Source organism: Ursus americanus, chromosome X, assembly GCF_024610735.1.
Source record: "Ursus americanus isolate L20-20 chromosome X, mUrsAme1.1.p, whole genome shotgun sequence".
NCBI lineage: Eukaryota > Metazoa > Chordata > Mammalia > Carnivora > Ursidae > Ursus > Ursus americanus.
Window position 1 is genome coordinate 84,223,663 of NC_142164.1, and position 288,358 is coordinate 84,512,020.

General features: G+C 42.7%; 1 long non-coding RNA gene and 2 pseudogenes across 2 annotated transcripts; 2 read left to right on the plus strand and 1 right to left on the minus strand.

Moving 5' to 3' along the window:
* Positions 1-50,688: 50,688 nt before the first annotated feature.
* LOC148106971 (uncharacterized) lies at positions 50,689-52,142 on the plus strand (annotated as a pseudogene).
* Positions 52,143-52,335: 193 nt separating this feature from the next.
* On the plus strand, positions 52,336-217,425 carry LOC123802283 (uncharacterized). Of its 2 annotated transcripts, none has more exons than XR_015723491.1 (6): positions 52,336-52,395; positions 53,264-53,365; positions 75,742-75,822; positions 98,071-98,205; positions 128,357-128,523; positions 217,181-217,425. It is a non-coding gene; the product is annotated as an uncharacterized LOC123802283 (long non-coding RNA). The 2 variants fall into 2 exon arrangements; XR_015723490.1 differs by lacking the exon at positions 217,181-217,425 and adding an exon at positions 152,009-154,380.
* Positions 217,426-251,777: 34,352 nt separating this feature from the next.
* On the minus strand, positions 251,778-252,319 carry LOC123802281 (nucleoplasmin-3 pseudogene; annotated as a pseudogene).
* Positions 252,320-288,358: the final 36,039 nt, after the last annotated feature.

Consider the following 288,358-nt stretch of genomic DNA (forward strand, 5'->3'; position numbering starts at 1 on the left):
CTTCTATGAGCTTTTGGTTGTGAGGCTGTCTTCACTCTCCTGTCCCTTTTCCTTCCTGCACCTTTTTGGGGCGCCAACGGCTTCCTTCATGAAGCTGTCTGTGTACCGCGGGTGTCATTTCCTGGCCTTTGAAGCCACCCTCCTCAAAATTGCCCAAGTGCAGCCTCGGCCCCGAGAGTGACGCATCCGTATGTTTTGTGTCCCAGGCCCTCTCTTGGCTGCACCCAAGTCCCCGCCCCGGGTCCACGGGAGCCACGGGTCTTACTGGGGTGAAGGGGCACCGGGCGCAGGGGGGACCAAGTCTCAGATCTGGAGGTCAGGGCCTACATTTGCAAGGCCTTTATGCCTTTATCTGCTCCTCTCTGTGGCACCAAGGAAAGTAATTAGCCTTTTTCCCAAACGGAAACCTTGCTAAAGCTTGGAAGCTGTGAGACATCGTCATGGTCTCACTTCACGTTTCTTGTAAAAAAAATTTTAAAAAGTAAAATATATCTCTCTATGTATTTGAATGTAATTTTGACGAGAACGTTTCCATAATCATTTTCAACCGAGTGATAGAAAGTTCTCTCTCTTCCCCAAGTGCTGAAAAGTGGGCCAACGTAATGCGCTACAGTTTCATAGGGAGCCTTATTCAAATTAACGTAATCCTACTTGTTTCTCACAAAGAGAGATGTTTTCTTTCCTTTGTTTGCATAGATGAATGTTTAAACTTTGCATCCGCGTGTAGTGACATCACAGGCTCCACTTTATTTGCCAAGTAAACAAATGGGCATGTGAAGGCCTCATGCACAGAAGACATAAATATTTCGTAATCATTATCACTGTCTCGTGTTATTTGTCTGGCTCCCAGTACAAAAACCATCATTTTAAAAGCCCTCGGAAATGTCTCTGAAGGGGCTCGGATTTCAGCACAAGTGTGAGCCTGGGGGGCTGGGAGAGGGGAATGGAGGTCTGAGCAGTAGGATTGCCAGAAAGGAGACCTGGCATCCATCCCGCTTTGCCAGAAGTCCACTGTAGCACCTTGTAAAAGTCACTTAACCTCTCGGGCTCTCTTTCCCGCCCTTCTCATTTTATTTTATTTTATTTTTTAAGATTTTATTTTTAAGTAATCTCCACACCCAACGTGGGGCTCGAACTTCCAACCCCAGAATCAAGAGTCACACATGCCCCAACCCAGGTGGCCAGGCACCCAGCCCCCTTCTTGCGCTCTCTCTCTTTTTTTTAAGGTAATGTCAACAGGCCAATGAACCCCTTTGGCTCAAGCCTTCTGTGGTGTAGAAAGAGTTGGTCCCTTCTTGCCCCATTACAGGACTTGGTCAGCTGTGAGGACGCAGCTTTAACACAGCTTCGGCTCTGGGCATGGGTGGTGTCCATGGAGGTCTGGGATTGCCCCTGGCTCTGGAAGGCCATGACCATGCATCACCTTCCAAGTCCCTTCTCCAGCAACCCACCTGTGATTCAGGAAGATTCTTTGCCCTGCAACAGGCTTTCCTGCTGACTTCCCTTCAGCGGCAAGAGCGAGGCTTTAATTTCACAATGCGATGAGGTTACATTCTCTTCTCCAAGCAGTGGTTCTCCACCTTGGCTTCACGTTTGCCTCACGCCGGGGCGGGGGGGGGGGGGGCTTGAAAAAAAAAATCACACAATCTAGGTCCCACCCCTGGGGGGATTCTGATACTGGCCTAGGCTATGGCCAAGGCATTGGGATTTTCTAAAAAGCCCCCCAGCTGGTTCCAAAGGCAGCCAGATTCCAGAACCAGTGCCGAGGGGATATAGCCTCAGTGATTCAAAAGGCTGGCCTCAGATCCTTCGGGAAGATGGATATTAAAACAAAGGAGAAAGGAAGAAAGGAATCTCCTGGGGAGAAGACCAAAGGGGAAGCTGAGGGCTGCGGGAGGAAGGATTAGGCAGGTACTGAAGGCGATCTCCACTGTCCTTCTAAAGCAGGTGCTGAACAAACACTGGGCTTCTGGCTCTCCGAGAGCCCAGGGGACATGAAAACTAATTCTGTGCAGAGATGTGTCTGTTTCCCATCTGGCTCTCTGCTAGCGCTCCCTCAACACAGCCTGGTGTGGGGACCGCTAAGGGGGCAGGCTTTTCCCGTGTGCCACACTGAGCTTGGCACATATGCTCAAGGATGCAGCCTGGCTGCTCGAGACAGGAGCTGGGCCCCCTGCAGACCCCCCCCCCCCACCCCGACTCGGTAACCGGTGGACTCGGGCATCACAAACAGATGATTGCGTTTCCCAAGCCCGCGCTTTCGTTGCCTTTCCTTGCGAACAGGCTCCCAGGCAGTTTAAGAGAATCGATCCTGTGCAGGCATTTCTTTGGTTGAGGTATCACACTAAAAGCCGTGGCCTGAGAACAAAAGTGACCGTATTAGAAGCTGGCAGGCCCATAAACCGCAGGGCGCTCAGAGAGATACCTTATTTTATATAGCACTTTAGAGCTTACCAAGCGCTCCGACATCCTCGGTCCTTTAGGTTTGCTTCAGCGCAATCCCCGCGAGGCACGTAAAGCATGAACCATCATGTCCTTTTGCACCTAAGAACACAAAGAAGCTCAGAGTGGCTTAGCCACTGGTCCGAGGTGGCAGAGCCCCTTGGTGGTTCTGGACCTATTTGTTCTTGAGTTATTCTCCCTGTCCTTCCTCTTGCTGGACAGACCCCTTCTGGCACCAATCTCGATGGTTGACTTCGGTTCCTCAGAGCCTACTTTGCAGCCCCCCACTCCCTCTCTCCCTCTATGTGTGTGTGTGTGTGTGTGTGTGTTTGTGTGTGTGTGTGAGTGAGTGTGTGTTTTCCCCTTGCTGCTCATCTCTGAGTTGCCAAGTGCCTTGTTTGGCCCTCAGCAATTCCTTTACCTGAGTACCCAGCTCCCTGCATTCAAGTGCTCTGTGTTGAACACTCAAGAGGGTTCTGTTTACCGGCTAGACTCGGTATCAGGCAGGTCCTGGCAGGAAACAGATGGTGCACTCAACAGGGGAAGCGAGAAGCATCGAGAAGAGGCTGTTTACACCGACGTGGGCAGGGGAGAGGGAGCTGACAGGGCATGGCGGGGAGCTGCTCGGGACTCACCTTCCCTGGGCTAGCAAGGGCAAGGGGAGGAGGGCGCATTCCCAGAACCAGGCAAGAGCTACAGCCTTGGAGAAAGGCCCCCTGACATGAGCTGTGGCTGTTGGGGTGGGAACGCGGTGGCTGCCAAAATCACATCCTAATGGGTGGGGGGAGGGAGGGAAATAAATACACCTTTCTCTCCTCCCGCCCTCCTGTCTCCTGCTGCTGTCTCCCACTAACCAAACCTGACCGAAAGCCAGGGGGCAAGGGTGATGAGGTCCGCAGAGGTCAGTTCCCAGGGTCACAGCCAGGGCAAAGGAGAGAGGGAAGGGAGTGGATGCGAGTGTGTGTGTGTGCGTCTGTGCATGCGTGTGTGTGTGTGTGTGTGTGTGTGTGTGTGTGTGTGTGTGTTGGGAAAAGAGGAAGCAAATGGAGAGCACTCAGTTTGACTCTGACTCATGCAGCCAGTAAAATGTTGAGTCAGCACTAGCACACTGATGTTCTAATTTCAGGTCCCGAGTTTGTTCTAGGGTTGATTAGACCCAGGAGAAAGATGACACAGAAATCTTACCTTTCTTTCTTTCTTTTTTTTTAAAGATTTCATTTATTTATTTGACAGAGATAGAGACAGCCAGCGAGAGAGGGAACACAAGCAGGGGAGTGGGAGAGGAAGAAGCAGGCTCATAGTGGAGGAGCCTGATGTGGGGCTCGATCCCGGAATGCCAGGATCACGCCCTGCGCCGAAGGCAGACGCTTAACGACTGCGCTACCCAGGCGCCCCTTACCTTTGTTTCTGATTATTTTTATCGCATAGCAAGTGTTGGATATTGAGGTAATTCCAGCTTTTACCTGTTACTTTGGGACGCTCAAGCCCTCTCTGGGCATGGTGCCTTCAGAAAGAATATTTATCTGATAGATCTCCTAAGAATAATCTCATTCTGATCGAAGAGATTTTAGCTAATTCTGACTTTTCTCATCTTGACCCCAAGATGTGTGTGTGTGTGTCTGTGTGTGTGTGTTGCTTTCATTGGTTTTCAATAAGCACATAGTTTTATAATTTAAAAAATTGCACTATTTTCAGGCTTTATAAAAAAATGATTTTCAGGACAGCTGTACCTCCAACCCCCAGCCTCATTTCTCCATTATTAATAGTATTCCCGAGTTTCTACGAATAGAGAACTTCCTTGTTTTACAGACAAGGAACGCTGAGCCCCTAAGGGAAGCAGCTCGTCCCAAGTGTCTCTGCCAGCTGGGGGACAGAGCTGGGGCTGGACCCAGCTCTCCTGCGTCCCCTCCAGCACCGCTGTGCTGCTCTCTCTCGGAAGACTGGTTTTGCCTCTGCAAAAGCAATATTCACTGCCTTCTTCCCTGAAAGCTTTTGTTAGTCTCATAGCTCTTTAAGTGGAGGAAGCAAAGAGAAGACAATGGAGGGGTGGGAAGATGAACCCAGTCTGGCTGGGAGGGAGGCACAGGCGGGGTGGGGGATGGGGGGGTGGGACGGGACACATAGGGATAGAGGGGACATCGCCGGGAGAAGGACTGGCTGGAAGGAGATGAGGGCTCAGAGACCAACATAGGTAGAAACAAACACAGACAACAGTGACCCTCCATTGTTGTTCCCTAGGAAAATGCATCCTAATACGGTTTTACTAAAACTAACATCCGAGGAACCGTGATGCGGTGGGGTTTTACCATGGTCAGAGGGCTTTACTGGTTTCTGTACACTGTGAGGTTGCCCTCCTCCCACTCGGCAGGATAGATCTTTTATAGACGCGTGCTTTGTCTTGGGAGGAGTGCACAGCTGAAACGGATTGCTTAATGTTCTAGACTAGAGTGGATCTGGTAATGTCTGAGGAAATTCCAGAGACTGGGCCTTATCACTTCATTTGGGCCCACTGGAGTACTTAGCGCTTATGCGTGTGTGTCTGAGAACTCCCTCCACCTCTGAGTGGTACGTAGCTGTGCGGCTGGGGCAGGCTGTCTCTGTAAGTGGTGGAAAGTTCTGGAGCCACTGGGACAAACAAAGTATGGAGAAATGTCGGATGGATGTCATGAGAGAAAGATAGGAAGCCCTATTGGCTGGTAAAGCTCTGCTCACAGCCCACAGCACTGGTCACTCGGTATTTAAAACCATGACACGCCCCAAAATATTCCAGCAGCTATGAGCTGAAGCACAGAAAAATTGCCAAGTAGGCAAACGTATTTGATACACAATTCTTTTTCTTTCCCTCTTGTCTTCCTCCACCTACCCTGAGTGTCCCCCCCACCTCCCACTGGCCTGTCTCCCTGAAGCTTCCAGAAGCCTCAGAGGCAGCATTATACTTGGACCCTCCAGCTTCAGATGACTCTTTCCTTGGCCCATCGAGAACTCTCGCATTCCTTGGAGCACCTGGCTGGCTCAGTCAGTACAGCATGCAACTCTTGATCTCAAGGTCCTCATTTTGAGCCCGACATTGGGGACAGAGATTACTTTAAAAAAAAACCAAACTCTCCCATTCCTTGAGGGCCCCACATTGACAGAAATGGACTTTAAAATTCCACCCTGAGATTTTTGTTTCTAACCTTCTTACCACTTAGAAAATCAAGGTGATTCTCTAATTTATACTAAAGTGTGAATGGCTTCTGTGTTGGCTCTTCTGAGGATACTTGTAGCTTTAAAAGTGGACTCTAAAAATGAAGCCAAGAGGGCGCCTGGGTAGCGCAGTCATTAAGCATCTGCCTTTGGCTCAGGGCGTGATCCCGGCATTCCGGGATCGAGTCCCACATCAGGCTCCTCCGCTGGGAGCCTGCTTCTTCCTCTCCCACTCCCCCTGCTGTGTTCCCTCTCTCGCTGGCTGTCTCTCTGTCACATAAATAAATAAATAAATAAAATATTTAAAAAATAATAATAATAATAAAAAAAATGAAGCCAAGAGATGGCTTTTGGGTGATAGAGAAATAGCCGGCTTTGGAATTATAAAGTCTACCCCTTAAATCTGCTACCCTCATTGGTGACATTAAGCAAGTGACTTACACTCTCTCCCTTGCTAACCCTTGATCTCCTCATCTGTAAAAATGTAGCTAATTATCTTCATCATAAGATTGTTGTGAGGATTAAGGAAAACGATGTGTGTAAAAGCAATATATGCAAGTATAAGGTATGATATAACTCAAGCATTTAATCAATAATGGTACAATTCCAGTCACTATGATAGGTTGTGGCCTCCCTGTTGCCACTCCCTTTATACTATAACATGTTCTAGACAGAAACCAGTCTTACTAAGATGACATTCTGGGGGTGGAGGGGGCTGTTTATTGGATTTTTCCAAGCCTGAGCACCAAAATCATGAGTACAATAGTAGAAGGAGATCAACCCAGTCCAGGTAAGTGTCACAACTTCTTGAGGGTTTATCTAGCTCCTAACTTTGTGAATTCAACTAAAGAGTTAGTTGAGAAAGACGTATCTGAGTCTATACAAGAATTCATTAGAGATAGGCTGGTAGATACGGTGTCTGCAGGTAAGGATCAGGAAAATGCTGGCAAAACCAAACCAAATCAGGTCACAAATTACCCAGTTGGTACTTGATTCCTATTTAGATTTCTTTTCTTTTTTTTTAAAGATTTTATTTATTTATGTGACAGAGAGACAGCCAGAAGAAAGGGAACACAGCAGGGGAGTGGGAGAGGAAGAAGCAGGCTCCCAGCGGAGGAGCCCGATGTGGGACTCGATCCCGGAACACCGGAATCACACCCTGAGCCAAAGGCAGATGCTTAACGACTGCGCTACCCAGGCGCCCCTAGATTTCTTAATTAGATCTACGTCAATTGTAACAATCAAGAGCAAGACCGCTATCGAAGGAAAGTCGAGGGATACCTCCATTCTCACCTCCTGCATCCAACAGAAAAGTTCTTTGCTGTTCACTGGCCCAGAGGGCCCCAGCCAAATATACATATTGGGAGTTTCCCAGGGACACATCTAACCATTCCCCAGACAGCGACCCTTCCAGCTCAATCACTGCATACTCCGCACCAGCTCAGAACCAGTGGCTGATGTCAGGCACCTACTCTATTGGCTGGACTTCAGTTTTCCCCACCCCTTTGAGTTCGTCCTTACGCAGCCCAAACCAGGATGGGCAGCCTTACAAACGAGCATTTTTCAGTTTGCGAGCCTCTATATGTAGAGTCTGACAAATCACCAATTTAGAGGCTGCCTTAAGTTGAAATAAAAGTTGAATTACATGAAATGGGTCTATCTTAAAAAAGCAAAATTGGTACTGCCCAACAGAACTTTCTGTAATGATTGAAATGTTCTAGATCTGTGATGGCCATCGTGGTAGCCCCTAGCCACGTGTGGTTATCCAGCGCCGGAAATGTGGCCAGGGCAACTAAGGAACCAAATTTTTGTTTATTTTATTTTGTTAATTTAAATTTATATAGCCACATGTGGCTAGTGGCTACCATCTTGGTCCTTGTAGATTCTAGAACATAGGGTAGCCTCACTTATTTACCTCTATTATGGCTTTCTTTTCTGGTTACATCTTTGTGCTATCTTCTCCAAGGGCTTCTTCACATGTCCCTAACAAGGTAAAATGATTACGACTGCTGACATGAAACTTGAAATTAGCATAAAAAAATGTAACCCGTTCTGTGTATCACCGGTCAAGAGTTTCATCCTGGGGATTCAACAGAGTTGCATTCAAGGAGATTTATGATTGAACTAACACTAGGATAGCACTTAGTCTGTGCCAGGCACTAAATACGAACCCATTTAATATTCATAAGAATCCTATTAGGTAGGGACGCCTGGGTGGCTCAGTCATTAAGCGTCTGCCTTCAGCTCAGGTCACGATCCCAGTGTTCTGGGATCGAGCCCCGCATCAGGCTCCCTGCTCAGCGGGAAGCCTGCTTCTCCCTCTCCCACTCTGCCTGCTTGTGTTCCCTCTCTCGCTGTATCTCTCTCTGTCAAATAAATAAAATCTTTAAAAAAAAAAAGAATCCATGGGGCGCCTGGGTGGCTCAATCATTAAGTGTCTGCCTTCGGTTCAGGGTGTGATCCCAGAGTCCCGGGATCGAGCCCCACATCCGGCTCCTCCACTGGGAGCCTGTGTCTTCCTGTTCCACGCCCCCTGCCTATGTTCCCTCTCTTGCTGGCTGTCTCTTTCTCTGTCAAATAAATAAATAAAATCTTAAAAAGAAAAAGAATCCTATTACGTAGATACTCTTATCAGTCCCATTTAACAGATGAGGAAACTGAGGTGGAAAGAGGTCAATAATGGTTTTAAGATTTATTTATTTTAGAGAGAGAGAGAGCACACACGCACACGAGTGCGGCAGAGGGAGAAATCCTCAAGCAGATTCCTGACTAAGTGTGGAGCCCCACCCTGGGGGTTCGATCCCACAACCCATCAGATCATGTGAAGAGGTCAATAACTTGCTCTGCATGTCCTAGTTAGGAAGAGGCAAAATGAAGAGTCAAACCCAGGGAGTCCGGCTTCAGAGTCCATCTAGTCTTGGCTTCCAAGCTTCTAGCTGTTCTAGATCAGCCTGGTTCTCCTCAAAATTCATCACCCTCTGGGGGTGCCGAGCAGGCTCAGTGGGTGGAGCACACTACTCTGGGTCTCAGGGTTGCGAGTTCAGGCCCCACGCTGGGGGCAGAGGGTACTTAAAAAAAATCATTACGCTCTGAACTCCTACAGCACTTACCTTCCGTACAGGTCACCCAGCAGGGAACAGAAGCTCTTGGCTATACCCTATTTGGTGTCGGGAGTCAGAACCCAGGTGAGGGGGCAGCACTCCTCATCGAGATGAAGGTACCACAGGGGTACAGAATCCCTAGCAACGGGTGAGTAGGGAGAGGAGGGAAGTCTGAAATTGCTTATCCCCTCCCCCATCCACGCAGCCGTATATTGTCTTGCCAAGAAGAAGAAAATACCTTAAAATATACCTGACTTACTCTCTCTCGGCGGCACACTTCAGCATTCTGCACTGAATCTCAAGCCCGCAGGATGGCATTTCCTCTAAATTCTGCTCTGCTGGTCCCCATTTCTTTTCTGTTTTTACCCTGTGTTCTTGGAATCTGTTCCAATAACCCGTACCTATTAAACTCAAGCCATGAAAATCCTGGGGCACCCCCGACTTAAGCTGCTCTCAAATCAAACGAGAACAATAATCACAGCTAAGCCTCTGGAATCTGGGGGCCTGTCAGGAGCCAATTTCTCCAAGCATAAAAGGGACAACAGCGGTTTTGATGTGGAAGCTTTACCCCGACCCGAACAGGTCCTGTATGGAATGAGCCCCAGAATTATTGCTGGCTTCGATGGAAACAGCAGATCGGGTATGCCAATGCTCGTCTTCATGGAATCGTTCAACTTAGCTGAGGAGATGTACAAAAGAATGCAGTGGTCGCTGGGTTCTGAAATGAAAACCAGTCTCAACCAACGAGCCTTGATTATTCAGTAACGTGCACCAGAAAATTGACCATTTCCTTCCCTCTAACGTCAATCATACTGCATTCCAAGGACCATGCTGATTTACCAGGAGACGCTCAACTTTCTTTATGTGTCCAGGGAAAATGGACAGGAAAGAATGTAAAGAAATAGAGCCGACAGGGAAACAACTGTCAGGAGGAGAAAATTGGCCATCTCTAATGCCAGCCTAGAAACAAGTATTTAGCATCCCAAAATATGCCTATAGCCGTGGCTTTAAAAGAGCTCGTAGTGGAAAGGATGCAGACAGACATATCTTACTACAGCTGAAATTTAGAGGATGGTCAAGCCATATCAATAAAAAGCAAAAGTCGGAGCAGTGATTGTCTGGTTGAACTACACCTTGCATTTGACAAATTTGAATTATTTGTCGTGCTCTTTCAGCAAGATAACACCCCCCACCCCCCCAGTAACTGGGGTGCTGAAACTAAGGTGGGAGAGAACAGCAGTGAGTAGAAGCTCACTATTGGCTAATGCTTCCAGGATGAGTCTGTGCGAAATATTAACCATAGCCTGGCGCAGAAAAAGGCAAATGGGACTTTAACAGATTGGAAGCGTTAGTGATGGATGAAGGGACGAACGGTACCCAATTATGCCTGGTCTTATCCATTTCTGTTTTCACTGATTGTGACAAATATATACGGCAGGATTTGGTAGAAGGCAGTTCATTTGTTTAGATTATTAAATATGCAATATTTAATGGGGACTGTTTTATTTTCACAAGGTCCCCGTAGAAATTAAAATTCACTCAGTTCGTGAACAATTTGGAATTGTATTTTGTTTTGGCAATAACGTAATGACAACATCACAGGGGAGAAAAGGAGCTATTTCATCATTGCCTTTGGTTTTGAATGTAAGCGTTTAAAAAGTGTACTAAGCACACAAAGAAAGCTCTAGTAATCATGAACTGTGATTTAGTGAACTACTGGGTGGTGTGGGTTTTTTTTTTTATTGCAAATTGTCAAATGGTACATTAGCAATATATCCATTGCAATTATGCTGAAAAAGACACCTTGACTTAAAGTGAAGTGTTATTTCCTTTCCTCCAGAAATTTATTTGAGTATGAAGAGAACACACTGTTACATACCCCAGGTTTGTATTCAGGCCTGTGAGTTGCCTGCTGAACGTACACTTACCCAGTATTTTGTGCTGTGCTTTTCTCCAATACTTACGAATCCTTATACGCCTCCTATTAGATAATATTTGTCTGATAATTATTGATTTGCAAATAATTTAATCTCATGAAATCATTCATTTTTAAATTATAAAGAGCACTCATGTAATACCAGCGAATTAAAAACCTGATATTTTAGATTTATATGCCATATACATCTCTCTGCCTACTGGATGGCTCCACTTGGATTCTGGGTACCTTGAACTCAAGAGTGTCCAAAATCTGAACTCTTTATATTCATCCAGAACTTGTTTCTCCTTCTCTGTTCTCTAGCTCACTTAATGCCACTGTTCATCCCTCAGTTGCCTGAGCCAAACACCGGGCACAAGCTTAGATTCCTCTCTGTCCCCTCATGGCCTCATCCAGTTCATCACCAGGTCTGACCAGGTCTACCTCCTCGCTCTCACTCAGCTGTGTCCTCTTTCCTCCATATCCACTGCCACTTTCTTATTTCAAGCCAGCCCCATCTCATCCCTGTGCCTCTGACGATGTTCCCACATGGCCCTCGTGTACGTATGTCCCAATGTCTCATCATGGTGCCCTCATTCATGACCTCATCCCCTTCTCCTCTCCAATCATTTTTCTCACTCCCCATCTGTCTGACGTCCTGGGCTGGTCCTCCCCACTTCTTATCCTCCTTTACCCCAAATTCCTCTTTCAAGGTTCTCCGGGAAGCCATCCCTCTCTCCCCCAACACCGCAGGCTGGCTGCCCCTCCTTTGTCCACGGACGGCACCTGTTAACGCCTCGCTATAATTGGTGATTTACTTGCCTGATGCACAATGCCTTGAGGGGGAAAGAATGAGTCTTTTTCAAGTTTGTGTTTCCAGGGTCCAACACCTCTTCTCATTGTAAGTGTGCAATAAATATTCGCTTAATGAACGAATGAAATCCAGGATACCCCACATGTAATGCTCCCTGTTTGGAGGAGTGAGAACTTGCTTGAAAGTGAAGGCAAGGTGAATAGGGCCAATGATGCTGAGTGCACGTTGGGAGATCGTTCTCCAGAGGTCTTTGGGTTTCCGCACATCTTACAAGCAGAGACACTGACTGCCTTTGCTCCAGACTAATGGTTTTCAAATGTTTGTACAGCAAACAGCCTTAGAGTTAGATAGAGATAGTGTGGAGCAAAGGGCAGCTTTGTTTACTGTCCCATAATAACATCAAGAGTGTCTCCCTCTAGAGTGAGGTCAGTCATGCTTACTGACCGTTATAAAAGCTTCAAGTTCCCTAAGCTCAGGGTCCCTTTCCAATAATGTAACCCACACATGTGTAGGGTCCCTTGGTCCTCTTGGTGCTTCCCTGTGAGAACAGAGACTTAGGAAACCAGCACAAATGCTGGTGGTATTCTGGCTACAACTGTTGCTATGAGGAAGAAACTGTCCTTTGTCTCTGACCTGGGAATCTTATGTCCTTGGCCAGCATCCATGAAACTGTGCTAGGCTAACTTGGAGCCTACAGGTAGAGTAAAATCTCAAACCGTTCTCAGCTCCCGGTGTTAACTTGGGAGAACACAATCTACGGACACATTTATAGCCGGGGATACAAAATTCCCTGGCGAAGGTAGGATCCACAATATGTGTCATGGGAGTGGTGGTGATGTTATACTGGGAGCATGCTTTTGCCTGATGACGTGAGAAAAATAGGTTGCCCGATTAACTTCGCAGACCGCCTTCCTCCGAGTTTAGGCACGTAACATAACTGGGTGATGTGGGCTGAGCTGGAGCCATCTACGTGGCTCCTGCCCATTGTTGCCCCAACGGAATGAGAACACTTTCTAGTGTTCACTTCTGTCAAGTGAATGAAGCCTTAGATATGGATTTTTATCAGAAATATTCTCGGGGCACCTGGGTGGCACAGCGGTTAAGCATCTGCCTTCAGCTCAGGGTGTGATCCCGGCGTTCTGGGATCGAGCCCCACATCAGGCTCTTCCGCTATGAGCCTGCTTCTTCCTCTCCCACTCCCCCAGCTTGTGTTCCTTCTCTCGCTGGCTGTCTCTATCTCTGTCGAATAAATAAATAAAATCTTAAAAAAAAAAAAAAAGAAATATTCTCATTAAGGGGCGCCTGGGTGGCTCAGATGGTTAAATATCTACTTTTGGCTCAGGTCATGATCTCCAGGTCCCTGGATCAAGCCCCACGTTGGGCTCTCAGCTCAGCTGGGAGTCTGCTTCTCCCTCTCCCTCTGCCTTTTCCCCTGCTTGTGCTCTCTCTCTCTCTCAAATAAATAAATAAATAAATAAATCTTTAAAAAATACTCTCGTTAATAATGTTGAGAACCAATGTATGTTTTTAATAACACATTTTACATTAAACTAAATGAAAGCCCGCTGCCATGAGCCACCTCTGCATTAGAACAAATGGAGGGGAGCCTGGCTGGCCCAGTTGGTAGAACATGTGACTCTTGATCTCAGGGTTCTAAGTTCCAGCCCCACGTTGGGTGTAGAGATGACTTTAAAAAAATCAAATCTTAAAAGGAGGAACGAATGGAAAATAGCCAAGTTCTTGTGAGCCGTTTGCCCACAATGCCAAAAGGAAATCGAGACTTACATACAGCTGCCAATTACATCAAGGTGGATCGAGGCCCCCATCCCAAATCCCTATCTCCAAGATCAGGGTATCTACCCTCTTCTTTCCTCTTCCACATGTGGTCTCTTGTTGCCTACATCCTTTCTGTTCAGCTTTCTCTAATTACAGGTTGCATGCGTGTTTATGTAAACGTAATTTCAACCAAGTCGATTTGTGGTGTTTAAAAAAAATCGTAAGACAGGATCCTAAATGATAATAATATCTAACGTTTGTTGAGCACTTAGCTGTGTATCAAGTTCCATCGCAAGCAATTTGCATACATTATCTCATTTAATTCTCCTAGCAGTCTTTTCAGAGTATTGTCCCTATTTCACACTGGAGGAAAAAAGATAGTTGGGAAGATGGTTGCCAGGGGATGGGGGGAGGGGAGAGTGGAGAGCGGCGTCATAGATAGAGACTTTCATTTTTGAAAGATGAAAGGAGTTCTGGAGATTGGCTGCGCAACAGTGGAACACACTTAGCCCTACTGAACTGTACACTTAAAATGGATAAGAAGGTACCTTTTATGTTCTATGTCTTTCAGAACAATTTTTAAACAAACAAATATGAAAAATAAAGAAGACTGGAAGAAGGCAAGTCAACACGGAGGCATGGTTATGCTCGAGGAGTACCATTAGAACAGTAGTCACATTCTGAGAGTGCACTTTTCTCTACTTACAAATTTCCAACAATCAATGTAAAAAAAGTAATTGGGAGTGGGGCGAAAAGGTGAATACCATATGAGATACCCCCAAAGGGCACACCGATGTATCCATTTCTGGAATCATCTTTCCTGTTCTCCAGCTTCTGCTGTGCCCTCCATACCACTCCGTTCACAACCAGTCACCTGGGTGGGTTCATTGTCTTCCTAATGACTGCTAGTCGCCAATATCCCAGAAGAAATAAAGTTGTGATTATTTCAAGCAATATATAAACCCAACTAACAACCCACCTTCTGGAGGCTCCTCATGGCCAGGAACTAAGGGCCACTGTTTGGGCTTCTCTGTCCCTTCTTTCCTCAGAGCCCCATAACTCTGCCCCCACAAGGCATCGAATCATACTCTTTGGCCAATTCACAAATATTTATTGAGCAATGACTACACTCAAAACAGGAAATACCGTGTTTCCTTAGCCAAGCTCACATCTTTCGTGGGGTGTCGTCCCTGCTTCTTTGGGTTCCCAGTCAAGCCAAGGGGGAAGAACCCAAGCCATGGCTGTGAGAAGACCACAGATTGCCCCATGGGCTATGTGGGAAATATTGGATTGGAGAGAAAAAGACATTCCAGTGACTTTGTAGACCAGATTTGGCTCGTATTGGCCAAATTTTCCTTTGTTTGGCAAGCATTGGCCAACTCGAGCTGCAGCTAGGGATTTCAACTTCCAATGTGCATGTACACGTAAGGATCATTATGTAATAAGAATACATAAAATACATATTTTGTTCAGACTTGGTAAAGAGAGACTTCATTAAAGAGGATTGTCGCAAGGTGGAGGAGACTATTCCAATAGGGACAATGCTCCTGACCATAAGACCTGCGAGTGTCTCCCATAAAATATAGTTTAATACTCAGTTTATTAACATCACATGCCATGCAGAACTACCTAAAAATATTTCACCATTGGGGCGCCTGGCTGGCTCAGTCAGAAGAGCATGCGACTCTTGATCTCGGGGTTGTGAGTTTGAGCCCCACGTTGGGTGTAGAAACTACTTTAAAAAACTTTAAAAACTATTTTATTGTTAATCCTTGCAACATAACTAAGTTTGTTTAATTGCACAATTGGAAGGTTTGAAGTCTCTGAAGGTAAGGAAACGTGTTCAAGTCTCCCCTTTATTCAACAGTGGGTCAAGGGATGGAATTTAAGCTCCTTCTCTACTAACATTTAGAATGCACCAAATAGAAAAACAGGGGCTTTAGGGGTAGCTGGATCTGGTGGCATGTAGCAGTGCTATAATCTGTTGTTCTAGATCCCTGATACTCGGCTATCATTTGTCAGCAATTTTATTTTTCTAAAAGAGATTCAAATGTTAATATTCCGTCCTACTATCAGAATACGAATACTTGCCTTCACATAATTTTTAGTTGGCCAATATACCGTCATAATACTGATGGGCTTGTCAAAACAGCAGGACATATTCCACTGCAACAGATTATAGGTAGTTCTTGTTTTGCAAACCAGGCAAAGCAATCTTCTCCAACGGGAAAAATTACAAGTGTTCTGTGACCTTTAAAAATTGTCAAAAACACTAAAATTTCTCTTACTGTTGGCTAGAAATGTATAAGAAAATGAAAAACATAGTAAAACTGATATTTAGTGCACTGCAATTGAAAGCATTAGGCACATTGAAGATTAAAGGGTTTTTCTTTCTTTCCGCTTTTTTTTAAAAGATTTTACTTTTGAGCCACCGCTTCACCCAAGGTGGGACTCAAACTCACGACCCCGAGATCAAGAGTCACATGCCCTACCGACTGAGCCAGCCAAGCCCCCCTAAAGGGTTTTCCTTTGTTTAGAAAAAAAAAAACTTATCAAGAGTATTTTGAGCAGCTCTTGCCTCTTTCTCATCGTATAACTGGATAGAGAGCAAACTTTTTCTATGCATTGGCAAATTAATAGCCATACTCCTTTCTTTCTTTTTTTTTTTTAAAGATTTTATTTATTTATTTGACAGAGATAGAGACAGCCAGCGAGAGAGGGAACACAAGCAGGGGGAGTGGGAGAGGAAGAAGCAGGCTCATAGCGGAGGAGCCTGGTGTGGGGCTCGATCCCATAACGCCGGGATCACGCCCTGAGCCGAAGGCAGACGCTTAACCGCTGTGCCACCCAGGCGCCCCCATACTCCTTTCTAAGTATGAATCAGCATTAACATTTTGTCCTTTGCACTTTTTTTTTTTTTTGAGAGGGAAATAGAGAGATAGCACACAGTTGTGTGTGAGGTGGGAAGGGGCAGAGACAGAGAATCCCGAGCAGGCTCCAGGCTGAGTGTGGAGCCCGAGGCGGGGCTCAGGCTCAAGACCGTGAGATCACGACCTGAACCGAAATCAAGAGTCAATGCTCAACCAACCGAACCACCCAGTTGCTCTTGTCCTTTGTACTTTTAATGTAAAACATCTCTGAGAGTTCCTTTAATGTGAAATTTTTGCCAGTGTCACCTCCTCTGGTACATCACGCTTTTCATCACAACCACTTTCCTCATTTGTACGTTAGATTGGTTCCCCTTCACTGAGTTCTTCTGACTGCATATCTAGAATTTCTAGAGGACAAAAGTATGGTCAACATTCTCACAGTCCGTTATTTCTTCTACAACTCCATTTATGTTCCATTCCAATTTATCTTCCAGTATTACTGCTTTTTGTTTTTTTGTGGCACTTTCATCTTCGTTGGCCAACTTCCTCTTTTGATTACCCATTTTTGTAAGATGTCACATGGATTCATCACTGGATACCAAGGAGGCCACGCAAGCACATGCGCTGTTGTCCTTGTTGGAACCGAATAACAGGGAGGCAGTGACCAACTAGAGACAGGGTTTGAAAGACCTGATGTGATTGGTCACTGATTGGGCTAGGCACCTGTTAGTTATGGAGCGATTTGTGGACAAAAGAGCAAGAAGCAAAGTTTGTGCTTTCTGCGATCACATTGTTGGGGAACTAGTGTTATTAACTAACTGTGGTATCTGAAATATTTGGATATCACAACCAGGCAAAGCAAGAACTGCCTATATAACAAAAACTTGGGATCCTGTAGGCTCTCTCCCCCAACTCTGAGCAAATGAGTGCTTCCTTAAGGTTAGTGTCAGGTAGCTTGGCAATTACGGGATGGCCCAAGAAGTCCCTAGAACTCTTACACAAGTGAGGGAAGATGGCTTGGGGTTATGACCAAGGCTCTTAGATACCTGGGACTGAACACTTCTAAAGAAGAGGAAAATGTCAGGCTCAAAGCCTGCTCTTGAAAGCATCGCAGTGGAATTCTGAGGGCCCACATTAGGCAATCCGGTGGCACCTGTGACCTGCAGAAGACCCATGAGAAAACAAGTAGGTCTCAGCCGCTGTGTCAAATTTACATCTTTTCTTGGGGCACCTGGGTGGCTCAGTCAGTGAAGCGTCTGCCTTCGGCTCAGGTCATGATCTCAGGGTCCTGGGATCGAGCCCCACATCGGGCTCCAGGCTCAGCAAGGAGGCTGCGTCTCCCTCTCCCTCTTCCTCTGCCCCTCCCCCCATTCCTGCCCCCACACGCGCACGCGCTCTCTTTCTCTCAAATAAATACACAAAATCTTTTTAAAAATTTAAATCTTTTCTTGAAAGAGCCTCCGAGTGTTACATTCACTGACCGAGGGGGCTTCCTGAGCAGCTGCCCAGCAAGGATATTGCTGAGAAAGGAACTCCACACTGGCAGGCAATAGAAGGATCTGGGACAACTCCAAGAACAGAGCTGCAGAGAGATGCTGCTGAGACAAAGGGTGGAAAAATCGTACAGGACGGCCTGTTTTGGGTTTCTTTGGCTACTCTTTACCAACTTCCGTATTTTATAAACCTCACACAGAAAAACTTACTCTTTCATTCAACCAAGAGTCACTGAGTGTCAACTCCGGCCTGCACTATGCCCTGACATAAGCTGGTGAAAGTGGCAGACCGCTCAAGAAGGTGGCCGTCATGTGGCTAATGACGCAGCTGGTCATTTAGTTATAATCAAGATATTGAAATAAGTGCCACAAAAGAGATTCACATGGTGGCGTGACAGTGTGTAAGGGGGACGGGGTATTTGGGAAAGGCGATCTTGAGAGAGTGACATTTGAGCTGAACTTTGAATGAAATGCCAGTTGGGTTGTCCAAAGCCCTGGCATGTCCCCCATATTTGGAAGCTTTACGACATTTACATAGAAAATGATTATTTCCCCTCTTCCTTTTCCAGACTAAGAGCAAATATCTCTAAATTTTATGGATTTTTATTATTTTTATGAAGCACAAGTTTTTAAGCCACCTTGGTCTGCCCTGGACCACAGTTAGGGTGTCACCCAGCTCTTCTCTCTGTGCAAAGACTTACCTTGATCTACGTGCCTTGGCCCACTCTCTGACGCTCCGCCTGTCCTCCCCATTTTCCCACCTTTGACCTAGCCCCACCCCATAGATTTGACATATACTATTGACAACCTGCCTACAGACTGGGCTGCTCTGAGCAGCTCCGATTCTCTATGCAGGCGTCCATCCCTCGTACCTTATCATTGCATCCACTGGCATATGGTTGTCCCTTGACTGACCACGGCCTCCCTCATAAGACCCAGACAATTTTGTTAAATGCATACAATAAGAACTCCAAGACACTTTACCCTAGTTCCACTAAAAACGTAAGGTCTACAAAGGCAGAGCCAATGTCTCCCTTGAACGAAGCAGTATTCCTGGCACAGTCATCAAGAATTCATCTAGAAAGACCCCCAGCTCCCCACCCCCTTGGCAGAGGCCATGGACATAGCTCTGAGACGTGTACTCAACAGTCTTTCAGAGTTCTCCAGTGGGGCTGAACCCCGGCTGTCCATCGTGATAACGTACTTGATACTACACTACTACATTCCCTTCCCTCCCCTTCCCTTCCCTTCCCTCCCCTTCCCTTCCCTTCCCTTCCCTTCCCTCCCCTCCCCTTCCCTTCCCTTCCCTCCCCTTCCCTTCCCTTCCCTCCCCTTCCCTTCCCTTCCCTTCCCTCCCCTCCCCTCCCCTTCCCTTCCCTTCCCTTCCCTTCCCTTCCCTTCCCTTCCCTTCCCTTCCTTATCTCGCTTCCACACTCTTTTGCCAGTGTTTCCTGGCGTCATCTCCCGGATAAACTACTTGCACTCAAATCCTCATCCCAGGCTCTACTTCAAGGAGAACACAAACTCAGTCGGCTGCCTATAAGGGGGCACCATCTTCCTGGCAACATGCTGAGTCTTTGACATGCTGTATCTCAATTCATCTTCAGACGTCTTTAAGAGGTATTTATTGCATTTTCCCACGTCTTACAGAAAATATATTGAGGCCCTGAGAGGTAAGTAACTGGGCCGAGATCATGTAGCAAGTTCATGGTGAAGCCAGGATTCCAAATTAGACCGTCTGACTCTAAAACTGCACCCTTAGCCACAACCTAAAGTTTTGTGTTTTAGAAACAGCCATCAGGGGGCTACATTACCTTAAACTGAGCTCACCAAGTACCACCAACGAAGGGCATGTAGGGGCATGAATGCTCTCAAAATGATTTGCACTCATTCTGCTTCCTTCTAAGGCCAGTCCCACTTTCGGACAATCTGGGTTCGGGCAGAACTTCAAGATACAGATCACATCCTCAACTGCTTGTGTGTAAAACATTATTAGAGGGCACCTGGGTGGCTCAGTCGGTTAAGCGTCTGCCTTCGGCTCCGGTCATGATCCCGGAGTCCTAGGACCAAGTCCCGCATCGGGCTCCCTGCTCAGCAGGGAGTCTGCTTCTCCCTCTGCCCCTTCCCCCACTCATGTTCTCTCTCTTTCTCTCACTTTCTCTCTCTCAAATAAATAAATAAAATCATTTAAAAAAATAAATAAAATGTTATTAAGATGTATTTATTACCTTAACGGGGAAGGGCTAGGTTTCATCCCAATCTTCACAGAAATCCAAATGGAGTCCAAGTGAGTCAAGCTCGACTGCATTTTGAAATTCATAAAAGTTGACACATACAAAAGCTAAAATATGAGTGTAAATCATATTCCATATTTAAAGATGAGGTCAACGAAAGGTGGTGGCAAGAAAAAGGAAAATTTTTTCTCTGAAAGGCAGAAAATAAAGAACGAGCAGCGGGAGCTAAAAAATCCGGAAGACAGCTGAAAAAGTTCTGAATCGTACTCCCAGGGTTTTAGGTGTTGGGATGAGTTTTCTTCATGTGAAACAAAAGGCAAATCAGTTAATGAGGCTGAGGTGAAGTGTTATGAGTCTGCAGAGAAAGCAGGCTGACAGCTTGATTGGCATATTGAAGGAGAAGAGGAGAATGAATGGAAAATTTATCAGACAAAATTTACAGATGCCTTTTTAACCTCAGAAACGAACAAGAATGTAGATGGGGGAAAATGCTTCCATCCTTAAAAATAAATGGCTAAGAAATATGGGCCTTGATTTGTCCAATGGATATAAAATCTGATCGATGTATCTAGAGGTGAGAATGAGACACAAATCCTAGGGATAGAATACCTGTGAAGTACGACTGTGAGTCTAATGCCCCCTGAGGTATCCAGCAAGGCCCAGGTACTCGGAGGACCAACCTGCCTGGTCCCAACAGAAACAAAAAGAACCGGGCCCAAGGATCATATGGGCAGGAGTAGCGGTATTGGAGGGTTTTGTCTTCCCTCCATCTCTTGCTTTCCGTTTAAGGCCCTGATCTTTTGACTAGGTTAGCTCCCAACCACATACATTCTTTCTTTGTCCCATGGCTTGTGGCTTTTTCTCTGAAGTGCTTAGTTAGACAGTGTATCTGGTGAACTTTTCCACTCGGCCTCTTGACCATTTCTGTGGCTTCTGCCAAGCAGAGAGCCTCACAATCCTCACAATCCTCAGTTCTAGATTTGTTCCCGAGGGTTGGACTCCAAACACAAAGAGTACCAAATAGCCGAGAGGATGTTTAGGGGTACGTGGGGGACCAGGGGGCCTTCCAACTTCCAAGGCAGAGCAGTGACTTGAAAGTCATGGAACCCATTGGTTTGGGCCCAGCCTGCTTTGTGGTTACCGCTGTGATTGGGGCCAGACCAGGTCAACGTCCCTTATGATTATCCTTTATGGGCTGTGCACTGCGAGACAGTTTCTTAACTTCCGGTGGGTCACACGCCTGTTCTTTGCAGTATCTCAAGGCGCCGTTGAACCCAGATTGCTCCAAAGTAAGTGTATTAGACAGGGTTCTCCAGAAAAACAGAATCAATAGAAGATCTATGTCTATATGTCTGTATATTTCTATTTCTATATATAAAGATATCTATAGGTCTATATCTCTCTCTATAGATATCTGTCTATATCTCCATATCTCTTTCTCTATTGAAAAATATAACTCTTTGGATATCTATATCTTATATATATCTTTCTATAGAGAATGATAGAAATACATAAATATCTGAAGAGAGAGACTTATGGGGCGCCTGGGTGGCTCAGTTGGTTGAGCGTCTGCCTTCAGCTGAGGTCGTGATCCCAGGATCGAGTCCCGAGTCTCCCTCTGCCTGCCGCTCTCCCTGCTTGTGCTCTCTCTCTCGTAAATAAATAAATAAATAAATAAATAAATAAATAAATAAAATCTTTAAAGAGAGACATTTATTATCAGGAATCACTCACATGATCATAAAAACTGAGAAGTCCGAAGATCTGCAGTTAGTAAGCTAGAGACCCAGGAGAGCTGGTGGTAGAAGTTCCACCCTGAGGGGAAGAGAGGGCTGACGTCCCAGCTCATGGGTTAGGCAGGTAGGGTTTCCTCTCACTGGGCATTTTTGTTCAATTCAGGTCTTCAACTGATTGGATGAGGTCCACTCACGTTAGGGAGGGCAATCTTCTCTACTCAGTCTACAGACTCAGATGTTAACCTCATCCAGAGACACACCAAGAACAATACTTGATCAAATGTCTGGGCACCCCATGGCCCAGTCAAGCTGCCATTAAGTTAAGCATATCAGTAAGATTATCCCCAGAGTGAGCCATATCCACTTTCTAGGAGATATTCTGGGAGGGCTCTCCAGCCCCACCCACCAACCAGAATGTCCCACAAATTCCACAGTTCAGGAATAAAGGAGAATAATGAGATGCTATTTTGTATATATGTATGTAGGTATTGACAGTGATGTTGCAATTTCTAGAAGACTAATGAAAAGCCTTTATTTCTGCTCCTGTGCCTTCTGTTCCCTGGAAAGCCTTGTGACTTTAGGGCAGAACCCATGACTTTATTTAGACGCCTCAGAAGAGTGGGGAAAAGAACAGGCTTAGAAAAAGATGAGAGTCGTCTAATATAGTACAGCTCACTCTTGCGTGTTCAATATTACAAGTTTTTAATAAAAAAGTTTCCCCACAAATTGGGTCTGATTTCCTGATATACCACCAGTTGGTCCTCTTTTTCCCCTAGCTTCCACCTCCTCTCCTTCAACTTGCAGCTGTTGCTGGAAAATGACCACTGTCGTTCACCAGGAAGTTCCCTTCTGTCAATGCTTAAACGACACATTGGGTGGAATCTTCCATTTATGCCGAGACAGGATCCAGATGCCTTATGCCTTATTTCACACCTCCTTTACACAAACACAAGGCCAAACTGATAGCCACAAACATGATGGGTTTTGGTCATTAAAATTCCTGAATTCCTTTGGGTTCCATTTGGAAACAGATTTCATTACGGTTTTAATAATCGTTCCTGGTTGTTACTTTGGTTTTGTGTCCTCGTTTGTCTGTTTTGTTTTATCTCATGGCCAAGCTGTGAGAAGTTCTGTAGAGATGGGGTGTGCATATGTCCCAATTTGCCTGGGACAGTCTCAGTTTATGACGATTGCCTTGACTTAATTTGTTAATGACCCCTTTTTTCATTCTCAAAAGCATCCCAGTACAGATGATAAATCATGTGTTCACCCTATAAATAGGGACCATTTGGAACAGATTAATGTTAATTTAGTCTCATGGGTAAATGGTAAACGTTTCCACCGTGCTCCTCTGTGCTTTTCTGAGACCAGATTCAAACTCCAGCATAGATGTTTCTGGGCGCCAAGGAAACATCTGAAAAGCAGGTCCTTTTTGGAGTAGTCTCCGCCATGCCACTTCAAGGACTACTGGAAATTTCTATATTTTTTATCTTAAATATTCCAATCTCAGGGACTTTCAAATTTTGCTCCAAAGATCTATTCCTGGAACCCAAAGTTTTTGTGTTTCTTTTTTACATTATTTTAATGTAAACTCAAGACATCTATCCTTCAAACTTTATTTTTCAGCTTTTTATTTTATTTTATTTCATTTTTAGCAATTTTATTTATTTAATTGAGTGAGAGAGAGAGCGAGGGAGCGAGCGAGAGAGAGAACAAGCAGGAGGAGGGGCAGAGGGAGAGGGAGGAGCAGACTCCCTGCTGAGCAGAAAGCCTGACATGGAGCTCAATCCCAGAACCCCAAGATCATGACCTGAGCTGAAGGTAGACGCTTCACCAACTGAGCCACCCAGGCACCCCCAAACTTAATTTTTTTTTAAAGATTTTATTTATTTATTTGACAGAGAGAGACAGCCAGCGAGAGAGGGAACACAGCAGGGGAGTGGGAGAGGAAGAAGCAGGCTCCCAGCTTAGCAGGGAGCCCGATGTGGGACTCAATCCCGGACGCCGGGATCACACCCTGAGCTGAAGGCAGACACTCAACGACTGCGCCACCCAGGAGCCCCCCAAACTTAATTTTTTAAATTAAAATACTTGAGTTTGAAAATAAAAGTTTATCTTTCCTTGAAAATCTGAAGGCTTTGATCCCTGTGAAGACCCTGCATTTACCTATGTGTTTTTCACTCTAGAGAGCTGATTTCTTTGCTTAGTAGGTCTGTGTCAGTAAGATTGTCCGGTGTCCATTAGGGCCCGAGTTGCTGTGCAAGACTGTTCACGTAACTCAGCCTATTTGACGGCACCTAAATGTGAAACAGAGCAATCCGCATCCTTCTGATGCGCTTCTGGAGTCATTGTTCAGTTCGTTGTTATGGGACCTTTGCCTGAGTATAACCCTGTGTTTGAGTCAACGGTCATGGGGTGGAATAGGAAAGAATAAGGGCTGTGTGTCCCAGCTGGGTGGAGGCTGGACCTGCTGGGGACACCCGGTTGACGGAAGGGGGACATTTCTTGATGCCCCGAGTCTCAGGAAAGGCTGAGGGATGAGCCTTCTTGTCCTTCTTTTCTTTCTTCCCCTCCTCCCTTCCAGTTCTCTGACTTGCATTTCTTTTCTTTTGCTCCCAACCCCTCGTCCTCTCTTCTCCTTCTCCTCCCCTTGCTTCTTCTTCCTCCTACCGTTCCTTTCTCCTCTTTCTCTTGCTCCTCCTCCTTTTTTGCACTTCACGCTTTGTCCCCTTTCCTCACTCTGCCTTTGGCCCTGTCCTTGGGTCCGTCTTGCAATGGATCTGAAAACCTCCCACTTTTCTTATCCCTTAGACTCTGACAAAAGCTAGGAGCCCTCTCCCTGGGATAGAGCACAGACGCGCAAATTGAGCATACAACTTCCTGGAGTTGAGGATGCCTGAAGCTTTCCACATTAAGAGCTTCTGGGATAAGTGCACTTGTGGTCCACTTCTTATCACAAAGCAAGTGATAAAATGGTTTCAAGGAATCACCTCAGGGAGACAGAAACAACTTCAATGAAGGAAGTTGGCAAGTAGGTAATCAGGTAACATGTCCTGTCTATGGGGGGAAAACCCTGCTTTGCCTATTTCGTATCTTTCCCCAAATCTTCTATTTTTGGATTTTTTTTCTCATTTTCTATCTACTGCCCAGGAGAACCTGATGACAATCAGCATGGATGTCAAAAGGTGACACCAAGTCATACAGCAGGCAGTGAGCTTCGGAGAGCGTCTGAGACCCAGAACAATTTCAGATGTCCACACACTCCTACAGTCAGTTGTTAGCCAATGCTGAAAATAGGGACACAACATCATCTACCCAATGACATCTGTTCGCTGCATCTGCAGCTGTGATTGGTGGTAACTGGGGGTGGCACCTTCCCTATATACAGAGCCCTAAAGCAGTATATGCTTGGAAGATGTGGGATTACAGTGAATTGAACTGGTCAATAATGTAATAGCCTCAAGCAATTCTTTTTATAAATGAGTACTCTGAACACTGAAGAATAATTTTAAGCTATTGGGAGTTATTTTTATTTTAAACACACACACATACACACACACACACACACTTCATTTAGTCCCTGCTCATTCTAAAATATATTTTAAAATTTCTTCCCCACGGTACTGTCCTGTCTATGGGGAAAAAGAACCCGCTTTGCCTATTTCTTACCTTTCCCCAAATCTCCTATTTTTGGATTTTTTTTTTAAGATTTTATTTATTTATTCGACAGAGATAGAGACAGCCAGCGAGAGAGGGAACACAAGCAGGGGGAGTGGGAGAGGAAGAAGCAGGCTCATAGCGGAGGAGCCTGATGTGGGGCTCGATCCCAGAACGCCGGGATCACGCCCTGAGCCGAAGGCAGACGCTTAACCGCTGTGCCACCCAGGCGCCCCTGGATTTTTTTTTCTCATTTTCTACCTACTGCCCAGGAGAACCAGATGACAATTTTATATTCAAAGGAATTTGCATGATATAAATGCACTCTTAAATAAGCATAATAGAAATGTATTGCTCTATTGTAAATGACTAATATAATCTCATTTCCATCTGGGAATTCTTTAAAGCATGGTTAAATTTTTAGTAATGGTAAGTTAATGACATATTAAAAATGAAACAGGAACCATTTATCTGAAATATCAACAATATTATTATTATATATTTTAAAAGGTCATCATTTATTTGAAACATAATTATAGAATGACTCTAAACCACACAGAGACTTACTTTTAAAAGTATACATTACATTTTCCCACTGATACTTAGCTGTGTTTTAAACAGTGGTGGTTGGATTTTTAAAGAGAGGAAGCACTATATCATTATCGTGTGTTTGTCCTTTGAACAAATTTGGCCCATAGGGCACTGACCTTTTAAAATCAAAGCCAACGGTGCCACATCAATGAATCGATAGTGTTAGGTCTGCTCTTTTCTTTTGCCCTAGATTCAGGTTGTAGGGGTTATGTGAACTTAAGATAAAAAGGAATATGATGAAAATAACTTGGCTAGCTGGAAAAAAAAAAAAGCCACTGGGGCAATGGGGAAGAGTCAAGTGTACCAGTTAAATGGAATTTGTTTTGGGGTAAAGATCTCTCGAGATTATCACGATACATTGAACACGGGGTGTGCTGGCAGTTAATTCCTGATTATTTAAGAAAATGAGGTGCACGAATGATCCAAAAAAGGATAATATTTTAAGACTTCTGTTTCACTGAACATGCACTTCTTGCTGTGTTTTTCTTAAACAACTATTAAAATCATTTAACGTTGCCCAAAGGGCTCAGGTCAGTCTGGTGGTAAGGGATATAGGCTTCTTGAAGTACGCCGTGATGGGGAAGACCCACATCAAATGAAATATTTACGACAGAAGTATTTACCCATAGAAAGTAGAAGTGATAATAATTAATTGGTATTTACATAGCACTATACAGTTTATAAATTTTGCATATGTGTCCCCAACTTGGAGAGGTAGGAAAAGCATACATAATTATTGCCCCTCACTTACAGATGGATGGATGGATAGATGGGTGGATGGATGGATGGATGGATGGAGACAGAGAGAGAAAGAGAAGGAGAGAATGGATCAATAACAGGATTTTATTTTTATTATTTTTTAAGATGTTATTTATTTATTTATTTGACAGAGAGAGAGACAGCCAGTGAGAAAGGGACCACAAGCAGGGGGAGTGGGACAGGAAGAAGCAGGCTCTCAGCAGAGGAGCCTGATGTGGGGCTCGATCCCAGAACGCTGGGATCACGCCCTGAGCCGAAGGCAGACGCTTAACGACTGAGCCACCCAGGCGCCCCCAGGATTTTATTTTTAATGGACCATGTCGACACTTAAATTTCAGTTTAACTGCCACAGACACGTTTCTTAATTTTGCTGCGATAGGTGTAATACATTATTTTCTCTTTTTAAAAAAGATTTTATCTATTTATTTATTTATTTATTTGAGCGAGAGAGAGAGAGAGAGAGAGAGAGAAAGAGAGAGCATGAGCAGGGGTAAGGAAGAGGGAGAAACAGGCTCCCCACTCAGCAGGGAGCCCGACGCAGGGTTCGATCCCAGGACCCAGAGATCATGACCTGAGCTGCAGGCAGTCGCTTGAAGGCTTGAGCCACCCAGGCGTCCCAATTTTTATAGTTTTGAAAGCCTCTAATTCAGTCATTTTGAACTTGAATGCACTAAAATTTCACCAGGGGAACTTGTTGAAAGTGAGATGCCTGGGGGGACGCCTGGCTGACTCAGTCAGTGGAGCAAGTGGCTCTTGATCTCAGGGTCGTGGGTTCGAGGCCCACACTGGGTGTAGAGATGACTTAAAAATAAAACCTGTTTTAAAAAATGAGATGCCTGGGCGCCACACCCAGATATTCCAATTCAATTTCTCAAGTAGGGCCAGTGAATTTGAATTTTTGACAACCCCCCAACCCCAAGAATTCAAATAAATGAGATCCAGAGACTCAAGTAGCCCTCGACATGTCTTCCAACAAAATACATCTTACGCATCTCCACCTACCCTTTCTTCGGAAGCTGATTCATAGAACAAACTGAGAGTCCAAATGCTTGGAATTCTCATAAGGTGGGTTGATCCTTGTGACTCACTCTCTGTTTACAACGAACATTCTGTTTTCTTAAAGCACCTTGGTTCTAGAGATGAACATATTGTACCCTGTGTTCTGGTGTGGGTCTGCCCATCTTTCTCACTTGACAGTGAGCTACTGAAGGCAAAGGCTTCACTGGTAACAGTCTCCCCCCTGCCCTGCGTTACACATAAGAGGTTTGTGACAAACGCTCATTTGATTGACTTAAGTGGACAGGATTTTAAAAATTAGAAATGCGGGGCGCCTGGGTGGCTTAGTCGTTGAGCGTCTGCCTTCGGCTCAGGGCGTGATCCCGGAGTTCTGGGATTGAGCCCCATGTCGGGCTCTTCTGCTGGGAGCCTGCGTCTTCCTCTCCCACTCCCCCTGTTTGTGTTCCCTCTCTCGCTGGCTATGTCTTTCTTTCTCAAATAAATAAATAAAATCTTTAAAAAATAAATAAAAATAAATAAAAATAAAAATTAGAAATGCGTATGCTTTCCTCTTCCAAGAACTGCTCAGAATTGCCTTAAGATAATTCTCTCCTGGGGTGCCTGGGTGGCACAGTGGTTGGGCGTCTGCCTTCGGCTCAGGGCGTGATCCCGGCGTTATGGGATCGAGCCCCACATCAGGCTCCTCCGCTGTGAGCCTGCTTCTTCCTCTCCCTCTCCCCCTGCTTGTGTTCCCTCTCTCGCTGGCTGTCTCTATCTCTGTCGAATAAATAAATAAAATCTTAAAAAAAAAAAGATAATTCTCTCCTGGGTAACAGTAAGCAGAAAGCCCTAGAAAGGGTTCTTCCCACCCTCCAAAGAGGTGCGCGGAAAATATTGTTTTAAAGGGCTGTTCCCCGTGGTTCGGGCCTCCCTTGGGTCCACCTCGACCACAAACTCGTGTAGAACAGACCATTTACTTACCCATATTTTCCTAAAGTATTTTCTTATATAACATTTGGAACCAAGTAGAAAAATTTCCCTGAAATGTCGAACCCATTGTAAAGCTTTGGAGTGAGGTTTCTATGCAGGTCTTGCTCGATGAGTTACAAGTGTCGAACACACATAAATGCACGCACACACATGCACACGCACAGGAACACACGCACATGCGACATCTGCAAGAATGTCCGTATGCATCATTCCATTGCGCTACTCAAAAATATAAACGAAAATGAGTTAAATAAAAACACACGACAGCGAACGTGTCCGCTGGGAGTCCTTCCGTGTGTTTTACATTCTCACAGCTCAACATCAGGTCAGACCCTTAACTTGATTTTAATGTATTTAAGCAATAACCATCAAGGCACAGGGTACTTTCTGGGAATTAATGAGAAGCAAGAAGGGTTGATGGCCCAAAGTCAAACCAAGGACCATTAACCCCAGCTGGCTATTAATTCCCCAGGAAATGCCTGGCACTGAAGTTGGTATTACTATTTATAAGCCCTTTCTATATGAAGAAAAGAAATACATATATCCCCCCTGCCGGGCCTTCATTTCGCAGAGTGCTGTGGGAAAGCAGGGAGCTGAATCACACTGTTGCTGCGGCATCAGGCCTTTCCTGCTAAATTAAAAGTAATTATCAAAATGAAGGCTTTGGTCTCTAGCCAAAGACGTACGTAAGAGCCCCCACACTACCCTCCTCTTCCTTGTCCCCACCACTGGTAAATTCAAGGGAAGTAGTAATGCCAGCACCTTCCCGGGACATTTTTTAATGAGGTCTCACACACAAGCAGTAAAGTGCATGAATCGCAAGCGTACAGCTTGATATAATTTTTAGATATGTACTCACTCGCACTATGGCCCAGATCAAGGTGCGGAACGTTTCCAGAAGCCCTAAAGCCTTCCCCGTTCTTTCACCCAGGCAGCACCCCAACAAAGGTAATCATAATTCTGCCCTCAGGCCCATAGGGTCGTTTTGCCTTTTCCTAAATGTCCTATAAATGGAATCATACAGGGTGTATTCTCTTTGTGTCTTCTTTTTCCTCACTCAACATTATGTCTGTGTAGTCATGTGTCGTGCTTTTTTATTGCTGCTCCAGCATCCCTTTTTTTTTTTAAGATCTATTTATTTCTTAGAGAGAGAGGGAGCATGGGAGGGGGAGGGGCAGAGGGCACGAGACTCTCAAGCCGACTCCCCACTGAGCGAGGAGCCCGACGCGGGACTCGATCTCATGACCCCGAGATCATGACCTGAGCTGAAATCAAGAGCTGGTTGCCTAACTGACCGAGCCGCCCGGGCACCCCTCCAGCATAACTTTTCAAGTTTTATAAAAACAAAAACAGAAAACTTTTTTTTTTCTTTTTCTGACCTGTAAGAAGGTTTTATGCCTCAAAGCTGGAATGTCTAGATTCGGTTTGCCCTGAGAAGGTAAGGCATATTTACGGGTCCTGGCACACTAACGGCCAGCAGCACGGTGCTAGTTTAAGACATAAGAAATCCTGCCTGTCGCAAGGCAGCTGCTTTAGAAGGCTGTTCCGAGAGCAGGGTAATCAGAATTGGGTATAAACAGACGTTCGTAAAAATGGGGTTGGGGGATCTTCCCTAACCTCCTGCCCCTGCCCCATTAGGAAGGGAATTATTATTAAGCTCCTACTATGCACTGGGTGTTTTAGCATTTTTGTCCTCACAACGCCTCTTGAATGTAAGTATTGTCTTCTCCAGTTTACAGATGGGGAAACTGAGGAATGCTGGCTGATTTGCCCAAGGTTGTAATAGCAAGTGGCAGGGTTAGGACTTTGCATCTGGCTGACTCAGAAATTCAAGCCCTGTCATCATATCCCACAGCCCGGGAAGAAGGGCAGACCAGAGGAAATCAGTGACTGGGGCCAAGAAAAGGACCGAAGCAGGATTCGCACTCTGATTCCAGCATGCAGCCCTGTGTTTGTGGGGCACACCTGAGCCATTAGCCCCTGGATTATTTAAGTGACTTTTCAGTGGAACTTGGCTTCAGTCTGCGTTCGTCTGTGAGGGGTATGTCTTAAGCGTCCTCTCAATATTCTTGTGATGTGGACACCTAACATTTATTGAGAACCAACTATGTGCCAGGCACCGTTCTAATGCTTTAGATGTATTATCTCACTTAATCCTCATAAACAGCCTATGAGGAGGTAGTATGGATACCCCCATTTTACAGATGAGGAAATTGATGCACAGAGGGGTCAAGTAGCTTGCCTGAGGTCATACAGCTGGAAGGGAGGGATCTGACTCTGATTTGAACCTGAGGATTCAAATCCCAGGAGGTTGGGATTCACGATCTTCTTGTAAATACCATGCCATGCTGCCTGGAGCTGGGCTAGTGTGTCCTTCTGTAAGCAAATTTGCTCTTGCCTTGTATTTTGACCCAACCATCTAATTCACATACAAATTCCTAAAGGACAGAATGTGTCTTATCTTTCATATTATTATTATTATTATTATTATTATTATTATTGAGGGGGGAAGGGAGGGAGGGAGAGGGAGACAGAGAATCTTAAGCAGACTCCACGCCCAGTGTAGAGCCCAACGCAGGGCTCCATCTCATGACCCTGAGATCACGACCTGAGCCGAAATCGAGAGTCGGGCACTTAACCGATGGAGCCACCCAGGCGCCCCCTCCCGTATAATTATTTTTAAACGTCAAATTGTGTATTTAGTGGGTGCTGAGTAGTTGTCAGCTATAATATATTCATTGAGTCCTCCAATAGGTTTTCATTTGGGGGCGGTGGAGCACATGACAAATACTAGAACAGCAATCCTACTTCCCTACTGCAAACTTAGGAGATGTTCTCTGAGCAAAGATTTAGTTTTTAAATTTTTGAATATAAAAAGCATATGGTATACTGATTAAATGACATGCATCTGCTATTATTCTGGTTATCTATTGCTGTGCAACCAATCACCCAAACTTAGTAGCAGAAAGCAACAGCTCTTCTACGATGCTCTCAAATTCTGCAGGTCCAGAATTCAGGCAGGGGACAGCAAGCATGGCTTATTTCTCTTCCCCAATGTCTGAGGCCTCAGCTGTGAAGGTTCAGATGGCTGTGGGGGGCTTGAATGGCTAAGCACCGGAATCAGGTAGAGGCTTCTTTACTCCTTTGTCCGGCAGTTGGTCTGGGATGATTTGAAGGCTGAAACCAATAACTGGAGCACATATACGTGGTCCCTCCGGGTGACCTGGGCTTCCTCACAGCCTGGTATCTCAAAATAATCTGATGTTTCACATGGTGGCTCAGCGTTCCAAGAAACAATGTTCTAGAAGCTTGCACCACCTTTTCTGATCTAGCCTCAGAAGTCACAAAGTACCACTTTTACGGACTCTATTGGTTAAAGCAGTCACAAGCTTGGCAAGATTCAAAGAGGGGATGGGGGATGTAGATCCCCACCTGTCGATGGACGTATCAAAGAATTTGCAGCCATGGTCCACTATCACCACCTTTGTGCATTCACTAATGATTTCTATTGAATTGCCTAAAATCTGCACTGTCCCAAGAGAGCCAAGACCTTGTTGGCCAATGATGGAGCTTGAAACTGGTGATTTGGGACTGTGAACTGTAATACTCCGGTGCCCAACTAACTTTATTCTGTACCCATGGGACATCTTGGATCTCCAGGAAATTCTTCAAATTAAGCACTCCCATGAATGTGGGTGAGTTGCCTTTGCCTTTTCCACCAGAGGACGTTTCAGCTGACAGCTTCTTCTATCTTGTTTCCTCGCCCCTTCCCAGGCAGTGCTATAACTTTGGAGATTTTCCACCTACTTTCCTTTTTTTTTTTAAAGATTTTATTTATTTATTTGACAGAGAGAGACAGCCAGCGAGAGAGCGAACACAAGCAGGGGGAGTAGGAGAGGAAGAAGCAGGCTCTCAGCAGAGGAGCCTGATGTGGGGCTCGATCCCAGAACCCTGGGATCACGCCCTGAGCCGAAGGCAGATGCTTAAGGACTCCCCTCCACCTACTTTCCTGTCAGAGCTGAAGGGGAGCATTTCCTGTTTCCTGTGTGAGAAATCAGTAAGCCTTACCTTGAAAAATTCTTCCTGGCTTAGGAAGCTGGGATCTAGCTGACAAGACAACTGTGGGGCAGAATAATCGATACCTAAGGTCACAACCTAGGTTGATAACCTTTCGGCGAATGTGGCTCCAGCAATCCAGTAAACAGTTGCACAGAGTATTTGCCTTTGTTATCTGGCAGATTCGTCATTTTGTAACCATCAGTCTTTCTGTATGTTCAGTTGTTCTAACCTAGAATCAAGTGGTCCAGAATATCACAGGGCACTTGGGGTCCGTATGTTGGTTCAATGTTTGCATTCTATAGATGAGAACACTGAGGCCAGGGAAGTTGCCGGGGAACCTTCTCCAAGGTCAAATGGCTAGAAAGGAATGGAGCATGGAACAGAACCCAGGTCCTCTTGTCTTCTTACTGCCAGTCCAGACTCTTTCCACTTGCATCCTCACTACCCATTCTTAGACCCGTGCAGTGCCCTTCAGACTTCCTTAAAAGATCCCTACCCACAGAGGCATCTGGGAGCAGAGGAGCCAAGAGACCTCTCTCTTTTTGCTTTTCCCATTCTCTTTTCCTTCACCAGATTGAGGGTAGGACTTTGGTAGGAAGATTAAATGGATTATAAGGGGGGCGCCTGGGTGGCTCAGTCGTTAAGCGTCTGCCTTTGGCTCAGGGCGTGATCCTGGAGTTCTGGGATCGTGCCCCACATCAGGCTCCTCTGCTGGGAGCCTGCTTCTTCCTCTCCCACTCCCCCTGCCTGTGTTCCCTCTCTTGCTGGCTGTCTCTCTCTCTCTGTCAAATGAATAAATAAAATCTTTTAAAAAATATATTATAAGAACTGGAAGGGCTTTTGGCCTTGGGTGGTATTTTTCTGGGGTTTTAACAGAGGATATGGGATCTTTTTGCACGGAGGCACATATAGGACTGGGGATTACCTTCTGTTTAGGAGATGTCTTCACTTCCAAAGGACTGAGGATACCAGGACAAGGTTCAGCGGATAGGAAGTATTTGCAGGAGACCCAAAGGTAAAAGGTAGAGATATAGCAACTTCACATACTCCAAAATTTTCCAAGGCAGTCTTGATTTTTATTTTTTATTTATTTAATTTTTTCAAGATTTTATTTATTTATTTGAGCGAGAGAGAGAGACAGACAGAAATAGCGACAGAGAGGGGCGCCTGGGTGGCACAGTCATTAAGCGTCTGCCTTCGGCTCAGGGCGTGATCCCAGCATTCTGGGATCGAGCCCCACATCAGGCTCCTCCACTATGAGCCTGCTTCTTCCTCTCCCACTCCCCCTGCTTGTGTTCCCTCTCTCGCTGGCTGTCTCTATCTCTGTCGAATAAATAAATAAAATCTTAAAAAAAAAAAAGAAATAGCAACAGAGAGCATGAGTGGGGAAGACTGGGAGAAGCAGGCTTCCCCGCTGAGCAGGGAACCCAATGTAGGGCTCGATCTCAGGACCCTGGGATCATGACCCGAGCTGAAGGCAGATGCTAACCGACTGAGCCACCCAGGCGCCTCTTGATTTTTGTTTTTGGCTAATTGTTTAGCCATGTGTTAGATGGAGGGTTTTCTAAGCAAACTAAGAATAGAAAAAAATCTTTTTCAATGTGATTAAGAAAATATAGGGGCACCTGGCTGGCTCAGTCAGTAAAGCATACAACTCTTGACCTTGGGGTTGTGAGTTTGAGTCCCATGTTGGGTGTAGAGATCACTTAAAAATGAAATCTAAAAAAAAAAAAAAAGAAAAGAAAATCTATGAAATATCTACAGCTAAGGTCATGCTGAATGATCCTCCTAAGTTGGGCAAGAAGGGAAGGATATCTGCTCTCATCACTTTGATTCAACACTGTTTAAGGATTCCTAGCCAGTGAAATAAGGCAAGAAAAAGAAATAAAAGGCATAAAAATTGGAAAGGAAAAATAAGACCCATTATTTCCAGGTGAGATGAGTGTCCCCATAGGAAACAAGAAGGTATCTACAAAACAAACCCAGCAGAATAAGTGGGTATAGCAAGATTGTATGGTACAAAGTCACTATACAAAAAGAAATCTTACTACTTTATATTTACAATAGGTAATTAGAAATAAAATTTGAAAACAATATTACTACAATAGCCTTGGGTACCATTGTATATTTAGCAATAAATCTAAGTCTGTGATTTAGATTTGGACAATTTTGACATGATTTTGACAATTTCACTAACAGAAGAGCTGCTCCAGCCCAGTGATTTCTTATGCACTCTGTGCTTCCAGTCGCACTTGGCTGTCTACTAAATGCCTTCAATTAACCAAAAATTTGCATCTTTTTTGTGCAAAGTAGGATGAAATTTGTTCAGTAAGAACATATTTTATTTTGTTGAACATTTTAAAACTACATTTTGTCATTTAAAATCATTATTTTTAAATTGTGGCAACTGGGGAAAGAGAATTTATTAAATCCTCACACAACCGAAACATGGGCACTGTCAAACTTTCATGGCTTCTACTAATTTGGATGGCTAAGTTACTCAAGTGAAGCTGAAGAATAGATTAGTGGTATTAAAATGAATTTTATATGTCCAGATAAGTATGGAATAAGGAAATAATATATTAGGGGGTTGAGCTGAAAGTAGGGACGCTGGGGCACTTGGCTGGCTCAGTCAGTAGTACGTGCAACTCTTGATCTTGGGGTTGTAGGTTCAAGACCCACACTGGGCACAGAGTTTCTTAAAAACAGAATCTTAAGCGGCACCTGGGTTCCTCAGTCCCTTACGTGTCTGCCTTCAGCTCAGGTCATGATCCTAGGTCCTGGGATCCAGCCCCAGGGCTGACTCCTTGCTCAGTGCGGAATCTGCTTCTCCCTCTCCCTCTGCCTGCCATTCCCCCTGCTTGTGCTCTCTCTCTCTGTAAAGTAAATAAATAAAACATAAAAAAATAAAATCTTTTAAAAAAGGACGCTATAGTAAATTAGAAATGAGACACTGTTTTCCTGGAAGATGATATTAAGATCTGCTACTCAAAACCTTGGACAAGCATGAGGTACTATGAAGTGTATTTTTCCCAAGTCCAGAAAAAATAAATTTTATAGAGATCTGCCTACAGTGAAAATTGTATCACTAAATAAAAGTGGCAGTCTCCTAATTTTTGCGTAGATAGAACAAAGAGCCAAGTCCAGTTTAGGACCATCTGGGATGATAGTTTCAGAAAAATCTAGAAAGACTTAATCAGACCTTCCTTTTAGTCTTGAATTCAGAAGTCCTCTCCTCTCCCTTCTCCCCGACCCAGGATTTACAGGAACAAAAGGAATTTAGGATGAAATATGTCGATGTGAGATAGGAAAGGGAGGACTTTTCCACTCTCAGAAGCTACCAGTATAAAAAGCACACAACACCTATAGGTTTGACCTGATTATAAAAATGTGTTCTGGGGCACCTGGCTGGCTCAGTCGGTAGAACATGGGACTCTTGATCTCCGGGTTGTGAGTTCGAGCCCCATGTTGGGTGTAGAGATTACTTAAAAATAAAATCTAAAAAAAAAAAAAAGTGTTCTAACCGAGATGTCCTTTGAAAGACATTCTGAACTTTCAGTGGAAATGGATATTAAAAATCTGTCTAAATCATTGACAGTTGTATTGTGGTCATGTAAGAGAATGTCCTTCTTTTTGGAAATATGCTCTGAAAAATTGAGGAACAAAGGGACCTGATGTCATCAACTTGTTCTTAAATGGTTCAGGAAAAAATACACACACAGACATGCACAGACAATGACAATAATGCAAACGGTGCCGAACGTAAATCATTAGTGAATCTGGGTGAATACCATCTGAGAGATTCTCGGGTGTGATATGATGTCAAAATAAAAATTTTCCAAAAAAACGTCTAAATCGTATACTTTTCATCGTCACTGATGAAAACTACCTCTAAAAATCATGTTTTCATGGTGCCCAACCTGAACTGGAACTCTGTGGGTGGGGTTCCAAGTGAATGTTTGAATGTAGAGCCGCCATCGAATACGCCCTCACAAAGAACCCATTAATACTCCCCGAAGCTCCCAGCAAAGTTCATCTCTTTAATTAAGCAAAGCTGAACAAACATTTTATCAGAAATAATTTTGGAGTTGCCTGTTGATATGACCAAGTGTCCCCAGGAAAAAAAAAAAGTTTGCTTCCCTGAGCCAGACAGGAATTGGACGAGTGGGGGGAGAAGAGCATTCTTGTTTAAATAAGACCTGTTAGAGGATGAATATTTAATTTGATAAATATTTGAAAGGTGATAAAGTAGAAGAAGGAGGTCTAAGAAGGGTCACAGTAAAGACTGGAAGGTGAGAACATATGGGCATAGAAGGAATTACAGAAATCAGTTCCAGACTGGAGAGTAGACTGTTTTTCTCCCTTTGATACAGCAAATAACGGAAGTGGCGTTCAGAATAATTCTTGTTACATAAAAATGGCAAAACACAGGGTGAAAAAGGGAATCTGTCCAAACCTGGTGAGAAAATGAGCCCAAAGACTGGTACAATGCCTTTTAAAGGAAAAAAAAAAAAAAAAAAGCAGGGGGAAATTGCCCATAATTTGTTTGAATTGGAATCTTACATAAAGCGGCTTAATTTCTTTCTTTGATGAAATGTGTTTGTGCTTTCTGGCATTTTCTTTAAGAGATGTGAATATTTATCGAATTACAGTTTCACAGAGTGAAAAAGAACGTAAGAACAGTCATGTTTCTCACTGGGAACTGCATGGCTTTCTGCGACCTGGCCTCAAATGTGGTCAAAGCAGTCCCAAAGGGAACCGGGATTCCAGGGTAGGGGGACATAGGCTTTACCTCTCCAAGGGAGGTCTGTCAAAGAATTAATGACCATTTTTTTACAATGGCCACACTGTCTGCTTGACGCTTGTGCCACAGTGCTTCTTCTAGCCCGTTCAGATTTCTACAAAGGCAAGTTCACTGCCATTTCCCACGGACGTTCCTCCATCAGCCTTGGTATTAGAGTCTATGGTAGTGGTTTAAAACAATACAGACTTACTTGATTGCAATTCTGGAAGTCAGACGTGCAAAATGGGTCTTACAGAGCTAAAATCAAGGCATGCGTCATCAGAGCTGCTTTCCTTCTGGAGTCGTCCAGGGGTGAATACATTTGCTTGTGTTTTCCAGTTTCTACTGGTCGCGGCTATTCCTCCATTTACGACCCCTTCCTCTATCTTCAAAATCAGCAGCATTTCCTCTTCAAACCTCTCTCCCCACCCCCCTCCCTGACCTTGGCTTCCGTCCTTCTGTCCTCACAGCTCCTAATTCGGACCCTCCTCCCTCTCTCTTATGAGAACCTTTGTGATTACAGTGAGCCCACCCAGATAATCCGGGATAATCTCCCCACCTCAGGATCCTTAATTTATTTGCATCTACAAAGTACCTTTTGCCTTGTAAAGTAATACATTCAAAGGTTCTGGGGATTAGAAGGTGGACACCTTTAGGGGGTCATTATTTTGCCAGCCAGAGCCAGGTTGCAGGAAGCAAATGGTGGATGCTTGCCTTTAGAATCCCGTGGTTACTTTGTACTGCTTTGTAAAATGAGGATTTTCTGATTTGTTGGCCAATGTAAAACTCTTTTGGGAGGGGGGGCAAAGTAAAACTCTTAAAGAAACCAGATGCGGTAACGGTTTCTTTTACCTTCTGAAATGGTTATGAAAAGTTGGATGTTATCATCCATCCCATGACTATCAGTTTAACAACCAGCTTAATCTTGTCTTTACAGTAGCGTGGTACAACTTCTAATTGTCAGGCTTTTGTGAAAGATTCCCGATCTGATTTTGTAATTCTTCACTGCAAAATTCTACGACAATTCTTTATAGACTTTAGCCCACGGCTAGTAACAGAGTAAATTTACAAATAATGTGTGCCAAATGAATTGACTCTCTGCATTGCTGATAAAAATATAGGGTATGAATTCTCTATCAGGTGGTGCCTTCAAATTGGAAATAATAACCCATAAAATGTTTTCTTGAGAGAATGGTTTCTTTCCGAGCCCAATCATTTGCTTAGTGAAGCTGCTGGATGATGTTTGTTATGCTCACAAGTATTAAAATAAAAGAAATTTCTAGACAACTGGAGCAAGCTGACATTGACGTCCTTCTGAAGTAAGACTTTTTATACTCATGTATCACAAAGGATGAAACTCACCACATACAAAGGGGCTTTTCCCAATGTGTTTACTAAAGGAAAAGAGATGTAAATATCTCGGCTAATTAGTTACAGCAGAGTTCTGATGTTTACCTTCAATTTCTTCTCACTATAAGCCTTGGCCAGGTCTGGCTAGAGTAAACGCCCCTATTTTGATTTTGTCTGTATCTTCATCTTCTCTCCACTAATTGGCCAGGGTGGCCAATTGTCCTCCCAACCCATGCTGACCCACTTTGCAGCACTCACTGTTTTATATTAGGACTGATACGTGGATTGCAGGGAAGTTTTCTGTTACTTTACTTTAATTTTTTAAAAGATTTTTTATTTATTCATTTGAGAGAGTGTGAGAGATAGAGAGAGAGAGAGAGAGAGCTCACGAGCAGGGGGGAGGGTCAGAAGGAGAAGCAGACTCCCCACTGAGCAGGCAGCCTGATGGGGGGAGCTCCATCCCAGGACCCCAGGACCATGACCGGAGCCAAAAGCAGACACTTAACCAACTGAGCCACCCAGGCGACCCTTAATTTAATTTTAATTATTTATTTATTTATTTGACAGAGATAGAGACAACCAGCGAGAGAGGGAACACAAGCAGGGGGAGTGGGAGAGGAAGAAGCAGACTCATAGCGGAGGAGCCTGATGTGGGGCTCGATCCCAGAACGCCGGGATCACGCCCTGAGCCGAAGACAGATGCTTAATGACTGAGCCACCCAGGTGCCCCAGTTTAATTTTTAATTAAGTTTTTAATTTTAATTCCAGTATAGTTAACATACAGTGTTCTATTAGCTTCAGGTGTACAATCAAGTGGTCCCACAGTTTTATATATGACTCAGGGCTCATCAGGACAAGTGCACTCCTGAATCCCCATCACCTACTTCACCCACCTCCCCATCGCTCTCCCCTCTGGTGGCCATCAGTTTGTTCTCTATAGTCAAGAGTCTGTTTCTTGGTTTTGTTTTCTATCTGCCAGTACTCAGAGTTAAGGATTCACATCACAATGTCTACATCACTGATGATTCCATAGCCATTTCCACTTGCTAATGGAGACATACACGCAAAAATGGAAACTTAAGAAGGATGGCTCCAAGTTACTTTTCTTTTTGGAAAAGGTATGCCCATTCCTTGGCTGTGCAGAAGGGTTTCACACATCAGCCTCAGGTTTAGCAGAAACAAATAAGTTTCAGGCTGAGTTATTTCTGGTAAATGAACCTCTCAAGGCTAGGAATCCTTATAACATGTGCACATATCCCACGTCAAAGTCATCATCTTATGTTGCTCTATGAGTGGCTATAAAAGTTACGTTTCTTTGAACACCGAATTTTCAACGAGTCAGGCAATGGCTATGCCCAGTGGGGTTCCCCTGAGCTGATGTTTCTCATTGGAAACTTCAGGAGATGCAGAAATGGGAGTCTTTAACAGAAAGCCAAGAACCTGCAAGAAAGCTAAAGTCTAAGAAGCTAGAAGAATCCAAAGGGTGTCCCGAAGGTCAGAGCTAGAAGCAGGTCTAAGTACAGAGCTAGGAACCTAAGAAACGGAGAGATAGACAGAAATAGAAATTGGTGGAAAAGGGGCACCTGGGTGGCTCAGTCAGTTGAGGGGCCGGTTCTTGATTTCAGCTCAGGTTGTGATCTCAGGGTCCTGGGATCATGCCCTGAGTCAGGCTCCCCCTTCAGCAGGGCGTCTGCTTAAGATTCTCTCTCCCTCCCCCTTTCCCCCAGCCTCTCCTCCTGCTCGCACACTCTCTCTTTCTCTCTCTCAAATAAATAATCTTTAAAAAATTTTTTTGAAAGGAGAAATGGATGAAAAATAGTAAATGGAGAGTGTTCTGGAGCAAACACTTAGAACGGGAGCTACTAAGGATAATAATAGCTTCCCACCCTTACTAGCTTCAAGGTGCTTCACCTTCCCTTGCTGGTTCTCATTTCCCTGCCTTCATCTTTGTAGATATTCCCTTTATTACAATCGGATGTGCTTTCTGTTTCCTGTCCCTGAAACCCAAACGAGGTAAGAGTCAGTGAAATGGATACTTACTATAGGTGGCAAAAATTCTAAACATTTCTGAATGGTGTTGCTATCTGTTACGTAAGCATGTAATCTTTTTTTTTTTTTTTTAGATTTTATTTATTTGACAGAGAGAGAGCACAAGCAGAGGGAGAGGCAGGCAGAGGGAGAGGGAGAAGCAGGCTCCCCATTGAGCAGGGAGCCTCGATGCAGGACTTAATCCCAGGACCCCTGGGATCATGACCTAAGCCAAAGGCAGACGCTTAACTGACTGAGCCCCCCAGGAGCCCCTGTAAGCATGTATACTGTGCTATCACTCACCATTCTGTGTAACCTGTGATTCAGGAGAAAAATGCTTTGTTCCTGCCTTTTAGTGGCTTCTGGTCTGCCGAGATGACAAGACTGACACACAGCAGTAGAGTACCACGAAGGAACTGCTTTAGTGCTGCTAAATATAATGGGCCGATGGAAGATTTACCCAAGATCCCTTGGCCTTTGCGGTAAAATTCTCTGTTGGCAACACAAAGAAGGAGTCACTGCTGGATCGATGATCTATTATCTTCCCTTGACTTTGTAAAGACAGAGACCTCCTTCTCTCCTTGGCAGACGTCTAAGCAAAGACTCACCCCGCTTGTTGGTGTTCGTTATATCATTTATATATAAAACCTTCCTGAATCAAGTCTATCCTGGGCCAGCTTCCCCAGAGCAGAGACTGAGAGGAAGATTCAGGTAGAAGCTATATTTATAAAGGAAGTGCTTACAGGAGAAACCAGTAAGCGATTAGGGCAAGCAAGACAGGGAAGGGGGTAAAAAGCCAAGAGGATGAGTTCAGGCGATGTCCCAGCAGGAGCTTGGAAGTGTCAATTGCGCCTCAGAGTTTTGGTGCCCTTGTGACAAGGGAAGGGGGACCTTTCATAGTCCTGCACCAGTTAGTTATGGCTTATGGGCTGCCTGGGGTAGGAGGGTGAGGTGGGAGGAACATTAACCTGCCCGGATGCCAACAGGTCCAGCAAAGTGGGTCCAGTAGCCCAAGGGGGCAGGTCACTGAAGACGGTTGCAGGTGGGAACAGTTGGGAGCAAAGCAGAACACACAGAAGCTTGGTGACTAACATAATATAATAAAAAATCATTAAAAAAAAAAAAAAGAACACACAGAAGCTAGGGGATGGGTCCATAGAACCCACAAAGGAGGGACTAGGGGATCTGACCAGAGTGCCAGCATCATCGGCTACACTGCCTTTCCAAAGCCACATCTGCGGCTGGTTAACAGCGCGGTTAAGCAAACTCAGAGGGAAAAACAAACAAACGCGACTTTGCTCATAGGTCCTGGAGACTCTGGAAGAGATTATGGGTGACATCTGGTATCTGAGGTGACCAACAGCATCCCAGGATGCTGGGTTTTTCAGTGCTACAACCCAGACAGTCCGATGTAACCTAGGATGGTGGGTCACCCTGTCTCTATCTGAAATGCCACTCCACGAAGACATCTCGGGTGGTGTTACGGAATATCTAACCCCGGCAGAGCCAGCCGGGAGTGTAGGAAGGTTGCAAACCTCCCCCCATGTAGTTTCCAGAGCTGCATTTATTTTATATATTTATTTATTTTTAAAGCATTTGTTTACTTATTTGAGAGAGTGAGCAAGAGAGAGAACACGAGGAGGGGGAGCGGCAGAGGCAGAGGGAGAAGCAGACTCCGCACTCCGCTGAGCGGGGAACCTGATGCGTGACTCGATCCCACGACCCCGGGATCATGACCTGAGCAGCAGGCAGACGCTTAACCGGCAGAGCCACCCAGGTTCCCTCCAGAGCTGCGTTTAGAGAGCCGGAGTCTGGAAATCTGGAAAGAAACTGAGTCTCAACAAGGGTCTGGGGCCTGCAGCAGAGGAAGGGGGAGGGCTTCAACTTTGGACTGTCTTTCAAGTACACCAATGGCTTTTCTGACCCAGGGCAGTAGAGAGCGCCCTTCCCAACATGCACGTTTGAGGAAGACCCTCGTGCCCCAGGATAGGAGAGGGTGCAATTCTCCAGAGAGCATCATAGGAGGGGGGCTAGCTCAGGATCAGAAACTCTCCAGGGGCCTTTCCTGGGAGGTTTCTCCCGGTGAAAATTCCCACAATAGTGCTTTCATGCTCCCTATTCTCCAGGGAGAAGGGCGGGGGGGGGGGGGATGTTTGACACGCGTTTGAATTTTGTGTGTGTCACTGTTGAGTTCTATTGATGTGATAATAAATTTCCATTTAGCAACATTCTTGTTTAGCTTCGGTTCAAATCTAATGTGAATGATGATGAGTAATAACACTTCAAATTATATCAATTTTCTATATGAGAAAATATGCCATTTTCGTGACATTTTTGTTTTTTAAAAAGGGGAATCAAAAGGTGATTCATGACTCCAGCTTTTAACTTATGTATGAGTCGAAAAATTTTCTAAAGAATGTTGTCATGATGATTTCATCCCGGATAAGCTGAAAATGTTTGAGTGGGGGTTTTGAGTTATTGAATTAGAGATCAGTTTGTATGCCGGTGTCAATTGTAATGGTAAGAATCTTTTGGCTTTAATGCTTCCCTCCCGGAGCTAGAATGAGGTTTCATCATCCTAAGGGCATATGAAAACTATTCAGGGAGCTTTAAAATGCCCCAGTGCCTACACCCCGCTCGAGAATGAAATCTGAATTTTGGGAGTGGAGTCCGGGCGGGTGGGCTTCATGGGCCCACGATGTGTGGCGGTTCCACGGGGCCCTACACGGACCGACGAGGGCCCTCCCTGCCTTGGGTTTAACGCTCTGCCGCCGCCTTGAAAGTCTAAGTAATTTCTGAACGAGGGGCCCTGCAAATGATGCAGCAGGCCCTGGGTCCGGGCATTAGCATCTTTTTAAAAGCTTCCCAGGCGGTTTTCAGTGTAGGAAGCACTGAATAAAGTGCACTAATAAAGAAGCCTTGGATCAGCTTGCCAGTAAACAGTGGACTCTCTGCTGATGAAAGAACCCGGAGCCAAAGCCTCTCAAAAAAGACTGGCGGTTGCCCCGCCCCCGGGTTGCGGAGCTGGGCCCTTCGCGAGCCTCCTGACCCCGCCCACCTGCCCTGTCTCAATGGAGACTTGCTAGGGGCTAAGCGGTGTGAGCCCTGGGGGAAGAGGCTACCCCATCTCCTGCATCCAGCCCGAGAACCTAGGGTTAGACAAACACGGATGGGCACTGCCTTTGAAATAAACAGGCTGAGAGGATTGGGTTTACTTTGTGCCCTCTGCCAAGGTGAAGTGCAGAGAGCAACCCGTAGGTTTCCCTCTGAGCCAGGTACCCCGAGAGGGCTTGAGACCGTATGAGAGACTTTGCGAGCCTTCTCCTGCTCGATATCTCGGATCCCTCGGCACCAGAAGGAGTGACCTGACCCTTGGCAGGACAGAGACTAGAGAGAAAAGAAGGGAGAAAATCCCATAGTCCTGAGTGCCTTTCCTTATTGTCCTCGCCCTCCGGAGGGGGACCTAACCTGCATCTTGCGTTCTTGGAGTCAGAGGCTCCCTTCACCATCTCTGTGGTTGCCACACTTGGACTTCTGCACGGAAAGCGAGGAAAGACCAAATTATGCAAAAGAACGGTCTTGGATGGACGATGGACGAGTCCTACCGTTCAGAAATTGTCAGGTAGATCAAGGTCAATACATTCAGAAATACAAATTCTGCTGATGAAGACCAGGGACACAAAGCGCTCATCGTGAATGTTCTTGCTTCCTTTGTACACTGTCTCATTCTTATCAAGTCTTTGCTACAACAAAATAAATTTAGACCCCCAAAAAAGTGAACTGGCTTATCCTATTGAATAGGTGAGCACGTTGAACATTCTTCAGTCCTATTCCGGAAATATATGAAGTTTTAACATATATTTATCGAGCACCTACCATGACAGTGTTGCAGATGCCTGGGCCGCAGCACTCTTAACACAATAGACAAAAAAAATCCCAGCCCTAGGGAGGAAATGTGCTATTCTAGTGCGGAGAGGTGGACAATAAAAAAAAATGAGTAAAATATAAAAAGATGTTGCCTACAGAGAAATAGAAAGCAGGAAAGGGAGCTGCTGGAGGTTGGAGGTGGGAGGTCCGTGGGGGTTGGGGACTCAGGGAATATTTACATGATCCCTTTGGCCTTGGGCAGTGGGAAAGTTTTGTCCTCACTCCTGGCTGGGGTTGGCTATCTTTACCCTGCTACCCACCCCCCTCCCCAACCCCAGAAGGTTTAGTGCCCTGGGGTGGCATCTCCAGACCCCTAATCAGCCACCTTAATTAGACCATCGAGAAGGTCTAGCAGTGGATGGAGTTCACGTGCCTTGCGAAGAAGAGCGACCCTTTACTGCGAACATCATAACAAAATTACCATGAGTGAGCCACTAACATTTTGGTTGTCAACTTTTCTTCGGGGGCCCAGCTTCGAATTAGAAAAAAAAAAAATCGTTTATAAAATTGGTTTGCTTTCTACTGTAACGTTTTGATTCGATCTGTGGGCTACCCTTGAGCTCCGCCCTCACATTTTCAGGAGGGAATCCATCCAGTGAGGTCTCAAACAGCTCCTGACTGCGCCACATGTTTTCAAAAGTTTTTAGAGTCCAGGTATTAAGATGCGACAACAGACACACAGGGAGAATTATTCCAGTTTTCCTTTCTTCAGAGAATCGACGCTCTCCTTTTTATTTCTCCTGGCACTTCTGGCTAAAGAACCGCTCTATTCCTGTTCAAGTTGGTGCAGACTTCTCTCAAAAGTATTTGGTTCTCTCTCTCTTTTTTTTTTTTTAAAGATTTATTTATTAATTTAATTGACAGAGAGAGACAGCCAGCGAGAGAGGGAACACAAGCAGGGGGAGTGGGAGAGGAAGAAGCAGGCTTCCAGCGGAGGAGCCCGATGTGGGACTCGATCCCGGAACGTCAGGATCACACCCTGAGCCGAAGGCAGATGCCTAACGACTGCGCCACCCAGGCGTCCCGTATTTGGTTCTCTTTTACCGATCCTATGCGAAGTGGGATCGCGACTGTGGGTTCATACGGGGGTCTGTCCCCGGCCTATGTTGCAAAATGAGTTTCTCACTAGAGGGACAGTTCCAGCATTTCCATTAAGGAAGGACACAGGGGCCGCTTCTAATTGGAATTTGCAGGTGGGGGTAGGCATAGGGAGTCCTGCTGGGGTCTGCTCGAGGTTGCATTTGCATTGCAAATGCATTATTTTTCTTCAGTTTAGGTATTTTAGGGGAAATGGCTGGAGAGGGGGTGAGAGCTGGTGGAGGAAGATGGAGAGGCTGAAAGCCTCCTGCCCTGCCTCCACACTACCCTTTAGGGCCACAAATGCTTCCCGGACTGGGAGGAGCATAGAGAATAAAGCGCCTAGCTGACCTGTCACTTCTGTGTTCCAGTCCCGTGTCACGATCAGAGTCAGGTCTAGGACTTCTATATAGAGCTCTGAGATTAAGTTTGCCTTGGGCTCTCCTTTGCTTCCTCTTCGCTTCCACCTTCCCTGAGCTCCTGCTAATCCCTACTTCTCACTTCAGCTTGGCAAATATTTATGGAGGGTACACTCTATGAGCTCAGCATTCTACTAGGCAATGGCGGGAGGGGGGATATACTGATGAACTGATAAACATACAAGTTGGGAACCGACATGAGTTCAGGCTGGGAAGTCTTCCAGACTCATTTACATTTTAATTTGGGCTTACTGAAGACCAAACGCTGTAACACAAAGGGAGGGAGCTATTATAACCCAACAACTGGAGGTAGGATTGAATCAGTGGGGCATGTGGGGTGTTGGGGGTGCGATGTGCGCAGAGGACCCCATCGTCCTGCACATTTTTAAGTCATGCCGCCAAGGTATCACGTAATCTCCAAAGAAGAGAAAGATCTCCACCATTCTTTGAACACATTAAGATTCTGTGACTCTGTGATTCTCGGTTGTAGCCAAGTCCCATCTTGGGGGAGCCATGAGATTAGGTAAATGCCCAAGATTCCTTCCAGTTTCTGGATGATTCCACCCTCCTGTTGTCCTTCATGTGCAGAGATGACTCTGCCTATCATTATTAAACATTCTACAATTAAACATTTATTCTGTGCTGGATATGAGAGATTATGGGCCAGCATCACCAGGAGCTGATGACTTCCTGGTATATTGGTTTCCTGGGGCTGCAGTAACAAAATACCACACAATGGGTGGCCGAAACAACGGAAATTTATTTCACAGTCCTGGGGGCTCGAAGTCCAAAATCAGGGCCTTGGCAGGGCCTCTAAGGAAGGATCCTTTCTCGTCTCTTTCCCTTTTAGGCAGTCCCAGGTGTTGCTTGGCTTGTGACAGCCTAACTCCGTCCGATCTCTGCCCTCATCTCCACGTGGCTGACTTCCCTCTATGTGTCTTTTCTCTTCCAGCAAAAACACCAGTCATGTTAGATGAAGGGCCCACTCTACTTCAGTAGGACTTCATCTCAACTTACATCTTAAATACATCTGTAAAGACCCTATTTTCAAATAAGGTCACATTCACAGGTATCATGGGTTAGGACTTCAACATACCTTTTCGGGGGACACAAGTCCACTCCCGACATCTAGTGACCAACAGTGTTTGTCTACGTCGAGGAATAAGGTTTTGATCGGCAGCCATGAAAGAGACCAAAACAAAATGGTCCACGGGGGAGGAAACCATGGTCTGACTAACCTGACGTGCCTATCAGTGGCGAGGTCACACACGGATTCACCGGAACTATCACACTGGCTTAACCCTTCCTTCCTCCCTTCCTCCCTTCCCTCCCTCCTTCTTCCCTTTCTTCCTTTTATCATGGAATGCTATGGTTAGATATTTGGTGCAGGGGAAATGTATGGGAAGATCTGGATCAGAAAAAAGGTATTCTTGGGGGCACCGGGTTGGCTGGTCAGAAGAGCATGGGGCTCTGGATCTCGGGGGCATGACTTGGTGCGCCATGTTGGGTGTAGACATGACTTGAAATAAATTAATGAAATTTCAAAAAAAGGTACTTTCCTGTAAGGTAAATATTGAAGTACTCCTTAGTTTATCCCATACCCAAAAACTGTAAGAGAGCTTACCAAGAGTTTCATAACTGAAGGATCTATTTAAGTATTCGGATTTATATTTAGCTTTGAATTATACATACACACACCCACCCCCACACACACATTTTAAGTAACTTAGCTTAGAGCGTCAACATTTCAATCTGAGCGTGATATGGGCACTACTGTCTCTATCATTGTCTTGCGTGATAACTGGTGACAGAGTTTCCTAGCACCAGGAGACCAATTAAAGCCTGCCATTCTATAAATTCGAATCAATGATGCTGTTCCCGAACCCCAATCAACCGAAGGGAAGAAACTCAGTTCCTGCTTTGCTTAGAGCCAGAAGAGGAGACTCTGGCAAAAGAGCTTTCCTAGCATCTCCCCTTCCCCCAGGAATGATCTTCAAGCCTCAGTTATCACAGAAAAGAAAGGAGAGAAGACTGCAGGATTATGTGTGGGTTCACTGTGAGTTATGACACAGCCCAAAGAGTAAATGAACAAAAAATTGTTAAAATAATTACCAGGAGAACACTGCTCAAGAGGGTTAAGCTGTTGGGTTACAGAACTCTGTGCCAGGGATGAGGATCAGAATGGGACATGCCGATAGGATTAAGTTGTTACAACCAACTCGTGTTTTGTTTCAAGCTCACCGTTTCGAATTTGGACTGGTCATCGGAACTCCCTCTCCATGGGTCTACATGGGACGTTCAGATCTGTCCTTATCAGGGTCATAGACATTTCGAAAAAAAAATAACTTTTGAAAACAAATGGGGGGGGGGTGACACAGGATCCCGTGGAGACAGCAGGACAGCAGGAGTGTCTGGTTGCACTTTCTTATTTAGAGATTAGTGAAAAATGCTCAGTAGCACGGGAACTAAAAGGGAAACGTGAAATGTAATGGTATTTGGTCAGTGGAGCAAGGGATTTGTAGTGGTGAAAGAAAATACAGATGAAATTATTTGGATTGTGCTTTTTATATATCTCTTAGCATAATTCAGGCTTAGAAAGGATCTCGATTGTGATTTTGTTGGCTTAGTTTTGACCTGAACAAAACGGATTTGCCAGTTCTGTTTCTTCTTTTTATTCAAATGGGACACACCCTCCTGGTTTTGAGAAACCTGATTGTTATCTCTTAGTCAGAACCGTGCTTGACGAAGTAACTCTGTCCAATTTTGGATGGTTAATCATGCTGGATTTTTACCAAAGACCTCAAGGGAGACTTAACTTGAAGGACAAAGATGGTTGTCCAGTGAGCTATGGATTAGAATCTGATTCTTTGGTGGAAGCTCAATGAAAATAGTGTAGGCAAAGGTAGATTCAATAAGGCAGACGCAAAGAAATAAAATATGCTTCTGGGGAATGAGCAAGGCAGAGCAAACACGCTGGAGCTCATTAAAGAAGCAGCCGATGAGCCGTTCATAACCAATATCTGATATATAATTTAAGACCCAAAGGTCACGTAGTATCAGCTCTATTGCAACACACATGCACCAAGAGTCTGGCTGGCGATTGTTCTTGAGCTAGCCTTAGCTGTTTTTATTTCACACAAAGTGTTTCTCCAGAGGCACCAAAAAAAAAAAAAAAAAAAAAAGATGTAAGAGTAAAATCGGATTTATTGGAGGCATTTACTTGGATTAATTAGGTAATAAAAGCATTTTCAAATTGCTAATTTACTAAGCAATGTCACCGGAATGCTGAATTACTTTACTTTTATTATGATGATCAAAAGAGATAAATGCAGGCCCAGCCACAAAACCAAAGCAGGGAGAAGAGAGGCAGCAGTCATTCTTTGCATAATTACTGGTATTTGTTATCCTTGCCTTGAAAAGGGGATCATCAGTTTTTCTAAAGACTGTTTTCTTTGCTTCAGAGCCTCTTCTCCAGAATACTGTTTAACATCTACGTTGTCCTCATTTACCCAGCAACAAATGCGCTGCGAATATGCTTTTCATTAGTCAATTTAATTTTGGTTCAAAATGTTAATTAAAAAGTGTACATTTCATTCTTATAGGGATGAAACTTAAAAAAACTCTTGGTTCTCAAGTGTTAGGTTTAAATTACTAGAAGCGGAGTTGAAAAACAGGGTTAATCAGTGTGAAATTTAGTATCATGAGCCTGGCGTTGATTTTGATAATCGATTATAACTCATTTTCCTATCCCTTCAGGAAAACAAAGGCTCAAAAATCATGGTATCTACAGCTTTATTTATATTTAGGGAGACAATTTTGAAGAAAACAAATGTAAGAGGAAACAGAAAGGAACTTTGCCTCAAAGAGAAAAACACTAAAGTAAAAGCTGCTAAACCAGATATCCCATCCCTAGAAAATGAATGAGAATTTTATTATTTCTTCCTTTTAAGAAAATCCATCCTTTGCCAAATCTAAGAATGTTGCCAACCCCGGAGAAAAAGCATCCATTTTTCTCCATAACCACATTTAATAATTTCCATGAAATTGACATTTTAGAATAATGGCAAAAAGCCAAATTAAAAATTATGGATTCCTAATCCCTAAATTTTGAGCTCATTTTCTTAAGAAATACCTAAAATACACTTTAAAACGAACCCAATTAATATAATTACAGAGGGCTTAAATAACACATACAAACTGGATCTGTTTCTGTAAAACACAGCTGTTCTGTTATTTATATTTTGCTATTACTTAAAATTAGAAATGTGGCCATATATATTAAGAAACTTTTTAAAAAGAGTGAATCTGTTGCCTTCTGCATCATTAAATTTTTTAAAAGCCCCTACAACCAATTAGCTCGGAAATCTTATATTCATTCCTCCTCTGAATATTGCTGTGGTCGTAACAAGGAAAGCAGCACATCCAGGTATTTAATGTACCAGAAACAAGGCACAGGCAGCAACTTGTATCCCCCTGGCAGTTGACATGCTAATTTCTTTGCCTTCTCTCTTTTGCGCACTCCACCCCGCTTCACCAACCCCCTTCCCCCCAAGAAACGAGGCACCCTTTGGGCCGAGGAAGGTGCCTTGCGGGGACCGGAGACGCCGGAAGAGCGAGGGCAGAGCGCGCGGTGCCCACACCCTTGACCGCGGGGTGAGCGCGGGTGGCCCCCGGCGGCGCGGGAGAGGGGAGCGGGTCAGGAGCGCGGGGTCTAGGCGGAACCCCTCCACCCCCCCTCCGCCCGGGTCTGGAGAGCTGCGACACGAGGCCCGGGGCCCCAGCCCCCGGCTGGGGCCGGGCGGGGATGGGCGGGCGGGGGGCGGAGCGCGGCGCTGCGCGGGGCGGCGGGGAAAGGGGCGGGGAGGACAGCTCAGGCTCTGGCGGGCAGAGGGACGGTGGCAGAACCTGCGGGCTAGGTGGGAGGCTCACCCTCAGGGAGGAGAGGAAGCGAGGACCGCACGGCTGGACAGCGAGGAGACGTTTGGAGTCCGGGGCTCAGGCCGCCTACACCTCCTCCTGCAGCGGACACGGCGCAGCGGGCGGCGCACCGGCCGCATCGGCTACCCTGCGCGCAGGTGGGCACCCTCGAGCGCGGCGCTCTGTCCCCTCCAGGGCCGCCGCGGGCCAGACGCTCTGACGTCCAGGCCACCAAGCTCGGGGACGAGGACCGGGCAGGTCCGGGGGCAGCGGGAAGGTGCACGGCCCCTTGGTGTGCCCGCTTGTGCGCGCGCTCTGTGCTAGGTGGGGGAAGAGGTGCGGAGAAGCTGCCTCCCTGGGGATTCTCCCCCGCGGGTCTCACAGACCCCAGCCCCATCCCCCTCCTTGAGAGCCGAGCCCCGGAGTGGCTTTGGAGGACTGAGACCTCCCCCCCCCCCCCATCTCGGCGGTGCGTGCAGGTCGCCCCTCTCTTCCTAATCTACGCCCGGCAACCATCCGGAGGCACGCTGCCCTGGGCCCTCGGGACTATAGAAACCTGGGGAAATGAGAGAGTAGTGGCAGGACCAGCCGGGGCGTGTGCGGGGAAGGCAGGAGTTGCTGGAGTATTGTCTGCCGGGCGGGTGCCTGAGCCCGCGCGCTCGCTCGCGCTTTCAGGGCCGGAGCGGGGTGGGGGAGTGGGATGGGATTTGCCGAACTTATCTCCGAAGGCAGACGGTGCACATGCACTTGGCGCCTTGTGCTCGTTTGGACGAGGGTTTAAGGGAGGCACGCGGGAGCGGGATTGGTCGCTGGCGGGCCCCCAAAGAGCCGCTTGGGATGGCCCAGCGCGTTTGGGGTCGGGAAGAGAGGGAGTGTGAGTGTGTGTGAATGTCCGTCCTAGGGAGAAGGAGGAGAGTGGCACGGGGAGACTTGATTTTCTTGGATTGGCTGCAATTCCTTAAACCAAGCCAGGCTTTCGGGGCGTTAAAGTAAATTGCGGGTAAGTGGGGACGGATCTCTGGAAGGGCTAAAAAAAAAAAAAAAAAAAAAAAAAAAAAAAGAAAAGCCCGCAGGGTTTGCGGGTTCGGCGGGCACACTGGCTGGGTGGTTCCTGGCGCTACCTCGCCTAGCGGGTGGGGGTGGGGGTGGGGCTGGGGGAGGGATTGGGGGTGGGGAGTAGGGGTGGTGCTTGCGTCTTTGGCTTAAGGTGCTGGAGCTGGGGCACTTGTTCTCGGTGGACTGTGGGACTCAGGAGGTGAAGAGCTGCGCGGCGCGGTGTGTTATTCTCAATTAACTCTAGAATCTTTATCTGTTTCTCTCTCTCTCTCTTTCACGCACACACACGCACTGGTTTGGTCTGTGATTCTCAGTTAACTCTAGAATCTGTGTCTGCCTCTGCCTCTCTTCACACATACGCGCACACACAGAGCCCTCATCTCATGGCTGCTTTGACTAACTGATAGTTATTTGTGGATTTTTATTTATTGCTTGTTCTCCTCATAGATTTTGATTCATCTGACTTTTTTTTAAGGAAAAAAAAAAGACCTACCTGTATCAAAATCGGTGGGGTATCGGAAAGGCCTTTCAGCACTCTGCATTCGCGTTCAAAACGGGAGTAGGGCGTTATGATGAAAATAACCCCACCTAACTGCCGTTTAGCATGGAAAAAGGACTAGTTCGTTTTAGAATTGATCTTGTTATTCTAAGGAGACATTTTAGGGCCGTGTGAGAAAGTACCCTTTGCCTGGATCTCTCCCTCGTTTTTTCCTTCTTTGTGGTAATTTGCGGAATTCTTAATTGCCCCATTAACAGAGTGGTTAAGTGGCCTTCTGCTGTGAAATGGCAGATCTTGAAATGGGTGTAAGTTGGCCTGTGGATGAGTTCGGTGACTATCTCTTTAATGCCCTGATCAGAGCGGTGTTGATCTGAGACTGACTTCATGCATGTTTCGATTTCTAAGCAATTTATCAAGCCATTGGCGGAGAGGGACGCCTTAGAAATTTTCCGGGGAGGAGAAGGAAGACTTTTATCTCTTGGAGCAATTATTTTCCTACTTTTCCCCCAATCGTCCCTGTTAGTTGCCTAGAAAAGATGCGTGGTTGATAAATAATACGTAAGGCTTATTTCTCTTTTATGTCCACAGGTGGCAGTGTGGAAGCCGAATCGGGAGCTTCCCGAAGTGGCTTCTGAAAAATGAGAGTGAATATACATGAGTGAGCTAGTACAGCAATCAGAAAAACCACAGGTATGTAGAACAATTAATAACACCTAGCCGGCTTTATAATTATTGCATTCCGATATCTTGACATTTCTATAGACTTTTTATGAAGCGAAACCTATTTTGAGGTATTCTCCAAGGAGAAAACGGCTTATTCTATTCTAGACAATGTATTTAAATAAAATCCTGCGTGTCGTTGTATCGCCTTACTTTTTTACTCTCCTAAAAGAAGCGTTGTCTGTTGTGACCGTGTGGCTTTGCATTTAACCAGTTGTTGCTTGATACTTGCTTTGAAAAACACTTCCCGAAACTGTATAAAGCTGCCAATTTGGGGGAATAATTTCATTTGGGACACTTTTAACAAGTCACCCTGTTGAGCCGACATAATCCCATCTGCTTTTCACAAAGACGACATCTCACTCTTGCCTTGGCATACCACGTATCAGAATACTGACGCATTAAGCTGCTTCTTTTAAACTAGCCTTTTTTTTTTAACCATCTCATCCGTTTTCTTCTCCTACCAAGCTGAGCATATATGACGTACTTTCATAATTCACCCATTTCACTAAATTAACGGCAGGTTTCATGTGGGGTCAAAGACAGTCAAATTGAGAACGTTTTTTCATTTTGACGCAGTTTGAAAAGAATTTGCCTTTGAGGATCATTCAGATACAGAGTTTTGCATATTAAGGCCCTTTTCCAACAGCTGGGTAGCACAGTGTTAGAAGAAGGTGGGGTTCATGTCTGTGGATTTTTTATCTTAGAACGGTGGGCCATGGCTCATGGTGTTCTCCCAAGAAAGCTCAAGTTATTACTATTTTGGCTGTGTATGGGCCAGGCATCAAAATGGCTGTTAAAGAGAATGGAGCCTTCTCTTTCCTCGGGGTGTATGCATTCATCATAATGCTGGAATGTGGTGATATCTTGTTATTTTTGACATTCTGCCTTTACAACTGAAGAGGGATTTAATTAGCGCCTGCCAATGAGGGTGTAAGACGAAGTCACATGCTGTTCCCAAAGCTTAAAAAGGCCAAATGGGACACTTACCCATAGAAAGCAAACTGGGAGCTCTGACTCGGAAAGTAGAGGCCACACTAAGCGCGGAGAGGTTCTTAACTGTAAAGACCCCACGGATGTGGAGTGGCTTCGGGAAGGCTCGACGACATTTAGGAGCACGTAAGTTTGTACTGCGTGGAACTTAGATTCCTTATCTGACTCTGGCGTTTGGGAAGTAACTAATTATCTCTCGAACACTTCGAATAGGAATAAGATCTAATGTAGGGCAGAAAGGAAGAGAGCAACAAGTTGGGATTCCGTTCCGTTCTTGAATCCTACCGAACTCATTGTAGAGACCTGAGGTGCTGTAGAGATATTTTATTTTATGAGGTATGGCATACATACGATAAAGCATAAAATGCGTTATTCCAACGGGTCCTGCTCAGTGATTTTTGACACGTGCACACCCAGGTGAACCCCACCCAGGTCAAGCTAGAGAGCACTTCTACCACCCCCCGATTTTCTCCTTTTTCCCCTTCTGGTCAGTTTTTATCCCACTTCAAAGGGATAAAATTAGCCATAGTATGATTTTTTTTTTCACATTGTGATTTTTAAAAACTCCATCCACTAGTTCTGTCTACTGTTAAGCTCCAAATAAATAGTATGCTCAGAAGGGATTCTTGCGTATGTCTTTCACATTAACACAGTGTCTAGGAGATTCACCCGTGGTATCGTGGGTAGTAGTAATTCATTCTAGTTTTTTGTTGATTTCAGTTCCAGTATGGACATACATTTGTTTATCCATTCTGTTGGAGTTTGGGGTTTTCGGTGTGTGGCTAATGTGAATAAAGCAGCTATGAATATTCTTTTTTTTTATTTTTAAAGATTTTATTTATTTGAGAGAGAGAACATGGGGGTTGGGGGGAGAGGAGCAGAGGGGGAGGGATAGGGTGGGGGAAGGAATCAAGCAGAATAGGAGGCTGAAGAAGAGGAAGACCACGACAACGAGGATGACGGCAAAGAAGAGGACGATGCGGGGCTCGATCTCATGACCCTGAGATCACGACCTGAGCCGAAACCCAGGAGTCGGAGGCTTAACTGTCTGAGCCACGCAGGTGACCCTGAACATTCTTCCTATGAACATTCTTGCTTATGTTTGGTGCACGTGTCCACTCATTTCTCTTGAGCACATACCTAGGAACGGAGTTGCAGGGTCATAGAGGAGGCTTGCTTTTATTAATTAATTGATTAATTAAAGATTTTATTTATTTATGTGAGAGAGAGAGCGCGCAAGCAGGGGGAGTGACAGGCAGAGGGAGAGGGGGAAGCAGGCTCCCTGCTGAGCAAGGAGCCAGAAGCAAGGAGCCGGAAGCCGAAGCGGGGCTTGATCCCAGGACCCTGACCCTTCGACTCAGAAGGCTCAGCTTGACCGACAGCCACCCAGGCACCCCGAGGTGGCTTCTACTAGTGCCAAGTCGTCTTCTGAAGTGATTGTGCCAATTTAAATTCCACAGTGGTGTAAGAAGTTCCAGTGGTTCCCGTATTTGCTCTAACACTTGGTTTTGGGGGTCTTTTTAACTTCTGGTTTTGGTGGGGGGCAAACAGGTATCTCCCTGTGGGTTTTAAAATTAAAAAAAAATGTATTTGTGGTAAAATACACAGAACGTGAAATTTACCGTGGTAACCACGTTTGCAGACGCAGCACATGGCGTTAAGCACATCACCATGTTGGGTAACAACCGTCAGCAGCATGCCATCTCCAATCGGTTTTCATCTTGCAGAACTGAAACCGTGCCCACGAAGCAATAAATCCCTAGTCTCCCCCCCACGCCCCCCCCCCACCAGCACCATTCTATTTTCCATCTCTGGATTTGACCACTTTCAGTACCTTATATGGGTAGACTCATAGAATATTTGCTCTTCTGTCACCAGCTTATTGTACTTTGCATAATATCCTCAAAATGCACTCATGTTATATTATGTCGCAGAATTTTTTCAGGCTAAATGATACTACACGGTCTGCATACACCAAATTTCGTTTACCCATTTGTCCGTGGGCACTTAGTTGCTGCCACCTTTTGCCTATTGTGAATAGTGCTGCTCTGAACAGGGGTGTACGGATATTTTGAGACCCTGCTTTCAGTTTTCTGGGGGCACATACGCAGAAGTGGGACTGCTGGATCCTATGGTAATTCTGTTTCAATTTTTAAAGAAACAACCGTACTGTTTTCCATAGTTACTACAGCATGTTACATTCATTTTTTTTTTTTTTAAGATTTTATTGATTTGACAGAGACAGACACAGCCGGAGAGGGAACACAAACAGGGGGAGTGGGAGAGGAAGAAGCAGGCTCCCAGCAGAGGAGCCCGATGTGGGGCTCGATCCCAGAACCCTGGGATCATGCCCTGAGCCAAAGGCAGACGCTTAAGGACTGGGCTATCCAGGCTCCCCACCATGTTATATTCTCAGAAGTGTTGGGGGGGGTTGCAGTTTTTCCACATCCTTGCCAACACTTATTCTGTTCTTTCCTTTTTTTTAAACAGGTGGCGGGTGCATGAGTGAGTGCGGGGCGTGGGGGGGGGGAGGGGAAGGGGAAGGGGCAGAGGGGGTGAGAGAGAACCCCAGGCAGGCTGCACACCCAACCCAGCAGGGAGCCAGACTCCGGGCTCCATCCCAGGACCCGGAGGTCACAACCTGGGCTGAAATCGAGTCAAACACTCAACGAACTGTTCTGTTTTTTCTTTTTTTTCTCTTTTCTTTTCTGTCCCCCGGCCCCTTTTGATAGTAGGCATCCTAATGGGTGGTCCTTATGGTTTTAATTTTTTCTAGCGACTAATGTTAAATGCCATTTCATACACCTACTGGCATTTCCATATCTCTTTGTGAAATTTTTGTTAAAATGTTTTGCCCGATTTTGAATTGGAATTTTTAAATTTTATCTGTTTGAGTTCTTTTCTGTATAGGAGTCCTTTGTCAGATACACGTATTATTACAAATATTTTCTCCCTGTGTGTGGCTTGCCTTTTCACCGTCTTCATGCAGTCTTTTGATCATTTTTAATGAAGTCCAGTGATGGATTTTTCTTTTATGGCTCTTGCTTTTTGTGTTCTGTTCACAAAGCTTTTGCCTACTTTGGGGTTATTTTTTAAAACCTCTTTTAGTTATTGAAAATATGTAAAGGCAATCTGTTTGGAAAATGCAGTGTATTGGTTATAAGCTCATTTCAAATAAGTGGAGTGAATGAAAGTTGGGAATGTTCTTCGCTGCCAGGGGCCGGAGAAGGTGTTTGAAAACGTGTTTTTCAATAAGCTACATGGATACAGGTGCTATTACTCTCAAATGACCCCTGTGTGGTCTCCCCCAACACTGATGATATCCTCAGGGCCCCTCTGGAGTGGGAAAAACCCTAGGGAAAAGCCTGGTGATGACTTGGCTAGAGGAAAGAATGTGGCAAAATGGACGAGGATCTACTTTTCCGTAATGCGTAATGCGTAATGCGAACTCACTGAATGATCCTTCCGCTCTTCCATTCCCAAGGAGGGTTGCCACTGGTCGCTGCTGCTCCTTTCCTTTGCCTCTGAAATACCAGTGCCCCTCAGGATTCTGCCATTCATTAGCCTTTACTCTTCTCCACCTATGTTTTTCCCCCTCGGTGCCCTGCGTTCATGTTCACTCTTGGGTCTTGAGTCATCTCTCTCCCTCTGCCCTGCGTTCAGAAGACTCCTCAGGTCTTTATCTCCTGCTCTCACCACCTGTCCTTCAACAGAAGGTCTAGATCCGTATCCTTACCTGCGTCCTGGACATCGCCCACTGGATATCCCACAGGTGCCTTTACAAAACACACGTGTTGTTCCTCTGCAGTCTGCTCTTCTGTTTTCCTGTCTTAATTAGTGTATGGACCATTAATTCAGGATCCCAGAGTAGAAATCTTGGCAGTGTCTCATCTCCATCCTTCTACGCGGCCCCAGTCCCTTTCAGAGGCTATATATTTAGTTTGGTTCAGGTCCCCATTGGGATTTGTAGTAATAGCCTCCCAACCGATCTCCCTGGGTCTTCTCCTTGCCTCTAATCCCCCACTTGTCATCAGCTCACCTTTCCTAAAACACAGATTTAATCGTGTCATTTCCTCCCTAAAAGTGATCTGTAACTCTACAGCCTGCAAGAGGCATTTAGATTCCTTCGCGTGATTTGCAGGGTGACACCCTTCATTATTTGCCTTCAACCTGCTTTTCCTGTTCCGTCATCTGCCATGTCCTCCCCACACTCCATCTGTCCTAAACTATTTGCCATTCCTAGAACATTCCTTGAGTTCTTTCCTGCATCTGTGCCTTTGCACATGGCTGTTGCCTCTACTTCTGATGTCCATTCCTATCTACTGGTGACTTCCTGTTTTTTCTCTAAAAACCAGCTCCAACGTGACCCCTTCCTTGAGTGAGCCTTCCTGTCCTCTAAGTAGATCTTGTTATTCACCCTTCTGTTAGTGTCGTTCGAGGAGATGCCTAAATGTGGGCACGGTTGCATATTAATCTTTGTGCCCCCAGTAATGGTTGAGAGCACTCCGTCGCACATAAGGCATTTGCTGCATGGGCACTGAGTGAAGCCATTCCTTACTGTAGCAGTTAGCTTTTTGCTGCTTAACAACACCACAGTATCATTTTAGTCAGTGATTTATTTTTATTTTTATTAGTTAGTTATTAGAGAGGAGGAACAGGGGGGAGGGATAGAGGGAGAGGGAGAAGCGACTCCCGGCTGAGCAGGACCCCGGGATCCTGACCTGAGCGGAAGGCGGAGGCCACCCAGGCGCCCCCAGTCAGTGCTTTAAAACAACCAGCATTTGGATTAGCTCTTGGTTCTGTGAATTGGCAATTCGGACAGCACTCACCCGGGCAGTTCTTTGGATCTGGGCAGGTTTTCTGCTGGATGGGTTTGGGAGGGCTGTCTCTTAGAGGGTGTTCTCCGCTCTTCTCCATATATATGTATGTATTTTTAAAAAATAATTTATTTATTCGACAGGGAGAGACAGCCAGCGAGAGAGGGAACACAAGCAGGGGGAGTGGGAGAGGAAGAAGCAGGCTCCCAGCGGAGAAGCCTGATGTGGGGCTCGATCCCAGAACGCTGGGATCACGCCCTGAGCCGAAGGCAGACGCTTAATGACTGCGCCACCCAGGCGCCCCTCCACATATATTTTTAAAAATTTTTCTTTTTTAAAGTAATCTCTATGCCCATCGTGGGGCTCAGACTCACAACTCTGAGATCCAAAAGTTGCGTATTCTACCGACTGAGCCAGCCACGTGCCCCAACATGGTTTTTTGTTTTTTGTTTTTTGTTTTTTGTTTTAACAACTCTTTAACCAGGCTTGCCCGGGGTTCTTCATACTGTGGGTGGCAGGGTCCTAAGAGTGCGTGGGGGCGGGGCACGCAAAGCCTCTTGAGGCCTCCGCTCGCAAGGGCCATAAAGTTACTTCCTCTGAATTCTGTTAGCCAAAACAAGTCACAAAGCCAGCCCTGATCGAGGAGATGGCGAAATAGATACGACCTTTGCCTGGGAGCAGGGATATGAGATTAGACCAGGCGTGGTTTAGAGGGCTGATTCTACTTGGGTCACTAGTAGGGAGGACACTTTTGACCCCAGGTGTATCGAATTGCATCTAAGATGAGTCCGGCTAAGATGGTCCCATGTTTCCTAGCAACCTCCTTTGACTCTCCCACTGAGTCCTCTGTCCTTATCCTTTCATCCAAAGCATATTTAAGATAGCTCCGGTTTCTTTTCAGCCTTGATGAGATACCATTGATGCTGTAGGATGAGGAAGTTGCTCTAACATGCTGGAGAACGGAGAAACCTCCCTCTCCTCCTCATTCTGGAAACTGCCGTGGATACCCTTGGGCACTGGGGACCTTCTCATTGTGACGCACACTTTAGCATTGGCTATTGATTTGTCCCTAGCATCCAATTTAAAAGGCATTTTGGGGAAGGAGAATGTCAGGAAATGAAGAGAGATCTGATTGATGGGGGTGGTTCATCTATGTTCCCTCTCGCCGTGGCTGAAAACTGACGATCTTGTACTGAGAAACAGGAGTTTACCTAATCTTAACGTGTATGTGCTTTTCTAGCTGTTAAACTGTTCAGAGTGGAAACCTGAATTTAAATGTTTCTGATGTATTACGTCTTCAAGGGTTCTTTTTAAGGACTAGTGTACATAAGAGGAAGTATGGTTACAATAGACGTGCAGGAGCTTGGTGAAATATACATGAAGTGTACACTGGTAAATATTCTTAGAGAAACATACATGAAGTGACCCTGACTTCCAGAGGGTAGTAGAGTAACCTTGGGTCAGTTTGAGTTTCTCCAGAACTTTGTTTTAGTACAAATTGGTATGCTTTGGTAGAGCTGTTAGAAGTAAAGAGCACAGATCTAAATTTTTCCTCCTTCAAGCCCATTCCTGTTGATCCCAGAAATACGAGTGGACTGTGAAGTGACCAAAGTGCATAAAATAGGAGGTACTTGAAGGGCCTTAAGACCCCTTATGACCTCTTAATGACCTTTCGCATGCCTGCCTCCTGCCTTGTGCCATTCCTAGATTGGCCGCTCACACAGGTAGAGGCGTGAATTATCTGCAACCCGAGTAATCCTGTCAAAATAACAGATGTATTACTATTTATAGGTGAAAATGGAACTTTCACTTACGTTAAAAAATATCTTCTTAACGTTTTTTACTAATGGCATGCTTTTCCTTTTATTTTGTAGAGAACGAAAGACGTAGTTCCTATCTCTCATTGTACTCTATTTATAGGTCAGTTTCTTACTGAATCTCTGTATTGTCTTTGCTGTTTGTTTAAAATAACATAAATTCAAATGGCCGTGGTTCAATATTTTTAGAAGACCGTGACTAGTTTGAGTTAGACAAATCAATATTTTTAAGTATTCACAATTGAGCAAATAAATCAAGGCATTTTAACAGATTGAAATGGGATACTCATTGAGATATCATTGGCAGGTGTTCACGTCTTGTTTTTCCAAGAGCTGGTTTGCTAGCCTAGACAATAGTGTAAAATGTTTTATATACTATATTCCTGACATGTTCCATAATGTGAATTCTCCTTCCTAAGTTATACCTACTGACGTATAAATACATAGCCTATGCGTACTACAGAGCAAGGGAGAGAGACGGAGGGAGAGAGAGAACACACGTCCTCTTGCGTAAAGTTAAAATACTAGCAAAAGCTGTACGAAAATCATGAGTAAGCATAGAGCTGATTCATTGAAACAGCCACATAGAACAGTGGCTTGAGTTTCGTCAGGGATTATTAGGAAGTATTTACATTGAAGAAGGTTATGTTAGGGAAATGACTACCAAATTCAAGGTGATAGTTTTAGAAGGAGACTCCGATGCCCCACTGAAAGGTCTTATGGGCGCCCTGTCGGCTTTTAAGTGGGGATTTAAAAACACACCCGAATCGGGGCGCCTGGGTAGCTCAGTCGTTAAAAGCGTCTGCCTTCGGCTCAGGGCGTGATCCCGGTGTACCGGGATCGAGTCCCACATCGGGCTCCTCCGCTGTGAGCCTGCTTCTCCCTCTCCCACTCCCCCTGCTGTGTTCCCTCTCTCTCGCTGGCTGTCTCTCTGTCACATAAATAAATAAAATCTTAAAAAAAAAAAACACACACCCGTATTAAAATGAACTAGATGGGTCATCGGTCCTTCTCCTATCCTTTGAATACTAATCCCCACATTGGAAAATATTTGAACTGATTTGCCGGTTTTGTAAATAACTGTATTTTTGTTCCTGATTAATGATAGCAAAATTTTCTTGTTGTTCTGCCAACTGTCAATGTTTTGGGTTTTCTGAAGGGCGGCTTGGGCCCAGAGGTTGGGATCTGGACTGTGTTTTGACAATGAACATAAACAAAAACATGACATGTATTGGACCAGGAAAAGGTAATGGAGGAAAACAATGGAGTCTTAATGAATTTCCTAAAGAGGAAACCTGGCTATGTATTTGAGGGAGCAGTCTTCCTTTAGTCAAAACTTCATCACTGAAACACTGTGAAACTGGAGACTTCACTCTGCCTTTTAATAGCCTTTGGCCTAATATCTCAGTCTTCTTACAGCCTCAGAACTGAACAAATGTGGGTGTTTCCCATTTGTCACATTAGTCTCCTTTAGCGTGTTCACCAAAAAGTTTTTTTTTTTTAAGATTTTATTTATTTATTTGACAGAGAGAGACAGCCAGCGAGAGAGGGAACACAAGCAGGGGGAGTGGAAGAGGGAGAAGCAGGCTCATAGCGGAGGAACCCGATGTGGGGCTCGATCCCAGAACGCCGGGATCACGCCCTGAGCCGAAGGCAGACGCCCAACCGCTTTGCCACCCAGGCGCCCCCACCAAAAAGTTTTGCTCACTTCTTTTCCTCAGTAGAAATCCTTTCTCTTGGCACATCTTCTCATGATGCTCCCAGGGGCGCTGAGGGAAGAAAATCAGAGATTTCTGCTCACCTCAGAAGGGCTCCCCTTCCTTTGACATTCTTGTCCTTGAATCCTTTATCGTCTAATGGAAGCCTCATGCTGTTTTTTTCTGCGTAAAGCGTGTAAGGTGGGATCTGCAGTTTTATAATATATATCATTTTCATGTCCTCATCTATTCTTGTGGAGGCTTCCATCGAAACATTTACCGTTTTTCAGCTTCATGATAAAAGTAATTTTGCTAGTAAAGCATGTGCTGGCTCATTACAATATTGCCAAAGGAGGAAGATGGGACTACTCAGACAATATGGTTCTCTTCAAAATATTTTCATTTCATTTTTTTTTAGTTTTTCAATTTTAATTTGTCTAGAAAACACTTTTTAGGTAGAAGATGATCGTGGAGGCACTTTTCAGTTGACTTATTAAAGTTCTCTCAGACGGGTTCCTTATTGGACACATTTACTTCTCTTTTGAACTAAAATGAGGCATGACTCATAAACCCTCCCATTTTTTTTTTAAGATTTTATTTATTTATTTGACAGAGACAGAGACAGCCAGCAAGAGAGGGAACACAAGCAGGGGGAGTGGGAGAGGAAGAAGCAGGCTCATAGCGGAGGAGCCTGATGTGGGGCTCGATCCCATAACGCTGGGATCACGCCCTGAGCCGAAGGCAGATGCTTAACTGCTGTGCCACCCAGGCGCCCCTATAAACCCTCCCATTTGTGAGGAGAATTTGCTCCAGAGAATTCTAGGACCATTAATAGGCAGCATCCATATGGTTTGCACGTGTAAAAAGGAGAGAATGAGCCCCTCACACATTATTTCAATTGGAACCCTTTCAGTGTTAAGGAGCAGTTCTGTTGTTAACTTTTCTCAGAGGCTGGGTAAGACCTGGCCAGTGCCAAGAACCCTATGAGCTCTGAGTTCTAGTATTGGGTCGGCCTCCCACAAACCGTTTGTCTCAGGGGAGGCCTCCGTTTTCTCATCCTGAGAATGTGAGGACATTGGAACAGTTGAGTTCTAATTAATCCTTGACCATCTCTGCCCTTTGGACTCCTGTCATTTATCACGTGGAAATCCAGGTTGTACTTGAATTTCAATAAACTATTTGCCAGGATCGATTGAAAGAATAAAACTGCAAATTTCTTTTGACCCCTGCATTTCCTATGTTCGTGACACCAAGTGGGAAGTCTTAGATACCGTGTCTCAGGGTCTAAGAAACAGTTTTTTTTTTTTTTTTTTTGATCGTGTGGTGTCTGAATCCTGAGTCCCTGGATTCAGGTCCTGGATTTGTCACTTACCTGCTCTGGGGCCTTGGGCATTTCACCAACCTGTAAGGCTCAGTTTCCTCAACTGGAAAATGGATAGAAGGGTACCAAGCTGTTGTGAGGAAGAAGGCAAAGGACTCCTGTGAAGGTGCTTTAGAAACAGTCACGAGCTGTAAAAACGTCAGTTATCATTAGGACTGTAATGACGCCTCCCTTGTCAGCAGTAGCCATCTGTTTGTTGTGGCTGTCACTATTAACAGTGAGATGTGAAATCAGCCCAAGGGTATTTAAATTATATACACCTTGACTTTTGTTCCCACTTAAGTTTTTTTTGGGGGGGAGGTGGGGGTAGGTAAGCTGACACTGCCAGGGATAAGCTCTCTGCTTGAAACCATTGAAATGTAGAGCTGGAAGGGACAGTGGGATTATTTTAGCAAATCCCCTTCTTTGAAAGATGCAGTTTGAGAAGTTTAACTGATTTAGCAAAGGTAACAGAGCTGCTTAAAGACAAACTATCTCTGTTTAAACCTTGACTTGTGCAATGACTTCTACTGTTTTGGTCAGGGACCCAGATAAAGAAATTTTCTTCGCTTTTACACATTGGGGTTCTCCATTTCTCTTCTCCCTAACCTGACATCGTTGACTTCTCTCCTACCTCACAGCCCGCCCTCCCTTTCTCCCTTTCTGGTCGTGGCACCTTACCCCACTCACCCCACTCCGGAGAAGAGAGTCCCCCACCTCTCACCCAAAGCTGCTGCCCCCCCGCCCCCGGCCAGTGTTCTGGATTCGGACTCCATTTGCCTCTTCTAAAAGTTATACTGCCTCTGTCCCACATTATCTTTCTTTCCCTTACTGCTAGTTCTTCTCCTTGGCCTACGAAGGTGCCCAAGCTTATTGTAGGATTTTTTTTTTCTACTTAATCCTACACCACCACTTCTTTTCAATACTTGGCTACAAGAAGGAGAAATTGGTAAGCAGAGTCACTCCTTCCTCAAGTTCCATTCATTCCTTTTCTTTCTCTTCAATTTGAAAAAATAGTGGTGACATGCCCATGATGTAAAATGAACCATTTTTATGTATATAATTTCATTAGGACTAAGTACCCTCACGTTGGTGGGCGCCCATCACCACCATCCTCTCCGGAATACTTTTTGGCTTGCAAACTGAAACTCTGTGCCCATGAAACACTAACTTCTTCCAGCCCCCTCCTCCCAGCCCCTGGCAACCACCGTCATTCTTGGTCTTCATGATTTTTCCACGCGTTCCTTCTATAGTCTGGCACAAATGCGGTCACTGGCGCTTGGTGGTAGCTCAGAAAAGCTCTCTGCCTCCTTCCCCTGCCTCGGTCTTAGCCTCCACTCCGCTTCTCCCCCTTTTGTTGGCAATGCGTTTTCTGGCTTCTCCTGGGAACAATTTGCTGCCCAGCTTCTGGGTACTTTTTCTTCCTTCTTTGGCCTCTGATCTCTTCTCAGGCTCTAGGCTGGCTTCCTCCTCTCCTGATTTTGTAAATGGCACTCTGCACTGTGGATCAAAAGCGGCTCAGAGGCACCTGCCCCTTTCTGTGCTCACCAGCCAAGGGGGGCTGTTGCCTTACACCCTTGACGGGCCGTGCTGAGCCTCCGAGCCTTCAGCCTCTTGCTTCTCTTTTCTTCCATACACATTTAACCCAAATGCCTTTTTCAGTAAAACCTTCACCCACAACCTTAGCTTCAGCTCCACGAAACGTTGGAAGTTGTGAACTCGATGTTACTGGGATTTCACTTGGTCTTCCGCCTCCCCCGAGTTGGTGCGTGCCTCGTGGGCAGGGCCGGTGGCTGATTCTTCTCCAGCAGACTTGGCCCTCACACTAGGCCAAGGTGGTCGGCAGGGGCTGAACAGATGGAGAGCACTCATTCATTTAAGGACGCTTCTTATAGAAATGTGCTTTTCTGATTTAAGAGACTGAATGTTGATCAACCACAGGGAACCTCAGAGTATAAGATCAGAAAAAAGCGGTTCACCTTGTGCTCTGTTGTGGGAATCTGTGATATCAGCCAGTTTATCAAATATTGAGTTATTATACATGAAATACCACAGTGTGTTGGGTAGAATAATGGCCGTCCGGAGAGGTCTGTGTCCTAATCCCCAGAACCTGTGAACATGTTCAATAGGAAAGGGGAGTTAAAGTTGCAGAGGGAATAAGGTTGCTGCTCCGGGGACTTTGAAATAGATTATCCTGGGGGCGCCTGGCTGGCTCAGCATGTGACTCGTGATCTCAGGCCCTGAGTTTGTGAGTTCGAGCCCCACGTTGGGTGTGGAGCCTACTTTAAAAAAAAAAGAAAAGAAAAGATTTTCCTGGATTACCTGGGTGGTCTCAGTGTAATCAAGGGTCCCTAAAAGGGGTGTGTGCTGTAGAATCTGCTTGTAGCTAAGTTCCTGGACTGTTGAGGGTCTTAAATGGCCTTGACTATTATCTTTGATTAATGCTTCATTGATAAATTCCTTTCTTTAACAGATCTAATTACATCCGTGTTCTGTGTTATTAGCTGTAGTGAAAGAAAGGTACTTTCACTGAATGCTTGTATAAGTCAGCTACTTTATATATATTACCATATTTAATGTGCTAAATAACCCAAGAAGTCGATATTATTAAATCCATTTATGGATGAGGAAACAGGCGGAGTGGTTAACTTACACAAGGTCACATTGCTAGTAACTTGGCGACCCTGAGTTTTTATTGCACATAAAAAGAAAGAATTCCGAGGTGTGACATTCTCACTTTTGCAAGGCATGCTTGTGGCTTCTGCTGTCTGATGGTATATTGTATGAAGTTTTGCCTTGCAATCTGAACCTTGAAGATGAAAAGTTAACCAGGAGTCCAACAAAGTCTTGATTGTATTTTGGTATATTTCCTTTCCGTCCTTCCCCCCCTCCCCCTTGCATATGTACGTTGCTGTTTCCCACAGCTGCAATCCTAATTTTGGTGTGTTTTTTTTAAATTTTACATTATGTATTCTTCCATATCATGTGTCTTTAGAATTATTTTTTTAAAAGATTTTATTTATTTGTTTGACAGAGAAAGAGAGAGTACAAGCAGGGGGAGTAGCAGGCAGAGGGAGAGGGAGAAGCAGGCTCCCTGCTCAGCAAGGGGCCCGATGTGGGGGCTCCATCCCAGGACCCTGGGATCATGACCTGAGCTGAAGGCAAACGCTTAACCGACTGAGCCACCCAAGCGCCCCTATAATTATTATCTTTAATAGACAATAGGTGGTTTCCAGTTTCTTTACTGTTACAAGTAATGCTGAAGGAACAGTTTCTAGCTGGAACATGCTGTTCTCTTGGCGGAGAGCAGGAGACCAATCCAAACCACGCAACGCCGTTAAAACCTCGGCTTGGAGGTGGTCGGCGCCGTATCTGCTCACATTTCCATTAGTCAGTCCGTGTGTCATAGGGCCCAACCCAAAGTCAAGTGAGTGGGGGACATGTACTTCTCCCCCATGACGATCGAAAGGATGAGTAATCCTATTATACAGAGCAAGAACTAGTCGGGAAGAACGATCCCCTCTACCACATGGAGGGGAATAAGATGATGAGAGCTAGAACATAGAAATAGAAATAAATAAAAGCCGATAGAGGCAGGCGGGGGGATTGTGAATTCAGATTCTGACCTTGAGCAGAGAGGCTCCGTCTTCGGGTGCCTCCTCTGTGATGCAGAAGAAGGAGAAGAAATGGCATCTCCGAAGTCTGACATGTGAAAGGCTGCTGGCGAGTATAAGTTGCCTTTGACCGTGTAATTCTGCTCGGGTATTGAATGTGCTATTTTAGTGTCTGTCTGGATGGAATTTGACTTTCTTGGGGTGTAACTCAAATGCACGCAGTGCTGTGGATTTTCAAGTCATTAAAGAAAAGATGGGCCTAATTTCTGGATGATTCTCCGTAAGGCCCTTGAAAAAGTGCACAGTCACTGGGGAGCTAATGTCAAATTCCTGACCCCATTTCCTAAGCCGAAATCAACATTTCCAAGGTGGGAGCTCCTTAGAACTGGGTCTCGGGCCCCACCTCTGACCTATGGATTCTGTATTTCAGCAACATCCCCAGGGGATTCGTATCTACATTTAAATCTGAGAGCACTGATCTAGATTGTCCTTAGAAATGCTGTTCTATTTTTTTTTTTTTGAGAGGGATGAGGGGAGGGGTGGAGGGAGAGAGAGAGAATCTTAAGCAGGTGCCACGCCCCAGAAATGCTGTTTTAAAAGAAACACCTGGGTGGCTCAGGCTGTTAGGCATCTGACTTTGGATTTTGGCCCAGGTCCTGATCTCAGGGTTGTGGGATCCAGCCCCATGTTGGGCTCCGTGCTGGGCATGGAGCCTGCTTAAGATTCTCTGTCTCCCTCTCCCTCTGCCCCTCCCCCCTCCCTCTCAAAAAAAAAAGAAAAACAAGATTTTGTATTATTATTTGCCTTTCAGTTTGGCCGTAATGAATACAATCAATAATATTTAGGTAAGATTTTTTTAAAAAGCCTTTTTTAGGGTCTATAGTATTTAAAATGGGCAGAGTTAGAACAGTAAGAATTTAGAATTTTCTCTTTTCCAACTTCCAATAAAAACATTTATTATTACCTAGAAGGTTTAATTTTGATTATGAGCTTTTGGCCAATGACCTTTTGTCTGGCTTCTTTGAATTTTAGAAGTCTTAGATTTTAAGGGACCAAACTCCCAACAGTATTAGAAATAATCTAACTTGTCATGTTTAGAGTCTTTGGAACAAAACGATAATTCTTGAACTAAAGAATCTTTTGTTATCTGGCCCTGTTATTTGCTAGTAATCTTGTTCTTGAATTTTTTTAGGTGTAGATTGTATGTCCAAGGACCTAACTCACTGGAGGGAAGGTGCAGACACGGAATGAAGAGGTGGTGTTTGTTTAAAAATCCTTTACAAACTCTCAGAAGCCCAACCAGTGTGAGGTGTCGGCCTAGATTGAGGGCAAACCACAGCCTGTGGGGCCGTATCTGGCCTGTGTTTATAAATAAAGCTTTATTGGAACACAGCCATACCCATTAATTGACTTCCTTGTCTATGGCCGATTTCACGATACAGCCACAGAGTGACAGAAACCATGTATGGCCGGCGAAGCTTATAAACTATTTATTTACTCTCTGGCCCTTCGCAGATAGTTTGTTGACCTCTGGTATCAATTAACGAAGGACAGCTTTTTTTTTTTTTTTTTAATAATGATTTTTTATTATATTATGTTAGTCATCATACAGTACATCCCCGGTTTTCGATGTAAGGCTCGATGATTCATTAGTTGTGTATAACACCCAGTGCACCATGCAATACGTGCCCTCCTTACTACCCATCACCGGTCTATCCCATTCCCCCACCCCCCTCCCCTCTGAGGCCCTCAGTTTGTTTCTCATAGTCCATAGTCTCTCATGTTTCATTCCCCCTTCTGATTACCCCCCCTTTCTTTATCCCTTTCTTCCCCTACTGATCATTCTAGTTCTTATGTTCCATAGATGAGAGAAATCATATGATAGTTGTCTTTCTCTGCTTGACTTATTTCACTTAGCATTATCTCCTCCAGTGCCGTCCATGTTGCAGCAAATGTTGAGAACTCGTTCTTTCTGATAGCTGAGTAATATTCCATTGTATATATGGACCGAAGGACAGCTTTTTGTATGTGTGTGAAATTGTTGCGTCTGAAGAATCTTGATTTTTTTTTTCTTTTTAAATAGAAAAAAGGAGTCAGTCTCACATTTAATAGGTTTTTCTTTTTCTTCTTCCAAATTATATGTTAGTAGTAGGCCCCTGACCTCAGGTTCAATTCACGTCGCCACTGTTTGGACCTGTTTCTTTTTTTAAGTCTTTCAACCAGTCCTTCGCAAGTACTGAAGGTAATGATGTCCTCAGCTGTTGACTTTACTACGGAGACCCAGTAGTTCGTCCGTGAGCTGTGTGTTACGTTTCCTGGCTACATGCCACTTCCCTCATGCAGCCCAAAGAATCTTTTTCTCTTGGAACCCGCTAACCCTGGGCTCTTCCTTCCCTGGGGTGCCGCCTTGTGGTGGGCTGTGGGTCCCTCACTGACAAACTCCCGCACTGGTTAGTCATGGAGGAAAGTGAGTCAGCCAGCCTGTGAGTCATCGCAAACTCAGCTCAGAGTAACCAACCCCATCATACACCTCAGAGATCATGAATCATTAGACTGAGACAACCTGCTGGTGGATACGATTTGGAAAAACTCCCCTATTGTGATTTTTCAGCCCTTTCCCCTCCTACTATAAATGGGCTTAGAGTAAACATTAAGAAAAGAAGAAAAGACATGACTCATGAGGGTTTTTTGGGGCTTCAGTCTTGATTTTAGCCAATTCAGTATTATTCACACTTTACTTTGTTTCGTATGGTTGGTTGTGTGTATATATTTTAAAATTAAATATACGTATTTTAAAATTATATATATGCACATACACACATTTGTATCTATCTCTGTTTATATCTCCATGTACTTTGAGGGTATGTACATGGATGTGTGGAGCTAATTCTCATTTCTAGTAAGCCTTGTTAACTGAAAGTTAAGAGAAGAGGCTGTGATTGTACCCTTTATGGGCCCTTTCCGTATCCGGACCCCCTGCTGTGAAAATTTTACTCAGGTAGGTGTTAATCCATCCCTCATTTATGAGTCCACAAACAGGAGAACCTTTATGCAAAGAATCACATCCATTTTCTTTCCACTTAAGTTCTTTCTAGGGAAAATATGTTGACAAAGCATAGCAGTCCTCTCATATTCCATCGAGCCAAATAGCTACTACCATAGTAACTGCTAAGTTCTTATCTAAAGAGTAGGACCATTCTCAAAATCTGCATAAAGATAACATTTATTTGCAACTATTGTCAGGGGAGAAAACTACATGTGTATGAAATAATCCGTTGTTTGGAGTTAATGTCTTCAACTCCAAAATACGGTAATAGTGAGTGAACTTAGGAGCCCGCTTCTTCTGCTGTAGCTTTTCACTCGTCCACCTGCCTGAACATAGAGAGAGATGCGTAACTTACAAGAATTGACAGATCGGGGATGGATTCAGCGCAAATGCACCTGAGAGACATTTGCAACTATGGTATTCAGCTAAGTGTTCCCGTAGGTTAAAGCTATATTCGTTTCTGAGTGTTGCCAAGGATCCGAGTGCCATGAGGAGCCTGCAGGAGGGATTTGTGTGGTTGCTATGTGCAAAAGCCCTAGAATAAGCAAATGGGAAATGATATCAGGGTGGGTAAATATTACTATAGTAACGACTTACTTCCATAGGAGAAGTTGGGAAAATAGACCCAGAATCCCTGGAACATGGGTAAAAATGCGTGCTGCACAGAATGGACAGAACAGAAAAACAAAAGTCAGGCTTCTGATACCACTTCTGTTAAGAATACTTTTCTTTTTGATATGGGCTAATTGAAAACATTATGTTTTGAGCGACTTTCTCATGCCCGGTTGAGCATGGATAAAATCACAAGAGAAACTGCAGAGCCCTGAGAGAAAGCAGTAGCATTCCATTTTTTTTTTCTTAGCAGGACAATACCAAAATAAGCTCATTGTATGAAATACAGTGTTCTAGAGAAGCTAATTGTATGTCTCCTTTAATTCCATTATATTATATAACTCTCGATCATGGCATTCTTCTCTTTTTAAGATTGATTAAGATTGATTTGAGGGAGAGCAATTGAGATAACACGAGCAGAAGGGGCAGAGGGAGAGGGAGAGAGAATCCCAAGCAGACCCTGCACTGAGCGTGGAGCCCTACTCGGGGTGGGGGGGGGGCTCCATCTCACAACTCTTGGATCAGGACCTGAGCTGAAACCAAGAGTCAGACGCTTAACTGGCTGTGCCACCCAGGTGCCCTGATCATGAAATTCTTTAACCAGGTTGCCCTTTATCTGAATCCTTCCTTTTTAGTAGGCTAGAAACAGGGCCACACCATTATTAAAGCAAATTTTTTGACGATGAAGTATTGACGATTAGTTTTCTTTGCTGTCTTTTCTTCTGTGGTGGTCTCAACCCTCGCTGATCATTAGAATCACCAGGAGAAGGTTTTACAAATTATAGATACCTGGGTTCTGCCTCAAATTTCTGGTTCGATTCTGATTCGAGGTGGAACAGGAGCGTGCATGCGCGCACGCATGCGTGCAAACTAGCTGTGTGGCTGTAATGTTTAGCCAGGGTTGAGAGTTACTGTTCTGGACCCTTAACAATTCCTTAACAATTAACCACATCATACTGGTAATCTGTAAAATGATGTACAAAATGTAAGCTTAGGTAGATGGCACGAGGTTATGTCTGGAGCGCCGGGTAGTCTCAGAGCTCTCCGCAGCTCTGAATTTCTGGGATTTTAGTCCTGTGTACTGCAGGTGATGTCTAATAATTGGCTGTCCTAGCCAACTTACTTGAGACGCTTAGCAAGGAAACCCCTTTGTGAAAAAGGCCCAATCTGCGGGGGCGGGCTGAGGCAAGAGGTGGCTTCACTCAGCAGAAGGATGGTCCCCCCCATTCTGCGGTGAGACATGTCTGTAAAACACTCCTGTGAGATTGGTTTTATTTCATTGGGACAACTTAGGACACTGAGGCTGAAAGAATACCTCATAAGGAGGGGGCAGGGCTAGGATTTGGGGGCAGATTGATTTGGCTCTTAGACACATGCTTTTTCCCTGTAACCACACTGTTTCTCGCAGGTCGAGTGGGTCTTCCGTGGCCTTGCTTGCTTGTGCTGTGGCCTGCGTAGTAATAGGATGGGCTGAGCGCTCGTGGGCAGCTTATGCTGCCGTGGCGGATACCCGTGTATTTGCACGCATATGGGCTAATGTGAATAAATGCTCGTTAGCGATGGGTGACATATATGTCCTTAATGCTTTCAGACTGTGACGACCCTTTATTATTTTTATGTAGAAGCTGTGCTGTGGTCGTCTAACCTATATGTAAAAGGGGTTCTTACAATTCTTTTCAGAAAAGACCTGTTGGAGTAGACTCCTCAAACCATATTTATTGAATGTATGAAATGTCATTTATTGAGAGTTCTGTAAAACTTGTCATCTAATAATGATTTCGAGTGAGGTAGTTTCTGATGGTCAATTTTTACCAACTGAATGACTGGTAATGCCTTTGCTCAGTTCAAGAATGTAAACTTATTAATTAATAATAATGGGGAAGTACCCACCTTCTAGTTATAGCAGAGATCGTTACAAAAGCAATTTTCGTTTACTGACCTTCTGTTACGTGACAAGACAGTGCAGAGGTATTCTCTGTAATCCTCACGAGTTAAGTGGAGTTCTTATTTTGCAGTACTGTAAACTAGACTTTGCTAAAAAAAAAACCCTTCCCAAGACTGCAGTGCTAGTATGTGGTAGAGCTAAGACTGAAACTTAACTTTTCTGATTCTAAAGCCATGCTTAAAAGCTGTCCTGGTAGGGAGACGCCTCCTTCCTGTTAATCCACTGTTGTTGTTGTTGTTTTAAATAAAAACATTTCACTGAAAGTGCTTCTTCAAAGTGATTGTTCGAAATTAGTTTCTCCATATGTCTCAAAGAGCCATTTCCCATATGGCTCTCCCCTTTCCCCCTGTTTGGTAGCTGGTTCTTCGGGGATTTTTCACAACCTCTTGTGTATGTGTGCATGTGTATGGAATACAATATACATGCAGAAATGTGGTGAAAACAATGTGCAGCTGAAAGAGAGATTGTAAACAAGCACCCATCTAACACCACGAAGGCCAAGAAATGGAACCTGGAAGCCCTCTTCTTCCCCCTCCAGTCATTATCCCTTTCTCGCGGAGATACCCGGACTTGATGAAAATCCCTTCCTTGTTTTTTTAATCTTACTACCTAAATATTTATCTCGAAATCATGTGGTTTTGCCTGTTTCTGAGCTTAATGTGAATAGATTAATCTAGCATATACTTTTGCTTCTGGCTTTATTTGCTTAACGGATTCAGTAATACCATTTTCTGCATAGGGATCGTGCACATACTTTGTTAAACTTGCATGTGCTTGTTACGTTTTTATGTGATGGAAATGGCATATTTGTCAAATTTTATTTCTAACAATTGCTCTTATAAAATTAATTGCTTTGAGCTTTGATGTCATGGTCAGCAATGTTGGTAATAAAAATCCTTTAAAATTGTAATAATAGCGAGGCCTTTAAGTTGTTTTTTTTTTTTTTGTTCTATGAACATAGTCTTCTCATCTGTAAATAACACCCTTTTTTCTTCTTTTTTAACTCTTACATCTTTTTCTTGCCTTATTGTCATGGCCAAGACCTCTAGTACAATGTTGAGTAGAAGAAATGGTGCTAGACATCCTGTCTCATTCCCTTTTTTAAAAGGAAGTGCTTTTGATATTTTACCAGTTAGCATTATGTTTATTATAGGTTTTTGGCGTGTATCTTCCTTTAAAGTAGGAATTTCTTTTCTGTTGCTCAACTTATTTTTTTTTAAATATTTTATTTATTTATTTGAGGGAGAGAGCTAGAGAGAGTGAGAGACACAGAGAACACAAGCCAAGGGGAAAGGCAGAGGGAGGAGCAGACTCTCCTCACCAAGCAGGGAGCCCAATGTGGGATTCGATCCCAGGACCCTGGGATCATGACCTGAGCCGAAGGCAGACGCTTAACCGACTGAGCCACCCAGGTGCCCCTCAACTTATTTTTTAAATCAATAGATGTCACTTTTTCTGTATTGAGACGAGAATATGATTTCTTTTCTTTTAATCTGTTAATATGGTCAATTATATTGACTGACTTTTATTTTATTTTTTAAATTTAAATTCAATTAGCCGCCATATAGTACATCATTAGTTTTTGGATATTGACCGACTTTTAAAAGAAAATCCAGGGTGGAGTCCAGGTTTAAATTCATTTTGATCAGGGTCTTATGATCCTTTTGAAATAATGCGGATTTGATGGGCCTACTATTTTTTTTAAAGATTTTTGAATCCGCGATCAGGAATGAGACTGCCCTATAGTTTTCAGCTCTTGTACAGCTCTAATTGTGCTTTTGCACTTGGCTCAATCGAAATTGCAAGCTGTGGAAAGTGCCCTTTGCTCCTGTTCTTTGGAAGGATTTGTATAATTTAGCCTTAAATCTTGTGTTAAGTGTTACTGCTTCCTTAAATTTTTTGGTAGAACGTGATGGTGAAGCCATCTAGGTCTGCAGTTTGTTTGTTTGTTTGTTTGTTTATTTATTTATTTATTTATTTATTTTACCGTGGGAAGGTTTTCAATTGCTGATTCAGCTTCTTAAAGGGCTGTTCAGGTTTTTACATTTCTTGGGACTCTTTCGATAAGTTGGATTTTTTTTGACAATTTTAACAAATTGTCCAAAATTTTAAACTTTCTGGGATAAAGTTGATTGAAATATGCTCTTTAACTATCTTCACTATCTGCAGTTATGTCTTTTTTCTTAGTTTTATTCATCAGTCTTCATTCAAAGTGTTGGCATGTTTATTCATATTCTCAAATGGCCGGCTCACGCCTTTGCTGATTGTCACTATTTTATGCTTGTTTTCTATTGAATTTCTGCTCTTATTAGTGTTTCCCTCTTTGTGCTTTCTTTGGGTTTGTTTTGGTCTTAATGTTTGGAGGTACATACTTAGCTTTGTAATTTTTAGCTGCTCTTATTTTCTAACATATATATTTCTTTCTTTCTTTTTTTTTTTTTTAAGAAGCCCAATGCCCAACGTGGGGCTTGAACCCGTGACCCCGAGATCAAGAGTGTTACACGCTCTACCGACTGAGTCAGCCAGGTACCACTCTAACATATATATTTCTTGTTTTAAGTAGTTTTGGCTTCATCCCACACGTTTTCAAATGTGGTAAATTTGTTATAGAGTTTAAAATATTTCCTAGTTTTTACTTTTTTTTCTTTGACCTATGAGTTACTTAGATCTTATTTAATTTTCAAATAAATTGGGGTTGATTTAGTTCTGCTTGGTAAAACCTCATTTCTGTTTCCTTTAGTGTAGTTCTGCTAGTGATGATTTATTTCAGTTTTTGTTATTCTGAAAGTATTTTTCCCCCCTTTTTTTTCTCACCTTCATTCTTTTTTTAAAAGATTTATTTATTTGATAGAAAGCAAGAACGAGCAGGGGGGAGAGGGAGAGGGAGACAAGCAGACTCCCTGCTGAGCAGGGAGCCCCATGCAGGGTTCGATCCCGGGATCCCCGAGGTTATGACCTGAGCCAAAGCAGATGCTTAACTGCCAGGCGCCCCTGAAGATTTTACTTTTACGTAAGCTCTGCACTCAGCATGGGGCTTGAACTCGCAACCCCAAGATAAAAAGTTGCACGCTCTACCGACTGAGCCAGCCAGGCACCCACCCCTAATTATTGCTGCTTTGAATGTAATTTGCCTCTTTTCTCTGGCTACTTTCATTTATTTATTTTTTTTAAAGATTTTATTTATTTATTCAACAGAGATAGAGACAGCCAGCGAGAGAGGGAACACAAGCAGGGGAGTGGGAGAGGAAAAAGCAGGCTCACAGTGGAGGAGCCTGATGTGGGGCTCGATCCCAGAACGTCTCTGGCTACTTTTAAACATTTATCTGCACCTTTAATTTTCTGCGTTTTTGCTATGTTGTGCTGAAAGCATAGATTTCATTTACCCCTTTGGGTTTATTAGGGTTTCTTGAATCTGAGAGTGGAATCTTCAGTGAAGTTTGAAAAATTCTCAGCTGTTACCTTTCTATATTGTTTCTAGCCCTTTTCTTATTCCTCCATCTCCAATGAAATATGTGTTTATTTATTTTATTGTGTTCTCCATATGTCCTTCTGTTCTAGTTACTTGTTCTTGCGCACAAGTCACGAACAATTAGTGGCTTGGAACAGCAACCATTTCATTATTTAACATTCTGTGGGTAGACTAGGGCTCAGCTGGATGATTCTTCTGCTCTTGTTTGGGCTCTGTCATGAGACTGCAGACAGAAGGCCTCTGGGGGCTTAAACCTTGAAAATGCCTTCACGGACACGTCTGGTGCCCTTGATGGGGACAACTGGAAGGCTGATCTCGACAGGGGTGACAGGAAATCCTAGTGGCAGGGCAGTTAGGCTTCTTACATGGTGACTCTGGGCTCCTAAAAGGGCTTCTAGAAAAATAGAAGTGGTTAGGCTTACTTAAGACATAAGCCCAGAACGGGTACCGTATCACTTTGACGCTGTTCCATTAGTTAAAGCTAACCAAAACACGAGAGCTAACTCAGATTTCATGGGGGAGGGGACGACACAAGTTCATGAATACAGGGAAGCATGGTTCACTCTGCCCTGTCTTTAGAAACTAGCTACCATACCTCTTATCCTTGTACTTCTGTCCATCCTTATGCCTCTCTGTAATTTATTCTGAATATTTCCCTCCCCAACTTACCTTTCAGCTCACTAGTTCTTTTCTCCTCCATTGAGTTTCTAATTTAAAGAAGATTGTTTTTTCACACGGAGAACTGATAATTTTCTTCTTTTTCAAACCCATGTCATTAAAAAAAATAGTTTCCAGTTCCCCACTGAATTTTTTTTTAAAGATTTTATTTTTAAGTACTCTCTATACCCCCCGTGGGGCTCGAACTCGCAACCCTGACTGAGCCAGGCAGGCATCCCAAGCCTACTGGCATTTTTTAAGTTTGGCTTTTAGCCCCTTGAATATGTGAAGCATAGTTATTTTACAGTCCAATTTGGACAGTTCTAGTATTTGGAGTCTTGGTTTTTTTTTTTTTTTTTCTGTTGTGTCTTGTTTCTGCTTTTTCTTGCTCATGATTTTTCTTCATGCATAAATGGTTATGTTTGATTATGTTTGGATAACAAGTGCTTGAACAGCTAGGATGCCTTATGCCTCTAGAGAATGTTTTTGTTTTCTGCTGTCAGATGCCTCAAGGTACTAGCTTTCTGGAATCCTCTTATTAATCGAAGTCATCTGAGCCACCCAGATGACTTGAAGCTTGGCTGTAAGTCCATATGAGGGCTGGTTACTTTCTGTTCACTGTGCTTTCTTTTTTATCCCCAAACGAGGTGGTCTACTGTCATTGGGCCCCAACTTCTGTTTTTATTTTTCTCCCCCAGAGGCCATCAGAAACCATCTTCATCCTCTCATTTCCTCTCAGCAAACAGAGCCATCTTTTCACTTTTGTTTCATTTTTTTTACTTCCCAGCAACATGACAAGGTTAGTTTCATGGCAAGAAAGCGCATCTCTTTTAAATCCAAAGGGACACCTTGTTAAGAATTTGAAAGCCCATGGTGACAAAGAGGAAAATCTTGGTTAACATGCCTCAGCACAGCAACATGACAAGGTTAGTTTCATGGCAAGAAAGCGCATCTCTTTTAAATCCAAAGGGACACCTTGTTAAGAATTTGAAAGCCCATGGTGACAAAGAGGAAAATCTTGGTTAACATGCCTCAGCAAAGGTCATTGGAGTGCTATCACATGTAACTCAGATCATTTTCTTACGGGGCAAGTCCCCATGTCCACCCAAGTTACAATACTGTAGCATAGACAAATGTCTCTCATAGGCATTTGTACATTTCATCATGCCAGATATAACTGTATGAGCAAAACAGCCCCATCTATGTCCTCCCACCCACCTTGAGGCCTGGTACTCAGTGGTTTCTCACAGTTTTTTTTTTTAAGAGTTTGTTTATTTGAGAGAGCATGCGCGTATAAGCAGGGAGAGGGGCAGAGGGAGAGGGAGAAACAGACTCCCTGCTGAGCCCGATGCTGAACTGGATCCCAGGACCCTGAGATCATGACCTGAGCCAAAGGCAGACGCTGAACTGACTGAGCCACCCAGGTGTCCCAGTGGTGTCTCACAGTTTTAACAGCTCTTTGGTACCTGCGAAGATATTTTCTTCTACTTTGCTCAGCTGTTATTGGGGGCCAATACACCCACTACCTGGTCCATCATTACTGAAAGTAAAAGTTGATAAAATTTTTAGGATTGATTTGCTTTTTAGTCTTTATTCCTTAGGTTTTTAATACATCGAAGTAATCCATATTCATGGTGATCTTGGAAGACCAATAACTTGTCATACCCCTAGTTTAATATTTGTTCTGGTCAGGGTTGCCTTACTGTGTTTTGAGTCCTCTTTAAACTCCTTTACAACCCTAGACCATTAGAAGAACATTCTAGGCACTGTCTGAGCCATTGCTTTTCAGTACGTGGCTCATGCCCCTCCTGCATAAGAATTATCAAGGGGGAAGTTATTAAAAACAATCTGGTCCAATGACTGCAATTTTCATACAAGGAAACCCAAAAAGAACAGTTAAGTATGTTGAATTTATTTATTTTTTTTAAAAAGATTTTATTTATTTACTTGAGAGAGAGAGAACACAAGTAGGGGGAGCAGCAGGCAGAGGGAGAGGGAGAAGCAGACTCCCTGCTGAGCAGGGAGCCTGATGCGGGGCTCGATCCCAGGACCCTGGGATCATGACCTGAGCTGAAGACAGTTGCTTAACTGGCTGAGCCACCCAGGTGTCCCTAGTACCTTGAATTTAAAGTTATGACTTAATTTGTTTAGATGCAGTTACATTTGGCACGACGAAATGCGTATGTAGAGGTCTGTCTAGGAGATGCGCTTCTTGCCGTGAAAGTAACCTTGCCATGTTGCTGGGAGTAGGAAATGTGAAGCCAAAGCGAAACCATCCATCTCAGGAGGGAGGTGACCGTTTGGCAGCCCTCTTCCTAGGAAGGCTGCAAGCGTTCTCTCTCAAGCCTTCTTACCAGTTGGCCGCCTCCGGAGACCAAAGCACCTGTTCCGTCCACACCCCTTTCTGGTATTCAGGCTGCGGATGCAATGTCTTTTGAGAGGGAAGTTGACTCCATATTAACGTTACCTGAGATCTCCACAAACCGGTGGGTCAAGGTCAAGTTAAGAGTCTGTGAAGGTTTTAGGGATTGCTTCTTTGTTACTCTAGTTTTCCATTTTTGTCATTACTAGAAACTTGCTTAAGTTTGTTACTGTTTTATTATTTGGTTGCTGTTTCGCTTTACTGTTTGTTATCCTTCCCTCTTTATCTTACCTGTGATGAGGCCCGGCTAGCAGTATTCCTTTAGTGGAGGTGGAAAGGTGGCTGGGAAGCATCGGGTGACCAGAATTCTTTCCTCTTTCTGACCTTTGGGGACTTAGTTTATTTCTGGGAGCCTTGAGGTCTTCACATCCAAAATGACAGATTAGATGATGTTTATTCTTGAGCTATCCATTTCTTTTTTTTTTTTTTTAAGATTTTATTTATTTATTTGACAGAGAGAGATAGCCAGCGAGAGAGGGAACACAAGCAGGGGGAGTGGGAGAGGAAGAAGCAGGCTCACAGCGGAGGAGCCTGATGTGGGGCTCGATCCCAGGACCCCGGGATCACGCCCTGAGCCCAAGGCAGACGCTTAACGACTGAGCCACCCAGGCGCCCCATGAGCTATCCATTTCTTAACAAAATTCTTAAAATTAGACATCTGCTATAGACTGAATGTTTTTGTCACCCCCCCAAATTCATATGTTAAAATCCTTTTTTTAAAAAAAGATTTTATTATTAAGTAATTTCCATACCCAATGTGGGGCTCAAACTCACAACCTCGAGATCAAGAGTCATATGCTCTACGGACCAAGCCAGCCAGGCACCCCCATGTTAAAATCCTAACCTCGAAAGAGATGCTGTCAGGAGGTGGAACCTTTGGGAGGTGATGAGGTTATGAGGGCTTTGCCCTCATGAATGGGATCAGTGCCCTTACAAGAGAGACTCCAGAGAGATCCCTTGCCCGCCTTGTGCCATGTGAGGCTGTAGGAAAAAGGTGGGTGTCAGAAAGCGGGCCCACACCAGACACCGAATCTGCCGGCACCATGATCTTGGACTTCTTAGCCTCCAGATCCGTGAGAAATAAATGTTTGTGTTTATAAGCCGTGCAAGTGTTTGTGTTGACCACAGCCTGAACGGACAAAGACAGCATCCAAGCAGTCACGTTGTATACTCGCTTGGATAGCTGAGTATCTCTGGGTTTCAGAGCATCTGGGCAGAAGCTGGACATTTGGGAGCCATCAGTGTAGAGATGGCATTCAAAATTGTGAGCTCACATGAGGCCACCAAGGGAGGGAGCCGTGGAAGAGAAGGGGAGCCGGCTGAGCCCTGAGCCCTGAGCCCTGGGACACCCTACAGTGGATGGTAAAGGGACACAGAAGGAACCAATAAAGACTGAACAGCTGTGCCCAGGAAAGTACGAGGAGAACCAAGACAACGGGAGTGTCTTGGGAGTCAAATGCGAAAAGTGTTTCAGGAAGAGGGTTGTGTGAAATGCAGCGGGTAGTGTAGGTAAGATAAGGACAGAAAGTTTGCCGTTGGCTGTAACCATGTAAGGTCATGGTGGATCTTGACAAGCACCCTTTTGGTGAGGGGATGGCATGGAGGGGGCATGCTTTAAGAGAGTGGCGGGTGGGGAGGGGAATTAGCAAGCACGGGAACAGAGAAGTGGGGCTGTCACTGAAAGGGAGGGGGCGTGAGGTCAGGGTTTTCATTTTTGTTCTTGAGGTGGGGGAACGCAAGTAATTGTAATGTTCGTATGCTGATAAGGATGATCCAGTAGAGGGCAAATCACGAGACTGAGAGAAACTGGGGACAGTTACAGAGCTGTTGTCTTGGACGAGGCAAGAAGGATCTAGTCCGCGAGGGCACTGGCCTTACTTAAGGAGTTCAGTGTATTCATAGGAGAGAAGGTAGGGTATGTAGGCATGTTGGAAGTCATTAGCACCAATGTCAGATAGGGTCCATTCTCTCTCTACCTTCTGGACACATGGTAGGATTGTGCTCCCCCCCCCCCCCCGCTTATGGCACGGCGGGGTCACGTAACTGCTTGTGACCGGTGAGTTGTTTTCAGCGACACATGTCATTTCTGTGCTTTAGCATTGAATTGTCAGCGCGAACATCCTCAAAAGTGGTTTCCCCCTGTGCCGTGGCCACCAGCAATGTTCCAAAAACTGGTTGTTCATCAGCCTGCATCCCCGAGTAGGGACAACATAGAGCAGAGCCCCTAGCTGACCATGATGGACACTAGTGTCCTCTGTTGTTTTCACTTGTTCTTAGAGCATAAGCTTAGCCTGTCCTGAGTGGTGCAGGCAAAGGTGTAGATGAGGGGGGCTTACGTGGTGCTGGGGGCTTGCGGAAAGTCTGTTTTGATCCTACCTGCTATTGCAGTGAAGGAGGACAGTAAGCCACCAAGCCGAGAGGGAGGTTGGAGGAGAGGCGTGGGAGATTTGAGGAGAGAGCGAAGGGGATGAAATAGCCATTAGGGAGAATGTCAGAGTAATCGGACCAGCAAAATGTATCGTGATTATCAATCAGGCAGCACAAAGGGCCCACTTGAGGTTGGTGGCCATGATTAATATGAATAGTTGGTGTGGGTGTGTTTCTCTTTCATTGCTGTTGACTGAGTGGGCACGGGCATGGTGTAGGCAAAGAACTGGATTGAGGGCGGAATTGGATTTTGCCAGGAGAATATGACAGGGAGCGGAAAGGGAGTTGGAGATACATATAAGAGAGTGATTATGTGGCATATTCTTTTAGGACTTTTAATCAGCCTCAGACATATTCCTAGGGTAGTTGACACTGAGGACTGAGAGACGTAATAAAAGCCAAAGTGAGGGGCGCCTGGGTGGCTCAGTCGTTAAGCGTCTGCCTTCGGCTCAGGGCGTGATCCCGGAGTCCTGGGATCGAGCCCCATATCGGGGTCCTCTGCTGGGAGCCTGCTTCTTCCTCTCCCACTCCCCCTGCTTGTGTTCCCTCTCTCGCTGGCTGTCTCTGTCAAATAAATTTAAAAAAAATTATTAAAAAAAAAAGTCAAAGTGAGGTCATGTAGACCTTGGTTTACAATTTACAAAGCACTTTTGCACGTGGCAGAAGATGAGAAAGGGCAGAGGGTACTGTTGGGTTGGCCATAAAACAGTGCAGCTCTTCTTTTCTTTTGGGTTGACGAGAAGGCCCCTTGTACGCCCATGTCTGTCCTCTGCTTTGTGAAGTTTCTGCCATAGCGGGCCCTCTTCCTGTTCTTTTATCCCCTCGTTTCTTTCTCTTTTCCCCTATGTGTTTCTCTTTAAAATATCTGTATTCCCCGTGTGTGGTTTAAGCTTGACCATTGATCTTCCTTGGCCTTCTTTTGTCTCTGCTGCTTTTTTCATTGTGGGATTTGGCTTTCTCTTGGGCAGGTGGGGAGGGAAGAGAAGACAGGTGTGGTGGGGGTTGGATCTGTAAGCCCCAAGTCACCCACATGAGAAGCGTACGACATCCCTCTAGATCACCTGTGAATTCTTCAAATTATAAATGAGAAAATGAAAGCCTGAGGTTACTTGTCTTATTTATGCAATAAGGGATAATTGTTATTACCTTTACACACCACCCCCCCTTTTTGACTCACCCCTCCCCTTCCCCTGCACGTAGTGAATGTGGGCTATTAATGGTAGGAATTGTCCCTAATTCTCCCAGGTGGTTTTGTGTGCACAGTGTGCCTCTTTCAGACCACGTAGATCTAAATATCCCAAAGGACATTCAATCAAAGCTTCTGTTCTCTCTTTGCTGCTTCTGGGTACACATGCTGGTTCTAATTCTGGAACTGTTTATAGGGATGCCCCGTGTTGGTGTTGGGTCACTAGAAAGCCAGAGGGGCCAGCTAGTTCTAAGAGTCGTTAAATGTGTCTCTTGTGTGTCTTTCTTTAGAGAGGGACAAGGGAGGGCTGGTTTGAGAAGGCCCTGCTGTCTGCTTTTGTGCTGAGTTTGAACCCTTGGCTGAGGATCCCAGATGCCCTTCTCATGACCTTGCATGCAGCCCATCCTGCCTGATTTGAGAGGGGGTTGATGGTCACGTGGGGCCTCCGTACTATATCAGAGAGAAGCAATTCATACGTGGTGCGTCGGGGTTGATGTTGGGAGCCTGGTGCTGGCCACAGGGAGGGAAGAGACAGGCTTTGGCCATTGGGAGATGTCCTCTCTGGCCTCCGGGAGCCCCCAGTGCTTTCGTTAGGGCTTTCTTTTTGGTGTCTCCAAGATCTTGAGTGCTTCCTATTAAAACCTGAATGTCTTTGGGGCGCCTGGGTGGCACAGCGGTTAAGCGTCTGCCTTCGGCCCAGGGCGTGATTCCAGAGTCCTGGGATCGAGCCCCACGTCAGGCTCCTCCGCTGGGAGCCTGCTTCTTCCTCTCCCACTCCCCCTGCTTGTGTTCCCTCTCTTACTGGCTGTCTCTCTGTTAAATAAATAAATAAAATCTTTAAAAAAAATAAAAATAAAACCTGAACCTCTTTGAGAGGGAGAGAACTTATCAAACTCCCTTGAACGAATACCGTGTACAGAGAGTCAGTTATTAGCATTTCCTGGGGCTAGATTTGGGCATGATGGCTGATGAGGGATGAGAAGGGCAGGATCAGGCCTTGCCTACATCATAGTGTTAAGTCCCCCTTGTCTGCTCAACAGCATGGGAGTTGGGGGACTTCTTAGAGTTTGCCGATTTCAGCTCGGGGCCACAGGTGATCGCTTACCCTGTGACTCTTGGCACTGGCGTCTCTGCTTTATCCCTCAGACCCACACCCAGATGTGCATACCTACTCCCGGCCTGTCCTAGACCCCTATGGGGTCTCTCCGCTTTTTGGTCTGTACCTTCCCGGGCCAGCGCTCCAGGTCGGTGGGCAGTGAATTCATTGAGATGGGGGCGGAAGGAAGCAAAACCGTGGCCCCCAAGTGTGTTTCAGAACCGAGCTTTCCCTTTGTTAAGAAATAGACTGCAGTTTTGTAGAAGAGCATGCAAATCACCTAGAAACGATGCACATACCTTTCTTATCTCATTGTCGATTTCACAGGCCTGAAAAATGCCTGCGGTGAAATTCAAAGGACGCCGTCAGGCTGGGAACCCTGGATCCCAACCGCCAAGGAGTCCCGAGTTAGTGGGAAATGCGGTTACTACTTAGTACCTCGTTCTTCACATCTAGGGCCAAGATGCAGGAACAGTTCATTACATTTCTTAACAGGAGAAATAGCCCTGGATGTTCAAGGCCATTCCCTTAGGTATTCTTAACAGTGGAACGTGGAAATCAGGAGCTTTGGAAAGTGTCCGGATTCCTTTGAGGTTGGTTAGTCCTTTCTGCTCTGTCAACTTAAGAGTTCTTCTCGTTCTTCTCACAGATGTTGTCTCGTTAGAGTAACTTGTACGTTTCGGGGGAGTGCATGCGGGATTGGGGTGGCAAGGCATGAGAAAGTAAAGAGAGGTTTGGAAGAGAGGGAGCCGGGGCAGGAGCCATTCATGAAGTCACAGTTCAGAGCGTTTGGACACTCGCGCTCTGCATGAATTATTCATTTTGCTGCCTTGGTGATAATAGCTGCAGTGTTCCGGGCTCTAAGGCTGTCTTGTGATCTATCCTTCTTTTCCTAAAAGGCTATATATCAGCAGCCTCATTTGATTTACAAGCCAATTCTGCATACCATGCATACCATTCGAGAAGAATGTGGGGATCCTTGCCTGCTATGAAAATGTCATGCATGCTTAAAATGACAAAGTTTGTCCCAAGCCATGGTGGCAAGGCCTTTTTCTTCTTGAATCTTCAAAGCACGTTAATTGGAAGGGGTTTCATTTTCAATAAGAAAACTCACTGAATTATTTGGTTTGTTTTTTAACATCGAAATTGTTGAATTGGAAATGCAGAATATCCAAAACGCAGGGTGAAGGCAGGGTGTGTGTGTGTGTGTTTAATTGTGGTAAAAAAAAAAAAAAACCCACCACCACATAACGTAAAAAATGCACCATTTCAGCCCTTTTTAAGGGTCTGTGGGGCAGTACTGTGAACTGTAGTCACATGGTTGTGCAACAGACTGTAGGACTTCTCCATCTTGTAAAACTGTAAGTCTACGGGGCGCCTGGGTAGCGCAGCTGTTAAGCATCTGCCTTCGGCTCAGGGCGTGATCCCGGTGTTTCTGGGATCGAGCCCCACATCAGGCTCCTGCTCCCACTGCACTGGGAGCCTGCTACTTCCTCTCCCACTCCCCCTGCTTGTGTTCCCTCTCTCGCTGGCTGTCTCTCTCTCTGTCAAATAAATAAATAAAATCTTAAAAAAAAACCCAACTGTAAGTCTGTACCCATTCAGCAACATCTCCCCTCTCCTCCTCCCCCTCCTCACCCCCAGCCCCTGGCAAGCACCGTTCAGCTTTCTGTTTCTAGGAGTTTGACTATTTTAGCACCTCGTATAATTGGAATCATGCTGTATTTGCCTCTTTGTGACTGGCTTGTCTCACTTAGCCTGATGCCCTCAAGGTTCACCTGCGTTGTAGCACGTGAGAGGATTTCCTTCTTTTTTAAGGCTGAATAATATTCCATAGCATGCGTATACCACGTTTTGTCACTTCATTTGTGAAGGTAGTGTGTCGTTTCCTAAGGTGTTCTTTTTTTTAAAAAAATATTTAATTAATTTATTTAACAGAGAGAGAGAGAGAGAGAGACAGTGAGAGAGGGAACCCAAGCAGGGTGAGTGGAAGAGGGAGAAGGAGGCTTCCTGCTGAGCAGGGAGCCCGATGTGGGGCTCGATCCCAGGACCCTGGGATGGTCCTGATCTGAGCCAAAGGCAGACGCTTAACGACTGAGCCACCCAGCCGCCCCTCGTAGGGTGTGCTTATGAAAGCTTTTCTTGGGAGTTAAAGCAACCGAACCAGAGAGAACATAGGAACATCCAATTTGAGTCATTCATGCTGAGCGATGGAACTTCTGTGATACTTAATACCAGACTTTTATGCCAGCAAAACGTGGAATTTCCTCAACCGAAATTCTAGTGTAAATGGTTTAGGTTCACCCGGCCCCCAACACCCCTCCCTCCTGTCCCCTCCCCCACCCCCCTCTTAGAATTGAAGTCCCCCAGACTGGCCTTAGGGAATGACGGGCCTGGGAGGTTGTTGGTAGAGCTGGGGTCCCACCTACACAGACGAAGGCCAGTGCTCAAGTGCCGGCCCCAGGAGAGGGTGACAAACGGTGGCATTTTGCTCCTCAAGTCGTGCTTCCCTGACCCTCTAGAGGAAGGAGATAAGGGGAAAGGGGCGGGGTGGGAAGGCAGCTGTTGTAGCCCTGAACGGATGGATGACCTATGAGCTCATTAGGGTTAGTAATGGGTTCTCTCACCGGACTCTGGATCTTTCTCTCACACATCAGCTTCTCTGTGGATTCCAGCCCCGACTCAAAGTTGAAGCCGCTCTGGCTAAAGCAAAACCACACCAGCAATCTGCTCTGCGGTCTGGCTTTAGTCTAAATGTGGCCAGAGCACCAGAAGACGAAGGTTTGACTTGAAAGAACACGTCGCCCGGGAGACTGAATCATGTCGCGTTACTTTCACTTTTTCTTGACTTAGGTTCTTCCTCTAAGCAAAAGGAGGAGGCAGATGGGGAGGCCTGATTTGGGTAGTGGCCTGGCTCCCTGTCCTCACAGACGCTGTAGTGGCCCCAGGTTCCTGTCTTTCCGCAGGTACGAGCTGTGAGGCTGAGCCTTTCCCCCTCCCTGTCCCTTTATTATTATTCTTGGATAAGGGTGAGGAGCAGTGGAGGGTGGGAGCCCCTCTTTTCCTTTTCCCTGCAGGTTGTCAGCCCTGCACACAGAGGGAGTGCTCTCCATTCTGTCACTGAAAATGCACCCCCCCTACCCCTGGCCCACACTAAGGCGACTGTGGGAGCACCTTGCCTGTTCTGGAACTTCTTTGCCCTCCTCCTAGGAAAGCCCAGCAGGGTCCTGTTGGGTGGGTGTGAGAGCAGGAGAAAAGCTTCTGGAAATGCCTGGCAGCTTTAAGGAGAGACCTGAGGGATGTGGGGGAAATGCTTGTATGCTTGGAATGTGGCTCCCTGGAGACCCCCAACCCTCTGGGGCGCTTCAGCCCTGGCGGCCTGGTGTGGGGGGCACAGGGAAGACTAAGGGCCGGGGGTGCAGCTCTGTAGCAGGGACAGCTGGCTCTGGCCTGCCCCCCGGGGAGGGAATGCTGGTGTGGGTCAGGTGAGGGCCCTGACAGATCTGCCCCCCCAGTGAGGGATTGCTTTGGGAGGCAGATGGAAGTCAAGCACTTTCTGTTTCGTGGATGACCATTTGGAGACGTGAAGAAATATTTTAAAAGATGTTTAGCCAGTGCTTGTGGATGGCCTGTGAAAATCAGTTTACACTGTTGATTCCGTCTCCTCGCATTGTTTTTAGGAAGATCTCCCAAGTCTCCCACAACGTTGAAAGAATTTTATCACGAACACACATATGCCTACCACCTGGATTAGTGGTAGCATTTTAAGATACTTGCTCTGGCAAACATCTAGCCATCCATTAGCCCATTTTATTTTCTGATGGCCTAAAAAAAAAAAATACTTACCCTTAAATGCTTCTGCATTCTGAGTTCAGTATTTGTTTTTTAACTTTTTTAGGTCAGTTTTGCATACAATGAAATGCACAGATCACAAGTGTAGGGTGCAGTATTTTCTGTCATTTTGTCATATTTTATGAAACTAAGCTTCTGGTTCTAGTCTCAGAATTTCTATAAATTATTTAAGAAGTGCAGGTTTTTTAAAATAGATTTTATTTATTTATTTGACACAGAGAGAGCGAGCACAAACAGCAGGAACAGCAGGGGCAGAGGGAGAGGGAGAAGCGGGCTCCCCCCAAGCAGGGAGCCCGATGGGGGGCTCTATCTCAGGACCCCATGACCATGATGTGAGCCGAAGGCAGACACTTCACCGACTGAGCCCCCCAAGTGCCCCCGTGCAGTTTTTTTTAAAGATTTATTCGTTCTAGAGAGAGAGAGAGAGCGAGAGAGAGAGCACGCACGCGCATACACGCACGCACACGCAAGTGGGAGGGAGAGGATCTCAAGCAGCCCCCTCCCCCCCCCCGCCCCAGCGGCAGAGCCTGATGCAGGGCTCAGTCCCACAACCCCGAGATCATGATCTGAGCCGAAACCGAGAGTCAGACCAAGAGTCGGGCGCTTAACTGACTGGGCCACCGAGGTGCCCCAGGAAGTACAGTTTTGAAAGTAGTTGGGAATGAGAGCATATGAGGAGCATATCGTAAAGATTATGATGTTCACTGTAACATGAGGTCTGTTCCTTTACTGCCCCTGGCCCTTCTCTTAGTTCTTTCCCCCTCCCACCCCCCCTTCCCCCAGCACACATACTGCACAGTGAAGAAAGAAAAGCAATTGACGGTGAAGATTTGGTTTATAGGATCCAAAGGTGAAGGGCTAGCTGTGACGTGACTTCTGGCTTTTGCCATATGCCTGTTGGCAACCACCTTCTTCCACCTTTCCTTTTCTTAAGAAATTCAAGGAGAAACTGTCTAGTCCACACAGTTCACAACAAACAAAACCTCTTCCTCAATTCTGGTGTAGCCGATGAAGTCCCAACAGAATGTTCCATGGCAATTGGTGATGGTGTGTGTCCGTGTGGAATTAAGGGGCCCTATGAAGGGTCCGTTAGTCATGCTCATGGGGAAAATGGGGGAGAGGCTGATGTCGATTTTTATTTCGTGCTGCGTCCTTTGCATTCTTGGGTTTATTTGTACACGTTGCTCTGCGAAGCCGCTTGAATGATGGAAAAGAAACCCTAAGCCCAGGTAGGACAAGAATTTCTCTGGGCCTGTGTGATGTCCTGCCTTTAAAGCAGGGGGGCGGGGTTGGGGTTGGAGGAGGTTTGGTTTTGCAGATACTCAGTGTGCATTCAAGTGGCAGGTGCTGCGGGTGAAATGAGAAGCTGCAGGACACACTGTCTAGAAGGAGAATACCGTTTACTTGGGGGGAGAAGATGGAGGGATGTGATGGGTCATGAAGGATCCAGGATAGTCAGTGTAGCAAGAGCTCACTGGCAGCTGGAGGTTAGGGAAGGGTGCTGGAGGAGTACCTGCTTCGAGGTGGTTCTGTGTGCATGGAGAGAAGGGGAGAAGGGTTTCAGGGTCCCTGTGGATCGCTCCCAGCAGGCCTGCTTTTCCCTTCAATCCCGCAGAACTGATAGATGGGAGGAGGTCTTGACAGATAACGTTGAAAAGGTGAATTGTCACGATTAGGTCGGGCCTTAATTGACAGATCATTTTTAAAAGGCCAGGACAGTCTATAGTTCCCTGGATTAATTTCCATTTCTCACCTGTGGTTAGCAGAAATCATACCGAACTAGGGCTTTTTTTGGGGGGTGGGGGTCAAGAATGGTATCCATTTCCCGATTGGTTGTTTGAATAAAGAATTTGTGTGAGCTGTTTCCGAATAAGTTCATGAGAAATGGTGGCATACATTTTCAAGCTGAAGGTTTCGAAGCAAGTGTCCCCTTTTCTCGAGAAGACGGGAGGGAAGGAAGTTGGTGATTTCAGAAACACAGTGGCTAATGACTTGTGCTGACTAATACCAGTGGACTCATAATGAGTAACAATAGCGAATTTAGAAGAGCTATAAGTAGAAGGAGAGTTATTTAAAGGTTGCTTTCATACCGAAGACAGCTGAATTGGTCCCACAAGTAAGGATTCCCTTTGGGAAATTTGGAAGTACTTCATTCAGTTCACCCCTACGAAGTTCTGTCTCTCCTTTATCTATCTCAAGGAGCCATCTTGAGGAGGTTAGATACCCGTTCTTGCAAGTATGGCTCTTTTCCCACTTGGTTTCTTGGGGGGAATTCTGGGCACACGAGCTTGCTTGTGGTTTTGTATCGAAGAAATGCTGGAGGTGTCCATTGAGAAGCAAGAACAACCAATTGGTTAAAAAAAAGGGTGGTGGTGGTGTCTGTGAACTAGAAACAAGAGGTTTGCTGGAATTTATTTTCTCAGTTTTTGTTTCTAATCGTGGCATAAAAATTAAAGAACCGACTAACCCATCCTTTTCATAACTATACATTTTTTAAGTTGAAATTTTTCAAATTGAAAATTATAGCATATAAACAGAGCAACAACACAACTGCCCAAAAGGTACAAAGATGGGGAAGTCCATTGTGGGGTTTCCAGTTATCTGAGTGTTAACCAGAAAATGTTTTTTTTTTTGTTGTTTGTTTTTTTGTTTTTCATCCTTGTTGAAAATGTTTTCAAATGTTCATTTTCCTTGAAATTTCTTTTTCCCTAATTCCACTTGACCCTGAGACAAATACGGGGACAGGTTGTCGTTTCATGTCACGTAGGTATGTGATAGGTCGTATTTTTATTATTTTTTAAGGGTTTTATTTATTTGAGAGAGAGGGTGAGTGAGAAAGAGAGAGCACGAGCAGGGGGAGGGGCAGAGGGAGAGGGAGAAGCAGGCTCCCCACTGAGCAGAGAGCCCAATGCCAGGCTTGATCTGAGCTGAAGGCAAACGCTTATCCCACTGAACCACTCAGCCCCCCCCCCCCCGGTCTTATTTTTATTGATACTGATTATTGACTGGTGTCTTGTCCCATTAGACTTAAAATTCCTGAGGCCAAGGCCACCATGTGGCTTATTATTACAATACCCAGTGCCTGGCACAGAGTAGTAGGCGCTTATTAGCTGATCAAAGAAATAAAATCACGAATCATGCATTAAAAATGGATTTATCTAGGTAGTGTCTTGGGGATTATGATGTCGTATAGGATTTTTTCTTGAAAAAGATCTCAAACCTCCCCTCAACCTAGGACATGACTGCATATTCAATTTTTAGCTAAAATCTTTAAGTGAATTTATTTTCCCATTGTTTTTTCTTTTTTTAAAAAGTTTAATTATAATCTTTAGTGATCTCTACTCCCAACGTGGGGCTTGAACTCATGACCCTGAGATCAAGAGTCACATGCTCTACCAACTGAGCCAGCCAGACGCCCCTCCCATTGTTTTTTCTGTTATATTTTGTTTCTCTCAGTATTTGGGACTCCCAGGCACTTAGATCACTCATACATTTTAGATGTGTATATATAGATAATATAAAATTTATAATATATATTTTAAATTATAACATATAACATAAACATATAGTAAATTACAAATTATAATTATATATGGATAAATATTTTCCTCTTTTAGTATGATAAATAAATATGAAAATGACCTCAATGCATGAATTTGAACAGCATGAATAGGGAAGACAAAACCTCAAGTTTCCTTGGTGAAGATTTTATCTGAAGGTCTTTGAACAATTTATCGAACAGGTTGTTTATTTAAATAAATTCAAGTCCATAGGCAAGTTCATGAGCAGTTTTACTTTTTTAAAGAAATCTAATGGTTTAGAAATAATAATTGAATTTCTTATTAAAGCATATGAGTTTCTCTCAGTTTTAATTTCTTCAACATGAAAAAGCATATCCTGGCACGTAAAGCTGGGGATAATTTAAGTAATTTTATCTTAAATTTAGCAGGCTTATTTTTCAGTTAGAGGTGCTGAGAACAGGCTCGTGAAATACCATTCCCTCCGAAGTGGCGGTTAATTTAGGTGAAGTTTTAGAGCACCGGAAGAAACACACTGTAGAGCTTGGTGTTGTCTTTAAGGAAAATTTCATCTAAAAATTTTGCTTTCACAATTAGAGCAAATTGTTTCTTTTTAAAATTTTTTTTTAAGATTTTTTAAATTTATTTATTCGACAGAGATAGAGACAGCCAGCGAGAGAGGGAACACAAGCAGGGGGAGTGGGAGAGGAAGAAGCAGGCTCCCAGCGGAGAAGCCTGATGTGGGGCTCGATCCCAGAACGCTGGGATCACACCCTGAGCCAAAGGCAGATGCTTAACCGCTGTGCCACCCAGGCGCCCCTAGAGCCAATTGTTTCTAAAAGGGAATAGTTTGTAAGATGCAATTGGGTTACTGTGCTCCGTCCTTTCTAGATTTTGTTGGTTGCATGAGAATGAGAAATGAAATAGAGAGGGATTGATATGGACATTTGATTGAAGAGTTGCCTGAGGCTTTTGTATGCCACCTTAATCTAAATTGAGAGCATCTCCTGTTTTTCATGTCTTAGGGTTTGGCCTGGGGCCAGGTGTTAAAGGTATTGTCTCTTTATATGGAGAATCACCATTTCAGTGCTATAAATGTTTATTCCATCACATTCAGAGATCGAATGCTTTCCAGTCTTATCTAAGTTCAGAACTTTGGAAAGAGGTTAATGAACAGCATGACTATTTTCATTTTGACATATAAGCACCCGCAAAGGGGTTTAATCCTTTTTTCAAAAATTCACATCAGCGATGCTTGATATATCTTTAAAATCAAACCTCAGAATGGAATGGAACTCAGTGTCTTGGGTTTATGAGAGCTTCTCAGCAGAGAGCTGTGGTAAGGAACACGGATGACAGAAATGTTTTGCAAGGAAGTTATTGAATGGACCAGGAAATGCTGCAGATAAGTAAGATTGAAGTGCAGAAGCCAAACCATACTGGAACTGGTAGACTCCTAGGTATTTGCAGGAGGATGGGGAGAGAGTGTGTGTGTGTGCGCTCGGGTGTATTTAGAGAAAAAGTGGGGAAGGGCCAGAGGAAGAGGGAGAGAGTGAATCCCAAGCAGGCTCCACATCCAGTGCATGAGCCCTATGCGGGGCTCGATCTCACAACCCCAAGATCATGGCCTCAGCCGAAATCGGGAGTCAGTCGCATAGCCGACTAAGTCACCCAGGCACCTAAGGATGGGAAGTTGTAATGTCAGGCACCACTAAAGAGCATGGGTTGCTTCAGACTGTAGAGAGGGTGTGGCGCAAAGGAAGGGCTCAAGAAATGGTTGAATGACCGAGTCCATTAAACCTTATCTTAAAATTCTGGAATGCTAATGAAGCTTGAATCCTGAAAGAAGACATTTTAAGAAAATAAAGCAAACATTGTTTTATGTAGTGAGAGTCAAGTCATAGACTCCATTGTACAAAGATGGTGCCCATTGACGCTATAAAATAAGCTCAAGAATTGCTCTCAGGTGATGGTGGAGGCTAGGTAAGAGGTGTCTCTGGTCACTGAAGAAAATAGGGCGCCATCTAGTGGAACCATTTCACTAGTGGCGTGTTTTTGCATTAACCACTTAGAAGATTGCAATTGATTTTCTTAAAGAGTGTTATTTTTTAAGATTTTATTTATTTATTTGAGAGAGCACGAGCAGGGGGGAGAGGCATTTCATTCCCCCCCCCAATTTTTTTTTTAAGATTTTATTTTTAAGTAATCTCTACACCCAGTGTGGGGCTCCAACTCACGCCCCGGAGATCAAGAGTTGCGTGCTCTACCAGCTGAGCCAGCCAGGCATCCCCCCTTTTTAAAAAAGACCCCCCAAATGTTTTAAAATCACTTTTTATATTTGCCTAGTGTTTTAAAAAAATTTTTACTTGCTCTGAAAAGTAGTGAGAGGCAGGAACAAATCTTTTTTTTTTTTTTAAAGATTTTATTTATTTATTTGAGAGGGAGCATGGGGGGGGAGGCAGAGGGAGAGGGAGAAGCGGACTCCCCGCTAAGCAGGGAGCCCAACATGGAGCTCTATCCCAGGACCCCGGGATCATGACCTGAGCTGAAGGCAGACGCTTCACTGACTGAGTCCCCCAGGCGCCCCAGGAACGAATCTTTGACAATTTTCTCATTTTACTTAAAAGAAAATTGAGCCAGAGGGGAGTTTTATATTTTGCCTTCACTAGAACAGCAGTCTCATACGCACTGGAAGGTAGAAAAAAAGATGATAGGATTACATAGCAATTGAAAAGTAAACCTCATTTCACCAACATTTTATGTTATGACAGTCACTGAAATTAAAAAAAAAGACAAATCTTCTAAAATGTTATACTGTTGAATAAATCATGTTTTATTCCTCAAAAGTTGGAATCTTCAGTGCTGTCCGATGCTCTCAGAATATTTCTCCCATATATGTTTATCTAGTTTCTTTTTAAGCAACAACTTGAACTATCAATTTCGAAAGTTTTAAAGTAACTTTCCGCTGTTTTGTACATAGATACATGCTTGTATTACATGTTACTTTAAAAATACAAGTGATTTTTTTTTTTTGGTCCTTAAACATCAGTTATTTTGCTCTCCAATTAATATAATGGTTTGAGGAATCATGATTAAGTTAGAAGACGCTTTGTAGGAAAGATGAGAATGACAAGTTGAAGAACCCGGTGTGAACCTTATTTTGTTGGTTAATGGCTTCATTACCCAGAATCCGCCTTTTGCACTGCCTGGGTATCCCCTGAATCTAATGAGCACAGTGAATTCTGGTGTACCTGAAAGCAGTGGAAAGGCCTGGAATTTCCACAGAGCATATAACGTTTTCCTTTCGTGCTGCCCCACGCCACCTTTCTCAGGTCAACTCCAGTGTAGAGGTGCCATTTGACATGACCCTGGCTTCTAAACAAAGAGGAATGACACGGGAAAGGCCTCCCTTGGCCAACAGAAGACTAGCTTATTCAGAAGACTCGTCAGGTTGATGTTGGCATGAGGGAAGGATGGGTGATTCCAGGATGCCAATGGTCTTTTGAGCTCTGGTCTACCCATAAAGCAGCTGTGGGACTTGGTGTTTGCTTTCCCAGAATGCTTCACTTGCCTGGGAAATAGAACAGTGTTGCTTTTCCATGAACTGTGTAATTGGATCCTCTACGTGTTTTGCTCAGTACATTTTAATTCCTGTCTTTACGTATGAACACAGGTCAAGTGATTTGAGAGTTAAACACAAAACAGAATTGCCTGCTTTTAAGGCAACCTAGAGGAGTAGAGAAGTCAGTGTTTCAGGTTTCTTACCTACTTGTAGGAACCCTCCTCTCATTTCCTTGACCCCAGGCAACCCAATGGGGTGGGGGTTGGAGGCTCTTTAAGTTTCTTCTCACCTGGTGACCTCTTGGCTGAAATAAATTAGTATGTAGTGTTTTCATATACATAGCTGTTAGCTATTACTCCTTTCGGGTAAAGTAGTTGAAACTTAACCAAAGCCTTGAGGAGGTAATAACTTACCATTCTCGGGTTGTGAACATTCGAGCAAGGGAGCATTTTGTTGCGCTCGGTTGCTGCCCACACTGGGGCCAGCCCTGCCAGTGTCTAGTCACATGAGAAGCACGTAAAGTAAATCTTACAAAAACTACTTATTATAAATATGGTTTCCTCTGGAGCGCAGGAAACAAGCATTTGTCAGGCCCGTGAATGAAAGAAGGCTTTTCCAAATGAAGCCGTTCACACAGCGTATTAGATAGATTGTATCCTGTCTTGTGAACTGAACTGAAGAGCCGTGTGTCCGCATTCTGAAGGATATGGGAGAGATCAAGAACTTGCCCGTATGGCTGTATGCTTCTAGAAATTTGTGGACCTATATGTTCATTCTAGACTCGAGCCTTAAATAATTTTTACATGAAGAATACTGTTTGTGTTACTGTTTAGCAAGATTGTGATTATTTGTCACGTACCTCCATGTTTTATTTCGACAGCTTGAGTTCATCATTAAGCATTTTCCTTAATGTGCACACGTTATTTTATTTTTACTTTTTTAAGTAAGCTCTGTGCCCATGTGAGGCTTGAACTCATGACCCCGAGATCAAGGGTCACGTGCGCTACCGACTGAGCCAGCCAGGCGCCCTGTCATGAAGCATTTTAAATAACATTTTGGTTCCCTTTCCATATTTTTTCTCTTAGAGTAAGTGTGAAAAATTGTATTGGTTCTTCTTGCAGTTGTTAATAAGTAAACATTTGTTTGTACTTTTTTTTTTTAAGTAGGCTCCACGCTGGAGCCCAATGTGGGGCTTGAACTCACGACTCTGAGTTAAGGGTCTGGGCCGAAATCAAGAGTCAGATGCTTAACTGACTAGGCCACCCAGGTGCCCCTCTTTGTGCTTTTTAAGAACTTTTTAAAGTGGTGGAAGTCAGACATTTTATGCATAGCGTTAAAGTGTAAGGAAGCTAGTTGGCGTGACAAAGGAGGGGTTCATGCTCCCCTTAGAAATATTGAGAGATCAAGTGTCACTTGGCAGACACTTCGTGTGGTACTTAGTGTAAACCCACTTATTCCGAATGCATTTTCTTTAATTGACTCTCAACATAGATGCTTTGTTAACTTTTGACTATAGTAATAGCTATTCGGGTTTTAAAAAATGGACTTTTATCATTGCAAATCAAGACTCCTTCAAGCAGTTTTAGAATAAGGCTATTGTAACGAACAGGCTGTTACAGTGTCCCCTAGGTTGGTCACTGTTACATACTTGAGTCCTTACATTCGGTGAGTGAGCCGTCTCTCTGTTTCTATGCCCTGTACGGTTCTTAGTGCTGAATCAGTGTGGGTAATTCCGTAGCTACACTGGGTTCCCAGAGCATGTAATATCAAATAGAAAGCGTTTGAAAGACTCTCTATAGTGTTTAATGAATGCTAAGGTTTTCTCTGTATTGGAATTGATGAAAAATACATTTTCCTTCATGCACTCTAAATCCTGTGTGCTTTTAAAATAGGCCTGGTTTGGGGGCTCAATTTGTTTTCATGACTTTTCCTTCATTATTATTTGACAGTGTTACAAAAGGAGGCCTTGGCTGGTATGTTAACTTGATTGTAATTTGTATGTATCACAAAAGGACATGCTGTTCTTTCATCATCAATACTAAATCAGAGCACTCTTTAAACCTTGGATTTTCTTTTGTCGACACCTTGCACTCCTAGCTGTGGGCTAAGCGAGGGTGTTGAGATTAGCGCGCAGCCCTGGGTCCTGGGTAAGCTGTTGACTTGACACCGTGCTCATCTTACGCATCTGTAACAACTCCATACTTCACAGAAGAGTTCCCAGGCCGTAAGCAGATGTATTCTATCTTAAGACAGGACTCGGCTAATAGGAGAGAGGTTTGTGCCATCTGGGGAACAGAGTTAAGGACATTTGATTCAAAGAAAGGGGAGGGAGGGATGTGGTCTGTCCTGTTTTGGGGTGAACCAGGTGTCCAGGAAGTTCTCTTTTAAGCCAGCATTTACTCATGTGGGTCATTTTTAAAAACCCTGGTCCCTCTTACCCTTCTCAGGAACCACATATTAAAAGATAGGCCTATTTGGTAATGAAACACTTGGCATAGAGAGAAATAACAACAATTGCTGTTTTCAGAAGAGAAGCATGGTGTTGCCGTGTTTGCCAGATCCATCCGTCCTTTTTGTCCGAACAGATGGAGAAACTGAGTCCTGAAAGGTCGTGACATCCTTGAGGTTACACAGCGAACTGAGTAGCATATGGCTCACCTGGAAGGTAAAGATGACATCAGCTTCTGCATGATTGAAGAGAAATACTTTTGCTCAGCTTGGTGAGTATTGCCCTTGTGATTACATCACTTATGATTTTTAAAAATACGTTAAACTTACATTGAAAAAACACATATGTTGCTTTTAAAATTGGGGCTTTCGGTAGCATTTAGATCTATCCATATGTTACGGTTCAGGCCAGATTAACCGGCCGATTTCAGGGCTTTTTTGGGGGAAAGCTTGGACGTATATTCACTCGAAGTTTCTGCCAAATCGCAGCTTGTAGAAGCTATTTCCAAACGGCCTTTCATTTACTGGTTAAATTAAGGACACTCCTCGGGGCGCCTGGCTGGCTCAGTGAGAGGAGCATCTGACTCTTGATCTCAGGGTCGTGAGTTCGGGCCCCACGCTGGGTGTAGAGATTACTTGAAAAAAAATTTAAAAAAAGATGCTTCTCTGAGGAAGAGGTCATGTGCTCCTAATCGGGGCTGGCCATCCTTCCCTGGGGCTCCCTGTGTCCTGACTGCTTCCTTTTTTCTCTCCCTCTGTCCCCACGTACCTAGGCTCCTGGAGGGCCCAGGGACTCAGGGCGAGGTGCACGACCCCACCAGGCAGCCCTGTCCTCCTCCCACATACCCCTGGAGAGTCCCAGTGAGCGGGTCACCTGCCTGGAAAGCTCCCCTGGGGTTCTGATCTGATTCTGGTTGTCATGAGCGAAGGACTCCTTTCTTCGGGAAGAAGCTCAGGAAGTGACACGGGTAATACAAACTTCTAGTTGGAATCCACGTTTGAGGTCAAAGGAGAATATGAGAGTTGGAACAGCTGGCGTGTGCCAGGCTCTAAAACAGTAGGACCACACTGAAGTCCATACCGCAGCACTGTGAGGAAGAAATTATGGGCCTTATGTTAGATACGAGGTCGTAGATACTTAAGAGAGGCGTTCAAGTCACATAGTAAACAGTGGAGGGTATTCGTTAGTTCTGCTTGTCTGTTTTCACTCGACCATTCTAAGAAAACACAATGAAATAGATGTTTGGTTTGATATTCCCTTTCTTTTTTTTTTTTTTTTAAGATTTTATTTATTTATTTGAGAGAGATAGAGACAGCCAGCGAGAGAGGGAACACAAGCAGGGGGAGTGGGAGAGGAAGAAGCAGGCTCATAGCGGAGGAGCCTGATGTGGGGCTCGATCCCATAACGCCGGGATCACGCCCTGAGCCGAAGGCAGACGCTTAACCGCTGTGCCACCCAGGCGCCCCTGATATTCCCTTTCTTACTTGTAGATCAAGGTGAATAATAAGGTAGTGATCTTTCAAGGCATATATTTTTGGTTTTGCAGAATTTGATCATTAAACTGTGTGTTTATTTAAAAAAGTGTTTCCTAAGTCACACTACATGTCAGATTCTATACTAAGTGTTCAGATACAGCAGGGAATGTGTATACAAATAAGTATTATTCTTACCAAGTCCTGAGATAAAGCTAGAAGCTTTATCTGTGTGTACGTCATCACGTTCTTTCTTTACTATCAAGGTGTTGGAACAAAGAGCCCAAGATTGTCATTTTCCCATTGACTCAACAGAATGATTGAACTAATTGGGTATTTCTTGAGGCTACTTAGCCAGTTCCTGAGGGTCTGGGGGAAATGCAAGCTAAAATCATTCTACTGATAATTTTTAAGGAGGAAGATTCCAGTAAGCTTTTCAGATAGCTGTTGCTTTAGACTCGGACAGCCTGCTGTGATGATGAGAAATTATTTCTGCCCCATCAGAGTTGGCTGGTATAAATGTGCATTTTAAGCTGAATACATTTTAAAACCCTAAATTCTATACCTTTGACCAAAATAACCACCTTCAGAGGTTTTGAATTGACAAGCAGAGAGCCCCAGCAGGTGGTCAGACACCTGGTGTGTCTGAATCCTCCTACGCACTGTGGTGACAGTCTCTGACGTTACTGTTTTTCTGTCCCAAGCTATTTGGTCAGTTAGCCCAACTTTGCAATGTGGTTTAGAAGCTTCTGGGGACGTCTCTTCTCGTAGTTATCTCAGCTCCCTCATAGTTGACTTGACTTTGTTTTTTCTTCCAGAACATTCTATGCTTCCTATAGAATTACACGCCTACTTTTTTTTTTCTTCTGTTGATTGCTATGGTGAAAAGAGCCTGACCTCCTGTTAGAGTAGAATTATCAGACTTGAGTCTGTTTTATCAAGCTCTCCTGTATGGGAATTTACCATCTGTGAAGCTACTTTCACCTCAGGTCTCCGGCTCTATGATCACATTTATGACTTGAAAGTATAGGGGGGAAATTAGAGACCTTTTAAGTGCTTCCATCAGGGAAGTGCCAGTTGTAGGGGAAACCTCTCCCAAAAGAATAACCTGATCAAATGTTTATAGAAGTTTCCCATTACAAGTGCTAATATTTATCAAGTTCTGAGATAAGCTAGAAGCTCTATCTGTGTATGTTTCTTTCTTCTGTCCTTTCTTCACTGTCGAGGTGTTGAAACACGGAATCCTAGACTCAGTCCCTGCTCTGCAGAACTACCTGCTTTCCTCAGCAGAGAGCTCTTGCTCTCTGGAGTATGTCGTGCTGGTTGCTGGAGCTTGTTCCAGGGCCTTCGTGGCTCCGGGCTGTTTCTCCTGCAGTATCTGGGTCATGCTTGGCTTGAGTCACCACACAGTGGCTCCTTCATCTTGGTTCAACAAAATGCCCAGGGCTAGAATCATTATGTCTTTCAGTGTCTGTCTTTTTGTCTTAGCTCCTTGGTCTACTATGAATATGGCGTTCTCCTCCATGTACCTATCTGAGATCATGCTTCAGATAGAGGACTAAAGCACTTTCTAGGCTATAGACTTCACCAACAGGAAATTTTATTTCATCACCGAAAGATCACATATAATCATTTCTCAATTTACCAAGGTGAAACTTTTCCATGGGGACCTCTGTGACTCACTCTAGTGCTGGGGGTGGTGGGTTGTGCCTTGAGAAGCCTTTTGAAGGCAATGTATTTACACTCCCTGCATTTCTCCTTAGTAACTTCACACTCACTTCTATTTATCTGTGTAATTGTTTAGTGTCGTCCTATTGCCTCACATACGCAGGAGCTGTCCAGTCAACACTTGTTTTTATGTATAGTGTAAAGAGCACTGAGCTGGGACCCTGGAACTTGGGCTCCAGTCCCATTTTTGCCTCAACAAGTCTACGACCTTGAGCTAGTCACTTTCCATGTCTAGAACAGTCTCCTCATCTTGTGAAATAAGGCCATGGGCAGGGAGATTCATGAGGTCGCTTTGAGCTTTATGTGTCTCGGTTTGTGTCTGACTAAATGGAGGAAGAATTGCAGCCAGTCCGTTGAATGCCACGACTTTGTTTCCATACCCAGGCTGAGTCCATTGAAGTGCCCTGCCTTGGGCTGGGAATGGCTGGCCCACTGCCTCCTTGAGAAGCCCGTGCCAGAACCCGAGTCACCTCCTTTGGGACATCTGAGGGCAGTGTTTTCCAGACTTTTTCTGTAGCAGCTGCCTTCTCTTCACAATAATAAAAGAATTAAAAAGACTGCCCATTATATCTGGGGTGGAAGCCATGTTGGCGCTTAACCTGTCCCTGTGTATATGCTGTATACAAGATGGAGGAATCTCAGAGGGTGGATCAGAGGGTACTTGCTCTGGTTGGAGAGGGTGTGGAGACCCCGTGGCCTTCCCTGGCCAGCTTTACACTTAGACCTGACCCCACCTCCCATGCCTACCTGCCACCCCGCAGTATCACCTCCATACTCTGTGGTTCCCAGCTCGTCATAGAACAACATTCTGGCCTGGCCAGGTAATAGGCATTTGGGTGACTGCAGTAACTGTACTGGCCTGGCGGTGGGTGACAGGCCAGTCTCAGAAACAAGGCGTTTGCAATTTACCCCCTCAGCACCCTTCCCTGAGACTCCTTATAACCTCCCCCTTACCCTTCTCTGCCTACTGCTATCTGACTACTGCCAAGAAGACTGGAAACCTCTCTGTGACAGTCTGAAAGATCCTGGCTCAAATTGTCTCTTCTCTGAACCAGGAGGAGTCAAACAATCCACCAAGAGTTTCTTACACCCATTCCTGAAAAACCCGCAACCTGTCCAAACTCACCTGAGTTGAAATCTCTCACCTCAGTAGTCCTATAATCATTAATAAAATGGAATTCATGGTTGAAAACCTTCTGAGAAAGAAATTTCCAGTCCCAGATGGTTTCGCCGGTAAATTCTAACAAGTATTTAAGGCAGACATAACACCAGTTTTAGACCATGCCTTTCAGAACATGAGGGTAAACTGGCCAGTTTCTTTCACGAGGCCAGCATTATTGACCCCAAAGATGGTAACAAGCAAAAAACAACGGTGACAAACCCCCAGACCAGTATCTTCGTGAACATGGACCAAGAAAATTCTTCGAAGGATGTAAGCAATATTAGCTGACGAATTTATGTGTGTAGAGTTGTTCTCTTCCCCTATCCTTATAATGTCAGTGGGATCTGTAGCAATCCCCCCTCTTTCATTAGTAAGAAATGAGTTTTTTCTTTGTCAGTCTTGCTAGAGGCTGAATAATTTTGATATTGTCAGAGAACCAGCTTTTGTTTTCATTGATTTTTTTTTTCCTATTGTTTTTTAGCTTTCAATTTCATTTATTTCTGCCCTTATCCTTAATATTTCCCCCACCTTCTTGCTTTGGGTGTATTTTGCTCCTTATTTTCTGGTTTGTGCAGATGGAAACTTACATTATTGATTAGAGACCCTTCTTTTTTTCTAATATAAACATTTAATATAAATTTCCCTGGAAGCCACCATTTTAACCGCATCACACACATTTTGTTATGGTGCATTTTTATTTTGTTCAATACAAAAAAAAATTTTTCACTTGAGACTGTTTTTTTGACCCATATTTTATTTGGAAGTATGTTGTATGATTTCCAAGTATTTAGAAATTTCCCTTTTCTCTGTTTTTTGTTTCTCTTTTTGTTCTCTTTTGATTTCTAGTTTAATTTCATTATGATCAGAAGACATACTTTGTATTATTTCAATTCTTTTAAATTTGTTTAAGTTTTATACTTCAGGGTATGGTTAGTCTTGGTGAATGTTTTATGAGTACTTTAAAAGAATACATACGCTGTTTTTGTTCCTGTTTTGTGAATAGTTGATACAATTCGTTGGTGGTATTTTCTGTTTATTATTTCTATATATTATTGAGAGCAGAATGTCAAAGCTTTCAGCTATGACTTTAGATTTATCTCTTTCTCCTTTGAATTCTGACAGTTTTGGCTTCCTTTATTTTGAAGGTTTATTGTTGGGGGTACAAATGTATTTAAGATTGTCATGTCTTGTCAAATTGACCCTTTTATCATTATGTAATATCTATCTTTGCCCCTGGCAATGCAATTGTCTTTGTTTCGAAGTCAACTTTATTATATGTGTGTGTGTGTGTGTATGATTTTTATTTTTTTTAAGTTACCTCTATACCCAGCCTGCGACTCAAACCCACAACCCCAAGATCAAGAGTTGCACGCCCCACTGACTAAACCAGCCAGGTGCCCCCCCACTCCCGCTTTTTTGGGAACGGTTGTTTGCGTGTTGTACCTTTCCCATCCTTTTACTTTTAACCTACTTACTAATACTATATTTCAAGGGAGGTTTTTTTTTTTTTAAAAGATTTTATTTATTTGAGGGAGAGAGCACCAGAGGGCACGAGCAGGGGAAAAAGGTAGAAGGGAGGAGAAGCAGGCTCCCCGCTGAGTCAGGAGCCGGATGCGGGACTCGATCCCAGGACCCTGGGATCATGACCCAAGCTGAAGACAGACACTTCACCGACTGAGCCACCCAGGCGCCCCTCAAGTGAATTTTTGTTAACATGTAGTTGGTTCCTATTTTTTTTTATTCATTCTCACAGTCTCTGTCCTTTAATTTACCTGTTTAGACCATTTTAGCTGATTGTAATTGTTGATAGACTTGGATTTATGCCTACCATTTAATTTTTGTTTTTCATTCATGTTTTCTGTGTTCTGCCTTTTGAGTTCTGTGAATCTTTCCTAGTGTTTGATTTTAATTGATCTCGTGTGTCTCCTTGTATCTTTTCTTGTGTATGTGTGCCTGCTCTAAGGATTGCAATGTGCCTACTTCACAGTGGATTTGGAATCGGCATTTTACCGCTTTAAGTGGACTGTGGAGACCTTAGCACTGTTGTCTTGGGACATTGGTCTTATGGTTACAGTGGCATGCACTGAAAACCCCATAGACAGTGTTCTAATTTTTGCTTTCAACAAAGAGCTCAAGAGGAGAAGTACAGGGTTTTATATTTATCCAGATGTTTACCATTTCTGCTGCTCTTTCTTAATTCCTGATGTTCCGTGTTTCCTTGTGGTATCATTTCCCTTTTGTCTAAAGAGCTGTCTTCAGCTATTAGAGGAAGTCAGCTGCCAGTAAGTAATCTTAGTTTTCCTTCATCTGAGAATGTCTGTATTTTGCCTTCATTCTTGAAAGATCTATTCGCTGGATATAGAATTCTGTGTTGGCAGTTCTTTCCTGAGGAGGGCTTAAAATATATCGGGCCGCTTCTCTCTCTGTCTTCCATGGTTTCTAGTAAGGAATCCATGGCCATTGGAGTTTTTGTGCTTAGAGGTAATATGTCATTTTTTTTCTCTCCCTGCTTTCAAGATTGTTTTTTGTGTCTAGTTTTTAGCACATTTTTCTTTGGGTTTATCCTATGGGAGGTTCGGTCTGCTTTTTGAATTTGTAGATGTATGTCTCTTGGGAAACTTAGCAAAGTCTTCAGCCACTAATTTGTTATATTTTGTTTCTGCAATGCACTCTTGCTCTCTTTCCGGGACTTCCGTGACACAAATGGCAGACTTTCTATTGCTGTCTCCTGAACCCCTGGGGCTCTGTTGTTTTGTTTTAAATCTTTTTTTCTCCTTGTTGTTCAGATTGGCTAATTTCTATGGCTCTGTCTTCAAGTTCACGGACTCTTTCTCCGTGCTGTGTTGAGACCATCCAGGAAGGTTTTATTTCAATTATTTTATTTTTCAGTTCTGGACTTTCCAGCAGTTCTTTAGAGCTTCTGTATCTCTACTCAGAGATACAGATACTTTTGTTCTTCCGTCGGTTTCAAGATCACTTATGATTGGTTGCTGGAACATTCTATAATAGCTGCTTTAAAGTCTTTGTCAGATAGTTCAAACATCTGTGTCATCTCAGCATTGGCATCTGTTGATTGTCTTTTCCCATGCTGAGTAATTTTGGACTTTATCCAGGACATTTTGAATGTTATGTTATGAGGCTCTGGATCTTGTTTAAATCCCACGGAGAATGTTGACATTTTTGTTGTCGCAAGCAGTCGATTTGGTTATGTTCAGAGAGTGAGTTCTAACCCAACCTTCTGTGAGCTGTGGTCCCAATGTCAGTTCAGTTGGCTAGGCCTTGGCAGTGCTATTTGGATATGTCGGGTGGGTACGCCCCACGGTGACCCGTCTAGGATGTGGGCCATTCTAGAATGTTCTCATAGTCTCAGGTAGGCTGTTGAGGATAAGATCCATGTGTGCCAAGCTTGTGGGTGAGCCTGGGAGTTTATAAACAATTTATGCGGTGCCTTTCCTGAGCTTCTCCCTCTACATAATTTCTTCAACATTTTCCATTTCCATGGGGCTTCCTTTGGTCATTACCTGGAAAGCTTGGGATTTCATTACTCTGCTCCGCCATGTACGTCCACAGCTGTGCCTGTGTCCCTGGCACCAAGTGACAGGAGGACGGAGACAAAAACTGGCATGGTTTTACCCATCTTCTTGGAGCCACAGCTCTGCCAAACGCAGAGGGAGGGTCTTGTCCCTTGGAGTTCTGGTCCTGAAGGCTCTCATTGCTGTAGGCTGCCATTACCACTTGGGGGTTTGTGGCCCGAGAGAACAGAATGAAGGGGGAAAAATGGGGGATTTCCCCCACTCTCTGAGCATCAGGAGTTCTTTCCTGCTCTCTGAGCCAGAGCTGCAGGGCATCTCCAGGCTTGCTGTCTGTCACTACTTCGTGCCCGCTGACAGTGTGTGAGGTTCAGGCTTGGGGCATACTGGAGGAGAAGGTCATGGCAAATTCACTGGCAGGTTGGTGGTATTTTGAATTCCTGTCTTTCCTAATCTGCATGCTATTTACTTTTCAGAGTCCTCAAATAGCTGCTCTGTGCAGTCTCTGCAGGGCGGAGGGTGCTCACTCTATTTCATGTACACCCGGAACCTTTATGTCCATTTTTGAATCTATAGAATAGTAGGAGTCTAAACAATGGATGTATTAACTGCCGCCTTTTATTTTTAAGGTTTTATTTATTTATTTATTTGAGAGAAAGCACAAGGGGGGGGGAGCAGCAGAGAGAGAGGGAGACGCAGACCCCCCCCCCCCCCCCGAGCAGGAAGCCCGATGTAGAGCTCGATCCCAGGACTCTGGGATCATGACCTGAGCCAAAGGCAGATGCTTAACGGCCTGAGCCCCCCATTAACCGCCGCCTTAATGTCACTCTACTCTACCCAGCTTCAGAAACCATTCTTGGGACCCCCCCCCCCCTCCATGCATCTTTTAGGAGGAAGGCAGGACCAATACTGCCAGTCATCTGATGAAACAAAAAATGTTTTCTTTCTTGACGCTACGACTCAAAGTAAATGGGGAGTATTTTTCTCATTACTCTACTCATTTAAATGAAAGTTCTTTTTCAAAGACGAGAGTTAAGATTTCTGCAACCCTCATGGTCCGACTAGAAAAGGACCACGAAGAGAAGAAGGCTTATGGAAATCTGAATCCCAACAGGCGCCCTCTCTAATAAGGGGAGAAGTATTTCTTCAGCGAAGAATGTTGTGCACATTTTTCCGTACCCTGTGTTAGATTCCAGAGGTTGTATGTGCTTTTAATTCCTGGAGAAGGGATTATCGGGATAAGAGTTAAAATAGTTCCAAGAGTTAAAATAGTTTCGTGAGAATGGGAGAGCAAGCTTCCATGAAAGTCCGCATACCTCCCCTTTAGCTAGAGGTGAAAGGTGTCGGGGGGGGGGGGAGTGGTGAATGATATTCAAAGACGTGTTGTTCAGGAGGGGTGGGGGGCAGGAAGCCCTGCTGGTGTTAGAGGAGAATGGAATGTTTTAGGGAGCGGGGGTTTGTCATTTCCAGGAGCAGGGCGGGCAGCACGGTGGGAAGCTCTGGCTCCAGCTTGAGCCGACTCACAGGATGTCAGGGGGAAGTGTGACTAAGGTCATGGCCACGCCACGTGGTGGGCCAGCTGGAGCCAGAGCAGGGGCCGCTGTGGCCACACATCCTGAGTTTCCATGGTCTAATGCAGTGGGTTTGAAAGAAAGGGTGGATGCAGGATGCTGGCTGGGCGTGCGGAGTGCGTGGGCTGTTATGTCTTAAGTGACAGTGGGCGGAGATTACAGCACTTCGTCTGCTTTTCCTTTGACACCTTTTAAAGATACAACCCACGGGTTTCAAGGGTTTATGCCTGTGTCTGCTGGAGGGATCTTAAACCCCTTCGGATCCTTAGGAGCCCAAGGAAAACTTTGATTTGCGTACCATGTGCAACAAACATGGACATTTAAAATCGGATGGAGAGTTCGAAATGCTGTTCCTATTAAGCAGTTTACGAGGGGGTTATTTTGACATCCTCCCCCGGGGAATTTGAAGACGCTTCCATATTTGAAAAGTCCACGTACGGATGTTTCTCGTAACTTTTCTTTGGAGAGGGACGTTCAGGATGTGTAGCAGGTTGGGTTTCAGAATCTCAGCAGTTTTATGCTGTTGTCATCCAGTTTGACAGATTGAATGTGCACTTAGAGGAAATGGAATGTATTTTTAATCGCCGGAATGTATTGTACCTAAGGAACTCGGGAGAGCGTATGTCAGGTTTCAGCTGTGATTAATATTTTGCTGATGAGTTTTCAACTCTGGCAGGCTTAAACTCTGCCTCTACTTGAACAATGCCTCGTATTTCTCGATTATAAAATGATAACCGAGTCTCAGAAAATCGGGCCGGGATTTTTGTCCTCCGTTCGCGAAGACTTGAGAAAGTCTCCCGTGCACCTTTTTCATTTCTTAATTAGAACAAAAAACATGTATTACTACAAAGTATGAAGTATGACTCTTTCCTCCCTCCCTCCCCCCAACAAATGATAAAATATGCTTTATGGAATGAGGAAAGGGCTCTTTCTTTAGATTACTAGGTAGTTTGAATTCAAACAGTTTGAGTTCAAGTGTCACCATAGAAACATGGGTGGGAGGCTGTAAGTACTGAGGGCTGTTTTTGTCTGACATCTCTGTTGAAAGTGCTGTGTTTTTAAGACCATGCCTCCTGGCAAGAATTCATTGAAGTGTATAAAGCATTTCCTTTAAAGTGCTAAGTATTTATTTAGTTCCGGTGTTCTTCCAAAAAATTAAAGACTTGCATTCCTCCTACGAGAGAAAAGACAGAAGAAATCACAATCTTTAGTTCTGTTATTTTGAATGTAATTGCCATATTCGAAATAGGTGCGTTCACCTTCCAAATAAGATTCCCCAAAGAGAACAGGTATCTGCTTGAGAAGTTGTGACTTCTTCAGCGGAAAGGAAAAGTGGGAAGCCACTCACATTTCTTGAGTGCCTCTTTTGTGCCCTCCCGGAAGCAGGGCACCCCTTCTGCGTATGGTTTCTTGAAGTCAGTTTACAGATTGGAAAGAAAATTCATAAATGGGTTGATCATTGTGGCTTTTGTTGGGTGGGAGATGATGAGAAAGAGAGCCTACACAGATGGGTGTGTTTGGGGAACTTAAAACAGTGGTTCTCAACCGAGGATGACTTTGCCCCCAGTGGACATTTGATAGTCTTTGGAGCAGTGATGGGGGGGATAGGTGTGGAGATGCTGTTGGCATGTAATGGGTAGTGGAGACCAGGAATACTCCTAAACATCTTACATACCGTGCACAGGACAGCCTCCCCCCGCAACAACAAATGATCTAGTCCCAAATGTCAGTAGTGCTGACGTTGAGCAACTATGACTTAAAATTGACACAGACAATAGCAGTGAAAAGTGAAAGCCAATGTCCTCTCTGCCTCCATCTTAGCAAATAGTTCTATCGAAAGATTGTTACTAGACATCTCACGGAGTAGAAACTCTAGCTTACTAACAAAAGGATTTGCTTGTGATTTCTGGGCTCCATTATTTTTTAGGTTTTCATTTCCAGGATACACTTTTTTTTTCTCCAGCCCCAATTTCCCATAGTATAATTATGGTTTCCACTTCTACCTGATCGCTCCACCATAGAGGTAAATAATTAGCTGGTGGCCACTGAGTGTGAAGTATTCTTTTGTCCTGGGTATTTAGAGCCTGCTATTACATTGCCCCTGAGACTTCGATACCATCAAGCAGTCAGGAGTGCTAGAGGGTGTTAGCATTGCTTAGGTCAGTACTAAGCATAAGATACAGTAGGTTCGCAAAGTCAGAATATAATGCACTGTAAGAACCTGGCTTTGTTAACATCAAGTGTCATCAATATGTGGTTCTTGTTAAGAAAACACTTAGGTTCAATTTAAAAGAATTTTCTTGAAGTTTGTTCATTTACTTATTTTTAGTAATCTCTACACCCAGTTTGGGGCTCGAACTCATGGCCCCGAGATCAGGAGTTACATGCTCTGTGGACTGAGCCAGCCAGGGGCCCCAGAGTTCTGTTTTTGTTTTTGTTTTTTTTTTAAGATTTCATTTATTTATTTGACAGAGATAGAGACAGACAGCGAGAGAGGGAACACAAGCAGGGGCAGTGGGAGAGGAAGAAGCAGGCTCCTAGCGGAGGAGCCTGATGTGGGGCTCGATCCCATAACACCGGGATCACGCCCTGAGCCGAAGGCAGACGGCTAACCGCTGTGCCACCCAGGCGCCCCCAGAGTTCTGTTTTTAAATGTTTAGGTGGTACCTGGAGACTCAGAGATTGAGTTGCAAGACCTCAGTAGTTTAAAGGTCCCGGGTTCCTTTCTTCAGCATTCCAAGTGGTCATAGAGTGGTAAAAAGTAATGTACCCATAGTATCTGGGACAGTCCCTCATTCTTAGACATTTTGGAACACTTACCGCTGTTTTAAAGGTCCGAACACTAACATCAGTGAAGAGATAGAATGGAACTGAGGCAAGAGAAGAAAGCTGGAAGGCTGAGAAAAGGAAGGTTTGTGAAGCATGGGAAGTGCCAATAGACACCCCCCCCCCAGTGGTGCGTTCTGCGTGTCAGAAATATTTTTGAGCACCCAGCAAGTGGGAGTTCCTTAGGCACTGGGGATGCAGTAGGGAGAGAGGAGGGATAGGACTTAGCCCGAACTGAAAGGGCAGATGGAAGGAACAGCAATTAGAACATTCTAGTCTGTTGCTTTTATAAAATAAAACCTTTTATCATAGTCCTGGGAGAAGAGCCCATGTCTGCTTCTTAGTTTTATTTAGGAAGTGTGCTTAATTACCTGAAAAGGAAATGATCTCTGCCCTCTTAAAATTATATTGTAAAAAGATTCCACCGCTCTCTCTACCAAAACAGAGGTGTATATGGGAATAAAATAACACGCGAGTAATAGTCTTCTCGGTTATAGACATTAACCGTCCATTTGAAAAAATAGAGATCCCCCCCCCCCGTTACCTTTTTTAAAAATCAGTGGACATGGACATACAGGCTTTTGTTGTCGTGGTTCACTGAATATTAACCTTTTGCCTGCTAATAATTTAAATTCCACAGAAAAATACAAAACAGCCTCATTATTTAAAACAGTATTTAGGGGCGCCTGGGTGGCTCAGTTGGTTGAGCGTCTGACTCTTCATTTCAGCTCAGGTCATGATCTCAGGGTCGTGACGTCGAGCCCCATGTTAAACCCTGGGTCAGACGCCTCGCTCAGGGGGAGTCTACTTGAGATTCTCTCTCTCCCTCTTCCTCCCCCTCACTCTGAGTCTCTCTCTCTCTCTCTCTCAAATAAATAAATAAATAAATCTTAAAAAGAACTCAAAATATTTTAAAAAATATACCCCTTGGCCTGAAAAAGCTTATATATCATATTGCTTTTTATCTGTTTTCCTACTGATGTTTTTTTTTTTTTTAACTTCCTGAGGGAGGCAGAATCTACTTAAAAGGATCTTAAGTGATTTTTACTCAGGGTCTATTCTTTTCATTTTGTTTCCCCTCAGTTTTAATCTCTCAAAGAACCTTTTACAATTTTTTAGAAACTTGGCCTGAGTTCTGACCTTTTTATCTGCTTCTAACAGGGTGGCTCTGAGTGAGGCCCTTGCCCTCTAATAGCGATTTTGTTAACTACTAGAATGAGGGAGGGACATCAATGGTGGCCAACAAGATTGGCAAAGATAATCCTTGAAGCCGGTTAAAGATATTCGGAGTTCATTATGCTGTTCTCTCAACTTTTGTACATGCTTTTAAGGATTTCCATAATAAGAGTATTTTTTTTTTTAAGGGCAACAGAAATAGATAAAAGTGTTCTTGGTCCAGGACTACCTTTGGTATTCTTAAAAGGTCAGGGGGAAGATCTGAATATCCTTGGAGGCCAAGTGCAAAGGCAGGCATGGTATGGGATCAGTTTCAGGACCCGTCTTTGGTGAGCAGAAGATGAAGGGAGTAGGTGTATGTGTTTGAGGCGGGGCACACATTGAAGTTCCTTAGCTGTGACGAGTGAGTCCTGACCCACCTAGACCAGGCTTGCTTTCTTTGATTGAGGTGGGGGGGATATTATCAAAAGCGACTTTTTAAAAAAACTTTATTTATTTAATTAATCTCTATCTCCCCCCCCCCCCCCGACGTGGGACTTGAACTCCCCACCCTGAGATCAAGAGTCACAATGCTCTACCAACTTTTCCGATGAAGCCCATCCTCTGCTCATCCTCTTCAGCCCCAGTGTTTTTCCTTTCCCCTGAAAATTGGCCCAAACTTTCTGTTGCTCTGAGCAGTGGTCTATGTTCCTGTGCTGGACATGGTACCATCGACAGAGCCTTGCGTGCTCTTACCAAGATGACCAGGAATTGCTTCAGGCCTGGCAATCCGAGGGTCTGCTCATTCCTGGGACGCTTTGGTTTCTGCCCTGAAGCTCTCATGAAGTGTCTCACTTCAGTGCTTATGTTTCTGGAGGGTAGAACTTTTCCCCGGTGCATCTTGGAGCTCAAAAAGTCCAGCCAGAGCTACTGAGAGCAGAGACTTGGGGATCCATCTTAAAAACCCCAGAAGTACATTTTGAGAGCTCGGGAGTTGTTCCTAGCAACCCCATGAATATGCATCTGTCCCTCCTAATTTTTGTGGCAAAGCCTGGGGGCTCTGAAGGGCAGAGACTCACAGCCCAGGTCCTCACTACTTTCTGAGGCTGGAGACCGATGTAGCGCCACCTGCCATCCTGATAGGGAATTGCAGTGCACCCCCCCCACCATTGACTTAGTGATGATGGTTTGTTTTTCTTGGTAAAACGCCACAAATCTTCGAAGAGGGTGAGAAGGGGAAAGAGGAAGGAAAGGATTAGATTGAGATTGTGCATAACTGCATAATAAGTGAATTTGAAGAGTTGAAGTGTGGAGAGCAAATACAGTCACCCCAGCTCTGTTAATAGTGACTTCGTGAGTCTTCTCATAGATTTCCCTTTAGTTAGAACCTGCTACCACATCTACTTCCCCCAAACTGCAGTGTTTCTCTAAAGGAGGAGAGACAGAGAAGTTGGCTTACAATTTGCTGCCTAGTCTGATACTTGGTTCTCACATCCTCATTTAAGCTATATGTATTGGACACACCGTGTACTAATGTTAGACCCGGGGCAAGATACTGGGGCCGGTGCAGTGGGCAAGACGGACTCAGACCCCTCTTCTAATGTAGGAGTGCCCACCGGCCCATTGATATGTTCTCTTTGGCCCACACAGTGCTGTAAATGCTCAGTGTTTTTTCCCCTCTTGAAACATTGGGAAATTTGGCCCCTTGGAACTGTATTTCCACATGGCGTCAATGTCAGGGAAGTGAGGGGGTGGTGTTGAGAAATACCTACCATGGTGAGCACAGGCTTACCTACCACCTACCCCGGCCTCCTTCTCTCATTGCATTCAATGTGTTAGCTTTTGGGGACCACTTTGGTTGTGATCCCCATCTTTATGTGCCTCCCTTCACAGTGGTCACCCTGTGGACATGGGGAGCCTTGGGTGAGAGCCAGGACAGGAAGCCAGGTTGGGATGGGAAGTGTGGCTCCCAGCGGGTTCTCTCTACCAGTGGGCAATGCTCTTGAGCTCTGCCCTTCATCCAGCCCTGCCCAGGCCACTGCTGCAACCACGCTCACGAGCTTGCACAGCTGCTGCGTGCTGTTCAGGATTAGAATTTGCGTCAGAGAGGGCAAATTGTGGTGCCAGCCTTTTCTAGTTCTCCACACCTGTCTTTGTCTTTGCGGTTCTTTCCGCCTGGGGGGCCCTTTTTTACCTGCTCATTGGTGCTGCTCACCTTTGAAAGCACACCCCGCCTCTCCTTCTCGGGTGTCCTGAAATGTTGTGAAGGCTGGGAACGGTAGGGCTTCAAGGCTCAGGGAATAGAGCTGCCTACGGGAGCTCTCCTGCTTCTACCCAATCACTTGCTTTGATGTGTTTTTCATATTGGGCTTTCTTGTAAATTTCCTTTGAAGAAAGCATTCCAAAGCTCAAGGTATTGTCTGTTTCATCAGTTGAGAGCCCACAAGTTGCCTTAGGTTATTCATTGTCTTTCCTGATCTTCGTATCTGGTCTCTGTAATTGCATCTTGAATCTTGAATTCTGGAGGGTGGGGTCTCTGTTCTGTGTGTTTCTCCCCACCCAGAGCCCAGCCTGGGACTGTGCGAAGTAAGGTAAAAGAATAAATATTCGTTGCACAATCAAATCAGTATCTCATTTCCTGATTGTTAGAGCTCAGAGTTTATAGGTGATACAAATTTAAATTCTAATAGCCTGAGACCCTCTTCTGAGGGCACATGCATTCCTTGCTCATCTTAAACTGTGTATAATTTTGAATATGGAAGCCATCCACACCATCGTCTTCTTTATATTTCCCTTATCCGTCCGGTTCTGTCTCATTAAGTCTGAGGCTAAAAGGAAGGGACAGGTGGTGACAGGCCTGGTTGGAACAACCTGGGAGCCTCAAGCCACCTGACGGTGAGGGAGGCAGGGAGGGCTGGGCACTTTGACAGTATTCAGGGTGGAGACCACAGCCCTCTCAGAAATACCCTGGGGATTCCCAGACTCTCCCGCCAAGAAACACTGTCCTTAAAACGTGGCCTCTCCAACTGGGCAACTGAGTACCCTCTAGGAGAGACCCCACATCCCAGGGCAAGGTGGAGGCATGACTGACTGGCAGAAATCACAGCCCTGATTTCCTTGCTAACCCCACCACATCCTATTTACTTAACTTTCAGCAGTCTCTGACCTCTTTTAAGGCTGTTTCTAGTTTTAGGGATTAAATACGGGTGAGTCCTCACAGCACGATTTCCCATAGGTTATAGATCTCCTCTCTGACTCAGCGACCGCTATGCCAGCGCTGCCCTTGAGGTTTCAGAGAATGCAGAGAGGATAGAAGGCCCCTGAAGCAAGCATATGTACAATTCATCTCAAGTCTCCACCTGGCCCTAAAATGTGAATTTTGTATTGTCATCTGCACGAGACGTCTGTTTTTGTGTTAAAGCAATTTAAAATTATTTTTGTAAAGCCCATGATTTACCGTCATCAAGTTTTGGAGTCCGGTTGACGTCTCAAGGATACGTGACGTGCTGAGTCCCTCGTTTGGCGGATTTGCAAGAGGATCCTCCTGCTAGTTCCATGTAATTGTTTTCCCTCTTTCACTTCCATGTAATTTTTTTTTTGCAGTCAGTTTTAAATTCCAAGATGGAGAATATGACTTTATAAAAATTGTTGCATAGAGCACTTCTCTTTCTCCTCCTAGTAACCCTACGAAATAGGTACTATTGGTTACCTCCATTTTACAGACGAGGAAACAGGCACAGAGATGTTCAGTAAGTTGCTCAAAGCTGGTTCGTAATTGGTGAGGCTGGGATTTGACCCTGAACCTGTGCTCTTGACCTTACCCTGCTGGCTGCCTGTTGAGTAAACGAAGCCAGGGAAACCGATTTCTTTTGTGTCATTAATAACGGTTCAAATTTTGGTGCTGCTTTTCACAGCCACTCCGTGATCAGTTTTCATGTCCTTTCCAGGTAACCGATTTCTCTAGAATGCAAGAAGCTCAATAGTTGGGCTTCATGTCTTCAGTTAGCAAGAACTTGGTCAGTCTCGGTGCTGTGGCCTCCGATAGACTACCTGATGATGCCCAACTCATCCACTTCTGAGAGATGCCCCACAGAGAGTAACCTCTCTGACTGGGAGTGACCAGTGTCAGACTAGAGAGTCAAGCTGAAGCTCGTGTCACAGTCCCAGGTGATGGATCTCCATAAGCCATGTACTTGGGGTGTTTTCAAAACAATGTGACTAAGATGCAAAAGACACGGATATTTTCATTGGGGCAGTGGCTTTTGGAGTATTATTTGGTAGTGATGCTCTTTACCTTTCATTCATTGTATTTCTTAGCTATGTAAACAAAAAGCCAAAGTGATTCATTACCCGCAGCTCTGTTTAATGCTTGTGGTTTAACGTTTGCCGGATAATTCAATATATAGCCACACATCGCTCTGGGTGACAACAACAAAATCTTTCTGTTTCTTTCCTTCTAAAAATCTGTTTCTTTAGTTACTTTTATTTATTTTATTTTTTAATTTCTTTACTTTTCATTAAAAACCTTTCTTAAAGATGTATTTATTTTGAGAGGCAGAGGGAACCCCAGTGAGTGGGGGCGGGGTGGGAGGGAGCGAGGGAGAGGAGGAAGAGAGAGAATCCCAAGCAGACGTCTTCCTTGCTGAGCCCAGAGCCTGACTCAGGACCCTGAGATCACGACCTGAGCCGAAATCAGGAATCAGACACTCATCGGACTAAGCCACCCAGATACCCCCACCTCCAAATTTTTTTAAGTGATCTCTACGCCCGGTGTGGGGCTCAAACCCACAACCCCAAGAGCAAGAATTACACACTCCACCAACTGAGCCTGCTAGGCGCCCCATGTTACTTTAAAAAATTTCTGGATTAGGACTGTAGGCTTACTGTATTCACTATGGCAATAGCAACAACAAAGAGCCAGAGAACAAACAAAACGAAGGTCCTAAAGAGACATGTAACATACAAATTAGATCTTCCGCACGTTCCTACCTCTGGACCTATGCGCATTACCTCCATGGGTGCTCATGGGGTGATTTTCCTATACTGCCTTCCCAGAGGCCAACCTCTCCATGGCAGACTGGGTCCTATCATCCATCTCCTAATTGAGGCTCCTGCGATTCCCCGTGTGTTCCCCAGCATCACCCAGTTCTCCCACCCACATTCCCTTCCAGCTACTGTGCCATTTCTTGGTGTTGTCTTTGCGCACTGCCTCAAATCCATTTCCTCCCGTGCTCCATTGTTGTCGCTCCAGTTAGGTTTTGTGGCCAGCCTCCGCCTCCCCAGCCTCCAAAATCACCCCTGTCAAGAGTGCCCAGGAACTCCGCCTTCCAAATCCAGTGCTGAGTTCTCAGTCCTTACTTATCTCACTGAGCCTTCAGGCAGGATTTGACCCAGCTACTCCTGCCCTTTTCCTTGAAATCATTTTCTTCACTTGGCTTGCTTGACGCCACACGTGGTGCTCTGCCTATCCGAGGGTGTTCCTTGCCAGTCTCCTTTGCTGATTCCTCCTGGCGTTGCCCCAACCTCTTCATATTCAAGTGCCTCGGTCCTCCTACCGCTTCTCTATCTGTCCTCACTCCCAAAGTCAAATTAATCCCTTGGCTTTAAATACCACTTAAACACTGATGATTTCATCTTGCAGCTCTCTGCTCAATTTCAACTTCATCTCTGCTTGGGTGTCTCATTGGCATCTCCAGCCTAGCATGCCGAAAACCCAGCTCTTCATTCCCCTCTGCGCGCTCCCCCACCCCTGGCATACCCAGCCTGTCCCAACTTGGGGAATAGGAGCTCCATTTTTCCCGTTGCCCAGCCCGGAAACCCTGGAGTCCCCATTGAGTCTTCTCTTTAGTTTACCCCACATCAGCAACTCCTGGCTTCTCTACCTTGGTAATATATCCTGAATCTGACCAGTCACCCTTATCTCCATGATACCACCCGCGCCAGGTCGCTGGCGTCTCATTCGCATTCATCAGCTAGGCGTTTTGTCCCTCCCTTGTCTTAGATGGCTCCACTCTCCTGATCAGGAGACCCGTGCCGTTTGCTATTTCCCTCGGAGTACAGACCACAGTCCTTGAAAGATGGCCTAGAGAGGCCCATGTGATCCGTTCCCTCCATCCCCGCTCAACCTGATCACTGCCATGTCCTTGTTTCTCCCTTGCCCATTCTGCTATAGTGGCACTGGCCTCTTTGCTGTCCCTGTAACTGATCGGGTATGCTCCTACCTCGGTGCCCCTGCGTGAGTTTTTCCTCTGCCTCACCCCCTCATTTGTTGCCCAGGTCTCTACGGAACCTGCTTCCTGCCTTCCTTCAGGACTTGCTTTAAATGCCTCCCTGATCGGGGGGGCCTGCCTTCACTGATCACTCCAAGCAAAAGAACAGCCACCCCTACTCCTACCGCACCTACAGCCCAGGATCGTTTGGTTGCTCTATCCTGCCAGAGACCTCATCACCAGCTAGCTTACTTTGCATTTATTTGATTGTGTGTCTTTTCCCTCTGGACGGGAACCTCCTTGAGGTCAGGTACTAGGTCTCTTGTTAATTGCTGGGTCCCCTGAACTTAAGCCTGGTAACTAGAAGTTAGAAGTACTCAATTAAAAATAATGTTTGAATGAATGAGGAATTACCTGGACAGGGTAGTCAGAGATAAACTACAGGAAATGAGGATTTGTCTAGGCTGGAAGAGGGACCTAAAGTATCTATGACCTTTAATGTATTCTAAGACCCCTCCCCCCATCCCCACCTACTCCCCATATTTGACCATTTTTAAAATCTGGATGCAGATTAGAATGGACAGCCTCTCTCAATAGCCATCTGCCAGGCAGTGGTCATGCTGTTGCTGTTGCCCATGCGTGCACAAAGTTGGCCATAGCTGTTTACACGGGCAGCAGTTGTTTTGTTGGTTCCCTATACGGCTGAGGGTATCTGGCATTTGATATGCTCTCGGTAAGATTACACGTACCGATATAAAATTTTATTGGCATCGAAACAAAATCCTGTTGTGCAGGCAAAAAGGAAGGCATTAGCACGGGGGGAGTAAATTTGATATTAGCGAGGCAAATGTTCATTGTTGGAGAAATGACTGAAATCCCACGTTTTCTTTTAAAGCAACGACTAGGAAAGCACAAGTAGTTGGAACTGTTTTATGTGCCGCTGAGATACGTGCAGGACGGCCAGTCCCAGGCCCAGCGGCACAACTGGAGGCAGGAGAAAGAGCCCATCTCTCAGACAGCGCAAATGAGAAGCTCGTCTGACCATCACTCAGGACTGTCTTTGAGGCATCGTGTCATAGTTAATTGGCCAAGTTTGTGTCTTTCCTAACGGTACATAAAGGAAGGGAGTGTCTTACAATCCACGGCATTTCAGGTTGGAGGGAATAGAGTGGGTCGCTTTTCTACATCTTAGAATTCTAAAACTAAGTTTGTAAATCTTTTGTCATTTCCAGTTAGTTTATTTTCTTCTTTAAGATACCAGTGTATCTTTAAATCAGTGCCTACTTAATGCATATGCTGCCATATGCATTCGGCAACAAGGGAGAGGCTTGGTCAGGTACTTGCGTTTCAGTTCGTTGGCATTCTTACGGAATGTTTCTCTGGCATTGAGCACAACCAGCACCATTGGGAGTAATTATCCAAACATGAGTTTGGACTTTGGTTTGCTGTGATTAGTTGAAGGTAAGTTCTTCAGACAGCTGCAGGTTTTGTTTTTGAACATTCTTTTGAAATAATTACAGGCTCCTGAGAAGTCACACTCGCGGAGCCATCACCCGGCTTTCTCCCATGGTGACATCCTATGTAAAATCAGTGTTTAATGGGTCGACTTGTTTTCTTCCAATGACCCGTTAGGGTAGGAATTGAGAGGAAGAGTCCTTTTGTCATACTGTACAACCAGCCAGTTCACAGTACAGGGCTCCCAGTCCCAGGAGGTGAGATCAGAAGCAGAGACGTCACAAGGGGGACTCATATATTGACCATCCCCTCACAGAGGAAGTAATCAGGCTAAATTAATTTGCAACCTATTCCTCCAATAGAGGACCTCTGCATCGATTTGTTTTTGCTATGGCAAAGGCTCTCTTGCAGTGAAATTGTTTTAGAGTGATGGAAAATGTTCTGCAAAACTCTTCAGTTCTAGAATCGCCCTGTCGGAAGGGCCTGAAGGTCAGCCACACCCATTGGATGGGGTGACTTCCCCTTTATCGTCTCTGCCAGGTTCCTAGTCCAGTTCTTCCTAAGTCCCTCCTCTGCTGAGGGCCGCAGTCACTTTCCACGTGATAGGACTTTTCTGACCCACACGTCAGACAACAGTCCGGTATCTCTGTGCTTTCCTGCCTTCTCTCTGCTGAAATACATCCAGATCCTTTAATCCCGGGGTACCTGAGCCCCCCCCTCGTTACCCTGCCGGCTGCTTCTGAACAGGCTGCCTTTTTTGATAGCTTGGCCACATTCTGGAGAGAGGATAATGATGGATCAGGTATATTTGTTAAGAGAGTGAACGGAGAGGTACGATATAGGAAAAATAACAACAGAGAGGACTTGGTACAAAAAAAGCTCACCATTAACATCGCATTTTTTTTTTTTAGTTTTCTTTCTTTAAAGACTTTATTTATTTATTTGAGACAGAAAGACAGAGGGAGAAGCGGACTCCCCACTGAGCAGGGAGTCCGACGTGGGACTCGATCCCAGGACCCTGAGATGATGACCTGAGCCGAAGGCAGATGCTTAACCGACTGAGCCACCCAGGCACCCTCCTCTATTTTTTTGTAAATGAAATCATTCCCTCCTTTTCTTATTTCTCTTTCCCATTTCTATTATTTATTCCCTTTGATAAGCTAGACTTCTGTGGTGTGGTCTACATCGTGACAACCCCGTTACTCCCGTCTTCCAGCCAAGTCCCCTCCCCAGTAACCGCCCCGCACGAACACCACCACATCTGCCTGGGTGGCTGGCCTCCAAGTGGGTCTTTGTTGCTGTTTTTGATTCTTCTGCACTATTGCTCGGTGGGAACCGGGTCACTTCTGCATAGTTCCTGACTGACTTGTAAGCGTCTGCACTAAGCATCAGTTATGCCTTAGAAAATTTTGGCTGGTCCCATTTGTAAAAACATCAGAATGGTAACCACCCCACTCCCCACTGCCACCTCCAGACATTTAGTATGTTGGCAGGGGTGGGATGGGGAGTGCAGTAAAAACCCACACCGAGTACTCCAAGGACTCTTCAGGGGACTCAAATTCTGAGAATTGATAAGACCGATTTTTTCAGTGTCTTCCCCTGCAAATAGTGTTTAGAACATTAAAAAAAAAAGAGTACACAATTTCTGGTCACTTCTAGCCCCTTGCCATAGAGACAGGTCAGGATGTGACCAAATCAGGTTTGGGAAGATTATTTCTACTGCGTGAGAAACTAGGCAGTCTAAGTAGGGAGAGTTACTGGCTTGAAATATAGAAAGTCAAATACAGCAATATCGTTAACTTGGCAGTGTTCGGGTAGCGGGGAACTGGAGGGCTGGGGATAGAGATAGCCAAGTTACCTAGTCTAAAAACACATGTGGCTCATTTCTTTAGATTTTTATTTATTTATTTGAGAGAGCAAGAGCGAGCACCAGCATGAGCAGGGGGGAGGGGCAGAGGGAGAGGGAGAAGCAAGCTCCTTGCTGAGCAGGGAGCCCGCTCCATCCGTAGGACCCTGGGATCATGACCTGAGCCAAAAGCAGACACTTAACCAACTGAGCCACCCAGGTACCCCTCACATCTGGCTCATTTTATGTGAACGTACTATTGATATATCTTTCTAGATCATGTGAATAGATCTTGACTAAAATCTCCAAAATGTTAATGTTATGTGACAGATTTGGAAATGTGTTAAGTCTGGGCGTACAAATTGTGATCCCTAAAGAGCTGTCGTTACAGATTACAGTTTTCAAATTAAGGAACATAGAGGCATGGAAAAGTTAAAAGTTTTTGCTTATTAAGAGTGCTCTTGAAATAATTTATTTGGAGACCCCCTCCCTATAAAGGTTGTGCTCTCCCATAAATGGAAATGAACTTTGAAAAACGTGACAGTGTGATAAAGACACGATTCTCCTCGAGCTCCTGTCTGTGGAATATTCTGTAAGGGTACTAAAAGCATATGGTGCATTTGCCTATCTATAGAATATCTATAGATAAATAGATATATCGTACCTCTCTCTTTAGCTAGCCTATTTTTTCCCATGGTAATATTTAGATTGCACGAATTACTAAGTAAATCGGATTTAAAAACATGGCATAAAAGGAAGTGCCTTTCTGTAGAACTCGGGTTAGATTTCTAAATCTGCAGCCTGGCTACAAATAACCGAGCTGTGTTGTTGTTCTTTACGTATCTTCCAAAACACACTGATTTTTATAGGTTTTGATCCATCATTCTCTCAGTAGGACTCCCTGTAAATACTTAAAACGATGATGATCCACTTATTTCAGCATAAGGAAGTTCAAACATTTCGCCCAGCAACTTTATTCTCACCGAAAACTATTCTAAAAGAATGCCCACTTTTTCCCGAGGGTTTGTTGTTTCACGCAGCATTCCCCTTGGAAAGCTCTGGAGCGGTTAAACTCATTTCTGAGCAATTGTTTTCATAAACTCAGTATTTTGCTTCCAGCACTCAAGGCTAGATAGTGTGTAACCTGGTCGCTACCCACTCTTAGCCACGTTGTTTTCACACTTCTCTCCAAGGGCCAAAGATTATCTCCCAGAAGCTCCGAAATAATTCCTGTTTCTGAAATTCATGTGTAAAAGGAAATTTTTAAAGGGAAGAGGGTGCGAATCAAGTTCAAACTCTTAAGAATTTTTGTAAAGGATTGTATCGATTAACAAAAGCTCTCCGGCATCTCCTGGCAGACGTGTGAGAGGAGGCAGTGGTTGTAATTAATTTTTCGTGAGCGCCGCATATTTGATAATTGCTCTGATTCACGCTATTATATTCCCCTTCCTTCATCCGCAGCAAAACAAGCTTAATTTGATTCATACCCTTAGGAAGAAAAAAAAAAAGCCTAAGATTACTCACATGGCTGTGATTCAGTTCTTGGCTCCTGCCTCCTCTTCCTCCTCCTCCTCCCTTTCTCCCACCCTGCCACCCCCATACTCACTCCCACCCAGTGGCGTTGCCATCAAAAAACTGAGTCAGTTCGTTCTTTAAAATGGGTGGGGAAAGAAGACAACTAATAAAAAACTTTTCTGAGCAAAGTATACACTGCCTAGATCTGAAAATCACTGCAGGAAGACGGGCGAAGCGGCTGCTTATATAACGTGAAAAGCGTGGAACAGAGGCAAGTTCTCCTAGAGAAATATTCAGATTATCTTATGTAAGTCTAGATAGAGTGTGTGCATGCCTGTAGAGGTATGCACATACATAGCCACGTAGGCAGGTTTCTTCTTTTTTAAAAGATTTTTATGTATTTATTTGAGAGAGAGCGAGCGAGCGAGTGAGCGCGCCCACAAGCGGGGGGAGGGGAGCAGAGGGAGGGAGCCCTACTTGGGACTCGATCCCGGGACCTCACAATTATGACCTGAGCCAAAGGCAGCTCCACCGACTGAGCCACCCAGGTGCCCCCACATAGGCAGGTTTCTATGAAAATTCTGTGATATTGGGACTCTCTCATATTCTGTCTACAAAGGTAGTCTTTGGATCTCAAAGGGTACTCAAAAGGGAATCTTAGCCGCTGTCCAAAGATTTCTGATCATTGTAACACAAAGGTGATAAAGTTGTTTTGCAGCCTCCTACCTCCAAAAGAGCCGTGTCACTTGGAAGCCTCAGATGGTTGGGTTTCCAGCCCCCCCCCCCCCCAGGAGTTGTAAGATTGCTAACTGTGAATGCCAGCTCACCCTTAGTGGTGGCAAACATGACTGAGGCAGCCCTTTCTGGTCATTCCTTGGGTTTTCTCATTTATTCCCATTCTCCAGATGAAACAAAAGCCTTAGTGGGAAATGAGGTGACTTTCCCACGTCCCCACAGGTGATAGTCCCAGAGCCAGTCCCGGGACCCAGGTTGTTTACATCCTGACCTGTAGTTCTGGTTTGTGGGAACCCGACACAGTTGGATCATTGGGTACTTTAGCGATCGCCTGGGGACAAGAGTGGTAGCCCAGAGGAAGTTCTCTGCTGGAGTTCCAAACCTGTCTTTCACTGAGCTGTTCAATCAGGTCTCTGTGCGCCTGGGAACTGACATGCAGGGGAACAAAATCAGACCTTCCCCCCAACTCTCATTTGTAATCTTAACCACCTTCTCTCTGTTTTGCTGGCTTTCCCCCCATTATGTTACCATCTGTCTCACAAACATTGCCTGGATAAAGACAAGTCCGAGCACTTGCTCGAACAGAATGTAGAATGATTTCTTGTATCCCCCAGAGCAGTGTCGAGCACCATCTTTGAGGAGTTCCGTATCTATAAAGTTCGCCCGAGCCTCAGAAATGTCTGGTGGCTGTCCTTTTTATCATTCTTCAGCTATGTTAGATGCTGGCTGGAAACAATTAGCTTTTGTTACAGGGTTTGCGGGATGCTTAAATTTCTTCATATAGTTTTCAGATGGAAACCCATGTAGTTTTCTCCTTTAAGACGTGACATTTCTTTTTTTTTTTTTAATTTTTATTATTTGAGAGAGAACACAAGCAGGGGGAGGGACAGAAGGAGAGGGAGAAGCAGACCCCCCAGCTGAGCAGGGAGCCCAATGTGGGGCTCGATCCCAGGACCCTGGGATCATGACCTGAGCTGAGGCCAGCCGCTTAACCGACTGAGCCAGCCAGGTGCCCCAAGACATGACATTTCTTAATGAAAGACCACATAGGAGAGAATGCATGCTGAGGGTTTGTGTGTTTTTTTGTACCCCCTCACACCCTCCATTCCACGGTTTTCCCTTAGGGTAGCTATCGTAAATTTTATGTCTTGTGACCCTGTAGAGAGAATAAACAGTGGGTCGGTCTAAGGTACTTTTTTTTTTTTAATTTAAATTCAATTAGCCAGTGTATAGTACATCATTAGTTTTTGATCTCAGGTGCTTTCTCCTGAGCCTGGAACCACTTCCTCACACCTCTGTTTGCAGGCCCCCTGCCCCCCCGCCCCACACACACTCTGGACAGAGCCGTAGCTTTTCCCTGGTCTTTGACCCATCTGGGCCGACTGGAATGGAAGTTCTTTTTGTCTTCCCTGGCTGGCCCTGCCCCAATTCCGTACTGGATTTTGGAAATTCCGAGAAGTTTGGGCAGAAAGACCCAAACAGATGTCAAGTGTAAAATCAGAGGAGTATTTTAAACTGCTGAAGCAGTTTTGGGAGCATATTTTGGGAGCAAAATATGGCTTGGCTAGGTGTTTGTCATCACTGGTAAAATAGGTTACAAGTGATTCTTTAAAAAAAAAAGTTACGGAACTGTATTTTTCTTGTGCAGAAATGTGGTTTGGGAAATGACTAAGGTGTGTATTACTCTGAAATGATGGAGCAAAGAGCAACCAAAGGGTAGAGATTACATGATGATAATAGGAAAGCCAACCTTTAGGGGCACCTCAATCGGTTAAGCATCCGACTCTTGATTTCAGCTCAGGTCCTGATCTCAGGGTCGTGAGTTCAGGCCCTGTGTTGGGCTCCATGCCCGAAAGGAAAGGAAAGGAAAGGAAAGGAAAGGAAAGGAAAGGAAAGGAAAGGAAAGGAAAGGAAAAAAAAGAAAAGAGAGAGAGAAAAGCCAACCTTTATACAGTGTTTACTATCTGTCGGGTAGACACGGCCCTCAGCACTTTACATATATTAAATTTTTAAACCTAGGTACCACAGCTAGGAATGGCAGAGCCAAGATTCGAATCCCAGCAAGTCTGGCTCCAAGCTTTTAAAATGTTATAGATTCTTTCAGATGCCAAAGTTTTAGGTGTTCGATTTTTATTAACGTTCTGTTTTCATAGTCTGTTTTTATTTCCATTGAAAGCCGTGTAATTATAGATTTTATGTTCTCTCTGTATCGTACGAAGGTAACTTTCTTTAAGCCAATAAAATTTTACTCAAAAAAGTCAGTGGCTAGATTAATATATCCCTTTTGAAGCATGAATACGTTTTAATAACGAGAACTATGTACACACAGTGAAAATACCAAGGCTTCAAAAGTGTAATTGGGAAATGCACTTCTTAATTATAGCGTGTGAGTTTAATTTCTGAAAGTCAATTCTATATGGAAATTTAATGTAGGGTTTATTCCAGCAAAACCCTACAGGGAGTCCCTTTGTAAAGCGAATAGTCAGCTCGTGAATTAACTCTTTTTCACTCTTTCAGTGTGTGTGCTCTTTCTCTGGCTTCCTCTGCCAATCTGATAATTAGATATTTGAACAGTTTTATATACTCTAGAAATAGCATGTATTTTCTGTATCATAACCAGATTAGTTCCCCATCAAGGCATAATCAACAATAAATGCCAAGCCTTAGTCCGGGCAGTTGCTGACTTTGCTTAAGGTTAAAGGAAGTATGCTGAAAAGAGATAACTGTAGTGAAACTGCTCAGACCGAGCCTTCCAGATTTCTTGTGTGAGGAATTGCACTTCTTATTACTGCGTTCTTCCTGTCTGCGTAATACCTGGGAACAATTTATTCCATGTAATGCCACTCCCATCTTGGTAGTAAACTTTTTCCTGAAGAGGAAGATTTTTAGGCATGCCCACTTATTTGATTGGAATTTTCACAGATGACAGTTGATGATTTTCAAGTTTTTCTTGTGCAGCTTGTAGCAGGTTGGGATTAAAGGACTGTGCAGATTGGTGTGAGTGTGTGTGTGTGATGTGGGTGTATTGTATGTGTGTGTTGGAGCGGGTAGCTCAGGTTAGAATGTGAATCACAATAAATGCAAAAGTGAAAGCCTCTGCGTGGCTCTCATGCTCCCGACCACTTCCTGAAGAACCTGCCACGTGGGCCCCAGACTTGGACTTGAACTTGGGTCCTCAGGACAGGAAGAGTCCGAGTCCCCCGTGGTAAAAGCCTCTAGTAGACCTAAATGTGTAAAACCTGTTTACTGCTGTCAGGCAAACTCGAACTCTTGGTTGCTTCAGTTGGAATAAAAAATCGTCAACGGACAGCTATGGAGTTTTATTTTTTTATTTTTTTTAATATTTTAATTTATTTATTCAATAGAGATAGAGACAGCCAGCGAGAGAGGGAACACAAGCAGGGGGAGTGGGAGAGGAAGAAGCAGGCTCATAGCGGAGGAGCCTGATGTGGGGCTCGATCCCGTAACGCCGGGATCACGCCCTGAGCCGAAGGCAGACGCTCAACCGCTGTGCCGCCCAGGCGCCCCCAGCTATGGAGTTTTAAATATTTGGGAATAGAGCCAGAGCTTTGCCGTCCCTTAAAAATAATCTTGCAACTTTCTCATTTACATGATCCCGTCCTTTGAAACCATTTAGAACGTGCCTTCTGATCCCGTAATGTACAAGTTATAAAGGAAATATGTGAACTTGTCAGATTAACTACAATCACCAGCCTAATAAAACTGAGTCACATCCAAAAGGGCTCCACTTACGCTACCCTCCCGTTCTAGGGAAAATGTGGCCGGGGGAGGCAGTGTGAGTCATCACCTGGTTTGTTTGACATACGCTTCCTTCCATAAATTGGGAATGGCAAGCAGCACAGTGCTCTGGGCTTGTCTCGGAGAAAGAGCTGTTGCAGTTTTGCATGATCAAAATAGGGCCTTTAGGTTTGAAGGATGAAGTTAAGCCCATGTTTTGGCTTCAGATGTTGGGGGAAGGGGAAACTGACAGACCCAGACAAAGAACATTTGTAAGTACCATGGGGGGGGGCGGCAAAGAAACCGTAGGGGGTTTTCACAATTGAATTTTTCCTAGGATATAAATATTTAAGAAATAAATTGGAGGTGTTTAAATAAAAACAGATTGGTAGGTAGTTCGTTGGGGGGCAGCTCATTTACTTAGTAAGAATGTTCTTGATGTGAGCAGTCTAAAATGATGACACGAGAGAGAGAGCACGGGGCGGGGGGAGACCTATATATGATTTGGTAGTTACCATACACGTTTGCAAATTTGTCGTGACATTGTTTAATTTTGCCGGAGTTACCCAACCATTTTGAAAGAAACGCATTTTGGCTAAGAAACTTCTTCGTGGCAAACTTGGAATCTCCTTCACCGGTATTTTGAGGGGATGGGAAGAGAGGAGACTTACATGTCTCTTACGTGTTTTCCTACAGGAGTTTTAGAGAGGTTCCCTGGAGCCTTTTATAATAAAGCCGTTTAGAATGCAAAATTGTTGGGGAGACCGTGGAGGAAGGAGGAGTATATTTATAGCTGAAGTGGGTTTGTAAACTCAGCCTCTGCCTTGGGATTAATTTTTAATATGTGCCAGGCATTCCTCTGATTTCCATCCTGGCTTGGTTGTGGCTCTTTTCTCTCTGTCTGTGTGAAGCTTGGGTGTTCTCTGTTTTAAAGCCGGAGTTGTCACAGCCTGGGCGTTTTCTGTTTCGGGTTATGGCTTTTTTTTTTTTTCTCTTTTCCTGAATGAGTGTCCTTTGTGTAACCCCAGTAATTCAGAAATCCTGCAGTCATAGGGACTGCCCTGTCATGTGACTTAGGTACTAGGCGCTGCCTGTGATTGGTCAGCAGCTAATTGGCGGGTCCCTATAAGAGGTCCCGCTTCGGGTGTCCAGCCACTCTCCTGCCTGGAGTGCTGCTCGACAGAGGCAGAGGTGGGAGGGGGGGTGGCGGATGTCCAGTGATTCAACCACATGTGATAGATGACCAAGTGACTGCTTCCTTGGGGTCCGCACATCAGTGGAAGACACCCACACTGGTTGTGGCTGACTTCATCAAACTCTGGCTCCCCGAACCGGTAACTGTCACTTTAATATAGCTTACTGATTAAACTCAGAAAAATGCAGCTAAAGTTTTTTTTTTTTTTGCCAGGAACTTGTGTGGACTTACTCCCTGTTCTCCCCCCCCCCCCCACTCCCCTTGTTCTTATTCGTTTTGTAACAGGAATGAAATGCAGTTAACTCTTTAGAAAACTTTCTCAGGAAAAGCGCCTCGTGTGATCTGGAACAAAGACATTTTATAATCAGATTTATCAAGCTGTGAAGAGGGAGTTTTAGCGAACGGAAGCAGCAGCATTCTGTCACCAGGAAATACTGCTTTATCCAGAATTGGTAAGTGAAAAGTGGCATCGCTCCCTAATAGATATCATATGGTGTATGTGGGAATTGTAAAATTGTTCACAGACCCCTAACAACTGTGTTGAACCAGAGAACACATAAACAGGGTGAGGAATTCGAGAGAGAAGTAACCCAAGAATATAGCATAAAGGCTGGGAAGAAGCCAGGTTATTAACAAAGATGAGCTGGGCTCTACCAGTTTAGACAAATACATGTAATATAACTCATTGGCTTCCCCCCCAGTTCTTTTTAGTGGGGAGAGACAAATCAAATGGGTTGTTTGGTAGAGTTGGGGCATTGACATTCCATGGGTATAGATTTCCATTTAGTCTGAATAGAATGTATAGTATTTGAAGGGATGCTTTCAGAATTCCTCAGCTCACTCTTCTATCTCTCCCTCCACCCAAGGATGTCAAGCATTTAGTTAGAACTCTGCAAAATGAAAGTTTAAGTAATGCATTGGAAACATTTTCTACTGATCGTGAAGGGCAGATTAAGCTGGTAATAGACTTTTTTACATTTGTGTCATGAATTTTAAGACTGTTTTATTGGATTACAATGAGTACAACAAAAGGGTGGATATTTCTAAATGGTCCGTCTTGTTTTGAGAGATTGTGATTAGCTGTTCTTACTGGTGAACATGTGTCTGTCTGTCTGTCTTCCTCTGAAACAAATTCAGTTTTGTCATCTTGAATCTGAGCTGCCCCTATGTTTAAAATTTCCAGAAAGATACAATAAAGCTTCGAATACCTGTGTGCTATACCATAGATTCTCATTTGCCAACTGTAAAAAACCACAGTTTTGTATTAGGCATTTTATATTTGATTTCTTGATTTGGCTTTTTAAGAATGATTGTGCCGGGAAAGTGGACTAGAATAAGAAAATATAATTTGAAGGGTGGGAGGCTACCTGATCTTACCAGTTTTCTTATTGGTCAATAGAAGCAATCATGTGATGTCTACTTACAGAATCAAATGGGGAAAAAAAATGTTGGTTAACTGCTAGTGATTATATAGGCAGTTTTGGTGATGTTCCTTTATGAATGTGACTGTATATAATTGAAATTGTTATTGACAGAGTGGTAAGTTTGGGGTTATATAGGATACAGCGTTATTTATTTGTTTTTTTTTAACGACCTTAAGCCAAATTGAAAGTTGACTCTGTCTGTCTGACTTTTGCTTCCCATTCCGTTAAATTGAAAGGGAGAAATGTGTAATAAAAAACAGGATCTCAGTGTTGCAGTTTCTCTCTGTTGGCACTGGAGTGCGATGAGGTTGGAGGGGAGGGGGATGAATCTAGGAGGATCTGTTAATTATTTTTTTCCTTACACACTTTGAGAACTCTTGGTCAATTTTTCTCAGACTAGTAGTTCTCAAGACTTTTGCCTAAGGATTTATTTTCAAAGAAGTAAATAAAAAGCAAGGTGAACATAGCCGTTAAGGGCAGTCCAATAAATCAGACTGGTGATCCAAACGTGTGACTATTACAAGTTATTTGACTTAGTTAAGGTGTGGCTGAGGATGGGGAAAAATGCTATTTGTTTCCCTGAAGCCCCTGAATTTGGGGGGTGTAGAATCTTGAAGGCAGAAAAATGGTGACAGAGCTTTAAGATATTTACAGCTAACTTCTATCCGACTGTGAGCTTGTGTTCAGTGATTCAGAGCTCAAAGTAATTGTGAATTTCATGTAAATACTTGGGCGAAATCATGATGATTTAATAAGCTGGCTAAATACTGCTATGCTTAATGGAAAAAAAAAGCCTCTGTAATTTCTAGGTTTTACTCATCCATTTAGAAGCCATTGTTTTGAATGACAAAAATATAATAGAAGCAGGTTGAAACAATGGATACCCGAAAGTAGATTCCAGAACAATTCTTTTCAATCTCCGTGTTTTTAATTCTGTCTGCTCTTTTGCTATCAGTTTCTTAATTTTCAGAAATATGTTGTAAAATAACTACCATAACATTGCCCTGAATTCTCCACTTGGGGTTATTGAGGGGATTAATATTTTTGTATACTCTGAAAAGATATTAATGGTATGCATATGTCTTTGTGGGCCTGAGAAACGACAAACTGAAGGGATTCTGGGCAAAATAATGTCTCGAAAATTGTGTCTGATGTTTGCATATTCAGGGATCTAAACACGTTCCCTTTGGGCTTGTTTCTTAAATTTTTGGCGTGGTGTGCAGTTTTGTCCAATGGCATTTTTTTTGGAGGTAGGTATACGGCTGTGTGTATATTTGACTGGAGGGGGGGGAACTTTAATTGTCAGTGAAACAAGTGGCTGTTTGTTAGAACCCAGATAAGCCTCCTAGTGTTGTTCCTATGACAACTGAGGGGTTGGGTGTTGAAATGTAGCTTTAAGTTCTCGGTTTGGAAATGTCATTCAGACCTCCCACTACAGTCTCATTGAGTAGGAGGATAATGAGAAGGGGAAAAAAGCCATGAAGCAGTAGGAGTATCTCCGTTCATTTCATGTCTTCCTGACTTGCCTTTGTGTACAGATCGCCATGGGAGTGGTAAACACAGGTTGTGAACAAAGCGATACTTCAGGATAAAATAAATGGAAGGGGGTCAGAAAAGTTGGGGAAGATAAATAACAACATATGGGGATAATAACGAGGCGGGAGAAGGCGGCTTCCATGGGTTTGTGCAAATCCTTTATCCAGTGCTGACCAGGAGTGAGAACATCTTGAACCAGTTACTGTGCAGCTTTTCAAGAGCTGCAGACCTTTCCTTAAAATGCAGCGTGGAGCATTCTGCGTTCCTTTGGTAGCAGGACACTTTACCACTTTGGCATGACGTTGGCTCACCTCCTCTAGGCTGGCCGCAGAGGATACGGTTTGCTTTGAAGGTACACGTTTTTAAGTCAATTATTTGTCATTTCGTAGCTTGTCTGTTTCCTGTGGGAAACATAAGGTTGTACTGTGAAGATCGTGGTGAAACTTAAGTTTTTCTCCAGTATTCAAACATGGCTTTGAAAAACCCTTCGAGACTACTTGCGACCTGTTTGTGGAGATGACTGGTTGGCTGGCTGTCTTTCGGGGCACTGTATTTGGGTTGCGGGGAGGGGGTTGTTTAGATCATATTTGGCATAGATTAATTATGCAGTCATGAATTTTCCATGCCTGAAGGGCTTCCTATTTTCCACTCCTAAGTGGTTTTTGACTATTTATTTGGTCATTAACCACGTCCGGAAGTCAGAAAGGAAGAGAAGACTTCAATGGGTTTTGCCCCTTACTTACTATAATATATAGGTCCACCATCTCTTCTGAATCCAGAAAGCTCTGAAAACCAAAAGACTGTCATGTAAAGAGCTTAGTAGTAAGTCCTGACCTGGACCACCGATGGCTATTTATCGTCTCTGTTTATCCCACTTAGTAGCAGTGTTTGTATGTCTTACTGTAGAAATAGTAATGTGTTTGATGGCGGAGCGCAGACCCCCCCCCGGGAGTGTTTTATAGGTAGAATAGTCACCCCGTCATCTTTATCAAATCATCAGCAGCAGAGTGTCAGATAAGGGTTTGTGGACCTCTGATTACTGAGACACATGGAGTTTGCAGTCTATGCCAGGCACTGCTGTAAGTGGCTCACGGACCTCCAGAGGAGTGCCTGGCACATAGAGGTATAAAATGCTTTACATATATTCACTTATTTAATCCTCACAAAAACTGGGTGTCGCCAATGTGATCGTCATCCCCATTTGACATGGGGAAACTGAGGCACAGAGTGGTGACGCAACTTGCCCAAAGTGACACAGTAGGAGAGCCCAGGTTTGGAAGCAAGCAGTCTGACCGGAGTCTGCTCTTAAGGAGCCCACGGCAGGTAGGAGAGAAGCCTGGAGACGTGGCCCTGGGACTCTTGACTGAGTCCGAGGGGCGGGTCAGCTATGTACCTGATTCCTAGTCACCCTGTGCCCTGGTGTCATCAGAAGCTGATGACCCCACCACCATGGTCATGGTCAAGGGCCTGCTGTGGCATGCTTACACCAGGTTCTCCTGGGTGGGAGTGTGGGAGATCCGGGGGGCTGAGAGGCTATTAATCTCTTTTCAGGCTTCCCAGCATTGATCTGCATCAGCGGGCAGCCTGACTTCTTTATCTTGAAAAATTAAGACACACGAAACAACTCTTTCCTCAGCCCCAAGGAAAACGATCTTGAGTGGCAGGCGGGAAAGTCTTTGAGACCCTTTTCCGGACCCCTAACCCCGCAGGAGGTCTGGGCTCTGCTGAGGGCCTGGGTCTCCATGGAGGGAGTGAGCTCCCTGGCTTGGGAGGCACACTGGGACAAAGCAGGGGCCCCTTGGGGGGAATTCAGACAGCCTGGGGAACTTGGGCTGCACGACTCTGAATGCACAAAAGGATACTTCTAGCAGTACTTTCAAAACAGTTTAAAAGGCATCTAATACCTATGTATTTCTAGGGCTAAAAAATCTCATTTATGCCAAGCTGACAGCCGCCTTCCCATTGTACTCCCCAAATTCGCTATCCCTCTATTCTGCTTGATTTTTCTTGTTCGCACTTATCTCCGTCTCATGTATTACTTATGTATTCGCTTGCCATTTCGGTCAATTACTGGCAGACATGTTAGTTTTTGAACTCACTTAAGGATCCTCGATTTCCTTCTCTTTGATCTCCATCTTCAAACTTATTCCCTCCCATCAATCTCAGACTTCTATCAATGATGAAAGTTTCTCTGTGCATTGCGTTTTCTTACTTATTAGTTATTTTTATATTCACAACCCTGAGAATTTCTTAAACAAACAGTTTTGATTGTGCAATCAGTATTTGGAGAACTGATGTCTTCATTCAGGAGAGGAAACTAGCCACATTTGAATATAATCGTTGAGTATTTTTAAAATCAAGACTATTTTAGATTACTAAGGAGGATATGCAAAGTAAAATACTTTCATATTTTGTGAACTGCCTTCAATTTAGACAGGGAGCTTGGGAACTATACCAAATATTGATTCCAGTGAAAACATGGAAACCCTCGTTTCCGTGGGTTAACAGGCTAAACCCACCTACTGGGTACTGCTTTTTCGGGGGGAGGGAAAAATTAAGGAAAAGACCCATATAAAACAATTCTAAAATATTACATTAAAGAATGTAAGTGATCTAATTCTTGGACATTTCCTAGCTCAAGTTCCTAAGTTCTCAACTGTAACCTATTGCCTTTGAATCCTATGTTGATTCTGGTTTATACATTCCAAAGTATTTCGGATAATCTAAAACACAAAATGAAAAATACATATATCGTATTAACTAAATAATGCAGTCACGTAACTAGATCATTAGAGTGCTTACATAGTTGATTTTCTGTCTTTAATTCTTAAGGGAACAGATTAGATGCATATAAAATTGAATACAATATGCTTTTGTAAGTATAATATTTGGGACATTTTGGTTTTCTTTGTTATATTTTAATAGCAAAATAGCTTCTTGTGCTTTCATTCCCGTGGTCAACCTAATGAAGTAATACCTTGCTTAAAAACAAAGTGTAACTGCTTACTTGAAGGTAGAAGGTGGAGTCATTGCTTATGAAAAGCAAGGTAAGGTGTTATCTTAAAGGATCTTCCTTTCCTGCCTTGGAAGACTTTCATTCTCCTTAAGCATTTATTCTACTAAAAGCCCATTGCTGGTGGTGGCCTTGGAGGAATGCTTTAGTTTTCCCGCCTCTCCTAAAAGCAAGATGGGTAAAGACTTTTTAAATGAAAGCCCATCGATTTCTCTCAGTTCAGATTTGTGTGACGTCTACGTCGAATGAGACTAAAGTTCTTAAAAATGAGAGCAACTGAGTTGAGTTTGTACAGGCCCAGCGAGAAACTTCCCAGGGTGCTTTCAAAGTTCTGATCACCTGGGGAAAAAACTCTCCGAACTTCCAGGCATTTTCTAGTGAGTATCAAGTATATGACAGTGGTTACCCTGACCCCAAGAAGGTGCCTGTTGACAGCACCCATTGAAGTGCTTGCTCCCCGAGAGTCCCAGGCTTTGGAAACAAGTAGCCCTGTGCTTCAAGCTCATTCTGCCCCTTGCTGGTTGAGTAAACTACTCCATTTATTTCCCTAAGCCCTAGAGAGTGGAGTGTCAGTCCGAACTAGCTCAGAGGGCTGTCGGGTGAAATGAGAGAACACGTGTAAGGCACCTGCTGTGATCACTGGATTAGTGGTGCTTAACACACTTGAGTTCCCTTCCCGCATCCTTTCGGGAACAGACTTCAGTTTAGTCTCAAAGCCTGCGGATCCGTTCTAATAAGTTCTAGGTCTTTCTGTTTTGCATCAGATGAAGGAAAACAGGGATGGCAATGGTGGCCGCCATTTCCCCTCCACTTCGCCCCCGTGTTCTAGGTAGGCACTCTCACAAGTGCTCTGCCTGCATTGTCCTGTTTAATCCTCCAGACAACCCACTGGTGCAGTGAGTATGCCCATTTCATAGATGAGGACACTGAGGCACAGGGCTGAGGGACATGTTTGGGGCCACTCATTCCCCTGATAAGCTGGACCCACAGTCTGGATCCAGATGGGCTCTCACCAGTATAGACGGGTAAGAACTTCTGGCAGAAAAGCAGAATAAAAGTTGACTGAACCTGAAAGTCTCAGAAATGGTCTTCTCATTTCTATTCTGCCAAGTGTCACATCTTCCAGGCCTGGCCCTCTCAATATTGAAATACACAGTTGACTTTTTCTGCTTCTTATTTCACGAATCGACGGGAGCAGTTTTAGTCATTTGTGTTTTATGAGTTTAAATTAGGCCACTAAAGTCCAAGAGGGGAATTCCTTGTTTTCATTTGATCTCATGCACTAACAAATTTACTCATGTAACTTCCCCTATTTTTTTTTCTCTCAAATGTTTTCACTTGAAAGTGGGGGTGGGAGGGAGAAGTATGTGAGCATTTGGGTTCCAGGGATGCACTTTCAGTAGGCTTTCTGGAGATTCTTGATCTGGTATAGAATGAATCCTTAGGAAAGTAAAATGAGTAAGAGTGTATAATGACTAATGTTTTTCTCCTTTATCTCCATCTAGTTCTGGGTGCAATCTGAAAGGGCAAAACTGCAAAGTCAGGAATTGCAGGGGGGCGCCTGGGTGGCTCAGTTGGTTAAGCATCTGCCTTAGGTGGCTCAGGTCATGATCTCAGGGTCCTGGGATCAAGCTGCATATTGGGCTCCCTGCAGAGCTTCTCCCTCTCCCACTGCTACCCCCCCCCCCACTTGTGTTTGCTCTTTCTCTCTCTCTGTCAAATAAAAAAGTAAAAATCTTTAAAAAAAGAATTGCAGGAAGCCATCTATGTGCATAAAAGCCTCCCTTTGGATGAGGAGTTGATTTTCAGAGTATGAGAAAGGGGTTTCACATTGAGAATGTCCTCCTCTTTCAAATGCGGGCTGAGAATTTGACTTGGAAGGTGAGAGGGGGCTACCCTAGCCCACGGATTCAGGGTGCTTAGAAATCTCTCTCTCTCTTTTTAAAGATTTTATGTATTTGAGGGGTGCCTGGGTGGCACAGTTGTTAAGCGTCTGCCTTCGGCTCAGGGCGTGATCCCGGTGTTCTGGGATCGAGCCCCACGTCAGGCTCCTCTGCTGAGAGCCTGCTTCTTCCTCTCCCACTCCCCCTGCTTGTGTTCCCTCTCTCCCTGGCTGTCTCTCTCTCTGTCAAATAAATAAATAAAATCTTTAAAAAAATTAAAGATTTTATGTATTGGAGAGAGAGATAGAGCGTGAGTGGGGGGAGGGAGAGGGAGAGGCAAACTCCATGGTGAGTAGGGAGCCCAGTGCAGGACCCTGAGATCACATCCTGAGCCAAAGGCAGATGCCTAACTGGCTGAGCCACCCAGGTGCTCCTAGAAATCTCTTTAAAACCTCTCCTGGCCTTGGACTGAGCCTGCTCTTGACAGGATACACTAATGGAGCCTGCTTGCCTTCCTTCCCTCCTTCCTCCCTCCTCCCTCCCTCCCTCCCTCTCTCCCTCCGTGTCTTCCTCCCTTCTCCCTGTCTCCCTCGCTCCCTCCCTCCCTGCTTCCTTTATCCATATTCTCACATAACTGATTCAACGCCTACCTGCAGACAGAAGAAAGAAAGGACAGGGTGAGGGTCCATTAGGGGAAGGCAACCCACTCTTTGTTCCTTTCCCCTCGGTGACTACATCTTTTATTTGATCCTTTGCCATTTTTGCGACAAGGCACATTTCACAGGCTGACATATATAAAAGTCTTTAAGCATCTTCCTTTGGCAGCCGGGCTTCTTTTTTAAAGTCAGGGGAAAAAAGGCTTGTGACAGGAAAATAATGCAGAGAAATGGTCTTTCTTTCTTTTTTGATGGTGGTGGAAGAAGGGCCCCTAGTAGGGAACGTGGCAGGAAATACAGCCTAAGAACTCCTGCGCTTTCAACTCCTTTCCCTGTTTGTAGCACACTAAGAGACGGCAAAGGCATCCACAACGATGTCTTGGAAAAGAATTTTTCAGGAGAATTTAAGCTAATTTGGAGGAAAAAATCCTGCTCCGCACTCAGTTAAGTTTTTTGCGAGTTTCTGAAAATACCTTCAAGTGGAGATGTGAAAAATGAGGGCTACCTTCTCTCTCGGGGGGGACGCGGATACGCAGGGAAGGAGGATTTCCACTACGAATACTTTGTGATTTTTTTCACCTGGCAGTCGTTTGCCATCGGTTTTGAAAAACACCTAAGTAACCATTTCAGTTCTTTGTCATGGTGCAAACCTTGTGTGTTTTCTGGTACAGGGTTGACCACAGCAGCAAAGACAATGAAAGCACTTTCTATGTTCAGCACAAGCTGTGAGGTCTGCGTCAATGGGAGGTGTGCGCGGTGCAGTGGAGGGAAATAGTAAGGTAGAAGCAAGAGAAAATTACTCGAACTCTGAAAGGCTGGCGCATCATCTCCGGGCTCTTCTCTCCGAGCAGGATCCAGTGCTACCATTTTCTCCACCCTGTTTGACATCCATACTCATAAACCCCTTCCTATAATCGCAGGGAGAGACTAAAACTGTTCTTTCTCCCCTCCCCCTCCAGCCCTGCATGATTTCTCTCAATGTTTGGGGAAATGATCACTCGCCAGCAACTCCCGTCCACCTGGCCCTTGAAGTATGGGGTGTTTGGTTAGGTGTCAACAAAAATGACCCCAGGTGCCAACTAGACTTGAGAAGCTTGTAGCAGAACAATTGGCAAAGACATCATGTGGGAAATGTTCATTTTACAAACATGGGGTGTATACCTACCCCTGCCAGGTGGTGTTTTCGGTCTGGGAATACAACAGTGAACAAGGTCCCTGCCTGCATGGCCGGGCCGGGGTGAGGGGGGTGAGGAGGCTGATACAGGAAGTATAAGCCAGGTGTCCCTAGGTACCTACGGAGAAAAAGAAAAAGAAAACCAGGTCAGCCAGATGAGTATCCGGGAGTCCGGGGAAGAGCAGCTTTTGGGAAAGGCCTCTCCCATGTTGTGATATTGGCTCAGAGGCTTCCCCGTGGGTCTGTGGAGGAAGAAGATTCTAGGCAGAGGAAACAAAACCACTGCAGTGGAGACAGGAGGAGCAAGCTTGGTATGTCCGAGGGTTAGGAAGGAGGCCAGTGTGGAACAGCAGGCAAGGGGGAAGGAAACAGAAGAGGTCTGGAGGGTAGTGAATGTCAGATCGCGTAGGGCCCTGTTGGCCATAGAAGCTGCTAGAGGGTAGGAGATGAGAACGAGAGAGAAGGAAGATGGCGTTCCGAGAGTATGGGCGATTCATGTAGGGATCCTGGAGAGCCCAGCCCACGGTGCCTCGTAACTGGAGTGTGTACAAGTCTCCTAGGGCTCTCTTTGGGTAAAATGCTGCTTCTGTCAGTTAAATGAGGATATGAAAACCTTGGTAGAGCGCAAGAAAGTTGAACTATCAGCTCCTTATCAGTGAAGGAGCCTGAAGTGGGTAACCCTTCCTGTCCCCTTTATTCCTCCGCGAGGTGTAGGGTCCTCAGGTGACTAGCCCTGGGATGTTTCTAGGCCCTACAGCCTCGCCAAAAACTCACTCCCCGTGGGGCATGTCTTTGGCCATTTTGCACTCAGTGAAACAGGTTAGAATTTGGAACTGCCACGATTTTCAAGCACTTCGGTGTTAAAAAATGCCATGTTTTCTTTTTCGTAGCCCTCAGGTTTACGTTCAGTTAATTGACAGATGTCCTCGTAATTCTGTACGAAAACTTGCTCGATCCGGGTTAGACAGCTGTGTTACGCTGCAGTCGTGTTACAGTTGGAGGCAGAAAGGGAGCGTGGGAAAGTCAGAGCAGTTGCCCCATTGGGAGGAGTGGACTTATATCAGCTTTTTCTCTTTTTAAATCATTGCGTTAAAGACATTTTTGTAGTCTCTTCAAGATAGAGTTGATTGCTGTAAATGGCTTGCAGCCCCTCATCTATCGTCACCTGATAGTAAAAGTCCTCCCTTTTGTGTAAGGTATGTACGATTTCTGTCCTCCGGGGCTTTTCACATTCACTGACGTGGCTTCAGAACAGACACAGAATGTATGTACACGTCCTTGCATTGACATTGGACCATGCAGCCGGGTCTGACAACACAGAAGGGGTCGCAGGGGCTTGATAGCTCTTTGTGGCAATTGTCCAGATTTATCTTTCCTTCACACCACCTGAGATGTCATCCCTGAACTCCTCTCATCGAGCCCGACTTTCCACTGGTTAGTTATGCATTTGGGTTAGCACTCATATTCTTTGAGCCAGGGACCCACCTGTAGAAAAGAGTTACTGGTTTTGTCATTTATAGTTGAGTTCAACTGGACCGGATTTCCTCACTGCCTCTGGCTGAAACTGACTGAGAGAATGAGTTTCACTTGTGGGTTGGAGAAATTAGTAATTGGGGAACATAGAGTGTTTGGTGGAGGAGGGCCTAGTTCGCTCCTTTCCACCCACCCCCTGAGATAGGAACTCAGTACTGGGAGAAGGGAGTGGAGCGTTGGCTCTTCAGACAGAAGCCAGCTCCCTTGGATGAGCGGGATGGGGAGCTGAGAGAGAAAGGTGTGGAAGCGGATAAGGAAGGATGTAGGAGAGCCCCAGGAGACCTGCAAATTTCTGGTCCTACACCCAGGTGGCCTTGGTCCCTTGCCTTACTTCTTTCTGGCATCCCCGACCTGGGGCCCGTTCCTGCTTAGCTCCTGAGAAATGAGGGGCGTGTTCCTGATAGAGCAAGGAATTCAGGAATGGGAGTCCAAGCCCCCACGTCCCCCCAATTCTCCTGTGTACATCCCTCAACTGAATCTGCTTTCTAGGTGAAATATAGAGAGCTGGGTATTAAGGTCCCTTTTCCACCAGTCTCTGACTTCTAGCTTTGAGGGAGACACATGTGTTATCCGTGAAGCGGTGTATTCTCTTTGGTCCTTTGTCTAAGACTGGTCACGTCTGATGGTCTCCTGGGGCCTGAGCCGTTTTACCCCATGCACCCCGGGATTTCCTCCTCTGCTTCCCCCATATAAATAGACAATTTGCTGCCTGCGTTCTAAGACCTTGATATTTCTGCCTTTGACTGGAGTCTATTCTGGAACGACTGTGTGGGGGCTGGGCACTGCAAAATGAGTCAGTTCCTGCAGTTTGGTTACAAGTTCTCAAAAAGTATTTCAGAATGTGGATGTGGTCAGCAGAGTCATTTTCCAGGCATCTAAAAGGAAACCCACATCAACTGTAAGAATTGAGCTGAGAACCAATGGCCCTGCACGGCAGAACCGGGCCTGCTTTTCCTCAAAGGAAAGCCTATAGCTGCCCTCGATCTAGCTTACTCTGTAGATCTTAAAGGAGCCTTCATCCTCGCGCTTGCAAATCACATTGTAGCCGTGACGGATTTGCACGTACAGAGAGCTAGAGGTTTGGCCTTTGTCACTCTTTCAATGTGGGCACAAGTTTGACATCAGAAATTATTTTTGTAAAATGGAATCTTAAGGGATTAGCATCCAGTGAGCACGAAGTGTGAAACGGGGCTTCAGGACAGGAACATTGGTGATTTTAGCTAATGTGCCGAGGAAGAGCGAAGATAGTTTAGGTACCACTGGAGTCCGTGAAAATACCATTATTTCGTTCACTGATTGAGTTCCGAAGCTATGTAGAGTGAGCAGCAGTACCAAGAAAAAGAATTCTATCCTTTTCAAGCTTTAAAAGCATTTCAAGTTTGTCGTGATATTTGGAGACTATTTTAGTTCAGCACTGGTGGATTCTGTTATCCACTTGGGGAACCACGAATTATGTAAGATTTTGATCGAGTTCATTACCTGTTTGGCACCATCCGTGAAAACCGATGGGGTTTTTGATAATAAGGAAACTGCTTAGAAAAAATGGGCAGACGGTTTGAACAGACACTTCCCCAAAGAACACAGACAAATGACAGATAAGCACATGAAACGATGTTCACCATCTGTAGTCATTAAGCAAATGCAAATTGAGATACCAGCGATGTACCACGATACACCTATTTGAATGGCTGCAGTGAAAAAGTCTGATCATACCAAGTGCTGGTGAGTTTGCAGATGGTCTAGAACTCTCTTAATACGTTTAGGTAGATATGTAAAATGGCACAGACATTTTGGGAGATGCCTGGCTACGTCTTACATCGTTAAACCTAACACTAACCGTGGGATCCAGATATTCCACTCCTAGAGAAAAGAAAGCCTGTGTCTACACGTTTATAGCGATTTTATAAGTAATAGCTAAAAACTGGAAGCAGCCTCAAGGTCCATCAGCAGGTGAATGGATTAACAAATTGTGGTGTATCTGTCTGAGGGATACTACCCAACAATGAAAAGTGAGCTATTCCTAGAGTCAACAACGTGGAGGGACCCCCACCCTACATGAAAGAAGCCAGACAGGAAAGAACTATCTACTGTATGATTCAATTTATATACAATTCTAGAACATGCAGAGACATTTAGAATGACAGAAAGCTGGGTGCCTGGGTGGCTCAGTCCTGCCTTCAGCTCAGGTCATGATCCTGGGGTCCTGGGATCGAGTCCCAAGTCAGGCTTCCTGCTTAGCAGGGAGCCTGCTTCTCCCTCTGCGTCTGCTCCTTCTCCCTGCTCGTGCTCTCTCACTCTCTCTCAAATAAATAAATAAAATCTTTAAAAAAAATTTAGAATGATAGACAGCAGATCCCTGGTTGCTTGGGGTGGGAGAGGTAGGGTGGCAAGGATTACAAAAGGGCACTTGGGGCTGGTGGATAATCTCACTATCTTGGTGTGGTGATGATTTCACAGGTGTATGCATGTGTCAAAACTTAGATTGCACACTTTCAACATGTGCAGGTGATTGTGTGTTAGTTATTCCTCAATTAAGAAAAACTAAAAAAAAAAAGCAATCACTGTGATGGTAGATGGGGCGTTAATAATACCCTCATTTGAAAAAAAAGAAAGACTTAGTATCTCTTAGGAAAAAAAACCTGATGATACTTAAATGCTTTGGGGATAGAAATAGAACCTTCTAGTACAGACGAGAAACTGAAGTTAAACCGAACGTAATAAATGTGAAAGCTTTAGTCACTCCTATTTCCAAGGCATTGAAACAAGTGGTTCAAGACGGATCTTGGCCAGCACTGTGGGGCCAGGTGCCTGCCCTGGTTTAGATACCTTTGCCCTCAAACACAGCTACTGTAGCGCTCTCCAGATGATAAGGGAGGGCTCAGGCATCTGAAGGAGGGTTCCGATTGCAAAGATAAGACATGAAAACACCACCTTCAGATTCTACCCTTGTTAGAGAACTAAATCTATTTTCAGAGCACATGGAAATTAACAAAGCACTTTCATAAACCTCATTTTGTGCGATCATCTCCACAATCGCATTATAGGTAAGGTCGGTATTCTCATCTGCTTGGGGAACACACTGAGACCCAGAGAAACCACATTGTTTGCTGGATCACAGAGACCCCAACTTTTTGCGCAGACATCACCGATCTTCCTGCTGTACCTTGCTGCTTTCCCAAATAAATTCCTGTTGTTGACTATTTGGCCAGGATTCTTTGCTCATTGATTTGTCAGGCAGTCACTAGAGTCCCCTCTCTTTGTATATGAGCTGTTCATGGCGGGGATCTTTAATCCTGTTTCCCCATCTGTAAATGGGTAGTAACCGAACTGTAGGCTTCATGAGATTCTCGTAAGGGTCAAAGGCTCATATGGTGAAAGAGCCGTGGATGTTCGTAAACACCGCAAACACAGCGGGGTTCATATTTACTACGTACGTGATTTCCGTATTGGGCCTGCTTACTGATGGCACGACGCTGAGTGAGCGGCTTTGTAGGACCAACAGGTAGATGGAGAGCTTCATTCCGTTAGTGACATCATGACTTCCATCAAGATAGCCAAGTTCCATAATAAGTGAAATGATTTTAAACTCTTCCTTAAAAGATACTGAACAGTCCTTAGTTGGGCTCCTGGTGATTGAAACTGGTGGCTTTGAAAGGACACAAGACAACCGAAGGTAGGTGCCGTGAGGGCTTACTTAGCCTACAAGGTTGGCCCATCCACGCTTGGCACCTTTTTCCTTCTTGGCTATGTTGCCTGCCATTTATTTCTCTTTGCCCTTTGTCTCATTCGGTGGCCCTCTCGCTTGAGTATCCCTCTTCCTTTGTGATGGGTCTGTTGCCAACCAGACTTCTCCCCAGCTTACGTGATGAACGATGTGGAGACATGTAGCCTTTGTACTCCCTGGGATGGTGTTTCACAAACCATGTTTTCAGGAGACAGGGAAAACCTGTGGTCGAATAAGTTCAGGAAGAGCTGGGTTGTATAACATTAAATAGGTTTCTTTCCTGCAGGACTTCTCAGAACTTTGAATGTTTGTATGGAAGCTTCAAGAGGAGCGTATGGTTACATCTACAACATTTCCCAGATTTAATCGATTGAAAGAATTGGGGTGTGTGTGTGTGTGTGTGTGTGTGTGTGTGTGTGTGTAATCGTCTCTTGGTTTAATACTCCGAACTTGAACACACTTCGGAAAATGCCGTTTTGTAACTTGTTATTTGATATGTTGGTAAAATGACAATTTTCCGACGAGTTTTCAGTCTGTCCCTCCTGGCACATCGAATACAAAACATGACTTGTTTTCTTGACTGGGTCTCAAGAGTTCCAGTTTCTAAACTTTTTATTCATGGTTTTAAAGCTCCTTCAGGTTTCTTTTAACCTTCGAAAATCAGGAGATGTAATCATAGGAGGGCACAGAGATGGTAAGGTTTTGCCTAAGGATAAAAGTCCATGGAAGGAATTTCTCTCTCTCTCTCTTTTTTCCCCCCACCAAATTGTCTAGATTCTGCCCTTTGAAGTACCTCCACTTATTCCATCCCTAAGTCCATGGTCCTTCTTGGCTTCCATAGGAGCATTTAGGAAAGAAAAGTCAGGTACACACCAGCTCTCTGGTGGGCGTGGGGCTTGAGTTAACTGTGGGGGACTACAGCCGTAGGATTCTTCGACCTCTCAGCAAGAATTATCATTGTATGGAATTTTTCTTATTTTCTTTTCTTTTCTTTTTTTAACAGTTTGTTCCCCAGACCACAGAAAGTGGAATAATCAGTATAGGACATAAAAGAGAGATAATGTCAGAATGAATAGTAATTGTCAGCGAGAAATTGGCCTGCCAGCTAGGAATGGGAAGCGGGTGAACGAAATGGGGGTTTAGGGACATTGAGCTGCGATGCGGACCAGGTGATTCGGGGCTTAGGCGAGTTGGGATCGTTCCTGGCCTGTCACATCTCCACGGGATGTGTGGGCAACCCACAGGCCGCGGATGCCAGGAAAGCGCAGTCTTGTGGTTTGGATCGCTTATTAGGCTCTTGAGTTCGTGGCTCTTCTAGGCTTGCCTACTTACATCTAGTGTGTTCTCATTAGAAGTTGAGGGTCCCCCTTCATATCTGAGCTTCTTAGGCCCGGCCATTTTCTGGAAATGCTATTCCTTGCAATTCCTTTTTGACTGAAAATCACTACCACGGTACCTTGCCATTCACATTCCCCAGATTACCCCCCTCCCACACCCTCCCCACATACATACACATTCTCTTACCCTCTTTAGCCAGTCCTTTCAAGGTTATGTTATCCTTTACTGCCAACTATCTCTCCTGACCCCTTTCTCCACTCCTAGAAAGAGGAACCAGATTTCCCCTGTGTTACCATGAATATAAACAGCAGTTGTGTTTCTGTTATTTACCCTTTCAACCTAGCAGTAAAGTTTGCCACCACGTCTCCCCCCACCTTGCACAGGAAGAGAGACTTCCTTCCTTCATCTCTTGCCTTTGCTCAGGCCTTTGAATAATCTTCCCTTTCTCTCTGACTCCAGATGCTCACCTTCTTACCTTTTTTTTTTTTTTTAAACTCCCGAGCGAGTTACTCCTTCTGTATCCTTCCCCTCCCAACTTCCGGTTCTCTCCGTCCAATACCCTTCCTCTTCCACCTAGTTACCAGGACCACCCATGAAGCTGTTCCCTCGTCGACGAGTACCTACATGGGGTGGCTGGGTGTCCCATACACCCCTTTTCCCCTGGGCTGTATTGACCTACATCTCTCCTCCTTGTCCTTTGCTATTTTCCATGGCCCTCCCTCTTCGCTATCCCTCTTCCCTTTAATATTCTAGACTACTTCTGTGATCTCAAAATCCATCTCCACTTGTAAGCAGCGAGCTTCATTTTGGATATTTTTGTCTTCATTACGTTTTGAGTCTGGCTCATTTAAATTAGATGGATAGTGTTTCTCTAAGCACTGACATGCGCTCGACAACACCATCCATATATTGGCAAACACCTTCCACTGTGAGCATAGACCTAGTCCAGGATCAACTAATAAGGAGGGAAGAAGGGGAGAAAAATGCTGTCGTCACGACTTTTCAGGGCCCTTGGTCAGTGCTGAGTTATTACCACCGAAACACTTTTGGTTTCTTTCTGACCAGTTGAACTGGTCATACATTCACTGGGCAGCGATCACTGTGGGAGCGAATATTTGATATTTTATACTGCTGGCTTCCTTCCGTTCTCCAGACGTTTAAAAATAGCCAGTTCTGCCCTTTTCCTTTATTTAGCACACATCAGGACAGTCTTTATAAATGTCAATTAGCTGTTTTGTTTTCTCTTTCTTACACAAGTAGAATCCAGGTTGTCATCCTGTTCCTCTTGGTGAATGTCTTGTGGGTGTTGGCACGAGGTCATCAGATAGTATCAGCAGGCATGATATATACATGTAGCCCTCCATCATTTCGAACCACTTTTATTAGCCCCTCCAGATCTTCCCATGTGAGCTTTCTTCCCTGTTCCTTTGTGGTGTGGGCCATTTACCCAAACCAATAATTAAAAAGAAATCCACATACTACCATAGACCTCCTAATAATTGACGCCCAGTACTGCTTCTGGTAGACACCTATGGTTTTTAGAAGAGGCTTCCTTTGATCACAATAGAGTTCATTTTGTAACCTTCACAAGCAAAAGAAATTATAACGCACGGATGTTGCTTTTGTTCTTTTCTTTCTTCTGTTCTCTTCCCTCCCTCTTCTGTTCTCTTCCCTCCCCCGCCATTCCCTGTTCAGTTGTCTCGAATTTTTTCATTTCACCAGAGTAGATCTTGCTTACTTATATGGAATTGAGGGCGTTTCGGAGAGCCTTCCTGAACCCCCAGGACTCTTCTGTACTGCAAAGGTTTATATAGCAACACGCACTCTGAGACAGTGCTATCACTGACCTGTGCTCTGTTAGGAAAATATGCTCTTTTACAAGTAGCTTGAGCCTATAAGCACCCATAAATCTTACAGAAAGGTACCATAAAACTGAGATGGGAAGCAAGTATTGTTTAAAGGATAAAGAAATACAAGAATTTTCCTGACATGGAGATACTCTTTCACTAATTTTTGGTTTATTTTATTTTATGTGTTTCAAAGATTTTATTTTGAAGTCCTCTCTACACCCAACTTGGGGCTCGAGCCTACCACCCCAAGATGAAGTGTCCCATGCTCTGCCGACTGAGCCAGTCAGACACCCCTTGGTTTATTTTTCGAAGTGTGTTAGTACCGGTGCCAGGCACTTAATTCAGATTTCTTTGACGAATAGTAGAAGAGGACTGTGCTAGTCCCTGGGGAATCTCAGAAGAATAGGACTCCGATCTTACCCTCAAAGAGCTCACCTTCTCAGAGGGAGACACATTTCTAAACAAATAATTGAACAGCAGTTGGGCTCGTGTCTGGCTGAGACACAGACTGAATGATCTGGAAGCTGGCCCTGGGTAGCATGTAGCTAACTTTCCAGAAGACTCTGGGAAGGCCTTTGAGAATCCTAGAAGAGTCTCTCTGAGCTGGGCCTAGCAGAGGGGGAAGAACAGTGGGCCAAGCCGTTTGCAGAGGCCGAGTATTCACTCCTCTTCACTCCATCTGAGCTGAGTGAAACTTGAGGGGAAGAGTGAAGAGAGACCAAGTGAAGACTTTTGCACCGTGAACACATTCAGTGACCAAAGGAGTTTTCTCCAGTGGCAAAAGCAGAGGCGTGCTGATTTGATTATAAATGAAACCTGCAGTATTGGGGGGGCTGTGTGATACGGGTGCCTTTAGAAAATAGCACGGGGTTCGGGGGCGCCTGGGTGGCACAGCGGTTAAGCGTCTGCCTTCGGCTCAGGGCGTGATCCCGGCGTTCTGGGATTGAGCCCCACATCAGGCTCCTCCGCTATGAGCCTGTTTCTTCCTCTCCCACTCCCCCTGCCTGTGTTCCCTCTCTCTCTGGCTGTCTCTATCTCTGTCAAATAAATAAACAAAATCTTAAAAAAAAAAGAAAGAAAGAAAGAAAGAAAGAAAGAAAGAAAGAAAGAAAGAAAGAAAATAGCACGAAGCTTAGAAAGGAGACCAGCTTTAGAAAGACCCCAGTAATGTAGCATCGTAATGGGTTAATTGTGATTAAATCAACGTCTGAGTCAAGGAATCTTGGAGGAACTGCCTGCGTGGTTATTTATAGGTTCAGAAAACAGTCACCTTGTTTTGATACTCTTTATTTTTTTTTAACTTAACCATTGATAGAATGCAAATGACTTTCTTTTCTTCAATGATAAGAGTTCCTCCCTACAGCTGCACACTGCTGACATTATATGGAGCAAATTGAGGGGTTCCTTTCAGAGCGGGGGAGTGACAGTGAGATATATTTGCACGTGGATTTGAGTTCAGTTAATTTCTGGAACTTGTCCATAAGAAGGCTGTTACTTAGGTGAAAATTATCCTTTTTCTCGGAGCGTTTTTAATGAGTGAAATGATTCATGTTTTCATCCAGCGATTGTGTAAAAAAGAAAATTTGGTTTTCGTTGAGAAGGATTAAAGGCATGTGTCTAATTGCTAAATATTATTTTTAAGAAACTAGTCTGAGTCCGTCTTTATGGGTTCTAAGTGGTTTCGCCTTTAGAAGCTTGTTTTAGGATCTTGTGCCAACCCCATCCCTTCCCAGGCCTGTTCAGACTAGAATTATCTGGCAGGGCAGGTCGGTTCTTTTCTTTTCTTTTTTTTTTTTAAATGTCTTAAGCAGGAGCGTCTCAGAAAAGGTTCACCTTGCTCTTAGGTTGACTTGCAGAGCAATTTACTAAATAGAGCGATGTGAGAGTCAAGTGACCATCAGCTGGTGTGAATGTTTTTGGTCAGTCTAGTCATGGGATCTCAGGTATGTGAGGGTTGGATGGCCTGCCATCCCACGCTGGCCGTGGTGAGACCCTGGCTCAGATACTCTTACCGTCACACAAAAGGAATCCCCAGCTCACAAGAACGTACTTGAATTAGTCACCTGCATTTCAAAGGTTGGTTTTTTTCTCTGACATCATTTCAGCCCCTGACACACTTTGTATGTGTGCATTTCTTTCCTGGGCTGTCGTCAAGTTAAGGAGCTTAGTTGTTTTGGTTTTTTGTAAACGACTTTATTGAGGTGTCATTGGTATACAAAGAACTGTACGATTTGATGAGTTTGAACGTGATGCAAACACGCATGATGCTAGCACGACAATGGAGGCGTAGCAGACATGTCCAACACTTCCTGAAGTTTCCTTGTGTGCGTGCGACCAGAACACTTCCCATGAGATCTCCCCCATGGGAGACGATTTTTGTTCACTTCAAAAAGTAAAGTCTGACTTGGTTAGAATAGCATTCTGGGGGGGCGCCTGGGTGGCTCAGTCATTAAGCGTCTGCCTTCGGCTCAGGGCGTGATCCCGGCGTTCTGGGATCGAGCCCCACATCGGGCTCCTCCGCTGGGAGCCTGCTTCTTCCTCTCCCACTCCCCCTGCTTGTGTTCCCTCTCTCGCTGGCTGTCTCTTTCTCTGTCAAATAAATAAATAAAATCTTAAAAAAAAAAAAGAATAGCATTCTGGGGTGTGTTCTGTCAAATCCATGACTATATTTTAGAAGTTGACTGTACTAGTGAGTTATAGAAAGCTGCGGGTACATGCCCTCAAATATGTGAGATCTCCTGGATTTGGGTCAGAGGGGCCATCTAGAGCCCAACTTGACAGTTTTGACTTGGGAAGGTGAACCTTCGGGCAGCGCTATGATATCGGTCATCCCTCTCCATTGACTTCCATGTACAGTGCTTGCGGTCAACATTTCTTTCCCCAAACTACAATTTCTTTTTTTTTTTTTTAAGATTTTATTTATTTATTTGACAGATAGAGACAGCCAGCGAGAGAGGGAACACAAGCAGGGGGAGTGGGAGAGGAAGAAGCAGGCTCCCAGCGGAGGAGCCTAATGTGGGGCTCGATCCCAGAACGCCGGGATCACGCCCTGAGCCGAAGGCAGATGCTTAACGACTGTGCCACCCAGGCGCCCCCCAAACTACAATTTCTAAAGTCAGTGATACTTTTTGGGGGACCAAATAGAATTGGCAAATAGAATTGTCCCAATAACCCTTTAAAAGACAGGCCAAAATCTACTCTTCTTTAGTTGAATGACCCACAAAACCTCATTTCTTTCATTTCTAGTGGAACTTTGATGAGAATGCCGTTTTATATCTGTGATCTTAGCTTTAAACATCAGCGGGTTTCCTTACTTCTTGATTTGGTTTCTAGGTCACCCCTGCTCTAATTCCGGAGGGGAAGGTCTTCAGATTTGAGGTTAACATTTCAAGACATGGTCTTTATCCCAGGTCCAAGCAGGCTTTTCAACAGCAGGTGGCAGGCTTCCCTGTTAATCAGTCTTCTTCTGCCCTTGAAACTCTCTTTCCCATTCTGTATACCTCAAATAAATGGTCTTTAGCCAGTATGGAGAGAATTTTAAAAAAATTATTGTCTTTGTTTTGTTTGTCTGCACCGTGAATGAGACTTGGTTATAGTTTGGTCACCCAGCCCTGGGGCTGAGCTGGCTTCTTAATTCTTAAATAATGGAGTTACATCATGTGACATTTTTAGTTGGACCCTATTCCTTTTCTTTGACTTTGACTTTGGAAATGTGGTATTGGTTGATAGTCTGTGCTATAGTGTATTTCCTTAGATATTCTATTGTATATTTTAAAACGCTTGAAAAATGTGTATTTATTGGTTGGTGGTTGACACAGGTCTATCGTACCGCCTCTAATAAAATCTTATTTACAGTTTTCCCTTTTTGTATTACCTAGATAAGGTGAGAAGTAGGGGGAAAAGACCATCGTAACTTTATAGTTCTTTAAATTTAAGGACATTGTTGGAGGATAGGTCGGGCAAGCTTCAACAATTAAAAATATCGTTCTTCTAATTTAAATACAGACCAAAACTTATAAAAGATAATCCTTTGGATTTTGGCATTAAAACCAACCAAACTAAACGCTTGTTTCACTGTAATTGCCAGTCTTATTCATAAAAGTAGAGTTATGAACAGTAAGTTTTAGTGGTTTATGAAGTGTAAATTGGCGTGTTCTATAAATGCTTTATTTTACATTGAGGGTAATATTCAGCCAAACCTGCACAAGCAGTCTTTATTTCCCCTTTGGTAGGTATGCCCAGGCTTTCAGGCAATGCCAAAATGTACTTCATAGATGGAATTGGTTTTAATTTATTTAAAAAGAGAAAAAAAAAACCAAGCAATCAAACAAAAACCTACTTCACCTTGTAAATTTCGGCCTCCTCCCCTAAGATCTAACCACCTGGTGAAACACTGTTATTATAACTTGGCAGGTAGGTTCTCTCTTAAAATTAGACATCTGTGATTAAGTAGTTAAATCATTCTCTTGAAATGTATGTATTCAGAGCTCCCAGGAAACTAGTCATCTTTTCATACAGCTAACACAGTTTATTTTAAAGGCACTTTTCTTGGCAACAGATACTTGACCTGTCCAGTCAAGTTCTAAGTGTAGCTTTTCTTCCAATTGATGATAACTTTTCTAAACCTTTCCCAAGTGATAGACAAAGCATTTTAAATTCCTAAGAAGGTAGGAGTCACACGCAAAGTCACATGGTCACTTACATTCTAGAATAATCTTAGAAGTCAAACATAATAATTGGCCACAGTGGGCATGTGCTAATATAAGAATGCCTTCTCGAAGACACCAGGCTTTTGTGCTGCTTTGGGGCCTTTGTTCTGACTCTTGCCTCCCTCTGCGGTGTTCTTTCTCACCCCAGGTATGTGACATGTTCTCCTCCTCCTCCTTCAGGGAGCTGCTCAAATGTCACACCCACAGCGAGGCTTTCCCTGACTACCTATGGAAATAGCATTCGTCTTCGCTGTGGCATTCCTCTGCGAAATGATCATACCTATCAGTTGAGTTTCTTTTTTGCCTTTGCCTAGGCACACCTTTAATCTTAGACTTCAGGCACTGTCACATCCCCAGTGCCTGGTATAAAGAACGGAAAAGACACTCAGTAGGCATTTCTGGGGTGACTGAATGAATGAATGAATCAGTCAATCAATGGAGAGGACACCTATCCTCTAACTTTTTTTTATACCTACATTGGATTATGGGAGGAAGGCTTGGAACTGATGTCCTGGTGAGCTGCTGCTTTGAATACTTGGTGACATATCTTTTTTGCAGCTTCCTTTGGTGTTTTAGACATTTCGTAGAAATAACTGTATCATCCTCCGTTTATAATGGGGAAATAGTGTTTTTTTCACTGCCTTGTATTTTACGTATGTACATCATGGCATAGATGAGCCAAGTTCAAGCGGCATAAAGCAAACAAAAATGCTCCAAGGCCACAATAAAATGGTGGCTTGGGGTTTTTTTCTTGTTTATTTGCTCAGTTCTTTGTTTTTCATGTATAACATTGTACTGCAAACACATGCCAAATAACCAATGGTAGATTTTTCTCACAATCATGGACACTCCAGAAAGGCAGGGATTTTCATCCGTTTTGGTTGGTGCTGCATCTCTAGCACCTGAGAGAGTATCTGGCACTTTCCTCCATATCACTCCATCAGTATACACTGAGGAAATAAATCTAGAGGTTGTTTAAAACTCTGTACATGGGATTGTTGTCAGAATGTCAATAAAGAAAATATGGAATGGAGATCTATTGATAGCATTTCCACATAAATCTGTAGGATTGATGCTGTTCCTCTTTCCTTCCACAGAGCCCCTCCCCAGAAGGCTGCAGATCATCGAGCTGCCGGAATGTGTGGGTACCCTCAATGGCTCAGTAGCCAGTGTAGATCCTGTCTTTTGTAATCAGTAGCTACATCTGGCTACTGGGTCTCTGATGGCATCTTCAAGCCTCTGTTACAGTGTCCTGAGCGAGGTTGCTGGGAAATCCTTAATAATTAAAGCTTTACCTTGATTTGCATACCTGTACACACACCGAGCTGGAGTGTGGGAACCAGCAAGGTTTATGAATGATGAGGTATATATTTCAGCACCACCAGAAGGAAGAATCCATAGGCCACAAGAAGGAGGACTCATAGATTATTTTTCTTTTCTTTTGTTCCTCTCTTTTCCCCATGGGGAAAGTATCATCTGGTCACAAGACCATCTATCTGCTTACCTACTTATCTACCTATACATCCCATCCATCCATCCATCCATCCATCCATCCATCCATCCATCCATCTGTCCATCCATCCATCCATCTAGCTATCTGTCCATCCATCCATCCATCCGTCCATCCATCCATCCATCCATGTAGCCATCTGTCCATCCATCTAGCCATCCATCCATCCATCTGTCCATCCATCCATCCATCCATCCATCCATCCATCCATCCATGTAGCCATCCATCCATCCATCTAGCTATCTGTCCATCCATCTAGCCATCCGTCCATCCATCTAGCCATCCATCCATCCATCTGTCCATCCATCCATCCATGTAGCCATCTATCCATCCATCTAGCCATCTGTCCATCCATCCAGCCATCCGTCCATCCATCCATCCTTTTCATCTCTTGACTTTTACATGGCATCTAAATGTGATTACATAATGACAGTTGGATGGTATTACAGTTTAAGGAAATTTCTCTTGTAAACTTAGAGTAGGTAAGTCCCAGCAGCACATTCTGACCTGTGTTTCCAGTGTGCTAGACACAATCAATACCAGGAACTTTGCAGCAGGCAGTTGTGTTGAAATCCTATGTGGAGAGGACTTTTAAGCCCAGCATCCAGGTCTGGGGCGTGAACCTGGCATACAATGTAGATTTCTGTGTTTCTAGGGCAACAGCTACATTGTCTGCTGGGTTTCAGGCTACCTGGAAACACATTCTCCATGGTTGTGTCCTCAGGACTTCACCTGTATGGGTTTGGAATAACTATTTTCCAGGAGGCATAAACCAGGGGGCTTTAACAATGGATAGAGTGCAGAGAATGGACCTCATGACAGCTGATCACCTTAGCAAAGAATGATCTTGTTCTGATTTTACCCAAGATGCTCTCACACACCAGCCTAGGAAACACCGTGAACCAAAGAAAACGTGTAATGTCATCCTTCCTTCCTCCTTTCTGCTTCAACTCTCAGAGATTGATACTTACATGTTGTTATTAATTAGTATTTGGTGTCTGTTGTAATTACTGTCACAAGGCACAGCACCTGTATGGGCTGTCACACCGCCCTGCTACCTCACTGTCCTTCATTTTGGCTTCTCACCCCCACGCCGGAACCCCGTTGAGCTTTGTTCTCCCTCTACCACAGCCCCGTAACTTCTGTGAGTGACTCAGTCTCCCTGGAATCCGTCTCTCTCACTCTGCCCCAACATTTCCACTCCATCATTTGCTCCCTGAACTCTGGAATTTAAGTAAACTGGGTTATTTACCACCGTTCACCATCTCTTATGAAATCAGAACAGCAGCTTTCTTTTTCCCCCCCCCCCAAAGATTTATTTATTCATCTGAGAGAGAGAGAAGGAAAGAGAGGTAAAGGGTGGAGAGAGAACGGACAGAGGGAGAGGGAGAGAGGGAATCTCAAGCAGACTCCCCACTGAGTGCGGAGCCCGTCATGGGGCTCGATCTCATGACCCTGAGATAGTCACCTGAGCCGAAATCAGGAGTGGGACGCTCAACTGACTGAGCCACCCAGGTGCCCCAGAAGAACAGCTTCCTTATGGAATGATGGAGAACTTGTAAAGATAAGTCACCAGTTTGCAAGAGAAAGGGAAGAAGAGAATGGAAATAGCTTCTGGAAAACTATGTTTACATTATGTTTTGTTTGTCTGCTCCCGGTAAATAAATGTAATCCTCTAAACATAAAAAAAAGACCTAGCAATTGAAACCATTACGTTCTCCGTAAGAAAAGAATGTAATGTTTTGAGAAGAAGTCATAAATCCTTGGAGTATATGAATTTGAAGATTTTTAGTAAGAGATCATGTATTTTTAATTAGCATGAATTAACAGATTTAAAGTGGAAAGTGAATTATAGGGAAAGGTCTGCATGTAATAGTTGATTACGGTGATAATAATGCACTTTTGTCACCCCATGCTGAATTCAGTGAAAATAAAGCTAATGACTTGGAGCTTGGAAAAGATTGTGGTTTCTTTGTGTGCGCTTGTGTCTTTTGGCTTTTTATCCACCTGTCAGTACATCCTCTAATTCTGCACTGAAACCACTGGCCCCTGTGTCCTGGGAGAGAAAGTCCCTTGTCCTTGAGGTATTTGACATCCTTGGAAGAATGATAAAGGTCTCTGGGTAGCATGGTTATATTTAATACCTCCTAATTAATCAAAAGGGCAGTTTTCTTTCTCCCATCTCCGCTCCCATACTTGTGATGCTCTTTGAGCCCCTTTGTCATTAAAAAAAAAAAAAAGTGTTGACAATGGGGACTGCTGTGAAGAATTTATACGCTGAAGAATTTATACGCTGTCAGGTTTTCATTTCCCCCTCAAGTCCAATGGGCCAGTATTGAATTGACTCCCAAAGCAAGACTTAGGAGGGTAGAAATGACATGACGGGGGGGGGGGGGCTTCTCACTTTTTCTCAATCTTCTCAACCCCAAAAAAGGGACGGATATTGGTATGTTGGCTCTTCCGAAAGGACACACAGCAAACTGGCTGTAGTCTTCTTTTTTTTTTTTTTAAGCTTTCCATTTTGAAACAATTTCAGACTTTAAAAAAGTCACAAAAAGTAATATGAAGACAGTGCTTTATATGGGAGTTTAAAATGGGGCAGCCCTTTTGGAAAGGTTTGGCAGTGCCTCAAAACGTTAAATAGAATTGCCATATGACGGGGCAGTTCTGCTCCTATGTATACACCCGAAAGGAGTGAAAACATACTGGAAGAAATAACACGTTCACAGCAGCACTACTATTTATTTTTTTTAAAGATTTATTTTTTTAAAAGATTTCTTTATTTTAGAGAGCACGCATGTGTGAGTGGGGGGTAGGGGGAATCTCAAGCAGACTCCCTGCTGAGCACAGAGCCCCATGGGGGGGCTGGATTTCAGGACCCATGAGATCATGACCTGAGCTAACACCAAGCGTTGGACACTTCACAGACTGAGTCACCCAGGCGCCCCCACTATTCGTATTCATAATGGCCAAAAGGTGGAACCCACGTGCCCGTCAACTGATGAATGGATTAAAAAGGGATATATCCATACCATGGACTATTATTCTGCCATAAAAAGGAATAAAGTGCCAACACATGCTCCAACACCGGAAAAAACTTGAAAACATTACACTAAGTTCAAGAAGACAGACACCCTGGCCACATGCTGTATGATTCCATTTGTTTAAAATGTTCAGAATAGGCAAGTCTAGAGAGAGACAGTAGATCAAGGATTGCCAGGGGGTGCTGGCTGAAGGAGGGAGCAGGGAACCACTGCTAATGGGTATGGGGTTTCTCTTTGGGGTGATGTAAGTGCTCTGGAATGAATGTTCTAGCAATGGTTGCACAACTTTGTGAATATACGAAAGGCCACTGAATTGTACACTTAGGGTGAATTTTATGGTCTATGAATTATATCCTGAAACTATAAAAGGGATCACATACTCTTGTTTTCTAGAATTTATTTATTTATTTATTTGAGAGAGAGCATGAGCCAGGGGAGGGGAGTGGCAGAGGGAGAGGCCAAGCAGACTCCCTGCTGACTATGGAGCCTGATGCAGGGATGGGTTCTAGGACCTGACGTCATGATCTGAGCCGAAGTCAAAAGCTTAACTGAAGTCAAACACTTAGCCGACTGAGCCACCCAGGCACCCCTCACATATTCTTTATTGTTTCTCGAAGTGTTAATGCCTTATGTACCTACAGTTATAACAATCAGTAAATTAACATCGACATGATGGGATATCTAGACACCTGATACACATTTCACCACTCATCTCACTGTTGTCCTATTTCAGGTCCCAGATGCATTTAAGATCCCATTTTAGTTGCCTTGTCTCTAGTCTCCTTTAGCCCGGAAGAGTTCTCAGCCTGCCTCTATCTTTTATGACTTTGACACATGACCGGTACAAGAAGGCTTTTCCATTTTTTTTCCTTTTTTTAAAAAAAGATTTTATTTATTCATTTATTTATTTGGGCGGGGGAAGCAGAGGGAGAGGGACAAGCAGACTCTGCCCCGAGTGCAGAGGCTGACGTGGGGCTCGATCCCAGGACCCTGAGATCATGACCCGAGCTGAAATCAGGAGTCCAGCACTTAACTGACTGAGCTACCCAGGAGACCTGAATGCCCTTCAATTTGTGTTTCTGTGATGGTTCCTTCAGCTTAAATTTGGATTACGTGTTTGGCAAGAATACCTAGCACACAAGTGACGATTTGCTTTGCTTAGTGATCATTAGGAAGCCCCTTATGTCGGTTTGTCCCACTACCGGTGTTGTTAACTGACCCATTTGGTTAAGTTGGTGCCTGATCCTGGCTACTTATTTTATTTTTTATATGTATTTTTAAGAGGTCTTATGTATTTTGAGAGAGAGGGAGAACAAGTGGATGGGAGAGAAAGAGACTCTCTGCTGGGCACGGAGCCCATCATGGGGCTCCATCTCAGGACCTGAGATCATGACCTGAGCCAAAATCAAGAGTCAGAAACACCTGGCTGAGCCACCAAGGCGCCCCTACTTTGTTGCTTCTAATTCTGCATAGTACTCTATGGAGTGCAATTGCCACATTTCAGCTATGCCATTTCCAAAGATGGACCCCAAATGGTAATCAACACCTTGTCATGACAAGTAACATTGTAGTAAACCTGTCACCTGTCTCCTGGATCTGTGTAGGAAATTCCTGGGAATATGTAGTGAAGGCTGGAGTTGTTGGGTCATAGGAGATACACACATACACACACACCCCTCAGAATGGCCTGGTAAGTCTATACTTCCAACATCATTGAATGGGACTTCTTATGCGCATTCCTGCCAATAATTAATACAATGAAGCTGTTTTTGCCAGTCTAAAAGATGTAAAGTCATGTCGTACTGCTTTAATTTGCATTTCTCTGGTTACTAATGGTTATGGACATCTTTTCATATGCATTTGAGCTTTGAGAGTTTTCTGTAAGGTTCATACCTTTTTCGATTTTTTAACTTAAAATTCTGACATACAGCACGCACATGGGAACAAACACATAAAATAAATGAACAACTCAATGAACAGATTTGTGTAACCACAACTCAGGTCAACAAATAGAATATTGCCAGGACTTCAGAAACCCTATCCTCTATATGTCTGTCCCAATCACTATCCCTCTTCCTCCCAAAGGTAGCTCCTATCCTGAGTTCTAAAATTACAGCTTAGCCTTGCTTGTTAATGAAGGTTCCATAAATGGAGTTATAGCACATAATTTCTTGGTTTTGACTTATTTTGTTCACCAAGTTGAACATGTCGTATGTAGGTGTAATTTGTTCGTTTTCATTGCCGCACCTTAATCCACATTAGTAAGCATTTGGATGTATGCAGTTGTGTCCTTTCTGCAAGTATTCTTGCTACGGATTCATTTATAGCCTGATGGCACAGATGCACTCATTCTGTTGGAGTGCACCTGGGAGTAGAAATGTTAGATCATAGGGTATGGGTAAGTCAGCTTTAGTGGATAATGCCAGTGTCACCCGGTGATTGTTAACCCTTTACACTTCCATCAACCACGTACGGGAATTCCTGTTGCTCTACGTCCTCACCAACACCGTATCGCAAGTCTTCTTCATTTTAACCACTCTGCTAGGTATATATTAGTATCTTATGGTGCATTTAATTTGCTGACTAATTAAGTTCAGCACCTTCTTATATGTTTATTGGCCATGTCGATATCCACTTGGGTGACGTGCCTGTTCAACTCTTTTGCTCATTTTTATTTTTAAAAAAAAATTTTAAAAGATTTTATTTATTTATTTGTCAGAGAGAGAGAGAGCACAAGCAGAGGGAGCAGCAGGCAGAGGGAGAAGCAGGCTCCCCACTGAGCAAGAAGCCCGATGCGAAACTCGATCCTAGGATCCTGGGGTCATGACCTGAGCTGAAGGCAGGCGCTTAAGCCGCTGAGCCACCCAGGCATCTCTCTTGCTCATTTTTATATTGGGTTGGGTTTCTTGTTGACTTGCAAGGAATTCTTCATATATTCTGGATGTAAGCCTTTTGTTATTTTACTACAGATATCATTTAATGTCCCTTTTGTTTTCTCAGTGGTTTCAATGATCAGAAATAGTTAATCCAATCCATCAATCTATTCTTTCCTAACAGTGCTATTTTTTGTGTATCCTGTTAAAATCTTTCCCTAATCTAAAAGTTGTATTGTTTGGGGGCGCCTGGGTGGCAGAGCGGTTAAGCGTCTGCCTTCGGCTCAGGGCGTGATCCCGGCGTTCTGGGATCGAGCCTCACATCAGGCTCCTCCGCTATGAGCCTGCTTCTTCCTCTCCCACTCCCCCTGCTTGTGTTCCCTCTCTCGCTGGCTGTCTCTATCTCTGTCGAATAAATAAAATCTTTAAAAAAAAAAGTTGTATTGTTTTGTCTTTCACGTTTAAATATCCAATTCTTCTGGAATTGAATTGTGTAAATTGGATGCTATTGGCATCGAATTTCAGTTTTTAATATGGGGCTGTACAATGTACCCAACATCGTTGAAGAGATTTTCCCCACTGCCCTGCAGCACCACTTTTGTTGTAAATCAAATGTACTTATATGTATGTGTCTAGATACCTATTCCATTTTATTGCTCTATTTGAGTGTTCTTGTGCCAATACCACATTATCTTTATTACTATAGCTATGTAAGTTTTCGTATCCACTAGAGTTGTTGTTCTTTGATATTGCTTGGGGTATTTTAGGCACCTGGCATTTGTGTTATAAATTTCAGAATTCACTGTCAATTTTGACCAAGAAGTTAGGATTTTAATTGGAATCGTAGTTCATCCGTTTGGCGAGAATTGACATTTATACTTTATTGAGTCTTCTGGTACGTGAAGATTGGGATCTCTCCATTGGTTTAGGTCTTCCGTATTAGAGTTCCATAGTTTTCTGTGTAGACCTCTGAACATACCACACATCAGATTCATTCCTAGGTATCTGCTCTTTTGTGATGCTACTATGAATGCTATCTTTTAAAATTTTACTTTGTAATGGATTGTTGCTGGTATATATAAACGCAGTGATTTTTTTTCTATGCAGCGATGTTGCTAAACTTATTTGTTAATTTTAAGATTAACTCGATTCTTTTGGACTTTTCTATGTATACAAACCTATCTATCTATCTATCTATCTATCTATCAATCATCTATTTAACTAATTGTACTGGCTAGGGCATGGAGTATGGTGTTGAATGGAAGAATAGATAGAGGGCATCCTTGCCTTATTTTCATTCTCAGAGGGAAAGCTCTTGACATTTTACCAATAAGTATGATGTTTACTCTAGTTTCTCTGTAGAGTGGATACCTTTTTTTTTTTTTTAAAGATTTTATTTATTCATTTGACAGAGAGACAGCCAGTGAGAGAGGGAACACAAGCAGGGGGAGTGGGAGAGGAAGAAGCAGGCTCATAGCGGAGGAGCCTGATGTGGGGCTCGATCCCAGGACTCCAGGATCACACCCTGAGCCGAAGGCAGACACTTCAGGACTGAGCCACCCAGGCACCCCTAGAGAGGATACGTTTTAAGGCGGTTTACCTCTCATTCAAGGTTGTTGAGTTTTTATCCTGAGTAGATAGTGAATTTTAACCAGTGATTTTCCTACGTCTATTGAGACAATCATCTAATTTTTGTCTCCTTTGTTTAGTTAATGTGAATTAAAATGATGTGTTAAAAAATCACCTTTTATGAGGTGTAATTTACATATATTAAAATGAAACCACTTTAAGTATATAGTTTGAAGAGTTTTGATAAATGTATATACCCATCAACAGTCATTACAGTCAAGATATAAAGCATTCTATTATCCCCAAAATCTCACCTTTAAGTCAGTTCTCAACCTTGCCACACACACAAGGCACACACTGATGTGCTTTCTATCAGTGGAGATTGAGTTGCCTTTACTAGAGTTTTATGTAAATGGAATTATGCAATATGTAGCCTTATGAGTTAATAAACATCTTACACTTGGCATAATGTTTTTGAAATTCATCCATGCTTCATGTACCAGTAATTTTTTCCTTCTTACTGCTGAGCGTATGGATCTAACACAATTTGCTTATCCGTTTAATGGATAATTGAGTTCTTATTAGTTTTTTATTATTATGAATAAAGCTTTTATGAATATTCAATCTTGGTATGGACATATATTTCCTTTCCTCTTGGGAAAATACCTGCAAGTCATAGGTAGTTATATTTTCAATTTTATTAGAAACAGCTAAACTGTTTTCCAAAGTGATTGTATCATTTGTGTTCTTACCTACAGTTTCTGAATTCTATCAGCTCTCCATCCTTGCTGAGTCTTGGTATTGGCAGTCTCTTTGATCTTAGCTTTGGGTGCAAGTAGTATTTTATTATGGTTCTAAGTTGTACATTCCTAATGACTAAAGGGGTTGATTTTCTTTTCATGTGTTTATCTGCCATTCATATACCTTCGTTTGTTAAATGTTTCTTTATCTTTTGCTCATTTTTAATTGGATTATTTGTCTTCTCATTATATAGAGCTCTTAAGAGCTCTTTATATATTCTGGATATAGATTGTTCTATTAGGTATCTATTTTGCTAATACTTTCTCCCAGTTTGTTGCATGCCCTTTCATTTTCTTAAGAGTATTGTTCAAACATGGGGCACCTGGGTGGCATGGCTCAGGTCATGATCTCAGGATCCTAAGATCGAGCCCCATGTGGGGCTCCTCACTCAGCACAGAGTCTGCTGGAGATTCTCTTTTTCCCTTTCCCTCTGCCCCTCTCCCCGACTGTGCTCTCTCGCTCTCTCTCTCTCAAATAAATAAATAAATCTTTAAAAAAAAAGCCACCATGGTATTGACATGAAGATAGATATACCTATCATCAGAACAGAATAGAAAGCATGGAAATGGACCCACACATATACAGTTAATTGATTTTTTTAAAAGGGGACAGGATAATTAATTAGGGATAGAATAGTCTAAAATATCAGTTTTTCCAATTCTACATTGTTAATATATGGAAATACTTAATTTTTTTATAGTAACTCTGAATCTCGTGACATTGCTAAATTTGCATATTTGTCCTAGTCTGTTTGGGCAGCTATGACAGGATACCATGGATTGGGTGATTTATAAACAATAGAAATTTCTTTCTTACAGTTCTAGAGGCTGGGAAATCCAGGTTAAGACACTGGCAGATTTGGTGTCTGGTGAGGGTCTACTTCCTTGTTTGCTGTGTCTTCACATGGTAGAGGGGGGTGAGAGAGCTTTCTAGAATCTTTTTTTATGAGGGCCCTAATCCCATTCATAAGGGCTCCAACCACATGACCTAATCAACTCCCAGAAGCCCTACCTCCTAATACCATCACACTGGGGGTTAAGATTTTAGTTTTGAATTTGGGGAGGGGGGGTCATAAACATTCAGTCCACTGTAGTATTCTTATAGCTTTTTGTAGACACCTCAAGATTTTTCTTTTTACAAACTTGGTAATATTAACACGTGAAGAGTTTTATTTATTTGTATTATTTTATTTTCTATTGTATGTATCTATATATAATTTCTTGCTTGTTACCCTGAATAAGACTTCAAATATGATGTTGACTAGAAGTTGTGAGAACAGAAATACTTTTTCTTTTTTTTTTTCATGTAATAAGATGATCATATGGCATAGATTTTTTAGTTTTATTTTTTTTAATTAAAAAAATTTTTATTACTATGTTCAATTAGTCAGCATATAATACATCATTAGTTTTTGATGTAGTGTTCAACGATTCATTAGTTGTGTATAACACCCAGTGCTCATCACCACATGTGTCCTCCTTAATACCTATCACCCAGTTACTCTATCCCCCCACCCCCTCTCTTCTGTAACCCTCAGTTTGGCATAAGTTTTTTAGTCAATAAGGCAAATTACTTTGTTCTTTTTAAAATATTTATTTTTTTGTTTATCTGAGAGAGAGCACGCATGTGTGAGCGGAGGGGAAAGTGTAGGGTGGGAAGTGGGGAGTGGGAGGGATAGAGAGAGGGAGAGGAGGAAGCAGATTCCCCACTAAACATAGAGCCCAAAGCTGGGCTCCATGTAGGGCTCCATCCATTTAGGGCTCCACGCAGGGCTCAATCCCAGGACCCTGAGATCAGGACCTGAGCTGAAACCCAGTTGGACACCTAATCGACTGAGGCAGCTAGGCGCCCCTGACTTGCTAATATTTTGTTAACAATGTATGTAGCTATGTTCATGAAGGATAACTGTAGTTTGCTTCTCGTAGTTTTTTTTCCTGATTTGGTGTCACGGTTCTGCTGGCCACATAAAATGAGTCAGGAAGTACTCCTTCCTCCATTAATTTCTGAAAGAGTTTGTATAAGATTGGTAGTATTTCTTCTTTTAAATGTTTGATAAAATTTACTAATGAAGTAATTTGAGCCTGGAGGTTTCCTCATGGGAAGATTTTTAAAGATTTTATTTATTCATTTGAGAGAGAGAGAGAGCTCAAGAGGAGGGGGAGGGACATCCGGAGAGGGAGAAGAAGACTCCCCGCTGAGAAGGGAGCCTGATGTGGGCCTTGATCCCAGGACCCTGGGATCATGACCTGAGCCGAAGGCAGATGCTTAACTGACTGAGCCACCCAGGCGGCTCTGGAAAATTTTTAACTAAGAATTCAATTTCTTTAATAGATACTGGTCTTGAGATTTTCTGGTTCTTCTTGAGTCAGTTTTCATGTTCACGTCTTTCAAGGAATTTGTGTGTTTCCCCTTTTTTTCCTTGATGAATGAGTTCAACATTTTTTTCAGGAATTGATAGAATAAGAATACAAAAAATTATTGAGGATATAGAAAAATTGAATAACACAGTCAAGCAACTTAATCTAACTAACATTTATAGAACATTCCACTCACAACATAATGCACATTCTTTCCAACTTCTTATGAACATTCACCAAGATAGATCATATTCTGGGCTATAAAACATGTTTCTGTATATTTTCCATCTAAGTAATCCAGAGGTGAAAAAAGAAATTAGAAAATATTTTTAGTTGAATGAAAATGAAAATATAACATATCAAAGTTCCTGCAATAGCTTTAACTATTTACATTTATATTAGATGAGATGAATAATGCAAAGTCAATTATTGAAAATTCTACCTAAGAAGCTAGAAAGAGAGCAAAATAAACCCATAGTAAACAGAAGGAAAGAAATAAAAAAAAAGAATAGAAATCAACGTGATAGAAGATGTACAAACAATAGAAAAATTAATTAAGCCAAAACCTGGCTTTTGAAAAGATCAGTAAAATTGAATAACCTCCAGCTAGATTGATCAAGCGAAAAAGAGAAGCCACAAATTGGGGCGCCTGGGTGGCTCAGTCATTGGGCGTCTGCCTTCGGCTCAGGGCATGATCCCAGAGTCCTGGGATCGAGCCCCACATCAGGCTCCTCCACTGGGAGCCTGCTTCTTCCTCTCCCACTCCCCCTGCCTGTGTTCCCTCTCTCGCTGGCTATCTCTCTCTCTGTCAAATAAATAAATAAAATCCTTAAAAAAAAAGAGAGAAGCCACAAATTATATGAGAAATATAAGGGGATATTGCTATAGATCCCATGGATGTTAAGCTCTTACTATTGAGTAGGATGCATTGCTAAACTTCTCTTGAGGTTGACTTAGCTCCTAATGACCTTTATTTTCTATATAAATATTAGAGTAAATCTATTGTGTTTCTTAAAAAAATCCACCTTGGATTTTGATTGGATTGAATTTATAAATTAATTTAGATTGAATAGAGACCTTTAGAATATTGTCTTACTATCAAAGAAAATGAAATTATTCCCCTTTTACGCAGATCATCTTTTATAGTCATTACCAAAATTTTTAAGTTTTCTCCAAGGAAGTCATATATTCTTGGATTAAATGATTGCTAAGTACATTCTTTTTTATTTTATCCATGATATTATTTATTTCCGATGTAGAGGAACACATTTTACTTTGTAGGCTGTTTGTGTATTTGGCAATTTTGCTCAACTTATTTATTAGATTTAATAGCTTAAAGTCTGTTGGCCTTTCTAGAGACATGAACTTATCCGAATATAATGACAATTTCATATATTTCCTTCTGACACTTAACCTCTTATCTCCTTTTCTTTTCTTATGCCTTTGGCTGACATTTCCAGTACCATATAAATTAGTGGCAATTTCAGTGGGCATCTTTATCTTATTCCAGATCATAAGAGGAATGCTTTTAAATTTTCTATAATAAATATAATGTTGGTGGTAAGTTTTATTAAGTAAGAAAAATGACTTCTAGATTGCTGAGTTTTTTTTGTCATAAATCTTGAACTATATCAGATTATTTCTCTACATGAATTGAGATAATAAGTGACTTCTCTCCTTTAGTCTGTTGTAAACCATCCTTTCATTCCTAGTGTAAACATGATCTGTTTTTGTAATATTATCTTTCAGAATTTTTTAAAAACTATTTTATTTTATTTGAGAGAGAGAGAGCACAGAGGCAGAGTGAGAGGGAAAAGCAGACTCCCTGCTGAGCGGAGAGCCTGATGCAGAACTCGATCCCAGGACCCTGAGATCATGACCTGAGCCAAAGGCAGATGCTTAACCAACTGAGCCACCCAGGCACTTCTCCTGGAATTTTGAAAGTATATTCAAAAGTGGAAAGGGCCTAGGTTTTTCCTGTATATATATTATACTTGAATATGAAGCTTACATAATTTTTTAAAAATCCAGGGACCTGAGTGAAGAAAATAGGAGAAAGAGAGCTGTGAGCTCTTTGAGATTCCACAAAACACATGATTTCTCATCAACCCTGGAAGTAGGAGACCTTCTGCTGAGGCAACATCATAACCCAGCTCATTCCCTATTCATTTGACTTCCTTAACCGGGTTTCAGTGTAAGGGTTCAGTGTTGAACTGTTGTTTCAATGTGCTTATTTTAAGTCACTCAGTGGGATTCCATAAGTGCAGTTATTGAAAGGAATAAGGTAGCTCTAAATGCATTAATATGACAGAGCACCCCAGAACTATTACTAAGTGAGAGGGGCAGGGTATAGGGTTATGTATGTAATATAATCTCATTCACTATTTGTAAATACGCATGAAAATTACCTGGAAACCTACCCAACAAAATGTTAAAGTGGAGTGGGCTGAGGAGGGAAGATGATTTGCTTTTCATATTATACCCTCTTGTCATGTTTGATTTTTTTTTAATCCTGTGGTTATATTACATTTATACACATCACATGAAAAATAAAGTCCCCAGATTAAATTTACAAATTCCTTTCATATGTAGAGCTCAGATATCCCAACCTATCACTCTCCTAATATTTGAGGATTTTTGCTGGTAAGAAAGAGAGTCATGATGCTGCATTAGAGAAAGGTTCAGAGTTGAGTGCTGCATTCATTAGGGCACGTTTACATGAAGGAAATCTGTGATCAGGTCCAGACGCATTGAAAATCAGTCAGAATCCCACAGCGACAATACCTATCCCAGGGTTGCAAATTGCAGCTTTACACTGAACACTCTCTCCACGGCGATGTGGGTGGTCAGCGGTAGCTGGGCTGCTTTGTTCGGACCCATCGCCCCTACAAAGAAATTCTGATTTGAAAGTGCCTGAATGATGATGGATTACTTTTCAAATTTACATAAAGAGGACAGCACACACAAATACTTCATTACCCCTTGGCTTGGCATTGATTTTGCGAGGCTACTTTCATTTAGTTTGCATTTGGTTTCATTGAAGTAATGTAAAAAATGTTAGCAGATTGCAATCCCAGTAAAAGCAACCTTTTTCCTACATTCGGTGTAGGAAAAGCACAAAAGAAGAAAATAAAAATCCAACCACTAAGGGATGTAGGAAAGACCTTAGGGTTCAAAGCCAAGAAAGATTCTTGAGACGTCTGTGGTGCAAAAAGGCGGTTTTATTAAAGCAAAGGGGACAGGACCCGTGGGCAGAAAGAGCTGCATGGGGGTCATGAGGGGTGGCCCATTGTATACTTTCAAGCTGGGAGGGGGTTAGGGAGAGCGTAAGCCTCTAAGGAATTTTGGAAGCAAGGTTTCCAGGACCTAGAGGGGGCTAGCTATTGTTAGGAAAGGGTCATTTATTACTGTTTAATAAAACCTGAGTCATGAGACCCTTCAGATGTGTATCAGTGGGTCATATGCTTGGGGAATGATTGCCAACATGTATCTGGGGGGATAGAGATAAAGGAAGTTTCCAAAGGAATTTTTATATGTTGAAGTAGACTTACAGGATCTTGGGGGTTGGGCTAAGATTACCTGTTGCCCTTAGCAAAGTATTAACATTGAGGCAGTTGATGTTAATGTCACTCTAGACGAATGTCACTCTGCCTGTTTCAAGGACTTGTCAGTGGGCTGTAGATAGTAAGGAAATTTAATAATTTTTCTTCTGCCTTTTTTTCCCACATTGTAAGTACAGTTTGATACATATTTCCCCCTCTCTTTAGCTCTCTTTAGTTGTGAATATATATTTTCATTTTTTACAAATTTATTTTGTCCAGATTTGCCTACAAGCTATCACATCTTTTTTTTTTTAAAGATTTTATTTGTTTATTTATTTGAGAGAGAGAGCGAGAGCGAGACAGAGAGCACAAACAGGGGGGAGAGGCAGAGGGAGAGGGAGAAGCAGACTCCCTGCGGAGCAGGGAGCCCAACATGGGGCTCAATCCCGGGACCCTGGGATCATGACCTGAGCCAAAGGAAGATGCTTAACCGACTGAGCCACCCAGGCGCCCTACGATCTATCACCTTTTACGTAACATTCAATATTCTTCTAAAACATGATTTTCAGCTATTTAAGGATTAGCCTATAATTTATTTAACCAATCTCCTATTACTGGACATTATATAATAACAATTTTTAGTACTATAAGTTACTTTATACAAACAGACTTATACATACCACTGATTTATCTTTTTTTAGGTTTCTTAGAAGTGTACGTGAGTTCAAAGATTATAAATATTTTTTATCTTTTAATACAAATTGTTCTCCGGGAATGTTCTACCAATTAAGTCTTACAAACCCCATAAGCTCCAATTTCCTTGCTACATTGTCAGTGTAATATATTTTTTTACACCTTTTATCAATTTAACAGGTAGAAATTGATGAGGTTGGGGAACATCAGTGAGGTTCAGTGGGGTGGAGTTTGGAGCCGACGACCAAGAAAGAATTCTTGAGGCGTCTTTGGTGCAAAATGGTGATTTATTAAAGCACGGGGACGGGACCTGTGGGCAGAAAGAGCTGCTGCCCTGGGCTTGTGAGGAATGACCTATTTTATACCCTCAAGTGGGGAGGGGGCTAGGGCTAGTGTAAGTCTCTAAGGAATTTTGGAAGCAAGGTCTCCAGGACCTTGAGGGGGCTAGCTACTGTTGGGAAAGGGTCATTTATTACCTTCTAATAGAACCTTAGTCATGAGACCCTTCAGATGTATATCGGTGGGCCGTATGCTTGGGGGATGATTGCCAACACGTATCTTGGGGGCGGGTTAGAGATAAAGGAAGTTTCCAAAGGAATTTTTATACGTACAGGATCTTGGTGGAGGGGAGGGACTCAGGCTAGGACTGCCTTTTGCCCTTAGCAGAGTATTGACATCGAGGCAGCTGAGTTCCTAGAGGAATGTCACCATGCCTGTTTCAAGGACTTGTCAATGGGCTGTAGGTAGTAAGGACTGTTTCTTTGTCCTTCAGGGCAGCCAGGAGTGCCTGAGGAATGTTGCATACATCCAGGGGTTGGGGGGAGGGTTGCAGGGTGTCAGCTTCTGTCCTCAGCCTGCCTTCCGTTCCCTCACCGGAAATGGTATTTTGGTTTAGTTTGAATTTCTTTGATTACTGTTGAGGCTGAGCTTACTTGCAGGTGTTTTGATACACATGAGCTATGACCTTGTCTTTGATCATATTCCTAAGCACACGGTAATATGGTAGATTCCCTCTGGATAACTCAAAAGTGCTTGCTGATGAACTGACTGTACTATTGAAATTTCTTTAAAAAAAACTTCTTGGGCATCTAGATTTAAAACGTACACTGTTGCTATAAATTTTACTATCTCAGAACTCCACAGAAATGAAAACTTCAGCTCTTTGAGTAAGAGCTTTAAGGGCCAGGTCCACAGTTTTATAAAAACTGCCCATGTGATGATAACAATGTGAATGCAAGTTCACTTGGTTCTGTCTTCCAGAACGTTCCCAAGGACACACATTTTAACAGGGTAAGCTCTTTGTTAAACACAAATTGTAGAAATGGAGATTGAATTTTTGTCTCCCGGGAATCGTCTGTTTTACTTGATGGCATTTACCTTACCTGAATTCCACAAGCAAATCTGGTAAATAATAGTTCACATACAAGTTTGGATTTTAACACAGATGTGCTTCGGTAACCCAGAACATATATATAATTGGAATCAGAGATCCCACATAAAATACACTCGACTCTCGAAATAATTCCTTGAGTTTGTGACTAGTTATTGCCAAATTACCAGAAATGTGCTGTTAAAAAGAGATTAATTGATCACCACCATCTGTAATGAGACTGTAAATTGTAATTAATTAACGATGGTTAGGAAAGGATTAATTTGGTTAATTGAATAGTTACGTGCACCCCACACGGAGCATGGATTTTCAAAGTTTTAAAATTCAGCGAAACGTGCTTATCACTAAATTTAAATTATTTCCATTTTTAGTTTGGAAGACATCAGGATTATGAAGTTCCTTGGTAATGCATATGAACATTAACCTTAATTGAATTGTGTATGTTCAGGAAGAATTAGATTCAATGTTCTTCTGTCCTTGAAATCAGCTTGTCATTTGTTGAGAGAGAGACAGATTTTTTTCATAGTTATTTTTTTGTAGCTTGTACTCTAGAAAGTCAGTTTACTGTATATCATTTTGGGTAACCTCACATAAATTTTGAAATTAAGAATAAGTTGTTTTTAATAGTTTACTTCTGTTGGGTCTTATTAATCTTAAGCTAACTTCTCATTTAGTAAGTTGGTCTAGTGGACAAATAGCCAAAAAACGTAATTGCGTCATATCTCTTCTAGTGTGTTGCGTTTCCCATATACTCTTCTTCACTTGCGGCATTCTTGTCACCTAATTTGCACACATACTAATCAATAACCTTGTGTCAGTTTTGTAGAGGAACTTGAAGTACCTTAAATCATTTGCGGAGATATTCTTGTGAATTCTTAAGTTTTACAAATTATTTCTTTTAAACAACATTTTAGTTATGTCCTTTTTCTGATTTATAGTTTAATTTTCTAAAAGTTGTGTGGGAATATACATAGGCACATAGGTCCACAAGACTTGTGCAGGACAGCTGTCCCCGACCTCTTCCCCTCTACTCTCCCCTCCCCCAGGATTTCCTAGCCCCCAGACACAGCCCCCTTCCACTTCTTTCCTTCTTCCTTTTGGTATTTTGTCCCCCTCCTTTTGTTTTCTCTTTTTAGAAAGTAAATTCTAAGCCCAGCATGGGGTTTGAACTCACAACCCTGAGATTCAGAGTCCCATGCTATACCAACTGAGCCCGCCATTTTTTTCTCCCTTTTTCTAAATAAAATCCTTACGCTGCTACTTCTTGATTTTTTCAGTGCTAAAAATTGTCCCCCTACCATCCCCTATGCTCCTAGTGTAGCTGTATCCACAACTGGAAGAATAATGTGTGTTTCATTATTATGGCTGGGTAATGAATGCTGGTCACAGCTAAGTCATGAAGTCATGACTACTTTTTTTTATTGCATAACTTTTTGTTTTCCCTGGACTAGATAATTTTCTTTTTCTGTTTGTTTAGTTTTCTATGTACCTACAAATACTTCACCCCCAGACTCTTCTCTATTTTTCCTCACAGTAAGTTAGAATACATGAGATACTCTATCAGTTTCTTCTTTTCTCAGAGAAGTCTTTTCCAAGACTTCTGATCTGCTTAACTATGGACAGCTTGCTCCCTAGGCCTGCTGACAGTCATCTTAGACGCTCCCTTCACTACCATATTCGGTATTCTTTTGTGCCTTCTTCTTCCCTTGGTTCTCCTATTGCCTTGTCTTGTATTTTCCTTTTTTGTGGTTTACTGATCTTTTTGGGTGAGTACCTCCCCCAGTGGTTTCCCAAGAAGGAGGGCATGGGAGGTGAAATTTTTGAGACTATAGGTGTTTTATTTTGCTCTCATACTTAATTCATAGTTTCACTGAATGTAGAATTCTAGGTTGAAAATGATTTTTCCTTCAAGTTTTGATGGCATTGTTCCATTGTTTTCTAGGTTCCAGCATTGCTGTGGAAAAAGAAAATGCCATAATGATTCATGATCCTTTATATAAAAGCTGGGGTTTTTTTCATCTCTGTCTCTCTGGAAAGATTTTTTTCTTTGTCCCAAGTGATTTAAAACCCTGCCTTGATGTGGACCTATTTTTTTCCATTACGATGAGCTCTTTCAAATTGGAAATTCGGATCTTTCGATTTGGGGAAGCGTTTTGGAATTATTTTACTGGTGATGTCTTCCCTTCTGCTTGTCCCTGCCTTGTGTTTGTGGAATACAGGAATGGGAGAAAGGGAGAGCCATTACTTTTCTTCGTAAGTCTTACAGGCCTATTTGCCTCTTAAACTATATACCTTCCCTCACTACTTTTAGAAAACTCTCAATAAGCTATAAATAAGAAAAACAGCTAAAACCTGAAAAGAAACCATTTATAAAACTTAAGAATTCATAAGGCTACCTCAGCAAAAGATTTAAAATTTTTCCAATGCCCTTCTATAAAATGAACTCACATTATTCAAATCTGGATCTCTAGAATTATTCCTTTACTTATCTTTTGTCTTCTATTTTTAATTGTATACTTTTACTCCTTTTTTTTTTGAGAGATGTTCTCAACCTCATCTTCCTAATCTTTTATTGAATTTTCTTTTATTTCCCATAGTTCTTCAACTCTTTGTGTATTCCGAATGTTCTTTTTTCGTATCTACTTGTTCCTGTTTCATGGATATAATATTTTGTCTCTCTGAGGATAAAAAATAATCCCTTTTTATTTTATTTTATTTTTTTAAAGATTTTATTTATTTATCTGACAGAGAGAGAGACAGCCAGCGAGAGAGGAAACACAACCAGGGGGAGTGGGAGAGGAAGAAGCAGGCTCCCAGGGGAGGAGCCTGATGTGGGGCTCGATCCCATAACGCCGGGATCACGCCCTGAGCCGAAGGCACACGCTTAACCGCTGTGCCACCCAGGCGCCCCAAAAAATAATCCCTTTTTAAAAACAGTTCTCTTCTCTCTGCAAAGTTTGTTTCTTCCTCTTCTCTGTTTGGTTGTTTTGTTCACTTTGTTCTGTATTCTCTCGTATCTGGTGACCCTTGAATGTCTGAGTACATTATAAAGCTTTGGACACGTGAGTAGGTTTTTCAATTGTGGGAAGCACTATAGGGTTAGATCTGCCTGAGCTGTTTCATTAGGAAATGCTCAACGTTAGTATATTTTTTCCTCGGAACTGGTCACATTCCCAAGAGGTGACCCTTACCATCTTTTGCCAGCATTCGAAAAGTGGCCTGGGAAAAGAAAGCTGGCTGAGTCAACAGTTAGTATGTAAAATTTCCCTTATTCTCCTTATGTTTATTTTAGTATTTCTACCATCTGCTGTACCTGGTGTTTCCTAGTCAGGAGACTTGCTGTCCCTCTTATTCACTACAATGACTAAAACTTCAGTCTTCTGCTGACATGAGGTAGCATCTGTCTCTTGGCTGTTTGGAGTGAAGGAGACACTCTGGGACCTAACTTCTTACACAGATTTTCAATGAGACCTCCTGTTTTTAGCCTCACCTTAACTGCCATTTCTACAGCTGCCACCAATCCCTAAGCTCTTAGGGAATTCAGAGGTGCAAAGTGGGTTTTTTCTTGGCTTTCCCACTGCTGGCTTAGAATTCAGCTGAGTTGAGCCTCTTAAGTCAGTCACCACTTATCCATCTGTTCTCCAGCTTCCAAAATTTTATTGCTGTTGTCTTTGCTCGCTTCTCTTTGTTCTTGTGGCTCTATGGCAGATGTAACGTGTGGTTCAGTTGGTCATTATTATCCAGAATAGAGCCCTCCTTTTAACTTAAATTCATTATGATATTCTTGTACTGTTCTAATACATTCATTTCTACCCATTGCTCCCACCATCTCTCTCTCCCTTCAATTTAGCCATATGTTCAAATGTTAAATCTCATTTATGATACATACAGAAGGTTCTGAATGACAGTTGCAGATTTCAGTGCAACTGTTGGAAGAAACCATATGGTGTGAGTGTGCATGAATGTGCACAGACACACACACACACACACACACACACACACACTGATTAGATTAAATGCCTAGTTTGTTTAGGGAAGAATATAGAATCATCTTGGAAGCAAGGTGGCCAAACAGAACAAGCTTCAGATTCAGCAGATCTTGTGAAGTTATCCTTCTAGCCTCCACCTCAGCAACCCATGGAAGCTGCAAGTGACACCGACCATGCAAAGTCGAGGTGTTTTGTTTGTTTTCTTTTTTGATCTGGAAAGCATTTTTTAACTACCCCGCAGTATCACTGAAGAAGAATTTACACAAATAATGTATGTCCTCAGAGGGAAACATTTGGAGATATCCTAGAACATTGGAGGCAAGCTGGAGGGTAGATGGGCAAGTGATTCTTGGCTAAACTTAGCATCAGTAAGACCCCATGCTTATTTAGGGGAAAAACTAGAGTGAGTGTGCACATGTCCCTAGATGTTCTCTGCATCCATCTTCTCAGTGCCCTGGATAGCCTGTTCCCCTGTGGCCTGTGCACAGTCTTCAATAGAATATCCCTTTTGCTGGAGTGGTTCTTTTTTTTTTTTTTTAAAGATTTTATTTATTTATTTGACAGAGAGAGACAGCCAGAGAGAGAGGGAACACAAGCAGGGGGAGTGGGAGAGGGAGAAGCAGGCTCCCAGCAGAGGAGCCCGATGTGGGGCTCGATCCCAGAACGCCGGGATCACGCCCTGAGCCGAAGGCAGACACTTAACCGCTGTGCCACCCAGGAGCCCCATTGCTGGAGTGGTTCTGATCCTATGTTTGATCAAAAGATCATATAGCATTAAACTTTAAAGCCATCTCCCAAATGTTTGACTTGAGTGTTGATGGAATTTGGCAATGTCGATGTCCAAAGTCTTGTTATGGAAGCCACTTATTACTCTTGCAACCATTAATATTAATTTTGACATCTCATGATTTTAGTTCTAAGCAGTTGCTGACCCATGCAAACGATACAGAAACTTGCAATTTTGATGATAAAATTTAATGTTACCTCACTTTGCATATGAGCTTTCTCCTAGTAATACATTTTGGTTTTTGGTAATGGAGCACAGTAGGACTTTTTTTTAAAGATTTTATTTATTTGACAAAGAGAGAGACAGTGAGAGAGGGAACACAAGCAGGGGGAGTGGGAGAAGGAAAAGCAGGCTTCCCGCTGAGCATGGAGCAGGGAGCCTGATGCGGGGCTTGATCCCAGGACCCTGGGATCATGACCTGAGCCAAAGGCAGATGCTTAATGACTGAGCCACCCAGGCGCCCCATAAAACTCTGTTTAGTATGGATTGATTTAGTTATAGAAGCTTCAAAGAGTGGCATGAGGTGGTCCAGACCTTCATATGGCCTTATGGTGGGTGCTACAAGGACCATAGTGTTTGGTGCAAGTCTATTTGCAGAGAAGAGTTTCTAGATAATAGCAAACATAAGTGAGTTCAAACAGACCAATAATTGGAAACAGAGTGAGAGTGTGTCACCAAAGGTATAAATAGCTAAATAATTCATTGCCACTCATAAAAGAAAAGAACATAATATGTGACCAAAAGGAGTAAGTTGAACATTCCCCATTTTGAAAAAATTGCCACTCCAAATTGCTGTTTAAAAAAAGACTTGTTTTGGTACAGAGATGATAAGCCTGGAAATTTTTACCCCAGCAGAGCTTGGTGACCTGTAGCCATTATGAAAGCAGCCACCAAGAAGAAGCCAAAGGAGGCTGAGCTCACATGCCCCCAATGTTGTTCCTTGCCCTGAAATTTCCTTTAACAAGTGTAAGTGTCCTGTGTGTTTGGCGGTTGAGTCAAAGTTAAGTAATCAGCAGTGATATGAGTTCTCGAGGTATTTAATTCTTTCGGCAAATTGGTTTTTTCTCATTTGAGTTCAGCTCAGATGCAAAGAGTGTTCTGAGGCTGAGCTTTCATATTGAGGAATAAGCAAAGTTTATTCCCGTGTTGTCCTTTCCTACAGGATGGTAATTTTGAAGTTAATACAATTCGTTAGGAACTAGTATTATGGTTTAGAACTCTGAATCAGAAATGTAAGAAAATACCCTTACATCCACGAATTTCGGGCTTTTTAAGGAGAACACAAACTCACGTTTCAAGACTACATTTTTGAAAAAACTGCACAAACTACATTTTCTGCTGCTTTGCAGCGTAAGAGGAGTTTTTGGGCAACTTCTTATGTCTGTTATGCAGCTTACATGGCCTCTGGTAAAAGTGACTGTTCCGCTTGTGTTTGATCTCTTTGTAGAAATGTCCTTCTCTCCCTTTTCAGTGACTGGATCTATGCACAGCCCGTGGTTCATCAGTATTCACATTTTAATGAGTTCCAAGACTAAACATACAATGGAGGAAAATTTTTAACCTGTAAGATATATATATATATATATATATATATATATATATATACATACATATATATATATATATGTATGTATGTATTTCAGTTGATGGTATGCATTTCCAAAGTTGTACATCACATGAAGGAAAACATTTGAATGAAAGGGCAAATATGGAGGGTTTTAAAATCCAAATCCTGATACCGTTTGCTGGAAGGTTTATAGCTAAAAAAATTCCCTCTAGAGAAATTTGACAATCAGCTTGCCCTCTGTTCTGCATTGTGCATGCTTAAGATATGTGTAAAGTCTTTGGGCTACTTTCCAATAGTACAGGGACCCAGTTTTGTTGGTTTCTCTGTTTATTTTAAGGTCCTATTTTCAAAACAACTTCATAGCTAGGAAGAAACTAAAAAATTAGCAAATGAACTCTAGAGCATATTATAGAAGTTCCTTTTTAAAAATATTACCTTTTCAGAGACCCTGGGTGGCTTAATTGGTAAGCATCTAACTCTTGATCTCAGCTCAGGTCTTGATCTCAGCGTCGTGAGTTCCAGCCCCGTGTTGGGCTCCATGCTGGGTATGGAGCCTACTTAAAAAAATTACAAAATTAAAAAAATAAAAATATTGCCTTTTCAACTCTTTTAGATCAAGGGATGTCAGCAATTCACAGATAGAGATCATCACCTTCACATTACAGATGAGAGTGCTGAGACCCAGCTAGAAAGCCAAGATATGTATCTGCTTCGGGCAGATTTGGGCAAAATAACCTTAAAGAATAGTAAGCATATATGTATCAAACTGATATATATCTCTCTAACTTTGAATATCTTGTTAGCACATAATAAATGTGATGAAGAGAAAAAATATTAGGTTTATATTTATAATATATATTTGTATATATTTTGCATACACATTATGAGAGGCTAATTTGACTGTTGGACTTTGAACATTCCTAGTCTGCATTCTTAAGAATAGCACCAAAAAAAGGATATGAGGCTTGAACACTATGCAAATTTTGTAAAGAACTCACTTTGAGAATTCAGTTCTGCAGACATTTATTGATGCCTGCGATGTGCAAAGGCACTGTGCCAGATTCTAAAGAGGTACTGAATTTCTTTGAACAAACAATCCTCAAATCTCAGTAACTAAACACTTAAGACCCAGGCCGATGTAGTCAGCAAGTGTCACCAGGGTGGTAGGGTGACCCGGGCTTCATCCAGTCTGTGGCTCCACGTGACGGACTGACTGGATTCCCACCACCCCAGCCCGCGCTCAAGATGGCAGAGTAGATTAGCCAGGGTAGGTTATGTACGTGGTGTTCTGGAGTTAGTTCATACAGGCTCACAAGAGCCAATGGTTAGCACCTCTTCCAACTCTGTACTCAGTGACCTTGCTTTGGTAGCTTGAAATCAGCCACAGTGGGAAATCAGCAAATTACAAATCGGGGATTGGTTTTGTTTTGTTTCACTTGGAGATCCAGTTGCTAAACATTTATCAGCACACAACTGGTTATATGTTGTTCAAAACAATCTCAGTATCTCAGTGACTTGACGCAATAAATTTTTCTTAGACACATCACTTGTCATACCAGCTGATGGGGGACTCCACTCCAAGCCATAATCCAGGGATTCGACTCCTTTCATCGTGGGGCTCTGCTATCTTTATATGGCTTCAGAGTTATCCTGGGACATTTCCTTACAGGCAGGGGGTGGGTGGCGGGAACACAGAGAAGGCCCACCACCTCTTAATGCCTCAACCCGAAAGTGACACTTCACTTCCGTGCACTTCCAGTAATGAGACGTAATCACAAGGCCACAGCTAGATGCAAGAGAGACAGCAAATTCTTTTACAGTGGAGGGTAGTAAAGGAAATGACACCTTTAAACAATTGAAGGCTGAGCAAATTTGAGTGGGGGGAGGTGGGGGATTCAGGAAGACCCGGATTTAGGAAGTACTCATTATGTTGAACGAGCCTTGCTCATGGGATGTGAGTTTGACCCATTCTAGTGATGAAAACAAGTCACAAGATCAGTCCATATTCAAGAGGAGGGGAAGGAAGTGTCACCTCTTGAAGGGAAAAGTGGCAAAGTCACATTGTAAAGGGGCATGGTCACAGGTAGGCATGATTTTTAATAATTTGCCACAACACCCTACAAGCAGGATCCCAACAACCCAGCATGCTGTCTGTTCTGGAAGCCATTTTGTGACTTCGGCTATCTGTGATGGTGGCCCTAAGGTTCACTTTAAAATAATTTGCCTGGTGCCTGCAAAACATGGGGAGAACACAAAATTCTTCTCCAGCTTAAATCTGCCAACCCAGCCTTAGGTCTCTACTTTAACTCTGCTTTGTGTTCCAACCATTTGTCTACTGGTCATTTCATCTTTTTTTTTTAAGATTTTTTTATTTCTTCATTTGACAGAGATAGAGACAGCCAGCGAGAGAGGGAACACAGGCAGGGGGAGTGGGAGAGGAAGAAGCAGGCTCATAGCAGAGGAGCCTGACGTGGGGCTCGATCCCAGAACGCCGGGACCACGCCCTGAGCCGAAGGCAGACGCTTAACGACTGCGCCACCCAGGCGCCCCTGGTCATTTCATCTTTAATAGGCTACTGACTTCTTGAAAGCAAGGTCTGGGGCTTACCCTCCTGTATATCTCCAACAGTGCCAAGCACAACTTTGCACATACCAAATCAACATCCCAATTCTCATTAACCTTTTCTGCATGATCTGCCCTGATAGAGAATTATTTCTGATTATCATTCTGTCATCTCTCGAGCAAAGAAAGCAAATGCAACAATACTGAGGTCTCCTAGAATGTTTCTAAACATTTTGTTTCTAGCCACACTGTTTCTCACAAGCAAATACCATCCTTTGTCTGGTATCTATGCCTGTGATCAGGCTTCTAGGAGTATCCCAAGGAAAGCCAAATACTTAGTGGATATCGGATAGAACAACGGGAAAAATGAGAATCAAAATTTTCCACAACTGGCTTTTCAAAGAACACAAAGGAATGGAACCTCAATCTTGTAAAGGGCTACGAGCCCTGTGTGGGAAAGCATACAAAAACAATGAAAGAAAAAATAACTTGCATAGCATTGCCCAACCACACACATGCCTCTCTCCCCCTACCCCAGCCTGAAGTGACTGTAGATTATGGTGAAACCATTAGGAAAAGTATAGTAATTCCCACTATGTTCTACGTGATTCCAGTGCTGCCTCATGACCCTGTCAGCCTAAAAATGTGTGTGAATAGACTCCCTGCTAATTCTGCTGCCGTCTTGGTCCCTTCAGTGTGTTTGTAGCTACTCCGTCCACTCTGGTGAGCGCTTGCTACTCCAAGACAAGACAGTTTCACATGAGTTCAAGTACTTCACCTAGCAAATTAAATTGAATATTCATGTGGTTTGAATTTCTCCTTTTTTTCTAGCCCTACTTGTGATTTGGGGAATTAGCCAGGCTTCTCAATCTGCTTGTCTAGGAAGTTGGGCTATCCATTCATATGGAAGAGAAAAATCTGTGAAAAACACCATTTTTTTTTTTTCCAGAGATTACCCAGCTTGAGTCAGATCTGGGGCCTTGCCCATTCCTGCGAGCTGAGAGATGCTCGCAGAGGAGTAGCTCCCTCTATCCCAAGGTTTTCTCTGGGACAGAAGCAGCTCACTTTCCATCCCCCTTCCAGCTTATCTTTGTCTCACTGCCTATGCGTTATCCTGCTACGTCATTTTTGTTTTTCTTTTTTTAATTTTTTTTTGTTAGCAATTGGATGTTTAGTTTTTTTTAATGTAGCGAGTTATTTGCACTTCAATTAAAAACCTTCAGAATCAATGACTGAATGGCCGTCTGTGTGAACTATTTATCATACATCATTGATTCACGGCAGAACAGAAAATAGTTCTCTATAGAAACTCCATACTTCCGGCATATAATTGCTGTATTTTTAATAGTTTTATTGAGGTATAATTCACATTAAATACGCTGCCCATATTTCAAGTACACGATTTGGTAAGTTTTCACATGTATATATATCTATGTGACGCCATCTTCACAATCAAGATAATGGACATATCCATCACCTCCGAACGTTTCTTTATGACCTTTTATAATCTCCCCTTCCTCATAGGCCTTCCTCCCCACACCCATCTCCAGACTGTGAGGAAGAGGCATTATTCACTATTCCTGGCTCTCTGTGAACACTGGACACTGTTTTTTTCTAAATCTTTTGGGCGGGGCTTTCCCCAGCCTCGTGGAGTTTCCTCACGTGCATGTGTTGATTAGTACTCTGCTGAATACTCAAGGGGGACCCTCTGCAGCTCTACTGAATTTTTTTCTCTGTACAGTTTTCTTTTCTATACACTGTGAACTCTAGTTGCCTTCATCTCCCCAGATTCTCAACTCCTTTACTTCAACTCAAGGAGTCTTCTGACCCCTCCCTGAACTCCCCCTTCTTGCATTGTGACCTAGACATTTTCTCCAGGCAGGAAGCAGGGGCAGTCATAGGCCTCACTTCCTCGTTTCTTGTCTTTTAGGGATCACTATCTTTATTTGTCTGCTATCCAATGCCTTGATAGCCCTTGTTTTATATATTCTGTCCAGTTCCTTGGTTGTTTAAGATGGGAGGAGAAATCTTCTGCCTGTTCTTCCATCTTGACTAGAAGAGGAAGTTGCTCATAGTACTTTTGTTTGCTGTAACATTTTGACAGGGCAATAAAATTTCTGCTAATTAATTGTAGAAAAATGTTTTTCATAGATTTAGTAAGCAGAGTTGGAAAGTAAATTTAATCTTCCAACTTCTTCAATTGTATTTAAGGACGTGGGACTATTAGGAAGATCGCTATTCATTATAACTGGGTTTGAAGGAAAAAGGATGAGTTGAATAAAAGATTAGAAGTGTATGAAAGAGGAGGCATGATTTCTGATTTCCTTTGCCTTTTCTCCGTTTTCTTACTGTACCTTCTTTCCAACGTCAGCCCACACTCCTACATTTAAACTTTACTACTCAACCCATCCGTCTATCCACTAATCCATTTATCAGATGCTACTGAGTACCAAGGATAAAATGAATGACAAGACAGGGAACTTCTTGCAAGGCATTCATATGTGGTGGGTGAGAGCTCAGTTACTGTAAAGTGAATAAAATGTTGAGGCAATGTGGAGAGTGGGGTCATTAACTTTGTGTGGGCCTGGGGAACAGATCAAGGAAGGCCTCTTCTGGGAGGATACATTTGAAATGGGTATTGAAGAATGAGTAGCATTTGGCTAAGCCAAGATGGGAGGGAGGTGGCGTTTGAGAGAGAGGGAATGAGCCAAGCCAACGTAAGTGCGGAAAATGGGTTAGCCCTATTTTTAGAGTGGTGAAAAGCTGATCATGGCTAAAGTGTAGGGGATGGTGGGGGGTGTGTGTGACTTGGCAGGAAATTAGGCTGCAGAGGTGGTTGGGGCCAGGCTAAGAAGAACTGTGAGTACTAAGCCAAGGAGTCTGAATTTTAATCTTCCAACAGCCCGAGGTTTCAGAGCAAGGAAGTGACATGATGCGATGTGGGTCCTGGGCTCTTTAGGAGAGGAAGGTAGAAGAGGGCTCTGCAGGAGGCTGCTGAAGCTGTCCAAGAAAGGATACGAGTCCCTGAACTCAGACAGGGAGGAAGTAGACTAATCTGAGAGCCATTTCTGCAAGAGTATCTGCAGTATACAGCGACAAAGTGCACGCTAAAAATGAGTAAGACGGAGACATGAGAATAAGTGCCTCTCTAATTTAAGAAAACTGACAGTTATTGTGTCTTTAACTAAAATGGAGACAGAAGGAAGAATAGGTTTGAATTTTCTTTTAGTCTCACTGAGTTTGGGGCTTCTATGAACCATTCAAGTGGAAAATTATAGCACGCAATTGGACCTTAAGAGAGGTTTGAGAATCCATGGTATAATGGCATAGTTAGAATGATCGGAATTGGTTTGATCATAGGAAATAAAGTGACAAGAAAATAATATAGCATTCTTGTAATCTGCAAAACCTTAATGAAGAGTTTTGTACTTCAAATATCTATCAATCAAAAATATTCATGCAGGCCAATTTCTAAGTATTCCAGTGCAGGAGATAAAATTCAGTATAGTCACAGGATCCAAAATTAACGGACAGACACCAGTTGCATTTCTATACACTAATAACAAGCTTTCAGGAGGAGAAATTAAGAAAACAATCCTGTTTATGATTACATTGAAAAAAAAAATACCTAGGAATAAATTCAATCAAGGAGGTGAAAGATCTGTACTCCAAAAATGATAAGACATTGATGAAAGAAATTAAAGCCAACACTAATAAATGGAAACATATACTGTGCTCACGGATTGGAAGAATTAATATTGTCATAATGTTCATACTAGCTAAAGCAATCTACAGATTCATTGCAATTCCCAACAAAATACCAACAGAATTCTTCACAGAACTAGAACAAAGAATCCTTAAATCTGTGTGGAACCACAAAAGACCCTGAATAGCCAAACCAGTCCTGAGAAAGTAGAACAGAGCTGGCTTCAAACTGTACTACAAAGTTATAGGAACCAAAACAGTATGGGAGTGGCATGAAAACAAAAGCACAGATCAATGGAATTGAACAGAGAGCCCAGAAATAAACCCACACATTTATGGCCAATTAATCTATGACAAAGGAGGCAATGGGGAAAAGAACCTCTTCAATAAATAGGAAAACTGGGCAACTACATGCAAAAGAATGAAACTGGACCTCTATCTTACACCATACACAAAACTTAATTCAAAATGGGGTAAAGACTTGAATATAAACCATAATACTCCTAGCAAAAAAACACAGGCAGTAAGCTCTTTGACATAAGCAATATTTTTTTTTTGGACCATTCTCCTCAGGCACAGACAACAAAAGCTAAAATAAATAAATGGGATTACATCAAACTCAAAATCTTTTGCACAGTGAAGGGAACCAGCAACAAAATGAAAAGGGAACTTACTGAATGGGAGAAGATATTTGCAAATCGTACATCTGATAAGGGGTAAATATCCAAAATATATAAAGAGCTTACACAACTTAATATAAAAGAAAACCAAACCACCTGATTGAAAAATGGGCAGAGGACTTGAATAGACATTTTTCCAAAGAAGACACAGGTGGCCAACAGGTACACGGAAAGACGATCAACTTCACTCACCATCAGGCAAATGCAAATCAAAGCCACAGTGAGATACCACTTACAAAACTGTCAGATTGGCTATTATAAAAAAAGACAAAAAAAACCCACAAACAGCCCAGGTGTTGGTGAGGGTGCGGAGAAAAGGGAATCCTTGTACACTGTTGGTAAGAACATAAATTTGTGCAGCCACTATGGAAAACAGTATAGAGGTTCCTCAAAAAATTAAAAATAGAGCTACCATATGATCTGGCTGTTCCACTTCTGGGTATTTACCCGAAGAAAACAAAAACAGTAATTCAAAGAGGTATATGCCCCACTATGTCCACTGCGGCATTATTGACAATAGCCAAGACATGGAAACAACCTAGGTTGTTTAGATGAATAAATGAATGGATAGATGAATGGATAGAGATGAATGGATGAAGAAAATGTGGTATATATAGACAATGGAATATTACTGAGCCATAGAAAGAATGAAATCTTGCCATTCTCTACAACATGCATAGACCTAGAGGATATAATGCTAAGTGGAATAGATCAGAGAAAGACAAATACCATATGATTTCACTCATAGGTGGAATCTAAAAAACACAACCAATGAACAAACAAAACAGAAACAGACTCATAGATACAGGAAACAAACTGTTGGTTACCAGAGGAGGGAAGGATTGGAGGATGGGCAAAATAGATGACAGGGATTAAGAGGTACAAACTTCCACTTGTAAAATAAATAAGTCATGGGGATGTACAGCATAAGGAACATAGCAACAATATGGTGACAGATGGTAACTAGACTTACCATGGAGATAACTTTGTAATGCGTAAAAATATCACATCACCATGATGTATATCTGAAATTAATAGGACATTGTATATCAATTATACCTCAATAAAATATTTTTTCTTTCCTTTTTTAAAAAAGATTTTATTTATTTATTTGACAGAGATAGAGACAGCCAGCGAGAGAGGGAACACAAGCAAGGGGAGTGGGAGAGGAGGAAGCAGGCTCATAGCAGGGGAGCCTGATATGGGGCTCGATCCCAGAACGCCGGGATCACGCCCTGAGCCGAAGGCAGACTCCCAACCGCTGTGCCACCCAGGCGCCCCTCTTTCCTTTTTTTTTTTAAAGTAAGCTCTATGCCCTATGTGGGGCTTGAACTCATGACCTCAGGAACAAGAGTCCCACTCTGTACCGACCGAGCCAGCCAGGTGCCCCTCAATAAAATAATTAAAAAAAAAAATCCTTCAACTGAGAAAAAAAAATCTGCCATAACATTCTCTCAGGGAGCAAAAGGACTTAAGGAATTCTCATTAGCCCTCATGAATTTTAGAATTTTATGTGGCATAGTAAGTTTCATCAGTGAAAATGAAAATATCAGACACGAGGGATATATCATCATAGACTTTCTAAGCAGTGATCCCTGGAATAGAAAAGTAAGAGGGGAGGCTATAGGAGGTTCTCAGGAGTCAGTACTGAGCCCTTTTTCAAAGAGTTGCTATTTTAAGGTCAGCTCTGATTTAAATATTTCTGGTACTGAATAAACAGGGGAACTTGGGTAAGCCTGAGTCAGCTTCACACCCTCAACTGACTTCATCAACGAAGACACATTCTAACTCGGCCATTTTATGAGACTGTGAAAGTGAGATCTATTTGAGGAAGAAGTGATTTGGTTTGACCTTCAAGCAGTGGAAAAGAAAACACTTGTCGCCTCAGGAGCACTTCCTCAGAGGAAGCTCTGCCTCAGACAGTCGAAAGCCACTGGCATTTCCCAGGCTCCTGAAATGTCAGAAATATTGGCTCTAACATTTGTATTCATGAGGACTACATGTTTGAGTATTACTGGTGGGCAACTTTGTTCGTGGCAGTTAGTCTGCAGCTCCTATCAAGTGCTTTGTTTCCTTAGCTCTCATGGTCCAAGATGAGCAGTCAGTGTCGTAGGTTATGAGAAGGCTCCTGGAAACTCCCTTCTCCAAAGCTATAAAATGTGGGTGGAGAAAATGAAGAGCCAGGTTTCCTAAATCTTAATCCAGTTCCCCAGACCCGGCGTGGTCTTATTACTCTATTCCAGAGTCAGATAACCCACAGCGTGATTACTCAGTTTTCAAACTGAGACAAGAATTGGTGGGTTTTGGTGTCTTTCAGGGAAGTAGACAACATCAAGAAACTTCTCGCTCTGGTGCCACGTGGTATGAATGATTCTTAAATACACCACGGATTACAAAATGGCTAAGATTTGCAAACACACATTTTTAAAATTCGTTTTCTTCCTTCTATTACTGGAAGTAATGTCAGCAGGTAGAAAAAAGGCAGTAGTAAAGTCTCTTCAGGAACCTCTAGGCTTTCAAACACAATCCTGAAAAGAGAGAGTGTTGTCACCCATTCCAGAATAATTGGAAGGTATTTGAGAAGGTAGAAGTTGACCTTCAAAGAGCTTAAAAATCCTTGGGAAGTGAAACCTGTTCTGGAATCCATGGCTTTCTGGGTTCAGGGAAGAGTGCTTAAAAAAGATGGCGGATGAACAGATATAAGCCACACCTATAGAAGCTCAGTGCCCATCTTCCACATGAACTCTTTGGTTGAAATGCACAGAATGCCCAATGGAGTAAGAGCCTTGAGTCATTTGTATCCAAAATAAACTCTGGGTAATGACAAGTCACCTTAAGGATATGGTGCAAAAGGTTAGGGACAAGGAGTTTACACTCAAAAGATCACCACCCTTGTCCCAAACTGTTATTGATCCTTAATCTTCTACCACTAGTCACTCTCCACCTTCCCTCCTCTTAGGGTTTACAGAAGAAGAAGAACAGGTATTACCACCAGGATGTGAATTAATTAACCAAACTGGTTCCCTAGTTAATATCAGGGCCATTGGTCTCCTTTATGGTTTTGCTTACTTATTATTTGGCTATCTTTGGGGCTCCCTAATGAGCGATTACCCTGGAAGCGAGAATATCTTTTAATACACTACTTTTTGTGGCCATTTCCTTAGGTATTTACTATGTGCCAGGTTTTGTGCTAGGCATTTAATGAACATTATTCTTATAAAAGATCCTGAGACGTGGGTATGCCTATTCTACAGATAAGGAAACTAAGAGTCCCTGAGGCTAAATGACTTAACCAAGGTCACTGAGACTCAAACCTAGGTCTGTGTAACCCCACTATCTTATTTTGCCTATGCTTGGTTACATCTTCAACCGGTCATAGTGACATTTTTCTCCATACTTAAGGATAAAGCTATGGCTCGTTCTCAAATAACTTTTAAATGGTTTCCCACTAGTGTTTAGGGGTTCATACTCATTCATTATCACTGTTTAATTCAGTTTCTGTTGGGGCCAGATTTTGCCCTTGTTCACCTGGATGCGCCTCTCACTTCAGCCAAACTAAAACGTTTCATGTTCTCACATACCCTCCCCCTCAACTTTCCAGTGTGTATTCTTCTGTAAGAGCAGGAAGATGGGGATGTTGGGTAGAAAGAGCTGCGTGGTGTCCATCTTCTTCTCAGTGTTGGGACAGGTAGCAGCTGAAGACATTGTTTTAAGGATGCTGTGTCAGACACGAGGCACGTGATATAACTTCGTGTCTATGTGTATGACCCTGGAGGGCAAAAGGCCGCTCTCCCCATTTCTCCATAGAATTAATAAGTCTTCAATCCCAGGAGTCAGAAGGGACTATGATGCCATCATGGCCTCCACCATAGTGGCTTTGGGTGCACTGGAGATAAAAGCCTAGGAAGATACGCCATACTCACAGAGGGGGTGGTGGCTTGGCAGAGTGGGCGTGACTGGGGTGCTTCCCCTTTCAAAGCACTGGGTAAAGAACAGAATGGAAAAACAAGAGAGGACACTGCACGAGCACATGTAAAACACCCCTTTAAGGTCCTAGAAGTGGCTGCAATGACTTGGAAGGGAAACAGTTCCGGGGCTGAGGCCTGACATTTTCCAGAGTTATAAAAGAAATATAGGTGATCACCATTTTGTGACCTCACCCTGATTTGTACCATCCAGCTGGTGGGATTCGGACGAGGTTGCAGTAGAGTTCATTCATTTGGGAAGCATGTGTCAAATACCTCACATGTGCCAGACATCGCACAAAGTTCTGAGGATCCCAAACAAAGAAGACCCAGGCCCTGGCCTCTGAAGACTTATATCACAATGGTGCGTCGACTCCTTATCTCCACAAGAGGTTTCCTGCTGGATATGTCTTCGATTTTTGCCTTAGTATGGCCACCATGGCCACACAGATTGTGTCCTGCACAGAGAACACGGCGGGACTGGCGGCCCCCTGAGTTGTGTGTTGCACAACCTCACGTGGTGGCCCTGTTGGCCCACATATTCTTCACCTCAAATACCTTCCACTGCGACTTTGCCTTCCGGCTCCTTCCAGATGCATCTCTGATCTGAATTCTCCTCTCCATCCTCGCATCCTCTCTTGACCACAACCCCCAAGGTGTTCCTCTTCCCTCAGGCCTCCTTTGGCCTATTCTCTCTGCAATGGAACCTGAAAATTAAACGGGACCTCCCTGGTCCCTTTCTCATTCAATGTTTTCTTATACTATTACTTTAGCCCTGTGTTCTTATTTAGCCTTCGGGCGAGCCTGAATCTTATCTCCTTGCATGTGTTTCAGCTGTAAGGGTAGGAAATGTGTCATATCCATCTTTGCCTCTCCCTACAGGGTTTGCACATAATTGAAATTCAGTAAGACAAAAGAAGAAAGTGCTATTTAAAATGAGAGACCTTTTAAAGAGTGAAAGATGCCAGCTGAAATGGAGTGTCTGTGACAAAAATCTCCAGTCAATACGTTTTTCAAATTCTTTCAGTTGTTGACTCTCAAATATTTATGCTAATGACAACCAGGAAAAGCACAGATTTGGAAACGTACCAGACCCAAGACTAATTCTAGCCAACTAATTCTTTTCACCAAACTTTCTGCAAGAACGTCTGACGAGAAGAGGCTCAGGCCCCATTGACCCCTTGCAATTCTCCCTTGAGGAGTCAAGCGTGGTTTTCTCTCAGGTTCAGACCGTTAGTGGGAGGTCCAAAGTATGGGGATCTGAGGGTAGAGGAGAAAGAGAGGAAGATGGAGACGGAAAGGAAAAAAAAAAAAAGCAAAGGATCTGAAAATTAAAGAAAATGTTTACTTAGTTGTTGATGTAGAGCTTAGATTTAGAAATTTAGAAAAGATCAGCTAAGGTTATTTCCAATTAATTACTTCAGTAATTTTATTCTTATAAAGAACAGCTGCTTTAGCTACAGAGGAAAGGAAGAAAGAAAGGGAGGGTGGGAGGGAGGGAGAAAGGAGGGAAGGAGAGGAGAAAGAGAGAGAGAAGGGGAAGGACAGGAAGAGCAAGAGTGAGAGAGTGAGAGAGAGAGCACGAAGCAGGAGGGGGAAAGGAAGAATCTCCAAACAGAGCACTGTTTGCCTTCTGGTGTTTTATTGAAGCTCAGTGTGCTTTAATTGACATAAGAGTCTGGAATGTTCTGAAACTCTGACTAAGGGGATGGCCTCCCTGGGTGATTTAAGCTTCCTTTCTCATTTGTAAGCCCAACCACAAGGTTAAACTGGCACCCTGTTCTTTTTTAATTTCATGAGTAAAAAATGCACTGAAAACCATCACACTCTAGCCAGAATGAGTGATATTTCCTCCAGATCGACTTTCTGACAAATAGTACATCCTAAACCAGGTAGCTGACTAAGTCCTTAGTCAGAGAAACAGAAGTTTTTCATCTGAGCTCAGTCTCTCATTCTCTGAGTTGGCCAGGCTGCCCCATCTGCTCTGGGACACTGGAACCCCATGAGTCAATTAGAAACCTAACTTCAGCGGAGTGGGATACTCAGAGAAAAACCCCAGCATCCTGTACGCTCTGAGTGTAGCACCACACCAGGACATTTAAGAAAGAAAATGCAAATCGTTTGACATAAACTAAGAATTAGTAGCCTCTGTGGTCTGATACGAGGGAGCCTAGGAAGACCCTAATGGCACCTTCCCCCACAGGGCTGTGGCCTTCTGAGGTAAGGCTCTAATCCCTCCTCAAAGGTCAAGTGATTAAGGCCCCTACAATGTTGTTAGTCACATCTTCATGTGACTGTAGAGCCTAAAAGAAGGCTTGGAGAGAAGGAGAGGGAGAGAACAGGAAGAACAGTGTGGGTTAGTGGATACCTAGAAGAGCCTAAAGCAGAATCTTGGAGAGCTGGGTGCCTTTGGCGGTTATTTTGCCTCTCCGAGCACCATATATACCAACACGGCAGTTGATCCAACTCAATGGTTTTACCTCCCTCTGCCCTTCCCTCCTTCCCTTCTTCCATTCTCTCTTTCCTTTCCTTCTTTTTTAAAAAAGATTTATTTATTTATTTGAGAGAGAGACAGACAGACAGAGAGTGGGGAATGGGGAAGGGCAGAGGGGGAGAGAGGAAGAGGGAGAGAAGCAGACTCCCAGCTGAGTGCAGGGCTCCATCTCATGACTCCGACTCTGAGATCCTGACCTGAGCCGAAATCAAGAGTCAGATGCTTGACAGACTGAGCCACCCCGGCGTCCCTCCTTTCCATCTTTCCTCCAAGTATTTGTTGAGTGCCTGCGATGGCTTTGTTCTAGGCATTGGAAGTATAACCGTGAACAAAATAGGCAAAGTCGCTATTCTGGGTAGGTTACATTCTAGTGGGGGAAACATAACAAGGAAATAAATGAATACGTAATACAGACAGCCCTCACTTTGCGTTGTTCTGAGAGACATGAATTTCGGTCCCCACGGTTTAGTTAACAGCAGTCCCCCAACAACCCAGTTCAGATTTCAGTCACCACCCTATATTAATAATGAGTAATTGCATAAAATACAAATTTCACTTGGCTCTCCAGTCCACCAATTGCTATGAGCCACAAATGACAGGTGCATGTTATGGTCAGTGACCAATCACATCTCTTCTTTTCAAAGTCAGCCGGTGACTATCCATTGCTCCTCTTTGTTCAGGTCACACAAGAACCACAAAGCACGTAGTTGTGCTGCCTTCTCATTTACCAGGGGTAGAAAGATGCTCCAGGCCAAGTCATTGAATTTTGAAAGCACGACTGCTGGGGTCCCTGGGTGGCTCAGTGTTTGACTTTTGATTTCAGCTCATGTCATGATCTTGGGGTCCTGGGGTTGAGCCCCACGATGGGCTCCATGCTCAGCTGGGAGTCTGCTTGAAGATTCTCTCTCCCTCTCCCTCTCCCTCTGCCCCTCCCCTTGCTCACTCTCTTTCTCTATAATAAATAAAAGATCTTTTTTTTTTTTTTAAAAGCACTACTGCTGTTGGATAATGCTCCAGGTCACCCTGATTCTCTTGAACAAAAATGTGAGAATTTGCTTTTTATTATGAAACACAACTCCGTCAGTCCATTCAGTGGACCATGGAGTTATTTCAACTTCTAAACCCTATCAGATGGTCTTTCAGACAGGTTATTGATACCGCAGCTGGGGGGAGAGAGACAGACAGACATTTGCAAAGGCACATTTAGGAGCCTAAGTGAATAAAGTGATTGTGACTTGTGATGAAAAAGAGGAGGGTGTCCCAGAGGAAGGCACACCAGCAAAAAAGTTCACATTAAAAGAACTCTTAGTGATTTTTCATGGCATTGAAAATGCAAAGGGCAAAATGTTGGAAGTGATCCAAACTTAGAAAGGAGCATGGCTGTTCACCCAGGCCTATCAATAAGGTTGTCTCTGTGTCCTAAGTTTTACCGTGGGAAGAAGGAGGCAAGCACTGCTCAAACTATTCTTTATACGTTTTTAAATTGTGGTAAGATATCATACCATAAGATTTACCATTTAATCATTTTTAAGTGTACAGTTCAGTGGCATTAAGGATATTTGCATTGTTGTGTCACCATCACCACCCTCTATCTCAAGAACTTTTTCATCATCCCAAACTGAAACTCTGTACCCATTAAACACTAATAACTGCCCATTCCCTCCTCCCCACCCTGCCCCTGGTAGCCTCTATTCTACCTTCTGTCTCTATGAATTTGACTATTCTGGGTAAGTCGTATAAGTGGAATTATATAATATTTGTCCTTTTGGGTCTGACTTATGTCACGTAGCATAATGTCTTTAAGATTCCTCTGTGTGGTAGCATGGATCAGAACTTCTGTTTTAAGGCTGAATAATATTCTGTTGTGTGTATATACCGCATTTCATTGATTCCATTTGGGTCGTTTCCACCTTTTGGCTATTAGGGATAATGTCGCTATGAATATTGGTATGCAAATACTTGTTCAAGTCCCTGCTTTTAATTCTCTTTGGTATATACCCCGAAGTGGAAGTGGAACTGTTGAATTATAGGATAATTCTCGGTTTACTTTTTTGAGAAGATTCTATACTGTCTCCCACAGTGGCTGTACCATTTTGCATCTCATCAACAATGCACAAGAGTTCCAATTTCTCCACATCCTCTCCAGCACTTGTTATTTTCTATTTCTTTTCTTTCTTACCTACTTTTTTTTTTGGACAACAGCCATCCTAATGGATTTGCAGTGGTAGCTCATTGTGTTTTGAAATGTATTTCCCCACCAGTGGTGTTGGACATCTTTTCATGTACCTTTTGGCAATCTGTCTATCTTCTTGTGAGAAATAGCCATCCAACTGATAGGTTTTCTACAAAATAATATAACATTTTATTTTTAAAAATTTTTAAAAGTAAGCTGTACACACCAAACATGGGCCTTGAACTCAGGACCCTGAGATCACGAGTCACGTGCTCTACTGAATGAGCCAGCCAGGCGCCCCAAGAATAAAAAAAAATTAATTCTCAGTATTCTTAGTGTTTGAAATTACAGTGTAGTAAATAAATGTTCATCTTAGAGTTTTTAAAAAAATTTTCCTTCATGTTTATAACCAACAATAGGAGAGTTTTGAATGTTTTGACAAAGATTTTAATGGTCATTCATGGGGCAATCGTATTTTCCCCCATTTGTTATCAAGAATGCTTTGCATGGTTTCAGCTTGCACAGCTACTTTTATGGTCCCCAACTATTATGCAAAGTGAGGATTTCCTTTAGAGTGTTAGATTAGTGATAAGAAATATGAAAATGAAGCAGGAGAGGGGCTAGAGGGAGATGAACTATGATGGGAGAATGGGCTGTCTATGCTGGTTGTCAGGAAATGCCACTCTGGGGGCGCCTGGGTGGCACACGGGGCGCCTGGGTGGCACAGCGGTTAAGCGTCTGCCTTCGGCTCAGGGCGTGATCCCGGAGTTATGGGATCGAGTCCCACATCAGGCTCCTCCGCTGGGAGCCTGCTTCTTCCTCTCCCACTCCCCCTGCTTGTGTTCCCTCTCTCGCTGGCTGTCTCTAGCTGTCTCTACCTCTGTCGAATAAATAAATAAAATCTTTAAAAAAAAAAAAAAAGGAAATGCCACTCTGGGAAAGTGAAATTTGAATAGACGCCTAAATGGAGGGAGGAAGCCAGTCACATCCCTGCCGATGGGAGGAGCTTTCCAAGCTTGGGGAATAGCAGGGCTGAAAGCCCTCAGATGGGAGCCTGTTCAGACTGACTGAGAAATAGCAAAAGTATAAGTGTGGCTAGAGCACGGTGACGGAGAGAGAGTGGTAGCAGATAAGGATGAAAAGGTAGACAGAGGCCAGACCCTATAGAGCCTTGTTGGCCATCGTATACACTTTGGATTTTACTCGAAAGTCCTGAGAAGCCATTGGAGGGCCAAAAGTCAGGTCATGTTAGTGCACAGGGCATCTGATTGGTTAGGGGTGAGTTCCTCTCAGGGGAGAAAAAGACAGATTGAGGATATTAAAGATTCATTTCACCTACTTCATAATTCATCTAATGGCCAGTCTTGGCTTGAAAATGAAGAGAGATAAAAGACTTCTGGAGACTAGGACCTACTCATAGTTTTATTGAGCATTCCTTATGTACCAAGGAGGTCTCTCAACTCCTTCAGTCTCACTAAGAGCCTCCTGGAATTTTCCCAAGAGGTTTTCAGGACAAGGTGCATCTCACCCAGGGTGTGGAAGACAGAGGGATCCTAGTAAGCAGAACATCAACGGACCTGAGTGCTCTCAAATTTCCGGAGAAGCAGCAGCCAGACTTTTCACAAACCCACCAGCCCATGGGTCAGGCAGGTAGTACAAATCAGAGAAGCTGGCCCAGGGAGACTGGTGAGATGGCCAGCTCATGCCCTGCTCGAGGCCACCTAAGGTGAGTAGCCAGTGGCAGCTTCTGCTAACTACCATGAGGAAATGTGGTCCCGGGGGACCAGATCTTCAAGAGAGGCAGGAAATCCAGATTATAATCTTGATTTTTGAGTAGTGGCAAGTAATTTTAAAAGTTTAACACATCATGCAAGCTGTCTATAAATATGTCTCTGGCCCCTATGCTGTTATTTCTGATCTTAGAGGGCCTTGCCCTACAAATGACCTTCCACCATTCCCTAAGAATATTCACGCAAAGAATAAAACTGTTCTTTCTCCCACACACATGTCTTCCAGAAGGGAATTACACTTACGTGAAAATCTCAGTGTCTCGGAAGCTTTTAGTGACCTTTCACCTTCATGTTTAATCTATCTTGACCAATTAAAAAACCTTTTAAAAAGAGGTTCCTGGATTTGACAGAGAACTCTGGATTGGGCAGACATTGTAATTTAGCATCCGAGTGTCCATTGCTTTCTCAATATACTACAAACTCTTAAAAGACAGGGTATCTTCAAAAAATAATGAATAAAAAGTTAAAAAGATAGAGTATCTTTATGAAGCATTTGATACAGAAAGTGTCACTAGGAAACACCATTAATATCATTGATTTACAACGCAGGAATTCACTAAAAAAAAAACAAACAAACTCATGTTTGCTGCATTCTAATTGTAGAAAACCAAGGGGAGCAAAGCAAATACAGAGAGCATTTTGATTAAGGGTTAACGTAGATGTTCTTTGTGTTGAACTTTCCAGAAAGATCTATCGAAATGGTTGTAATACTTAGAAATCGTACACATGTAGACTTTCTTGCACTCCTAGAAAAGCTCCATATCTACACCAGTGTTTTAGTTTCACTTTCCTGCTTCTCATTTGTTTCAAAGAAAAGAGAAGTTTAAATGGGATTTTGTAATTTGAGGTTATGTTCTGAGAGAAGGGAAAATTATACCAATCTTCCAGGGTCATCCTTTTAAAAGATTTTCTTTATATTATGAAGGCAATTTAGTCTATTATTTACCTTGAAAACAAAAGGTTTCCTAGCTTAAAAACAATCCCCACGATTGTTACTCTGCTACACTCAGAAAAGCTGAAGAAGAACTTACAGTACCTTCAACCACAGTGTCTGTTACTCAGTGTTTGGTTAGAAGGAAACCTGCAGTGTGTATTTCTCCCCGAATCTTCATTGGATATAGACAATCACTCTCAAATTATTTAATTATCTCTTCTAAGAATATTCACATCTCATCTACTTGTTGGCTTCTGGAGCAATAGTAGAGCTTCAATAAATGTTGGCATAGCTCAGGCTAATGGGAAATAGAGCACATGGCGAGCCTCGGAAGTTGGGCAGCGCAGCTTGTCCTACAGAAATAGACCAAGAGGCCTATTGCTCACTTCTTCAGAGTAGCACCAGGAAGGGACCGACCTTTCTGTGTTTATTTTAGGTACATGTGAGCATTTACAGGCACCCAGAGAGGATCCAGTTTAATTTAGCCAAGGACTGATCTCCACTCTATCCTATTTCTGAGATGTTTGCTCTAATGACAGGTGGAATTCAGGGATCTTTAAGATCCCTCTCAAACCCAGGAGGCCACAACTCCACCTTTGAAGCCCTCACAGCTCTCGTTGTGTTTAGCCAATGAATGAGTGCTGTGAGATCTGTCAGTATACATGGCACATGGCTCTGGAATCCAAAGACTATTTTGGGCTTTCACAGAATTCCATTCATTGGGTAGAGAGACAAGTGGCCATCTTGTGCCACACCCCTCACAAAAGAGATACGGTGCTGCTATATAGCACATGTCTCTAAAAGAGAACTCAAGTACCTTTGCGTACAACTGGATTTGGTTTTTGATTTTGGTAATTTTTTCCTTTGCGGAACTGTCCTGTGAGATAAGAGGTGACAAATACCAACCTGATATTATAGAGGAAATCAAAATAAGAGGAGTCAGTGTGTAGGAGCAAACGATTCTCTACAATGTCTGAATGAATCGATGCAGTGCACTGCTCACAAATTTAAGGAGCCTGGTCATGAGGCACAAACTCTCCTTAGAATTTTTGTTATGAGACCTGATGATGAAGAGTTAACATTAACACCAGAATGCATTTCCAAAGGTCAGGCCAAAAACTGTATGAATTTCCTCTTGCCACAAATGACCACAAACTTAGTGGCCCCAAACACTAAGGGCCTGGGTGGGCGCCTGGGTGGTGCAGGCCTTTGAGTGATCTACTCTTGGTTTCAGCTCAGGTTGTGATCTCAGGGTCTTCAGATTAAGCCCCACCTTGGGCTCTACGTTCAGTGCAGAGTCTGCTTAGGATTCTCTGCTGCGCACACGCTCTCTTTCAAATAAAATAAATACATCTTAAAAAAATAACACTAATTTATTATCTTATAGTTCTGGAGGTCAAAAGTCCAAAATCAGTGTAACTGGACTAACTGGTCAACAGGGATGGTTTCTTTTGGAGGCTCTGAAGACAGAATCCATTCCCTTGCCTTTTCTGGTGATTCTGGAGGGTGCTTGCATTCCTTGGCTCATGGTCCCTTCCTCCGTCTTCAAAGCCAGCAATGGTGGGTCAAGTCCTATTCATATCAAATCACTTGGGCACTAACTCTCTTGTCTGTCTTATAAGGATGCTTAAGACTACATTGGACCCACCTGGATAATCCAGAATCATCTCCCCATCTCGAGATATTTAATTTAATAACATCTACAGAGCCCCTTTTGCCATGTAAGATACCACATTCATAGGTTCCCAAGATCGGGATGCGGACATCTTTGGGGGCCATTACACTGCCTACCAAACTAGCCACACTACAAATTTCAGTGGGCTCTAGGGGATGGCAGTTTAGCAAGTAAGCATGATTTCCTTTAAAGCATCAAGTTTAGGGGTGCCTGGCTGGCTCAGTCAGTGGAGCATGCAACTCTTGATCTCGGGGTTGTGAGTTCAAGCCCCGCCTTAGGTATAGAGATTCCTTAAAAATAAAATCTTAAAAAAAAATAAAGTATCAAGTTTATGGCCCCTTTTGGGGACTCCTGAGTTACCTTTGCCTACTGTTATGTTTCCCCATGTCGGGCCAATCTTGTTTTACCTATGAGGAAACAGAAGCCCCAAGAGCAAAATGATTATCTCCAACAACCCTCCAGTGTGAGCAAGGCAAGAATAAGTCATGGGCTCTTGATGCTCTGCTAGCATATCTCTCACCTTTCCCCAGTGCCTCTCTCAGGAGGTATGCCCTAAAGAAATGTTGGAGTGAGTTTGGCACCATGTTGGATGGCACTGGACAGGGTGGAAGTTGAGGGTAGATAAAGGAAGAGAAATGACATTCTTTCCATAGAAACCAGACAGAGCAGCCACACAGCAGTTATATTCCCAGGCTCTGCTCTGCTCACTTTTAGACTTTGATTTTTTTATTTATGTATTTTTAAAAGATTTTATTTATTTATTTGAGAGAGAAAGAGTGCGCTCGAGGGAGTGCATGAGCAGGGGTGGGAGGGCAGAGGGAGAGGGAGAAGCAGACTTCCCACTGAGCAGGGAGCCCAAGCGGGGCTGATTCCAGGACCCTCGATTCCAGGCCCCTGGGATCATGACCTGAGAGGAAGGCAGATGCTTAACCGACTGAGCCACCCAGGCACCCCTCTTACTAGACTTTTAAAGAGTGTCCCCTTTCATAGTGCCTTCTCGACTTTAAGTTGGATGATGATACTTCTGTGTGTCCAACCAGGTATTTGAGGCCACCTATTTCCTTAGTATAGCAATAGAGTAAAACATTTGAGAACTGAAGCAGTTTTGGGGTTAGGCCTTGGGGGGGGGCTCATGCCCCAGCTCTAGATGAAGCATTGGTTATGTGACCACTGGAAATAACACCAACCTCATGAACTAGATGTGATAAGCCAATCCACAGAAAGTGGTTAGCATGGTCCAAGGGTGCAATAAATGCTTACTGAATAATAATATATTATTATATAATAATAGTTTTATATAGTTCTTATTATATATTAACCATATATATTATTATTATAGGTTATATAACCATATATATTATAACTATATATAATAACTATTGTTATTATTAGGACATCAGTTGGCCCTGCATGAGCTGGGCCCTGCCACCTCCCCAGCCTCATCTCCTACCATCCTACCACTGTGTTCTGATCACACCAGCCTTCTTTCTGATCCTTAAGCAGGCTGTGAGAGTCTTTGCATTTGCTGTTCTTTTAACTTGGAACTTTTTCCCTAAATAATTTAGAAAGCTACATATATCTCATTATTCAGGCCTTAGCTCAAATATTGCATCCTAGAAAATTCTTCTCTGACCACCCCAACTACAGTAGCCACTTTCATCCTCCCCAGTCACACCCTGCACAACTGTCTTCTTTTATTCCCATTCTTCTTGGTCATTATTAAGCTCTGAAATTATCTCCCTTTCCCTTTCCTGCCTTTCTCTTTCTCTGTGGATTTTAAGCTCCTTTCATTCAGCAGTGTAATCACCTAGAACAGTGCATGGAACATGACAGGTGTTCAGTGTTAGTCGGCTAGCTTGCCAACTGTTCATAGACTACCATCAGAATACAGATCTTAGTTTCATGTATTAATTTGAAATTTTTGTGTCCTATAAGCATTGACCTCTTGGGATCCATGCCCCACCCCACCCCTGACCCTTGTTAATTACACCTGTCTCTCTCTGATGCTTCTTCATCCTGTCCCAGCTCTTCCTCCTTTTTATCTCATTCTTTCAGGGTCATAAAGTGGGCTTCTCCCTCCTTCCAATACTTCAAAAAATTCTAATAGAGGGGCAGCTGGGTGGCTCAGTTGGTTAAGTGTCTGCCTTCAGCTCAGGTCATGATCTTGGGGTCCTGGGATTGAGCCCCACGTCAGGCTCCCTGCTGAGCAGGGAGCCTGCTTCTCCCTCTGCCTCTGCCTGCCGCTCCCCCTGCTTGTGTTCTCTCTCTCTCTCTCACTCTCTCTCTCTAAAAAATAAACAAACAAATAAATAAATCGTTAAAAAAAATTAAAAATTCTAATAGAGCACTCTCAAAGTCCAAGAAACTTGTAAGACCAAAAATGAATTGTTGCAAGTGAAACTTCAGAGGCCATTGTTGGTTGATAAGGAACTATTTTGGAACCCTTTACCTCCTTGATCTAAAGCACAATTGCACAGTTGCTCATAGGCTCACGTAGGTCAAGGGCTTGCCCAAGTCTGTCTAATTCCCAGTGCTTGGCACAGTGATTTAAGCACGCAACAAGCACTCACAGATGTGTGTGACATGAATGGGGTCTTCTCCTCCCTATTCATAAAATCATTTGAAAGAAATGCAAATCAATAATGATCAGGAAGGAACATTAAGAATCCTGCCTTAGGTCCTGGCAGACTTCTTCACCCCTCTCAGAATCAGGCCAGGGGCCAGCTGATCTGCCAGTGGAGAGGGGGTCCAGAATGGGTGGGGTGGGTGAGTGCCCTATTCTTAGGCTCTATCTCCTAGGACTTGGGGCTTGGCAGAACTATTGGGGTCCCTGGGTAACAGTCAAGAACTGTCAGTAAGAACAGGCAGTACATCTTGGTGTCTCCTTTGAAAAGAGGAAGAGAAATCCCATGGCTGGAGTCAAAAAACTTGGGACCATAGAGCTTCAAAAATGGAGGGGTCTTCAGAAGTCATCTGATCCATTCTCCCGTTTTCATAAATTACTAGCTTACCATAACCTGGTAGTGGAGCTGGGAATATAACTCAGGACCGACACCCATTGTCTTATTGTGAGGAATGAAAAAAAGAAGATGGAGTATATAGAGCAATTTTCTCCTTCATCATCATGTATGGAAACTCTCAGAGAACAAATATAAGGCTATGTAAATGGATATGCACGCCATTCTTTATTTCATACACTATATGTATATAGAGAGACATATATTTATGTATATATATGTATGTATCTATGTTTGGGGTAAGATAAACAGAAATGTTTTAAATTAGAGGTGAAGAACACAGAGAAATCTTGTTATGTTATGGTTTCAGGGTCCTGATGTTTCAGAGGCCCAATTTTATATATATTGATAAAATCTATTTGATATTGATATGAAATTGATAAAATCAAAATGAAATTGATAAAAATAAATTTGATATTGATAAAAATTCCAGCTTAACATAGTTGGAAAATAGAAAAATATGTTTGAGTTTCTGATCTCAAAATTTTTACAGACTAGAGCACCTTTCAGAAAGACAAAATATTATTAACAATTATATCCTTTCTTTCTCTTGATCCTTCTCTCTCCTCTCTTCTGTTCTGCCCCAAATTTGCTCTTCCCACAAACATTTCCTTAGAGACACAGGGAATGCAGTCTCCCTGGGCAATGTATCAGTGCTGCTGAACACTAATTTTTTGCTACCTACAAATCTAAGCTCTTTAAGACCACCTTGAGTAATAAAACATTAGCTTTGCAAAGTTGCTATGTATTTCTTTCCTTAGAAAACTGAACATTTCTAAAAAAACTTTGAGACATAAATGTTTAAAAAGTCAGTCCCCTCTTTTTAAATCATGTATTTATTTTCCAGGGGTGTGAAGGGTGGGGTGGGGTGGTATTGATTCTCTGCCTGGTATTAATTTTCAGAATTTTTGGTGTGTCATTCTGTGTGTGTGTGTGTGTGTGTGTGTGTGTGTGTGTGTGTGTGTGTCTTTCTCCCTTTGGAAAAACAAAAGATGGGGTTCCTTGCCCATCATGGAAAAAATGTAACATAGAACTAAATTCCTTCCTGAGAGCACAGACAAGCAAAAGCAGGCAGCTTAGATCAGGGTGGTGAGGAAGTTTTGTCATTTCCAGAAGGAAGCATGAGTCATAGTGTACGACATTTTGGGAGGCCTGAATCAGAGCTGTCGAGGAAGTCAGTTTTCAGACAGTTTAACTTAGAACCACAATGTAATTTAATATAACATCTTCAATATCTTGTCTTTCTCCAAAATGGCTATAGACATAGATGTTCTGATTATTTGCCTTCAGAGACAGAGAACAATTTAACAGTTGAAGACTTCTACTAATTTACTTCTGAGGCAACCAGGTCTGGAAATTGTAATTAATAGATATCTTTTAGAGAGGAGAAAAGAGAGTAAGTAAGAGAGGGAGAGAGGACAGTGCTGTAAAATTTACTAATAAATGAAGAATGGTCAAGTTTAAATAATCTTGTTGGAAAAAATAAATTATTATGAATAACTAAGCATGTTAACAAACATCCTTTTCCTCTTTGAGGCCAAGATGTACGTGAGAAAAAAATCTTTCCACATTTTCAAATTTCACATGCTATAAGATTCTAACCTATTTTGCAAAGGCTTAATACTCAGAAAGGTTCCAGAATGCTAAGGAACACCCCGTATAACCAACCAGAAGATGATCATGGGTGGGGTTTAGGATGAGAAGAAATGCTGCTCTTTGGGGCTTGGGAGAAGAGTGGTCCTGTGTTGGGATGGGAGCAAGCTGGGGAAGAAATGCAGGGATAGCAAGATGGGATACCTTTCCAAGATTGGTTTGGAGCCATTACTAAGAGGTTTGGGGTAAGATAAACAGAAATGTTTTAAATTAGAGGTGCAGAGCACAGAGAAATCTTGTTATGTTACGGTTTCAGGGTCCTGATGATTCAGAGGCCCGAAAATATTAACTATAACATGCTTTGATAGTCAAATAGATTCGGAGTGAATTCAGATAGATAATTTTGGGTTCTGCCCTGCTCCCAATCTCTACCATTATCTCCTTGAAGCCTGAGAGCTGAGAAGGGCGTAACTTTAGTATGATCATTTCCTGTGGTTGGTTTCACTCTCAGCTAACCACTTAGGGGGAGCCAGCTGCTGTTAGGCCTGGGAAAATTTGCTTGGGGGCAGTTATGGCTTTTAGCAGCCCCAGAAACATGTGTATAGATGGGAAAAGAAGAAAGAGGAACGTATGTTGCACAATCCAGTAATTTAGGAGACACACACACACACACACACACACACACACACACACACACACACACACCATAAGGCGTGAGGCCCTGAGATCCATTTGGGGTATCAAAGGATGGCCAGAACTCTAAACCTGATAGTAGCAGAAGACCCGTCCTCCTAATCTTCTATACGTAGGTTGTAAAGAGACATTATTAATATCAGGAATTATAAGACCTTTATAAAATTTCCCTCTGAGTCAAACTTAAACTGGGCTAGAGGACCTGCCCTCAGGCTTTGGGGGGGATGATTTTCTGCCCCATCAAACTTCCTAGAATTCAGCAGGTCACATGATCTTTGCCTCCTTCAGAATAATTTGGTACTGTCACAGAAAGTATGGTGGGACAGGGGTACCATGGAAAATCATAAGATATATGGTCAGAAGGCCTAGTTTCGACTTTCCAGTTTGTCCTTACAAGCTGGGAACTTCTAAGTGTGTACTTCAGTGTCCTGATTCCTAGAACTGAGGATCCAGACACCAGGGTTGCAGTGAGGACCCAATAAGTACTGAGCAGTGGTAAAACCATACCACCTTGAACACTGCCACATGATGGCGTGGTAACTGTATACAGTGAGGGAGCCCTTCTCCTCCTAGACCATTCTTCTCTTCTTCTTCCTGGTCCACAAAATAAGTATTTCTCAAGTCTGTTCCCTACCCCCCTTACCTTTCACTACTGCCATGGTTCAGACCTTTTTCCCTTTGCACCTGAACTATTTTCAGGAGGCTTCTCCTTGGCAAGTCCCACCTTGATCCTTTGCTCTGGCTGTTTCCATTTCCTGGCATACTCTTCCCCCAGATGCCCATATGGCTTACTGCTCCCCCATGGACCTTTTGGCTAGCATCTCATGATTTCCTCCACAGCTGGTCCCTGGTAGCTACAATTCTCTTTTCTGTTTCTATGAACTTGACTCTTCTTTTCCCCCACATGTAAATGATATCACACAGTATTTGTCTATCTCTGTCTGGTTTATTTCACTTCACATAATATCCTCTAGGTCCATCCATATTGTCACAAATGGCAGGATTTCCTTTTTTCTCATGACTGAATAGTATTTCATTGTGTGTGTGTGTGTGTGTGTGTGTGTGTGTGTCTTTCTTATCCATTCATTCATCAATGGATACAATTTGACTTCTTCCTTTCTGATCTGGATGCCATTTCTTTCTTTCTTTCTTTCTTTCTTTCTTTCTTTCTTTCTTTCTTTCTTTCTTTCTTTCTTTCTTTCTTTCTTTCTTTCTCGAGATTTTATATATTTATTTGACAGAGAGACAGCCAGCAAGAGAGGGAACACAAGCAGGGGGAGTGGGAGAGGAAGAAGCAGGCTCCCAGCAGAGGAGCCTGATGTGGGGCTCGATCCCAGAATGCCAGGATCACGCCCTGAGCCGAAGGCAGACACTTAACGACTGAGCCACCCAGGCACCCCCATTTATTTCGTTTTCTTGCCTATTTGCTCTGGCTAGGATTTTCAGTACTACGTTGAATAGCAATGGAGAGAGTGGACATCCTTGTCTTGTTCCTGATCTTAGAGGAAAAGCTTTCAGCTTTTCACTATTGAGTATGATGTTAACTGTGGTCTTGTCATACATGGCTTTTATTATGTTCAGGTACGTCATTCCTTCTACACTTTATTTGTCGAGAGCTTTTATTATGAAAGGATGTTGAATTTTGTCAAATGTTTTTTCTGCATCTATTGAGATAATCATATGATTTTTTATCCTTCATTCCGTTAATGTGGTATGTCATATTGAATGATTTACATATGTTGAAACTTTTTGGCATCCCAGGGATAAATTTCGCTTGATCATGGTGTATGATCCTTTTAATGTGCTGTTGCATTCACTTTGCTAATATTTTTGTTGAGGACTTTTGCACCTATACGCATCAAGGATATTGGCCTGTAACTTTCTTTTCTTGTAGTGCTCTTTTCTAGTTTGGCTATCGGGGTAATGCCGGCCTTGTAAAATGACTTTGGGAGTGCTTCTCACTTTTCAATTTTTGGGGAAGACTTTGAGAAGGATTCATGTTAATTCTTCCTTAAATGTTTAGTAGAATTTACCAATAAATCCACCTGGTGTGGGCTTTACTTTGTCGGGAGGTTTTTGATTATTGACTCAATCTCCTTACTCATTATTGGTCTAATTTTTCATGATTCAGTCTTGGTAAATTCTATGTTTCTAGGAATTTATCTGTTTCTTCTAGGTTATCCAACAAGTTGACATACAATTGTTTATGGTAGTCTTTCATGATCATTTGTATTTCTGTGGTATTGGTTGTAATGTCACCATTTTCATCCCTTTTTTTAAAGAGTTTATTTATTCATTTATTTTAGAGAGCAAGAGAGAGCGTGAGAGTTGGGGTGGCCGGAGCTGAGGTGTAAGGAGAGGAAGGGGGAAGGAATCTTGAGCAGATTCTATGCTGAGTGTGGAGCCCAATGTGGTACTTGATCTCATGACTCTGAGATCATGATTTGAGCTGAATCCAAGAGTCAAATGCTTAACCGACTGAACCACCCAGGCTCCCCACCTTTTTCATTTCTGATTTTATATGTTTCACTCTTCTCTTTTTTTTCCCCTGAAGCCCAACTGTGAACCAGAGCTAGTAACTTTGCTGATATCTTCAATGACAATCTTTACCAGGCAAAATGGCCAGGATCAGGACCATCAGCTGACCCCAAAGGTTCTGAGAGTGTGTTCTCTCTCAGTGAGCCAAGGATTTGTAAACACACCTTGCCTCCACTACCTTCCTCTAGTAGTACTCCTAGACAGAGATAACGTGTACCCTGTTCCATAGAAAGACCTGCTTTGGCCTTTCTGTAGCCCAGCCTCTCCCTATTTGATGATGATTCCATAAACCCAACGAGATGTGTCCATTCAGAGGCTGTGATCCTTCTTCTAGACAATGCTCTGGGTAGCTGGGACCCTGAGATTCCCTGCTCAGATGACCCCAAGCTGGCTTCTAGACCCCATATAATTCTCTTCCCTGGTCTTTCTTCCCAAGGACAGAGGCACTTCTCCTGACAGTAATGCTGTGGATGAAGATAGGATGTGGAATCTGGAATGTCTTGTGTCTACATAGGTGTCTTCATGGTCCCTCACAGTGTGTAGTTGCATTAGAGATGAGAAGAGAGGGACTGGCCACAGGCCTAAGACCTCCTTGGTCCTTTTATCCCAAATTACACAAATATTAGAGATGGATCTACTTTTTCCATCCAAGGCCTAAAGTTGGGTTCCTTGGAATTTCAGTCCATTCATAAGAATCTGATCTAAACTCTGGTTTTGCTTCTCTCTGATCATAAGTTAACAGGTGAGGTCATAATGTTGTTCACTGCCCATGGCTGGGTCAAGATAGTATGAGGGGAGCGTGAGCTCTTGGCCATGTTGGATATAGCCCTATCAAGAGACCTCAGGAAGGCCAAATGCAATCTTGAGCTCATTGACTGAAGTGAGCCATAGCCAAGCTCCTACCTTGGTGGAAATTGCTTTCATGAGCATCCTTACACTAGGCTCCCAAGCACCTTTCCTCTACCTTCTCAAGGGCAAAAGCTGTGTCTTAGTCTATGTGGGATCCTATCCTTTAGCATCAAGTCTGGCTCTCAGCAAATACACAATAAATGCTTATTGAACCCTACTGACTCTGCCTAGAAACTACTAAGTAGGACATTATCACGCTCACATTAGCAGAAAAAAGTATGTTTCCCAGATCTTAGGTAAATTAAACAGCAACCATGGCCCCATTGGAAGAACCAGAGATGCCATTCCTAGAGGAATTTGTCAAACACATCAGTCATTTGAGAGAATATATGGAAGGACAATCAATCTTTATTCCAACACTAACAGATCTTTGTGAGGGCTAGAGCTACAGCGTTGCATTCAAGGAGGACTCTACAAAGTTTGTTCATTAAGCCTGGTTCTCAAATGTTAGGATTCATCAGAATAACCTGGAGGGCTTTCTAAAAACATTTATTCCTGGGCCTCTCTCCTAGAGTATCTCATTTAGTAGCCTAGTGCAGGATCTGAAAATTCACATTTCTTTTTTTATTTTATTTTATTTTATTTTATTTTATTTTATTTTATTTTATTTATTTGACAGAGATAGAAACAGCCAGCGAGAGAGGGAACACAAGCAAGGGGAGTGGGAGAGGAAGAAGCAGGCTTCCAGTGGAGGAGCCTGATGTGGGGCTCGATCCCAGAACGCCAGGATCATGCCTTGAGCCAAAGGCAGATGCCTAATGACTAAGCCACCCAGGCGCCCCGATGAAAATTCACATTTCTAACAAGTGTCCAGGTGATGCTGGTGGTGCTGGTCTGGACATCACACCTTGCGAGCCATTGCTTTAAACAAAAGAAGAAAGGTGCTTAAATGAGCAATAAAGACCTTAACACAAACTGATGTCAGATATAGGACAGTTCAGTAGATGACCCAAACTAGGATCATGAAAGTAAAAGAAATTCAGGTTGAACAAATCAGAGACATTAGACAAGGCTCAGGAGCCTAGTTTAAAGAGGCTCCCACTGGCGAGAAAGACTGGACAATTTGAGCCTCAAGAAGGATAATAATTGCAATTGCAACCCATTAAATATGTTTAAATCCATTTGTTCTTACTATTTTAAAAAGTTAATTGGTCACCACCAGGGGAAAATAAAGAGAAAATAATCAAGCACTTACCCTGCTTTTCCTACGTGAACTCTCTCACTGAGTAACAATTATAAATGAGAGATAATGTCTCCTTACAAAAGTATTATATAAAAGCAATAAAAATAAGAAATAATAGGATTAGAAAATCACCATTTTACAGCCTCCAGTGAATTAGCGGGTCCAGGCATTGAGCACTGACTGTTGCTAATATGATAAGAGCGACCATGAGATGTTAGGTAATTTACCAGTGAAAGAACAGAACACCACCTATTATATTGTCTTGCCAAAGAGATTGATTCTGATTCTGATTAAGATGTGGAGTCAACTGCCAATTTGCAGGAAGTACTGAGGACAGAAGAATATACTGAAATTCACATGCAACTGACAAAATCCAAACAGTGGGAAATTCTATAGGCCAAATGCTCCCAGTTCCTCAATAGGTAAGTAAGAGAAAGAAAAAGATGGAGAAGGAAATTGTTAATTAAGCCTTCAGGTTTTTTAATGGGCAAGATTAAACTGAAGTAAGTAGGAACGTGCCCTTGGGTGACAAAACTATAAAGAAAGGCAAGTCAAGATAGTGGCTGTTTTCTAGGGGAGGAAGGGGTTGGGACTAAGGGTAGGGAATTGAGAAGCTTCTAAGATGGCTGGCAAAGTTTTCTTTTTGGACCTGGATGATGATTACAAAGGCCTAACTCTATTGTGTGGTGGGATTTTTTTGTATCCCTGTTTTATTTTGCAATAAAAAGTTTTTTAAAAAGTCAATCAACTACTATTGTAGACAAAACAGAAGAGTGAACTATTTGGGGTTATATTCCATGTGAAAATGTTTACTTTATAGAGACCAAGATATCTAAATATATATTTTTACAGACCTGGGTCTGCTTTGTCTTAACGAGGTAGATGGGAGAAAATAATTTTGCAGGTGGTGGAGAAGGTAAATCGTAACCATCAGGCCAAACAGAGGCTTTCTTTTTTTTTTTTCTTATTAAATAGTTTTTTAAAAAATTTATTATGATATGTTAGTCATCATACAGTACATTATTAGTTTTTTAATGTTTTTTATTATATTATGTTAGACATCATTAGTTTTTGATGTAGTGTTCCATAATTCATGCACATTCATGTTTGCGTATGACACCCAGTGCTCCACGCAATATGTGCCCTCCTTAATACCCATCACCGGGCCAGCCCATCCTCCCACCAGCCCCCAAAATCCTCAGTTTGTTTCCCGGAGTCCATAGTCTCTCATGGTTCATTTCCCCCCTCTGTTTATCCCCCCACCTTCATTTTTCCCTTCCTTCTCCTACCGATCTCCCTGTTATTCCCTAGATTCCACAAATGAGTGAAACCATATGATAATTGTCTTTCTCTGCTTGACTTATTTCACTTAGCATAATCTCCTCCAGTCCCATCCATGTTGATGCAAATGTTGGGTGATCGTTCTTTCTGATGGCCAAACAGAGGCTTGCTTTCAGTTTAGTGCACTGTGGAATCTACTGACAACTTAGAGTGAACTCTCTGAACTTAGTCTTTTATACTTCCAAGAAAATAATAAATAAATAAGACTTCAGAGGACCCAATATCAAGAGTTATATACTACATGCTGGCTAACTGAACATAATGATAAAATAAATAAATAAATAAAATTTTTTAAAAAGCAAAACAAACTCTCAGGCTTGTTTTCCAATTTGAGAAGGAAATGTTGGTTCTAGTTGCCATATTGTTAGCTAGGTTTATATATACTTTGTTGAGCCCCACTCAACACCTGCTTTGGGTCTGCTGATTTGCCTCTGTGACATTGAAGCTCTGGAAGTTAATCTGACTTTTTGTGTTGCCCAACAGGTTCGAGACAAGTGGGTCTGTCCCTTAGTTTAATGGGTTCTAAATTTGTGATTTTCATAAGTCAAGCAGAGAAAGACAATTATCATATGGTTTCTCTCATCTATGGAACACAAGAACTAGGAAGATCGGTAGGAGAAGAAAGGGATAAAGAAAGGGGGGTAATCAGAAGGGGGAATGAAGCATGAGAGACTATGGACTCTGAGAAACAAACTGAGGACCTCAGAGGGGAGGAGGGTGGGGGAATGGGATAGACTGGTGATGGGTAGTAAGGAGGGCACATATTGCATGGTTCACTGGGTGTTATACGCAACTAATGAATCATTGAACTTTACATCAAAAAAAATAAAAGAAAAGAAAAGAAAAAGAAAAAAAATTTGTATTTTTAAAGCAAGGGAGAAACCCTCCCATCTTGCTATACCCACAGTGCTTAGTACAGTCCAGGCACATCACAGAAGCTAAGAGTCTGTCAGTATGAAATAATTGCCCTTCACACTGGCCTCATTTCTACTTTTCATAGAAGTTGACTCTCTTGGAAATATTGTCAAAACTATGCTTACAGAATTATACTGCATAATTCATGTCCTAAAGTCACCTTGGTTTATAGCAAAAAGGTAAAAACTGAATATTTAGCAGAACAAAGAGAAGAAAAACTTAAATCCCCAGAATAAGATATGATGCACACTCCTATGTGTTCTTTTCTGAAAGTGAAAGTATAAATGCCTTAATAATTACAGCTAATGCTTATTGGAAGGCCAATATGTGGCCAGGTAATTCCTAGGACATTTTACATGTATTAACCCATTGAACCATCAGCACAACACTATGAGGAAGAGACTATTAATTACCACATTTCGAAGGTGAGGAAACAGACACAGAAAGGATGCGTAAGCTGTCCATGGTCACACATACTCCCTTGGCCTTCATCAGACTCTTCACCCTGTGGCAGCCAGAGTGATTTTTCTAAAAATAGAACACAAACTATCAATGTCTTCCTACTACTTTTAAATTAACTTACTTTATTTAAATTCAAGTAGTTAACATACAGTGGAGAATTAGGTTCAGATGTAGAGTTCGGTCATTCATCAGTGGCATATAACACCTAGTGCTCATTCCATCAAGTGCTCTCCTTAATGCCCATCAGCCAGTTACCACATCCCCCTACCAACCTCCCCTCCAGCAACCCTCAGTTTGTTTCCTTTAGTTAAGAGTCTCTTATGGTTTGTCTCCCTCTCTGATTTCATCTTATTTTTTTTCCTTCTTTCCCCCATGACCCTCTGTTTTGTTTCTTAAATTTCATGTATGAATGAAACCATATGATAATTGTCTTTCTCTGCTTGACTTAATTTGCTCCTCATAATACCTTCCAGTTCCATTCATGTTGACGTGAACGGTAAGATCTCATCCTTTTTGATGGCTGAGTAGTATTCCAGTGTGTGTGTGTGTGTGTGTGTGTGTGTGTGTGTGTGTGTGTGTGCATACCACATCTTCTTTATCCATTCATCTGTCGATGGACATCTGGGCTCTTTCCACGGTTTGACTATCGTGGATATTGCTGCTATGAACATTGGGGTGCAGTTGCCCCTTCAGATCACCACATTTGTATCCTTTGGGTAAATACCCAGTAGTGCAATTGCTGGTCATAGGGTAGCTCTATTTTTAACTTCTTGAGGAACCTCCATACTGGATTGGATTCCCACCAACAGTGTAAGAGGGATCCCCTTTCTCCACACCCTCTCCAACATTTGTTGCTTCCCACTACTTTTAAGAGCAAAGTCCAAACCAAAGCCATAAAATGGCTGCAAACACGTCATCTGAGGGTAGACTTCTGCCACCCTGCCTCCTTGCTCTCTTTCCTTGAGCAATTTCATTCACTTCCTTCAATGCGTCAACCGCTCCTGCACCTCCATGCTTTCTCACCTGCTGATCCCTCTCCCTAGAACCCTTTTTCTCCATCTCTTTGCCTATCCGACACCTACTTTTTGTGAATATTCTCACTACCTCGAGGCAAATACATTCTAGGTTAGGACCCTGTAGTGTGAACTCCCCTTACATATATGCTGCCCTTGGTGTGACTTTCTTGTTTCCTATGTGTGTTTCCTGCTAGATTGTGTGTTTCTGTGAGGTCAGGGACCTTGATTAACTTATTTATTGCTGTCCCTCCAATATAGAGGCCCCTGTTCTGGTAAGTAGCAGGCACTTAATAAATATCTATTGGATTCTGCTTATTGTTATCAATGGATTTTTGAGACCTAGGCTAGAAATGTTCAGTTTGTAACACGATCCTATAGACATGAGTTTAATCATGTCAAACATATACTATGTGTTTGTTTCTGTCCAGATTCTACATTCAATGTCAGGATAGACCAGCTTGAGAATCAGGAAGTGGTGGTAAGAGCTGGGGTAGGGTTACAAATAAGAAAATACAGTATAAGATAGAATAAAATAATCACTATAATTTTCTTGTGTGTGTGTGTGGAGGGGGTGGGCAGCAGTTGGAAATCATGTCCATCAGAAGAATGACATAAAAACTAATTCAATTTCTTTGCTGGTTTTTGGTCTATTCAAGTTTTCCCTTTCTTCCTCTTTCAGTTTTGGTAATTTATGTTTCTAGAATTTATCCATTTCTTCTAGGTTGTCCGATTTGTTGGCATAGAGTTTTTCATAACATTCTCTTATAATTGTTTGTAAAGCAGTGACATAAAACTAAGGACAAAAGAATGGGAAGGATTTTGATAAGAAGATGGTGGAAGTACAATAGCTAAATTGTGGAAGGAGCCAAGATGCCCTTCAACAGATGATTGGATTAAGAAGATGTGGTCCATATATACAATGGAATATTACTCAGCCATCAAAAAGAACGATTTCTCAACATTTGCTGCAACATGGACGGGACTGGAGGAGATAATGCTATGTGAAATAAGTCAAGCAGAGAAAGACAATTATCATATGGTTTCACTCATTTAAGGAACATAAGAAGTAGGAAGATCGGTAGGAGAAGAAAGGGAAGAAAAAAGGGGGGGGTAAACAGAAGGGGGAATGAACCATGAGAGACTATGGACTCTGAGAAACAAACTGAGGGCTTCGGGGGGGGTGGGGAAATGGGATAGACTGGTGATGGGTATTAAGGAGGGCACGTATTGCATGGTGCACTGGGTGTTATATGCAAGTAATGAATCATGGAACACTACATCAAAAACTAGGGATGTACTGTATGGTGACTAACACAATATAATAAAAAATATTATTATAAAAAAAAGATGGTGAAAGTAGCAATCTAGAGAGAAGGAATAACATAAACTAAGGCTTGGGGACAAGAAAAGGCATAACTTGTTCAGGGATGAACATTTTACTTAGCATCTCAGCACAAGATAATGATCAAAGATGCAGCTGACGTGTGGATTAATGTGCAGAGGCACTCGTAGATGCCAGCTCTGGATGACCTGCATCATGTGGGTTCTGGTGTTCTCAAAATCAGTCCTGGGTTTACCAGGGAAAAGCTTGTGTCAGCATTTCTAGCAGCCTTCTCCATAAGAGAGACAACTCGATTAAAGCAACTTGAGCCATTTCTTTGGTGGAGCAAATTTCTTTAGTCTGACGGATGCATGAATTTCAGACCACCTTGGCCCAATACCATGCAAACCTGGACTCATCAATTCCCTTTGTGTGGAATCTGTATTTTCCTTTGGCTGTGGTTTGGCCTTCCATGGAGGGAGGACTGCCTGGAGGAAGAGAATATGCTGGTCGGAGAGACTCAATAACCTTCGTTTCTATGATTCTGATTTCCAAAAGCATATTAATGAATCCCCTTCTTGCATGCACTGGGTTGATGAGAAGCTGTCTTGGAGAGACAGATCCACTTTCAGGTTTCTGAGCAGCCGGTGATGAGGTTCAGTCCTCAGGCTGCACCTGTGATCCAAGGCATTGAATGAAGGCACAGTGGCGTCATGGCTAGGAGTGCTGACCGTAGAGCTAGTAGCCCAGCTCCACCATTATGGTAGTAACTTCCCCATGCCTCAGTTTTCTCATCCACAAAATGGGGATAATGACAGAACCTACCACATAGGATTGTCATGGGGGATTAAATAAGTTAATGAAAAAAACCCCTTAAAATAGTGTCTGGCACATAGGAAGTGTTCAATAGTGTAAGATATTTGTATTGCTCAGTCAATAGAGAGACAGTCCAGTTAATAACATCTCCTGTAATTCTCAGAGCCATTCTTTAAGGTATATGGTATGTGACTATGAATATCTGTGTTACTCATGAATTTTTCTCAACCCAAGATACACAAAACCAAGGCTCACAGCGAGCAAAGCAAAGTTATCACCCATCTTTCCAGAGGACAATCTCACTTAAAGATTTAAGGCACAAATAAACACTTTGATAGTAATAGAAACATATATTGCATATGGAGTGAAATGCAAATTTTGCATAAATGTTTACTCTAAAGCATAAGACTTTCAAGAAATTTCTTGTTTGCTGCGTACCAATTCTAGGACTTACCTCCAGAGTCCTGGAGCTATGAGTTTGGTCTCCTCTCTCATTGAAAGAATTTGTTTCTGGGAAGGCAATTTTACTTCTAAGTCCTTTGCGACTGCCTCACTGTAATTCCCATGTCAGACAAGACAGGATCACTAAGTATGAAATGGCTGCTTGCTCAGGAAATACTTCTGTACATTAACAAAATCAAAGTAGCGTTAGTGATAATGGAAAGATGGCCAGATCACTGAAAACTTCATAGTGGCCCCATCCATGTATTATTATTAGCTGTTAGGATAAATACTTTAAGGAGTCACGCCCTTACCTCCTTGGAGTTAACAAGGTGAAATAGAAGGATATCTACACATAAGCATACTTCTTGGAGTCAAGAAAGATGAGGGGGGAGGAAAGACCCATAATCACCAGGCAGAAATAGGAGTCATCTAGCTCAAAACAACATGTGTAGAATTGATCCATGTTCTTTCTCTGAGTGATGCCATCTGCTTGGAGTGTCAAGGATGGAGGAGGTGAGTAGGACTGGAACAACGAAGTGATGGCAACGGGAAGCCTGCCCACCCCCAGCATCTTGTGTTCTAGCCATTCTTTTTTTTTTTTCTTCCTCAGTGGCCTTCCTTTTTCCTCCTGGACAACCAGTGTCCACAAGCCTTTCTCCCCTGTTCAGTTTATCAGAACTCATTCTCAGCGGTGGAACTTCCAACCTCACCCACATTAAAGGATGCATGGTTAATAAGCCTATGTGGCAGCTTTGCCAAAAAGCTTGCCTTAAAACAAGGAATGATTTACTTCTTTATTTTGATATTTTGTTAATTTCAAATTTACAGAAAAGTTGCAACAATATATCCTATACTTGGATTCACCGATTATTTACATTTTGCCTCATTTGCTTTACCCTTCTTCTCTCTCTCTGTAAGTATACAGCTTGTTTGTTTTTATATTTTTGAAACATTTGAGAGTAAGTTGGTGACATTAAGCCCCTTTTCCAAATACTTCAGTGTGCATTTCCTAAAATACAGACATTTTTTTACAGAGCCACAGGATAGCAAACAGAATCAGGATATTTAACACTGGTACAATGCTATCATCTAACCCACACTCCACATTCAGCTCTCACAATTGTCCCAGTGTGTTCTAGAGCTATTTTGTTTTTCCTAATCCAGAATTTGATTCAAGATCATGCATTTCATTTGGTTGTCATGAAACCTCAATCTCCCTTAAACTGGAACAGTCTGTCAGCATTTTCTTGTCTTTTTTGGCCTTAACATTTTTGCAGAGTACAGACTAGTTATTTCGCAGACTGTCCTTCGATTTGGATCTGTCTGATGTTCCCCCATGATCAGATCCTCTGATAGGACCACCACAGAAAGCAGTTGTGCTTTCCCAGTGCATTGTATCAGAAGGCACATAACATTAGTCTGTCACAATATTAGTGCCGTTAAATTTTATCCCTTTGTTTAAAGGGGTGTCTGCTGGGTTTCTCCATCATACAATTATTTCTTTCCCATGATAATTAATAAGTGATGTGGGGACATTCTTTGAAACTATGTGAATCTGTTCTTCATCCAACTTCTACTCATGAGATTCAGCATCTGTTGATGATTTTTTCTTTTTTTTTAAAGATTTTATTTATTTATTTGACAGAGATAGAGACAGCCAGCGAGAGAGGGAACACAAGCAGGGGGAGTGGGAGAGGAAGAAGCAGGCTCCCAGCAGAGGAGCCTGATGTGGGGCTCGATCCCATAACGCTGGGATCACGCCCTGAGCCGAAGGCAGACACTTAACCGCTGTGCCACCCAGGCGCCCCTGTTGATGATTTTCTTTTTTTTTTTTTTTTTAAAGATTTTATTTACTTATTTGACAGAGAGAGACAGCCAGCGAGAGAGGGAACACAAGCAGGGGGAGTGGGAGAGGAAGAAGCAGGCTCATAGCGGAGGAGCCTGATGTGGGGCTTGAACCCAGAACGCCGGGATCACGCCCTGAGCCGAAGGCAGGCGCTTAACCGCTGTGCCACCCAGGAGCCCCAATGATTTTCTAACTCCATTATGCCTTCTACATTTATTAGTTGACATTCTACTCTAAGGAAAAGCTTTCCCCTTTCCCCTATTTATTTGTATCAGTATAGACTCATAGGGTTTTATTATACTCATTGGACTATAATCTATTACTGTAATTACTTGTTTCAAATCTCAAATTATCCAAGATTTCACGAGGGGGAGCGCCTCCAAGCTGGCTTCTGTGTCCTTTCGATAGGTCCCTAGTATTCTTTGAGCATTTCCTTGTTTTCTTGCACAAGATATTTCAGGAACAGCTTATGCTTTCTATGCCCCAGCCCTGGAATCATACATTTCCCCAAGGAACCCTGGTTCCTTTTAATGGAGGATAGTATTTAGAACACAAGACATGGCGCTAGACATATTCATTGTTACTGATGTGTCATTGTTTCTAGGTACTCTCAGAGAATCGAGCTAAGAAATATAGGCATGTATGTGGACACACACATGTACACATATATATATGTACACAGAAGGTTGCAATTTTGGCTTAAGCCAAAAGAGTGAAACATTGGCTCAAATTTTGTTCTCTAACAAAGTGAATAGAAGGTGGCATTTTAAGGAGCAAGATATACGTCTCTTGATGACTCTGAAATCACACTATGGCGATTTGACCTAGGAGTGTGAATTGACCTGGAAGTGAATTTCAAAGCTTTATTCCCATTCACTTGTTTTGTTGTTGTTGTTGATGTGGATTATTTATTTATTTATTTATTTATTTATTGAATTAAAAAAAATTTTTTTATGTTATGTTAGTCACCATATAGTACATCCTTAGGTTTTGATGCAATGTTCCATGATTCATTGTTTGCGTATAACACCCACTACACCATGCAATACGTGCCCTCCTTAATACCCATCACCGGCCTAGCCCAATCCCCCACCCCCCTCCCCTCTGAAGCCCTCAGTTTGTTTCCCAGAGTCCATAGTCTCTCGTGGTTCATTCCCTCTTCTGTTTACCCCCCCTTCATTCTTCCCTTCCTTCTCCTACCGATCTCCCTATTTCTTATGTTCCATAAATGAGTGAAACCATATGATAATTGTCTTTCTCTGCTTGACTTATTTCACTTAGCATAATCTCCTCCAGTGCCGTCCATGTTGCTGCAAATGTTGGATAATCGTTCTTTCTGATGGCTGGGTAATAGTCCATTGTATATATTTTATTTCAAGTTTTTATTTACATTCTAGTTAGTCAACATTTATGGTAAAATTGGTTTCAGGTGGGGATGCCTAGGTGGCTCAGTCAGTTGAGCTTCCAACTCTTGATTTGGGCTTGGGTCATAATCTCAGGGTCATGGGATCGGGCTCCACATCAGGCTCTATGCTCAGAGTGGAGTCTGCTTGTCCCTCTCCCTCTGCTTCTCCCCCCTGTTTTGTCTCCCATGCATATGCTCTCTCTCAAAAATAAATAAAATAAATGAAATACTTTTGAAAATTGGTTTTAGGTGTAGAATTGAGTGATTCATCACTTACATATAACACCCAGTGCTCATCACAATAAGTGCCCTCTTTAATGCCCATCACCCATTTAGCTCATCTCCTGCCTACCTCCCTCCATCAACCCTCCATCAACCCTCAGTTTGTTCTCTATATTAAGAGTCTCTAATGGTTTGCTTCCTTCTCTCTTTTTTCCCCCATCCGTATGTTCATCTGTTTTGTTTGTTAAATTCCACGGATGAGTGAAATCATACGGTATTTGTCTTTCTCTGACCGACTTATTTCGTTAGCATAATACACTCTAGCTCCATCCATGTTGTTGAAAATGGCAAGATTTCATTATTTTTGATGGCGAATATTCCATTAGTCAGTTGCATTTCTATGTTCATATATCTATATTTCTATATGTCCATATCTTCTTTATCCATTTATCATCTTTATCCATCCACTCATCAATGGACATTTGGGCTCTTTCCATAGTTTGGCTATTGTTGATAATGCTGCTATAAACATCGGGGTGCATGTGCCCCTTCTGATGAGTATTTTTGTATCTTTGGGGTAAATACCTAGTAGTGCAATTGCTGGGTTGTAGGGTAGTTCTATTTTTTAACTTTTTGAGGAAACGCCATACTGTTTTTCAGAGTGGCTGTTGCAGTTTGCAGACGACATGATACTCTATGTAGATAACCTGAAAGACTCCAAAAATTACTAGAACTGATACACGAATTCAGCAAACTCACAGGATATAAAATCAATGTATGGAAATCTGTGTTTCCATTCACTTGCACTCAATCATCAAAACACTCTGCTGAAGGAAACAGAGTGATCAGAGGCTTTGAAAGAGAGGGGAGTTGACAATGAAACAGGGACAGGCCTTTTGCACCTGGGAAAGAGTTGTAGGTGAGCCTGACAAATTGAGGCTTTCTCTAGGGAAGTAGGAAGAAGAGAATAAAGTTTTGTGAGTAAAACTCAAAAGTCTCAAGTTAAAAATTTGATCTTGTAAGAAAGAAAATGGGGAGGGACAGCATGGAAATATTTTAGAAATAAGGCTGTATTAGAGCAAAACTGCTGATGAGTTTAGGAAGCCACCTGTTATTTCTGGTGAATGATCCATTCAGCCTCATTTTGTACACGTCAAATGTGCTGAATTAAAAATGGCCACTAATTCTTTGACAGTTCTTTCACTGAAAGGTGAGGTCTATCTTCCCTCTACTGAATCTTGGCTGAATTGTGATGGCTTTGACCAATAGAGCATGGCAGAAGTGATGCTCTCTCACTTCCAGATCTAGCCTTTAAGAGGACTGGCACTTTTTGCTTCCTTCCTCTTGAAGCTCTGAACCATCATTTGAGAAATTGACTACCTTAAGGTCGCCATGGTGTGAGGAAGCCCAAGCTAGCCCCATGGAGACTCCATGTGGGAGGGAGATAGAGACCCAACCAGTCTCTGGCCATTTTCTTCACCAGATGTACAAGTCATCCAAATTGAGGGTCCAGACATTGTAGAGCAATGATGAGCTTCCCCTCTGTGCCCTGTCTGGATTCTTGACCCAGCATGAGATATAATAATAGGTTGTTGTTAAAAGCCACTTGGTCTGGGATAGTTTGTTAAGGAGCAATCAATAACTGGATCTCAGAAATGATATTCAACAGATGGGAAGGTGGGGGGGGCTGGATGTTGTTTTTTGGGGAAGGGATCCTGGCAGTGTGAATAAGTGGGTGGAGTTTGGAGTTGGTTCTGGTATTAGCAGAGACTCAGAAAGCACACCAGCAGAAGTCAGATCACATAGGCCAAGCAACCACACTGTGGAGTCAGGGGAAGTCTGATGACTTTGGGAATGGAGGTGAAGGATGGAGTTGGGGGTGACATGGACACCCAGAAGCTCTCCCTGGTCCTGTTGGGGAGCTTACTGGTAGCAAAAACAGATTCCAGCTACTAGTGCCAAGCTTGTTTCTCATTGGCCCACAGACTGGAAGGCAAGTCTTCACTGCCCGAACCTGGAAGGGTGTGGGTGGATGGATGGCAGGATGTCTACTGGAGTGGGAAACAGAAGGGGGGGGGGTTCCTGGGACAGGTGAGGGCTACAGACATTACTCTTGCACTTCAGGGAAAATAGAAGACAGGAGACACTGTCAGATCTAATAGTGCCCAGGACAGGCATGCAGAAGAATGGTTCCGCAGTTTGACATAAACTAAGAATTAGTAGCCTCTGTGGTCTGTTACAAGGCAGTCTGGGAAGACCCCAATGTCATTTTCCCCCACAGGGCTGTGGTTCTGTAGCCTGCCATTCAAGCTGTCTTTAATCTGGAACCCACCTACTTTTCCTACATTGTTCTCGAGGGCTTGTCTTCATGCATGCCGTGTTCTCTGTATATGACACCCACTTCCTTACTTTGATGCTTTCACTCAAAATGAAATGTTTTTTTCCCAGCATCACATGTCTGAAGCCTGGATTCCTACAAGAAGCCCTTGGAATGTCGCATGAAGATTGTCTCTGATCCCTCAGTGTGGAGGTAACCATATACTCTCCGAACTCTTAAGGTATGTTGCCTATGCGCTGCACAGCTACGTAAGTCTTGCCTTGTCCTTCCTTATAGCCCAGGGACTTGCAAACAGACCCCATTTTACTTCTGAGACTACCCAAATGCTATGAGCCTCACAACAATCCAATGTCAAATAAACCCTCGACACATTTTATTGAGTTGGAGGTTGGAAGTACATCCTAATATTTATAAAGGCCCTGATATTTTTAAAAATGGAAATATTTTAGAACTCAAACAACTCATCCATGTCCATACAGCTAGGGAGGATAATCGTAAGATCAGGTGCTCTGAAACTCTACCCTGTGCTGCACGGCGAAAGCTTACTGTCTATCCAGAAAATATCTTATTCTGACTGTAGATGATTAAATTAGTTGAGCCAATTAAAAGCAATCATGCCAATTATAAGCTATATCCAGTTAAACTTGACTTTCATTTATTTGTAAACTATGTGCAAGATGGGTGAGATGTCTCTGGCCTCAAAGATATTATACTTGAATATGTTGAACTGTCGTTCTAATTTCTGGTGCGAAAAAAACTTCATCTGATTCAACCTGTCTTACTGCAGCTGTTAACAACTTGTCAGTCTCTAAAAAGAGGCGGTGTCAGTTTTTCCTCTTTGGAGACCCTCTACACTACCAGGTTTGAGAGGCTTGGATCTATCTTGAGTCTCTCAGCATCATTGTTATTACTGAGGGGTGTGGCTGGAAGCCAAAGACAGACCAGGAGGAGGCTTTAATCTTTGCACAGTACCCACCGAGGGTAGGAGCTCCAAGTCTAGGGGGAAAGGGCAAGGGAAGATTGAGGCAGACAGGAGCAAGTGCAGGTGAGAAGGCCAGGGGAACAGGAGTAAAAGGTGCAAAAAATGATTGAAGGGAATTAAAAGAAAGAGAAAGACTAGAGATGGAGAAAAATGGAAATAGAAGGAAGTGGTGGTGGGGGGGATGAGAGAAAGTGCTTTGGAAACTAAATGAGAAGCCTAAAAATAAACCAACAGGCAACAACAACATCATTTAGAATCAACTGTGGTTTTATTTATAGCTGTGCTGCCCAAATGTAACTGTCAATTTATTCACTATCTTGACTTCATTAGATAATGTGCTTGCATCGTCCCAAAAGATTTCCTTTTGAATGAAAGGATCCTCCCTATGAAATATTTCCATGTCTCCGGACTTGACGACTCTAGGTACTTCCTATAGATGGAATCATACAATACCTGTATTTCTTTGTCTAATTTATTCACTTAGGATGATGTCTTCAAGGTTCGCCCATATTTTAACAGGTATCACAATTTCATTCCTTTCTATGGCTGCGTGATATGTCATCGTATGTATATACCGCATTCTGTTTATCTATTCATCCATTCACGTACCTTTGAGTTGTTTCCACTTTTTGGCTATTGTCAGTAATGCTGCTACGAACATTGGAATACAGGATGGTGTTTTGTCCTAGTGAAGTGGTAACATTTAAACTTAGGAAAGAGATGGAAAGTGGGCTTTTAGGATGCTTTGGTTCTAGAACATTGAAGCCAACTTTGCTTGGATAAATGAGCCATCTGTGGAATCCAGGCTGTTATCAGAGGCTTCCTTCACCTTTGGCTTTGGAAGCCAAATCCTAGTTAGTAATCAAGTTTTGCTTGGCCTCATTTTGCAAATGTTTTGTTTCTATCTTTCGAGCTCCTTGAAAGGATGACAGACAGGTGAGTTGAGGCAATATTCTCGAATCTCTAGCCCAACACCATCATAATATCATTCCTTTGCCATACCCCATAATATCCCCAACTACATGGTTTTTCTAGAGTAAGTTATTGACCTTCTAGAAAGAAAAAGAAGATTTTGACATCTACTATAATATGCATACACACTCTATGCATCTGGATCAATTCATTAGCACAGATTTTCTAGAAAATAATGGATCAGACCTAGGCCCACCAAATTTGAATCGTGTGTCTGTCAGATCTGACCATTGTGGGGGAAAAGTTCTTTATTGGTGTGTGGTTTTTGTTGTTCGCCGTGCTTCCCAGGATTTTGGTAATTTATTCAAAAATAAGGGGGGCCGCTGCTAATCTAGAGAGTTTCTCTTGAGCTGAATTTTCAAATTTTATCCATACACAACTCAGAGTGATTCTATTATAAGTTGAATTGCATCTCCCTTCCCCAGATCACTACAAATTCATATGTTGAAGTCTTAACCCCCAGAAGACATCTGACTCTCATCTGACCAGAGCTGTCAGGAGTGCCCAGGGCCTCTGGATTCTCCAACATGAGCTCGTAGTCATATATTTGTTGGAAAACTCTAAGCCTGTGCCTTCGTTTTGAAATTTTTGAGAAATACACATAAAGGACTTCTGCTACACACTAACACGTGGTAATTGTTTCGAGAAAAAGTACTTGTAGAATTGAGTCGTGAGCTGAACTAGCTGCTTTTCTCAGGGAAGACCATTTTTATTTGAAGAAATAACTGACAGACAAATCATGGGTATTTGGACTTGGGTATTTGGCAGATATTTTTTTTGACAATGAACAAAGTGAGTCTGTTATTTCAAGGAAAACAACTGGCAGTATTTGTTGCCAAAGATAAAATTCCAACTTTCAAGAGAAAATTAAAATTTTGGAAAGCTTATATCCATCACCATGCGCTTGCCAGCTTCCCAATATTTAAAGACGTTTTCTGTGAGATTAGTGTTGATATGAACAGATATGATTTTTAAAACTTTGTGTAATGAAATGTGTCAAACATTCGGAGTATCTGCATAACTTGGTGAACCAAGATTTTCTAAATGACCAATTCATAGTTTTATAAAATTATGCATGCATAAAAAGCATAGTCCAAGTGCAAGTCATACCAACGAAATTTAATGTAATAGAGAATGAAAAGCTCGCTGAGATGATCTCAGATTCTACAAGTTCTTGAATTTTGCTGTAGGATCAAAGAAGAATATCCACAGGATCTAAAACAGCTATTAAAATATTCTCTCCCTTTTCCAACTACATGTCTGTGTAAGGTGGATTTTGTTCATATATATACTTCCATCAAAACAACATATTGCAACAGCTAGAAGGCAGAAGCAAATATGAGAATCCATCTGTCTTCTATTAAGCCAGATAATGAAGAGATTTGAAAATGCAGAATAATGCCACTCTTCTCACTAATTTTCTTGGTTTGGAAAAAAAAAAGTTATTTTTCATGAAAATACTTTACTCATGTTAAATTGTAATAAGTATTGTTGTTTCAAAAATGATTTGTAAATACATATTTAAAACCATCTACTTTTTAAAATGGGAAGAGTCAATAGAGATAATTCACGTAAGCCAAAGCTCATTGGGGTCCTAAGTAATTTTTGAGAATGTAAAGGGATTCTGGGCTCCAAAAATTTAATGCCACCTGTTGGGGTAGGGGACACAGAGGAATGGTTCTCAAAGTAGGGTCAGGGAACTCTGTATCAGAACCGTCTGGGTAGCTTGTTATAAAATGCAGTTTCCTGGGGTTTTGTCCCAGATTGCACTGGGTTTCTTAAAGGGCCAGCTTGTATTTGTTTATATATACTGACATTTCCAAAGAAAGCAAAACTCGAGTTTGATAAGGTCTTAACCTTATTAAGTCCCTTAGAGTGTGGCCCGTTTTTTTCAAGAACCTAGACAACCAAACTGAACAAGATGCCTGTTCTACCAGAGTCCAAACCTCAGGAATCATGGCCACCCTTGTGCAAACGCAGTGATGAAAATTCTTTAGACAATATTTTCGGCAGAAATAACTTAGGTATGGGGAGAACTTGACACATGACAGTGGAATGCATTTGACACATTTTCTCCAGATTGCTGTGGAGCCGAATATGTATTCTCAAGGTTTTTTCCTTCTTTCTGTCCCAATACTGAAGCCAACCACTGTGGTAGCCATTTGAGATGAGGCAGCGGAGGGGAGGGGAGGGGAGGGGTGTGCAATGAGGGCTGAGTTGAGCACAGAAGAGTGGATCTTGGCAACTAAGACATACAGAAGCCGAGCTAAGGAATGTGTTTTTCTGAAAAGCCACATCTGGACTCCTGGTTAACATCCTGACTAATCTTTGGCCTCGGACAAGAGGCCAACCCCCCCAAAACAAGACAAACCCCCCCCCAAAAACAAAAATACACACACAGAGTATGGCAATTTGTCCACTTCTTTGATTTGTTGAATGTAGTAACATGAATCCAAAGCACTTTGGCCATGTGCGTGAATGAGTGTGTGTGTGCACTCGTATTGACGTGTATAGAGGTGTTGGAAATGTCAACATTCAACCGGGAAACATGTCTTCCTGTGATCTGCTTTCTGGAGAAAACCCAATCTCTTCCTTTATGAACTCTCAAAACAGGCAACTCTGCAGGCCCTTGTAGTTGGAAGAGCTAAGCAACGGCATGGGCTAGAAGCTAGGGTCTGAAAGTCTACTTTTCGTGGGACGCCTGGGTGGCTCAGTCATTAAGCGTCTGCCTTTGGCTCAGGGCGTGATCCCAGCTTTCTGGGATCGAGCCCCACATCAGGCTCCTCTGCTGGGAGCCTGCTTCTTCCTCTCCCACTCCCCCTCCTTGTGTTCCCTCTCTCATTGCTGTCTCTCTGTCAAATAAATAAATAACATCTTTAAAAAAAAAAAGTCTGCTTTTCGTACATGGTACAGGATTCCTTTTTTTTTTTTTTTAATGACACTTGTGTTATTACACTGGGACAGTTTTTACAAAGTCGAGATGCTGACATGGGATTGTATAACACTCAACTCACTTGTCATTTTCCTTTGCCTTACTGCTGGAGGCTTACGTTCATCTCCCCTTCCTTTCTCAACCCTACACTTCTGCCCCTGCCGTACACATCTAAAGTTGGTTTCATTCTGATCCAAATTTCTTCGCTAAAATTTCTCCTGTGTTCTGCACAGCATAAAATGCAAGCGGTTTTGTTGTTTTTATTTTTTCCATAAAGCAAACAATTTGGCTGACGATTCCCTTATGTGTTAGAGATGTAAGAAATGCAGGCATGGAACATTGATTTGAGCGAAGAAGTCAGAGCAACAGTATCCAGAAAACGAGGTCCATAGTGGCCCCAAATATGGAAGGATGAATTAGACCCGTGTAAGCTTAGAATACAAGTCAGTATAACAGGCTGCGTTTGTGGGTTATTATCATAGTGCCTGTTTCTCCCTTAATACATTACCCCCTCTGTACTAGTGGGGCCGCCGGCCAGAGAATGACATGCTCAGATTGCTTACGGCTCCCTTCTGCCTTCCCACCCCCTTTACCCCTCTTCTGAGAGATCCTGTGTGGCTAACTGCCCCCCCCCCCACTTCGGAACTGCCCCTGAGCTCCAGAACATCTTTCCTTCTTCCCTTCAGATGAAACTTTTATTTAAGGACAGTCTGCTCCAGGCCAGACATTTGGTATGTTTTACTCTACTCCATTCTCACCACAATCCCACGAAGTAGCAATTATTAGCCGCTTTTCACAAATAAGGAAAAACGACGTTATGACAACTAGTGAGTATCAAAGCAAAGAAGTCCGGGTGTTCATTGCGCTGGACTGCCCTACCCCCACCTTTCCTCGTTCCCTAGATGGATGCCGTGAGCTGGGCGTAATCTAGTGAGTGAGCAAGTGAGCCGTCAGTTCTCAACGTGCTCCCTACAGGGATGACTTTGCATCTCGAAGGAGAGGTCTTAGAGCTGGGGAGGACTCTGCTGGACTTCCAGCGGAGGGGCATAAAGGTAAGGGACCTGTTTGGGGCCAGAAGGAGCCTCTCTGGGAACCCGAAATTGTACCATAGAGAGGAGGGTCCCGATTGGCAAATCCTTGGGCCGTGGCTGGCAAATATTTTGACCCACATGGTGCCTCTCTGAAAACTAGGAGATCCAACATAGCTTTTCTTAAAAAATTGGAAGATCTCACATCACTGCACCTGTATTCTTCGATGGCAACAATGTCCTCGAGCTTCCATCTGGAGGGAGTCGAGCTCACCTGTCATCACAAGCCCTGCAGGTTTTTTGGCCCTATGTCACTTATTCCTGGGCTGCTGTAGGCACCTCTCTCTGAGGCCTGTGAAATACGTGAAGGTCTCTCCTGCCCACGGGAGGCACACCATCCCTGAAGGCTGAGGCTCTAAAGAGCCCGGAAGGCTGAAGTTCTGTTTCTTTTTTCTTCCATTTTCCTTCAAGAAAGGAGACGATAAGTACCTCGGCCCTCCTATTCCAAGTCTGGGAAACTTCTGACCAAACTAAGTTCCCCACGAAATAAAGAGTGCCCCAGACTTGTGGGCAGGGCTCGGCAGTCTGATGAGGCTGTGTTCTCATTAAGAGTCAGGCCTTTGTCTCCATCATAATTCAGGTGGTGGGGCCAAGGAGAGTTGGCAGCCAGCTACATTCACGGCTACAATTCAGCCGAAAGCCCTGAAAAGTATCCAGGCCCACAAAAATGGCAACAAGCCCGCAAAACTCACAAGACCTTACCCACTTTTATAGGCATTGCCCCTCCTCTCGCTTGGTCCTCTCAATACCCACTCATGGGGAAACCGACTCCCTCTGCTGATCCTTAACTAAGCATAATGAATTTCCAGTGTGGGGGGGGGCACATAGGAAAAGTCATCAAAACGAACGTTATGTTATACTAATTGTAACTGTAATCATAGCTAAAAATCATTGAACTTTTAGTTTATAACCAGGCATTGTATGGGGCGCCTGGGCGGAGCAGTCAGTGAAGCGTCTGACTTCAGCTCAGGTCATGATCCCGGGGTCCTGGGATCGAGCCCTCAGCAGAGAGCCTGCTTCTCCCTCTCCCGCTTCCCCTGCCTGGGCACTCTCTCTCTCTCTCTCTCTCAAATAAATAAATAAAATCTTTAAAAGAAATAACCAGGCATCGTGCTAAACTCTTCTAATGCCATATCTCATTTAATCCTTACAGCAATCTTAGAATTAGTTATCATTATAATTCCCTGTCTACAGATGAACAGACTGAGACCAGAGAGGTTAAGCAATTTGCCAAAGGTCACACAGCTAAAAAGTCTTGGAGTCAGAATTCAGGGCCAGGTATCAGGGATGGGTACCCTTCCCATGGGCTAAGAAGCTCTTCCTGTACACTCTATTAATTTTGAAAATCTTTAATTAAAAATCCACAATAACTACATAAGACATGAAATCAGGCTAATTCTGTCTGCTTCCTTTTGGCAGCCAGCACATGATGCTTCTACCCTATTTTCCTTTGCCCATGGTTGGTAAGAGGGCTGCTAGAGTCCTAATCACGTCTTAGAAATTTCTTTGGGTACTTTTTGACTGAGGATCTCAGATGCTGTTCCCATTCTTTTGCTTATTACCACTCGGGCTCATTTTGGCTCTGTGCTCCATCTCAGTGATCAAAGACCTCAACCCACTGCAAGTACACTTCTTTTTACATGCACCACATTAGGAAGTCTTTTCAATCAGAGTTTGATATGTGCCGCGAATTTAGTAGCGAGTGGGAAAACTCGAGCAATCTGTCGAAGTTCAGACAGTACCAATGATTTCCCCTTTAACTGCAAATGCCTTAAACTTTATACCCATGGAATATGGTGGTTGCATGTGCCTGGATAATTTTATGTCTTATAGAGACATAAATACGGCTATTATTCTAACAACTATCATTCTGTTTTACTTGGAACTTCATGGAAGGGAGCACCCCCATTCCCCTGTTCTCAGCAGGTTATTTTTTTCCCCCAAAAGAAGATTATAATGTGTGCCGAGTTTTGTTTAGGTGGTAGCAAAAAACAAAGATGCAAATGAAAGTTTTTGAAAATTTGAAGTGGAGTGGGTGGCTCTAAAATGTCATAGAAATCAACTCAATTAGATCTTTGGCTGGAAAACATCAAAATGGATTAACACTGCTTAGGCTGGCTTCTTAGAGCCTGGAACAATGTGGCACAAAAAGTGTATTCAAAGGCATTGGTTGTAGGAAAATTGCTACCCAAGGCAGGGCCTTGGGCAGGGTGAGTTTGGGGGATGGAGGAAAAAGAACCTTGTTGTATATGGGGCAGAAGTTAAAAGGGAGATAGTGATAAAACCAAGACAGCACTTTTCTCTATCAAAGCTCTGAATTACCGAGCAGGTACCCTGAGCAGGTGGTCGGCACCTCCACTATCAGTCTCTAGTGAGATCTGCAAGGCCGGAGGGGAGTGTGAACAGTGCCAGAAGGGCCAAGTCCCAGAGTGAGTTAAGGCATGCGGAAAGCACAAAGAACACAAAAAGGACCCATTTAGTCATACACAAAAGAAGAAGTGCAAGGAAGGGGGCTGCTCACCAAATGTGAGCAGGTCACAGGATAAAAGCAAAATGCTTCAACTTCTTTTGCCTTCACAGTTGAGAAGAAGGATCTTCAACCCCTCGACTATATAGCCAACAATATATCGAGGGACAAAAGCTCAAGAGAATTAGATATTAAGAGCTCTTACCCAATACAATGAATTTAAATTATACCCTAGACACTGAAAGAAGCCTTTTGAAGGGCGTGAGAGGCTCCTGAAGAATGGGGATGGTACTGTGAGTCCAGTTCCCTGGGAAACAGACTCTGGGTCAGAGACTTACATTAGGGTATGCCTTCAGGACCGACACTGATGAAGGAATAGGCCAGCAGAACAGGACAGAAGGAGAAACAATAGAAATTCAGTTACAACAAAGACCTGGGGTGATCCCAGGGTAGGCTCTGAAGTTGGGAGGGCCTTGCAGGCTTGTCTTACCTTGAGGCAAGAGAACCAGGTCTTTATAAATTCGCTTCCACCAGTTGACGTATGTGGGCTTATCCCCCTCAACCCCCAGGTGCGGGAGGTGACCTAGGAGAGGTGGCTGTCTTTAGCAGAGGGCAATTCCCAGAGAGGGACTCAGCTGTAAGTCGTCAACAGCCTAACTCCCAGCAGTTGGAGAAATGAGTTCCTTGGTCTTAAAGGGGCATCCAGCAGTGAACTACCACAGTATCACGATTTACAAAAGGAAGAGAAATTGAGATTCCAGAAACTATATACCAGTAACCTGGATACTGTGCCTCAACCAAATTGTAGCATGATTATCAAATAGATGGTCTTGGAGCCTTTAGAAAAGGACGCGGTGACCACCAAAAACCTAGGTGGGATCATTGGGAACAGTGTTACGTGCATGAATTTATTAGTGTCCATCCTGGTGACAGCCCTCCAGACTCCACTTAACTCTGCCATTTTTAACATCTTAAGTCAAATGCCTGGCTGAAGCCACATAAGACACGTTTATCAAACCTGCAGATGGTGTAGAGTTTGAAAGAAAGCCAAAATAAAAAAAAAAACATATGAAATGTTTTTAAAACCTTGTCCAAAAAATCAACAAAGTGAAATTTAGTAAGAATAAATGTAAAGTAAGTAATTCAGAAGTGCATGAAGGAACAGATTTGAATTCACAGTAGTTCACGATGAAAGGTGACATAGATGGATTCGTTTGTTTTAATATAATCCAAATCAGCAGTGTGACCTGATTGCCAAGAAGGCTAATTCAGTACTGGGATTCGCTAAGAGAAATACGGTGTCCAAAACAATTGAAGTAAATCCCAATTTATCAGAAGCTCTATTAGAGAGAGTGCCCTATGAGAGATTGAGTATGTGAGGTTTTCCTCGTCTTTAGAGAGAGAACTTATAAGATCATTACAGTGGAGGCAGAGGCCAGAAACCTGCCTCAGAAGGAGTCGTGGCCTTGGAATCTCTGAGAGCAAACTTTCTTGGCATGGTAGACCCGAGTACCTTAGAAGGGGCGCCAGATAGACTTCAAGGTGGTCCTTATGATCCCGACCTTCTAGAATTCACACCTTTCGATAATCCCCTCCCCTCGAATGTAGGCAGGACCTGTGACTTGCCTCTAAAGAATAGAACATGGCAAAGGTGATGGAATGCAACTTCTGTGATCATCTTTGGTTACATAAAATTCCATCTTGCTAGCAGACTCACTCTCTGCCTCCATTTCTGACTCTGGAGAAGCAAGTTGCCATGGTGTTGAGGGTGTCTAGGGAGAAAGCCACATGGCCAGGAACTGTGGGAAGGCTTGGAGCCAAGCACAGCCTCCATTTGACAGCCAGCAAGAGCTGAAGCCTTCACTGCTACAACCAAAAGGGAATGAATTCTGACAACAACTGGAGTGAGCTTGAAAGCAGATCTTTTCGCAGTGGAGCCCCTGGATAATGACTGAGCCCTGGCCGACACCTTGATCGTAACTGGACAGAGAACTCAGACTCCCGACCGACCTACACGGACTGGGTTACTTTCAGGAGCTAAATTTGTGGCGATTTGTTACTCGGCAATCAATAAATAACACAGAAGGGAATGTATGGTAAAGAGAAGCCCCTACTACCTGTGAGAAAAGAGAAGCCCCTTCTAGGGAAGGGGTGGCTGTACGTGATCCAATCACTGTGGCCACAGAAGGTGACAATCTGATTGATCAGGACTGTGTAACTACCCTGAACATGGAGTCTCAGGGGGCAAGCTGCAGACCCTGTTAAGGCCTTTTCCCTCAGCCCACCTCTAGTTCACTGGTAGCTGCAGAAGAGTTTCCAGCAGGCTAACAGGTTTTCAACCTCAAATTCCTGAGCCTGTCTTGCTTTTTGGCCTGAGAGCTTTCTCAGCCTTCCTGTCAGGCAAACCAGAAATGCTGGAGATGTCATCCGCCTGGGGCAACCTCCAACTGGGGAAGGATGGGAGTCAACAGATAAATACTTCAGCTCCCCTCACGCTTGTTGGAACAATTGTGAGGCATGTTTGACACAATGCGTCCAAAGGTCACAGTGCGAACTACCCATTAGTACACCCTTTACTGACTTTCCTCTCCTCCTGTCTCACATGTGCTTCTGGGATCATCTCCCAGATTAACCACCTACACCCAAATCCTTGTTTCACAGCCTGCGTTTGGAGAAGCCCCAAGTAAGACAGAGGATCAAACCCACTTGTGTCACCGAAATTGATGGGAGGTGGTGTTAAGTAAAAACAGAGGAAATGCATTCAGAATAAGCCTGACTACCAGATTTAAAGGCAGGATGGATTTCAGGAATTTTGCCAACTTCATTGTTCTTGTTTCACAGGGAATTTTAGCATCAGTCTCCTGTACTTCTAACCCTAGCCATCGGTTGCCCTTACTGCAGGCCACTGGCAAGTTAGAGTGTGGGATGGATTGGAGAAAGGCCATTCTTTCACCTAAAAAAAGAAAAAATCAAATACAGGTTTAGTAGACAGTAGCTCAATGGCATCATGTCTTTATCCCTAAAGGTAAAGTTTTTTTTTTTTAAAGATTTTATTTATTTATTTGACAGAGAGAGAGACAGCCAGCGAGAGAGGGAACACAAGCAGGGGGAGTGGGAGAGGAAGAAGCAGGCTCACAGTGGAGGAGCCTGATGTGGGGCTTGATCCCAGAACGCCGGGATCACGCCCTGAGCCGAAGGCAGATGCTTAACCACTGTGCCACCCAGGCGCCCCCCTAAAGGTAAACTTTATAAACAGGCAGCTTTCTGTAGTTGAGAGAAAAATGAACAAAATTTGTGTGAAGACAATGTTATTTTACATACATACAGAATATCTTATGTTGATACCGATAACAAAATTTAGACAATATGTTCATGTTTCTCTGCTTTTATAAAATAGCCCAGTGAGATTTAGAACTCAATACTCAGAAGACTATATTGTTGATTACTAAGCACATTATGGCAGAGATAATACCCATTCTTGCCTTCTTCTTACCTACCAGAACCCTGTATTAATGGAAGCAACAATGTGCCAGGCTAAAATCTACCATCTCTTATAGACAGGTGCAGCCAATAAGATGTAAGTAGAACGGTTGAGCAGTATTCCATGGAAAGCCCCATAAAGGTGCTGAGTTCATTGGAAAGTGTGCCTTTTTCCCTCTTCTCCTTTCCTAACTTTCTGATGCCTAGATTGTTGGAGCTCTAGAACCATCTTGGATGGTGAGAGAGTCTTAAGAAGGGGAGCCATGTGTTAGCATGGAGGAACAGAGAGAGTAAAGGGACCTCAGTCTCTGACATCTGTAGACCTGCTTTACCAGTTCTAAAGAGATTATCATCACACTCTTTTACATGGGAAAGAAATTTTTATTGTGTTTAAGACATCGTTATTTGCCTTCTAAGGTGCATTCAACCAAACTTGATCCTAACTGATACATATACCCACACATATTATCAGAAGACAACAGTTGAAAGTCTTGCTTAAAACTATCAAGAGGGAAGGCAGTTAATATCAGTGATGTGTATGCTTGCACAATGCAAGGATAGTTCTATAGTAAAAAATAATTAGGATGTGCACAAATATATCCACAAACATATGGTTTCATGCCACCAGTGATTGGGATTATGGTAGAATTCAACAGCAGACCATTCAGAAAGGGAAACTGCTATGGACTGAATGTTTGTGTCCCCTCCAAATTCATATGTTGAAGCCCTAACCCCCAATGTGATGGTGTTAGAAGGTGGGGCCTTTGGGAGGTCATTATGTTTAGTTGAGGTCCTGAGGGTGGGGCTCTCATGGTAGGATTCATACCTTTATAAGAAGAGACCAGAGACCCAGTTCTTTCTCTCTCCACCATGGAAGGACACGGCAACAAGGCAGCTATCAGCAAGCCGGGAAGGGGCTTTCATAGGAACCAATCTGCCAGCACCGTGATCTTGGACTTTCCATCCTCCAGAACTGTGAGAAAGTAAATGTCTGGGTTCTGGGGGGGATTTATTTATTTTATTTGAGAGAGAGAGAGAGAGAGAGCGAGCAAGCATGTGCACGAGTAGGGGGAAGGGGCAGAGAGAGAAGAAGAGGGAGAGAAGCAGATTCCCTGCTGAGCGTGGAGCCTGATGACTGGGGACTCAATCCCACAACCCTGAGATCATGACCTGAGCTGAAATCAAGAGTCGGACCCTTAACCGACTGAGCCACCTAGGTGCCCCCATAAATATCTGTTATTTAAGCCACCCATCTGTGGTCAGGTATAGCACCCTGAGTTATAAGACAAAAATATATTTGTTTTCAATTTTATCCTTCCTTTTGAGTATCCTAGATTCATGGATACTATATAGTTTGAAGTAAACTTATTAAGCATCTGTTTTAATGCCCTCACCTTAGAAATGAAAAAACCAAAGTTGTCCGCTACAGCCTCTCTGTTACCGAGTTCTGCAAATCTTTCTTTGAAATACAGCAGATTGATCTTCTCTTTTTTATGTCTACTCCTAACGTATCAGACCCGCTCTCACCGTTTCACTTGCGAGTTTCAATGACCTCCTCACTGAATCTCCCTCTATAGTCTCCCCTTGCTGCAGTTAATTCTATACCTTTCTACTGTGAGACTAAGCCTCACACAATCCTACTTTTGCCCAGCAACTTCCCTTTTAGAGCACCTCCAGTGGTCTTCAATGGTCTAATCAATCAACCATAGTCAGTCATACTTTTCCCTAGCTCTAAATTTTATTCTTTCACATTCAGCTGTGCCCAGAGAAAGCATTTACATCAATCTTTACTCCTTCAATGGGCTCATTCATCAGTCTCAATAATGGATCCATCAGATTTAGCTGCCCCGTTGTACACTCAGGCATTGTTTTGATTTGGTAGTGCCAAACTACTAGCTAGTTCTAAAAAACAAAAAAGGATCACAATTGTTGGGAAGCTTTGTTTAATGGAGGGTCAGGTACTTGAGCTGGCTCTGGATGACTGGAACTGGGTGGTGGAAGAGCACAGCTGCCAGACAGAGCTTTGATTAGCCATGAAGGGACAAATGAGCAGGGGCAGGTTGAGACAGAAAGAAAGGACAAAGAACAGAAGCAATGTATGCAAGGCCTGCCAATTCCACAGGGAAATGGGATTCCCTTGCTTTTGATCATGCTTTGCCTACCGGGTGCTTCTTTCTTCTCTTTGGCAATTCAAATTCCATGACATCCATCCACCAAGATGAGTCAAGTTCCACTCCGCTCTCTATGAAAACGGCTTCAGTTACTTAGCTCTTCTCTTCCCTGCCTTTCCACAGCATCTTTTGGCTGTTGGAGACATTTGAATTGGGATTTGATTTTATTTTTCATCTTATTATATAGCCTTGCTTGGCAGTATTATTGTTCGAGATATGCAAGGCCCATCTCCCCCAAAGAGTTTCCAAGTAATGAGGACGAGTGGTGTGTTGTCTTATATGTATATTTTTGTATCACAACCGGGCTTGGCAAACAGAAAGTACCAAAGACATTGACTGAGATTATCTGAATGTAGACAGGATATATTTAACATATATAAATATATACAGCTGAGAAAATTCTCTTCAATATAACAAATATTCTCTTCAACATAATAAAAGTAAATTTGATATGTGTAATATTTTCCTAATAAAATTAAACATTCTGTAGGCGCTAAAAATATAGCACCCAAATTCTTTAAATAGGCGGAAATGATATTCAACATTTTTTTCCACTGTTTGATTGGCAAGGACTTAGGGACTCTGATCACACAAGATTTCTCTTTCATGAAAATGTACTGTATATACATCAGCAGAGCAATTTCAATCTGGATGATTAATCAGATCATGAAAATAGCCTTGTTATGTAATTGTGACAGTTCCATGGTCCTCATTAAAATCAGATCCTGCCTGTAATATACCTTTTATAACAACAATAGCACATTTTCTTTGCACTATTTATTTATTTATTTTTTATTTTTATTTTTTTAAAGATTTTATTTTATTTATTCGACAGAGATAGAGACAGCCAGTGAGAGAGGGAACACAAGCAGGGGGAGTGGGAGAGGAAGAAGCAGGCTCATAGCGGAAGAGCCTGATGTGGGGCTCAATCCCATAACGCCGGGATCACGCCCTGAGCCGAAGGCAGACGCTTAACCACTGTGCCACCCAGGCGCCCCTGCACTATTTAATACAACATCTGTGAAAGCATATTCCATGGACTGATGTTAATGGGTCTTATATTAAAAAAGAGGTTCCTTAGTCAAACAAGCTTGGGAAAGTTAAACAGACGTCTCAGTGCCTTTTATATATTAATGTGCATTTTGAGTCTCCAAAAAGAAATACGTTATGCAATGTTTCCCAAAGTACTTCAAACCTTGGCTTGTTGGAGGCAGAGTTTCTGAGGAACAAATATGGGGAAACACTAATTGAGAGATTGCATAAAGGCTACAAGACAAAGTGGAAGGAGTTTTGAACGTGCCTGAGTCTGACTAGCCTCACTTATTATGCTGTGAGGCATCAGCGAGCCATGGGGAGAAGCTGCATGTGAAGAGACACCTAGGCAGATCTAGCTGTGCCAGTTATCCAAGAACAGACACCAGACACGTTAGTAATGAAGTCATCTTAGACATTCCAGCTCTAGCAAATGCCGTGTGGAGAGGAATTAATGATAGTTTTTTCCAGCCATTCAATCTACTCCAGCTAAAATCTTGGTTATTGTGGAGCATAGGGGAGACAGCCCCATTGTACCCTGTCTGAATTCCTGGCCGCAAATTTTGTGAGATGAATGCAGTTGCTGTTTTGTGACACTTATTAAGGTGTAGGATAATTTGGTAGGCAGCAATAGATCACTAGATAGGTTTGGGGAGATAAATCAAAGTGTGAAGTTTAGCTTGATATTTGGCATAAAATGGCGGCTCGTTAACATTAGCGTCTTTCCCTTTTTTCCTCCCAGGGACTTCCATCACGTGGCATACATGTCCATGATTGATTCTTTTCTTATGTAGCCCCTGATGTTGAAAGAAAATAAAGGTGACGACAGGAAAAAAGTCAAGATTCTGGATATCTAAAACACTGAAAATATGTGTATTTATGGGGTGAATATCTGGGTGAAAGAAGGTCTGTTTTAAGATTGACCAACACTCAGTCCTTCTAAACAAGGATTGTAAATTGTCCTCCTCTACTTTCTGGTATATTTGCAGTGATTTTTAGATATGTCTGCAAATTTTTGGACTCTCACCACATTGAGAGGTTGGATCCAAATTCCCACCCCTTGAAAATGGGTGGGATTTTGTGACTGGGTTGACCAAGAGTATGATAGAATTAATGTTATGTGACTTTCAAGGCTAGGTCATAAAAGGATGATTCAGCTTCTACCTTGTGAGCTGGAATATTTGCTCTTGAAGCTTTCAGTAACCATTAAGCAGTCTGATAGTTACAAAGAAGGCCACACTAGCCCATGGAGAGAGACTACACGGAGAGGCCCAGAGACTCCATGAAGAATGAAGGATACCTGAACAGCCACTAGCTTCAATGCCCTGCTTTTCCAAATTCAGTCATTGTCTGACTGCAACCACATGAGAAATCCAGAGTCAAAACCATTGAAACTGGCTCTTCCCCAACTCTTCTCTAAATTCCCGGCACACAGAAACCATAAGCAATAATAGAACAATTGTTTTTTTAAGTCACTAACTTTTGTGGCACTATGGGGTAATAGCTAATTGAAACTATATTCATTCAAATACATTAGTAAAGTGTTAGACTGTGTTAAATTATGATCACCAGGTGGTACCCATTTTCCTTTTTTGTGTGTGATTCTATTAAATTTGGTACTTTTTTCTTTAACCGTTCAACTATCTGTCTATGGGCAAATGATACATTTATTCATGAGCAAAAAGCCTCCATTTGTTAAGTAAACTCAAATTGCAAAAACAGTTCTTGCTTATGAAATAAAAAGTTAAAGAGTGTAATTTCTTTTTAAATTTTCAAACACTCCAATCATCATTATATCTTCCAGTGGGTGCCTCCGTCCCTGGGTATTAAGCCTTCTGGCAAAGCAGAATCCAGAGTTTGTGGAAACAAGAAAAGAAATTGAAGATGGTGCTATACTCACACTTCTTTTCCTTGATTCGTATTCAGGAGAGCGTGAATAAAAGTACTATTTTTACTGCTCTCTGTGCCATCTATTATCAGTCTACTCTGTATGGCTAGTGAGACATGAATATTTTAGAGTGGAAGAAATTTCAAGGAAGGGTGAACAAGCACTTAAGGACTAATCTAACATAGGTCTCCTCTCATACTATTACATTGAAAACTGCATCGTTTCTCCATAACACTAATCACTGTTGGGTTAATTTGGCATGGGCCCCAAGTCCACAGCCTTTTATAAGCTCAGATTTTTAATTGCTCCTGAGCCTTACTTCCAAATGTTTCTCTCTGTTTTCCACATGATTGAAAGTGAAAAGATTGGTTTGGTTCTTCACCTGTTTTCACAGAAAATCATCTCACAACTGATTACCAAGAGTTCGGCAACTTCGCTGTAGGTCTTAAAGGCCATGGAGGGTTGTTAAATCACAGAGTACAAGGTCTTCTTTCACTCCATTGGCTCTAACCCTCTTTTTCCTTATGCCTCTTCATTTTCTTTCCTTTTCATGTACTGGTTTCTTACAATTCTCATCCAAGAACTCTTTTGGATTTTAATTTTAAAAGGTGTATTTTAAAAACTATAAACTAAGCTACAAACTAAAAATTTTGGCATTTAGAGAGAAATGGCCTTAAATGCTTAAGCTAAAAAAGAAGAAAAGAAAAAAATTAAAGAGATAAGCATCTAACTTAATAGATGGTTTATAAAACCAGTAGTGAATTCTTTGAAAAGACTAATATATGTACAAACTTATGGCAAGATTGATCAAGAGAAAAAAAGCAAAACCACAAAAATACTAAGACTGAAAAAGGATCAGATATTAAAAAGAACTTTGTCCATATATTAAAAATTTTAGGTAAATATTCAAATTCTTAGGAAAATATAAAATTGACTCAAGAGGAAGTAAAATACCTAAAATAGTAGTTTAAAAACTCCTTTCACAAAGAGGACAGAAGTACTACACAGTCTTGCAGTTTACTTCTATAAACATACAAAGAACAAACACACTTGTATAACCAGTTCCAGAGGGAAATACCCAATCCTTGTTATGACACCAACATAAGCTGGATATCAAAACCCAACTTTGACAGTATGAGAAAGGGGAATTATAGAGTTATTTCATTGATTAATGCAGGTGTAAAATCCTGAATAAAATATTATCGAAGAGAACACTGTGAGGTATAATACAGGTAATACATCATGACAATAATGGGTTTATCTCAGCAATGGAAAGTTGGATTAAATAGAAAATCTAATTAAATTTTCACATTAACAGATTAAATAAAAAATTTTATAATAATCTAAATATATGCAAAAATTATTTAATGAAATAAAAAATTCTGATTAAAAGATTATTAAACTAAGAGTATTAAGGAGCTCGGGGTGCCTGGGTGGCTCAGCTGGCTGGGCATGTGACTCAGAGTCCTGAGTTCAAGCTCCATGCTTAAAAAAAATATTAAGGAATCTATTAATCCAATAAAGGGCATCTAAAAAATTTAGAGCAAAATTCATACTTAATGTAAGAATGTTAAAAGCATATCTTTAAGAACAGGGAGAAGACAATGGACTCCATTATCAGAAGTTCTATATTTAGAATTGTCATAACCAGCACAGTAAGGAAAGATATTAAAGATATAAGGATTCAAAAACAAGAAATAGTCAACTGTTATTTTTCAAAAATGAGATTATTGTCTCTATAGAAAACCAAATTTATTAGAATGTATAAAAAGTTTAGCAAGATGCCAGAAAAAAATAGTATTCAAGAACAAATTGCCCTCTACAATAATTTGTTAATGGAGAAACAATAAAAAAAAGATGTGAATTGTGACATCAAAAACATAAAAGGGGGGAGAGTAAAAGGGTAGAGTGATCCAAGTTAAGTTGTTATCAGCTTAAAATAAGCCATTATATCTATAAAATATGTTATGTAAGCTGCACAGGAACCAAAAAGAAAAAACCTATAGTAGATATACAAAAGATAAAGAGGAGGGAACTAAAGCATATCACTACAAAAAATCAATTCACAAAAGAAGACACGAAGAGAGGAAGAAAAAAAGGGAACTAAAAAGCAGCCAGAGAACAATTAGTAACATGGCATTCATAAGTCTTTACCTATCAATAATTACTTTAAATGAATGTAAATGGATTAAATTCTCCAAACAAAAGACAACCCAACTATATACTGCCCACAAGAGACTTGCTTCAGCTTTAAGGACACATTTATTAACATATCTGAAGGGAGAAATAGACAATAATATAATAATAGTATAGGACTTCAATACACTACTTTCAACAATGGTTGGATCATCCAGAGAGAAAAATAATACAAAAATGTTGGACTTGGACTGTACTTTAAACCAGAAGGACCTAACAGACACATCCAGAACATTTCATCCAACAGCAACAAATACACATTCTTTTCAAGCACACATGACATATTCTCCAGGCTAGATCATGTTATGTCACAAAACAAGTCTTAACAAACTTAAGAAGATTAAAATCATACCAAGTATCTTTTCTGACCACAATAATATAAAACTAGAAATAAATAGCAGGGGGGGACTAGACAATTCACAAAGATGTGGAAATAAAACAACACACTCCTAAATAACCAACGGATCAGAGAAGAAATCGAAAGGGGAATTTAAAAAAGCATCTTGAAAGAAATGAACACGGAAACAGAACACACCAAAACTCGCAGGAGGTAGCAAAAGCAGTTCTAAGAAAGAGGGTTACAGTGATAAACACCTACATTAAGAAAAAAAGAAAGCTCTCAAATCAATAACCTAACTTTACACCCCAAGGAACTAGCAAAAGAACAAACTAAGCCCAAAGTTAGCAGAAGGGAGGAAATAAAAAAGATCAGGGCAGAAATAAACGAAATGGAGACCAGAAGGACAACAAAAACAGATTAACAAAATGAAGAGCTCTTATCTTTTTAAAAGGTAAACAAAATTGACAAAGCTTTAGTTAGACTAAGGAAAAAAAGGGAGAGGACTCCAGTATATAAAATCATAAATGAAAGAGGAGACATTACAACTAAAATATATGTGTGCGTCTATAATCAACCAAATCAAGTGTTTCCAGGCCATTAATTGGTTGTTATAAATTTGTGTTAGATTAAGAATCATTTTGGAAATGGAGCAGAGGCAATGTAGCAAGAAGTCAGCACCTGTCAAGTCAGTTGGGCTCACTGGATGGGCTGAGGACCAAGCAAAGGATAATCCTCCCTGTGAAAAGAAATCTTCATTTCTCATTCCTTAACAATCCCCTAGGCCACCCCCAGGCCAATCCCAGAAACAGCTACCCAAACCCAGCCCAGGCCTAATCCCCACATGTTTTGTCAAAAACCTTAGATGAATCCACACCAAAACCCACAACTACAAATCCATCCGAGGACAACCCATTCTGTTGAACCTGCAACTTGTACACCTTGGAATTCTTGCCACTGACCAGTCTCTTGATCAGTAACACTGCTTGTACCTCCAGTAGCAGGCCAAGCTTGCTTAAAGTTTCTACCTCGTAGATTTCCTTATTTAGGCCCTTGTTTTAATTCTGACACTATTAAATTTTAGCTAATTCTGGAAACTCTTTCTTCCTGACATCATGCACTCCTGATTTTTCCTCTACTTCCACGTAGGAGGGGTATCCTCTTCTATAGGCCCATTGATCAAGTTTCTCAAGACTCAGTTTGTTTGAAGCCTCTTTTCCTTCTCTCTCTATAACTCTTCCTATGAGCCAAACTCATCCACATCCACCGACGATGATTAAGAACAGTATAACCCCATCCCAAATCTCTCCTCTGAGATTCAGACCAGCGCATCCAATGTCCTACTTAACACCTTCCAAGTTTCAGAGACACCTCCGTTCAACAGGTTCAAGTCTGACTTTAGGCTTTCTCTCCAATATCTGATCCTCTTTTGATGTTCCTTACTTTAGTCATAGCTTCACCCCGTTGGACAAGATAGACACCCAAGACTCATCTTTGGCACCTCCATCTCTCTTACTCTTTATAGCCAATCCATCAAACTAGCCCTGTTAATTTTCCCTCCTATATCCACCCACCTCCAGGGCGCCACCTGGTCCAAGCTACAACCATTTCCAGCTTAGGTGATTAGACTAGTCTCCTGAAAGGCCTCTTTGAGCCCAGTCCTTCTGCCTCCAATACGTTCACCACCATCCGCACAGAGTAATCACAAAATGAGAATCTGGCTATATCGTGCCTCTCTTAATAACCTGCATTGGCTACTCATTTCTCTGAGCCTAAAGATAGGCAAATTAAAATGACGTGGTTTTCAAGCGTGATTTGACACTTTAGCTATGCTTTCAGGCACTCTTCCCCCTCACTTCTTGTAGTTTCGCCACACTAACCCTACTTCTGTGCCTTGAGTGGGTCGTAATATGTTTGACACAGGGCCTTCCCACAGCCCTGTCTGAAACTGTCTGAAACATTGTTCTCTTCTTCTGCATACTCCAAAGCTCAGGTCAAACTTCATTTCCTGAGGGAAGCCAGGTAGAAATGCCTTTCTACCCACAACAGAGTAGAGGCCAAAGAAGGGCTCCAGGGCAGGAAAGGAAAGCATTTGTAGGGCCTTGTTTTCTCATTCTTCCCTACATCTGTTTTATATATTGGCAACTTGGTAGCCCTATTTTCCAAAACTGCCTGCATCTCCTCATATCCCCGCAGGTCACAGCTGTGTACCTGGGAAACACAGGTCTATGGTTCAGCATCATGGCCAAATTCCGGTTGACAGCTGACTCAACTTTGAGATATAAAGGACCAAAAAAAAAAAAAAATCCATCCTTCCTTGTCCCCATTGATCTTAAGATCAAGGAGTTGTTTATTCTTATAGGCACTAAGGAGAAGAAACCAAGAAGTTTCCTTTTTCAGCCCATGAGGACACAGACCTCCAACAGTTCAAAATTGGTTCTAAATTTAGAATTGTTAAAGTTGGAGTGTTTGCTAAGTCTGACAAATACACTATTCTCCTGAGTCTAATATTTAGAGTCCACATATTTTTTTCCCCACTCAAAAATTGCTACAGGCTATGACTGCTATTACCTTGGGAATTCTAATAGTAACTCTTAACAACTCTTGCGTCATTCTGACTTTGACCCTCTTCACCCAAAGACATAACCAATGTATTTTCCTTTAGCAAGACTGACTGACCATTTTCCCCATGCTGTTCTGTCTCACACGGCTCCTGGTTTCTCCCCAGAATTTAGTAGTGAAACTGCCATTTATGGGAACACATTTTGCTAATTGTGCCCCAACTTGGATGAGTCACAGGAGCCACATTTCTTCGTTGTGACTACACATTTGGCTGTTGTTGAGCTGCCCCAAACAGGAAAATATAAATTGTAACAATCTACTCCAGAAATGAGAGAACAGGCTAACTCCTTAGATTGGATTAGATGTGAGTTTTCAATCATTTAGGGTCCCCCACCCTGGCGTTTTTTTCCAGCTTCCTGGAGATATATAATTGACATGTAATGTTGTGTAAGTTTAAGGTGTACGATGTAGTGATTTTATATATGTACAAAGTGCAAAATGATGACCCCAACAAGGTTAGTTAACACACCCATCACCTCACATGGCTGCAACTTGTGTGTGTGTGGTGAGCACTTTCAAATTTTGCTTCATTAGCAACTTTCAAATATACAGTATTGTTAGCTACACTTATCATGCTCCATTATATCCCCAGGACTCGATCACCCTACAACTAGAAGTTTGTACCATTTGGCTACCTTCATCCATTTCCTCCACACCCCACTCCTCACATCTGGCAACCACCAGTCTGTTCTCTGGTTCTATGAGCTCAACTGCTTTTTGGTTCCACACATATGTGAGATCATACGATATTTGTCTTTCTCTGTCTGATTTATTTCACTTAGCGTGATGCCCTCAAGTTTCATCCACGTTGTGGCAAATGGCAAGATTTCATTATTTTTTATGGCTGAATATGAATATAAATATATATATATATATTCTTTATCCATCTATCCACTGATGGACACTTACGTTGTTCTCATGTCTTGGCTACTGTCAATTGTGCTGCTATGAATATGAGGTTGCAGATAGCTCTTTGATACAGTGATCTCATTTCCTTTGAATATACACCCAGAAGTGGAATTGCTGGATCATATGCTAGTTTGATTTCTAATTTTTGGAGCAACTTCCAGACTGTTCTCCATAGTGGCTGCACCAGTGGGCATTCCCACTAACAGTGCATGAGGGTTCCCTTTTTCTCTACAACCTCACAAGTGCTTGTTATGTCTTTTTGATACTAGCCATTCTAACAGGTGTGTGGTGACATCTCGTCGTGGTTTTGATTTGTGTTTCCTTAATGATTAGTGATGTTAAGCACATTTTCATGTAGCTGCTGCCCACTTGAATATCTTCTTGGTTGTGATGGTTTCTGTTGCGTGCGTTTTTCAGTTAAGTCACTGTATTCCTCAGCTTTTGAATTTCTGTGTGACTTTTTATGGTTTCTATTTCTTTGTGGAACTTCTCATTTCATTCATGCATTATTTTCCTAATTTTGGTGTCTGTGTATTCTTGTAGCTCACTGGACTTCTTTAAGAGGGTCGTTCTGAATTCCTTGGCAGTTTATAGATCTCGATTTCTTTAGGGTCAGTTATTGGAGCTTTATTAGTGTCTTTGGTGATGTCATGTTTACCTCATTTTTCATGATCCTTGATTCTTTGCATCTGAATAAGTGGTTTCCTCCCTAGACGTTATAGAGAGATTCACTTCGGAAGGGATGGTTCTTCACCCATCAGCTCAGCTTTGGAGTTCTGGATGGGTCAGCTGGTAACATCCTTGGGGAGCTGGAGCTTGCTTTTGGGGTCTCTATTTGGGCAAGGCCACCGCCTGTGCTCTCGGGACAGGGGCAGTGCTGCAGAATGGGTTCTGCAGTTGGCTGGGCTCCACATTCTAGCAGGACCCCTGGGCTTCCCAATCAGGCAGGGCTTGCTGGCCGCGCTCCATGGTCAGGTAAGGCCACTAGCTGGGCTCTGCAGTCACCTCTTGTCGGGTGAGGTCACCTGCTGTGTTTCTGGCAGAGTGCTTCCCCTGGTTGGACTCCTTGATTGGCCATGGCTATCGGCTTCATTCTGCAATTACTCCCTGTGGGGTAGAGTCTCAGGCTGTGATCCCCAACTATATGGTGCTGCTGGCTGGACTCTGTTTCCACAGGGCTGCATGCAGGGCTTTGCAGTCAGACAGGGACTTTGATTTTGCTCTGTGATCAGGCAGGGATGCAGGCTGTGCCCTGAAGCTGGGCTGGACTGTAGGCTGGACTTCGTGATCACGTAGGCCACTGATTGTGGTCTGTTACTGATCAAGTTCACTGGCTGGACTTTCTGGTCAGGAGGGGCTTCCAGTTGTATCGTGCATGTGGGTGGGGCTAGAGACTTTTCTCCATGGTTAAGGTGGGGTCACTTTCCAGTTTTTTGTTTTTGTTTTTGTTTTGTTTTGTTTTGTTTTGTTTTTGGTCCAGAGGAGCCACAGAGAATGTTTCGTGATTGGACTGTATCACTGGCTAGGTTGTGGTTTGGTGGTACTGTAGGCTGGGTTGTACTGACAGCTGGGTTCTGAAGCTGTCCAGGGTCACTGGTAAGGCTTCCTGGTTATGCAGAGCCAGAGACTATACGTCATTGCTGGGCAGGACTGCTGGCTTCCTTTCCTGCCGAAGCGTGGCTATAGGATGGGCTCTGCAGCTGCTCAGATGCTCTAGTCAGGTGAGGCTACACTCAGCAGTTGGGTGGGGCTTCAAATGTGCTCTCCTGCCTGTGTGGGGCTGAACCAGGCAGAACTGCCCACAGTGATCCCTGGTCATACAGGACCACTAGCTCAGCTCTGTAGATGGGCAGATTTGCTGGCTGGAATCCCTACTCAAGCACAGCTGGGAGGAGGAATGTGGTCTTGCCAAGATTTGAGTACAGATTACTGCAAGCCCCGATCCCCTTCTCCATTTCTGTCTGATCCTCAGTGGCCAAGCCCTGCAGATTTCCCTACTTGAACCTCCTGGGAAGCATTCCATGAAGCTGGGGAAGCTGGATGTCCACCTTCGGTTCTCTTTTGCCCAGTAGAGAAACTGTAGGCCCAGGATGCCCTCTTGGTGTGGCACTGTGCTGGTCTGGGAGAGGGGCAATGTGGTCAGAGCATAGCTGCTTCTCTTACTCTTCCAATGCTAGCCTTCTCAGTCTCTGTGATCCGAAGGGATGCCTCAGCCTCACCCCTGGATTCTGGGATTTTCACAAAGGTGTCCTGTCTATGGATAGTTGCTTGTTGTTTGCCTTGTGAGGAGGATGAAAGATGGGATCGACCTGTATTGCTGCCTTGATAACATCACTCCCTTTTCCCTACTTTTTCAAAAAAGATTTAGTAATTTATTTTGAGAGAGAGAGAGCATGTGCACACGTGAGTGGGGTGGAAGGGGCAGAGGAAGAGGGAGAATCTTAAGCAGGCTCCACACCCAGTGCAGAGCTGACGTGGGCTCGATCTCACAACTCTGAGATCATGACCTGAGCCAGAACCAACAGTCAGATGCTCAACCAACTGAGCCACCCAGGCGCCCCTCCCTTTTTCCATCCTAATGAGAATATTCTGTTAACAAGAATTTAACCATCCCAAGAGTTTTGGCAGGGTTTGAATGGAATGAAAGTTTTAGTGTCCACTCAATGCAGCCTCTCATGATCTATGGATCATTCTACATGTGGTGGTTTATTAGTTGCTTGGTTCACCCCTTCTGTAGTGCCTAAAGCACAAATCAGATTAAATATATTTCCATCATACAAGTGAAGTTCTATCTTTTGGTTAAATACCCCTTCATTCTCTTTCTTTTGAAGCAATTGATAGGTCTACTACATATATATGTAGCTGTAGGTATCCATAGTACAACTACATTGTGTGAAAGATGAAATGCAGTGGTTGCAAGAAGTAAAACTTTTGGGGGACAGTTAATGATTGATACTCATTATGACTCATGGACTTTATTAATATGCTTCATGTGTCATCCTGTGATGGGAGGGCTAGATGCATAAACCACACGCTTGCTTGTCTGCAGGTGCTGAAGTACTTAGGCCAGAGTTTCTCACAACCCCACACAGATATTCCTGCCCCTTGGCACTGCAAAAGACACTGCCTTGTGCGTGGAAGGGGATTATCTGCTTCTTTTGGTTGATGGCGGTTATTTCAGGGAGGGACCTACAGTCTAGAGCTTGAATCCATAGGTCATACTCAAACTCAGCCTGAGAAGACATTACTGACTTGGAGAAAAGAACCTCTCCTCATTAAAATGTTAAAATCCCAAGAGCTTGGCATAGGAGAGGAGGGAACTATGGTTGACGTAGTCTCAAAACTGGCTTTTCTGCTTGCCAGGTAATCATACATGGGTGAGGATCATATAAATACTTTTTTCCTGAAAGGTAAGCTGTAGTGACCAACGCCAAGGTAGAAAACAAGACTGGGATTGTTTTGACAAATAAAGAAATATAGGTCATAACAGCACCACTAAAACTAGAGATCATGCCAAGCTTCGGGTTACAGGGATGACTTTACATAAGGCCGGAAAGGGAGTATTATTACTTTAGATTCAAGTTCTGAGCACAGTCTTTCAAAACTAGAAATAACATCCTTTGCAGAATTAAATTTCAACTTGGCAGTGAAGTCACTTTGTTTTCATGCTGATTCACCCAGAACATGCCAAAGAAAGTACCAGTAAAAATGTTCATGAAGTTTTTGATAAAGCAGAAGATGGAGTGATTGGTTTCTGAGGCTTTTCTGAATGATTTCTCTAGCTTCTTCTTGAATTTGACTGGCTCTGAAGGTCAGGATAGACCAGTTATGACTTTTCCAGGAAATGAGTAATAGTAGAACCAGGGGACTCATTTCTAGAAGCCAGGAGGAACGTTTCATCCAGAACCTGTAGGTGGGGTTTTCCCTCACGAAAGTCTTCAGGGAGTTCCAGAGGCGTGTGCAAACTTGACATGGGAAGAGCCAACCTAACACAAGCTTGCCCTGGAGATTCCGCCAACTCTCTTAGCTCTTGCTTTGGTTTTCCCCACCCTGCGTGCCTGGTCCTTTCCTTTCCTTCTCATTCTTTTCTTCTCTTATTTTCACCTCATTGTCCAACATTCTTCCCTGCAGACTCCAAATCTTAATACCCATGCAAAAACCTGGGAATTCTTGAATAAGCATCATTTAGAATTCTCTCTTCCTGGAAGACGAGAAAGGAGACTACTGCCAAATGCCGTTTGTAAGACTCCCACCCAAGCTACAGCCGTGAAGAGCTCATAAGAATCATTGCTGGGCGAGGGATGCATTCATAATCGTTTGAAATTTGTGTTCTGTATAGAGAGAAATTTCTAGTTTTAGTGTTAAAATGCAGTTCGGTGGCTTCATTTCCTTCCTTCCTTCCTTCCTTCACCAAAAATGTATCATGTACCTACTGTATGTCAGGCATGGTGTTGGGAGGTGTTGTGACAGGAGACACAGTCACTGCCCACAAAGATTTTTATGGCGTAGTGAAGAAGGTAAATAAGAAACACAACAACTACAATATAGTCCTGAAAAGACTATGAGAGATGTGTCTTCAGTCAGTATGCTGTGAGTAGTTAGGGAAGGTTACCAGGAGCTAGGGACCCAATTCCAGGAGTCCTAATGATGAATAGTAGTGAGGAGGTGGGGTGTGTGTGCACCTACATACCCTTTTCCCATAGCATCCTTAACTTCTTAGAGCTCTCCTTCCAATTGTTCCATGTTCCTCTTTCTCATTATGTTGTGATATACAATATTGACTACATAGTTTCCAAGCAAAGCCTTGGGCTCAGGAGTCTCCATACAAGTGTAGGGCAAACTGATGAATCATGCTCTCCCCAGAAAAGGGTCATGAGACTGCAGTGAGATACAAGGAGGGGAGCTACTGGGATTTTCGAACTTGAGGAATTGCTGGTGTTGCTTAGTTTTAGAAAAGTTCAAGTTACCACCAAAAGCCACTTTCTAGAGCTTATTACATGGCAGTAGGCTTCTGTAGACAGAAGAATGACACAGGCCAAGCTTTCCTTAGCATATCTTTTCCTCTCTATGGTACCCCCAATTTTTCTTCTCCCTTCACCTGCTTTCTTCCCAATGCTCAGGAAAGAATCAGTAGGTTCAGTTCTTCTTTGTGTTATGTTTTATTGCTTACCCCTCACAGGGACATATGCATTTCAGTCAATGTGTCTTCAGTCAAAAGTCTAAATCTGGGGGCGCCTGGGTGACTCAGTAGGTTGAGCGTCTGACTCTTGGTTTTGGCTCAGGTTGTGATCTCAGGGTTGTGAGATCAAGCCCCATGTTGGGCTCTGTGCTGAGTGTGGAGCCTGCTTGATTTTCTCTTTCCCTCTCCCTCCTACCCCTCTCCCCTGCTCGGGATCTCTCTCTCTCTCCAAAAAAAGTCTAAATCTGTAATGGAATGTATTTGGAAATTAGGGGATAGTTGGGAGGGAATCCTTCTGGTGTCTTAAGGCTCACCCTGGTAGGCAAACACCTCTTCTGTCCATCTTAACCATTTCCTGAAAGAATGAGCTTGACGCTTCAGGACACTAACGGGTGAAGCAGAAACCTACACCACACACCTTCAACTCTAGGTCAGATTCCATTAAGGTGAATTCCAGTGGTTGCCCACATTCTTCAGCTCTACTGGAATGTAGTGTTAGGCAAACTGGGTAAACCTAGCACTAGTTTAGAAATAGTTGATATAATGGAACAGATGATCTCAAGAGTCTCCAACTCTAAAATGCTGTGAATTCTGTGAATTCTATTCTTATTAACTTCTTCTTGTGACCTGGGGATAAGATTAATAAAATAAAATAAAAAAAAACTTAAGTTTGTCCTTTTTCAACTAATTTTCTATGATAAAGTAATGCATGAAAATGTTATAAAGTTTACCATATAATGAATGCAAAAAAGTGTGAACTGAATCTCCCTGCACCCCTGGTTTCTCTACCCAGAGTCAAAAACTGTTAATATTCTCTTGTAGATCTGCTCAGATATTTTCTATGCCTACACAGAATCTTAGTCTTTTCAAGATAAGAAATTTTCCATTATGTAGTATTGCTAGAAACAGACACAATGAGCAATATATTTTATATTTTAATGTATTTAACTTATTATTCTTTCTACTGTTCCTCCTGTTAAAATTCATTTTCTTAAAATGATTTTCTTAAAATACACATACATATAAGAAGCATAATATTCTTGGATCATTTACATAAACTGGAGAATTTTTGGAACATTTGATTTTTACTGGGAGTTGAGTTCTTTTCAAAACACACATTAACCTCAGATATATTTACACTAAATTAAAAGTGAGCAAAGTCATGACAAGCTTGTATTTTTAATTTGTCCTCGGAAAGGATCACACATGGCAGGTGATTTGTACTCAGTGCTGATGTTTCATTAATGGATTCATATTACTTTATAAAATACATAGTTTAAAAAGTTCTATCAGTGTGCTTGGTTGGTGTGCCTTCTTGAAACTATTTGACATATTAGGAACTTCCTGGCCTGATGCTTTTTGGAAGGAACCGCCCTAGCTCTATTCTATGTCTTATCAATGACCTATTAGATAACATTGGGGAAGCATTACAGCATAGTTAATAGCAATTATCCAATAAGATCTGCGTGATTTTTGTTTTGTTGATTTCTAAAGAGAGGAATCCCAGGGAAGTGATTGTTTATCTCTCTGAAATGCCTTTTAACAAGATTTCTTTTTAGCCTTGTGCAAAGCCTAGACTCCAAGCTCTTTACTGTTGCTAAATGCTAAACTCCAATCCTCAGCCAGACCTCCCCCTGCCTCAATCGATCCCATTAACCAGAGAGTTGCTAGGTTTCCACCTCAACCCGGAATGACTCAGCCAGAGACCAGAAAGGGGCATTTTGAGATGAAAAACCCAACCCCCGTATGAAGTTTTTATATCAGCAACAGGGTATGTCCCCGAAGATAGCGTCAAACAGCTTGTTCTAATGAACAGTGGTTTGTTGCTTTGCCTTTCAAAATGCATGTAGATGACAAGGGACAGAGTGGGTGCAATTGCGCCAATGCCCATGGGGCTGTCGACTGGGGAGATGGGGGTTTTCCTGAACTTACACATCCTCTACATGGCTCCAGATGGGTAGAAAATTAGGAACTTCTCAGTTCAGCATCAAGAAGCAGATGATCAGCATTTGCTGAGACACATGACACAAGAGCAGCGCTTGAACCTTATGTGACGAGAGCTGCCCTTGTCTTGTTCCCAGGAGGATGCAGAGGGAAAGCTCCACTAAAGGTCCAGATTAGACCTGTGTAAACACTGAGCAGCTAGAGCCTGCAAACCTTACGTAAATGCCTCTGGGGAGACACAAAAGGAGAGAGGAGGTAAGGAAAGTGAGTGGACTAAGGGAAGCCTAGGGAAAGGCAGTGAAATTTTGGTGGGGTGGGGAATCGTACTTAAAATTTCAAGTGATTGAAAATTTAGCATCTTGAAATATATTGGATCCAGGAAGATTAGGGGCCAAGTTGACAAGGAAAACTCCAACACAAGTAAAAGTGGAAAACTTGTCTACAGCTTATTATATATATATTTTAATGACAAGGGAATTTGACCTATGATGGCTTCCATAAGCGTGCCTTATTAATGAAACAATAGTGTCTTACGAAGCAAAATGACAAAATGGGAAGGATCCTGGAAAGAAATCTAGGTACTAAGAACTAGATAATTAAATTGGTGTATGCTGATTCTGAAGAAAATCTGGAATCACGGTGGGGTCAAAAGCATTGACAGCCTCCAGTGAAACACACCTCACAGTATTCATGCCCTTGGGTAGTCTTCTTCCAAACTGACTCAGGTTTGTCCATCTGACTGGCTTTGGCCAATGGAATATCAGCAAGCAAGATGACATAGAGGCTCGATAAACCCTCGATAAACACGTTGGAACTTGTCCTTTTGGAATATTCCCTCTTGGAAGCATTGTTGTAAAGCTACTTGGGCTAGACTATGGAATGAAGAGAGGACACGAAGAGAGAGACCATAGATGGTGAGAGGCCACTCTACATATTAGTGCCCCAGCCAAACTCCCAGCTGAATGAGCAGCTCCTTGAGTGACCTCAGCTATATTATGTTGAGCAAAAGAACCTTCCAGTTGCTACCATCCAACCCACAGAGCTATGAGAATAATGACTTGTTGTTTTCAGACACTAAGTTCTGATGGTTTATTATGCAGCCATAGATGTCTGAAACAAATAGTCATGCAAATGCCCTCGTTTATCAAAGAGGAAGCTGGGACAGAAAATGGCCAAGGGGTTTGCCCAAAGTCTTACAGCTAGTTAGTGAAAGAAGGGGGACTAGAACTCAGATCTCTTGAGAGCCAAACCAGTGCTTCCTCCTCCACATGACCCAAAACACTACTATTAGTATCTAACCCTTAGTGAAGAATTTCTGTATGACAGGCACTGTGGGAAGCATTTCACATTCAGGTACTATCATTATCCCAATTTTATAAGCCAGGAAACCAAAGCTTAGAGAATAATTCGCCAGAAGTCACACAGCAGGTAAATAATAGAGCTGTGTTTCTAATCCCACACTCTGACTTCACAAACTTGTCTGAAGCACTGTATTATAAGGATGATGAATTATAGGTTATGTATGAGTAAAATAAACGGCGTATACAACAACTGATTTAATCCCTATCTGTCTCATTCATCACTCATTTGAATTAAAAAGGAATTGATCCCCACTAACTACCATTGTTGAAGATTCAATCAGCTGGCCCTTGATCCAGTTCAGAAGGTATGCATAGATATGGTCTGCCGCTCTGGGGATTTGGAGACCAACATTAACACCTTGTCACTATTTAAATGTTTGGCAAAATTCTCTTTTTCTGTAGGTTCCTATATAACTTAAACCCGTGGCTTTTTTTTTTCGCAATAAAAGTATCCATATGGTATTTTCCCAGTTACATTTGAATGATTGATATGTTATTTAGCAAGAACTGTTTGCTTCATAAGGAGCCTTAAAAATGAGTATCTTTTATGTTTGAAAAAATGTTTTTGGCAACTGAAGTAAGTCATTTTAGTATACCTCTTCTGTAAAGCCTTTCTTGGCAAATCCTGGTCCTTAATGGCTCACGCCTTTATTCCTTCTCCTTATTCAATATATATTAAAGCATTCTAGTGTGAATATTCTAGACACAAAGGGCATACAGATTAACAAACTAGAGCTCTACTTTAAGAAGCTCAGAATAATAGCAGTATAAGTTGATACGTCTTATAACAAAGGTATAGGTTAAGCCCTCTTCATCGTTCATTCGGCTAGTTTTGGTTAAGTGCTGACATCATGTCAGGTAGAGCGCTGGCTGCCAGGTGAACCAATCAGACAGAGCTCCCACCTTCAAGATCCCTCAGTCCGGCAGGGGAGGCAGTTCATAACTGGGGAAACACATTGAGAAAAGCGATCGGAGCAAAGTGAGAAGCCTGCTGCCATATAAGAATGGCCTGGGGATAGAGAGCTGGGGAGGGAGTATTTGCTAAGAGAGGGAGATCAGGGAAGATCTCTGACATGGTAACATTTAAACAGCCAGACACGTGAAGGAGGGGGAGGGGAGAAGACACATCACAGAGCCAACTGGTGCAAAGGTGCTGGGAGCGGGCAGAGCTGGACATACACTAGCAATTACCAGCAGACTCGTGTGCCTCAGCATGGTGAGCTCAGGTACTGGGCAGTGGCAGAAGACGAGGAGAGCAGGTACCAGATCATCTAGGCCTTGAAAACCATGGTAAGAATTTCACTCTCCGTGGGATGAGCAGCTTTTGAGAGGGGGATGGTGTAATGCTGAGATCAAGGACCCTGGAGCCTTGGCAAATCCTGGTCTTCGGTTCATTTCTCACACCAAACACCTAGGGAAAGTGTTGTCTTGGATAAGCACGTAACATTTCCATGCCTGGTCTTGCTCATCTATAAAATGAGAAGAAGAAGAAGACTTATTGTTGTGAAGATGTAATGCATCAACAGACATAAAGGGCTGAGAAATGTACTTGACATTAAGCATTCAATCTGTGTTAGCAATTAAGCAAGACATGATCTGATTCACATTTTTTAAAGATCATTCTTTCCACAGTGTGAAGTTGAAAAGAGGAGGCTGGGAGAGAAAGAGGAGAGACCGAGCTTTGCTATTTATCCAAACTGGGGATTGTAGAGGCTTGGGCCCTTAACCGCTACATTCTTGCATTAGACCCTATGGCCTCGCCAGCCATATGATGTCACTTGACAGGTAGCTGAAAGGAGATCTACTCGGCATGGTCAGAAATGGACCTTGGTTGAAGTAGAACAAGCAAGACTCCTATCCATCAGGACAGCTGATGAAAACAGAAAGATCTCTGAGGTGGTAAGTCATCCAGGTAGACAGGACTAGTATCGAGAATCAGAGTGATCCAGCATGAGACTAACTGAGCATCCCACAGACAAGCTGAGGGAGTTTGGTAGAAACCAAGTTAGTTCCACAAGAATTTCTGAGTGTGTACTGCGCGTGGGTCCCCCTCAGACAGACAGTTGGCCTAACTCTAAACAATCAGCCCTGACAATTTTACCCATGCTGAAGTGTGACTTTCTTGAGAGTTGGGAAGTTATCTTACTCACATTTTCAAAAAGAATAGCTTTATTGAGGTACAATTCATATACCATAAAGTTCAATATTTTAAAGTATAAAATTCAGTGGTTTTGATGATTGTATGGAATCATCCAATATGTGTGGCATTTTGCATCTGGCTTCTTTCACGTAGCCTAGCGTTTTCAAGATTCATTCATGTTGTAGCAGGTTTCAGTACTTTATTCCTTTCTGTGGCTAAATAATGTTACATGGTTTGGTTATGCCACATTTTGTTTACCCATTCTTCAGTTTATGGGTAGTCCGGGTTTTTTTTTTTTTTCCATTTTGGACTTTATGAATAACGCTGCTGGGAACATTCACGTACAAGCGTTTGTGAGGACATATGCTTTCTCTTCTCTTGAGGATATACTTCAGAGTAGAATGGCCGGGTCATACAGTGACTGCATATTTAATTATTTAATTATTTCAAGAACGACTAAACTGTTTCCTCAAGGGCCTGCACCATTTTACATTCTCTCTATTAGTGCACAAAAGTGCCAATTTCCCTACATCCTCGTCAACACTTATTCTTATCCGTCTTTTTTTTTTTTAAGATTTTATTCATTTATTTGAGAGAGAGTGTGAGGGAGAGAGCACAAGCAGGGGGAGCAGCAGGTAGAGGGAAAAGCAGACTCCCTGCTGAGCAGGGAGCCCGATATGGGGCTCGATCCCAGAACCCTGAGATCCTGACCTGAGCCGGAGACAGCCTTTTAACCAACTGAGCCACCCAGGCGCCCCTCCATCTTTTTTGTTACAGCAATCCTAGTGAATTTGAAGTAGTATCTCACCGTGGTGGTTTTGTTTTTTGTTTTTTTTTTTTTTGCATAAAACTGTCACATCACTTTATTTCAACCTTTATTCAAAAATGTAAAAAGTATTAAAAAAAATGTGTAGTCCTGAACTTCAGATGCTGACCTCCGACCTCATAGGCAAGTGGGGAGAAGAGGGTCAGGATAGAAGTTCAGAGTTCCTCCTACTCCAAGGAAGCTAGGGCCTGCCTCCCTGCTTCTTGGCAGGCAGGATGGGACACGGCTCAACTTCCTCCTCCTCACTCCCTTCTTCTTCACTCTCTTCTTCTTCGGAAACGTCACTGCTTACGGTAACAATCTGGCGCTCCCCTCTGATTTGCACAGGGCCAGAACCTGACTTCAGACAGAAGGTTACAGGTGGTTGGAGCTGGAAGTCATCCAAACTGAGCATGAGTTGGCAGGACAACTTGAGGTTGGCCACAGGGACTGCAGTCTGCTGGTGGTCATGGTTCCTGGCCATGACTTCCAGCACATCATGACACTCCTCTTTGGCCCCCTTGGTGAGGCAGAGCCTGGTCAAAGCCAGCCAGAGCTCCGCATCATCCTTTTCCTCTCCCTTGAAGGTGAAAGAGTGGGTGTGGCTAGAGAGCTCACAGTCAAAGGAAAAACTGTCCCCAGTGACCAGAGCTGGGACTTGCAGACTGCCCCCCAGCATCCCCAGGCTTGGGCTCGGCTCTCCTGATTCAAGAATGCTAAGGCAGCAGCAAGGCCGGTGGCCATGCAGCAATCTCACTGTGGTTTTGATTTACATTTCCCTGATGACTAATGATGGTAAGCATGTGCTTGTTGGCCATTTGTGTTTCTTCCTCGGAGAAATGTCTGTTCAATCCTTTGCTTCTGTTTTAATTCATTTAATTGGGTTTTTTTGGTTAAATTGTAAGTGTTCTTTATTTACTCTGGGCACAAGTCCCTATCAGATATATTATTTGCCAATATTTTTTCCCCTTATGTGAGTTGTCTTTTCATTTTCTTAATAGCATCTGTTGAAGCACAAAAGTTTTTAATTTTGATGAAGCCTAATTACTTTTCCTTTAACTGCTTATGCTTTTGGTGTGATATCTAAGAAGACTTGGCCTTACTCGAGGCCATGCGGTTTTACTCCTTTGTTTTCTTCCAAGAGTTCTATAGTTTTTGCTCTTACATTTAGGCCTATGATCCCTTTTGAATTATTTTTTGTATAGGGGTCTAATTGCGATTTTTTTTTTGCATGTGTGTGCCTCATTGTCTCAGCACTATTTGTTGAAAAGACTATTCTGTCTCTCATTGAATTGTCTTGGCATTCTTGTCAAAAATCAATTAACCACGAAATCATACTCATCTGTGATTTCCAATATACAACCTGGAGCCCTGAACTTCAAAATTTCTTAGTTGGAATTCAGACTTCCATTATATTTAAAATGACTTGATCTTTCAAGTCTGCCACTAGTGTCCTATGCTGATCCTTTATACCACCAAGCTCTGGGACTCCCCCACATTTACTCCTCTCCATCCCCAAAGTTTTATGTCTCTCTCTGGTGTGTATGTGGACAAAAGGAATAGAGGTGGATGAACTCTGGTGGGGTATTAAGGTTTAAATATGGTTTTCAAGCATAGCAACTGGGTAGAGGGCTAAGCAGGAAATACTTAGAGAATTAAAATAAAAGTACATACACCATGAATGATACTAGTTGGAGACGTCACTAACCCATGTTTAATAACTGTCGCATAGTGCATTTGTTGAGGGACAAAATGATTACTCTGAGTCCAATAACTTGGAACAAGAGAGGCCTGAAGGGACTGCCGGGAAGTGCAGGCACAGAAGTGAAACCCCGAGTCCAGTGGACTCTTCATTTTATTTTCGTAGAATGTACAGTATGCGAATGTAAAGAAAAAGCAACTCAAGGAAGCAATCACATAAGGGGCAGCAAGGAACTGTGTACGTGACTATCACTCTGGGTCCTAGTGAGGCATTAACTAGGGGGCCACAGGAGATGGGAGAGCCGACCTTAGTAGGCCTGACTATTTTATCTGGATCATTGCTGTTTTCAACATGTACTGTTTTCAGTACGGAATGATGGGGGAATGGTTGGTTTTTGCCATCTGCATACAGCTTTTGCCATATATGTGTGTTGCTGTTATTATTGTTTTTTTTACCCACTGAGGTCTTGCTCTCCCACACATAATGGCTAGAAAGAATAGATCAACAAGGAAGCGGAAGGTATGAACAGCACTATAAACCAACTACAAAAGGCGTCTTTAGCTCACTCCGTGCAATGAGAGTAGAATGCCCATTCTTTTGAAGTGCACACGGAACACTCTCCAGAATAGACCATATGAAGGGTCATATAACAAGACTCAATAAATTTAAAAGCACTGAAGTCATACAAAGTGTGTTCTCTGACCACAAAGGAATGAAATGAGAAACGAACAACAAAAATTATTTGTGAAACTCACAAATATGTGGAAATCAAGTAAAACACTTCTAAATAACAAATAGATCAAAGATGAAATCACAAAGGAAATCAGAAAATACTTTGAGATGAATGAAAGTGAAGATACAATATAACAAAACTTATAGGATGCAGTGAAAGCACTGATTAAAGAGAAATTTATAGCTCTGAACACCTATATAAAAAAGATCTCAGATCGGTAACCTAACCTTCCACCTTAAGGAACTAGAAAAAAAAGGCAAACTAAGGCCAAAGAAAGCAGAAGGAAGGAAATAATAAAGATTAGAGACAACATTAATGAAACAGAAAATACAAAACCAATAGAGAAAATCAACAAGACCAAAAATTGGTTGTTAAAAAACATCAACAAAATGGGCAAGCTTTTAACCAGACAGAGCAGGGGAAAAAGAGAGAAGACTCAAATTACTAAACCAGGTGTGAAGGAGGGAATGCTACTTGCAACCTTCCAGAAACAAAAAGATTATGAGCAAATATTATGAACAACTGTATGCCAACATATTAGCATAGATGAAATGGAGAAATTCCTAGAAAGACACACACTTCCAACACTGATTCAAGAAGAAATTGAAAAATCTGAATAGAGGTGTCACAAGCAAAGAGATTGAATTAGTAGTTTTAAAATTTCACACGAAGAAAAGCCCATTCCCAGATAGATTTACTATTGTATTCTACCACACATTTAAAGAAGAGTTAATACTATTTCCTCACAAACTCCAAAAAGTAGAAGAGGACGAACATTGCCCAGCTTATTTTAATAGACTAATATTAACCTGATACCAAAAGATACAAAAGATACGACAACAAAGCTAACAGGCCATTATCCCTTATGAATATAGACACAAAAATCCTCAGCAAAATACCAGCAAGCTGGACCCAGCAACATATAAAAAGGATTAGATACCATGATCAAGTGGGACTTATCCCAGGAACACAAGGTTGCTTTAACATCAATCAGTGTAATGTAACATACTGATAGAGTGATGGACAAAAACCACATGATCATTTCCATAAATGCAGAAAAAGCATTTGATAAAATAACACCTCTTCATGATAAACAAGTTTCAACAAACTAGAAGTAGAAGGGAACTTCCTCTTCCTGATAAAGGGCATCCACAAGAAATCCACAGCTAACATCATACTTAATACTGAATGCTTTCTCCGGAAGATCACAAACAAAACAAAGATAGCTACTCTACCTACTTACTTTCTTCTTTTTTTTAAAATTATTATTATGTATGTTAGACACCATATGGTACATCATTAGTTCTTGGTGTAGTGTTCCATGATTCATTGTTTGCGTATAACACCCAGTGCTCCATGCAATACATGCCTTCCTTACTACCCATCACCAGCCTATCCCATTCCCCCACCCCCCTCCCCTCTGGAGCCCTCAGTTTGTTTCTCAGAGTCCATAGTCTCTCATGGTTCGTCTCCCCCTCTGTTTCCCCCCCCTTCATTTTTCCCTTCCTTCTCCTAATGATCTCCCTGCTTCCTTTCAACATTATACTGGAGGGTCTAGTCATGGCAATTAGATAAGGAAAAAAGAAATAAAAAGCATCTAGATTAGAAAGAAAGAAGTAAAACCATTTCTATTTTTACATGAACTGATCTTATATATGTAAAATCCTAAGGAATACATACACAAAAAAGTATTAGAATAAAGAAATTCAGTAAGGCTGCCAGGTACAAGATCAACATACATAAATTAATTATATCTTTATATGTTAACTCTGAACCAAAAAAATATCAAAAAGAATAAAATACTTAGGAAAAAATTTAACAAAAAAGTGCAAAATTTATACCCTGAAAGCTATAAAACAGAGTTGAAGGAAAGGAAAGAAAATGTAAATAAATGGAAAGTCATCCTGTGTTCGTATTCAAAAGACTTAATGTTGTTAATCCCCAAGTAACAACATTACTTGGTCTATAGACTTAATGCAATCTCCATGAAAATCCAAGCTGGCTTCTTTGTAGAAATTGATAAGCTAATCCTAAAATTCATTTGGAAATTCAAAGTTCTCATAATAGTCTAAACAATTTCAAAAAAAGAGCGAAGTTGAAGGACTCATTCTTTCTGATTTCAAAACTTACCACAAAGATACAGTAATCAAAACAGTGTAATACTGGCATGAAAACAGACATCTAGATCAATGAAATAGAATTGGAGTCCATAAATAAAGCCTCACATTTATAGCCAATTGATTTTCAAGAAAGGTGCCAAAGTTAATTCCATAGGGAAAGAATAGTCTTCAACAAATGGTGCTGAAACAACTGGATATCCATGTGAAAAATAAAAAAGATATTAGACCACTACCTCACACCATATACAAAAATTAATTCAAAATGTATCATTAACTTAAATATAAGAACTAAAACTGTAAGACACTTAGAAGAATTAGGAGTAAGTCATCATGACCTTGGGATAGGCAAAGACTTCTTAGATATGACACCAAAAGCATGAGAGCAGCAGCAACAAACATGGATTAATGAGACTTCTTCAAAAGTAAAAACTTGTGTGCTTCAAAGGACACAGTCAAGACAGTGAAAAGACAACTCACTGAATTGGAGAAAATATTTGCAAATCATATATCTGATAGGAGACTTGCACCTAGAATATATAAAGAACTTTTATAATCCAATAATAAAAAGACAACCCAGTTAAAATGTGCCCAAAGAAGATATTTCTGATACACATTTCTGATACAGGTGTCTGATACATATTTCTGATACATATTTCTCCAAGAAGATATTTCATGCACAAGGATCTGAGTACACATTTCTCCAAGAATGGCCAATCAACATATGAAAAATGCTTAACATCATTCAACTTCAGGGAAAGGCAAGTCAAAAGCACAGTAAGATACCAATTCACATCCACTGGGATGGCTATAATTAAATAGATGGGCAAGAGGAAGTGTTTGTGAAGATGTGGAGAAAGTGGAACCCTCAGTACTGCTGGTGGGAATGTAAACTATTTCAACTGCTTTGGAAAATGTCTTGCAGTTAAAAGGTTAAACATAGAGTTACCACAGGCCCTGGCAATTCCTCTCTGTTTTATGTATTTATTTTCTTTAATATAATGAATATCAGATCAATAAGTCCTTTATAAGTATTGTCATTTTCCGCAACAATCTTTTAAGTTGGAAACTATCATTATCCTTTTATCACATACGAGAAAATTGAGTTCCAAGGTTAAGTAACTTGCCTGATGTCACACAACTGGTAAGTCATGAGGCTAGAATTTGAACCAAGGTGTCTGACTCCAGAGTCCATACTTTTAACCATAAACTCTATTGTCTCCATATAAAAATAAATATTTGAAATATTTGTGTAATATAAAAATCCCTATATACAAGACACAGTCTTCTTGAAAGACTTCTTGAAAGATTGTCCTTTGTACATAATAATAAACCACTGTTAAAAAGCTATTTAATTTTATCTTAAAGAAAAACAAAGCTAACATTAATAGAGTGCTTACTATGTGTCAGACGCTTAAAATTGTTACATGAACACTTTCAGGTAGATTCTGTTATCGTTCCATTTTGTAGAGGCCCAGAGGAGTTAAGCAATTTGCCCAAGATCACACAGCTAGTAAGTGTCAGAGCTGGGATATAAACACAGTACCCATGTTTTTAACCACTACGAAATACGTCTCTTGATAAAATATGTTGGGCTTAGAGGAGTACCAATCATTTACACCCTTCTTTCCCATCTGAACTTACAGGACTCAAAGGATGCGATAAAAACATCAGCTTTGTTATAGCTAAAGCTGTTTGGAGAATAAGCTTAGGTGCGTTATCTGCTTATCATAGGCCTCTCCCATGGAAACTCAAAGGTCTCTGTAGGCAGGTACTGGGGGCGGGGGATGGAAGAGAGTTGCACCTGCCCAGTTTTTTCTCCCAATCTCACCCACCACGTAACTCTGAGTACAGGCTGGACAGAACCAGGAGTGTGACCACAGGCAATCAAGAGAGATGGGAAATAAGTATCCTGCCTCCAGCCAAACTGTAGACAATTTGTTCATATGTAAACTAAAATGTCCTTTAAAAATAGCGAGGCATGGCATTTGGGAACCTTTCTTTACTTAGAATTGAAGTAATACAGTGAAAAGAATACAGTGGTTTAGGTATTAGGAGACCTGGTGGCCCAACCCAGCTCTGCCTGTGTGACCAATGGGCATTGCACTTCATTCCTCTGAGCCAGTAATTAATTACTCCATCCAAAATTCTGCTAATAAAATATACTTCATGAGAACAGTTTAAAAACAAAACAAAGCAGGGGCACCTGGGTGACTTAGTCAGTTAGGCGTCCGAATCTTGATTTCAGCTCAGACCATGATCTCAGGATCGTGAGATCGAGCCCCACATCCAGCTCCCCGCTGGGCAGGAAGTCTGCTTGAGATTCTCTCTCTTCCTCTCCCGCTGCCCCACCCCCCTCCTCGCGTGCGCACTCTCTCTCAAATAAATAAATAAATCTTAAAAAAACCCAAACCCAAACCAAAACAAAAAAATTACAAAAAAATTAAGAAAATTCTTTCTTAAGTGATTTCCTTCCTCTGGATTTATTTCTCTAAGCTTACCAACGTATGCCATTAATTTCTATTATCATATATTTTAACTGGAATTCATGGGGTCTTGGGTGTTTTTTCTTTCCTACACCACTTCCTTTCTTGCTCCCTGTTATTCTTCTTCTCATGCTTTCTACTTGAAGAAACTGTTCATGTTATCTCGTAGGCTTACCTCATATTTATATATTGCAACCTCCTTCAACCCATACATTCTCCAAAAAAGCCACGAGGGGAGGAGGAGGGAGGAAGAAAGGAAGGAAAGAAGGAAGGAAAAAAAGGAAAAAAAATTAAAGATACTTTGCATTCCTTTTTAAAAAATGTTTTTCTTCATTTTTAAAGTATAAAGTAAATTGCATTCTTCGTTTGTATTTATTTATTTGTCTAATTATTTATTCAAAGCCTCTCTCTTGTCATCTAAGCTATAATCTCCATGAGGGCAAAAATTACAATGGTTTGTTCGGTTTTGCATACCTATACCTTGCCTGGTGCTGAGCATAAAAGTGAGTAGTTAAAAAAATTCAATAATCATTTTAAAGAGACCCAAACGGTATGGATTTCTTACTATAAAAAAGTGATGATCTTGGGGCGCCTGAGTGGCTCTGTTGGTTAAGCAACCAACTCCTGTGGACTCTGAGAAACAAACTGAGGGCTTCAGAGGGGAGGGGGTGGGGGAATGGGATAGACCGGTGATGGGTAGTGAGGAGGGCACGTATTGCATGGTGCACTGGGTGTTATATGCAACTAATGAATCATCGAACTTTACGTCAGAAACCAGGGATGTACTGTATGGTGACTAACATAATATAATAAAAAAACATTAAAATAAAAAAAAAAGCAACCAACTCTTGGTTTCAGCTCGAGTTGTGAGCTCATGGGTCATGGGATTGAGCCCCACATTGGGCTCCACCCTCAGTGGGGAGTCTGCTTGAGATTCTCTCCCTATGCCCACCCCCCCTTGCTCTCTCTCTCTCTCAAATAAATAAATAGATCTTTAAAAAAAAAGAATTGGGGAATTTAAAAAAAAGGGATGATCTTCATCAATTGGGAGAATAGGATCATTTTTCTCATGTTTTCTTCTCGGTGGTGAGCATGGAACCTCTTCCCTCTGGCCCTAATGTAGCAAGTTGATTCAATCAATTCAGTAACATAATCAAGCAATTCAACCAAAAAATACAAAACCATTGTTTACGTGCATTGATCATTAAATGGATTGATCAGAATAGCAACTCAGTTCATCAGTAGTGCCATGGAAGACAGCACAGGGCTTAATGAAAATGCTTTACCCAAGCCCAGTGACACACCCAGGTCTAATGACACATTGCCAGTGAATCTGTCTGTCCAAGGGTATCCAGAGACATTTGAAACAGAAGGAGCTATTTGGATCATCTTAGCGTGGCAAGGATGAAAAAGGTGCATCTTGTTGGTGTTCAGCTTTTTCAAGCCTTAGAGTTTATTCCTCTGAGATGTTCAGCATGTGTTATGCTTGAGGAAAATTACAGAAGGTAAAAGAAAAGCTAAACTCTGTCATTGCTTCCTTTTTCTCTCCATGTATATGTAAATGTCCCAAGAGGCTCTTGCATCAAAGAAGGCTTGATACACATGCTGGCAATTAACAACAGGTAAGGGAACCTCTTTTTCCCCTAATTTTTGCTGGGGGCAAATGGCAGTAGTTCCCTCTGGAACTTCCCCTCTGGAAGTTCCCTAAAACTGGCAGTTGCTGTGGGCTGGGATCTTCAGTCCTGGCAGTATTTCCACATTCGTTCTATTTATAGTGCTGGGTTTTTTTTCTTGATGTTTAGGAGAGAAGTTAAGTCTCCGACTAACAAAGAATTTTTTCCCCCAAACTTCGAGCAAATCCTTTGCATCATTTCTTCCCTTGCCAATCCTTCTTTTTGAAGTGCAAGCAATGCAAACATTTGGTCCGAGCTGAGGAACCCTCAGTTGAAGCCACATGTCCATACCTGTGAGGATATTTCATAGCAAACCAACGCATCTCCAAGACTTCTGTAGGCATCAATAGCCCCTTTTCCAATTTTTCACCAACAGGGAGGAAAATGGGTATGTGAGGGGGTGATAACAGCTATGGTGGAAAAAAAAGGCAGTGTGTGTGTGTGTGTGTGTGTGTGTGTATACATGCTTGTATAGTTGGGTAGTAGGTGCTCAATAGGAATCGGTTCTTTTTCTTCTTCTTACTACTATCCTCATTATTATTATTTTATTAGTTGCATGTGAAACAATGTCTTCTTCCTAAAACGATACAGTAAAGCTGAAAGCCTTGGATCACACATGTCAAGGGTACTATTGGCCCTAGGCTACAGTGATTGATAGGTTAACTCCTTAATCCACCTCTTTTTTCTATGTCAGTAACTAACTTTTTTCTATGCCAATATAATGGAGAAAATATGCAAGCAAATATGGTAAGTATTCCTCATGACAGCTGAGGACATCTGGGTGCTCCATCAAAATTCGACCTCAAACTCTTGGGAGTTTGACCTGAAAACAGAAAAATGCAAAGTTTAGATTAGATGAGTAATTGTATACTTGTTTCTAAAAAGTCCCAGGCTTAACAAACAATTGTTGCAAACATAGTCTAATCACCGGATTCTGCTTTATTTGCTCCTCATACAAGAGAAAGATGCTTTAAGCAATAGTTTTTAAAAATGTTTTCTCATCAAAAACTAATGATGTACTGTATGGTGACTAACATAACATAATAAAAAATTTTTAAGAAGTGTTTTCATCAAAAAAGAAAACCCAGAAATGGCTTATTTATTAGCTTTCAACCTACAAAGAAATCACAACTGAGGGAAGGAAAGAAGGCTAACTTTCTCTTCCATTAAAATGAGATAAAAAATAGTTAAATGATGAATACTAAACTTGTTTAGTTTTTAATTTTTCTCTTCTATTTTTATAACTGACTCATGCTTGTTCATTCCTATTTTAATCCCTAATTAAGTGAAATAATGTAATTTTTCAGTTGTAATATAAATAGGTAAAGTAAGAAAATAAGTAATTCATCTTTCCATGATTAGCTCTGTTACCAGATTGGAGTGGGTTTAAAAATATGTGTATTAACATTTTAATAATAATAATAATAATAGGAAATATAATCTCTTCTATAGTGTTAATTATAATGGAGGCCAAACTGGATTTCACATATTCTAGTCCTCCACGTTGCACACAGCAGCTGTGGTGGTTCTTTTAAAATTTATAATAATAAAATTCCATCCTCAAGTTAGCTGATCTTGCCCTGCATTTCATGAGTGCTCTTGGATATGGAAAGAAGTGTGCTGTTAAATATGGAAGTCCAGCATTGAGATAAAAGTTATATTCTCAAATTTCCATTTATTTTGAGGGCTTTGATTGTGCTGGGCTGGGCTATACCAGATTAAAACAATAGGTTTTCATTTAACTGTCTTCTTTCATTGATTTTTTAAAGAGGCACTATCCCTAAATACATTGAGATTAAACAACATATGTCTAAATCACACATGGGTCAAAGAAACGTCAAGAGAAATTTTAAAATATTTTGAACTAAATAAAAATGAAAACACGACTTACCAAAATTTGTGGGATATGGCAAAAGCAGTGCTTCTTTTTAAATATATGTACTTAATATGTGCATATGTTTAAAAAATTTAAAATCAATAATCTAAGTTTCCACCTTAGGAAACTAGAGAAAGGAGAGCAAATTAAATCCATAGTAAGTTGAAGAAAAGAAATAATAAAAATTAGAGCAGAAATTAATGAAAAGGAAAACAAGAAATCAATAGGAAAAAAAATCAGTGAAATCCAACGTTTCTTCTTTGAAAAGGTAAATAAAATTGGTAAGCCTCTAGCCAGGATAACTAAGAAAAAAGACACAAATTATTAACATCAGAAATGAAAGTGCAGACATCACTACAGAGTCTATGGACATAATAAAGATAATAAAGAAATGTTATGAATAACTCTATGCCCTCAAGTGTGATAACCTAGATGATGTGGACCAACTCTTTGAAAGATACAATTTGCCAAAACTCACACAAGAAGAAATAAACAATCTGAATAGGCCTGTTAAAGAAATTGAATCAATAGTTAATAACCTTCCAAATCAGAAAGCACCAAGCCTAGATGGATTCACTAGTGAATTTTACCAAACATTTAAGGAAGAAATAATACCAATTCTCCATAATCTCTTTCAGAAAATATAAGCAAAGGGATATATCCTAACTCATTCTATGAGGCCAGCATTGCCCTAATACCAAAACCAGAAAAAGACATTACAGGAAAAGAAAACTACAGACCAATATATCTCATGAACATAGTTGCAAAAATCCTCAATAAAATATTAACAAATAAATCCAACAATGCATAAAGAGAATTATACACCGGGACCACGCGGGATTTATGCTAGTTATGCAAAGTTGTTAAAGATTCAAAAATTAATTAATGTAATCCATCACATGAACATGCTAAAAAAGAAAATCAAATGATCATATCAGTAGATGCAGAAAAAATATTTGACAAAATTCAACACCCATTTATGATAAAAACTCACAGTAAACTATGAATAGAGGGTAAGTTCCTCAACTTGATAAAGAATATCTACAAAAAGCCTACAGGTAATGTCATACTCAATGGTGAGAAACTAGAAACATTCCCACTAGGATCAGGTAACAAGGCAAGGATGTCCACTCACACCAGTCCTTTCCAATATTATACTGGAATTTCTATTTAATGCAATAACACAGGAAAGGGAAATAAAAGGCATACAGATTGGGAAGGGAAAATAAGACTATCTTTGTTCACAGATGTCATGATTGTCTATACAGAAAATCCTAAAGAATTGGCAAAAAAACTCCTGGAACTAATAAATGATAATAACAAGGTTGCAGGATACAAAGTTAATATACAAAAGCCAGTCACTTTCTTGTATGCCAACAAAGAACAAGTGAAATTTGAAATTAAAAATGATAGCATTTGTGTATTAGCACCCCAAAATGAAATACCTAGGTATAAATCTAACAAAATATGTGTAAGATTTATATGATGAAAATGACAAAACTTTGATGAATGAAATCAAAGAACTGAATGAAGAGATATTCCATATTCATGGATAGGAAGACTCAATATTATCAAGATGTCAGTTCTTCCCAACTTGATCTATACAGTCAATACAATCCCAATAAAAATCCCAGCAAGTTATTTTGTGGCTATCAACAAACTGATTCTAAAGTTTATATGGAGAATCAAAAAACCTAAAACACCTAACACAATATTGAAGAACAAAGGTGGAGGACTGACATTACCCAACTTCAAAACTTACTATAAAACTACAGTAATCAACACCGTATGGTATGGGTGAGAGAATAAACAAATAGATCTATGGAACAGAATAGAGAGCCCAGGAATAAGTACATACAGATATGGTCAACTGATATTTGACAGAGGATCAAAGGCAATACAATGAAGCAGAGATAATCCTCAACGTATGTTGCTAGAACTGCACATGCACATGTAAAACAATAACTCTAGACATAGCCCTTACATTGTTCACAGCAATTAACTCAAAATGCATTATAGATCTAAATGCAAAATGCAAAACTATAAAACTCTAGAAGGTAACAAAGGAGAAATCCTATATTACTTTGGGTATGTTGATGACTTTTTAGCTATAACACCAAAGACAAGATCTATGAAATAGTTGATAAGTTAAACTTCATTTAAAAAAAAAAATAAGCCCAGGTGCCTAGGTGGCTCAGTCAGTTAAGCATCCAACACTGGGTTTCAGCTCAGGTCGTGATCTCGGGGTAGTGAGATCAAGCCCCGCATTGGGCTCTGCACTCAGCAAGGGGTCTGCTTAATATTCTCTCCCTCCCTCTCCCCCTGCCTCCCCCTCTCAAATAAATAAATCTTTTAAAAAATAAGCTAAACTTTATTAAAATTAAAAATTTCTGAGTGACATCACCAAGATGGTGACATAGGTTGTTCCTGACGTCCCTCTCTGTCACAAGGACGGCTAACAACTTTTCAAGAACAAGCCACCACTGAGGGAATTACAGTACACGGGAGTGAGGCTGAAGCACCTGTTGCCTCACAGGAACCCAGACAGACTGCATTAGAAGGGTAAAATGAGCAGCTATACATTGACCATATTTCCCCTCCCTCAGACCAGTGCATCACCATGCAGAGAGGTCCCTCCTAAGCCTCCAGTTTCTGTAGGAAAAGAGAATGCAAGGGGACAACCAGCCCCTACCCCCAGCATTGTGGGTTCTTAGTCATAGCTGCTACTCTGATCTTGCACCATAGGGATTGCAGGGAAATGTATGGAGCTCAACCACTGGGCATCTGGCTGTGACAGAGAGGGGCGAAGAGGCTCACAACAGCCAGTACGTGGATCTTGGTAGACCAAGTTCATATCTGCAGGGCCCAAAGTAGTAATCCCAACCAGTGGCATTGCTCTTCTGAAGAACCGAGTCAGAGACACATGCCGACAGAACTTCGTAGGGTGCAGATCTTCCTGATTTGGATCCCCAGATGAGGAGGTTTGCCCACACCCAAGCGAGAGGCTGAGTCACAGTCCCACCCTCTGTGGAGAGTGTCTTCTGGTTCTTCTGATCAGAAGGGCTGGTGACAACTCTTGGAAGCTGTGCAGCCCAGAGGCACTCAAGCCAAGAAGTAGGCAGGAAGAGCTGATATTTTGTCAAAGAAAGCCAGGGGTCTCGTTCAATCAGGAAACTTGGGGTGTGGGTCAGCTTGAGTTGAGACAACAAACAAAGAGCTTTACCAGCTTTAAGAATGACTTCTCCCACTGGGTGTTATACGCAACTAATGAATCATCGAACTTTACATCAAAAAATAAATAAATAGGGGCACCTGGGTGGCTCTGTCCATCGTTAAGCATCTGCCTTTGGCTCAGGGTGTGATCCTGGCGTTCTGGGATCGAGCCCCACATCAGGCTTCTCTGCTGGGAGCCTGCTTCTTCCTCTCCCACTCCCCCTGCTGTGTTCTCTCTCTCGCTGGCTGTCTCTCTCTGTCAAATAAATAAATAAAATCTTTAAAAATAAATAAATAAATAAATAAATAAATAAATAAATATCAAAATTAGACATCTCAAAAAAAAAAAAAAAAAAAGAATGACTTCTCCCACTGCACCTGGGCGGGGAACCTAATTTAGAGCCTTTTTCACCACTGAATAGAGCCTTTAGCTTGCCTGACCAGGGAACCTAACCAGAGCATATGGGAAGCTTCATAAACCATTCAACAGGCTTATATACAGTGACACTTAAACAGAGAGCACCGCCAGTGGCTTCCTCTACCTGCAGAACAAAACTAGTGGCCTCACGTGACCAGGGAATATAGTGAACACTCTGGCCTAATTTGGGTCCCCAGACAAGAAGCTGTATAGGCCTGGAGTCTTATCCTACTGCCTTGCCAGTGCAGGAAAGCTAATTCATAGCCCCATCTATTATTGAATATAGTGCCCAGTCCCAATCATCTAGTAAGCTTCACTGGAGATTCTAAGCAACTGCAAAGCTAATCCTACATCCTCACTTAGTTAGGGAACCAAGCCAGGAGTCCTAGCTAACTGTTCTCAGTCAGTGGCACAGCCCTATTTCTGTCCTCAGAGCTCAAACACTTGTCGTGCCCCCAAATAGGCCATAATAGCAGTCCCAAGGACATTACCAGAAGACACACCCAGAAATCCAAATTGAGCTAACCGGCGAGCTGTCTTTGCCAAAGGAAACCTGTAATGTCTGGGAGAGGATCCTGATTACTCAAGTTCACGGATACCTATGTAAGGAAGCAAGGATCATGAAAAAACAGGTAAACAGGACACCATCAAAGGAAACTGATAAAGCTCCAATTACTGTTCCTAAAGAACAAGATATTTGTAATAAAATGTTTATAACAAGTTACTTACAAACTTCATTCAGAACAGTGTTATATCAGTGAAAGGAAGAGATACACATTCCATAATGCATGTAGAGAAGTGTCTAAAAACACTTGTAATAGAGATGTTTCTAACAAGCTACTTGAAACCTGCCTTCAGAGCACCGTTATTTCAGAGAATGGAACTCACACCCATTCTTTAATGTATGTAGTGAAGGGTAAAAAACTGGATTATTGAAGATTTTTAAATGAACATACTTTCTAATTGTGTTCAGCACAGTGTTATTCCAGTGAATAGAAGAGATCTCCACTCAGCAATGCATGTAGTGAAGTGTTAAACAACACTTGGAATAAAGATGTTTTTAACATGTTAAGAACAAAAATAAAAAATAAATTAAAAAATTCTGCTCTGCCATAGGCAACACCAAGAAAATGAGAAGGCAAGCCACAGAGTAGGAGAAAATATTTTTTAAAAAGACACTTCTGATAAAGGACTGTTATCTAACATCTACAATGATCTCTTAAAACTCAACAATAAAAAACCCAACTAAGAATAGGTGAAAGATTTTTATAGACACCATCAAAAGAATATGCACCATCAAAAGATGGCAAACAAGTGTATGAAAATATACTCCACATCATATATCATCAGGGAAATATAAATTAAAGCCACAGTGGAGATACTACTACATATCTCTAAGAATGTAAAAAAAGAATATAACACCAATAACACTAAATGCTGGCGAGGATGTGGAGAAGCGGGAACACTTACTCATTGCTGATGAGAATGCAAAGTGGCACAGCCACTTTGGAAGACAGTTTGGTAGTTTCTTATAAAACTAAATACTCTCTTAACCATATGATCCAACAACTGCACTCCTTGGTACTTACCCAAAGGAGTTGAAAACTTATGTTCTCACAAAAACCTGCACACAAATGTTTATAGCAGCTTGATTCATAACTGCCAACATTTGGAAGCAACCATGATGTCCTTCAGTAGGTGAATGGATAGATAATTTGTGGTCCATCCAGACAATGGAGTATTATTCAGTGCTAAGAAGAGATGAGCTGTGAAGCCACGAAAAGACATGGAGGAACCTTAAATGCACGTTATTAAGTGAAAGAAGCCAATCTGAAAAGGCTGCATACTGCATATCATAACTAGATGACATTCTGGAAAAGGCAAAACTATGGAGACAATACAAACGTCAGTGGTCGCCAGGCTTTAGGGGTGGAAGAGGGATAAATATACTCTGCATGATACTATAACAAAGGATAGATGTCACATATATTTGTTCAAACCCATACAATGTACAACACCAAGAGTGAACCATAAGGTAAACAATGCACTTTGAGTGATTATGATGTGTCAATGTAGGTTCATTAATTGCAACGAATGTATCACTCTGGTGGGGGATGTTGATAATGGGGGAGGCTATGCATGTGTGGGGGCAGGGCAGGGGATAGATGGGAAATCTCTGTAACTGCACCTTAATTTTTCTGTGAACCTAAACATTGTTTGAAAAGTTTGATTTAAAAAAGATTTAAGGGGCACCTGGGTGGCTCAGTTGTGAAGTGTCTGCCTTCGGCTTTGGGCGTGATCCCAGGGTCCTGGGATCAAGCCCTGCATCGGGCTCCCTGCTCCGCTGGGAGCCTGCTTCTTCCTCTCCCACTCCCCCTGCCTGTGTTCCCTCTCTCACTGGCTGTCTCTCTCTCTCTGTCAAATAAATAAATAAATAATCTTAAAAAAATAAAAAAAGATTAAAAAAACCGTTTCGTAAGTCATTATGCATGTGCACTCAGTGACGAGGCTACATCAGCTGCACCCACCTCCTGACTCTCCCAGAGCTCGCCCCCAACTCTCCCCAACCCCAGTCAGATCCTTTTGCACCATTTCTCTCTCAGTGTGCGCGTGCCTGTGTGCACGGGTTTGTGTAATGGGAGTAGGGGATTGTTGGTTATTAGGAACACCCTTCCTTTTCCCCTGTTGCTTAAACACCTGGCACAGCCACAGATGTCAACCAGACCCCCTGTAAAGGCTGCAGTGCCCTTGCAGTCATGCCAAGGGAGGAAGCAACAGAAAGTTGAATTCGATTTGAGAAGGACTAAGTTATTGCTGACTCAGGTGTTCTTCAAAATGTCCTCGCTAACCTGCACACAGATCACCTGTCACTCTGGTTAAAATGACAGAAGTACCAGATCTGGGGCCTAGGATCTATTTTAACCAGATCCCCAGGAGATTTTAATGTACACGAGCACCTGAAAACTGATATTTCAAAGGTTGGTATGTTGCTCATATTGATTTATCAACAGTACGTTTTGTCCTAAGGAGTATATCTTTAGTATTTCAAATTTAATATGTGGTGATATTATTCATGGAGCACTAACCATATGCTTTAGAAAAGGATAACGAGCTAATGTGTTGAGTCTTTTAGACAAACTCAAAGCAAATTATGTAAGTTAATAGTCTTTTAAACAAACCTACTATGAAATGCATTGTATCTCGCTATGAACTGAATTGTGTACCCCAAATTCCTGTGTTGAAGCCCTCAACCCTCAATGGGATGCTATTGGAGCTGGAGACTTTGGAAGGTCATTAGGTTCAGATGAGATCATGAGGCTGGGCCCCCATGATGGGATTAGTGCCCTTACAAGAAGAAACATCAGAGTTTGTTTTCTCTCTCTCCACCAATGTGAAGACAAGCCAGCAAGCCAAGCAAGAAGGCAGTCATCTAGAAGCCAGGTAAAGGGCCCTCACTAACACCTGAGCATGCTGGCACCTTGATCTTGAACTCTCAACTTCCAGAACTGTGAGAAAATAAGTTTTTGTCATTTAAGCCACCCCATCAATTGTATTGTGTTAGGGCAGCCTGAGGACGCTAAAACCCATCATCAACTCTCCTTCATTACTGAACCTTCCAATGCAATTTGCACCTCCTGAACCCTTTACTTAAGGAGACTGCACCACACCACATACCCTAGATCGTTTCCTGGTTGTCTGGGACTCTGCCATACTCTGAAGTTCCGTCTAACAAACTCAGATTTATTACCTTTTATTTCATCCATTCATCCTGTTATTCATTCATTTTAAGACAATTTATTGAGGGCTTGCTATGGGCTGGGCCCCAAGGTAAGTGGTGGTAAACAGAGGTGAACCAAATTTATGTGCTTCCTGTCTTTCTGGAGCTCTCAGCCCCATCAGAAGACAGTAAATTAATAAACAGATAGGTAATCATAAATCATGAAATAGGAAGAAGGAAACCAGGAAGGCCCCCCTTTTACATTTTAGCTCATTTCTGAAGGATGAGGATGAATCATGCATGCAAACAGCCAGAGGAAAGCGTAACAGCTAGAAGGACAGGTACATGACATTTTCTAAAGGGAAAATGATCTTGAACTGAAAGACAGTTTGGTGGAACATTGTCATGTACCACCTAGATCTCCCTTCACTGAAGGACTTATTGTCCCCACTGCTGGGAATGCTAAGGGCAGACAACTTTCAGTGTCAGCACCTTCGGGTGCCATGCCAGTAAGGTCACATCTTTCCCAGTGATCAGTTCACGTGGGAAGTATAAGGTGTGGCCATATTATTTCAAAGGGGGACAAACCTGAAAGGCCACTTCTAGCCCCAGGGCTCCGTGTAGGATCAGTCAAGTCTATTACTGTGCCAGCATTGTTGCTCAGTTTCCCCCAGTTGCCTACTCCCCTTTCTTCCATTCCCTTCATAAGGGTTGGTCCCAAGGGCTGTCCCTAAGAAACATCTCGCACAGCAAACTCCATCTCGCAGTGTGCTTCTTGGGCGGTTCAAACTACAATACCCACTATGGCGAGACCCGAGTGACTTACAGCGAATCGAGAGCAAAAATGAAGAGTCAGCTGATGTCAGATTCGGTACACGATGTCTGATTTTATTTGTAGTGGTCTGGAGACCTCTGAAAATCTTTAAACAAGGCATACCACAACGCCTCACTCCAATCATTAAAAAACACCGGGAAAACCTATACCAGGAGACATTGAAAAATAACTGATGAATACTCTTCAAATGTGTCCAGGTCATGAAAGATAAGGAAAGAGCGAGGAACTTTCATAGACGGGAGGAGATTAAGCAGAAACGACAACTGAATGTCATGTGAGATCCTGCAGAGGATTCTGAAAGAGAAAAGGACGGTGGGGTGGGAAAACCACTCAAATTAGAATAAGGCATGTAGTTCAGTTAGTAGTATTGTACCACTGTGAATTTCCTGGTTTTAATAAGTGTACTATGGTTATATAAGATGTTAACATCAGGGAAACCTGAGTGAGGGATGCAAGAGAACTCTCTTGTACTATTTACACAACTTTTCTCTAAGCCTCAACTAGTTAAACTTAAAAACGATAAAACAAATGTGATTCAGCCTGCTGTGTGGAGAACAGGTTGCAGGGAAAGCAAAAGTGAGAGAAGACAGACCAGTTAATAGAATATAATAATAGTAGTGATGATGAATGGCGGTGGTGGCTTTGACTACAGTAGCTGATGGAGGGGGATTTAAGGGGAAAAGAAGAAGGCAACCCCATCAACCATACCTCATCTTTTCTGCGGCAGACTTCTAGTCTGAAGCAGGTATAAAGTGAGAGAGAGATACAGTTTAATGCTAAATCAAGTTTGTGGAGTTTTGACTCAAACTAGATTGAACAATCTAATTTCTTTTATGAAGAAATATTATTTATTTATTTATTTATTTATTTGAGATTGAGCAAGAGAGGGAGAGAGAGAGAGCGAGCTTGGGTGGGGGGGAAGGGGTAGAGGGAGAAAATCTCCAGCAGACTCCCCGCTGAGCACAGAGGCTGACCTGGGGCTCCATCCCATGACCCTGAGATCATGACCTGACCTGAAGCCAAGAGTCAGACGTTTAACTGACTGAGCCACCCAGGTGCCCCTGAACAATCTAATTTCTGAATGTAGACTGTCCCATAAAGTATCTTGAGGTCTGTCCAGTCATGGTCAAGAGTCTTGGACTACTGGAAGTTTTCAGGCTTAGGAAGTAGGGACAAGGCTGTCAAGGCAATTACATAAAAGTATTAAATGGAATGTATTATACATATAAAGGATATACTTAATGTACATAGATAGCTAAATGATAATTACAAAGTAAAATTCTGTTTACACACTACCTAACTTAAAAGAATCTTGGCTCTCAAATCTTGTCTATCAGAATCAACTAGAGAGCTAATAGAGAAGAAAGAGGTTCAAGTTCATGGAAGTAGGATAGGACTCAGACTTTTACCCAGCTTTCCTCCTGATTTTGACACAAAGTTTAAAAACTGCTGAACTAGAATATTACTGTTATTTTTGAAGTCTTCTGTATACTTCTCCCTAGTCACACCCCATTCCTTCCAGAATAATCCTCATTATTCATTGCAGTTTTTCATTTGTACCCATTCAGTTATCCCTAAAACATATTTTGCTTAGTTTTGCCCATTTTCAAGCTTTATATAATTATTAATACAGTATATGTTTTCTTCTGTGACTTGCTTTTATTTGTCACATTACACACTTGAAATTCATCCATTTTGATACATGATGCCATTCATTTGGGGTCATTGGTGCATAGTACTCCACCGTTTAAATATGTCACAATTAATTAGCCACTGTACTGGTGTTGAATATTTAAGTTTTGTTAAGTAACTGCACATTGAGAACTTCACTGGTTGCTTGGGAAATGTTAAGACCTAATGAAGGGTAACATTTCTGCCCTCCATTACTCCTTTACTGTCCTCTCCTTGTCTACAATTTTGGTCCCCAACTGACACCAAGGAATGACAAGGAGCCCCTTTCACACAAGGGCTAATGGCAGTTGAGTGGAAGACCTGAACTATCATCCCCGCCCAACAGTAATGAGGTGACACTGTCACTCACTGGAATGGTATCAGAAAATACATGCTTATTTTCATTTGAGCACTTCCCTCCGATACTTAATTATGTATTTATCTTTTTTATCTGTCCCCAACACTAGAATGTAAGCTCTATGAAAGTTAAGAACCTTATAGTGCTGAATTCTCAGATCCTACCACTTGCCTGGCAAAAGTAACCCTACATCCATATTTATTGAATGAATGAACGAATGAATGGACAGATGAATGAATAAGATCATTTTATTTAATTTTTATTGCGTGTCTGTAAGCTACTTATTATGCATAGAATATTATTCAAAGGGTCTTTAAATGCAAATGTAAGTTTTGCAAGTTACGGAATTGCCCAGATTTGGTACAATACAAGTAGGAAACAACTTTCTTCCACTTATCTCTTCATTCTACTCCCACCTGTGGCTCCTCTAAGGAAGGAATGGAGAAAAGAGAGTTTGGAGTTGGTGTTGTTTATGTTTCTCTTGACTGTTGAATACCTTCTTATCTTGGTAGGCATCCAAACCCTAAGTCTTCTTTGAAGTGCATTGGTGGAAGCTACCTCACTCTACCTTCCTTCAGATGTAGGCAATAAGCATTCTGGTAGACCTTTGTTGATAATACCTCTTTATTTCCTGCTTCTAGGGGACTTCCTATGATCTCTGTTCTTGTGGGGTCTTTTTGCCCCAGAAGGTGGCCTTTTTGGGTGGAGTCCTTTCAAGGATCCCCTTCGTGGCATGGACTTGACCTTGCTCACCAAGAGGTGGCAGTATGGTTTGGCCCAATACTGACCCTTCTTTCCACTCCATGCCATCATGAGCTACTCTACCAGCATTGATACTCCCATGTGCCCTAAACTTCAGAGGACACATACAGAGCATACCAGTTATCGATTGTTGCATACAAACTTACTAGGTTAAAACACTTCAAAACTTAGTAGATTAAGACAACAACCACTTTATTTGCTTGAAATTCTGTGGGTCAGTAATTTGGGAGGGGCTCAGATGGATGATTTTCTGCTGGTTTGCCTTGTGGTGACACATACAGCTGCAGTCATCTGCTGATTTGATCGGGGCTGGATGGTCTAAGGGACCTCACTCATGTGTCTGGCCATTGGTGTTGGGTGTTGGCTGGGCCACATATCTCCAAGTGATCTCTCAGCCTCCAGGAGGCTTATCCCAGCCTTCTTTACGTGATGAAGCATTCCAAGAGGGAAAACTCCAAAGCACAAGCACTTTCTAAGCCTCTGCTTCTGTCGTACTTGCTGATTTCCCGTGGCTGAAAGCAAGTCATATGATCAAGCCCCAAGTTAATGTGGGAGGTGTCTACAAAACACATTTGGGGGCTATTATTGCAATAACATGGGGTTTACCTAAAACTGGGGGTGTTCTGGAGCTGACAGTTGATTGTACACATTTCTTCACAACTTTACATCAGCGACTTCAAGCTTGATGGGAATATTTACACCACAGAAATCAGCAAATGCTACAAGTCAGGGCTTCCTCCGCCTCCACCCCCTTTCCAGAGAGCAGGTTGTTAAACACTTACAAGTGTACCACTGACTACAACACTCAAGAAACAGCATTAGGCATATTTGTGAGAATCTGGCTCTTCTTTTGGGAAGCAGTCCCTCATCAAGTGCTTAAGATTCCAAATTTGACTGGGCAGGAGAAAACCCCTATCCTTTCCTAGAGGAGGGGGAAAATGCCACATTCATCTTTTCTGTAAATTCCCTTCAGAGATCACATTAGTGACTATCTACCCTCCCCATATATATTCTAGAGATTGGTAATAGGGTGAGTAATTGAAGGACCGGTTAGTCTACATCTTAGCAAGTCTCGGGGGACTATGCCTAGTGGAGGACTTGTGCTCAGCTTTGGACAAAACCATTCCACATCCTTTTATGTATCCTGTTACACAAACTTTTCCTGAGCCAGATACATACATATGATTTATCTCTCTATAAATAATCCATATTGAAGGATATGCAGTCCTTCCATCCTAGAGATCCTAAATCTTATCCTTGAAACAAGCCAGAGCATCAGAGTCATAAATCTACATGCTGGCACTATGCCATTGACCTACTCAGATGCAGACGTTATTTAAAAAAATTAAAACCAAGAGTTAACCATTCTATTTCCTCTCAGAATGCTGCTCACTGCTTCACCTGGGGCCTCTTGCCTGGTTACCCACAGGAAATGATGCCCCTGGTGCTCAGTGCCACTGGCTTCTGCTGAGCTCTGGGAAGGTTTTATCTCACAAACACTGTAAGATTTGTAACAGGTCAAGTTTTGCATTTTGTTCTGGGCAGTAGAAAGTACAGAAATGCTTTCCCTTCTCTAACAATTGGTCAGGGCATGATGGTTTGCTTTTCCTATGTCAACGGATCCTTCCAGACGTCTACTTTTTTCCTTTCCTACTTTCCCTTCCTTAACCTCAATTTCCTCACATATTTTTTTATCTTGTTTTAGCACTCTGACTTTATAAATGACAAAATTTTTTTTCTTGCAACAAAAAAGATGTAAATGAATAAACCATAAAAAGACTGTGCTCCTCAGAATGTGGTCCATGGCTCATCAGCACCAGCATCATCTGGGCGTGTGTTAGAAACGTAGACTCTCAGGCCTCACTCCAAATCTACTGACTCAAAATCTACATTTAACAAAATCCCCTGGTGATTCACATACCCATTAAAGTTTGAAAAGTGCTGTGCTAATGCACTGCCTCTATTTGGTACCTTGGAATCCTCAAGAATAAACTGCAGTGTCTTCACATCTATGGGTGCATGTTTCATACCCATGAATTTCTGTTTGCCTCTTCATTCTCAGGGCTTTCTATCTTCATAGTGTAAAGGCCCTGCTAAGTCCTTAGGACCACATTCCTGGGGTGCCATGGTGGCTCAGTCAGTTAAGTGTCTTGGTTTTGGCTTAGATCACGATCTCATGGGTCGTGGTATCGAGCCCCACATGGGGCTCCACGCTTAGCGGGCAGTCTGCTTAAAGATTCTCTCCCTCTGCTCCTCCTCCCACCCACACTCTCTCTCCCTCTCTCAAATAAATAAATAAGTTGTCTTCTTCTTCTTCTTCTTCTTCTTCTTCTTCTTCTTCTTCTTCTTCTTCTTCTTCAAGGATCACATTTCTAGGAGTTCTGAACAGAATTCTGGGAATGTTCTATAATCTGTTAGGTAAGTGGCACATGGTACTTTGCTACCAAGGATGTGCTGCTTTGGCCATAAAACTTTTTGTTAACAACTTTCAAATAGACTGTCCCTCAACCCACACAGATTTAAAATAATAATACAGGGCAAGAGAAATTACAAAGTACAGCCACAGAGCAAAAGATCAATTTTAAAATGTGAAGCAATGAGGTAGAAAGATGCAGGAAAACTGTTCCAGATAAGAAAGCCAATAAAATAGAAAGTTCTCACAGTAGGAACCTGGTGTGAATTGACATCACATTTATTCCTGAATCCTCACTCCATGAATTAAAATTTCTAAGTGATGTGTCTGAACGATGTGATGCCGTTTTTGACGATAAGTGGTGGGAATATTAATCCCGTAACTTTTGTAAGATCCAATTTGGGGAGTGGGATAGGAAACGATAGTAAATTTCTTACTACCAATCTCCATTGTTTTCATACTACGTAAAGCAATTCCACTTTTAAAAATGCAGGCCCAACATTAATGTCAGTGTCATCTTTCTTTGAGCCTCTGTTCCTGTCTTATGGGGGCACATTTCTCATCTTTGGAACTACATTAAATACCTATAGGACTGCAGAATGCATAAAAGCTTCCTCCCCTCTTCTAAACTTTAGGCCGAGATCTCGAGTAGACCCTTCTTCTGTGAAACACACTTCCTGCCAAACCACTAGAAGAATGACCCTGAGACCCAGAATTTCATCCCTGTGAGCAGCATCTTGGAGTATCTATGTTGAAGGGGTCACACATTCATGAAATCAACAAATAACTCTAATATATAAAATTAAAAACTAGGCTCAGCTCCCAGGTTTAAATTTACCTCATCTTTCTTGTCTTCCACAAATATTTGTTAAGTGTCTACTATGGGCCAGATACTACGTCAAGTGCTAGAGATGGAAGGGCAAATAAAACAGTCTCTGGCCAAACACTCATAGTCTCAACTGCTATTTTAGGAGCTTTTTATAATGAACAACAAAAGACCAAGTTATGTTTTCTGGGAGTGAATGAGTTTTTGAAGAAAGTCCTTCATTCCAAATAAGGTCTACTTTTTCTCCAGGGCTTTGAGGAGGAATCCAAAGCTTGAGGAGAGGGTCATTGTCATGATGCTGACATGCTCAGTTAGCAGGTCATTCATGCCTGCCTAACCAGATGGAAACCTAACAGTGAGAATACCAATCTCTTCAAAAAGAATGTGGAATAGCAGCTAGAGTAGGAGAACAGGCTTGAAGACACATGGCAAGAGAAGATGACAGGCAAATAGTGTTGATTTCAGCAATCCTTTACATATGGAAAGCCTTACTCTAAGGTTCTTATTTAAAAAGCCTGATGTACAGGCCCATTACATTGACCTAAACCACAATTAGCAGAGATAGAGCTGTCACAGAGTCCTGTATCATGAGTCAATGCGCAACTGGAAGGTGAATCATGAAACCATTATGTGTCTTATCCTTTCAGAAGAAACTCTAGACATGTAGGGAGCTGGGGGCTAGCCTGATTACAGTTCAGTAAAGATTTTCACAGAAGGCCACAAGGGGCTCCAAGGAAGAATAGACTAGAGAGCTGGAGCCATGCAGGGTTACTAAGATTCAAAATGTCAGGAGGTTGGCACAATCAAAAGAGGCCAGAGACAGGGGCACCTGGGTGGCTCAGTTAGTTTAGCGTTTGCCTTCAGCTCAGGTCATGATCCCAGGGTCCTGGGATCTAATCCCATGTGGGGCTCTCTGCTTGGTGGAGAGCCTGCTTCTCCCTCTGCCTGCTGCTCCTCCTGCTTGTGCTCTCTCTCTCTCACTTTCTCTCAAAAAAAAAAATAAATAAAATCTTAAATAAAAAAGAGGCCAGAGACAAACCATCAGAGTTGGGGTACAGTGCTAGGAATCTAAAACAGCAGTGTGGGAGCTGAGGATGAGGATCTAAGATCATGATTGGAAATTGCTGCTGGAGGTTGTGTCTAGCTTTGATGATCTTCAGGAATCTGAAATTATAGGGTCAGGACATAATTGGACTGGATGCTTATTGGGAAATGGGACCTTAATACAGATAAATTGTGTCTCCCACAAATTCATGGTGCTCCTCCAAGCCCCAATGTGACTGTATTTAGAGTAGAGAAGTAATAAAGGTTAAATAAGGTCCTCAGGGTGGGGCCCTGATCTAGTGGGATTAGTCTTCTTATAAGAAGAGACGCCAGAGAGTTCACACTTTCCTCTTTGCCATGTGGAAAACACAGCAAGATAGCAGCCATCTGCAAGTCAGGAAGAGAGCCCTCACTATGAACTGAGTCAAATGGCACCTTGATCTTGGGCTTCTGGCCTCTAGAATGATGAGAAACATGTGTCTGTTGTTTAAGCCACCCAGTTTGTGTTTTTTTGTCATGGCAGCCTGAGCTGACTAATACAGACCCCATTACAAATACAATCAAAATGCCTATTTATAACCACCAAACCCTTATATAAAAAGTGTAGTAGTAGAGAAAGATCAGAGATGGAATAGAATGGAAAATCCAGAAATAGATCTGATCACAGATAACGTAAGAGAGGCATCCAAAACGTTGCAGTTCAGATAAGTGGTTAGCAATTTAGAAACATAATAACTTAGAAGTGCATTTCCCAGAATTCACCAAAATAAATTATAAACATATTGGCAAGTTAAGTTGAAGTATAGATATGAATATTTTTCAGGTTTCAGGAGAAGACTTAACTTTAAAAACTTTAAAGCATTAGAAGGAAGCACAAAAGGAAAGATAGACTCAATCACATAAACACAAAAGACCATCATTATGAAAAACAAAATTAAACAGCAAGCCACATACGGAGAAGAATGTTTCAGGTAATGACTTTCAGGGACATTAGTTTTAAACCAAAAAGTAGAAATTGGCCAAAATACAAAACATGCAGGTATCAACAGAAAATTGGGAAGAAGAAAATTCATACAAAAATTCACTGCTTTTAGGGGCACCTGGTTGACTCAGTGGGTTAAACGTCTGACTCTTGATTTCAGTTCAGATCACGATCTCAGAGTCGTTAGATGGAACCCTGTGTAGGGCTCCATGCTGGGCGAGTCTGCTTGAGATTCTCTCTCTCCCTCCCCCTTTGCCCCATCCCTCTCTAAAAATAAATGAATGAATGAATGAATAAATAAATAAATAAATAAATAAACTCTTTTAGAAATTTGCTACTTTAGAAAATACAAATAAGATGGAATGTTCAAACTTGGTTGCAATTAAAGATACGCAAATAAAATTCAAATTGAATATTCACACAAAAACCTGCACACGATATATACAGTAGCTTCATTCATAACTGCCAAAACGTGAAAGCAACCAAAACGTCCTTCAGTAGGTGAACGCATAAAATAAACAATGGTGCATCCAGGCAATGGAATATCATTCCACGCTAATAAGAAATGAGCAGTCAAGCCATGAAAAGACATGGAGGAACCTTAAACACATGGTACTAATGAAGCCAATCCATAAAGGCTACATACTGTATGATTCCACTCTATGACATTCTGAAAAAGGCAAAACTATGGAGACAGTAAAAGATCAGTGGTTGCCAGGGATTGGAGAGGGGGAAGGATGAACAGGCAGAGTACAGAGGATTTTTAGGACGGTGAAACTACTCTTTATGATTCTCTAATGGGGGATACATGTCATTATACATTTGTTCAAATCCATAGAATGTACAATATCAAGAGTGACCCCCTAATGTAAACTATGGACTCTGGGCGATAATGACATGTAGATTCATCAATTGTAACAAATGAACCACTCTGATGTGGAACGTCAATAGTGGGAGAAGCCACGCATGGTGGGGACAGCAGGTATATAGAAAATGGTCCTCTTCACTTTGCAGTGAACCTACAGCTTCTCTAAAAAAATCAAGCCTTAAAAATTTTTTCTAAATCCAATAGGAGATACCATAGAATACTAAATGATACCATGTTTTATCTACTAAATAGGCCAAAAGCATTATGATTAAGATAATCAAGTACTGAAAGGAAGGCTGAGAAGAAAGTCCAGGAATGGCTCTGGAATGTACTTGAAGCTGGAGGCTTGTCATTGGATTACAGTACTTTCAGAAAGCAATTTGACAAGACAGGTCAATTGCCATACAAGTGCTCATATTCTATTAGGAATTTATCCTAAGGAAATGGTTGAAAAAGAAAGTGAATGCTATGTAGGAGAAGAAATTTTTGACACTATTTGTCTAATGTTGGAAAATAGGGAGCGATCTAGCCGTTTAATGGTAGAGGCGCACTTAAAGAAATTGTGGTATAGCTACTTAATTGAATATTATCTAGCACTAAGAATTATAATACTGAAAAATCGATATTTACATGACAAGATATGTAGAAGAGGAGTTAAAGGTCCCCACTTTGCACATAACGCTTTTACTGCAACTACGTAAACACGTACAACCATGAACAGAGGCTGGAAAAGCATTATTGTTGTAGAGTGGTGAGATCTTAGATGTTTTCTTCTTCAACATTTTGCCAAATTTTCTGCAATGCTTTTATATTGTCTTGAAGTGAAGAGGAGAAAAGAAGACATAATCTGCTTCATTGATATAATCTTGTAACTATTCTAGTCTATAAAAAAGAAGAAACCACCAGGACATGAAGAAAGGAAAAATAGTTGCAGTAAGAAATTCTTATTGACAAGAACAACCAAGGCGGACATAAATACTTAGATACCGCAGAATACACTTGAAAACATATTTCAATGTATGGGTCCAGAATTTGTATTCACAGAACAAAATGGTACTGACATTATTCCTTTCTAATAAAAAAGGATCTTTTAGTATTTTTTTCTTTTACTACTAAGTTTGGAATGAGCTAAATTCTGGAGTAAATGAAACAGTGCAACGCTTAGGACATAGTACGCAGCCAATCAATGTCAACTTCCTTCCTTCCTATGAAATATAAGATACTTTAATATAAAAGTAGTTTTATAGCCCTGAAGAAACAACAGTTCAGGAATCAAAGCCAACCTCATCTCACATTCGCTACTACGGTACACTCTTTTAGTTTCAATATTTCAAAAAGAGAAGAAAAAACTTACTTACCTAAACTCTAATTATGGAAACTGTTTTCTTGCATTTTAGTCTTTAGAGAATGAGACATACTACAATTTTTAAGAGACTTTCAGGTAGTTTAGTAATGATCCCGAGAGTCTGAATATTCAATCCAATGTTACACGTTCTCTGCACTGGGTACACACCATCTAAGAAAAGAACAAGCATAATTTACTGTTACTATTTTACTTTTCTTAGTGGAAATAGTGGGGATTGGATATTGTTGCTAGAATATCCGGAATTTTTAATAGACATTACAGGAAACCTGGGGCTTTCTGGGCAGCATTTATGAATTTTAAGGGGACAGAAATAGTCCATTTTTCTGGGAAACACTCACTTAGGTGGGATGGACTCTTCTTAATGATGTGTTAATGAGGTGGCTGCAAAGGCCTTTTGCTGATGGCCCAAGCGAGAGGGCCTGTGGCCTCCCGGTGCTCCCCCCACTCCGCCTTTTATTCAAGAGCACGCTCCTGCCTGTTGCCTGCCTTGTACTTTCTTCCCTTCCTCTCCCTTCCGGGCCTGACCTCCGTGCGTGTATGTACGCAGCCTGACGTATGCGCCAGACTCCTCCCTGTCCGGGGGCCCATCAACCCAGGCTGGGCTGTGGACTCTTACCCGCTCTTAGCATTTGTTATTCTGCATCGAAAACTCCCTCCGTTTGTTTTGTGCAATTAAAGTCCTCGTGATCTCTAAGGACAAAAACTAGAGACCAGTTCACATTTGCGAATCATGTGTTCTCAGTTACTAAAGGATTAATTTGGTTGTTGGGAACTGGACCTTCTTTCTGTTTTCTAATCACCCTGCATCCTGCCCCAGGGTTAATATTTGAGCATAGAGAGCAGCCCTTCCATCGGCTCTGCTCTCAAACGTTGCACACACTGAGAAGGCAGCCTTTGGGGAGTAACCTTTTGTTTGCTAACTTTCTACTTAGATATAATTTCAAATTCCAGGAATAGTGTAAGGATCTCTCCTATATTCTTTACCCGGATTTACCAATTTTTTTACATTTTGTCCCAATCTGTTTTACTCTCTCCCTTTTCCTATGTGCATGTACATATATATATATATATATATATTTTTTTTTTTTTCTGAACTGACTACTCTAGAATGAAAGTAAGCTGGCAACATCAAGCCCCTTTACCAAATACTTCAATGTACATTTCCTAAGATCAAGGACATTCTCTTAAACAACCACAGTACCACACTCAAAATTCCCCTTCTCCTCCTCTTCCTCCTTCTTCTTCTCATGCCTCTTTTCTCTGTCCCACCCTCTCTTTGGGTATCATTATGGGCTTGTAAATTTTTATTTATTTCCTGTTACAATAAAATACAGCAATTTTCGTATTTACGCTCAAATTGCCAATTGGCTTGATCCTACAATATATTTAAACCAAACTGATAGTATTGACGGTAAACCTACTGAGTAAAGTTTAAGATTCTTTTTTTAAATGTTTTTTTATTATATTATGTTAGTCACCATACAGTACATCCCTGGTTTCTGATGTAAAGCTCGATGATTCATTACTTGCGTATAACACCCAGTGCACCATGCAATACGTGCCCTCCTTACTACTCATCACCAGTCTATGCCATTCCCCCTCCCCCCTCCCCTCTGAGGCCCTCAGTTTGTTTCTCAGAGTCCATAGTCTCTCATGCTTCATTCCCCCTTCTGATTACCCCCCCTTTCTTTATCCCTTTCTTCCCCCACTGATCTTCCTAGTTCTTCTGTTCCATAGATGAGAGAAATCATATGATAATTGTCTTTCTCTGCCTGACTTGTTTCACTTAGCATTATCTCCTCCAGTGCCATCCATGTTGCAGCAAATGTTGAGAACTCATTCTTTCTGATAGCTGAGTAATATTCCATTGTATATATGGACCACATCTTCTTAATCCAGTCATCTGTTGAAGGGCATCTCGGTTCCTTCCACGATTTAGCTATTGTGGACAATGCTGCTATGAACATTGGGGTGCATATGGCCCTTCTCTTCACTACGTCTGTATCTTTGGGGTAAATACCCAGTAGTGCAATGGCTGGGTCATAGGGTCGCTCAATTTTTAACTTTTTAAGGGACCTCCACACTGTTTTCCAGAGTGGCTGTACCAACTTGCATTCCCACCAACAATGTAGGAGGGATCCCCTTTCTCCACATCCTCTCCAGCAATTGTTGTTTCTTGCCTTGTCAATTTTTGCCATTCTAACTGGCGTAAGGTCGTATCTTAGTGTGGTTTTGATTTGAATTTCCCTGATGGCTAATGATTTTGAACATTTTTTCATGTGTCTGTTAGCCATTTGTATGTCTTCATTGGAAAAGTGTCTGTTCCTATCTTCTGCCCATTTTATGATTTGTTTATTTGTTTCTCGTGTATTCAGTTTGAGAAGTTCTTTGTAGATCTTGGATACCAGTCTTTTATCTGTAGCATCATTTGTAAATATATTCTCCCATTCCGTGGGCTGCCTCTTAGTTTTTTTGACTGTTTCCTTGGCTGTGCAGAAGCTTTTTGTCTTGATGAAGTCCCACAAGTTCATTTTATCTTTTGTTTCTCTTGCCTTTGGAGATGTGTCATGAAAAAGGTTGCTTTGGTCGATGTCGTAGAGATTGCTGCCTATGTTCTCCTTTAGGATTTTGATGGATTCCTGTCTCACATCGAGGTCTTTCGTCCATTTGTAGTTTATCTTTGTGTATGGTGTGAGAGAGTGGTCAAGTTTCATTCTTTTGCATGTAGCTGTCCAATTTCCCAGAACCATTTATTGAAGAAACTGTCTTTTTTTCCACCGGATGTTTTTTTCCTGCTTTATCAAATATTAGTTGCCCAAAGAGCCGAGGGTCCATTTCTGGGTCCTCTATTCTGTTCCATTGGTCTATGTGTCTGTTTTTGTGCCAGTACCATGCTGTCTTTGTGATCACAGCTTTGTAGTACAGCTCGAAATCCAGCATTGTGATGCCCCCAGGTTTGTTTTTCCTTTTCAACAGCTCCTTGGCGATTCGGGGCCTTTTCTGGTTCCATACAAATTTAAGGACTATTTGTTCCAGTTCTTTGAAAAATGTCATTGGTATTTTGATCGGGATAGCATTGAAAGTGTAGATTGCTCTGGGTAGCATGGACATTTTAACTATGTTAATTCTTCCGATCCATGAGCATGGAATATTTTTCCATCTTTTTGTGTCTTCTTCAATGTCTTTCAAGAGTGATTTGTAGTTTCTAGAATATAGATCCTTTAAGTCTCTGGTTAAGTTAATTCCAAGGTAACGTATGGTTTTTGGTGCTATTGTAAATGGGATGGATTCCCTAATTTCTCTTCCTTCAGTCTCATTATTCATGTATAGAAATGCAACTGATTTCTGAGCATTGATTTTGTATCCCGCCACATTACTGAGGTGCTCTATAACTTCTAATAGTTTGGGAGTGGATTCTTTTGGGTTTTCCATATAGAGTATCATGTCGTCTGAGAAGAGAGACAGTTTGACTTCTTCTTTGCCGATTTGAATACCTTTGATCCCTTTTCGTTGTCTGATTGCTGTTGCAAGGTCTTCTAGTACTATGTTGAATAATAGTGGCGAAAGTGGGCATCCTTGTCATGTTCCTGATCTTAAGGGAAAGGCTTCCAGCTTTTCCCCATTGAGAATGATATTTGCTGTAGGCTTTTCATAGATGGCTTTTATGAGATTGAGGAACGTACCCTCTATCCCTACACTCTGAAGGGTTTTAATCAGGAAAGGATGCTGTATTTTGTCAAATGCTTTTTTGGCATCTATTGAGAGAATCATATGATTTTTGGCTTTTTCCTTCTGGATAAAATCTAAGACACTGATCGATTTGCGAATGTTGAACCACCCTTGCATCCCAGGGATGAATCCCACTTGGTCATGATGGATAATCCTTTTAATATACTGTTGGATTCTATTAGCCAGGATCTTGTTGAGAATTTTGGCATCCATATTCATTAGGGAGATCGGTCTGTAATTCTCCTTTTTGAGGGGGTCTTTGCCTGGTTTGAGGATCAAGGTAATATTGGCCTCATAGAATGAGTTTGGTAGCTTTCCTTCTGTTTCTATTTTTTGAAATAGCTTTAGGAGAATAGGTATTATTTTTTCTTTGAATGTTTGGTAGAATTCCCCAGGAAAACCATCCGGGCCTGGAGTTTTGTTATTTGGAAGGTTTTTTTTTTTATCACTGTTTCAATCTCTTCATAATTAATTGGCCTGTTTAAAAAATCAATTTCTTCCTGTTTCAGTCTTGGTAGTTTATAGGTTTCCAGGAAGGCCTCCATCTCTTCCAAATTGCTTAATTTATTGGCATAAAGCTGTTGATAAAAGTTTCTAATAATTCTTCCAATTTCATTGGTGTTGGTTGTGACCTCTCCCTTTTCACTCATCATTTTATTAATTTGGGTCCTTTCTCTATTCTTTTGGATAAATCTTGCCAGTGGTCTGTCAATTTTATTTACTCTTTCAAAGAACCAGCTTCTAGTTCTGTTGATCTGCTCTACTGTACTCCTGGTTTCTAATTCATTGATTTCTGCTCTAATCTTGGTCAACTGCTTCCTCGTGCGTGGATTAGGCCTGTCCCTCTGTTGCTGTTCCAGCTTCTTGGGGTGAGAATATAAAAACTGCATTTTGGATTTTTCTATTCTTTTGAGTGAGGCTTGGATGGCTATGTATTTTCCCCTTAGGACTGCCTTTGCAGTATCCCATAGGTTTTGGACCATTGTGTTTTCATTCTCATTGGTCTCCATAAATTGTTTAAATTGATTTTTGATTTCCTGGTTTATCGAATCATTCTTGAGCAGGATGGTTCTTAGTCTCCAAGTGTTTGAGTTTCTTGCAAATTTTTCCTTGTGGTTGAGTTCCAATTTCAAAGCGTTGTGGTCTGAGAATATGCAGGGAATAATTTCAGTCTTTTGGTATCGGTTGAGACCTGTTTTGTGACCCAGAACATGGTCTATTCTTGAGAATGTTCCATGGGCATTAGAATAGAATGAGTATTCTTTGGTTCTGGGGTGTAGTGTTCTATATATATCTATGAGGTCCAACTAGTCAAGTATGGCATTCAAAGCTCTTGTTTCTATGTTGGTTTTCTGCTCCGGGGCTCTGTTTAATGCTGATAGTGGATTGTTGAGGTCCCCTACTATTAATGTATTTTTATCCATATGTCTCTTTATTCTGGTTAAGAGTTGGCTTGTGTATCTTGCTGCTCCCCTGTTGGGGGCATATATATTTATAATTGTCATATCCACTTGTTGGATACATCCTTAAAGAATAATATAGTGCCCTTCTGTGTCTCTAACTATAGTCTTTAGTTTAAAATCCAATCTGTCTGATATGAGAATTGCTACCCCAGCTTTCTTTTGAGGTCCATTGGCATGAAAGATGGTATTCCATCCCTTTACTTTCAGTCTGAATGTATCTTTACATTCAGAGTCTCTTGTAGACAGCAAATGGATGGGTCATGTCTTTTTATCCAATCTGCAACCCTGTGGCGTTTATGGGAGCATTTAAGCCATTTACATTGAGACTGATTATTGAGAGAGATGATTTTAATGATGCCATGTTGCCAGTAAAGTCTTTGTTTCTATAGATTGTGACTTTCTGTTCTGTATCACTCTTGGGGCCTTTTTATTTTTATAGAACCCCCCTTAATATCTCCTGTAGGGCTGGTTTCGTGGTTATGAAATTGGTCAATGACTGGTGATTCTGGAAGGTCTTTATTTCTCCATCCATTCTGAATGACAGCCTTGCTGGATAGAGGATCCTTGGCTGCATGTTTTTCTCTGAAAGAGCTTTAAAAATGCCCCCCCAACCCTTTCTCTCATTCCAGGTCTGTGTAGACAGGTCTGATGTAATTCTGATAGCTTTGCCTTGGTATGTGAGAAATTTCTTTGCCCTGGCCACTTTCAATACTGTATCCTTGGATCTAATATTTGTGAATTGCACTATGATGTGACGTGGCATAGGTTTGTCATGGTTGAGCTTGGGAGGGGTCCTCTCTGCCTCTTGGACATGAATGCTTGTTTCCTTTGCTAGATTAGGGAAGTTTTCAGCTACAATTTGTTCAAATATCTCTTCTAGTCCTCTGTTTTTCTCCACCCTCCAGGGATGCCGATGATTCTGACATTGGAACGTTTCATTGAGTCAGTAATCTCCCATAACCTACATTCTTCAGATTGAATTTTTTTTTAAAGATTTTATTTATTTATTTTGACAGAGAGAGACAGCCAGCGAGAGAGGGAACACAGGCAGGGGGAGTGGGAGAGGAAGAAGCAGGCTCCCAGCGGCGGAGCCCGATGTGGGACTCGATCCCAGAACGCTGGGATCACGCCCTGAGCCGAAGGCAGCCGCCTAACGACTGCGCTACCCAGGCGCCCACAGATTGAATTTTTTTGAGCCCAGTTTCTATTTTAGCTTTCTCTTCTACTAACCCATCCTCCAATTCGCCCATACGTTCTTCTGCCTCATTCACCCTGGCTGTCAGAGCCTCTTGTTTTGACTGCATTTGGCTCATAGAATTTTTAATTTCTGCCAGATTCTCTTTCATTTCCGCCCTTAGAGAGTCTATATTCTCATTAACATTTTCGTTAATACTTTTTCAAGTCTACACATCATCTTGACCATTGTTACTCTGAATTCCATTTCTGATAATTTGGTTACATCCATATCCATTAGTTCTGTGGCAGAGGCCACAGACTCATTGTCTCTTCTTTGCTGGGGGGATTTCTCCTTCTCGTCATTCTGATTAGGAGAGGTTGCGGGGTTGTCCAGAGCCCAAATTATTGACCGGGACCCAGGCCGTGTGCCCTTGTTTTATAGGGACCTTAGGGATGTGGGCTTCTTGATTTTTCAGCCTGCCTTCTGTGTTCTGGGGGAGGGGCCTGCTGCGCCGATACTCAGGCAACCTTGTTTGGGTAGAGTCTCCGTGCCCCCTGCGAGGGGGGATGGGGATGGGCACGCTGTGAGCCAGTATTTCCAGGCTTTTGTTCTCTGGCGGCTTTCCCTGGCGGTTTGCTGTGCCTCTTCTGAGAGTCAGAGCAGCAGTGGCCGAATCTCAGCCTCTGTCTCAGAACAGAGGGATTGCGGACCGTTCTCCACTGATGTTCTGGCCACTTTAACTCTGTTACTGTTGGTGCTGCTCAACCCTGCAGCGTCCCGGGATGTGCGCCCCACACCCGGCGTCCCAGCCCTCTCACTTCCAGGGCCGGCGTGTCTCTGTCCTTTGTGTTTCTAACGCCGCCAGCCGCCCCGCGCTCCAGAAGCTCCCGGTCTCAGTCTGGATCCAGTGAGCACACCGGGCTCCGTTTCAGTCTGGTGGCGCGCTCCCCCGCTCACGGTCTCAGTCTGTTCTCTCGTGGGTGCCGTCCGCGAGCCCCGCCTGCTCCCCCGTGCAAGTGGCTACCGCTTCCTGGCGCCCGAACATGGCGGCTCCCTCCCCCTTCCGTTTATCTTCCGATATCTGTGCACAGTTTCATGGCTCCCCGCTTCGTACCTCAATACTCAGCGCTGGAGATGTTCATTTGTAGAGATCCAGATGCATCTTCCTGCGTCTCAGGCTGGTTCCGTGGTTGTTTAGGCTGGTCTGGTACCTATCCAGCTCGACTCAGGGGACCGGCTGAAGAAGGGGTCCCCTACTCCTCTGCCATCTTAACTCCTCCAAAGTTTAAGATTCTTTTTACAGCTCTTTTCATCTTCAGAATATATGCCGCTAAATAGAGTATTGGAGTCAGA